Raw genomic sequence first — 209,966 nt, forward strand, 5'->3', positions numbered from 1 at the left:
AGCTCATTTTTGGCTTCCATATATAGGACATTTGTTTATCCAATCTTTCACTTTCAGTCGACATGTATCTTTACCAGTGAAGTGAGTTTCTAACAGACATCATATAGATAGGCCTTGTTTTTTTTTTTTGTTTGTTTGTTTTTTAATCCATTTGGCTAATCTAGATCTTTTGACTGTGGAATGACATCTATTTATGTTTAAGGTAAATATTGATAGATAAGAACTAATTCCTGTCATTTTTTGTTGTTTCCCAGTTGTACTATTCACTCTCTGTTTCCTTTTTCCTCTCACTATTTATGTTTGTATCTTGGCAGCTTTCTGCCATGATAGGGTTGGATTCTCTTCCCTTTCTCTTTTGTGTATCTTCCCTGTTGGTGAATTTATATTGTCATGTATTTTGATGATGGTTACTTCTAATGTAGGATTCCCTTCACAGTTTCTTACAGGGCTTGTCTGGTGATGAATTTAAGTTTTTGCTCCCACTTTGTTCTGGCCTGTAGGGTTTTTGATAAGAACTCTGCTGCTAGGCTAATGGGTTTTCCTTGATGTATTTCTCTCTCTCTCTCTCTCTTTTTTTTTTTTTTTTTTTTTTTTTGACAGGCAGAGTGGACAGTGAGAGAGAGAGACAGAGAGAAAGGTCTTCCTTTTGCCGTTGGTTCACCCTCCAATGGCCGCCACGGCCGGCACACTGCCCTGATCCGATGGCAGGAGCCAGGTACTTATCCTGGTCTCCTATGGGGTGCAGGGCCCAAGGACTTGGGCCATCCTCCACTGCACTCCCTGGCCACAGCAGAGAGCTGGCCTGGAAGAGGGGCAACTGGGACAGAACCCGGCGCCCCAACCGGGACTAGAACCTGGTGTGCCAGTGCTGCAAGGCAGAGGATTAGCCTAGTGAGCCACGGCGCCGGCCTGTATTTCTCTTACTATCTTTAGGATTTTCTCCTTGTGCTTACTTTTGACAATCTGAATATAATATGCTTTGGAGAAAGTCTTTTTTGGTTGAGTCTGGTTGGAATCCTCTGAGTTTTCTGTATTAAATGGCCATATCTCTTTCAAGACTTGATAAGTTTCCAACTATTACTGTATTTGGCATGTTCTCAATGCCTTTTTCTTTCTCTTCTCCTTTAGGTATCCTGATAATATGAATATTTTGTTTACCTATTGGTATCCCATATGTCTTATAGGCTTTCTTCATTCTTTTGAATTCTGTTCTCTTTATTTTTGTCTGATGGGTTATTTGAAAGTCTCGTCCTCAAGATTAGGAATTCTTTCACTCACTTGGTCTATTCTGTTGTCAAAGCTGTCACTTGTATTTTTAATTTCATTGAGTGGAGTTTTCAGATCCAAAACTTCTGATATTTTTAATAATTTCTACCTCTTCATTGAGTTTCTCATTGATATCATGGTTTTCCTCATGTCTTTGATGTGTCTGTATTGCATCTCACCGAGTTTCCTTGGAATATTATTTTGAACTATTTTTGAGGCATTTTATAGATTTCCTTCAAATCAGCATCTATTCTGGGAGAACTGGGATGTTCGTTTAGATGCGTCATGCTTCCTTGCTTCTGCTTGTTTCCTGGGTCCTTCTGTTGATATCTGTACCTCCAGTGCAACAGTTCCTTCTCTTCTATGGAGTACATTTCATTAGAAAAGACTTTTTGTTCAGGTGGAATGTGAGCTGTCAGTTGGGTAGTTGACTTTGGCTCTGGGTAGCCCAGAAGTGTAACTTCTGAGTGATTTTTTTTTTTCATTGTAATCAATGTCAGCAGTGTCTGTGAGTGCCACAGTTGTCTGGTTTGCAGAAATTCATGTAGGTAGTAGCATGACTTTGAAGTGGATGTGGGGTTCCAAGGGTATATGTCTTCAGGCACCAAAGGGATGGGTGTCAGTCACACTATGGTTTGCTGACAGAAGCCATGTTCCTGGTGCTGTTGCACACAGAGGGTCCCTCCAGGCAAGCCTGGGTGACACTGGGACTTGTTGCAGCAATAGCTGTGATGTGGATGAGACCTTCACTATATCTAGTTGGCATGGGTGATGCTGGGGCATGTAGCATCAAGAGCTGCAGTCCCAGCACTGGGAGATGTGATGGTGGCCTTGTTCCAGGCCCATGGAGTGGATACAGATCACACTGGGCATTGTTCACTGGCAGATGTGAGCCTCAGCAGTGGAATGAAGGTAGGGTCTTCCCTGTGTCCCCACATGGGGGGCTGTGGTGACTCTGAGGATACAGTACTAAGAGTCACAGCCCTTAGTTGTAGGATAGGAAAAGTATAGTTTATGCTGGGGATTGTTCACCAGAAATCATGGGCGCCGGAAACCATGGAGTGGAAAAACAGCCTTGCCCAGGTCCCATGGGACAAGTGCAGCTGTCCCGTGGACTTACAGAGCCAACAGTCCCAGTCCCAGAGCTGCAGGATGCAGTGGGGGTCTTACGCAGGTCTCATGTTGCATGTGCAGGTCATGCTGGGGATTGTGCCCGGCAGGCATGGTCCGGAGCACTGGAATACAGCAGGTTCCTCCACAGATCCCACGGGGAGAACTCCAGTGACTGCGTGGGCTGCAGCTCCAACACTCCTAGTCCCGGCGGAGATGCAGGACTCAGAGGAGACTTTGTCCCACAGATTAATCACGTCTTGCTGGGGAGTGTGCACTAGCAGGTGCAAGCCTGGAGCACAGGAATGTAAACAGGGCCTTCCCCAGAACAGTGGGGGAGCGCAGGCGTCCCTGGGACTTGTAGAACCAACAGTCACAGTGGGCGCCCTATCCAGGTGTCACAGGCTGGGTGCCAGTTGTACTGGGGATTGTGGGCTGGAGCTGCTGGGCTGAAGCTGAGGAGTGCTGATAGGGCTCTTCAGGTCTCACCCGTGAGCACACGTTATCCCAAGGACTACAGTACAGGTAGCCACAGTCCCTGAGCTGCTGGACACAGAAGGGATTGCTCTCAGTATGAAAGGGTGCTGCTGGGACTTGTGCCCTGGCCACCAGCTCCCTGTGTTAAGAGATGCAAAAGGGGGACTTCCTCGGGTCTGATTCTCAGAGCTTGTATGTTGGCAGCTGCTGGTGCCACACCCCAAGAGTAGAGGGGAGCTTCCCTTGATCGCGCAGAGTGAGCAAGTGTAGCGCCAAGACTTGTGCCAGTAATCACACCACTGTGGGATGCACAGGGCTCTGCTCTCTGCCCTGGCTACAGCTCTGGGGGCTTCTGGCAGCAAGGGGGCTGCTTGCCCGGCCACTAACACACAATGGAGCTTAGCAGCCACTGTACTGCTAAACAGGTCTGGAGTTCAGGAAGCAGAAGGGGGCAATTTGGGTTCTTTTGTGGGAACCGAGCGCTCGCTGAGACCCCAGTCAATTTTCTAGACTTGTTTTAAAGCCGGTGGGGAGTGGAATTCTCCTGTAGTCAGAGCTGCCTGACCACTGTGCTGGCAGGGGTCCACAGCTTTCCACTCACCTTTCCACTGCAAGGCGGAGTCTGCCCAGCTGTGGGGCTGAGCTAGGAGCTGTGGTTTGCCTCTCTCCTCCCTTCTGTGCTGTATTTCTGAGTCGCTGTGCGGTGTAGAGTGCCCATCATTCTTTACTGAGGCCAGTGCTGTGCCGATCCAAAGCCAGGAGCCAGGTGCTTCCTCCTGGTCTCCCATGCGGGTGCAGGACCCAAGCACTTGGGCCATCCTCCACTACACTCCCGGGCCACAGCAGAGAGCTGGACTGGAAGAGGAGCAACCAGGACAGAACCGGCGCCCCGACCAGGACTAGAACCCGGGGAGCCAGCGCCGCAGGCGGAGGATTAGCCTAGTGAGCCGCGGCGCTGGCCCTATTCCATATCTTAGAACTAATGTTCTGAAGAGCACAGTTGGGAAATGCTGACTCGTTCACTTTCTTCTTCTTCTTTTTTTTAAGACTTTATTTATTTGAGAGGTAGAGTTACAGACAGTGGGAGGGAGGGACAGGAAGAAAGGTCTTCCATCCGCTGGTTCACTCCCAAAATGGCCACAAGGGCTCGACCTTAGCCAATCCAAAGCCAGGAGCCAGTAGCTTCTTCTGGGTCTCCCACGTGGGTGCAGGGGCCCAAGCCACTTGGGCCATCTTCTACTGCTTTCCTAGGCCATAGCAGAGAGCTGGATCAGAAGTGGAGCAGCTGGGACCAGAACCAGCGCCCATATAGGATGCCGGTGCTGCAGGCAGAGATTAACCCACTGCACCACAGCACTGGCCCCTTTCTAGGTAAGGGAAGTTGGGCTAAAAGGAGGTGAGTGATTCATGTTAAGTCCCAGGATTACTAGTGGTACAGCTGGGTTAAAGTCCAGGCTCCCCAGATTCTCAGGGCCCAGCATCATTTGCATATTCCACACCATCCCCAATGAGCCAGGTCCTAAGGCTGCCCAAGACACAGGAAAAACAATTTTACTATAGAGTATTTCTGTAAAATATAAGTACAGATAAGGGGCTTATATATGTGGGCTATAGAATGATATCACAATAAATACCCGTATGTCCATCACAGAGCCTAAGAGGCAGAATATTATCTGGATCTGCACAAGGCCCTGAAGGACCCTGTCAGCTCCTGCCCAACTGCACCACCCCATTTATCACTGCACTTATCATGCACTTACTTCCTTTTATAGTTTAACACATATATGAACACCTTTAAAATACATTATCCTATTTTGCATACTTTAGAACTTTGACATTGTAGCATGCTCTTGCAACTTGCAATGCCTCTGCTCGTTCATCCTGTAAGACTCCTCCATGTTGATAAGGGTAGCTGTGACTCCTTCATTGTCAACGGAGCTCCGCGGAGAGACTGAATCTCAGTTGTGTCGCTCCCCCTCTTCGTGGAGGAACGACACAGGACCCTGCGCTGTTCTTTCGTCTGCTCGGCCCTCCCCGGGTTTGCTGCTGGTTCTTCCCGGGTTGGCTACTATCCCTTCCACCTCCGTGGAAGGGCAGTTCCCCCCGGCCGCATTCCCCACTTCCGCAGGGGAGCGGCACACCGCCGGCCGGCTTTTCTCGGGGGCTGCACGGGTTCCCTTAGATGTTCCCCATAGATGTTCCTGATGCATGCCGTCTCTCTCCTCCTTTATAGTCCTCCTCCGCCAATCCCAACTCGGCTGCCCACACGCCGAGCACGCTGCTCTCCTCCAATCAGGAGCAAGTCCTACAGTTTATTAGTTGAACTGGAGGCAGCTGTGCAGAAGCTGTTTACTTCTCTCCCAGCGCCATATTGTGGGAGAGCAGATGCATAGAATAAGTCCTAATTCGAGTAACCCAGTCCAGTCCGGATTGCTCCCCACAAGTTGATGTACTCATTCTCCTATCAGTTGATACTTGAGTTGTCTCTTTTTGTCGTAGTCTATTTGTGCTGGCTTGGTAACTTATAATTTGTAAGCAACAAAAATGCATTTCCCATCATGAGGGGAGTTGGGAAGTCGAAGAGTAAAGAGGCAGCAGGTGTGGTGTTGGGTGAGGGCTGCTCTGTACCTCCAAGAGGGTGCCCTGACCCTGAATCCATTAGAGGGGACAAAGGCTGTGCTCTCACAAAGGAAGGTTTGAGTCCTGGCGGCTCCACTTCTGACCCAGCTCCCTGCTGACGGCCTGGGAAAGCAGCAGCAGATGGCCCAACTGCTTGGACCTGGATGAAAGTCCTGGCTCCTGGCTTGGGTATGGCCCAGCTCCAGCAATTGTGACCATTTGGGGAGTGAACCAGCAGATGGAAGATCTCTCTCCCTCTGTCTCTGTAACTGCATTTCAAATAAAATAAATAAATCTTAAAAAAAAAAAAAAAAAAGAGGCCAAACTCAAGCCCCTCTCTCTTGGCATTATGGGATTCATGATCTAAACACACCACAATAAGTCCCACCTTCTAACACTGTTGCACTGGGGATTAAGTATCCAACCCATGAATTTTGGGTGATATATTGAGACCCTAGCACCTTCTATGTTCCTTAGAAGCAATACTGTGTGAGCTGTTTCACAAGTACACACACACCTACGCGTACCTGAGAGTGTTGTCATCTCAGAAATTGCTGAGTCATCACAACTCTATCTTCAGTTTACTAAAGAATCTGAAATTGTTTCATTTGCAATTTACAGAGGCCAGTGTTGTGGCACAGCAGGTTAGGTCACCTTCTGTGATGCCAGCATCCCATATCGGATGGGTTTGTGTCCCTGCTGCTCCACTTCCAATCCAGCTCCCTGCTAATGACCTGGGAAAGCAGATGATGGTGTCTCAAGTTCTTGGGCCATTGCACCCACATGGGAGAACCAGAAGTTTCTGGCTCCTGGCTTCAGCCTGGCCCAGCTCCAACCTTTTCTATCACTTGGGGAGTAAACAAGCGGATGGAAAATCTCTCTGTCTCTCCCTCCCTTTCTCTAACTGCCTTTCAAATGAATAAAAAATAAATAAATATTTTTTAAAGACCACAATTTATATTCTCACCAGCAGTGTATGCGAGGGTTTCAGTTGTTCCACATCCTTCACAATATTTTCTAATAAATAAATAGATCTTAAAAAAAAAAAAAACTGGTGTTCCAATATGCCAGCATTGTAGGTGATGGTGTAACCCACAACATTGGCCCCCAGTAATTTTAATTGAATTAAAATGTATAATAAGGTACATGAATATTAAGAGTTTACCTCATTGAATGGTGGATTTTTTTACACACACAGCTGTGAAACCACCTCCTCCCCATCAAGATCTAGAATATTCCTATTTCCCAAAGAAGTTTCCTTTGTAGCACCTTTTAACCACTTCAGAACAATACCACCATCACACAGAAAACACAATACAAATCCTTTAGTATCACGAAATATCTATTCAATGTTCAAATTTTTTCTATTTTTACTTTTATTTTTTCATGTTGGGTTTGTTCGATTCATTGTGGGCTCAAATCAGGAAATCAGGGTCCAGATAAAACCATTCTCTGTCGCCTCCGCATACCATTTCTTTGGCGCGCACAGCAGGTATAGCTTGTTTTACAGTGTTCCACAGTCTGAGTTTGGTGAAACGCAGTCTCCTGGGGCTGTTTGTCACGTCCCCTGTTCCTTCTATGGTCCAGCAGGTGTTTGTTGGATCCAGAGACTTGGTCAGATTTGGGGTCGACTATCCGGCAGGAAGGTTTCGTCGGTGGCAAGTCTTCTTCCATCAGGAGGCACACAATTCTGGTTGTTTCTGTTTGGTGTGACAAGACAGCCATTGTCAATGATTACTGCTGCAAAACTGTGACTCTGCCTTTTCTTTTTCATATATTAGTCAGAAAACTTTGGTAAAGAGAAATCTTCCTTGATCAGTTGTTTGATTAGATTCAGGGTCAAATGTCCAACGAGAACTTTTTCTAAGTTGTTTGGTTATCCCAAGATGCAGTGTGTATAGAACCTTGGCTGACTTCCCATTTGCTATCCATATAAAATGACAAATGATCCATGCCATTAATTCTCTCTTTCCCTGATTTACTAATTAGATTTTCAAATACTCATTTTTTTTTCCTTCTGCCAATTGCCTGTTCTTGTCTTTCATCTATTTCCTGGCTGGATTGTGTGTCTGCTTCATACAAATGTTTGAGAGTTGTTCACATATTCTAGATATTCTTTCCTTGTTGGGTAGAAACATCTTCTCCCAGTAGTGGCAGTCAGCTCTGGCCTCTGAGGATCTCCCTTGCTTTGTTACCAGCTTGGACATACATTTAAAGAAGTGATCGCGAGCACCAGCACTGTGGCATAGCAGCTTAAGCCCCTGCCTGTGGTGCTGGCACCCCATGTGGGCTCTGTTTGAGACCTGGCTGCTCCACTTCCGATCCAGCTCCCTGCAAATGGCCTGGGAAAGCAGTAAAAGATGGCCCAAGTCCTTGGATCCCTACACCCATGTGAGAGACCCAGGATAAGTTCCTGGCTCCTGGCTTCAGATCAGCCCAGCTCTGGCCCTTGCAGCCATTTGGGGAGTGAACCAGCAGATGGAAGACTTGTCTTACTGTCTCTCCCTCTGTCTGTTGACTCTGCCTCTCAAATAAATAAATCTTAAAAAAAAAAAAAAGTGGTCATTTTGCCATGTAAAAGACACAGATAGACACGCCAGTGTCAACATGTGGTATCAATGTACCGGGAAGTTTCCTGGGCAGCTTATTAAGTCAGCCCAGTACATGGGTGCCCCAAGGCCCCACTATCCTGTGGGCAGGTATGCCTGCACAGGGTGTAGCCAGTGTATCAGGACATCAGACCATGATAATGCGTGCTTCCCACTCAACGAGGCTGCCTTGGTCTGATGAAGGAGCCATGGCAAAGCTGTTCTGCTGAGCTCACTCCGCCCTACTGAGGTGGCTCCTTGCTAAGCTACAGCAATGGCAACGGCAGTGAGCCCCCAGAGCCATCTGGATTCCCTCTCCACGTACCTAAGGTGTTTTGTAATGGAGTTTTTTTTTTTCTTCCACAGTATCATGCCTGCCTTTTTACCAGAAATGGAAGTCCTCCAAAGGACTATTTTAAGGACAACACAATGCTCTCAATGACACAGTGCATAGAATAAGATAGGCCAAGGCACATACTGACGCCAAATTAATCATCCTCAACATTTTACCTTGTTCATGTTAGCCACTGGCTGAAAAGCTTTCAATAGAACTTCAATTCCTACATATCAATGTCCTTGGATAAACAGCCAAGGCCTTTTGCAATCTTGTCCCAGTCCAGCCTCTCTAACCTCACTTTCATCCACCCCACTAAATTGGACGCACTAATATCTATTTACAGCACAAGAAATTCAGTGCCTTCCTCTTTCCTCCACTTTCCCAAGCTAAGTTATAAAAGAATTCTTCCTGCTCGATGACATGTTCCGTGACCATGCCTAACCCTTGCAAACTCTTGGATTGTTGAGTAGAAATGGATTTATAATTTTAAAGATTTGTAGGCCGGCGCCGCGGCTCAATAGGCTAATCCTCCACCTTGCGGCACCAGCACACTGGGTTCTAGCGCCTGTCAGGGCACTGGATCCTGTCCCAGTTGCTCCTCTTCCAGTCCAGCTCTCTGCTGTGGCCAGGGAGTGCAGTGGAGGATGGCCCAAGTGCTTGGGCCCTGCACCCGCATGGGAGACCAGGAAGAAGCACCTGGCTCCTGCCTTCAGATCAGCGCAGTGCGGCGGCCATTGGAGGGTGAACCAACGGCAAAGGAAGACCTTTCTCTCTCTCACTGTCCACTCTGCCTGTCAAAAAAAAATTTAAAGATTTGTATTTATTTGAGAGGCAGAGAGAGAGCACCCATTCACTGGTTTGCTCCTCAAATATACACAGTGGCAAGGGCTGGTTGGAGCTGAAGCCAGGGGCCAGGAACTTAATCCAGGTTTCCCACGTGGATGGCAGGAACCCAGCTTCTAGAGCCACAGCCTGCTGCCGCCCGTGGTCTGCAGTAGCAGGAAATGAAATAAACCTGCTGTGTATGGGACTCCAGTATGGGAGTCACTCGGCCAAATTCCCAGCCTGAAATGATGACTTCTGACAGAGTTAGTGCTGCCCACATTTCCAGCCTCTCTTGCAGCTGTGTTGGGACTGTGAGATTAGTTCTGCCAGAGTTCTATGAGGATGCAATTCGTGTCTCTTCGGGACCCAAGACAGTTAAGAGCTGCTGTGTGTTTTCTTCTGCTCTACACTCAAGTACTATGGCTCGTTTGTGTTCGAGGTGCTACAACACTACCGAGAGAACCATCCTGCCCTCACTGCACATTATGTGAGTGGGAAATAAACCACAGAACCTGGACAGTCGGTTTGTTTGTGCAGCATTGACTAGCCTGCAGCTTTTAATGCAGACCTTCACCTGGACAGGATAAAAACATGATTTCAAGGATGGTGCTGTGGTGAAGTAGGTAAAGCCTCCGCCTGCTGTGCTGGCATCCCATAGGGGCAACAGTTCAAGTCCCAGCAGCTCCACTTCTGATCCAGCTCTCTGCTATGGCCTGGGAAAGCAGTAGAGGATGGCTCAAGTCCTTGGGCCCCTGCACCCATGTGGGAGACCCAGAAGAAGCTACTGGCTCCTGGCTTTGGATTGGCTAAGGTCGAGCCATTGTGGCCATTTGGGGGAGTGAATCAGCAGATGGAAGACCTCTCTTTCTCTTTCAGTCTTTCTGTAACTCTGCCTTTCAAACAAATAATATATTTTTTAAAAATCTTCTCTTCAGGACTGACACTGTGGCGCAGCGGGTTAACGCCCTAGCCTGAAGCGCACCAGTTCAAGACCCGGCTGCTCCACTTCTGATCCAGGTCTCTGCTGTGGCCTGGGGAAGCAGTAGAAGATGGCCTAAGTTCTTTGGCCCCTGAACCTGTGTGGGAGACCCAGAAGAAGCTCCTGGCTCCTGGCTTCGGATCGGTGCAGCTCCGGCCGTTGAGGCCAACTGGGGAGTGAACTATCAGATGGAAGACCTCTCTCTCTCTCTGTCTGCCTCTCCTCTCTCCATGTAACTCTTTCAAATAAATAAATCTTAAAAAAAATTCTCTTCTATACACAATGAACTTTAAAAACTCTATTATTTAAAAAAACATGATTTCTTGACTCTGACACTATTTTTCTTACTTTTTAATAAATATTTATTTATTTGAAATACAGTTATAAAGAGAGAGAGACAGAGGTCTTCCATCTGCTGGTTCACTCTTCAACTGGCCACATTGGGCAGGGCTGGGCCAAGCCAAAACCAGGAGTCAGGAGTTTCCTCTGGGTCTCCTATATGGGTGCAGGGGCCAGGCACTCAGGCCATCTTCTGCTGCTTTGCTAGGTGGGAGCTGGATCAGAAGCAGAGCAGCCAGGACTCGAACCGGTGTCCATATGGGATGCCGGCATCACACAGTTGGTGGCTTCACCACAGGTGTGGCTGTGCCACAACACCAACCCCTCTTTTTCTTATCTTTACCCACCAAGTATCAACACCCCATCCTTTGAAAAATATCTCCTGTTCCAGAGGCATGGTCCCTGTGGGAGCGGTCATGTTTGTACAGTCACCAGCCCAGGGCACCCGACCCACACCACAGCACAGAGCTCCTGCCTGCGATTTTTGACTTGGAACCGAGAGTCCGTGGAGGTTTTTCTAGCCACTGCCACTCTAGGGTTCAAACCCGGGAACTTCCAGCAGTCACGTGGGAAAAGCAGGTCTGCGAGAGGATTGGGTCAACCACACAGAGAGCTGTGTAATAAAAAGACCCTACTTCTGGTCTGTATGAAGCCTACATGCTTCTTAATATTTCCTCCTCTCAATGCATCAAACAAGTCTTACATTGTCAGAGGCAATACACCTGAACTTGAGGCATGTTACTCTGCAATATCTGCTATCCAGAGATTGTCACCTGCGCGCTCAGGAAGAATGGAGAAATGTTTGCCCCTAGGGTCACCCCCAAGTGGTAATCCAATGCTCTTGGGAGCTGATCAGTAGGACAGATAGGGTCATGCAATTCTCAGCTCCTGCTCCAATGGGAAAAAAAGTCGTCTTTGAAATATTAAACCAGGGCCGGCACCGCGGCACACTAGGCTAATCCTCCGCCTTGCGGCACTGGCACACAGGGTTCTAGCCCCGGTCGGGGCGCCAGATTCTGTCCCGGTTGCCCCTCTTCCAGGCCAGCTCTCTGCTGTGGCCAGGGAGTGCAGTGGAGGGTGGCCCAGGTGCTTGGGCCCTGCACCCCATGGGAGACCAGGAGAAGCACCTGGCTCCTGCCTTCAGATCAGCACGGTGCGCCAGCCACGGCGGCCATTGGAGGGTGAACCAACGGCAAAGGAAGACCTTTCTCTCTGTCTCTCTCTCTCACTGTCCACTCTGCCTGTCAAAAAAAAAAAAAAAAAATTAAACCAATTAAAACACTGATGCTATTGGTGCCCGGTGCCCGCTCTTATCCCTTCTGCCCACCCCTGAGGTCACTTGTGCTACCACGGTCTCGGACCTGAGAGCCTTCTCTGGCTGCAGAGCTGAGATCGGCATCATGAAAACCCCCAAGAGCAACTGTAACCCACGAAGGATGGGAACTGGGGGATCACCAGCCCAGGGTTCTGGCCCCATGGTAGGACAATCTGAGGTTCACTCTGCAGTCTCCTAGGGACCCCAGTGGGATGAGCACCCTTTCCTCTCTTTGCTGACCTTCCCTGCTGCCTTACCATACTAACCATTGGTTAATAAACTACTCACACCCACATTCTTAGGAACTGGTTTGAGGGAATGCAATTGAACACACGATGATGTTGATAATGTTGGCATAATTTGCTTGCTGTAAAAGTCACCTTTTTTTTTTTGAGAGGAAGAGTTACAGAGAAAGAGACAGAGAGAAGGGTCTTCCATCTGCTGGTTCACTATTTAAATGGCCGCAATGGCTGGAGCTGGGGTGATCCGAAGCCAGGAACCAGTAGTTTCCTCCAGGTCACCCACATGAGTGCAGGGGCCCAAGGACTTGGGCTGTCTTCCACTTCCTTCCCAGGCCATTAGCAGAGAACTGGATTGGAAGAGGAGCAGCCGGGACACAAACCAGCATTGATATGAGATGCTGGTGCCACAGGCAGAAGCTTAGCCCACTATGCCACAGTGCCAGCCCCAAAAGTCACCATTCTTAATGATGTTTGTATTTGCTTATTTGAGAGGCAGAGAGAAAGAGAATGGGCGCACTCCCATCTGCTGGGTCACCCTCCAAATGCCTCCAACAGCTGGGGCAGCCTGGGGCTGAAACCAGGAGTTGGGAATGCAATCCAGGTCTCTCACGCAGCTGGCAGGAACCTGATTTCTTGAGCTATCAGTGCTTACTCCCAGAATCTGCATTAGCAGGAAGCTGGAGTCAGGAGCCAGATCCGGGAGTCAGACCTAGTAATCTGATATGGAATGTGGGCATCTCAACTGTTAGGTTAAATGCCTCCTCCCGAAGTTACCTACATAAAAATACCATTCTTTGAGTTTGAGAACCATAACTGTGTAGAAACCACCACATTTCTATCACTGCACCCCCAACACCCCCTGGCACCCCTCTGTTGAGAGTCCCCGCCTCCACCTCTTTCCTCTGGTAACCCTGGTCAGTGGTCTGTCCTCACTCCAGGGTCCAGTGCAAACAGAGCCACACTCTATGAAGCCTGAGCCCGGCTGCTTGCACTTAGCAAAATGCATTTAACATTCATCCATGCTGTTGACCATCGTCAGAAGTTGATTCCTGGCCGGCGCCGCGGCTCACTAGGCTAATCCTCCGCCTAGCGGCGCCGGCACACCAGGTTCTAGTCCCGGTCGGGGTGCCGGATTCTGTCCCGGTTGCCCCTCTTCCAGGCCAGCCCTCTGCTGTGGCCAGGGAGTGCAGTGGAGGATGGCCCAGGTGCTTGGGCCCTGCACCCCATGGGAGACCAGGAAAAGCACCTGGCTCCTGGCTCCTGCCATCGGATCAGCGCGGTGCGCCGGCCGCAGCGCGCCGGCCGCGGCGGCCATTGGAGGGTGAACCAACGGCAAAGGAAGACCTTTCTCTCTGTCTCTCTCTCTCACTGTCCACTCTGCCTGTCAAAAAAAAAAAAAAAAAAAAAAAGAAGTTGATTCCTTTGTTGCTGCTGAGTAATATTTCATCACATGGCTCTATCACACTGCGTGAATCCACTCACCCACACTGGAAGACACTTGGCTTGTTTCTGATATTTGGAGGAGCCATTATAAACATTCCTGTACAGGTTTTTGTGCAATGTAGGTAAGGTTGCATTTCACTTTGGAAAAAACACCCAGCACTTGCTGCATCACATGTTTACATGAAGCTGTCAAATTATTTTCCTGACAGCAATGCATCAGAGTTCTAGCCATTCCACGTCCTTGTGAGAACTTGCTATTATCCATTTTTAAAATGTCAGCCATTCTCACAGATGTGTAGGGATGTTTCACTGTGGCTTAAATTTACACTTTCCCAGTAACCACCTGTGTTGAATTTTTTTCATCCACTTACTTGATAATCATATATATGCCTTGCTGAAGCTGTCTATCAGATTTTTAACCCATTTTTAACATTCAATTTCTTATTGAGTAATATATATTCTTTTTTTTCTTTTTAGGATTTATTTTATTTATTTGAAAGACAGAGTTACAGAGAGTGAGAAGGATCTTCCATCTGCTGGTTCATTCCCCAAATGGCTGTAGCAGCCAGAGCTGGACCAAGTCGAAGCCAAGAGTTTCTTCCGGTCTCCCGCATAGGTGCTGGGGCCCAAGGACTTAGGCTATCCTTGGTAGCTTTCCCAGGTGCATTAGAAGGAAGCTGGGTTGGAAGTGGAGCAGCTGGGACTCAAGCTGGCATTGCAAGTGGCGGTTTGTTATGCCATGATGCCAACCCCAAGGTTTACACACTTTTTTTTTTTTTTTTGACAGGCACAGTTAGAGAAAGAGAGAGAGACAGAGACAGAGAGAAAGGTCTTCCTTCTGTAGATTCACCCCCCAATTGGCCGCCACGGCCGGTGCTGTGCTGATCCAAAGCCAGGAGCCAGGTGCTTCCTCCCAGTCTCCCATTCGGGTGCAGGGCCCAAGTACTTGGGCCATCCTCCACTGCACTTCCCTGGCCACAGCAGAGAGCTGGCCTGGAAGAGGGGCAACCGGGACAGAATCCGGTGCCCCAACTGGGACTAGAACCCGGTGTGCTGGCGCCGCAGGTAGAGGATTAGCCTAGTGAGCCACAGCGCCGGCCACAAGGTTTACACACTCTTAAGACATTCTTTAATTTAGGAGGAAGATTATTTTTCTGATTAGAAATGTGGCATCTACTCACTTTTAGCAGTCGGGTAGCACATGAATGTTTAAAGAACGTGAAAACAAAACGGGAGGGTTTTACTCTGATGCGTTTGGTCTCCGGATGAAAGCTTCAGGACACGAGACCTGGGGAAGGGGGTCCGGGCCTGGCGTCGGGGCAGAGGATTGAGCAGCCCCTTGCGCTGTTGCCAGCCCATGGCGAAGGAGCGGTTTGAGTCCCAGCTGTTCTGCTGCTCATCCAGGTCCCTGCCAGCGCCCCTGGGAAGGCAAGGGAGGACGGATGGAGCACTTGGGCCCCTGCCACTCGCCTGGGAGACCTGCATGGAGTTCTGGGCTCCAAGACTCTGCCTGGTCAGCCCTGGCCACAGTGGCCATCTGGGGAGTGAACCAGCAGATGGAAGATTCTCTCTCTCTCCCCCTCTCTCTGTTACTCTGCCTTTCAAATAACTGAAGTAAATATTTTTTTAAATAAAGTATATCCAGACATTTAGAAAGAAAGGCAATCCTCTTATTTTTTTGAACCATGAATATTTTTGTCATAATACACATTTCCACGAACTTTTTGAAGATTCCTTGTATACATGGATGTCAAACTTTTTTTTGCACCAAAATGGACTTTGTATTCTATTCTCCATGACCTTTTTTTTAAAGATTTATTTTATTTATTTGAAAGGCAGAGTTACATAGAGAGGTAGAGCCAGAGAGAGAAAGAGGTCTTCCATCCGTTGGTTCACTCCCCAGATGGCCACAATGGCCAGGGCTGAGCTGATCCAAAGCCAGGAGCCAGGAGCTCCCATGTAGGCGCAGGGGCCCAATAAATTGGGCCATCTTCCACTCCTTTCTTAGGCCATAGCAGAGAGCTGGATCAGAAGTGGAGCAGCCAGGACTTGAACCGGAACCCGTATAGGATGCCAGTGCTGCAGGCCAGGGCTTTAACCCATTGCACCACAGTGAGTAGCTGGCCCCTTCTCCATGAACTTTTAAAATACCCTCATATTCAACAACAAACTCTCTTTTTTCACAAAGAAGAACTTCTGACCAAATTCTGCAAATGTCATATATTTTATTTCCTTGGTTGTATATGTGTGTGTTTCCTAGCTCTGTCCACTAAGAGGACCTAGAGCAATGAACACACCCGATGCCCATATATTGGTATCTAAACACCATTTTCCACTAAAAGGGCTCCTTGGAAAAATGACTGGTTCCAGGTCCGGGGCATGGCAGTCACATCTTGTGCCAGAGGGGAGACGTGCTCCTAGACGGACGGACATATCAAAAGGACACGGAGTCAGCTTGAATGGGAGTCCCATGGGCCAAACGTGGGGCAGTTGGTGCAAGTATCACAGCTACTGATAGTGGGTTTGGCACTGGCACAGCAGTTAGGATGCTGCTTGGGACACCTGCTCCCCTATGGGAGTGGTGGGTTCCCTTGCTGGCTCTGCTCTGAGTCCAGCTTGCAGCTAATGGGCAGCTCGGGAGTCAGTGGTGATGGCTCCAGCACCTGGGTCCCCGCCACCAACACGGAGACCTTCACTGAGTTCCTGCTTCTTGGCTCCAAGCCAGACCCAACCCCAGCGCCTGTGGGCATTTGAGGAGTGACCAAGTAGGTGGGATATCGCTCTCCCTTTCTCTCTCTCTTTCTCTCTCTCTCTGCCTTCAAAAAAGCAATACATAAAATTCAAATAATGGTAGGTGAATGGATAAAGTAGAAATCCCATGAACCATGCTGATACAAATAAGTGAATGAACACAAGGGGAGAAGAGAAAAACCCTCCTGAGAGTAGAAAGCAAACCAGTGAGGGTGAAGGGAGTGATGAGATCAGAAACCTGCCGCTTCTCAATTATTATATTAAACATTAATTCAAGGATGAAACTAAACATTCAAGTGTGATGCTAAAACTGGAAGATTTATCTATTTTTTAAGATGTATTTATTGGCCGGCACCGCGGCTCACTAGGCTAATCCTCCACCTTGTGGCGCTGGCACACCGGGTTCTAGTCCCGGTCGGGGCGCCAGATTCTGTCCCGGTTGCCCCTCTTCCAGGCCAGCTCTCTGCTGTGGCCCGGGAGTGCAGTGGAGGATGGCCCAAGTGCCTGGGCCCTGCACCCCATGGGAGACCTGGATAAGTACCTGGCTCCTGGCTTCTGATCAGCGCGGTGCGCCGGCCGCAGCGCGCCAGCCACGGCGGCCATTGGAGGGTGAACCAACAGCAAAGGAAGACCTTTCTCTCTGTTTCTCTCTCTCACTGTCCACTCTGCCTGTCAAAAAAAAAAAAAAAAAAAAAAAAGATGTATTTATTTTTATTTGAAAGGCAGAGATACAGAGAGGCAGAGGCAGAGAGAGAGAAAGAGGTCTTCCATCTATTGGTTCACTCGCCAATTGGCTGCAACAGCCAGAGTTGCGCCCATCCGAAACCAGGAGCCAGGAGCTTCTTCTGGGTCTCCCACATGGGTGCAGGGGCCCAAGGACTTGGGCCATCTTCTACTGCTTTCCCAGGCCACAGCAGAGAGCTGGATCGGAAGTGGAGCAGCCAGGACTTGAACCGGCACCCATATGGGATGCAGGCACTTCAGGCAGTTGGCTTTACCCACTGTGCCACAGCGCCGGCTCCGGAAGGTTTCAAACTGGATGATAAACAGGGTGTTTACCCAGCCTCAAAGTTCCTCCCCACAAAGCAGTCACCACGTACAAAGGAAAGAGAGGAGCTCTGCCACTGGGCACTGATGACTTCCTTTTGGGACAAACTGACATCACGAGCTGCCCACGGGACCTGCGCAGGAGAAGGTCACGTCACTTTCTCTGACATCCCTGCCCAAATGCACAGCCTTCGTCTAAAAAGGAGAGAGACGCGAGAAGGGGCCAACCGAGGGACAGTGTACGAAACAACCAAGGAACTACTCTGGACCCAGGAAGGCTGAAGAGAGACGGGTCAGTCCCATGTAGGACCCTGCGCGGGCCTTTTTGCCTCAGGGACATTATTGGGACAATTGGTCAAATTTGATGGTGTCTCTGGGTGAACAGTAAATAGGGGTTTCCTGCAATTAAATTCTTGCAATTTTTCTAGACATTTGAGATGATTACAAAATAAAAAGTAAAGGTGGCGTAGCAGGTAAAGCAGCCACCCATATGGATGCTGGTTTGTGTCCTGGCTGCTCCACCTGTGATCCAGCTCCCTGCTAATGACCTGGGAAAAGCAGCAGCAGATGGCCCAAGTATTTGGGACCCTGCCACCCATGTGGGAGACCTGGATGAAGCTCCTGGCCCTAGGCTTCGGCCTGGCCCAGTGCTGGCCTTTGCAGCCATCTGAGGAGTGAACTGGTGGATGGAAGGTCTCTCTCTCTCTCCCTCTCTCTATAACTCTGACTTTCAAAATAATCAATTAAAAATAATAATAAAATAAAAGTAAAAAGAGGGACAAGTGTTTGGCCTAGCAGCTAAGACATCAGTTAAAATGCTGGTGTCCCACACTGGAGTACCTGGGTTCAATACCCGGCTCCAGCTCCGGCTCCTGGCTCCAGCTTCCTGCTGATGCACACCCTGGGAGGTAGCAGGTGATAGCTCCAGTGACTGGGCCCCTGCTCTTCATGAGTGAGACTTGGGCTGAGGCCCAGTTCCCAGATTCAGCCTGGCCTCCCCCGGGCCCTCTGGGCATTTGGAGGTTGGGTCAGCGGATGGGAGGTTCCTCTCTCTTTCTTATCTCTCTGTCTTAAAAAAAAAAAAGTAAAAAGAAACAGGTCATAAGCAGAGGAAAGCCAGAAAAGCCCTAATTTATAGTCAGAGGTGGGAATAGGCCAGAACACTCAAAAAAAAAAAAAAAAAAAAAAAAACCTCCAAGAAAAGCCTTCACTTCAAACTAAAGGAGAAAGGGAGAAAGAAGACAAACACAACTGTGAAATGTAAATATTATTTACACAGGCTTTGAGTGAATATATTTCCACAAACAAGTTGTATTAATTAGCAAAATAGTAATTAGCAAAAATAGAAATGTATGAATCAGGAAAGCAGGCAGCCTACAAAGTCGCCGTGATTGCTATCGTGATCTCCCAAACAACTCTACGGTGAGAAGACGGGGGTTCAAGTGAATGGAATCACACACAGCCCAAAATGCAATAAACAATGTAAGATCATGGGCCCAGAGCCAGGGAACATTCTCAGAATTGGTTTCAGGACCTAAATTTAACCGCATGGAACCTTTTTTTTTTTCTTCCTTTTTTGAACGAGTCATCCTGCTCGACCTTTTCAAGGAAAGGCCACGCCTCCCAATGGGAGGGCTGTATCTCATCACAGAGGTAGAAGACAGCGCACCGTGCCCTTGGCTGAGTCAGTCTCCAGAGAAGCAGCCCCTATTTTAGCACCGCGTAGCATACTGCAGAGACATGGCTTATGGCAAATATATTTCACATGCTAGGTCACGTGCAAACGTATCAATCCAGGAGCTCACCAACTGGCAAGCTATAGACTACCTTCTGTGAAAATCAATGTGTGTATCCTCTCAAACGGGTCCCGACAGGAGCTCTTACAAGAGGTAAGCGAGGCTCACTAGCTCAGTTTTGCAAAGGAGGGAACCTTATCTAAGCACGATGAAGTGCCTTTCCCAAAGTCGATCTAAGCCGCATGACTTATGTGCTATCTCTAAATTTGTTGCAGTTTCCGTGACACCGGGCTAACTCCGCAGAATCACAAATCACTACGAACTGTGTGATTGTGTGAAGATGTGATGGTTGGATCTCAAACCATTGTCCATATTTTCTCACGGGCAGGTCAAAAGCCCATGCATTCACTAGTAGCTAGTATAAAGTACTCCTATGTAACTCATTTCTAAAACATTTGCCTTTTGTTGGAAGTATCAACAGGTGCTTCAAAACGTCTGTTCACACACAGGTGCACATGGCTTCCTCCATTCTCCACACCCATGATCCTCCATGTTTATCAACTGGCTGCTCTCCTGTTCAGCCAGACACTGAAGGTGCAGGGAAAATTTGTGAAGTCAGACTAGGTTATAGCCGGAATCTGGGACAGCAAGTCTGATTCTCTCTGATTTCAGCCCGAAATCAAGATCAGCACTCCCCAAACAAGTTCCAGACAGCTTCAGAAAAAAAAATAATAATGCTTTTTCAAAAAGTATTTTCTAGACCACTTCTCCGATGTAGCATCAACCCTGAAAGACAACCCAGTGGCTGTGCATCACAGTTAGAAAAAGAATCTCTCAGCCAAGTCTGCCGGTAATGGCTTCCACATGGTTAACTACAGCCTAAGCAGACGTAATGGGAGGCGCAGGTGAGGCAAGGTCGGCATTTTGTCTTTAAAAGTCAGCGTTCTCCAGCAAAACTCACCTGCTCGCTCTCATGTCTGTTCAGAGGTGGTGAGGTGAAGATGTGGATTGGAAAGCACCACATAGCCAAAAGTGAGTCATTCTGTAATTTTTTTTATTTATTTATTTGACAGGTAGAGTTACAGACAGAGAGAGACAGAGAGAAACGTCTCCCTTCCGTTGGTTCACCCCCAAGTGGCCACCACAGCTGAAGTTGCGCCGATCCGAAGCCAGGAGCCAGGTGCTTCCTCCTGGTCTCCCATGGGGTGCAAGGACCCAAGCACTTGGGCCATTGTCCACTGCCCTCCCGGCCACAGCAGAGAGCTACAGTGGAAGAGGAGCGACCGGGACTAGAACTCGGCGCCCATGAGGGATGCCGGCGCTGCAGGCGGCAGATTAACCAAGTGAGCCACAGCGCCGGCCCCACTCTAAATAGTTATCAGTGACATGCCACACACATGATCAAGTGAATGATCATTTTCTTATGCTAATCATGGGAATGAAGTGTTTAACATACCAGTGGCAGCCGCAGGCATGCCTGAGCCCCACAGATGCTGGGTGTTGGAGATCTTTCTGTTTGGAGGAACCGAGGTACTTTCTGAAGTAGTCTTGTCAGGTGCTAGGGATATCACTGTTCCAGGCAATTAGGTCAGAATCAAATCGGAGCCATCAATGGTTAGAGACGCTGTAGAGAATGAGCTTGTATGGCTGAAGACGGACGGGCAAGTGAGATAGAGAAGTGGCTCCTGGAAATGTAGGGGAGGAACGTGGAAGAAGCAAGGGGACCTGCAGGAACAGAGCTAAACCCAAGTCCGACCACAGCCCTTGCTTGCAGAGAACACCACCTCCAGTTCTCCCAAGGGCTGTTACTCCTCTTACAGACAAAAGCCCCTCCCACCACAGAGGGCAGAAATGCCAGATACTCAACTTTCCCAGTGGTCTGGCTCTGGCAAATCAGAGGAATTCCACTAGAAGCTTCTGGAAAAGACTGTCCTTCCTGTTCAGAGAGACTCTGCTTACATTTTCCAGGCCATTGGACATAATTGTGTTGAGGATGTGATGGTTGGATCTGCTGCAACCATCTTGGGAATAGGAGGTGTGATGTCACAGGGCCATGAGAAGCAGTGTCACAAACACACTGAGAATGGAGGAGGAAAAAGATGAACAGATCCAGGTCCCATACTTCTCCTTAGGTAAAATTTTATAGTTTTTCTTGTTTAAGTCATATTGGTCAATTTTTTAAATAATTATTTGCATCTGAAAACATGCTCATGAATATATTTTATTACCACCTCAGGACAAAGTGCAAGCTACTGCCTAAGGCCTTAGACTCTTACTAGCCTGGCCCCTCACTGCTTCTCTAGGTTCACCTCTCTCCACTCTTCTGCTTGGCTCTCCATGCAGTGTTTCCACTCCATCAGCCCAAAGGCCTCTCATTCCTCAGAACGGCTGCTGCCCAGAATCCCTGTCTCGTCTATGTTAACTGGCCACTACTGTTCATCCTTAGCACTCAGCAAAATGCCCCTTCCTTCTGGGAACTTCTATTGACCTCCTAGTGTGTATATCTAGCGCATTTTTTAATTCCCTAGAATTCTGAACTTTCACAGTTATAACATATACTCCACATTATTATACATCCTTAACAACCTCTTCTGCAAATAGGGTCTGCATCTCTCTTGTTCGTTACTACATTCTAAGAACCTAGGATGGCAGTTAGCAGCCCCATCGGTGAACAGCATGAATGACTTGGAGCATAACGGAAGCAGAAGAATTTCAAAGGTTAATTCTCAGGGCCAGTGTTGTGACGCAGCAGGTGTAAGCCGCCTCCTGTGACACTGGCTCCCACATGAGCCCGGTTTGAGTTCTGGATACTCTACTTGTGATCCAGCTCCCCACTAACGCACCTGGGAAAGCAGTGGAAAATGGTCCAAATACTTGCGCCCCTGCCACCCATGTGGAAAACCCGGTTGGAGTTCCAGGCTCCTGGCTTTGGTCTGGCCCAGCCCCACCCACGGAAGCCACTTTGGGAGTGAACCAGCAGGTGGAAGAGCTCTGTCTGTAACTCTGCCTTTCAAATAAATAATAAATACATTTTTAAAAATTAAATAAATTAAAAATAAGATTACTTCCCAAAAAGCAAACAACATACAGTATTTCAAAAGAGCACAAATATATTCAATTTATGTCATTTAAAATATAAATTAGGGGGCTAGCATTGTGGCATGGTGTACAAAGCCACAGCTTGTGATGCTAGTATATGATGGTTCCCGCCACCCATGTGGGAGGCCTGGATAGAGTTCCAGGTCCCCGCTTTGGGTCTGGACAAGCCCTGGCTGCTGCAGCCATTTGGGGGAGTAAGAGGAAGACCTCTCTCTGTCTTTCAAATCAATTAATTAATTAAAAGAAAATGACAGCTATCCCACTGGAAAAGTACACAGGCATCACAGGTCATTCCCAGTGGTCATGGACTGAAGAAACGATGGTCAGTCCTGCTAACGGTGGAAAAATGCAAATAGAAAGAAGGAAATTGTATCACTTTTTGCCGACCGACTGGCAACAGGAGCAGGATTTCCCCAGTGTTGGGAATGCTGTAATGAAACAGCTGTTCTCACACACTTCAGGGTGTTACAGATTCCATCCACCTCCTACCCACACACACCAGCACTTCATACATGCCTACGAAATCCAACCTAGTCATTTTTTTAGACGCGTTCTAATGAAATGATCAGGCGGTGGACATGGATATTTGTATAAAGATGTTTAGCGTGGCATTATTTCACATTTAAACAACTGTGAACAACCTAATTATCCATGTACAAACACTGTGAACTCCTACAAAGCTTAAAAAAAAAGAGGAGATTGGAAAAATATAGATGTCTTCCTATGGATAAATGTCCATGATATATATATACACATATATTTTTAAGATTATTTATTATTTGAAAGGCAGAGTTACAGAAGAGAGAGGGAGAGGGAAAAAGAGAATATCTTTCATCCCTTGGTTTACTCCCCAAATGGCCACAATGGCTGGGCCAGGCAGAAGCCAGGAGCTTCATCTGGGTCTTCCACGTGGGTGGCAGGGGCCCAGTCACCTGGGCCATCCTCTGCTGCTTTCCCAGGTGCGTTAATAGGGTGCTGAATTGGAAGTAGAGCAGCTGGGACTCAAACCAGCACCTATATGGGACATTGGTATTGTGAAAGGCAGCTTAACATATTATACCACAATGCTGTCCCTAAAGTTTTGTTTTTAAAAATTTATTTTTTTATTTGAAAGTCAGAGAGAAAGAATCTTCTATCCACTGGTTCACTTCCCAGAGCGTAGCAACAGCCAGGGCTGGGCCAGGCTGAAGTCAGGAACAGGTTTCATCTGGGTCTCTCACGTGGGTGCAGGGGCCCAAACACTGGGGCCATCTTCCACTGCTTTTCCCAGGTCATTAGTAGGGAGCTGAAATGGAAGTGGAGCAGCTGGGACCCAAACTGGTGCCCATTTGGGATGCCAGCCTCGCAGGCAGTAGCTTTACCTGCTATGCCACCATGCAGGCCCCTATACTTTATTTTTTTAAAGATCTATTTATTTACTTGAAAGGCAGAGTTACAGACAGACAGGAGAGACAGAGAGATCTTCCATCCACTGGTTCACTCCCCAGATGGCAGCAAGGGCTGGGGCTGGGCCAGGCCAAACCAGAAGCCTGGAACTCTATCCAGGTCTCCCGCGTGGATGGCAAGGACCCGGGTACTGCTTCTTTTCCGGTGCATTAGCAGGGAGCTAGGGATCAAAAGCAGAGCAGCCGGGGCTTGAGCTGGTACTCCGATATGGGATGCCCGTGCTGAGAGCGGTGGCTTAGTGCAGTGCACCACAGCTCTGGTCCCTGGCCAGAGTTTGTGAGATAGGGGGTTTACTGACGACCACATGAGTATCTGTCACATCGTACATGTCCTTCATTGAGCTATTCAGAGTATTCACCTTTCTAAAGTGTTAGCTGACACATAAATATTATACATGTGTGACGGACAACATATTTTGAAACAGGTATACGTTGTGGCATGATTAAACCAACCTAATTAACGTACACAGTACCTCAGATATTTATTGGTGGTGAGAACTCTGCAAATAGACAAAAGCTGGGGCAGGTGCTGTGACACAGCAGTTAAGACGCCACCTTGGGATGCCTGTATCCCATATCAGAGCGCCTGGTTCAAGTCCCAGCTACTCTGCTTCCCATCCAGCTCCCTGCCAATGTTCCTGGGAAAGCAGTAGAAGATGGCCCAAGTACTTGTGTTCCACCGTCATGGAAGGCCTGGATGGAATTTCTGGCCCCTTTCTTCTACCTGGTGTTGCCCTGACTATTGAGAATATTTGGGGAATGAGCCAGGGGGATGGAAGTTCAGTCTGTCTCAAATGAATAATTAAAAAAAAAAAAACCCATATTCGTATTTCTTTCCAAGACAGATGCTGCTCTACCTTGGGCCCATGTGAGCCTTGTGTGGGGCACCTCCCTGTAGATTGTGAGAAGCTGGGCTAGCGGAGAAAACCTTTGAGATCCAGGCGCGCATCCCAAGACACCGTTCTGGTCAACAATGGGGGGCACACAGGATGGTGGCCTCCGAGAGGAGCTCGCCGGGTGACATCCCAGCTGTCTTAGTTTGGGTAAGAGATTCTATAGTGATACTCTAAGGTGCCCACCAGTGTGTATCTCAGAAAGCCATGCGCCATTCAGCTACACCTGACGATATTCCCTTACACGTTTCTGAGCAATCAGCTTACCTACCGAGGCATAACAAGTGACCCCAAAACTCAATGACTTAAAGCAACAAATTGCTATTACTTCAGTCTGCACTGGTTAGGAACCAGTGCTCTGCCTAGCTAGGTATCTCCTCAAGATCTCTCCAAGGCTGAAACCAAGGTGCAGCAGGGCTCTGTTTTGTCTTAGTCATTCTGCCCCGGATCCCTCCAAATGTCAAATGCATTCATTGCATCCCAGCAGCCCCCCAAAGCTTAACTGGTCCCAGTCTCAGTTCTGAAGTCTGAAGTTCAAGGTCTCAGCTAATTGTCATCTAAATGGGATAGAGGTGGGACTCAGGGTTTGATTCATCCTGAGGCAAAATTCCTCTCTGGTTGTGAATCTGCAAACTCGGGTAAGTTATGTGATCCCAAAATACAATGGCAGCGCCTGGCACAGGATAGATATTTCCATTCCATAGATAACAAAATGGAAGTAAGGCAGGAATGCGGATCCCCAGCAAGCCCAAAACCTTAGCAGGGCAAAAACCATGTTTTGTTTCATTTTATTTTTAATGCACATGTTTAAAAAATGTATTGGAAAGGCAGAGTTACAGATAGAACTTCCATCCATTGGTTCACTCCTGAAATGGCCACAGTGACTGGAGCTGGGCTAGGCTAAAACTAGGAGCCTGGGAGTCCATTCAGGTCAGCCACGTGCATGCAGGAGCCCAAGGACTTGGCCCATCTTCTGCTGCTTTCTCAGGGGCATTAGCTGTGAGCTGGATCAGAAGTGGAGCAGCTGGGACTCAAACTGACATTTGTTTGGGATGGCTGGAAGTGTTGCAGGTGGTGGCTTAACCCACTGCACCACAAACGCTGGTGCCCTCCCCCCGCCCTCCCCCGCAGCTCCCATGAAGTGTTACTTAAGGATCATCCTCCTGGGTTTGATGCCCCTCCCTAGTCACCCACCAGAGTGGCCGTCTCAGACCAGACCTGCTGTGTCCAAGTCTGCAGGCAGGCCTGTGGATGGTGATCCTGCCCAAGGTGAGACGCCAGTCCGTCTGTGCGCTCCGGACCTGTGGTGCAGGGAGTGGCCCTGATGATATCTGAATGGCCTTTGGGGCTTGAAGGATGACGCATGCTTGCGGCCTTCTGTCTCCCATTCCATTGCCTCCGTTTCCTTCGGTTCCAGCTGGCAGCATTTCTGCTGGGATAATCCCATAGCTTCTACAGAGAGGGCCGATTAGCTCAGAGGCTCACGTGCACACTAAGCTCCTTATCAAATGGCTGGTCAGCCACACGCTTGGTGTTCTTTTCTGAACACATTTTCTCATTTTTTGTAACATGGACATGCTGAGGATTTTCCAGATCTTGTTAAGAATTTCTTCTTCAATTCATTTATTTTTTAATTTTCTTATTAGTATTTATTTATTTTTTTTATTTGAAAGGCAGGGACAGGGGACGGGGTGGAGAGGTCGTCCATTTGCTCATTTAGTGCCCAAATACCCAGAGCTGGGCCAGGCCAAAGTCGAGAGCCTGGATCTCAGTCTAGGTCTCCTATGTGGGTGGAAAGGACCCAAGCATTTGAGCCATTATCTGCTGCCTCCTCGGGTGTGCATTAGCAAGGACTGGAAGCAGAGCTGGGACGTGGCCCCAGGCACTCCAGGATGGGTTGCAGATGCCCATACAGTTTCAACAACTGTGCCAAACACCAGTCCCTCACTTCTCGCCTCTTATATTTTACTTTATTAGCAGTCAGGTGACACCAAGCCATTCCTTCAACACGTGGCTAGAAATCTTTGGAGCTAAACATCCAGTTTCATTTCTTGCAAGTTCCACCTCCCACACCATGAACACCGTGCAGACGTTTTCTTCGCCACTTTAGAACAAGGCTTGCCTTTCTTCCAGTACCAATTGTCTTCCTCACCTGTGCCTGCAGCCCTAGCAGAAGGCCCTTTACTGTCCGTGTTTCTACCAACATGCACGATTACTTCTGTGTTCTCAAAGATGACGGACACTTCCTTTACTGCCCTATCCTCTTCTTAGAGCCTTAAGACAGAAGCACCTTTGCCAGCCCCTTCCTGTCCTCTCAGCTTTTCCCGGCATGCACCCCAGAACCCTATCAGCCTCGACCCATCACTCAGTTCCAAAGCTGCATCCTCGCTTTTCCTTATTATTACAGCAGCACCCTAGTTCTTGGCTGAAGGAATCAATCATTATCAGTCATCATAAGGATTACCAATCATTACTAGTCATGACAAGTGAGTTCAGAGGCTACGAGCTAGCAGCCAATTTGGTTCCTAGCAGCACCCTTTCCTGAGCTGCATGCCGTTGTCCTGTGGCAGAGGGAGGAAGATTTGGGCGTCTCTCATCTTCTTATACAGGCGTGAACCCCATCATGGGAGAACCCTAATTACCTTCCAAAGGCCTCAGCTCCCAATACCACCACACTGGAGGTCAGGGCCCTGGGAGACACCGAGATGGCATGGGAGACTGGACGTAGTCCCTCTTTCATCTAATCTCAGAGGTGACAGCTGTCACTTTGGCCGTGCCGTATTCCTTAAAAGCAAGTTACTGGGTCCGGTCTACTGTCACACTGGAGATTACACGAGGGCTGGAATAGCAGGAGACAGGGTCATCAGGGGCCATTCAGAGACTGCCGACCCCGGCGCCCTCAGCTGCACCTTTGACCTGAACTCACCTACGGCCATGAGTCCTGCATAGCATTCTGGATTTGACCTTTGCTCTAAGACCATTTCTTGAGCGCGTTGTCCTCTGGAAGCTAAGAACGAGAAACTGTTTCATCTCAAGCCCAGTAAGTCCTAGCTTCTCCAGGTGTCTTCTGCATACTGACGGGGAAAGGAGCAGTTCCTGTTTTAGCTCTCCTCTTGCACTATAAGCATCTAAAGGAGCCTCTCAGCCCTTTGAACAGTCTGTCCAGAGGCACAGGTTTCCTGAGCTACCTCTCCTCCGGTCTACCTACAGGATGCTGTTGCTAATCGTTCTTCCAGTGCTGAAACTGGGTCCTCCTTCCCCATGCTGCAGTAACCATAGTCTCCCTGCCCTGTGATACTCGTGGTGTTCTTCACTAACAGACTGCCCAGGGTTCTTGCACTCCTACCCTGCACCTGACCTCCATGCCACTACTTCAGCAGGACCCCACCTCCAGGCCCCCAGTTACGTTTCGGTCATATGTTGCTGAATAACAAGCTACCCTCAAACTTAGTGGCTTGACACAACACCATCCACGTGTTTGCTAAGCATTTGGCCATTTGGTTGCTGAAGAAGCAAGCTCACCTGTCTTCCACGTGCTCTCAGCAGGGGCAGCTCAATTAGACCTGCGGTGTCTATTCCCAGCTCACTCCCGAGGCCGACAGTCAGTACCAGCTGTCCATCTGGAGCTCAGCTGGGGCTGTAAGCTGGGTTTCTCCCTCTCCCTCCACCTGGGCATCTGCATGAGGCTTCAACAAAGACTGGAGGGAAGTGAGTGGACCTCAGAAGTATTTAGGAGGCAAAATTGGGGATGTTGTACAATGACATGAATATAATTAACACTACTGAATTGCATGCTTAAAAATGATTAAGATGATTTTTAAAAAAATTTTATTTATGTGAGAGGTAGAATTACAGACAGAGAGGGAGAGACAGAGAGAAAGGTCTTCCATCTGCTGTTTCACTCCACAAATGGCTGCAATAGCTGGAGTGGGGCCGATCTGAGGCCAGGAGTTTCTTCTGGGTCTCACACGTGGGTGCAGGAGCCCAAGGATTCGGGCCATCTTCCATTGCTTTCCCAGGCCGCAGCAGAGAGCTGGACAGAAAGTGGAGCAGCTTGGACCAGAACCAGCATCCATATGGGATGTGGGTGCTGCAGGAGGAGAATTAACCTACGCCAGCCCCAAGATGATACATTTTTGTTATGTGCCTTTTGCCACAGTTAGAATAAATGGGGGTTGGGCAGCACTGTGGTGAAGCTGGTCAAGCCATCATCTGCAGCACCGGCATCCCATATAAGTACAGGTTCAAGTTCTGACTGTTCCACTTATGATCCAGCTCCCTGCTAATGTGCTTGGGAAAGCAGTGGAGGATGGCCCAAGTGCTTGGGCCCAGGCACCCACATGGGAGACCTGGAAGAAGCTCCTGTCTCCTGGCTTTGGATCTGCCCATCTACCCAGCTCCAGCTGTTGCAGCCATTTGGGGAGTGAACCAGCAGATGGAAGCGCGCTCTCTCTCTCTCTCCACTCTCTCTGTCACTCTGCTTTTCAAATAAATAAATCTTAAAAATAATAATTTAAAAAAGAATAAGAACTAGAGGTATTTGGCCTGGTAGTTAAGCTGATGGTTAGAACACCTGAGTCTCATATCAGAGTGCCTAGGTTTGATAGTCATCTAGGGTTCCTGAGTCCAGCCCCCTGCCAACACAGACCCCGGGGAGAAAGTGGTAACAGTTCAGGTAATAGGGTCTCCACCACCATGGGGGGAGACCTGGATGGCGCTCCTGGCTCCTGGCTGCTGTGGGCATTTGGGGAGTGAATAAGTAAAACATCCACCCACTTAAACAAGCAAGATCAGGGAAGATGGTGATGGCAGGGTTCGGAAGACCCAGGTGTCAAAGATGGCAAAAGACAATAAAACAGCCTTTGGCCTCAGGAGCTTCTTTGCTCCAGCAGACGCGTTAATAATCACAGCTCCTGCGGTAGCGACTGCAGCTTTCTGCCACAAAGCTAGAGTAGGGACCAAGCCTGCACTATGCAAATGGCCTCAAAATAAACCTTCAATGTCTGCAGTTCCCAGAGACAAACGTTTCAAGACATAATTGTGGGTTTGGATTTCTTAAAGCAAGCCTCAGAATACACGCTGCCAGAGAAACAGTGATGGGCAATAAAATCTACAGGTGCGTACACTGCTTCCCCTCCACTCTGGCGCGCAACCTCGGCCAGACAGCAGTGCGGGAGGGCGCTGGGCAGGCGAGGGAGCAGGTTTTCTTGGTCATCTGCCCACTTGTCCCAGGATATAAAATCCCTTTGTTGTCTTGTAATTCTTGGTATGCCTGGAAACCATCGCTACTGAGATCTCACTCTTGAAGCTTCACTTTCTTTGAAGTAGTAAACAAGTCATAAAAATCATTTATGTCCTGACCGAGGGTCCCTCCCCCCGCCTCCCCTCAGTCACACAAGGTTTTATAAATAGTGAAACCCTGTTTATAGATTTTCCTTGGGTTTTGTTGGTAATATATTACCCGATTGTTCTTCCAAATAAGTCCAAACCGTTCTTCACGGAAAGGACAGAAAACAGAAATCCGCCTTTTCCTGGCATTTTTTCCCATCCACATAGGCTGTTCTGGAAGCACGGTGGATTGCACTCTCACCACGGACTGTAGGACCTGCAGGTGAACTCTGCTTTGCTGAAATGTCAGAACAATGGGGGCTTCTATTATTTGAGTTCTTAAGATCTCATCAGTTGTCCCCCAGCGTGCACAAGGTCTCCACCTCCCCTCTCTTCAATAATGAGGGCAACCTAACAACCCCGCTAGGTCGCTTGAGTTTCTTCTCTGGTCTAAGATGCCACCACTAACCCAGTCTTTCCTAGGGGATCTTGGAAGGGTCCCTCATCACTCAAGCCTACAAATCAATGGCAGATACGATTTAATAGGAGCTCATTCATTCAAAAACAGCAGAGTGCCTACTATGTGATAGGCACTGTCTAGATGCTGGGAAGCCAATACAAGCCAGAGAAGGATCCCCTCCTAGAACTCCTAGAGGCTGGCGCCGCGGCTCACTAGGCTAATCCTCTGCCTTGCGGCGCCAGCACACCGGGTTCTAGTCCCGGTCGGGGTGCCGGATTCTGTCCCGGTTACCCCTCTTCCAGGCCAGCTCTCTGCTGTGGCCAGGGAGTGCAGTGGAGGATGGCCCAAGTGCTTGGGCCCTGCACCCCATGGGAGACCAGGAGAAGCACCTGGCTCCTGCCATCCGCAGCGGCCATTGGAAGGTGAACCAACGGTAAGGGAAGACCTTTCTCTCTCTCTCTCTCATTGTCCACTCTGCCTGTCAAAAAAACAAAACAACTCCTAGAAATGTTTTGTTTCTTATCCCAGAGATTTCTGACCTCAACAATGGACAAAGTCCTGGTTTGGCTTGAAGATAGGAGCAGCAGTCTCTGAGTTTGGGAGGGAGCCACACTTCGCTGGGTTGGGGGGGGGGGTCCCCCAGGATCCTGAAGTCATACAACATAACCCACCTTCTCCGAAGTGAGGCCTGGCTGGAGACATCAAGGACCGGCTTAATCGTCACTTTCCTTGGGGTTTGTCAGGCTCAGCAAAAGGGGGTTTGGTTCTGTCACAGGCAAGAGTGGAGAAGGGCACAGGGCCCAAGACCACCGCTCAACTATTGCTCAGGAAGATATCGCCCCCTCGTGGTTCCTCCTCTAACTGAGGGAGGAGCAGGCCGCGGACAGGGCTGCCAGCCCAGGCCAACACATCAGAAGGCAGACACAGCTTCCGGACTCCCCGTAGCCTCGCCCCTCGGAACATCTTCAGCTGCGGCTTCAACAGCCTCCTCCTAGGTTATTCTCATCGATGTGCAATGCACCTTCATTCCCAGAGAGATCGGTGACACCGTGGCAGCAGTTAGAGAAAAACTTTTTTTTTTCCCGGATAGAAAACTTTTCTTTCAAAATCTGCAGACCTCAAAGAACAAACCCGGTACATACCATGGTATTTCAAAAAAGCTCATGGAAAGATGGAATGAAAATATACATTTACCAGGCTGCAAAAAATTGGGGGGGGGGTTGGAAATTCATGCATAGTTTTTTTTCATAGTAAGCATTTTCCATGAACTTTGTGAAACTCTCTTGTAAATCCAAGAAGATTATTGAATGGCCCTTCCTGATCCCCTTAAAGCAAAAGATGTTTGTGCTCTGCCAGGATGTTGTTGCTTTGGAGTTGTTCCTGGTATCTGGTCTCCACAACTCCATTTTCAGCTCCCTACAGGCAGGGTCTTATCTTCTGCTGTCACCCCCACCCCCACCAGCACTCAAAGCTGTATAAGCTCTGGAGGGGGGAGGGGAGGCAAGATAAAGGGCAGGCCAGTCAATAAATAGAAACTGTGATAGGTGCTGTGCAGGAAGGAATTCCTGGGAGCGGGAGGCGGCGCTGAACGAACTAGTTGCGAGTTGTAAGGTTATACATTTGTAGCAGTCAAGTTTAGACGCATAACTGGACCCATAAGACAAAAGGCTCCAGGCCCAGAAGAAATGGAAATTTTCTTCATAATGATGTTAGCATCCATGTTGTAAGCCTACAGCGGGCAGGAGGGTGTGAGGCGTGCCCCCCACACTCCGGGGTAACTGCACCCATTTCACGGACGAGAAAATAAAGTAGGCAGTCCCCCAGAGGCGCGGCGGGAACACTAGGCGGGCGCCTCGCTTTGCCCGAATGCCTTGACCCTCCAGGGCTGCCTGCCAAGACTCGTTTAGAAAAGTGCCCACTGTGTGCCGGGGGGCTCATTTAAACAGCCGCGGGATTAGCCGGATAAACAGGGCTCGGTCTCCTTTGCCAGGAAGGCGCTCCCCAAAGAGAGGCCAGGTGAACAATCAACTCCAGAGCGGGCCGGCGGGGGGCTCGCGGGGGGCTCACGGGGGCCCGGCTGTCCCCGGCGTTCCTCCGTCCCGGGCCTCCAAGCCCTCGCCCCGAGGGCGCGACCCGCGTCTCAGCCCCTACCGGCGAGGAGCCCGGGGGCGCGCAGCTCCCTCGTGGAAAGCAGGCAAACAAAAGTGGCACATCCCAGCCCCCGGTCCGCGCACGGCCAGGGCCCGGCTCCCCGAAGCCCCCTCTCCGAGCCGGGGCGCGGGGGACGCCGCGTGCGCCCGGGGACCCGGCTCTCCAGCCTCCCTTGCTCAGCCCGCCCGGCCCTCGCTCTGCCGTCGAGCCGGGGCCGGGGTCGGCCGCTTCCGCTCCGCGCCGCCGCCCCTCCCCGGCGCGCGCCATCCGGCCCGGGCCGCGCCGACTCCGCGGCCCCTCCTCCCGCCGGGGGGCTTCGGCGGCCCCCGTCCCGTCCCTGCGGGCTGACGGCGGCAGCCCACGTCCAGGGAGGGCGGAGGGAGGCGGAGAGGGAGGGGAGAGCGGAGAGGGGAGGGAGGGAGGCGAGAGAAAGGAGCTGCAGCGGACTCGGACTTCCCAAAGCCGGCCAGGAGCGCGCAGCCAGCGGCTCTCCGCGTCCCAGCGTCCCAGCCGCGGCCGGCGCCTCCTCCTCCTCCTCCTCCTCTCCGGCCGCCCCATCCCTTCCTTCCAGCCTCGCTCTGCTCCGGCAGCGGCAGCCCCCAGCCCCAGCTCTCCGCGCTCACTCCTGGGACGCGCGCCCTCGCCCCATCCTCTCTTCCTCCCTCCCTCCCTTCCTTCCTTCCCTCGCGCCCGCCCTCCCGCCCCAGGTCTCCCTCCCGGTCGCGATTGTCTCCGCGCCCCGCTCGGCCGGCCCGCGCCCGCGCCCTGCCCGCACTTCCTCCCCGAGTCGCCCGCCGCCGTCGTCTGCGCGCCGCGGGAGCCCAGCCCGAGCCTTCGCAGCCCCGCGGCGCCCGCCCGAGGCAGCCCCGGCGCCCCGGGGAAGGCAGAAGCGGGCGAGCGCGCCCTCGCCCAGCCCCGCGCCCCAGCCCTGCCCGGCGACGAAGGACCGGGAAGATGAACAACGGCGGCAAAGCCGAGAAGGAGAACACCCCGAGCGAGGCCAACCTCCAGGAGGAAGAGGTAGCGGTGGCCCGGGCGGGCGGCGGGGCGCGTCCGGGGGCCGGCGCGCCGTGGCCCCGGCTGGGTGCGTCTCCAGGGCGCGGGTTCTGGGGGTGTCCGCGCACCCTGCGCTGCGTGACTTGCAGAACTTTGCGGAGACACCCTCCAAGTAGAATGCTCGGCTTTGTGTGCCCGGGATTTTAAAAGCGGAATCGAGAGCTGACTCCTGGGTGACCTCAGGTTACTGGGACCCGAGGGTCAGGGCTTCTCTGAGCGCCAGGGGCTGGAAGCCGGCGGGAGGGAGTGCGTGTGTCTGTGTGCGTGCGTGCGGGCGGCTTTGGGAAGGAGTTGGGGAGAAGCTCTGTTAGGGGCTGGCGCTGGCGCCGGTGTGAAAAGTTCTTGGCCAAGTCTCTCCGGAGCCGGGGCGTGTGTGGATTCATCGATAACTCGCCGCCCGCGAGGCGGGAACCCCCGAACCCCGGGCTGTGGTAGACTTCGGGGGCGGGGTGTGGATGTGGGGAGCAGAATGAGAGGGGCCGAAAGCGTCGCTCCCGGAATGCTGGCCAGGACGCTGCGGTAGGACTTTGATTTGGGTTGTGCGTCCGGGATCCTGGAGGGGAGACAGCTTGCAGTTGGGGGGCACTTGCCTTTGGCAAACGCGAAGCCGAGGAAGTGTGGGGAAGGGGTGTGCGGGACGCACGTTCCAGAACTCCGTAGTTAGGGGATGATTGTGGGGTTTCTCAAATGACTGTTCCCGCAGCCCCAGAAACAGTGCCTCCGCTCACTTGCTGAGTTCCCTCGAAGTTGGGGCTCTCAGCCTTCCGCCAAGAGCTCGCGCGCGTGTGTGCGGGAGCCAGAGAGCGTGCGGTGCGCGCGGGCGGCGAGGCGGTGCCGCAGCGCCGGGCCCGAGAGTTGGAAGTGGACCTCGTGCAGGAATCCCTCAGCCCTTTTAAGTCGTCCACGTGTAAAATTGGAGCTATTTAATTAAATAGGAGAGACAGGCGAAGACCATGCAAAACAATGCAAAAGGTAGCGCCGTGGAGCAGCGTTGTCACCTGGGTGAGTTAGTAAGCTGAGAATTGGCTCCTGGAGGAAATCGCCTGTTTTATGACAAAGCTTTATTTTGAAAAGCTGTTTGCCCCTTCTTGTTTGGTGCCTGCAAATGTAGGACTACTCGTGACAGTGCTTTTAAAAAGACACCAAGGCTGGAATTCCAAATTCCACTTTCTGGCTTCTCTACTGTTTAGTTTATTTTCCCTGTCCTTTAAAAACTGAAAAATGATGGCAAATTTGCATTTTCAGGAATTGGCATGTGCAGCTAATTCACTTAACCCGTCAAGAGAATCATTGCTTCAGAAACCTTTCTGTTCCACTTAGAGTGGCAATCTGGCCGCTCCTAAGTGTGAGAGTGTATCTTGTGAAACAATCTTTCTCTGTTAACCAGTTGAGGAAACTTGTAGTTAAGAGAAAGTTCATCAGACTGCAGATTTTTTTCTTTTTCTTTTGGTAGTAGCAAAATGGGCTCAGGTGTCTCGAAAACCATATCCAATTAACTTAAAATCGAATGGACGACAGAAGTCAGATTTTTCTCTTGACCCATGCCAGGTGAACTGCCGCCAGGATTTGCCTGGATGGGCTCGGTTATCGCGAGGTTGTGGGTCCCTGTGATCAGAGGCCATCCAAGTCGCAGGCATTGCTTCTAGTTTCCCCAGCAGCGTTCCTTTCCGGGTGGGAAAGGCGTGGGCTCCTCCAGGTGTAGGTCTTTTTAGCAAAACGCTTGTTACTTAAAAAATAAGACAGGAGGTAGGAAGGTTTCAGAACCCAGGTTGTATAAGAAGCGAGAGTATACACTGCGGATACACCCTGACCAGAGAGGGTTTATGGTTGACATTCTGGTTTTGAAACACTAACCTCCTCTCTCTTTCTCCCCCTCCCCTTTTTTTTCCTAACCCTGAAAGCCACAAGTTAAATAAATATGGCATTTGGTGGGTGCCATTCAGTGAGCTTAGCATTGCACAAAATCCCACTGCACTGGCCGCTTTGCCTGCCCACCCAGAGGAGCAGCGGTTTGTTTTCAGAAAGCTTTGGCAATGGGCCGCAGGAGACAGGGCATACACGTGTAACACGGACACGCACACACCAGGACAGGAGGGCTGTTTCTGGTGACTTGTGAACGGCAGTGGACAGTGAGTTCCAATCACCGTGAGAAAACGGTCGATGTTGTGGTTGTCAGGGTGCTTCGGCTGTTTGCCACCTTGTGCAGTCCAAGTTGTGTCATTTTCTATGGAAATGAGTTCCTTTTATCATCCAGTGTATTTTAACCCCGGTTAAGAGTTTCTGATGCCGACCCTGAAAAAGATGCCTAAATCCCCGTTTAGCTCCAGTTGGATAGAATGAGCAGTCCAGCATTTAGGAGAAATTTCTGCAGTTTTTGGTGGTGGGAGTTTTTGAGAACTTGAGCAGAATACACTTTGGATATCATGTAAAACTTTGAGGAAAAATAATCTTCAGTTCCGGCTAGCCGGCCATGTAAGAGCAAGCCAGGATACCTGGCCTTCCAACGTGTTACACATGTGTGTTCCTGTGCAGTTGTCCCTGTATGGAATCAGTCATCACAATCTAACCGGGACCTGGGATTTCAAAAGCTTATTTTTGTACATTTATTAGATCATTTCTCAAGTCATTTTGGAGTTTGTCTCTAATTCTACAGATTTTATTGGAATTGATAAATCTAGAAGTAACAGACTCATAATTGTTTGTCTTACCTAATCAGCTATCATTCACAAGTTATAATATGTTCAAGACCATCTTGTCCTAAGAAATAATTTGTCACTGACTTTTCAAAGTGGAAATATTCTTTTTTGGATATCAGATAAATATGTAGTTTTATTTTTACTTTTATCTGTCAGTGGGTACTTTTCCTGCTGATTGCAAATCATTTCTAAAAGGCATTGTGTTGAAGCACTGGTGTTAAATAAGTTTCCCTTAAATTGCTTAGACTAAACTGGTCCTTAAAGTAAAACTAAAAAAATTCAGCCCTGTTGGGATTATCGATTGAAAAGATGTTTGGCAGATTTTGGGAGAAATCACAGAAAGTCGCTTCTTCAGGGTAAACGCAAATCTTCACTCTGCATTCCTTTATGAAAGAAAGCACTGAGTACTTTGGCCAAAATACTGGAGTCATAAAATTGTTTCTTAGAGTGGCACAGAGAACGGGAGGTGCCAGGTTGAGGTGGCATCCTGCGGTCTTCGTGGCACGCTGGGATTAATCCCCATGATGAGGGCTTGGGAAGGTCCGGAATCCTTTTCTAGAATTTAACTGAGTTTGGAGTCTCTGTTACTCCCAGTCTCGCCTAATGCAGTAAGCTTGTAGTTCAGTCACAGGACAGGGTTTGGTGACAGGGATTTGGATCCAAACCTTGTGACCTCACAGAAAGATGATCCTGCCAGACCACGGCCAGCACGCATACTTCCGACTGCTTTTCCCAATAGTGATTTTTAAATGCCCCTTGGAAACGGAGGTGCCTATGTGGTCTGCCCTGTTTGCTGAGGCACTTGGGTTTTGGCATGGGTAGGTTAACGGAGAAGAGGTTCTTTATTGGAGACGTTTCAGCAACAAAGTGCTACACCACGGTGGTAGGCAGCCATGCTGACACGACGGAGGCTTGGGCGGACTCTGGGGACACAGGGTGGTCAGACCCTCTGATGGAGCACTTTTCTCTTTAGGAGTTCCCTCAAAGGAAAATAGGGCATGATGAGTGTTTGTTTATAGGTGTGATTACTACAGGGATACTTAGGAGAGTGAAAAGTCACAAAGACTCTGTGACTAACAGGGAAATTGCTAAGTCGGTCAAGGTATCATTTCGGACAGAATATTAGCACTCGTTGAAAAGGGGGTGGATGCATGCTTATGCTATGTATTTGAGGAGTGTGTGTGTGTGTGTGTGTGTGTGTAAAGAGAGAGCAAGAGAGCGACAGACTTATCCTCTCCTAGCTCTGGATGCCAGAAATTGCCGTTAACTGGCAACCGTGCTCCCTCTCAAGGCTGCCGGCTGGGAGCCTGTCTTTGCCTCTTTTCAGCTTCTTCTGGTTGTTCCCGGCGCTCTAAGGCCGTATTTTTATGGAGGGGGATCATTCTCGTGTTACAACATTTAATGAAAAGAACAGATTTTTAAAGTGTCACAGTCTGTAATGCCGGTTTTCTGAAATAAAGATCTGTAGGTGGGTGAAACCAAGTGTCAGTTAAATGGGTCTGGTGGGTGCAGGCGACAGGTGATTGTCGATTTCCAATGCTCTTGTGCTTTTCCATTCTCTACAACGATCCTGTGAATTTCTCTTTGGGGATGTCAGTCAGTTCCCTCTCCTTCTCTGAAGGTGTCTGGAAACCTTATTGAGTTGGTCCCGGTTGGGTTTGCTCCCAAACCCGGCTGCGGGAGTCAGGCCTGTTCTGCCCTCTTTAGCCTTTTTCCTGGTACTTACGCCAGGCTTCCATTGTTCTGATGATCTTCAGCAGGTCTCCTTGCTCTGTGCCTTCCTCCATCCATCCATCCTCACAGGGTGCTGCTGTGTCCTCCACCCCGCCATTCCACATCGCCCAAGTCCGCCTCCCCGCACTGTGAATCATTGGCATAGGCCACTGTCTTGCTGATGCGCTCCTGGTCTAGCCTGGGCTGCCTTCAGGGTGGGAGTCAGCCTCAGTTTCCCAGTTTCTAAGATTGCCCTCCCTTTGGAGGAGAAGTTACTTTCTGCTCTCTTCATTGAACTCCTGGATGATTTGCCTTTTCTATTTCTTTTTGGAAAGATCTGTGCCATTTTATGATGCTTATCTGCAGCACCTAGCCAACAGCATCCTTGCACCAAATAAATACTTTTCAACACACACAAGCACAGAGTTTGTGGGGGGTGTGGAGTGTGCCTACTGGTAACGTTACTGATGATGAGTTTCTGTGGGGAAGCTGCCACCAGGGTCCGGCACTATGGCGCAGCGGGTTAAGCCGTATGAGCTCTGGTTGAAGTCCCGTCTGCTCCACTTCTGATCCAGCTCCCTGCTAATGTGCCTTGCCACCCATGTCAAAGACTGTGGAGTTCCTGGCTTCATCTTGGCCCAGCCCTGGCTGTTGCTGTCATTTGGAGAGTGAACCTTCTCCTGGAAGGTCTCTCTCTCTCTCTCTCTCTCTCTCTGTCACACTGCCTTTCAAACAAACAAAATAAATCTTATAAAGCAGTCACTCATTTAATACCCAGGGTCTTGTGTCCCTGGAGATTAGTCTTGGGTGGACCCTGAGGACGGGATCTCCCAGCCCCTGTCCTTAGCAGCCTCCCCCTGGGAGCACAGGTGAGCGAGCGCACCTGGCACCTGGTCCGTCGGAGGTCGTCCCCTTAGAATTCAGTTTCTGCTATGGGACTCCTCTTGACCTTTTTTGGCTGTGGGCTTCCTGAAGCCTTGCTTAGGTGGAAGAGCGAGGCGGCACTCCCTGTGCTCCCAAACAGGCCTGCTCTGTGTGACAGCCACTTTGGAATGTTTGTGTTCAGTTTCATTTGGCACCTTGGTGTCTGCCTGGGGGTAGGGGAAAGGGAATGCACATGTTCCTCTCGCTGTGGTCAAAGAAAAAAAACTTCAGAAGGAATGAGGAGAATGAACCTTAATAGCTGGAGCAGAAGTGGGCTTGGGGCCATCTGGGACCAGGTATTTAAATTGATGCTGTGCTGATAAGAGCATGGCAGGTCTTGACCCTGCTGGGGAGGAGCTTACTTGATATATGGGGATACCTTGGGTATAACCGCTCACATTCCCCCCATGTAAAGTGGCCCAGGAGACTTTGAAACAGCTTCAGGGCATTGTGTGCACATGAAGTTGGAGTGAAAGTTGTTTTGGTGCAAAAAAAAAAAAAAAAAAAAAAAAATCCATGCCTGCTGTTTGTTTTGTGATAAATATTTGCCATGAATTTCCGAAGACCCCCTCATATATGATTTCAAAGCTCCCCACCGCCTTTGCTTCAAAATAAACTCTTAATTCCACTTTGCCTGAGTCTCTTGCTGTGTTTGAGGTGGGAGTGCAAGAGGTGCTTATTAGTACTACCTGGAACTTGAAGCTGACTGAAGAGTACATTAAAGACACTTTCAAAAATGTATTAGAGGGGCCATCACTGTGGCGTAGCCTACATCCCATATGGGTGCTGGTTTAAGTCCCGGCTGCTCCACTTCCGATTCAGCTCTCTGCTGTGGCCTGGGAAAGCAGTGAAAGACGGTCCCTGCACCCTCGTGGGAGACCCGGAGGAAGCTCCTGGCTTCAGATTGGCGTAGCTCCAGCCATTGCGGCCTTCTGGGGAGTGAACCAGTGGATGGAAGACCTCTCAGTAACTCTGCCTTTCTAATAAATAAATATTTTTTAAAAATGTGTTAGAGGCCGGCGCCGCGGCTCACTAGGCTAATCCTCCGCCTTGCGGCGCCGGCACACCGGGTTCTAGTCCCGGTCGGGGCACCGGATTCTGTCCCGGTTGCCCCTCTTCCAGGCCAGCCCTCTGCTGTGGCCAGGGAGTGCAGTGGAGGATGGCCCAGGTGCTTGGGCCCTGCACCCCATGGGAGACCAGGAAAAGCACCTGGATCCTGGCTCCTGCCATCGGATCAGCGCGGTGTGCCGGCCGCATCGCGCTGGCCGCGGCGGCCATTGGAGGGTGAACCAACGGCAAAAGGAAGACCTTTCTCTCTGTCTCTCTCTCTCACTGTCCACTCTGCCTGTCAAAAAAAAAAAAAAAAAAAAAAAAATGTGTTAGAGATCTCATCTGTTAGTTCACTCCCCAAATGCTTGAAGCCTGGAGCCAGGAACTCACATAGGTGGCAGGAGCCCACTTCTTCCTGGCGGCACCTGCTGCCTGCCAGGGCCTTGCATTAGCAGGAAGCCGGAATCATCTACCCTGGGACTCAGGTGTGTTATCCACCGCGCTAAGCCTGCCCTAGGGGTTTGAGCTTATCAGAATCAAGTTTCCCAATTTGTCCCTGTTGCTGATAATAGAACAAAGGACATACTGAGATCTTTGTACCTTCAGACTTTCCAGAAATCTTTTTTTATCCAGTCACTCAACAAATAACAACCACTGACTTTTAGTATTTACCATGTGACCTGCCATCTTTTTTTCCATCCTCTCAACAAGCTGTTGTAGAAATGCTAATGATGATTGCCGCTCTTTTATGGGGAGGCACCCAGGGTGCTGCCAGGCTCAGGACGTGGGCCTTCGGTGCGCAGATTCTGGGGATGCCAAGACGCATCAGAGGCAGAGCAGGCCCTCCAGTTGCTGAGCCTTTAATGGTGATGGCCCTGTATAAACAAACAGGTGTAATAAAACATGGTGTTAACGTTTGAGGTAGCTGTTTGTGTTGGGAAGCAGCCAGCCCTCCAGCGCGCAGAGGCTGATTGAGCTGCGTCGAAGGAAGCTTCCAAGAAGGGAGGGAGGAGGGTGAGTTTGACAGCTGCGGAAAGGGTTGAGACAGGTGAGACCCAGGGATCTGCTCCGTGGGAACAAACCGAGGCTCCTGAAGACCCGTGTGGGGAAGGGCGAGAGAGATGGCGAGAGAGAGAGAGATGGCGAGAGAGAGAGAGAGAGATGGCGCGCGCGCGCACAAGAGAGATGGCGAGAGAAAGAAAGAGAGAGATGGCGAGAGAGAGAGAGAGAGAGACAGACATCCGTGCTGTGTCTCGGGTTTCTCCTTCGGGTGCCTTGCTAAGCTGTGTGCCTGTATTTGAAGAAATAGAAAATAGAGAGGTTGATAGGGAGAGAAGAGGTGAAGATGTTGTGAAGAGTGGAGGGTATGGAGGAGAGTCCTGGCCTTGAAGTAGGATTTTCAGAACTATTCATGGCTTTGCCGTTAGTGATTGAAATCGTCGGTATTGTGAATGAGTGCCCAGAACATTGAATTCCTAGTTCGTTAGGAAACCTTGCCAAGGGTTAAGAAACCTGGTAAAGAGAGTAAATTTGCTTAAAATTTGAGGTTGTGTTTTTTTAAAAAAATGACTGGGGCTGTGGCCTTGTGGAGTAGCGTCCCAGCCACTCTGCTTCTGATCCACCTTCCTACCAATGTGCCTGGGAAACAGCAGATGATGGCTCTAACCCTTGGGCTCCTGCCACCTGTGTGAGAGACCTGGATGGAGTTTCTGGCTCTTGGCTTCTTCCCCTGACTGTTGAAGCCATTTGGGAAGTGAACTAGCAGATGGAAGGTATCTCTGCCTCCCCTGACCCTCATGCTCTTTCAGATAAATCAATAAAATAAATAAACAAACTTGAAAAAAAATGTGAGTAAAAATGTCTGAGGGGTTGGGGAAGAATTGGACATTTTTAGGAAAAAAATTTCTTAAACACTTTTTAATTTTGGGATGTAAAAATTATATTACATATAATCTGCCTAGTTATAATAGTGTTTGGTATACTTATCTACTGGAATACCTGAGCAGAAATGTAGAAAATCTGTATACACAAGCGTAATAAAAAATAGAAATAAAAGGTAAGTTTATTTGGGTGCAAAAATAATTGAAGTCCATGCATCCATGAGATTTTCAAAAATTTGTGGAAAATGTGCATTTTGCACCCAAATAAACTTGCTTTTGAATTTTGTTTTTAAATGTTAAGTTGTTCTTAATTCTCCGGTTCTCACTTCCACAACTTTTCCTTCCCCTGTGTCCTCTGATTGGAAGAGTGACTACTTCAGATCTGGAGAGACCTCAGTGTTGTCCCAAGACAACACGTCTTAAAGGTTGCTTTGTTCTTTTTTGACTTTATTTGGATGGGGGAGGGGGGGAAAGAGAGCGGGCTGGGCCCTTGGCCAGCAGCCCAAAGTCCTCTGTTCTGTGGATCATATTTTCAGTTTACCCAATTGATGTTCTTCTAAAGGTTTGCAGCCTTTGCTGTGGGCTGTGTTAGCTGAAGGAACTGTAGTGCAGGAACTTCAAAAAACAAAAAACCAAAAACCTTGCGTGTGTGTCTTTCTTTGGGTTTAACCCTGCTGCAACCATTATGATGCATATCATGGAGAATGCTAAAGAAGTAAAGGAAATGGCAGTAATAAATGCCAATCACTCAGGGGTGGTGAATTCAGATTCCAGGCGGTAACACGGTATTGTTACACAAATCTACACAGCAAAGGCTGTGCTTGGGCAGCCCAGTTTAAACCTGCCAGCTTGTAGATTTTGCAAAGGTAGGAGAAATCTGAGAACCTTCATCACCTGAGATCCGTGACACCGACACGTGAGCATTAGACACAGCGGAGGCCAATTTCTACTTAAAAAACTAATCCTCATTGCTCTGAGTTGATTTTTAGGGATGCTCCTGTGCCTCCCAAATCCCAGGCAGATGGGCTGGCTGAAGACTGACATCTGTAGGAGTCTGATTTTGTGAAAATTCCTCTCCCACCCACCTATAGGATGGCCCTGCCCTGGCCTCCTGGGAGAAAGTGCTATTTTGTTTCAGAAGTAGCAGAATTTCCTTTGTGCCCACTGAGGAAGTGCTACAAAAGTGTAATTACTTTACCCAGCATGTGTGATTTAGGGGACTTATAAATGTGTGAGTTTCTGGAGGCATCTGTTTTTAAATACAGTATCCCTCCCAGCCAGGCAGGATGTGTTTGGGGAGGGGAGGGGCGGGAAGATTTGCACTTCCGTCCTGTGCCTGTCCCTGGATGCCGGCTGACTGGGGACGGAATTGTTGGCACTTGCCGCTCCTCCGGGGTTTTCTTATCAGGAGGAGGAACCAGGAGAGCAGTCCACGGCCACTGGGCCCGACCATCCATCCACTGTCGGTTTTTGCCACCTCCCCACACCCCCACCCCTCATCCATGCTTGCTTCTTCCCCAGGCCCTCCAAGCATTTTCCCAGCAATGAGTACAAGAAACTAGAGCTAATGCTGAGAGTATTTGTGTTGAAAATTTCCCTTTCGCTCTTATATTGTGTCGGAGGGAGGGGCGGGCCTTCGGCACAGCCCTGAAGTTACCCGCTAGTGCCTGGGTTTGAGTCCTGGCTCCTCCCCTTCCAGTCCAGCTTCCTGGTGAGGGCATTTGTGAAGTGATCAGTGGATGGACGATCTCTCTGCCTCTCCATCTTTGGAATAAAAATCGAAAAGTAAATAAAAATTAAGTAGAAATTGGAAGGGAGAATTGAAAATCAGGTGCAATCCAAATATGGTCCAACTTGTCAAATCATTTAGGCATTTTTTTGCGTATTTATTGAACGTTTTTGGAGCCTGGGTCTACCACTTTTAACATTGATCTTTAACAAACCAAATGAAGTGTTAGCATCCTGTGTTTAGGGATCAGAAGACCGAGGCTCCAAGAGATTAAGTAATTTGTCTGAGGTTTTCCATCTGGTGGAAAGGAGCTTAAAATTTTCCAGCGGTACACAAGGCTCATGTGACCTGGGTCCTGCTGGTTTCTGACCTCATCTGCCAGGAATCACGGTCTCATTCATTAGGCTTCAGCTGCTTGGACCTGACTTAACAGCTGGCTCCACAACTTGTTTCTGCCCCAGGGCCTTTGTGCCTGCCATTCTGCTTACCTGGAAAACCCTAGGACCCTTGGCATTCACTCAGAAACCAGTTCAGATGTCACCTCTGAGAGAACCTTGACCTCCAGGTTTAAAGTAGTGCCACCTTCCCGACCTTGGCACTTCCCTTTTCTTTTCCAGATAGAACTTCTCACCTCCTGGGGCCTCCTGTGCTTGATGGTGCTGATGTATCTGGCTTGTAACTCCTTACCACCAGGGACCTTGTGTCTTATTTCACACTGTAAGAGCTCCACTACCAGAGCAATGCCAAGAGCTGCCCTGGGGGGTCCTTATTTGTGAGATGGCCAGAATACAAACCAGCTGAAGTCTGGATGGTGCACCACATCATCATAAACCCGATAGCCAGTCTGCAGGTTAAATTTCTGCTTTCCAAAGGATCCCTTCTGAGCACCCCCCCCACCCTGTTATGCCCTTCCGTACCTGGAGGTTTTTCCAGGTGTGGGGTCTCCTGTGTGTGCTGTGTGGGATGCTGCACCCATCCCACACATACAGAGATCTTTCCTCTTTGTCCGGTGCCAATGAAAGCCTAAACGTAGTTATACAGACCCAGGGGAGAAACTGGGCCCTGGCGTGGAGTGGGTGGGCTTGAGTTACAGGGAATAACCCAGGTGGAATCGATCTGGAGAGGGACTCAACACTTCTAGTCTTTTGGTTGAGTCCAGCTTCCAGTTCCACTGCTTTCTTGCATTTGTCTACAAAGTAAAAAGGTCTGAGGCTCACTGTAGCTGCTGGCCTTACGGGGAGCAGCCCCAGTCCGCAAGCACCTGTTAGTGGAACCCTTGAAGGAGCCTCGTGCACTCAGGCAGCTGTCTCCCACCGTGTTTTGTGGCCACTTGGTCCGCCTCCAGTCTCAGGAGCTGTTTTGTTTTTCAGTGCCCAGGAACAGGTGACACTAAAGGGTGAAAGAAACAAGTCGCCCAGACTTGGGGCACAAGACTAACACACTACCTGTTCCTTGGGCAGACTAGAACACTAATGAAAATGCAATCCATTGGATTATCCTTATTTATGACATCAATGTCAATACTTGACCTTGAGTGAGCTTATTGAACTTTACCATCTTCCACTGTCTGGTAGTCTTGAGACCAAAGGTATAAATTATATATATATATATATATATATATACACACACACATATATAAATATAAAGTCAGTTTTGACCAAGTCATCAATACTCTTGATTTATTCTTTGTCTTATCTCATTATCTCCTTGTTTCCTCAGGGGCCTGGGACAAGTCACTTAAAGGTTCTTGTCTGTGACACGTCATTTAAGCTAACCCCATGGGATTGTATAGACAACGCCTGCTGTGTGTTAAAAGAATCATAACTTCCATCCCAATGTTGATGCCAAATGCCTGGGGGTATGGTTTTAAGCTTTTTAACTTTTTCTCGGCTTCATTTGTTAGATTTTTTTATTAACTTAACCAACAAGGAAAAGTTAGTGGCATGGCAGACTTTGAAAGTTCCTTTCGGTATTTGTACAGATATTATTCCTGCTTTTCCTACCTGGAGCGGTTTTGTTTTTTTACTTAGCAAATGAGAGCCTCCTGGAGAAGTGGGTGGGAGTCTCAGGGTGGGCGCGCCTGGCAGGAAATGGCCCTTTCTAAACAAAAGGACTCTTCGAGGCCCATCCGGAGGCTTTGTGTGTTTTGGGGAGGGCTTATGCAGAAAACCGAAGCTAGGAACTGAAGCTCTGCTTTAGCCATTCTCGTGGGGGAGGGGAGAACCAGGCAGATCCCCTCCCGGTCCGCCCACCCCCAGAGCCTCTGGAGGCAGGGACACCAGGGTGAGCTCTGAGATGGCACAGAAGTGCCGGAGTGGGCTTGCGACGGGTTGCAGAGTTACACCTACCGTACCCTCCCGCCTGCACCCAGGCGATCAGCGTTTGCCCAAAAAAGCCCATGCCCTGTAGACGGCAGAAATGCACGTGCCGAACAGGAGGGCGAGAGAAAGGGCTGTGGATGATCTGTGCCTCTGCTCAGGGACATTTGGGTGCTCCGATTTGCCAGGAAGCACCGTGCACTGTCTTTTCCTCAGTCTTAACTGACCCCAGAGTAGGTGGTGGACTGACAAAGGGGGTTGGCAATCGTTACCCGCCTAGACTGCGGACCACACGGAGTCTTGCCCCGTGTTGGAATGTTCCCTCTCTTCACTTCAAAGTGACCATTCGTTAAGTCAGTGTTTGTGCAGCGGGATCCCAAATTTATATGGCTAACGAAGGAGTTATGTCTTATCAAAGTTATTTTGCCTTTGCAAATTCTTGCTGACTTGCAGCCGTGAACTTCTGTTCTTCCAGACATACTTTCTTCAGCCTGCAAGAATATAAATCTTCTCACTAATAATTAGAAACACATATTTTGTTGAAATGCGGTTTCCTTAGTTTTCAGAACACTTGAGGATGACACTTTTTTTTCCCAAAGAAAAAGCATTGTTTAACACACTCCCCATCCCCCACCCCCATTTGTAAGGCTTTTAGAAAGACGGGCTGATATGGCCAGGGCACTGTGTGTGTTGGGGGTGGAGGGGTGGTTTGTTTACCCCACAGAACCAGATACTTAGGAGAATTGCAGAGATAAGATGAAAGCAGCCCCTGGAGTCTCACTAGGAAAGGGGTTTGTTGATAGATTTAATGTGTTGTAGGACTGCGTCTGAACTGCCCCAAAGGGGGTACCATTGTCGATTGGAAAGTCCCCAGGGGGAAAATGATCCTCATTGCAAATTCCAGGGTCTGAAGTGGTGCCTCACAGATTGTTTGCAACTTCTAACTTGAGAAAGGTTCGTGTTAGGAGTTGCTAGTTTACAAATGTGGAAACACAAACCGACTTAGATTGACGTGGATATCCAGTATGCATTCAGCATTATATTGTTCCCTCTGCAAGCATCCGTGGCTACTGTTGATGATAACATCACTTGCAATTTTAAAAGGAAAAGGTGGAAGTCCCTGCACAGTCCACTCTGAGCTGCTCACCGCTGTGTGGTATGAGAGCCAGAATAATGGTGCTGGGATTCTTTGCATGGAGCCCTGTTTGGGTATCTGCCTTCCACGCATGGCCATATGAGACTAAACAGTCTCAACTGGGATCCTGCCTGGGGTTCCTTTGCTGTTTAGATGCATATAGGAGTTCTGTGTCTGATTTTATTGTGTGCAAGAGCTCTTCGCATTCAAAGCGAAGAATTGAATCTGCGACAGTGTCCAGGTCAGGAGTGTCTGCCCATTCAAAGGCAAGCGTCTTCCCCCTTCTGTTTGTTATTGGTCAGAGTGCGCCCAGCCTTCAACTATCTTAAAACAAAAGTCAGTGGGGAAGGGAGCAAAGCCTCAGAAGTGCTTAGGGGCCTTGAAATGACGTGAAGTTGTGATCTGGGCATGTGTGTCCAAGACGTTCCCACCATTAACTGTCCCTTGTCTGTTCCAGAAAGCCCCACCAGCTTTTAGACGACATGAAAATTGCTCATTTCCCTTAGTATAACATCATGGTCTTGACTGCACAGAGAGAACCTGTGGGTGCGTGCTTACCCTGAAGTCATTGAAAACGTGTCATTTTCCCTGATACAGTAATGCAGTCAGCCTGGGCAGAGCTTGGGTGTACTGCTCAGTGCTGGAGACTGTGCATAGAAATCCAGTACTTTGAACTGGGTGCTCTGCAACCAAGTTAAGCTATGGTTACATTCCTAGGAGAGCCTGCCATAAAGCCCTTTCCCCTCTCCCCACCCCTAATGCATTTGTTTGCAATCAGACAGATTAGGATAAAGAGTGAACTTGTTGTCATTGTTGTATTGCAAATCGGCAGTGGCCTACAGTTCAGCTTCTGTGTGAAGCTGAGGTGTTTCTCCTGCATGAAAAACTGTCGGCTATTGCTTTTATTTTGTTCAGGTAACTGGATCACACTGTTAAAGTTTCACTGTTTTTTTTTTTTTTTTTTAAGATTTATTTATTTGAAAGGCAGAGGAGAGACAGTTCTACCATCTGCTGGTTCACTCCCTAGATGGCTGACTTCGGAGCAGGGCCAGGCCGAAGCCAGGAGCTTCTGGATCTCCCACATGGGTGCTGGGCCCAAGGCCTTGGGCAGTCCTCTGCTGCTTTCCCAGGCACATTCTCAGGGAGTGGGATCAGCAGTGGAGCAGCTGGGACTCGAACCGGAGCCCGCATGGGATGCCAACACTGCAGGCAGAGGCTTAACCTTCTGTGCCACAATGCTGGCCCCTGCTTTTGTTTTTCACAATGAAATTCTTTCTTTTCCTTACAGACAAATTGGCCTACATTATACCCTTTTCCCCAACCTCTGATCAGAAGGTACCTGTAATTTAAGAAAAGATGATTAAAAGAAGAAATAATTCTGCAACTCCTCTCCCTACAACTAGGGTTTGATACACTATGTAATCTTTCTTATGTCCTTTTCTCTGTTTCCCACACACATCTATTTAACAAATGAGATCATAATTGTTTTTCCATTTGATTTTTTTTTTCCACCTAACACATTCTGATTGTCTTTGCATTCCAGTGGACACATTTCTGTAGCCTTGTTTTTCGTTCTTCATACTGTGCCTTGGTGTTGGATGAGCCTTCATGTGTTATCCCACTCCCCGCGGTCAGGGCTGGAGTTCGTTTCCAGCTTGGTGATGTGAACAGCCCTGCGCCTCCTCCTGTCCTCCTAGCTGACTCTGCCTGTACACCCTCGGTGACTGCCTTAGCTGAAACTCTCAGAAGTGGAATTTCTGGGTCAGAGAGCACACATTCTTCCAAAGACAGCTGATGTTTATTGCCACATCGACTCTGGAAACACTGTCCTAGGTTAAACCCCCACCAGAAGGATCAGCAGGGCCCATTTTGCTCTGATTCGCTAGCTCTGCAATTTTCAAACGTTGTCAAGGTTTTTCACATTTGTGTTCTCTCAGTGATTCATAATTCATAGTCCCAGGCCGACCTGGATGACACCTGCCTGCTACGTATTGACTTCAAGACATCTCCCAGTTGTTTCTGATGGTTTGGTAGGCACTCAGCCAGGTACTGTAGATATCATCCTGAGTTCCTTGAACACAATGACAAGTGTTGGCTTTTTGTGATCAGGTGTATTGAGGGCTTTAGTGTATTTTCCTGGCTGTGACTGCTGATGGGGAGGCCGGTCCTTTGGGTGTTCTGTGTGCTGTGTAGAGTTTCACAGAGTCCGCTCCAGCATGGGTGAGGTGAGCCAGTCACAGTGCCCGTGAAACTTGTAAGAGGGTGCTTCAAAAAGTTCGTGGAAAGTGGAATTAAAAAATATTTGTTTTAGTGCAAAAAATGTTTTCGAAGTTCATGCACTTTTTTTTTTTCAGAGTACATATTTTCCATGAACTTTCCAAATACCTCTCAGCCGAGTAGATTTCAAAAGTGTTTTTGCACCAACATAAGTTTCTCTTTTCAGTACTTTTCCATGAGCTTTTGCAAGTACCTTCACGATGCAAGTTGCGTCCCGAGTTTCTGGGTGATATAGTGCAGAAACATGAGCTTTGAATCTGTGGGTGCGTGCTTTCCTCTCCTTTGCTGGCCCTGTGTGTGGCCTGCCCTTGAGGTAGGGGCGGAGACGGTCTTACCGGTCAGTTGGACATTTGGGTGGACAGCCAGCCAGTTACATTCTTGGAGGGGACTTTGAAGTTAGGTTCAGATCCTGGTGTGCCTCTCCTGGGGGAGGCGTCCCCTTTCCTCCCTCCAGGTTCCAGGTCGAGGAGGAGGGCCTGGTTCCACAAGTATTCCTCAGCCACCTCCCTGGAGGCTCTGTTTGCACTACGGATGCCCACAGCATACCAAGCACCAGATCCTGCCTAGGGAGTGTGCAGCTCAGGTCTCCCCGTGTGGGCACGGTAATCACCATTAGCCCCAGCCCACAGGCCTCCTTAATTGTTAACAGAACATGTTGTGGAGGAGCCGCCCCCCTCCAAGGCCCGCACACATGTTGCTAAGTATGACTGTAGGAAATGAGCAGATGTAATGGAAACCTCCCGTCTTGACTCAACCTGCTTGTTCCACTTGAGCGGAATCTGCATCTTTCTGAGCTTTTAATCTGACAGCATTTCTGGGTTGGTATGCGATGGCTCGCCAAGGAACTGGAAGCTTCTTTGCACATCAGGGCAATGCTTGCTTCTTCGTGAGTCCTTGGTTCTGGTGGTTGGTGTTGGATAGGCTGAGGGCCTGGGATGGTGTTGGCCTTTCTGGGGATGTAGAGATGGGTACTGAGGGGCAGTTTCCCTGCCTACATAGAAAGAATACCGTGAGAGCCTATAGAAAAATGACAAACTTGTGCAGTATGGATGAAGGCACTGTAAAAGTTCAGAAATCAGTGTAGACCAGGGTATGCCACATGGTGTGGAGTAAAGATGGGCTCTAGAGAACTGGAAATATGTGAGAAGATAGAGGGAAATGGGCACCAGAGTTAGGAAGTTTAACCCTCATAAAGGTTTGAAACCAGGAGTGAATAGTACACACTTAGCACAGGGGAGCTGTATCCAGCTGTTAATTTTGAGTGAGTGATTGAAGGATGTCTATTTGGGGATATTTTTAAAGAATTTCTGTTTGCATCACTGATTTCCCAACCAGGCATGTTTGACAAGTGACCAACATACAGCCTGTAGAAAATTAGACACCCGCCAAGTGCAATGCTAAGTTTGCTGTTTTTCAGCTCATCTTAAGTTCAGGGTTTACAGCTCCATGCAAGCCGTGCAGATTAGCATACTGGAACGATAAAGCATTTTTCTCTTTGATTCTTCCCTCTTCACTTCCTGAAGCCTCTTACTCTGTGACCATACTTGTTACTGTGCTGTTTGCTCTGCGTCGTTAGGACAGCTGGGCTGTTTATTACTCATGGCATCTCTGAGTCTGGAACACCCGAAGGTACTGCAGAAAGGACGGGCGAAATGGGGCGGACCTCTGCACAGCATCGGAGTGCCTGGGGGGCCTGTGCTCCGTCCCGACTCCAGCTTCTTGCTGACAGACCCTGGGAGCCAGCGGTGACCTGGCCCAGCCCTGGCTGTTGCAGGCATGTGAGGAGTGGACTAACGGATGGAGCTCTGTCTGTCTCTGCCCTTCTCTTGGTTGTTCTGTCTTAAAAAATAAAAATTTTGCAAAAACACAGGTAAATAGAGGATTACAAACTGTGACAAATCCCATGGAAGAACCACATAGCCCATGGGAAGCCACAAACACTGGGTAACAGGAGGACCTTTTTTTTTTTTTTTTTTTTTTTTTTTTGACAGGCAGAGTGGACAGTGAGAGAGACAGAGAGAAAGGTCTTCCTTTGCCGTTGGTTCACCCTCCAATGGCCGCCGTGGCCGACACGTTGCGGCCGGCGCACCGTGATGATCCGATGGCAGGAGCCAGGTGCTTTTCCTGGTCTCCCATGGGGTGCAGGGCCCAAGCACCTGGGCCATCCTCCACTGCACTCCCTGGCCACAGCAGAGAGCTGGCCTGGAAGAGGGGCAACCGGGACAGAATCCGGCGCCCCAACTGGGACTAGAACCCAGTGTGCCGGCGCCGCTAGGTGGAGGGTTAGCCTAGTGAGCCGCGGCGCCGGCCTAGGAGGACCTTTTTTATTTTTAAGATTTATTTATTTATTTGAAAGGCAGAGTTACAGAGAGTCAGAGAGAGAAAAAAAAGTCTTCTATCCACTGGTTCACTCCCCAAAAGGCTACAACAGCCAGAGCTGGGCCAGGCTGAAGCCAGGAGCTGCTTCCAGGTCTCCCATGCGGGTACAGTGGGCACTTGAGCCATCTCCTGCTGCTTTCCCAGCTGTGGCCTCTGCCTTACCCTTGTCCCCAGTGTCTGGTCTTTGTCACCTTCTGCATCTCACCTGTCGGAAATCTGACGCAGCTGGAAATCTGACGCAACCACTCAGAACCTCGGCTGGCTCCCCGCCTTGGTTTGCAACACTGCTCCGCCCAAGGTGCTACTCCCCATACACCAGGTAGCTCTGAGGCTCCTTGGTCCTGAATCTGGAGCACCCACCGAGGTCCTTATTCTTGGTGGTGGTTACAATCCAGCTCTGTTGAGGTTATAATCTACATGTCCTAAGATCTACTCTTTTAAAATGCGCAATTAAATACTTTTTAATAGACTTGGAGTTGTATGACCATTGCCACTAGTTGTAGAACATTTTGTCAGCTTCCTCCCGTGTAAAAAGCCCTGAGCCATGGTTTCTTCCTCTCCCCAGCCAGGGCAACTGTTAACCTGCTGCTCTTTGTCGCTGCGCGTTTGCCTGTTACAGGTAACCATAGCCCTGCAATGACGTCGATACTGGCCTTTCGGATCTGCTGCGTTTCACTCAGCTTGCTGTTTAGACCTTGATCTTTTTGATGGCTGAATAATTTTCCCGCCGAATGGCTCTACCATGTTGTAGCTCCAGTCAGCTGCTGGTGAACATTTGGCTGCCTCCCACTTTGGGGGGTACCCTATTCTTGGAAACTCGTTCAGCCTTTCTCCCCTGGCATACTGACTAGAACACCTAGCACTTCCACTTGCATCCTTCCATGTGTCTGCATCAGGGCTGCCAATGGTTTGCGTGAGATCCCCAAAGGTTCCTGTGCTGGAGCTGAGGCCTTGGAGGTCCTGGGAGTGGCTCCCCCAGCAGGGGAGGCCCTTCTGTTGGAAAGCAGGGTCACCCACACGCCTGGCCCGCTGCACTCCATGGTTTCCTTCTCTGCTTCTCAGCCCTGAGACACAGCCCAGAGACGCTCACCAGGACGCAGGTGCACGCCGTTTGGATGCAGCTGACAGAATCATGAGCCAAAGAAGCTATGTAATAAGTTACCCAGCCTCAGCTGTTTGGTTGCAGAACACACAGTGGACTATGACAGTCCATGTGTGTGTTTGGCTCTTGAGCCCCCTCCCCCGCCTTTTTTAAAGACAGTCCATCTAACAAATGCGTACCGATCATGGCACCTGCTTGGTGGTCGAGATACACAGGGCAAAAAGCTAAGAGTGCCACCTGTGTGGGGAGCCATGTTCTAGCAGAGCCTGTGTTCTGGGGGACATTTAATTTTTTTTTTTTTTTTAGTAGCTACTATTCTTATTTCTGACACCTGGCTATAAGATACATTGTGTGCATTCTCAGTAACCACCATTTGAGGACTCATATTGGAAATTTCTTAATTTTACCAGAGGTAATGGAGCTGTCAGGTCTCCCCAAGCCCTGTAGGTTACTGTCGGGTTTCTTCCTGGCGCTGTGTAGCCGCAGTTGTGGAATTTGCTGGCAGAGGTGAAATGCTGTTAAATGTGTCCCGGTGGCAGACAGAGACAGACTTGGGGCAGGCGCATCCCCGGCCTGCCTTTCTCCCTTCTAGGCTGTGAAGTAGGATTGGAATTTTGTGGAGGCCCAGTGGGAGATAAAGGGGACGGGAGGGGGGAGTCTTCCTTGCTTGGTGTCAAAGTTGAGCAGTTCTCCTCCTCCCTCCTGTTCATGAGCGGGAGAGCGTTTGCTCTGCTCCTGATGAGACTGGCCCTGAACCAGGTGCGGGAGGTGGGCTGCCAGCCGCTTGCCCACCGTGCTGTGCTGTGGGTAATCGTGACTAGCGGGGATCCTTCTCGCCCAGGCTCTGGGGAGGGGGCGTGAGTGGCTGGGAGGATGGCTGAGTTGGTATTTGCGGAGTGCTTGGTGGAGTTCTTATCTGCTTTCCCGGCACAGTTGCCTTATAAGGCTGTGCACTGCGCCCAGGGACCTCTTTGGGGGAGCCGGGCCAGCCCTGAGCCCAGATGACTGTGGCAGGCCGTGACCCTGTTCCCGGAATGGGCTCAGATTTCCTATTTTAATACGGGCGATACCACATTTTTGCTAATTAGGAGTGCTGTCTCACAAGTGCGCCCCCCACCCTGAGTTTCACCGCCTCTATTTTTAGCACCCCTACTCCTTGATTCTTGCCTTCTCCAAACCAATTATAGTAAGATCCATTTGAACAGAAATATTTCAGAGTTGAGTTCTTAAATTTTCTTTCCCTGGAAAGATAGCCTACTTTCCGAAGAATTCTTTGAAGTAAACAAGTAAACTTCATTTTTTTTTTTAAATACTGAATTAAAGGGGGGGCAGCGCTGTGGCATAGTGGGTAAAGCCTTTGCCTGCAGTGCTGACATCCTATATTGGCGCTGGTTCGAGTCCCGGTTGCTCCACTTCCAATCCAGCTCTCTGCAATGGCCTGGGAAAGCAGTAGAAGATGGCTCAAGTCCTTGGGCCCCTGCACCCACGTGGGAAACCCAGAAGAATCTCCGGGCTTTGGATCAGCACAGCTTTGGCCATTGCGGGTATTTGGAGAGTGAACCAGTGGATGGAAGACCTCTCTCTCTCTGTCTCTGCCTCTCTGTAACTCTGCCTTTCAAATAAATTAATCTTAAAAAAAAAAGTTATATCTCTTAAAAAAAAAAAAAAAGCCTAGGAAACATTTCAGTAGTGTTCCTTTTAAACAAAACAACAGTTATCCTACTTACTTGGTTATTTAATTTGTTTGAGAAGTAGAGACAGAGGTCTCTCAGCTGCTGGGTCACTCACCAGATGCCAAAATCAGCTAGGGCTGGGCCAGGCAAGAACCTGGGAACTCAATCCGGTCTCCCACACGGGGGTCAGGGGCCCAGCTCTTGAGCTGCCACTACGGCCTCCCAGAGTTAGCAGCAAGCTGGAATGGAGACCAGAACCAGGACTGGAACCCAGGCGCTCTTGACGTGGGCTGCGGCTGTGCCAGATGGTGTCTTAACCGCTAGGCCAAACACCCATCTTCTCGAAATCCAGATTTAAAGATCCCCTGTCCGCACCCTGGTCCTCAGTATAGCGACGTAGATTTGCACCTACACGGGTTGAAGGAGCTGGAGGAGAACCTACGAGGTGCTTGTGTGGGACTCCCGCACCAGAGCAGGGTTGGGTCTGGGCCTCTCCCACCTGCAGCAGCCTGCGTGCTCCCCCTGGCCGTGTTCTCTTGGATCGGGGTTCCCTCTGATTCCTTCAGGTCAGGCATAAACAATAACCTGTGTATTTTGAGTTTGTTACCAAGTGAAGAGAATGAGAAGAATGGTCAGCCTGATCCAAGAAGGATGCTGTTATAGCTGGATGATGTGAAAGAAACACCCAGATTTCTGGGGAGGAGGCTGTCGTACGTCTATCCTTGTTGACTGTAAGAGGACTTTGCTCGTGCCCTCTCACTGTCCTCAGAACAGCAGGCATTGGGTCGCTGGGTACTGTCTGTGCTGGCTCAGGGGCTACCTGCACTCTCATTAATGGTACACTCCTGTTTGCCAGGGCAAGTCGCCCGTGGGTAAACATCAACCCTATGTAGAGGTAATGAACAAATACTCTGGGTGAGCCTTGGACCTCTTCTCTCTGTGCATATTTGTAGGTGGAATATTTTTTTTTTTAATAGGAAATGGTGCAGAGTTGAGGAACTTTAGGAAGTGGGGCAGAGTAAGCAGGCCTGTTGGTGCTTAGCTCATTTGCTTAGAACAGTATGCCAGTGAAGCCAAGGTCACTGGGCCATGTGCCCAGGGGTCGGCCGACTCTGCTCTGCCCTGCTGGGATCCCAGACCTTGGCCTGGAGGCTGGACAGTGTGTGTCACTGGTCACGAGGCCGCAGCACAGCGCCGGATCTGTGCAAAGCCATCGGCAGACCCAGAGAAGGCACGTACCCCCGTGGGGAGTGCACTGATCCTGCTCCTTAACTTAGACATCATGACAGAAGCTTTTGCAGAGTTTTCTGGTAGAAGAGATTTTTTCCTGATAAATAACAAAATGCGTGTCATTGAGAGGATCCTGGGAACCTGCAGGAAAGTATGAGGAAGAAAACAAAAATCACTTGGGAGTTTTCCACCTGCGACATTGCCTCCTTGGCTTTCGCTTCCGACCTGCGTCCACCCCACACGGTCTCCTTTCTGCCCTTTGTCCTTGGTTCCTGAGCCCTCCGTGCTGCCCATTGTCCTGCACTCCCAGGGGTGATGAGCTGTGTCCCAGACCTCTGCCCTGGCCGCTTCAAACGCTCAGGCGCCCACACCCCACGCTCACCAGGGCCCCTGACGGCCTTGCCCGCACTGAACGGATCCATCCCCGGATGGTACGGCTCTGTCTCCCGGGTCTGTTGATGCGTCTCCCCGTGCCCTGCTGCCAGCTCGTTCAGTCCACCAGCAGAGCAGGCCCCGGCCCTGGGTGCTCCATGCTTTTGGTCCTGCTGAGTGCCACTCGCTTCCCTAACAAGGGGGCAGCGTCCCTTTCATTTTAGTGTCTTTATTATTGGCCCTGTCAGACCCCAGGTTTTAGGACCAGGCTTCCAGGAACTCAGGGGTCTCAAGAGGGCAAGACAGACCCGGGCCCAGGCTTGGCTGGAAAGATCCGGCTTTGGGGCAGCCGAGGCTGGGCCAGTGCTGTTCTCGGCTTGGTGTGGCGGCCACTCTGCCTTTTCCTGCTATGCCTTGAGGGATGCGTCCTGGGAGGGCTATGTGAGAAGTGCATTGCGCAGGAGGAAGGCCTCATTTCTTTGTGTCTAAGAAGTGCTGCGGACGACATTTGTCAGTTCGGTCTTGTGTTAACCTGTATTTAAGAAGTCTGTTCCAGGCTCCTGGCTTCAGCCTGGCCCAGCCCTGGCTGCCGTAGCCGTTTGCTGGAATGAACCAGCACATAGGAAAGCAATCTCTCTCTCCACCCCCACCCCAAATCTGCCTTTCAAATCAATAAATGTTTCAAGAATAGATTGTATGAGGCTAAGTTTTCAGGTACCACAATGACTCCCTTTCGTACCCTTCCAAGGGACGCTTCTTTGCAATGTGGGATTTTCAGGATCGGGAAATCCCAACGAGGCAGGATACGGCATGTTTTTTCCGGATAAACCAGCGACATAGGAGCTGGAAGAGTGTCCCCTGCTTCTTGTTGGGTTTGGTTTGCATCCTCTTGCCAGATAAACTAAACAAGATGATAAAGGGTCGAAAGGGGCCCTCCGCTAGTGGAGTTAATGTTTGTGTAAACGTTCATCTATAGGAAGTAGTGTGTTCCCTGCTTTCCAGGCTTGTACATACATAGACTTCGCTGCCCTCCCTCTGCCCTCGCGATGTTTTCTTTGTGGTGGACGAAGGTTATTCTTGAAGAGGACAGATCCATCTTTTTACCTCCGTTAAGAATAACAAAGTCTTTTTGTGTCCTAGATCACTGACAAGCTGGTTAAAATGTTCAGATATTTTATGGTCTTACAGAAACAAGATGGATCAGGACGTCTGGGTATTTAGCGTTTCCCAGAAGGTCGGGAATGGCTGGACAGCGTCTCTGTGTTGTTTCTTAATGTCTGCACAGCCCTGGCTCACTGTGACTCCTGCACCTGATGTGTGGCTGAAACGAAGGTGGAGGCATCTTGCAATGCCTTGATGGACTTGTAGAAAATGGATCAAGCATAAGTCATATCACCCCATTTTTCTGTTTAAAAAATTAAAAAGTCATAAGGCCTTGGAATGTTTACAAGTATAAAATACAGCTGTACACACAGCAAACAATGCAACTTCCCTTTCTATGTCCTATCCCCATCCTGTCCCCTGTCCCCATCCCAGAAGTGTAATCACAGTCACTGGTTTAATATGCCTCTCTGTGCACTTACTGAATACGTAAGATGAAACTTTTTTTCTTTTGTGTTCCTTATTTTTAACTTCACAGTAATTCCTAGGTCTTCCCTGTTCCTGAGTAGGGCTGTGGCTCACTCTGCACAGCAGCCACATAGCGCATTGCATTGAATGGGAATACCAAGATAGATTAACCATTTCCTGCCCACTGGCACGTGGGTTATTTTTAGTACTTTTGCCGTTACTAATGCAATTGCAGGAAATATCTTTGCATGGACATCTTTGGTCAAGTCTCTGCTGGTATTTCTAGTGGTGTGGGATAGTTACATTGTATCCAGCTGAGTTACCACTTATTTGCCCTGTGTACTGTTTTTAGAAATGCACATTTTAATTTGGTTATGTATTCTTTGTGATATATATATGCATACATGTTGGTAAATACAACCTATTTTGTCGCTCCCCCTCTTCGTGGAGGAACGACACTAAACCCTGCCTAGGCTTCATATCCGAGTCACGGCAATTATGTCACTCCCCCTCTTCGTGGAGGAACGACACAGGACCCTGCGCTGTTCTTTTGTCTGCTCGGCCCTTCCTGGGTTTGCTGCTGGTCCTTCCCAGGTTGGCTACCGACCCTTCCACCTCCGTGGAAGGGCGGTTCCCCCTGCCACTTTCCCCACTTCCGCGGGGGAGCGGCATACCGCTGGCCGGCTCTCTCGGGGGCTGCTCAGGTGTTCCTTCAGATAGATGTTCCTGGTGCATGTTGTCTCTCTCCTCCTTTATAGTCCTCTTCCACCAATCCCAACTCTGCTACCCACACGCCGAGTACGCTGCTCTCCTCCAATCAGGAGCAGGATCAGCTCCTGCAGGTCATCACTCAAGTTGGTGAGAGGCAGCTGCGTAGAAGTTGTTATTGCCTTCTCAGCGCCATATTGTGGGAGAGCAGATGTATAGAATAAGTCTTAATTCCAGTAACAGTCTAGTCCGAGTTGCTCCCCACACTATTTATATATACTAACATACATCTGAATAAATAAACCACATATACTTGAGCAATTTAAGGATATTTTTTAAACCATATATGCCACCTAATAATTTATATATAGAGAGAGATTTTCCATCTTCTGATTCACTTCTCATATGGTCACAACTGCCAAGACTGGGTCAGGCTGAAGTCTGGAGCCTGGAGCTTCTGCCGGGTCTCCCACATGGGTGTCAGGGCCCAAGTACTTGGGCCATCTTGTACTGCTTTCCCAGGCCATTAGCAGAGAGCTGGATCAGAAATGGAGCAGCAGGATACAAACCAGCCAGCATATGGGATGCTGGGGTCCCAAGCAGCAGGCCCTATAATATACTTTTTAACTCTAGAACTTGAATCTAATGTAAAGATTGCTGGAAATGGAATTTCTGGATTAAAAAGTCATGTGCATTTAGTTAATGCTGAATTGCCTTCTATAAAGTCTTAGTAACATACAGTCCAATCTGAAGTATCTATACCTTTGGTATTCTAACACTACTTGTTGTCTTTCCTAGTTCATGATCATTGGCTGGAAGAAGACATTTCACTACTTTAGTTTGTATTTTTATTATTAATGAAAGTTAATGTTTTTTGTGTGTTCACTGGCTAGTTTTAGATTTTCAACAACTTGGTGGTTTCTATTCTTTGAATATTTTCTGTTAGGTTGTGTGTTTTTCTGTTCTTTCTCTCTCTCTCTCTCTCTCTATATATATATATATATATTTAAGATTTTACTTATTTATTTGAGAGGTAGAGTTACAGACAGTGAGAGGGAGAGAGAGAGAGAAAGGTCTTCCATCTGCTGGTTCACTCCCCAAATGGCCACAACAACTAGAGCTGTGCCGATCCAAAACCAGGAGCTTCTTCCAGGTCTCCCATGCAGGTGCAGGGGCTCAATGACTTGGGCCATCTTCTACTGCTTTCCCAGGCTATAACAGAGAGCTGGATTGGAAGAGGAGCAGCTGGGACTAGAACCAGTGCCCATATGGGATGCTGGTGCCACAGACAGAGGATTAACTTCCCATGCCACAGCGCCGGCCCCTCTTTTATAGAATTTTAAAACTGACTTTTGAAAGAGTTAGGGAGAGAGGAGACATCTTTGATCCACTGGTTCACTCCCCAGATGGCTGCAACTGCTGGGGCTGGGCCAGGCTAAAGCCAGGAGCCAGGAGCTTCTTCCAGGTCTCCCATGTGGGTACAGGGGCCCAGGAACTTGGGCCATCTTCCACTGTTTTTCCAGGTACAGTAGCAGAGAGCTGGATCAGAAGCGGAGCTACCAGGACTTGAACCAGCACCCTTGTGGGATGCTAGCACTGCAGATGACTGCCTAACCTGCTGTGCCATGTGTTGTGTTTTTATTGACCTGGAGGCGCTATTTATATGTTGTGGACATGATTGTTTTGTTTGCAATGTATTTGGTAAATATTTCCCCTAGTCTTTTACTTACCTTTTTCAGTTGGGGGGAAAAAAGAACCAATAACAAAGTTTAGTAAGATGGTTGGTAAGAACAATACAAAAATTTCTGGGCTTTAAAAAAAAAATCTAGCATAGATTTTTATAATCAATTATAAAATACAATGGAGGGGCCGGCGCTGTGGCTTACTTGGCTAATCCTCCGCCTGCGGCGCCGGCATCCTATATGGACACAGGGTTCTAATCCCGGTTGCTCCTCTTCTGGTCTAGCTCTCTGCTGTGGCCCAGGAGGGCAATGGAGGATGGCCCTGCACCCATGTGGGAGACCTGCAAGAAGCTCCTGGCTCCTGGCTTCGGATCAGCACAGTGTGCTGGCCGCAGCGGCCATTTTGGGGGTGAACCAATGGAAGGAAGACCTTTCTGTCTCTCTCTCTCTCACTGTCTAACTCTGCCTGTCAAAAAAATAAAATAAAAACACAATGGAGGGGCCTGCCCTTTGGTGTAGCTTGGAGGTGCCTCCTGCAGTGCCAGTATCCTGTGTGGGTTCAAGTCCTGGCTGTTCCATTTGTGATCCAGCTCCCTGCTGATGTGCCTGGGAAAGCTTTGGAGGATGGTCCAGGTCCTTGGGCCCCTGCACCTACCTGGGAAAGCTCCTGGTTCCTGGTTTTTGATTGGCCCAGCTCCAATTGTTGCGCCATCTGGGGAGTGAACCAGCAGATAGAAGACCTCTCTCTGCCTCTGCCTCTTTGTAGCTCTTTCAAATCAATAAGTAAATCTTTAAAAACCTCCTTTTAAAAAACACACAATCGAAGCAATTAAAAACAGTGCACTTGCAAGACCACAAGCATATTGTATTCTGAGAGATGTTGAAGACATGAATAAAATAGAGTTATAAACAGCATTCCTGGATGGATCATAATGAATTCGATTTCTTCCACATTAATGTACAAATTGAAATGTTCTAATGCAAGTTCCAAAGTACATTTTATTCTATTTTTGACAGGCAGAGTGGACAGTGAGAGAGAGAGAGAGAAAGGTCTTCCTTTTGCCGTTGGTTCACCCTCCAATGGCCTTCGCGGCTGGCGCGCTGCGGCCAGCGCACTGCGCTGATCCGATGGCAGGAGCCAGGTACTTATCCTGGTCTCCCATGGGGTGCAGGGCCCAAGCACTTGGGCCATCCTCCACTGCCCTCCCTGGCCACAGCAGAGAGCTGGCCTGGAAGAGGGGCAACCGGGACAGAATCTGGAGCCCCAACCGGGACTAGAACCGGGTGTGCCGGCGCCGCAAGGCGGAGGATTAGCCTAGTGAGCTGCGGCACCGGCCCCCAAAGTGCATTTTAAAAAATGATGTCCTCCTGTTTATATGAAAGGCAGAGAGAGATCAAGATCTTCCAACCATCATTTCGCAAAATGACCTCAACAGCTGAGGCTGGGTCAGGGTGAAGCTAGGACCCTGGAACCCAATAGACTTATGTGTGTAAAATCCAAGAAAAGTCAAAGCTTTTCTTAGCAAATATCAAAGCCGAGACCAGTCACCAAATGAAGAAACTGAATCATGGGAAGGTAAAATGACTAGTTCAAGGTCATCCCCTTAGCTAAGGGCATTGTGTGCATGGAGCCCTTGGAGTCTTTCCTGGACTAACCGCAATTGTGATTCTTTGAGCAAGGTTATAGGCGCCTTCTGGGGACTTCCTGTTTTACCAGTTAGGCGGTATCTTTTGGGAAAATCACTTAGCTAAGGAATAGAGGTTAGAAGAAGAAATGGCTAAAGCTGATCTGACAGGTCTTTGCGCCTGTCATGTTCTAGGGTTTCTCCTGCAAACACTTCCTGCATTCTTGCAGCAGGATAAATAGTTCACAGGTGAAGCTGGGGCTGGGCGGTGGAGAGGCGCTGGCACATCGAGCACTGATAGAAAGGGTTTAGAAACTCGGAGTCAGGTGACAGGCTAGTGAGTGAAAAGTGCAAAATATTTATCCAAAGGCATGAAAATGTCCAATTTTCATTTATTTTCCTCCCACGCTTTAACAGGCTGTTTATGTTGAATTATGACAGACGATGAGTGAAAAAGTTCAGGGATTGTGAGAGATTCAGAGTTTATATGTAGTGACTTGTGTGAAAATTAGACACAGTTTGTTTGGTCTTTCTCAAGGTTATTTTTGCATGTGCTGGTTGTGAACTGGTTGTGAACTTGTAGAACCTTCTGTTTAGCAGCGTTGATAGCATCTCTGGTGGAGCTAAGGGGAAGCAAGTTTAATCGCATACTCGCCAGCTTCCTGGCATTGCAAAAAATTACCACCAGGCCAGTTTAACTTTATTTTTGGACAGGCAGATCTGCAACAATGGTTTTTCAAGTAAAATTTCTTAAAGAAAATGTAAGAATTGTTCGATTTCCTCTTTCTGGTGATATTTTCCTGACTTCCACAGTGTGCGTGTGGTTTTTGTGTGTACTTCCCATGAAGAATTCCATGAGGTACACATGACATGTCCCAATACTGTATTTTGTCTAAAGTTTGAAACATGATATCACATAGTTGGTAAAAAGCATTTCCTGGGAACCTACCCTGTGACAGAGATGCCTTATGAGTTAGGTAGAAAGTCACAAAATGAGGAAAAATGGATTACTGTAACAGACATAAGAGGAAAGTAATTACTGGGGCTAGGAAGTTGAGGAAAGGTCCTTAGAAGCAGCAGTGTTTGGGCCGGGACGTGTAGGATTATCTACTGTTATTTTATATACAGATCGGGGCTTTGTGTAGGCATGAGAATGGTCACAGCACTTGCTTTGAAGGCATTTAACACTGTACAAGAGAAATCCAAATGTCCGTTTCTCAATGTGAAACAAGTATCTGAGGGTAGAATTTAGAACACATTCAATTTGGCTCCTTGTCTTCATTTTTTCTTTTATGTAATCTCACACACACCCAAGAAGTCGCAGGGAAAATCCATAAAGAATGTTCTCTTTTAAAAAAATGGAAAATCACAATTTCATAATGAATGCTATTGAGTGGATGTGTTTTACTGAAGCAGAGTTTCATTTCAGATTTTTTTTTTTTATTTTCAAGGCAGAGAGAGACAGATCTTCCATGTACTACTTCGCTCTCCACATGTTGGCAGTAGCTGTAGCTGGGCCAGGCCAAAGCTGGGAGCCAGGAAATAATTCAGGGTAGCAGGGGCCCAAGTAGGTAGACATTACCCCCTGCCTCTGAGGGTGCACATTAGCAGGAAGCTGGAATCAGAAGCGGAGCTGTGACATGAACTCCAGTAGAGGATGCGACCCATGTCCCAAGCCGTGGCTTGCTCCCTAACTTGCCTTTCAAATATTCAAGAGTATTTTACATAGTAAAGCTAATGGAAATGTGGAAATAAAACATAATTTACTTGCTACAAAAAAACTGAAAACTGCATAGATATTTTCTTTTTAAAAAAATATTTTTATTTATTTGAGAAGGTAGAGTCAGAGAGAGGCAGACAGAGAGAAAGGTCTTCTGTCCGCTGGTTCACTTCCCAAATGGCCACAACAGCCGGGGCTGTGCTGATCCAAAGCCTGAAGCCAGGAGCTTCTTCCGGGTCTCCCACATGGGTGCAGGGGCCCAAAGACTTGGGCTATCTTCCACTGCTTTCCCAGGCCATAACAGAGAGCTGGATCAGAAGAGGAGCAGCTGGGGCTTGAAACGGCGCCCATGTAGGATGCCGGAGCTGCAGGTGGAAACTTAGCTTACTACACCACAGCGCCGGCCCAACATAGTTATGTTCATAATGTGCATTTTCCATGGACTTTTGGAAGACTTTATCTTCTTTATGTCTGCTATTTGTGCTTGAGGAACTTGGTGAAGCAGGGAATTCTAACACTACACTGTCTTTTCTTTTTAAGATGTCTATTTGAAAGGCAGAGTTAGTGTGGAGCCGGAGAGAAGTGGGACAGAGATTTTCCATCCACTGATTCATTCCTTAAATGACCACAACAGCCAGGGCTGGACCAGGCTCAAGCCTGGAGTTCCATCTGGGTCTCCCATATGAGTGGCTAATGTCCCAAGACATTAGCAGGGAACTAGATCGGAAGTGGAGCAGCCAGCACGTGAACTGGCACTCCTTTGTGATGCGGGCCTTGCCGGCCGCAGCTTAATGCTTTACTTTCGTTTTATGGAGATCATCTTTTAATTTCAGTACCCAAAGCAGAGTTGAGACCCAGGACCTGCATCCAGGCTTCTGAGCACTTGAAATGCATCCAAGGAGCTTCAAAAACTCAGTGCAAAATACATCTTATGGGAAAAGTGCACAGATTTTCTCTTTTTTTACACCACAATAAACTTGTGTCTAATTTTTTTTTAATGTATTTATCTTTTATTTGGGTGGAGGAGGAGAGAGAGGGAGGGAGAGATTCAGACTGAGTGATTCCATCTGCTGGTTTACTGCCAAATACCTGAGAGGGGCTGACAGAGCTGGGAACCAGGAATTCAACCCAAGTCTCCCACAGGAGTGGTATTTACCTGAGCCACTGCTGCTCCTCTCAGCGTCTGCATTAGCAGGAAGCTGGAGTCAGGAGCCAGAGCCAGGAAGCTAAATGCTCCACTGAGACGTCAGTCACCTGCCCCGACCCAGCTTGTAATTCCATTTTCCACGAACCTTTCTTTGTTTGTTTGTTTTTTAAGAGTTACAGAGAAGGAGAGGCAGAGGGAAGGAAAGACGGGATGGGGTGAGGGACAGAGAGAGAGAGCGAGAGATAATTAATTTCCCTCTGCTGGTTCACTCCCCAAATGGCCGCAGCATCCGGGGCTGGGCCACTGTGGAAGCCAGGAGCTTCATCCAGGTCTCCCACAGCGGTGAAGGGCCCCAAGGACTTGGGCCATCTTCTGTTGCTTTCCTAGGCACATTAGCAGGGAGCTGGATCGGAAGTGGCGCAGCCAGGACTTGCACCAGCGCCCTAACGGGATGCGGTGCTGCAGATGGCGGCTTTACCAGCTATGCCACAGCCCCAGCCCCTCCACAAACTTTGGGAGCCCCTTTTTATCACCAGGTCCATGCCCTGGTTTCCATGCTGTGTCACCAGGAGAGCTGCAATGCTTCGCCTGCAGCCTGTTGACTGTTATGTGATAACCCGGTGGTCCTGGGCTTTGCTCTCCTACTTCCCAGCCTGGCCTGCGGTTCTGTGGACAGGCGTCTCACCAGGGTTCTTTGTCGTCTTCCTCCCACTGGAGATCCAGACTCTGAAACATTTGTAGTATTTGTCCCTTATCTCTTAGTTCATGTGTTCCCTCACCTTGTGGATATTTATAGGTTACCAGTCCTGCCTGCCTTTGAAGACCTGTCTAGCAAGGCTTGGCACCTCTCTCCTCTTTGTGTGTGGGGCCCGTTGCCTAGCTACCTTGTGGGGACAGAGGGCGGGGCCGGGCCAGGCCGGGAATGCGGGTGGGGAGGGGGAGGGGCACCTCCTTTCCATTCCTTCTTCCCTCTGCTCTCCACTTGGGCTTGCATCGCAGTCCCATCAGTGTCCACTGGGGCACTAAGTTGGTGGGGACACCTTGTCTGGGAAGGGTCCACCTTAGCTTCCCAGGGACAGGATCTGTTGAGAAGAGAGAAGGTGTGCCTTGGGAAGCACAGCCTGATGACAGAGTTTGAAGCTGAGTCCGGGTTTCAGTTTGCATGGGCGTTTTCTGTCTTCATAGTGCAGTGAGCAGTGGGGTGAGCCAACTCTAGGCTCCACATCCTGGTCTCCTATCCTGGCTCTGTCATTGATTAGCAGTGCTGTTTTGGGCAAGTTACTGCATTTCTCTGAGGCCAGATTCTTGTGTAAATTGGGAACAATAAGATCTACGTAGGATTAAATACTGATTATATAGACGAAGAGCCACAATAGAATTTAAATAATGTACTCAACAAGTAGAAATCCTGCTACCAGTATTAGGATTATTATTTGGAAGGGGTTGGCGCTGAGACATGGAATGAGGACAGGTTATTGAGAAATTAGTCCATAAGCCCGGCGTTGGTGACATTGGGAATTTAATTATCCATCAGTTCCTTAAGGTGCCTGGTTATTTTGGATTCCTGACAAGTTCTGCTCCACTTGTTGGCTGGGTGACCTTTAACCTCTCTAAATCGCAGTTGCTTCGCCTGTTTGTCAGAAGAAAATGAAGATAATTTCTGCTTGGAATTGTGAGAATTGAAAGAGATGCCTGTAAGCTGTGGTGCTGTGGCTGGCACAGAATCTGATAAAGACAGAAACTCTTCATTTTTCCTTCATGCTAACCTTTTGGGCACAGTAAAATCAATTAGTATTCAGTGGTCATTCTGTTTCCAAACTTGTCAACACATCTAGGCTTTAGTTATCCAATAAAAACACACAAGACATTAACATCAACCTGTAATTAAATGCAGACTCTTTAACCATTATTGCTTTTGCAGGATTTCTGTCTTCCTTTGGAAGTTGTGGGCTAAGTTCCTCAGTATAAATCTAACATCTGTCACATGGGTCCTTGTCCCTCACTTGTCCGGGCACCTGGGATTTATATAAGTATTTTCTAGGCGGAATAATCTGTTTCTTTATCTCCCAGCATCTAGCAGGGTGGTTCACCTGCCACAGGAGCTCAAAACGGTGGATCTTAATTTGATTTTCTGATTAATGTCTTTTGTTTCCAATGACAGACTGTACCATAGTGATGGTTTTTGGTGTTTTACTTCACACTTGAACATTGAGACAGAGCCCATTCTCTCTGTCTCCCTCTCCCTCTTTCCTTCCCTCCCTCTCTCCCATTCCCCCTCTCTCCCTCTCTCTCAAGGCTTATTTATTTATTTGAGAGGCAGAGTTACCCAGGGAGAGAGAGAGAGAGAGATCTTCTATCCACTGTTCACTCCCCAAATGCCTGCAACAGCCAGACCAAAGGCAGGGGCTTCTTCCAGGTCTCCCCTGTGGGTGCAGGGCCCCAAGGACTTGGGCCATCTTCTGTTGCTTTCCTAGGCACATTAGCAGGGAGCTGGATCAGAAGTGGAGCAGCCAGGACACGAACTGGTGCCTGTACGGGATTCTGGCGCTGCAAGCAGCAGTTTAACCCACAATGGCACAATGTCAGCCCTAGATAGAGCCCATTCCCTTAACCAAGGAATTTTGGGAAGAATTGGTGTATTTGTCAAACAGTTATGTTCCAGATGTTTTCTAAACATATTTATGAACAGTGGCTCATCGAATTGTTAGAGTTCCGTGCAGAAGGCCAGTGGTGAGCCCCATTGCATGGGTGAGGAAGAGCAGAGAGGGTGAGCAGCCTGCCTGAGCACACAGTCCCCGTGGGATGAGGGCTGCCCAGCGAACCCAGACAGCTGCCGGCTCCAGGGTGGCTGCTGGTGGTTTCCATCCTCATTCTGCTCCCCCTGGCCTCCTTTGCCAAGTGCCTGAGGCCTCTCTCCCCCTTGGAATCCCCCGGAAGCCACTTTCTCTTGACTCTTGGGCTACTTTCAACAGGGTAGCACTGAGGAAGTCAACAACAGGGTGAAATCTGGTGCTGGAAGACCTAGGAGATGTTGATGCTGGTGGTGTCATGTGTGAGGATGCTGTGGCTGAGGGGAGGGGTGTCCCTGGTCATGTCCCAGCAGGGGGCCACACTGCCGTGGTGTAAATCATTGAGACTCCTTCCCCAGGAAACAGCCATCCTTTTAATCTTGTGCTAGAAAATTAAAGTGAAGGTGACATGTGGTTTATTTTTTAAGTTTTCTTTCAGATATTAGCTTAGAGAAGTACCTGGCCTGTGGCTCCAGCTTCCTGCGTTTCCTTGCTGCTTTCTCGAGGTTTAGAGGGAAGACTTTCCTTAGGAGAATTAGATTACCAGCTGGAGCCATGCATGGCTTATCAGCAAATCATGAACATTTGGGGTCCTGGCCAGGGTGGCAGCTTGCGCAATAGTACTGAGTGAAGGCAGGCAGACATTATTGTCTCAGATCCTAAGGCTGGAACAGTCTCGGGCTACAGTGCTTGTCATCCTTTCCAGTAAGGTCTGAGAGGACTTCTCATTTAGCTTGCAATGGTTGGTTTTCTGGATTTTTTTCCCCTTACTGTGTCTTTGGGTTTCTCCAGGTGTTTTGAGTTGCCTGGAGATCTGGCTCCCAGCCGGCTTAAGAGCAGTGATCGTTAACATTTTCTGGGTCATTGATCACTTTGAGAGTCAAACTTATGGGCACAATCCCCAACACGCACGGGAACGGTTTTGTTCATAACATCTTCAGTGCTCTAACCCAGGCTTCCGAGGGTGCACCTGCTTACCACCTCTGCCCTTCTCTGTGCCAGCCTCTTTCTGGCTTGCCAGGCTCTGAAATTCAGATGCCCCCGGCTTTGGGTGGGGTTCCAACCTGATAAGCCCCTTGCAGAGTGATAGATTCTAGGGAAAGGCACTGATGACATCTAACCTACTGCCCAGTCTGGCTCAGCGGTACTGCGCAGTGCCACCGCCGAGCGATGGCTGACTTGGGAGCTGCCCCACTGCCAAGAGTCCTGGGAGAGAGGATGGGGCGGCTGATTGACAGCTCGACAAAGATCAAAATCCAAGTTTTGAAGAACGAACCCTGGCCACTGAATGTTTTCCACACCATAGTAAAGTTGAACAGTCCTGCTTATATTCTTACCTGCACCCTGCACAGCAGGATAATATTTCATTTGAAAGTGAGTTCCAAAGGGAAAGAAAAACTTCCCCTCCATCAGCTCTGCTCACTTCCCTCCCTGCGCCACACTGGATTCCACGGGCTCACTCACCTTGCTGTACCTGGGCACATCCTGTTCTCTACCTGGAATGCCCTTCCACTCTTCACCCCAGGAATGCCTGCCCGCCTGTCAGCTCCCAGCTCCAGTAGAAGCCCAGCCAAAGTGCCCTGGCAACCTCCCGGCCTCTTGGTTTCCGTAGTGATTTTAAAGGCCTCTGTTAGGCCCACGGAGCTTGTAGTAATTATCTTTTATGTGTTTGGCAGCCCGTGCTGCCTGTAAACCCAGCGCTTCTCTGAGTCATCTTTGATGACCCAGCGTGGAGTCAGGTGGGAGATGGGTTGGCCTTCCGGAGTTGAAACAAGTGAGCTGTGGGATTGCAGTGCCAGGATTCAGATCTTGGCTTTGTGGCTTTGGGAGAATGACTGCTGTTTCATCTCTTTGACTGTTTCCTGTCTGTAGGTTTGGGAGGCGTGGGGTTGGTGCAGGGAGAGCCCCTGGGAGAGGGCTTGGCTCAGGAAGGATTATTGATTGTTAACCATCATGGTATTTAATTAAAGATTGATATTGATTGATTTGAAAGGCATCGTTACAGAGTTTTCTTCCATCTGCTGATGGACTCCCAAATGAAAGCTTGAATGACTGATTGATTGACTAATCTTCAACTGCTAGATCACTCCCCAGATGGTTCCAACAGCCAGGACTGGGCCAGACCAAAGCCAGAAGTCGGGAACTCCATCCAGGTCTCCTGCATGGATGGCAGGCGCCCAGGTCTTGAGGCGTCCTTGCTGCCTCCCAGGTGCATTTGCAGGGAGCTCAAGGGAAGCCGAGCAGCCGAGGCCTCCCACTCTGGTGCAGGATGCCAGTGTTGCAAGAGGTGGCTTAACCTGCCTCACCAGGACACAGTCCCAAGCAGTATTATTATTGAGTGATGAGAAAGTAGAGACACACAGCATAATTAGAGGGCAGCTTGTTTAGACTTAAAAAATTAAGTTCTGCTGTCCTCCCAAGTTTAAATTGCAGCACAGATGAAATAAAGAAAAGCTATAAAGCCCCCAGAGAGGCTTGGCCAGATGTTCTGTATGATCTGCCGTCTATTTCTTTATTCTGAAGTTAACTGTCACCTATGTGAGCCATTTAGAAGTAGGTGCTGAGGGTGGCGCTGTGGTGTAGCAGGTAAGACCGCCACCTGCAGTGCCGGCATCCCATATGGACAACAGTTCAAGTCCCAGCTGCTCTGCTTCTGATCTCTGCTAAGGCCTGAGAAAGCAGTGGAAGATGGCCCAAGTGCTTGTCCTCCTGCACTTGTGTGGGAGACCCGGAAGAAGCTCCTGGCTCCTGCCTTTGGATCGGCTCAGCTCTGGCCACTGCGGCCATTTGGGGAATGAATCAGCAGATGGAAGACCTCTCTTTCTCTGGCTCTACCTCTCTGTAACTCTTTCAAATAAAATCTTTTAAAAAAGTAGGTACTGGGGTTGCCACTGTGGCATAGTGGGTAAAGCTGCTGCCTGCGGTGCTGGCATCCCATATGGGAGCCGGTTTGACCCGGAAGAAGCTCCTGGCTTTGGATCAGTGCTGCTCCTGCCTTTGCGGCCTTCTGGGGGAGTGACCCAGCAGATGGAAAACTTTCTCTCTCTCTCTCTCTCTGCCTCTCCTCTCTCTCTGTAACTGTGACTTTCAAATAAATAAATAAATCTTAAAAAAAAAAAAAAAAAAGTAGATACTATGGGACTGTAAGGCTTTTTAGGATTTTTTTTTTTTGAGTGGGAAATATACTATCTTAATGTTAGGACTGAAATGCGGTATAAACCTTGTGTTTTTCTTTCTTTTTTTAATTTTATTTATTTGAAAGAGTTACAGAGAGAAGTAGAGACAGAGAGAGGGAAGTCTTCAATCCGCTGTTTTATTCCTCAGATGACTGCAACAGGTGGAGCTGAGCTGATCCAAAGCCAGGAGCTTCTTCCGGGTCTCCCACAGGGGTACAGGGGCCTAGGCACTTGGGCCATAGCAGAGAGCTGGATCTGAAATGGAGCAGCCAGGACTTGACCTGGTGCCCATATGGGATGCTGGCATTGCAGGCTGGGGCTTTAACCCACTGCGCCACAGTGCTGGTCCCAACCTTGTGTTTCTCAGAACACTTTCAGAGTAGTCCTAGTAAGCTTTGGGAGGGGGGTGGGGGATGTTAGCACCAGCTGTAATGTCAACAGTCCCCATTCAACCCTGTGGTACTCCATGAGAAAAAGCACTAAGGCACTGCGGTATAGTGGGTGAAGCTGCCTCCTACAGCGCCGGCATCCCATATGGGCACCAGTTTGAGTCCTGGTTGCTCCACTTCCAATCCAGTGCCCTGCTAATGCTCCTGGGAAAGCAGTAGAGGATTGGCTGAAGTCCTTGGGCCCATGACATCTATGTGGGAGACCCATAAGAAACTCCTGGCTTTGGCTCAGCCCCAACTATTGGGGCCATCTGGCAAGAGTGTGTGTGTGTCTGCCTATCTCTGTAACTCTGACTTTCAAATAAATAAATAAATCTTTTAAAAACAATATTGCAGAAGTGCTTCTGTTTCTTAGACAAGTCGAAGGCGGTGAGGAAGAAAGGGTCCTTGAAGGCGCTCTCTCCTTGGTGTGTGTTACTTGTAAGTGGGATGGAAGTATCCTGCTGGGTTATCAATGTAGTAATGCAGTTTTAGAACTGGAATGGGACTTTACCACCCCACTGCCTCTCCCTTCATTAATGAGGAAGCTGAGGCCCAAGTAGGTGGCAGCACTCTGAGTCATGTCAGGGGTGTGCAGGGGGATCTGTGCCATCAGTCACCACGTGGTGGCCAGGTCGCGGGGCTGGGGGCCCTGGAAGGAAGGGCTCCTTTACACTCTGTGTACACTCACAGTGGGTCTCTGTGTTCCAGCACACAACCTCTAGAAAGCTTTCTCGGCTCCCTGGGCGGTCTCTCCTCTGTGCCTTCATAACTGAATTTTGCCTAATTTAAAAGCGGTGAAAGCCAAACCCGCTGAAAAGGTATTTGGTTTTCCCCTTTCACAAAACAAAGTAGAACATTGAAGCTAACGACAGTGTTGGATGTTTAACTACTCCTTCCAGTGATCAATAGGCCTGTCCCCAAGTTTTTGTAGTGAAATATAAGAACAGTGTGTCATCTCGCTCTGTAATCCAAGGGTAAGCAGTTGTCATAGGTCTCAGGGCGTCCTCTGCAGTTGGATGTCGTGTCACCCACCAAGATCCCTTTCATCAGCTTCTTTGCAGCCGTGTCCTTTCAAGTTCCGGCTTCTTGGTGACTACAGTTTTCAAGACCAGCAGCCCACCAAATCAGACTATTGAGATCAGACTATTGCCTGCAGATTTCCAGTGTTTTAAAAATGCTGGCGCCGGTGCTGTGGCATAGCAGGTAAAGCTGCCAGCTGCAGTGCTGGCATCCCATATGGGCACCGTTTGGAGTTCCAGCTGGAGTTCTAGCTGCTCCACTTCTGATCCAGCTCTCTGCTGTGGCCTGGGAAAGCAGTGGAAGATGGTCCAAGTCTTTGGGCCCCTGCACCCGGCATGGGAGACCTGGAGGAAGCTCCTGGCTTTGAATCGGCCACCTGGGGAGTGAACCAGCGGATAGAAGACTTCTTTCTCTATCTCTCCCTCTATCTGTAACTCTATCTCTCAAATAAATAAATAAAAATGCTGCGATTTGACAATGTCCCCTTTCAAAATATAGGTCAGTTTGCAACTTAATTATTATTATTTTTTTTTGACAGGCAGAGTGGACAGTGAGAGACAGACAGAGAGAAAGGTCTTCCTTTTTCCGTTGGTTCACCCCACAATGGCCACTGTGGCCGGCGCGCTGCAGCCTGCGCACCGTGCTGATCCGAAGCCAGGAAAGTGGGGATAACTTTTTAAAGTGAAAGAGGGAAAAATGGTTTAGAAGAAATCAAATAGTAGTAATTTCATAATTAAGTGCCCAGACTTTAACTTGAACTTACGGAAAAATTATTTTTCCAATTATTATAATCATACAGTTAACTTCCAAAGGTCCTTTTGCCAGCTTTAGCCGTTTCAGAAACAGTCATACTGATCACCATACACTTGAACTATCTCTGCAGGAGAAAACTTACCTGTCTTGATTCTGATCTGTGAGCCAAGAACGAAGAAGCAGCTTCATTGTAATAACTTATTTTTTTGATACTTTTTTCCAGATGTTAGTGAGTTTGAAAGTTATGATTTTTAAAAATACTATATATTTTTTAAAGATTTGTTTATTTGAAAGCGAGTGAGAGAGAGAGAGAGAGAGAGGTCTTCCATATGCTAATTCACTCTCCAGATGGCCGCAATGGACAGAGCTGTGCTGATCTGAAGCCAGGGACCAGGAGCTTCTTCTGGGTCTCCCATGCAGGTGCAGGGGCCCAAGGACTTGGGCCATCTTCTACTGCTTTCCCAGGCCATAGCAGAGAGCTGGATTGGAAGTGGAGCAGCCACGACTCGAACCTGTGCTCATTTGGTATACTGGCGCTGCAGTTGGCAGCTTTACCCTCTATGCCACAGCACCGGCCCCCCAAAATACTATGTCTCATAGTTCATTTATTCCACACAGATTTATTATGTGCCTACCATGTGCTGGGCACTGTACAAATTGCTAAAGTTGGCCGGCGCCGCGGCTCACTAGGCTAATCCTCCACCTAGCGGCGCCAGCACACCGGGTTCTAGTCCCGGTCGGGGTGCCGGATTCTGTCCCGGTTGCCCCTCTTCCAGGCCAGCCCTCTGCTGTGGCCAGGGAGTGCAGTGGAGGATGGCCCAGGTGCTTGGGCCCTGCACCCCATGGGAGACCAGGAAAAGCACCTGGCTCCTGGCTCCTGCCATCGGATCAGCGCGGTGCTCCGGCCGCAGCGCGCCGGCCGCGGCGGCCATTGGAGGGTGAACCAACGGCAAAAGGAAGACCTTTCTCTCTGTCTCTCTCTCTCACTGTCCACTCTGCCTGTCAAAAAAAAAAAAAATTGCTAAAGTTTAAAATTAAATAAGGCCCTTTTCTCATTTGGTGAGGATGAGGAAGAGTTAGATGATTACAGTGCAAGAGAATCACTGGGTGTGATTTATTTTTAATCTGTCAGTTAAAGCCAGTTTAAAGTGTATTCTTGATAGTCTCCATCGCTTTGCATTTCCTTGAATTAAATGGGAGAGAAGATTGGGGGGTGATAGGTTCACTGGAAATTGTACATTATTCTACAGTCCATGTTATAGCTTTCTGCAACGCATATGGGTCCTGGGTTTCCTTGTTTGGCATCGGGTTGTCACCTAGCTAGGTGCTATGTTTGGAATGTTTGTCCCCCAGAAGTCATGTGTTGGAATTGTAATCCCCAGAGTCAGACATTAACGGTGCTGTGAAGTGTGGTGGTTTGGGGAGGTGATTGGGTTGGAGGGTTCTGCTCATGGAATGATTCATCCGTGTGTGGATTCATGTTTCATCAAGGGTGTGGCTTTGTTAGAAAAGCAGGCTGCCTTTGGCGTGCTGGTTGTATCCGGCCACGTGATCACCTAGGTCACCCTGGAACTCAGCCATGAGTCCTTACCGAACGGAGCCCCGTGACCTTGGACTGCGGGCCTCCAGAATGATAAGCAGCAGATTTACCCAGTCATGGGTATTCTTGTTGTCTGTTTATTTGTTTTTTAATTTATTTGAAAGGCAGAGAGAGAGAGAGCTTCCATTCACTAGTTCACTCCAAATGCCCACAACAGCTGGAGCATTTAAAGCCAAGAGTTCAGGAACTCCAGCTAGGTCTCCCAGTTGGGTGGCGGTTACCTGTGTGTTTGGACCATCGTCTGCTGCTTCCCTGGCACATTAGCAGGAAGCTGGAAGGGAAGCAGAGGAGGTAAGACTGAAATCGGGCCTCCAGTGTGGGATCCAGGGATCCCAAATGATGGTTTAACCCACTGTGCCACAGCACCTGCTGTGGTCTTGAGTATTCTGCTACAGCTATGCCACAGCACCTGCTTTGGTCTTGAGTATTCTGCTACAGCAGCAGCAAACAGACCAACACATAAGAGGCCAACACAATTTAAAACATTTTAAAAACACTTATTTGAGAGAGAAGAACGAGCTCTCGTCTGCTATGACTTGAAGCTAGGCCAGGCTGAAACTGGGAGCCGAGAATTGAATCTACTTCCCCGTGTGGGTGGCGGGCCGTCACTCCCAGTGTGGCATCAGTGGGGAGCTGGAATCAGGAGCTGCATCTGGGAGAAGCCAGCTAGTCCGATGGTGACTTAGCACCAGGACAAGTACCAGTGAGGATTCTGTGACGTGGAGACCTACTCCCACGCACACACACACATCTCTTCCCTCCTGCAATAATGGTGCTTAGCAATAGACTTATTACTGGTTATACAGTTCTGCTCTGCGAAGGAAGAGTTTTGAATTTTTTTATTTTCCAAAACCCACTTTTGTTTTGAACTGATCTCTTAATGACATAGTTTGAAGTCACCTGACAGCTGTTTACATAAACTGGCTTTCCTGTAGAAAAGTCACTTTTTCACTCTGTTGCTTGGGGAAGTGTTCTGAGTGTTCAATTATATGGAAAGCTGCAGACAGTGCCTCCCCGCATTCTGCTTGCATTCTGTGTTTTTACTCTGGAGCCAGAACGCTGGACCTGGCCCTTAGGTGATCTGGTGCTCACACACATCCCATAGATGGTCATGGGCTCTTTCTGGGTGTCCTGAGGGTGTTGGTGCCAAGGACCACTCAACTCCTTCCCAGAGGGGAATGCTTTCATCCCTTGGGAATGACTATTAAAAAGAAGATTCAAAAATATTTGTTTTATTTATTTAAGAGGCAGAAAAGGAGAAGAAAAAAAATTCCCACTCAACCCTGGTTCACTCCCCGAATGCTGGCAGCTAGGCTGAGAGGCTGGAGCCAGGAGCCAGGGACCGGGAGCTTGCTGGAGCTGTCACCACTGCCTCCTGGGGTCTGCATAGCAGGAGCTGGAGGCAGGAGCAGGCGCTGGATATCAGACCCTGCATTCTGCCTTTAGACTGTTGTCTTACCCAGCATCTTAACCGGCAGCTGCAACGCTGGCCTCTCTTGGGAATTCCCATCTTCACTTGTGTTATCCACCTGTTCTATTTTCCTGTCACAGTCATTGCGTCCAGGAATGTGCTTATGTTAAGAGAAGAAGGCTATATTAAACTCAGATAGGATGCCTTAATGTATGGTGCACAGGTTTAGATAAGGTTAGAGCAAGGAGCCGTTACAATGAAATGAAAGTTTCTGGATTGTTCATAACTCAGCAATAGCTTTAATTTATTGTTATTACTCACTGCTTTGTTTTTGTTTTAGAACAAGGCAGCGAATAAATAAACAAATGGAAAAAAATAATTACACAATTGTTTTCTGTCTGCCTAAATTGCAACAGAGGAGAATAACAACAACAAAAAAATCCTTTAGCGTGGACACTGTTGACCTAAGAAAATCACACAAACTCTGCCAACAACTTTTACTTGGAGAATTAGACTTTTCTTGAGTCCTCTTGTGTGGAATCTTCAATAGAAACCCAGTACACGCTTCTGCTCTCCTAAAATGATGATGCCTTTTGGCTAAGAACAAACCTTTCAGTATGGAAACCAGATAAGCCTTCCTACAGTGATCCAAATAGCCAGCGGCCTCACCCCCTTCCCACCCCCAGACTGGACTAGCAACACAGCAATATAATTTTACCATTTAAAACTTGGCTGACCCAAACATGAACTTTCAAAGAAAACAAGAGTCATTACTAAAAGAGATTCCATTTCTTCCCGGGGCCTAATTTAAGATGACTTTCCAGAACTTTGAGAAAACCTGTTTCTCCAATGGCCCCTTAATTGTGAAACAAAATAAACACCCACAAGGAAGGCAAAATACAGAGTTCTCCAGGTTTGCATTTGAAAATACCTTTGGTGGGGGGGACTAAGTTTTCTCTTTCTAGGCTTCTCAGTCATAGCTTAAAGTAATTTAACAGGTTCTATCCAAAAACTTACTCTGGATCTTAAGGGCAATAATTAATGAATAACTGTATTTGCACAAGACTTCACTTCTTAAAATGTGTCCGGTGTTTCTTGAGTATTGAGAACCAGTGAGTGACGGTGCTGGGGCTCTAACCCTGGTGAAGCTACCTCTGAAACCCATGCCCCTCACCATCAACCATGCCACCTTTTTTTTTTTTTTTTTTTTATGACAGGCAGAGTTAGAGACAGAGAAAAAGGTCTTCATTTTTCCATTGGTTCACGCCCCCATGTGGCTGCTACCGCCAGTGCGCTGTGCTGATCCGAAGCCAGGAGCCAGGTGCTTCTCCTGGTCTCCCATGGGGTGCAGGGCCCAAGTACTTGGGCCATCCTCCACTGCACTCCTGGGCCACAGCAGAGAGCTGGACTGGAAGAGGAGCAACCGGGACAGAATCCGGCACCCCTACTGGGACTAGAACCTGGGGTGCCGGCGCCGCAGGCGGAGGATTAGCCTAGTGAACCGCGGCGCCAGCCACCATGCCACCTTCTTTATGTGATCCTACAAACCGGAGGTTTGAGAGACCCTAAGACATTGTCTAAAGTAGCAGCACAGAGCGAACATGGGCTTTGAAGTCAGACAAGTCTGTGTATTCAATCCACACTCTGTACTTTGTTTTGGGACAGAATGAACCCCATTCATCTTAGCTACAAAACAGTGACATTTGTACCTGCCGGGGCAGAGTCATTGGGATGTTCTAGTGCATGCATTGGATCTGAAAATGGCCTAGTACGTGAATTCATGAGGTGGTAGCTACTCTTCTTGTTAGAATGATAGACATGACCACAAACTCTCCCATGACTCCTCATTCTTGGTTCTCATTATTGTACACATATGTTATCCAGGTGATGACTTCCAAACAGGAGTTATTTCAAGCATAAAATTACTAGTAATCATTAATTTCAAGTGCTTCTAAGCCAAGGCACTGACTACCATGAGGCAGTACTGTGTTTAAAAAAAAAGAAAAAGTGGGGCAGGTGTTACGGGACAGCAGTTGAGTCACCCCTTGACACCTGCAGCCCACAGGGAAATGCCCATTCAAGCCATGGTTCCTTCCCTTCCAACCAGCTTCCTGTAATGCATCCTGGGAGGCGGCAGGTGATGGCTTGAGTGCTTGGGTCTTTGCCACCTGTGTAGGAAATCATGGTGGAGTTCTGGGCTGCTGGTTTCAACCTTCCTTGGCCCCAGCTGTTGCAGTCATTTGGTGGGTAAACCAGCAGCTGGAAGATCTCTGTCTCTTTCTTCTGTGTCTCTCTGCCTTCCAGATAAATAAACTTTTTCTTTTAAATGAGAACAGCAGATGACCTCTGACTTTCGTGCCCATTGCTCCCTTGCAGTATGTTCTGTACATCTAACTCTGCTCACAAAGGGAGGAAGAGAGGAGGGAGGGAGGGAGGAGGGGAAAAGAAGAACTCTTTAAAGTCCTGGGTTAGTGAGCCCGTGTGTTGCTGTAAAATCAGAGAGCTAGGTCACATTGTCTCTGAGTGACTTTTTTTTTTTAAAGATTTATTTATTTATTCAAAAGTCAGAGTTACACAGAGAGAGAGAGGTCTTCTATCTGCTGGTTTACTCCCCAGATGGCCTCAACAGCCAGAGCTGCACCGATCCAAAGCCAGGAGCCAGGAGCTTCCTCCAGGTCTCCTACGCGGGTGCAGGGGCCCAAGGACTTGGGCCATCTTCTACTGCTTTCCCAGGCCATCGGAAGTGGGGCAGCCGGGTCTCAAGCCAGCGCCCATATGCGATGCCGGTGCTTCAGGCTGGGGCATTAACCTGCTGCGCCACAGCACCGGCCCCTCTGAGTAACTCTCAAACTCTGAAATTTTGTGATTGGTATTAAGACAATAAATGAGCTGGGATCTTTTATTTTCTATAATTCCAAGGAAATTAGGTGTTTCAAAGATTGTTACATGAGAGTAGCATAATGGAATTATCATCAGTGATTGTGTGTGTGTGTGTGTCCACTTAGAACAAAAAATAAGCCAGTGTTTGATTTCACCAGATTTGTAAAAACAATAGTAATTGTCCCCTCATAACACACAAGTTAGTTAGTGAAAGTATAGTTTCTTCTATAGACTAGGAGTTTGTGGAATTCCATTTAACCAGTAACTAAGGTCTCTCATCAGTCAGGGAAAGGAAGCTAACAGTGGCCTCGAGGCATTGATATTCCTGCTAGGTTGAAAAAGGTTCTAGGGGCGGGTGTTGGGGGCAGCAAGTTACGCCAGCACTTGCGATGCCAGCATCCCATATCAGAGCGCCCACTGGAGTCCTAGATGCTCTGCTTCCGATTCAGCTTCCTGTTGGCCTGCCTGGGAAGGTAAGCTGATGCTTGGGCCCCAGCCACTCACGTGGAAGACCAGGATGGAGTCGGCTTGAACCAGCCCTGGCCGTTGTAACCCTTTGGGGAATGAATCAGCAGATACAGCATCTCTTTCATGCCCTGCTTTTCAAATGAATACACTTTAGAAAGTAAAAGAAAAATGTCCTAAAGCAGTTTCTGAGGGATCAACTTCCAAACAAGACGCATGCGTGTAATTCATCTGGTCCAAGTGGTTACTACTTGTGGAGGTGCAAAGCTAGAATAAATGATCTCCGGACGTGCCTGTGTAAGCAAACTGTTCTTTGACTTGACCAATCATCTTTTGTAAATCAGATCTTTTGTAATCCAGCGGTATCTGTATTTTACAGCACATGACATAAGTTCAGAGCCCTTGCTATAATTGAGAGTCCTGATTGTGTCAGTAATCAGTAATCCTTGTGGGTATTGGGTGTTGTGTTGGTGATACCTAGAGATACCTGTGGGAGACTCAGGAGGAGAGACAGCAGCCCGTGAGGATGTGTGGACACTGGATGTGTAGGTGGAATGATGAGGTGGGGAAGAGTCTTAAAAGAAGAATCCCATTACAGGGAGAAAAAGGAGACAACATTTGGTTTGTTTTAAATCAGCACTATGTTCAGGTGTAAGAAATTTGGAGAGTATTGGTAAATTCTTCTGACATTTGCTTTCATCCCTATTTGAAATGGACTCCCCTCCCCAACAATTAGCCTCCCTTTCTTTTGAAGAAGATAACTACTTTGTAAACTAGCTCCTGGAGCCTGGCTGTCCAATCAAGCCTTTTCACTTTCCCAAGCTTTAAACATTTCCTGATGCCCAGAGTCTTCCATGAGGGGTCCTAAGGAGAATGCACTATGAAAACTGTACATGAATGAATGTCTCAGGTTTTTTGTTTTGTTCTGTTTGCAACAAAAAGGGTTATCTTCTAATTGTTTAGTTCTGAGGGACAGAGATAGGGATGGATGGACAGAGAGTGCTCCCTTTCACTGGTTCACTCCCCATATGCCCACCAAGGCCTCTATTGGGCAGCCAAAGCTGGGTCCAGGAGCTCAATCCAGGCCTCCCACATGGGTGGCAGTAGCCCAGTCACCTGAGCTATCACCACTGGCTCCCAGGGTCTGCATGAGCAGGAGGTTGGAGTCAGACCCATGCACTCTGATGTGGGAAGTGGTGGTGTCTTAACCACTATGCTAATGCCACCCACTTAGCCGATCTTTTATTTTTCCGTACACTTTAATTTTTTTTATTAATTGACAGATAGAGTTATAGACAGAGACAGAGAGAAAGGTCTTCCTTCCATTGGTTCACCCCCCAAATGGCCGCTACGGCCGGCGCTGTACCGATCTGAGGCCAGGAGCCAGGTGCTTCTTCCCGGTCTCCCATGCGGGTGTAGAGACCCAAGCACTTGGGCCATCCTCTGCTGCCCTCCCGGGCTACAGCACAGAGCTGGACTGGAAGAGGAGCAACCAAGACTAGTACTCAGCGCCCCAACAGGGACTAGAACCTAGGGTGCCAACGCCGCAGGCTGAGGATCAGCCAAGTGAGCCACGGCGCCGGCCTTCCCGTACACTTTAAAAAGTGCCTTCAGAGTCTCTGACATAGCCCATTTTACTGTAACACTTCCAGTCCCAGGACCTTCCTGAGACTTACATGCTTGATAAAATTTTTGCCTTGTTGGAGGACTACATCATTAATCATCATCTTCTAGTGCAGCTCTAAAAACATTTGACAGATGTCACACTTGGCTTTTTTCTCCCTCCAGGCTAACTGTGCCTACTTTCGTCAACCATTTTTGTATATTAGAGTTTCCGGTTTCTTTAACAATCCATTGCTCTTCTCTGGGTCTGCTGGTTGTCCCCACCACGAATTTTCGTGCTCTTGGCACAACTGTTCTATGCAGAACCAGGTGGTGTTAACACATTGCTGTATCTGTCACTTAGGACTACAGTTTTCTCAACACCGTGTTTCACTGTTTCTCCAAGGCTAGCATTATCTGGTGGGTCACAGCTTGATTCTTCCACACAGTTAGAGTTTGTGTTTTTAAAATAATTTATTATGTTGAATTCATAGGATTGGATTTTATACTAACGAAGTCCTTGCTCATGGGCACTTAATAAAAATTTCCTGAGTGTAACTGAATAAGTAAAGGATTTTCAAATATTTATACTTCCTTGTCATGATACGTGTAGCAGTGTGACCTAGAGCTGTTGGAATTATAGGTCAAAACTTTAAAATTGATCTTATCAGAGCCTGCCATTTGGGAAAGCAAGTTCACTTCAGGAGAGTTTTGTGTTGAACCGGCATGCTGTTTTTGTTTTTTAAGAAACTTTTTAAGGAAATGACGTTATGCACGATGTCTAAGAGCACAATTGTAGCTATTTAGTATTTGTTTAGTATTGATTCCCACCTTACTCTTGCTTATAAATAGCCCGGTGGTTTTTAGTAAAGTAACAGCGGATCAACAGGGTTTTCTGAATAATTTAGTTTGTAAAGGTACTGAGGTGTTTGCCTTCACCGTTTCTTGCCAAGTTTAGGCTGGTCATTACAGCCATCTTGAGCAGTGAAGGTGGACAGTGAACAGGACCAGGAAGCTGATGGTGGCCTGTACTGCAGGGAGTACAGGAAACAATAGCAGCCCAAAATGCCATTTACCTGAGATTTTTATTTTTAGATGTTTATTTACTTGAAAGGCAGAGTGTGAGAGAAATGGGTAGACAGAACCTGCTGGCTCACTCCATGTGGATGGCAGAGGCTGGGCTAGGCAGAAGCCAGGAGTCGGGAACGCAGTGTGCTCCTCCTGGGTGACAGGTACAGTTAAGCCCGTCCCTGGTCCTCCCAGGGGACACACTAGCAGGAAACTGGATGGGAAGCAGCACTGGGCCGGAACGGAGGTCTCTGATGTGGGATGCGGTATCCTAAGTGGTGTCTTGACCTATGCTCCCGGAGCACCATGCCCCGCCTCCCCTTGCATGAAAGCCAGAGGACAGGAGGCATTCTTTCTTCCATGTTTCTTGGCTGCTCTTATAGCTGAGTTGTAGAAATCAAATCAGCAGTTTCAAGAGAAGTTAAAGTTACTGTTCATAAGGCAAGATCTTGACCTTTGAGATTCCTTTCTCAGGGTCACATAATGTAGATGCACTGATTCCTGGTTGACAAGGAACTCAGCACGTAAGAGAACCTTGAATAGGCCGCCTCTGCAGTGTATGTGTCAAAAGAGTTACGGTGGGAGAAAATCATTGATATTCTGAAGATGTTTCTCTGGACATTAGAAGGAAGAAAGTTCTCTTAGCAACCGACTTTTATAATTGACAAAAATAATTATGGCAAAAACATACGATTCACCATCTTAACCATTTTTAAGTATAGTTTAGTGTATACATTCACATTGTTACTCATCAGACTTCCTGAACTTTCACATCTTGCAAAACAAACTATACCAATTAAACAAAAAATCCTCACATTCCCAGCCAGACGACCAACATTCTACTCCTGTACTGTTAATTTCTCTACTTTGGATGCCTCATGAGTAGACACAAATGCAATTTCTCTCTTTTAAAACATTTATTTATTTGAGAGGTAGTGTTGTAGACCTAGGAGAGAGAAATGTCTTCCATCTGCTGGTTCACTCCCCATATGGCCGCAAGGCCAGAGCTGGGCCTGTCTGGAGCCAGGAGCCAGGAGCTGCTTCCAGGTCTCTCATTGGGTGCAGGGACCCAAGCACTTGGGCCATCTTCCACTGCTTTCCCAGGCCATAGCAGAAGCAGAGAGCTGGAAGAGGACTAAACCAGCGACCATATGGGATGCCTGCACTGCAAGCAGGGATTAACTGCGCCACATCGCCGGCCACACAATTCGTCTCTTTTGTATTGGGCTTCTTTCAGCTAACCTAATATTCTCAAGGTTCATCCATGATGTCAAAATCTCCTTCCTTTTTTTAAAGGCTGAATACTATTCTATTTTGTTGACTCACTTATTGATGGACATTTGGGTTGCTCCTACCTCCTGACTGTTGTGAATCAAGCTGCTATGAGCATGGATTTACAAATATGTATCTCTTAGAGATCTTGGCTTTCAATTCTTCTGTATATTTATCCAGAAGTGGGATTGCTCCACCACATGGTAAATTTTAATATTTTGCCGAACCATCATACTCTTTTCTGTAGCAGCTACATCATTTATATTCCCACCAATGGTGCCTAAGAGACCCATTTTTTTTACATCCTTGCCAACACTTGATATTTTATTTAAGTTGTGATTGTTGTTTAAAAATACTAAGCATAATGCTCCAATAATTTTTGAGATTCATGTGCTATCTACAAAGCTGGAGATTTTGCCTTTTGTCTTTCATTTGCCTTTTTTTTTTTTTTTTAAGATTTATTCTATTTGAAAGGCAGAGTTACAGAGAGGCAGAGGTAGAGAGAGAGAGAGTTCTTCCATCCATTGGTTCACTCCCCAGATGGCTGCAATGGCCAGAGCTGCGCCGATCCAAAGCCACGTGGGTGCAGGGGCCCAAGGACTTGGGCCATCTTCTACTGCTTTCCCAGACCATACCAGAGAGCTGGATTGGAAGTGGAGCAGCCGGGACTAGAACTGGTGCCCATGTGGGATGCCAGCACTGCGGGCAGTGGCCCCACCCGCTATGTCACAGCACCATCCCCTTTCATTTGCTTTTAAACACTATTTGGGGACTTTTACAATAAGTCTGATGCAGCATATCCTTGTTTCTTCTTGATTTTCAGCACAATCTGTTGTATGGAGACTTTTTAACAGATGTGAAAAGCAGTGAAACATTCTAGTAACTAAAATTGCAGCTCTCAAGTTTGTAACTCAGGGAAAAAAAAAGTCAAGTTCCGTAGAATAAATTGTAGGGAAAGCATGCTTCGCGTCAGAGCTTACAAGTAACAGGTGCGCAGTACACTGAGCTGCTTCCTGCCCATTGGTGCAAACGCTGGTGCCCGGGCAGTCGAGGAAGTGAATGGTGGATCTTTTCCGCCCTCCCCAGTGACCCACTTCTTCCTGCATACTGGGAGCTTTGGGTAACTGAGGCTAGTGGTATGCAAATGTTTCTCTGCATTTAAATTCGACAAAGGAATCTTCCAAAAGAATTTAAAACAACAGTGGGATTCCTAAGTTCGATTTTACTGTGTCAACAGTGGTTTCTTGTCGTGTATTGTTGGCATCCTATCAAAGATAACTTCGCCAGCTGCCTCCTCTAGACCACACAGACTCCTTAGCGAATCCCTTACACCTGGAGACAAGCGCGTGGGGCGCTGCTGACTGAGAGCACGGAGTGGCCGAGCAGCAGTTTGAATACCCTGTGGCCCTTCTGCATGCCAAATGCTATCTCTGGGGATACAGGCAAACTCCAAGGCCAACTAGGAAGCGAGACATTCCGAATTCCTTCCCTCCCGTTTCTCACTCTGTGCCCCTGGCTTGGCGGCGGTACTGGGCTCACGCGTCTCTCCTGGGCCGCCTCTGTGGCGCTTTCTCGTGTTTCTGTAAACCCTTTCCGTGTGCATTCTCTCACCCCCGCAGTCTTCCCGGAGCGCTTCCTGTTTGCTGGCCGCGGGGCTTGCTCTGGGCTTTCCTCCTCTCCCTGGCCTGCTGCGCCGACCCCGCTGGAGGAAGCCCGGTCGGGCCGGGCAGCCGCACTTCCGGCCGCCATTGTCCCCCCCCTCCGCCCACCGCCGGGTCCCAGGCCTCCTGGGGAGGACACCCTGAGACAGAACACCCGTAAGAGCTGGTCAGCTTCCTCCCGTAGCTTGGGGGGGAAAGCCCAGAGGGTGGCATTTCAGGCATCCTTAGCGACTGAACGGGGCTTCCTGAGGAGATTAGAAAGATTGGCCATGAGCTCGCTCTACCGGTGTGAAGACTGTGTCAGGATTACTTTTATGTTCTCACACACAGCTTTCTCTACATCGTGGTATTAATACTGGTCTCTCTGGGGCGCTAGGAGCGAGCAACAGTGCATGTGCGCTGGGATGGAGCGCCTGGAGCTTCCCCGCGACGCCCGTGTTTCCTTGAAGTCTGATACTCCCTGTTCTTTCCCTGAAGACTAAGGTTTTAAAAAGTTTTTTTTTTCGGGGGGCGGGGGGAGGATGGCGCCTCGCGTTCGTAGTTTGGATCATTCTGACTGGAACATTTTTAAAGGCCTCCCTCCCTAATCTGTGTCCTGTTAAACAGAAAGGCTCTACAGTACTTCCATAATGGTTAGGAGCCCAGGGTCTTAACTGCTGAAGTTCAAAATCATGGTCTCAACAGTTATCAGCTGCTTTGATCATAGATTCCTCTACCCTCAGTTTGCTCATTGCAAAATGGGATTGTTGATACAAATCTACACTGTTTTATTTGACGACCTTGGGCGCTGATGTTCTTCGGAATCTTTCAGAATTTAAAAAATGGTACTGTATACATAACCTATAGGTAAGCTGATACAGCGATGGCTAAGTACCTAATAATAGGGGATATTAATATTCCAGCAATGATACATGAGAAGTTACATTATCTGGGATAGATTAAAATTAGCCTCACGTCACTTCAAGGCCAGTCTTGTCACCCAGTGGGGTTGCACACCTCCAGCCCCACCTCAAACACAGTGTCTGACTTGCAGAGTGTTTTTGGGACTGTGGATTAGAGAGGTGGAAATATATATTTATTCATTTGAACTGTGCCTGGTGTATAGTATGGACGGTATAAATGTTAGCTATGTCCAGAATAGAATTCTCCCTGTACTTGTGTGACTTTTAGCTTGTCATTATTTAAAAGGATAATTAAATAAACACAGTTTATATCTAACGATCTGTAATTTTTCCTGTAACTGTGTCATTTGTTTTTTATAGCTATACTTTTTCCAGTTGTAGAACAAGAAAGTTAGGAAGGTGAAACAGAGTAGGTTCTGTGTTCCTCTTAACTCCATCTTGTTGAGCCAATCAGGTGGCTCTCAAAGAACAACTTTTTAAAGAGAATGTCTGCATGCAGATTTAAAGTTATTTCTACACTGTTTTCTTCTGTTGATTTGCCTCTAGTCTTAAGGGCACATTAAGAATGGAAAGTCACCCTGTGTATCTTAATCTTTTGATCTGCTTTGGTGCCAGTGGATCATTTCTGGAACATCTGATTGCGTAGAATATTCGTAAATTTTAAGCAACTTGAGTGCTCCAAAGATTTTATCTTTCCATACCAAAGAAAGGAATAGTCTAAATTTAGAACTGTAGGGGAGATGTTTTCTGTGAACTCAACAGCTTTGGTTGGCCTCATAATCTAGTGATCTGGTACAGTTTAGCCTATGACTCCTTAAAATCTGTTGGAAATGGGTTGTAGCCCGTACTGAAGATAATTAGACGTCTTGGTTTTCATCTTCTTTACCTGATACCTACATTTACCCGGTCCAAGACTGACCAAAAAGATAATGTGGAAATGTCTGAAAGAATAATGTATGCTTTTGAAAAGATAAACTATACAGTGGAGGCAGAAATGCTATGTGCTGTGAAGTTAAAATTTCCCAAAGGGAAATCTTACTGTCCTTGTGTATCCAAGAAATAAGACACGTGGGCAAAAATGACAAAATGTGTATCTGGACAGTTCAGAAGAATAGTTTACTTTTACATTATTTTGTTGGTTTGTGTCTATCCTCTAAAGAACTGTGTCACTTTTACCCAGAAGTCTATAATCCCACTGATTCCTAAAGAAGTGGTTCTCTATAGAATGATAGCCGATCCTGGTGTTTATATATTTCTTCCTCCATCTCGCTGTTCATCATTTATTTTTAGTCTGACTGTAATTACATGAGGATTTTGCTAAGAAGGAGACAATGAAATCTGTTAAGACAAACCAGTATGATAAATTAAAAACATCTTGAAATTTTCAATCAAAACTGCCCAAAAAGATCACTTTGTTGAAATAAGCCTTGTTTCTTTTTATAAATTTATCTCCATTAATGCTTTGTTCTCATGATGTGGGATGTTAGTTTTAAAGTTGATTTTATGGTTTATTATGGTTAATGATTCCTTCTAGTCATTTTCCCTTTATTGTGTTTCATCTTTGAAGTAGATTTGGTCATCTAGTACATCTTATTTTTGGCAGTCTCATGGTATTTTGAATCTTGTTTACGCCTTTAACAAGTCAGAATCAGGTCTAGCAATCACGGTTGAGGCTGTTCTACTTCAGACTTCTACTCGAGAAACCAAGATTTCTTAGGTTCTCATGTTTTCGATTTAAGGCTTAATATGCGTAGGTTAATTTTTCAATCATCAGTTATAATAAGCTTAGCTTTAAAATGAGACAGTGTTGAATCAGAACACTAGACTAACCTTCCTGATTGTGTGCGCACCTGTGCAGTGAGATACTGACTGCCCCGACAGAAAAGCAAAATAATGTGGTGTCTGTTTCAGGTGGATGCTGAAAAGTGGTAGACTGGCATTCATCAGCAACTTTGTGTTTTGATGCTCACTTAGCTGTCATTTTTATGGTCTTAAGATTACTGCTGGGCCATAGCCTTGGCAACTCATGACATGAGCCTAGAGTGATTACTAACGCCATAAACAAGTGTCAACTGTTAAGTCAACAACAGGAGTCACTGTGCACTTACTCCTCATGTAGGATCTCTGTCCTTAATGTGTTGTACAATGTGAATTAATGCTTTAACTAGTACTCAAACAGTACTTTACACTTTGTGTTTCTGTGTGGGTACAAAATGTTGAAATCTTTACTTAATATATGCTAAACTGATCTTCTGTATATAAAGAGAATTGAAAATGAATCTTGATGTGAATGGAATGGGAGAGGAAGCGGGAGATGGGAGGGTTGCAGGTGGGAGGGAAGTTATGGGGGGAAAAAGCCACTGTAATCCATAAGCTGTACTTTGGAAATTTATACTTGTTAAATAAAAGTTTAAAAAAACAACAACAAAGATTACTGCTGGGGCCGGCGCCGTGGAGCACTAGGCTAATCCTCTGCCTGTGGCGCCAGCACCACGGGTTCTGGTCCCGGTTGGGGCACCAGATTCTGTCCCAGTTACTCCTCTTCCAGTACAGCTCTCTGCTGCGGCCCGGGAAGGCAGTGAAGGATGGCCCAAGTGCTTGGGCCCCTGCACCAGCATGGGAGACTGGCTCCTGGCTTCAGATTGGCGCAGCTCCCTTAAAAAATTTAAAAAAAAAAAAAAAAAAGATTACCGCTGCAGTTCTACGGTCATCTTTTAGACGACAGGAAAGGGAAAAGGTATACTCCTTTTCAGGCACAACCTAGAAGTTTCAGGCATCACTTCTGTTCTGTAGCATAGATAAAACTTAATAAGAGTTCAAACTTCCAAACTAGCAAAGAAATTTAAGAAACCATGTGCCCACAGCTCCAGCCATTGCGGCCAATTGGGGAATGAACCAGTGGATGGAAGACTTCCCCTCCCCAGTCTCTCCTTTCTCTGTGCAACTCTTTCAAAAAAATAAATAAATCATTAAAAAAAAAGGTGTGCTCAGCTGAAATGTACTACTATGTCAAATGAGAAGAATAGATAATGGAGGAAAAGGACAGTTGCTACAAAAGTATCACATTAAGTGCAGTGTTTTATAAATCACCAGGGGGTTTTTGTTTTTTAGAACAAATTTTATTTTTTTTAAAGATTTATTTTATTTACTTGAAATACAGAGTTACAGAGAAAGGTAGAGCCAGAGAGAGAGAGGAAATCTTCCATCTGCTGGTTCACTCCCCAGATGACCGCAACGGCCAGAGCTGAGCTGATCCGAAGCCAGGAGCTTCTTCCAGGTCTCCCAAGTGGGTGCAGGGGCCCAAGGACTTGGGCCATCTTCTACTGCTTTCCCAGGCCACAGCAGAGAGCTGCATCGGAAGTGGAGCGGCCGGGACTCAAACTGGCGCCCATATGGGATGCTGGCACTGCAGTCTGGGGCTTTAATCCACTGGGCCACAGCACCAGCCCATTTTTTTGTTTTGTTTGTTTGTTTGTTTCCTTCCAGTCTGTCACCTGTGGAGGATAAGACCTAATTTTTAATTTAGAGAAGACTTTGTATGGAGGTGTTATTTTAAAAAAGTAAAACATGATAAAAAAAAAAGTTCAAATAAAGGATAGAAAATAAAACCTCTCATTCAACCTTCATTAAATTTTAGATTTTTACTGTATGGGTATACAAAAGTGCATGTGTTTTGTTTTTTCCTCCTACAGTGAATTTTAGACTTGCTCTATCAGCAATACGGATTTACTTCATTTTTTAAAAATGCTGTACAGTATTTCTCTGGGGAATTTTTAAACAGTGCTGTTAACACAACTGTCACATACTTCATTTCTGATTACATTTTTTGCAGATGATGGATTATAGATAGCTGCCTGATATAAACAGGAGAGTTCCAAAGCCCCTTAGTACATTTGTCCTCTTGCTGCAGCAGTCTGTGGCCTGGTCTTTCTGTGTTGCTAAATTTTCTCTGTTAAGAATACAGTTGCTGTTAGAAGCGAGAGGGCTCTGACATAAAAAGCATTTGAAGACGGTTTAATACTGCCGTACCCGCCGTCAAATTCAGAATGTAGCATCGAAGAAGTAAATGAGATGTGGTTTGTTTCTAGATTACGATTGCATAACTGTGTAGAGATGGTTCACTTCCCAGATGCCAGCAACAGGCAGAGCGAGAGCCAGGAGCTCCGTCCATTCTTGTTTCCCTTGTAGGTGGAGGGACTCCAGTACTTGGGCCATCACTTGCTGCCTCCCTAGATGTGCATTGGCAGGATTGGAAGCTGAATTGGAAACCGGGCACTTTATGTGGGCATGCCGGGCGGTGGCTTACCCCTCTGCGCCACAGTGCCAGCCCCCTCAAGGCATCTTTGAGATGAAAGCAACAGTGGGTGAAGAAGAGAAGGTGACTGGGAGAAATGTGTAAGGGTTTGGAAAAAGAGATAGCAGTGGGTAGAAATGGGTATAATGGGCCGGCGCCGCGGCTCACTAGGCTAATCCTCCGCCTAGCGGCGCCGGCACACCAGGTTCTAGTCCCGGTTGGGGCGCCGGATTCTGTCCCGGTTGCCCCTCTTCCAGGCCAGCTCTCTGCTGTGGCCCAGGAGTGCAGTGGAGGATGGCCCAGGTGCTTGTGCCCTGCACCCCATGGGAGACCAGGAGAAGCACCTGGCTCCTGCCATCGGATCAGCGCGGTGCGCCGGCCGCAGCGCGCCGGCCGCGGCGGCCATTGGAGGGTGAACCAACGGCAAAGGAAGACCTTTCTCTCTGTCTCTCTCTCTCACTGTCCACTCTGCCTGTCAAAAAAATAAAAAATAAAAAAAAAAGAAATGGGTATAATGGTTGAACACTCTTTAGTCTGGTCTTGTTCACGGCTCAGAGCTTGACTGTGTTACCTAGTTTTGCGACTTTGAGCAAGTTACTTCCTTAACCTCAGTTTTCCTCATCTATAAAATGAGTACAGAAATAGGACCTCAGTTACCTAGTTGGAATTGGGATTAAAAAGGTGATGCGGGTGGTAAAATGCTTGGTAGTGTTTAACCAGTATTTTGTACTCTATACTGCCCACGTCTTGTCTATAAGCAGTTTATCGACGCTATCCCCGTAGGGAGCAGCGTTTTCATTTCTTTTATTTGTCATCCTGGACAACCTGCCAGACCAGCCCCTGAAGCTGAAGTCAGGCTTAGAGGTTTGGGGATCTGGGAATGCTACAAGGGTAGACAGTGGTGAGAACAATGCTGATTCTCAGGCTTTTGAATAGTTTACCATTTTGGCTGTTTTTTAGGCTTTATTTCTTTGAAAGACAGAGTGACAGGTTGGGGTAGTGTGGGGGAAAAGCAGGTGATCTTCCATCCACTGGTTTACTCTCTCAGTTCCGTGTTCTGTCCTCCTAAAGCAACTTAAGTCCCACTTCTCTCCCCAGCTCCTACTTCTCAAGGGTGGCAGGTGGAGCCCAGAGCAAACTCTGCACCTCCACCTCACACAAGGGAAAAGCAGGCCGAGGGGCACGCGTTGGAGGAGCGCTGTTGCCCTGTGAGACTTGAGGCCAGAATCTAACGTTTCTGCTCTCAGGCATTTTCTCTCTCTGGATACTTTTCCGTTGTTTTAGAAAGAACTGCAAGGCCGGATTCTACAGTTTTATGGGTAGAATTTGATTTCAACAGAAAATCGTGAAAAATTACAATTTACTTTTAGTTACACTTCAAGTCAACTGGGATGTCCTGTTTAGAAGCAGGGCTCCAAGCCTTTTTAAAGAACAGTTTATCCTTTCTTTTAAACAAATGGAGGTATTACTGGAGACACAGATGGAAGGCAGGTTGCCACATCAAAATAAATTAACGCATGGTTTCCTTCTCTTAAATAACCTCCTCCTTAAAGTGAGGGGATGGGAGAATGGGTTACAATTATAACATTTTAGATGGTTGCATCTAGACCGTTTGAAATCAAGGAGGACAGTGACTAGCTAGCATTTTAATTTGCCTAAAAGTAGACAGCTTTAAAAGCCCTGTTGAGATTTCGTGCATGCTATTTCCTGAGAATTAATAATTAAGCAGTTCAGCATGAAACGAACTTCTGAACAGATCACCTTGGTTTGAAGTTCTTTGCCAGGTAGACTTGGTTTCACACTGGTTGTCCGTGATTGTCAGCTTTTACTCTTTATACACAAAACTGGACTTGGAGGAGGGTGGAACAGACACCAGACAAGGTCACCTCAGGTAGGGGCTGGAGGGTATGAACAGTACACCATGCCTGCCTGCACCTGTGTTACTGGCTGGGGACTCCCAAGTCATGAGCGAATGGAAACTTCGGTAGTATCCCAATTCCTGCCTTGGAATTCATAGCACATGAAAGAGTGGAAGTTGTTAGGTAAAATGCCGCATATTTCCACAGTTGCATGACTATAAAAAATAACAATTACACAGTGACTCCTGTTGTTGACTTAACAATTTGACACTCTTGTTTATGGCGTCAGTAATCTCCCTAGGCTCTAGTCATGAGTTGCCAAGGCTATGGAAGCCTCTTGAGTTCGCTGACTTCGATCTTATTCCGACAGGGTCATAGTCAAAGTGGAAGTTCTCTCCTCCCTTCAGCGAAAGGTACCTCCTCCTTTGATGCCCGTTCTTTCTACTGGAGTCACTGTGTACTTATTCCTCATGTAGGATCTCTGTCCTTAATGTGTTGTTCAGTGTGAAGTAATGCTATAACTAGTACTGAAACAGTATTTTACACTTTATGTTCTGTGTGGGTGCAAACTGATGAAATCTTTACTTACTATATCTAAATCGATCTTCTGTATATAAAGAGAATTGAAAATGAATCTTGATGTGAATGGAATGGGAGAGGGAGCGGGAGATGGGAGGGTTGCAGGTGGGAGGGAAGTTATGGGGGGGGGCCATTGTGATCCATAAACTGTACTTTGGAAATTTATATTTACTACATGAAAGTTTAAAACAACAACAACAAAGTACATTCATGTAAGACATGCATCAGCTGTAACAAAAAAATTAAAAGATAAATTAAAAAAGCTGGCACAGTCTTTTATAGCAATACAAATGAATATAGCAAAGAGTTTACTTGATGCTTTTGGTTTTATTTGGTTCCCCATCACCTGAAAGCAATAAAAACCAATTTTGTAACTAAAGGAGAGCTTTCATCTAAAAATTAAGCTTCGAAATAAAATTACTTCTTAAGCTTTTTATGAAACTGAGTGATGAAAGTCAGGTGTATATCTGGCAAAAATCCTATGGTGTAGATTAAAATGAGCCGAAAATGTCAATGAATATGCTAACTATCCAGTATCTTAATTTTTTTTTAATTGACTGCGTTGAAAGCCCTGAAGGTAGAACATTTAATCGCTTGAATGCCAAGAGAAAGATTTTCTTTCTGGGGTCTTGCCCAGGCCTGGGTGCCGCCCCTTGGTTTCTTTTTCTTTCTCAGAACCAGCTCTGCTGTGTAGAATAGGCACCTGACCCAGCCAGCACACTGGACGCGTGGGGGAGCCAGGCCCCCCGGGGTCCGCAGCATCACGTGTGCCAGCACAGTGCCCTGAGACTCACAAGATTGCTCTTTTAGACCTCCCCACACTAAAAAGCTCTGCATTGTGTCCTCTTACTGCGTGTTCCTTTTATAGTAAACCTCCCCGTGTAGGAATCGTGGGTGTCAGGAACGACTTCGGCCGGCGCCCCGCTTCTGTCTCGGTGGGGCTGTGCTGATGCGGAGGACTGCCTTCCCTTCTTGTGCACTGGGTGTTGCGGTGTCGGTCCTGTGAAGGTTGTCCTCGGTCCAGCAGAGCCAGGACGCTTCACACAGGAGCCAAGCTGAGATCCTGATAGTCGCCGATGATCATCTTTCCCCCTTTCAGTTTTCTCTTTGGGAACACCTCACGTTATTTGAAGCTCCCTAGAAGTATGAATGGGGCTCTTGGCTTTCGCGGGGAAAACTGCCATTTTACCAAGATTTCCCAGAAGGAAGCGGTCTGTGGGTGATGGGTGTGCTGTGAAGAATGGAGAACCTGGAGGCATTTGCGCAGGAACTGGGGACAAATGGTATTTAAGGAGACAGTGTGGTTGTTGTTGTTTAAATCGGCATGTTAATTATGAGTGTTCGTCCAGGAATCGTCATTAGCCTGCCACCCCCATTATACAACTTGCTTCCATCTTTCTTTCCCAGCATTATTTTGTGACAATATTATGTCAGGCATCTCTCGGGAGGTTGTCACATTTATAGATGGTGACTTTCGGAGAGGAAGCAGTGTCAGAGGTCATCAGCGGTCACGTGTCTGAAAGATCAACACAGCTTGGGCTGCACTACGTTCGCTACAGGCACGCTGCTGAAGTGTATCTTCTGTCACCTGCGCTTAGTTATCGTGAACAAAATGCGGGCTGCCCTGCAGGGTGGCCAGAACCCGGGATTCGCCTGGAGTTGACCCGGAGGGAGTGAGTAGTTGTTAATTGCTGGGCAGGGATGAGGGTACTGGGAGTTACCTGTTAAGAGGAAGCTTCCCCAACCATAATAAACAAAATGCTAGATGTGAGGAGGAGAGGCAGAGTCGCCTGGGGGGTGTTAGCTTCTCCCTGCTGGCATCTTTTTTCTCCAGACACAGCGTGAACAGGGGCACTGCAGCTATATTCTTTTTTATATTTTGATTATTTGACAGAGTCATAGAGAGACAGAGACAAAAGTCTTCCTTCCGTTGGTTCACCCCCCAAATGGCCGCTACGGCCGGCGCTGCTCTGAAGCCAGGAGCCAGGTGCTTCCTCCTGGTCTCCCATGGGGTGCAGGGCCCAAGCACTTGGGCCATCCTCCACTGCACTCCCTGGCCACAGCAGAGAGCTGGCCTGGAAGAGGAGCAACCGGGACCAGAACGTGGTGCCCACCTTGGGATGCTGGCACCGCAGGCGGAGGATTAGCCTAGTGAGCCACAGCACTGGCCCCAGGCAGCTGTATTCTCTCCCCACCTCCACTCCATCCGAGGTTTACCAAATGGTACGAGTGCATAAGATGATCGTTCTCCCTCCTCTGGTGTCTGTCTGTAGTTCTGTCATCGTTGACCTAGAGGTAGTCAGGAATGCCAGGTGGCCCTTCACTTCCTGCCAACCATGAGTAGTTTGTAGTGGTCTCCACTGCAGGGCGTGTGCCGGGACAGCTAGTGCTTGCATGAAATGATTATAGCTGAGAATGTGGGAGGCTGCCTCCCGGTGTTTGTTGATGTCATATAGGATAGACTGACGTGCTTTGTCTAACTTTAAAGCCTTTGCCTTGGAGTCTTCCCTCCTAAAGTGTCAGTATCTCCTAACTTTTAGAGCAAGGTGTGAGTTACTGTGCTGCCAAAGAGGCTTGACAGACATGTCCTCTTTTCTCCTCCGTACGTTCTTAAGAGAAATAACAAGGGGCCGGTGCTGTGGCATAGTGTGTTAAAAGCCCCAGCCTGCAGCGCCAGCATCCCATATGGGCGCTGGTTCGAGTCCCGGCTGTCCCTCTTCCGATCCAGCTCTCTGCTATGGCCTGGGAAAGCAGTGGAAGATGGCCCTAGCCCTTGGGCCCCTGCACCCACGTGGGAGACCTGGAGGAGGCTCCTGGCTCCTGGCTTCGGATCAGCTCATCTCTAGTCATTGCGGTCATTTGGGGAGTGAACCAGTAGAATGGAAGACCTCTCTCTCTTTCTCTCTCTCTCTCTCTCTCTCTCTCTCCTTCTTTCTGTGTAACTCTGACTTTCATATAAATCTCTTTTTCTTTTCTTTTCTTTTTTTTTTTAAGAAATAAAAACTCAATCAGTATTTCTAAGTGTGCATTCTATGGCTGCATCAGTATCATTTAGGACCCTTGTACAAAATGTGGATTCCGGGGACCTAAGTCACTTTATCAGAACATTGGGCATGGAGACCAATACTTTTCCTTTTAAATATCCATCATAGTGCTCCTGTGGCCCTTCTGTGCGTTAAGTTTGGGCACCTGTCCATGTCTCATCTAGCTAATACAGTCTGTGGACCTGGCAGCGAGTCAGAAGTACAGCATTTCAGGCCCCACGCTACGTGTGACTCATCATCTAATTCTAATTAATAAAACTGTCCATGATAAAACGCACAGTCAAGTTTGAGCAAATTGCCTTACGACTCCTCACAAATAGGAGGCCCTCGTTAATTAATCACGGCCGGTCAGTTTGCAGATCTGCTCCCCAGTCATCCTGCTCTTCTCAGAACACAAGGGCTCACACACATAGCTTCTCAGACATTTAGGGAGTGTCTCGGAAGAATTGTTCCCTTATGACATTACTTTCAGTAAAGAATAACAGTGAAAGGTCATGGTATTGACAGTGAGCACAGCTTCAGCGATTTCCCCTGCATAATTACAGAAGTACGTCACTAACTGTAATTGCAAATCTGCTCACATGACTCTCCTCTGTCTGTGTGAGGTTCTCTCTGGGCTCCGGGGTAGAGCAGTGTCCCCACTAGACCCAGTGGTACTTAGGAGTAAGGAAGTTTGAAGAGCTACGAGTTCATCTCAGTGGGAGTAAGTCTTAACTGAATGCTGTTTCTTTAGTTTTATTTTTTAATAATTTTCTTAAAAATTGAGAGGCAAAGAGAGAGACACATAGAGATACAGAGACTTCCCTCATCCTCTGGTTTACTCTCCAGGTCATAGCCAGGGCTGGGCCAGGCTGAAGCAGGGAGTCTGGAACTCAAGGCAGAAACCCAATTACTTGAGCCACCATCACTGCCTCCTGGGGTGTGTGTTGAGGAAGCCAGGGTTCAAGCCCAGGCTCTCCACTGTGGATACAGACATCCTAATCCCTGTCCCATCTTTTAAAACTGTAGACAAGCTTCCTTTGTTATTTGGTGGTGGTTTGTATTGGTGTTTCCCAAATGTGCCTGGTACATGTATGAGCCTCAGCCCCAGGTCACCTGGGGGAGAGCCCTGGCAGCCCAGGTTTTAACACGCACTGCGGACATTCTTGTGATCACCCACAATAAAACGTACTGAATTGTGTGAGCTTCCCCCAGCAGTTGGCCTTCCTGACTATATTTTTCAGAACTCAGAATGTCTTCCCGGGTATTTTCTTGAACGTGCATTGTCCTAGGAGCAATAAAGAGGCAACTCAAGTGTCCTGGTTTAGTATTAAAAACCAGAAATGTGCACAACCAAGTGCGGCAGAATGTAGTTCGCCCAAGACTTAAAAAATATTGGATCAACAAGTTATTTCACACTTGTCTGTTTTGTCCCTTTGAAAATGTCGTGAGGATGACAAGTGTTCTGTCTGTTCTGGATAGAGAGGAAGTGAGTCCTAACCAATATGGAATATGGGAGGGGGCTGGGAGGACGAATAAGAGGCTGTGAAGAGATGTAGATGTGATTCTTCATACCTAACTCTTGAATATGCTTGAACCTCAGGGGTAAATCATTACTGTCATTTGGAAAAATGCTTCACACTTCCTTTTCCTTGTAATTAAACAGTTCAGGTGCCATTCTTTCTGAACTTTGCAGAAGAGTTCTTGGGACAGAAACCACTTGTGTTGACTCCTGATTTGGAGGTAGAGTGATCCTGTGTCTTGCACGAAAGCAGGACGATGAGTTACCAGCTGTTTGAATGTGCTCTCATTTCACAGGTCACCGAGTCTGACCGCGAGTCTACGATTAAATTAGGTGGTGTTACCTAACCTGGGCTCTCAAACTGTTTTCCTTTACAAATCACTCCATGAGTTTAAATTCTTACTTGTTTTGCTGGATAGATAGAAAGGGAGCCTCTTCCTCTTCCATCTAAACTTCTAGCCATTTGTGTGGAATTAACTTAAACACCATCCAGTTAAGCTTTGTCCAGGTCAGTCCTCCATAAACGTCAAAGCTGCAGGGAAACTTCAATCCCTAACTCACACTTACACTGGTAGGCGAATACGATACAGGCTTGTTCTCTAGGAGTTTATAATTTAATTGGAAAAGACTTAACCCAGTGCCTGTGAATCAGAACAGTCACTCCAGCATGTAGTACAGACGTTACAATACAGAAGGAAGGAAGGAATGGGAGCAGTTGGGGGAAGCTGCTTTCTGGCAGTTTAATTTGGGCTTGTGAGGGTGGAAGAGAGCCCGCTTCAGAAGTGAATAATAACCATAAGAGACAAGACTCAGGACGGAGAGAATGCGCGAGGTGTGGCTCTGCAGTCCCCGGGAGGTGAAGTGGAGCTGGGGCAAGGGGAGTCTGTCTTGACATGAAGAGGCTGACATGGGCTAGCTGGGCTGGTTTTGAGGTTAGGAAACCAGTACTTTTGTTTTAATGAATTTTAACAATTTTAGTGAAATTCCAAAGCCAGATGTGTGTCCTTGCCTGTGTGTATATTTTCTGGTATATTTTTTCTTTCCCTTTTTTTTTTTACATTTTTATTTTTTGTCATCTAGGATAACATCACAAATAAAGTCAAAAATGTCTGATAAATGGTATACTCTCCCACACAGAATATTTGGGCGGACACACACACACCCCGTTGTGCAGCCCTTAAAGGGTCATGTGAGGATTCTGGGCCCTTTGTCCATGCACTGCTTAAACTTGGACACTGCTGAGTGGATGAAGTGTGAGGTCAAGGATCCATTTTCATCCTACCTGGGTGCATAGTGCCTTTGACACAATCCAGTGAGCAAAAATGACTTGGATGTGGTGTGTGGTATTAACCACGCCAAAAAGTTTTTTTGTTTGTTTTTTTTAAAATCATGGCTGTATTGTAGTTGGATGCATACATACACTCTGACTTCCGATGATGTTTTATATTCTGTCCTCTTTCGGTTATTTGGGAATTCTTCCACTCAGACCCGCATAAATGACACTTTAGTGAATAGACATGGCCATTTGGAAGCGTGATTGAGCAGCTCTGGACAATAAAGCAGTGCAGTTAGGATGCAGGCCGTCTCTTCATTTGTTCCTATTGGAACACGGTCTCTCTGGCCCTGACAACTGTTTGCCCTCACATTCTCGCCCATGTTCCTGCCGGAGCTGGTGGCACACGGGGTTCCAGAGGGTTCTTCAGCAGGCCAGCTCATGTCCACTCCGGGAGAGCTTTCACGTGCCCTCCGGTTCTGACCGCTTGGAGAACATTTTTCTCAGTGGGAGAAGAAAGTTTTGGAAACTACGTAAGCTGTTTGAAATTCACAAAATGGAAGAAGCTACAGAGCTGGTTTAAAATGGTTTATAAAATGTGCTATTTTGCTTATATTCTTTACGTATATACTATGTTCTAAATACACATTCTCATCCCCTTGTGAAACCCTGGTATGGAATTCCAAGTTCCTACGGAACGTGGTGGCGGTATTATGAATAAACATTTCACACTAGGTATTTAGAGTAATAGTGAAGTCTGCCTTTTTTAGGTGATAGGTAGTTTGTTCAATGATCATGTTCTTTTCTCCTTACTATTGAAACACTGTTTTGTTATGGTTAACTTTTTTTGAAGTATCTTTAGCTGGCTAAGTGAAATCCTAAGTTAGAGTTTGAACAATTTTGTTCTGTGTGTGTGTGTGTGTGTGTTTCCTATCTCTACCAATAGAAACTGCCATCAGCAATTGAGGAATTATATTTATTTTACTTATTTAACAAAATCTTGGATAGTGTTTTCTCTGTGTCAGATACTTCTCTAAAGGCTTTACAGATAACTTGCGCTGCTTCAGTCCTCTTAGCCACCCTACGAGAGGAAGGCTTGATTAGGTTTCCCATTTTGCAGATGGGAAAATGGAGGCTTTAGTTAGTTAATAGTTTGTCCAAGATCTCTCAGTGAATTGGTGTTAGAGGTTGGGTTCAAATTCCAGCAATCTGACTGCAGAGTTCGCGTGTTTAAACTCTATGGTCTGCTAGGCAATTCTTTCACAGGAGATAAAAAAAAGTGAAGTAGATTTAATTACGGCTTTGGGGCCAGAGTATCTGTGGTGAACTGGCTGTGCCTCAGTAACTGCAGCCCATTGACCTTGCAGCTCTGTGCTTAGTTCTTGAGATTTGTGGCTTAGGACGTCAGAAACCAGAAATAAAAACACACAGCATAAATATTGGTTCAGATAAATGGTCAACATAATAGTAGGTGGTTATCGTACTGAACAGGTGCAGCTTCCGTGGCGAGGACTTTCTGTGGTAGACTGAGAAACAGGACTTACAGCCGACTAGGATGGAGTGTGTCCTGAAATCCCAAAAGCTCAGAGGCAATCTGAACTTGGGGATGGAAGTCGGCCTGCTTACTGGACGTCCTCATTGCAAAGCACCGTGCTTTGTCGTGTTGAAAGTCAGCTAGTTTGTGAATTAGAGGAAGTAGCCGACTTAAAATAGGCTTGTGTTGTAAAAATTTGTGTTTCAGCCATGTGGTGTTTTAAATGCAAACAAATAATGAGGGACTGGATTTTCCTGCAGAAACAGGTCTAGAGGAGGGGCAGTTCTGGGCAGTGAGGTTCACGGAAAGCAGAGTCTGTGTGCACCTGTGTCCACTGAGCTGGACCCCGCTCTGAGTCTCTTCCTGCTGTCAGTTCAAAATATCTATAAAGTGTTGCTGTTTTACTTTCCGTATTATGTGAGTTGCATCTGGAATGAGATATAGATATCAATTAAGGTAGAAGACAGCTGAGTTACCCTGTACTAAGTGGTAATTAAACAGAAAAATCATAAATTGAGTGAAATACTTTTCAAAGCAGATTTATTCATTCAGGTGCTTCTTAAAATTTTGAAATGTTTAGAAATTTTTAATGTACACTTTAATTTTAACCTTTTTTGATTTGAGATCGTTATAGTATCACATACAGTTCTAAGAGATTCCATGTGCTGTTTGCTCACTTTTGCCCATTGATAGCATCTTTATTTTTCTCCCTTTTTTATTAAAAAAAAAAAAAGATTTATTCCATCTACTTGAAAGACAGAGTTATAGAGAGAGGTAGAGACGGAGAGAGAGGGTTTCCATCCACTGATTCACTTCCCAAACAGCTGCAGTGGCTAGAACTGAGTGGATCCAGAGCCAGGAGCCTCCTCCAGGTCTCCCAGATGAGTGCAGTAGCCCAAGCACGTGGACTATCTTCTACTGCCTTCCCAGGCACACCAGCAGGGAGCTGGATCAGAAGTGGAGCATCTGGGACTTGAACCAGCACCCACACGGGATGCCAGCCCCTGATAGCATCTTGTAAAATTGTAGCACAGTGTCGCAACTAGAAATTGACTTTGATACCATCTGCGGACTTTATTTCACTTTCCCTAGCTTCACCTGTGTATGTCTCTTGTTCTGTGCAGGTTTAACATGTGTACATTCAGCTGTCACCTCATTCGAGTTAGAAAACAATTCCACACCACCCCAAGGCTCCTTGAGGTTATCCAGGGCTCAGCTTTCTTCCTGCTGCCCTCTTCCTCCTTGGACCTAACCACTCTGCAACCCACGCACGTGCCTTCTTCCATTTCTGTGGTTGTACGGTTTTGGGGATGTTAGATAAATGGAGTTAATGCATTCTGCAAACTTCAGAGATGGACGTCTGCTACTCCTCTAATTCACAAGCTAGCTGACTTTAAACACCTCAGCGCCCTGTCTGACCTGGCTGCAGGTGTCCTACTGTCATGTCTGTGTGCTTGTTTGCTTCTTCCTTCTTTCCTTCTTCTTCTTCTTCTTCTTCTTTTTTTTTTTTTTTTTTTTTTTAAGATCTATTTTATTTATTTGAAAGGCAGAGTTAGGGAGAGGGAGAGAGAGGTCTTCCATCCTCTGGTTCACTCCCCAAATGGCCACTATGGCCAGAGCTGAGCCAATCCAAAGCTGGAGCCTGGAACCTCCTCCGGCTCTCCCACACGGGTGGCAAGGGCCCATGCACTTGGGCCATCTTCCGCTGCTCTCCTAGGCGGATTAGCAGGGAGCTGGATCAGAAGTGGAGCAGCCGGGACGCGGATCGGCGCCCATATGGGATGCCAGTGCTGCAGGCTGGGGCTTTAACCTGCTGCTCCACTGTGGTGGCCCCTGTTTGCATTCTTGTGCATGGGAGATAAAGCCTTTCTGAACATTTATGCATGGTTTTTGTGTAGATGTTTTCATTCCTGTGGGCTGTGCTCCAGGAGTCCATCCTGATTCCAGGTAGTTGGACATGAAACTACCAAACCGCGGTCTAGACTGGTTGTCTGTGCTTTGCACCCCAGCAGTGATACTTGCGCATGTGATTCTCTCTCTGCATCTCTGCTGGGATTGGCACTTTTTTTTTTTTTTTTTTTTTTTTAGTGAGATGGTATGAAAGTTGAAAGAGAAAGGGAAAAAGGTGTTTGGGAAGGTGTATGAGCGGCTGGAGGGCGGGGTGCTGCTCAGAGTGGGGTTCCCCATGGCTGTCTAGAAAGATAAAAAGATGGTAGGGAAGAGATTTTTTTAGTCACACATATATAGTACAAATACTGTTACTTTAAATTACTCATGTTTGTTCCCTTTAATATAAAGACTTTTTTTTTTTTTTTGGCTACTTTAAGCCTGTGGTAAACAATTGAATGATAATATTACATGCAGCTGACTTTTTTTTTTTAATTTTTTTTTTTTTTTTTTTTTTTTGGACAGAGTGGACAGTGAGAGAGACAGAGAGAAAGGTCTTCCTTTGCCATTGGTTCACCCTCCAATGGCCACTGCGGCCGGCACACCGCGCTGATCCGATAGCAGGAGCCAGGTGCTTCTCCTGGTCTCCCATGCGGGTGCAAGGCCCAAGCACTTGGGCCATCCTCCACTGCACTCCCTGGCCACAGCAGAGAGCTGGCCTGGAAGAGGGGCAACCGGGACAGAATCCTGCGCCCCAACCGGGACTATAACCCGGTGTTCCGCCGCCGCAAGGGGGAGGATTAGCCTAGTGAGCCGCGGCACCAGCCCATGCCGCTAACTTTAGGGCTGTTGAATCTTTGAATGTTGCACCCACCTTTATACGGGTAACATTTCCTGAGCCCTGTCTGTAAAGGAAGCACTGAAATCTATGCATTACATGCATTTACCATCTTTAGTTCTTGCAGCAACTATGTAGCAAATGAGCCCCCAATTTAACACTTTAAAACAAAAATGTCTAATTTATCCTTTCCTGGGGTCAGGACTTGAGGAGCAGCTCAGCCAGATGGATGTAGCCTCGGCTCTCAGGATGGTTTTAGCTGGGGCTGTAGTCATTTGTAGACAGGGGACTGGGAAGTCTGCCTCCAAGATGGCTCCCACCTGTGACTTCTGGCCAGGGACCCCAGATTGGTAGGTGGATCTTCGCCAGAGGGCTTGATTGGAATGGAACAGCACAGCGCGGCGGCCGGCTCCCCTCGGGGTGAGTGGTGCAGGTGCCCCGCTCTGTCACTAAGGGGAGGGGACTGAGCTGCACCCGTTGAGCTGGGGAGGAGAGTCAGAGGGCTCATGAGCACAGTTTAGGACGAGGAAACTTAGTGCGAGGGCACGCCGCTTACCTGAGGCGTATAGGTAGTAAGTTCCAAAACCAACACTTGAATCCCAGCAGCCTGGTTCCATGTGAGTTCTTCATTAAAAAGTTAAACCATACACCTTGAGCATTAAACCTCCGAAAAGCATATACAAAGTTATAGTGACTCTTTTTCCTTCCTACTCATCCATTGGTATCTAGATCCTCAAGGATTTCCTGCCTCATTCCTCCAGCTTTGGCGCAGTTTTCAGTGCGCTCCTTCAGTTGGTTGCACAGATATTTAACACCTGTCCATGACCAATGGCAGCAGTGTTGGGAGCAGCATCTTCAATGTCTAAACTTTTTTCTTTTTTAGAATATTTGAAAGGCAGAGTTGCAGAGAGAGGTAGAGACACAGGTCTTCCGTCCACTGGTTCACTCCCCAAGTGGCCCCAATGACCTGGGCTCAGCCAGGCCAAAGCCAGGAACCAGGAGCTTCTTCCAGGTCTCCCGCGTAGGTGCAGGGGCCCAAGGACTCGGCCATCTTCCGCTGCTTTCCCAGGCCACAGCAGAGAGCGGGATTGCAAGTAGAGTAGCCGGGACTCGAACTGGTGCCCATATGGGAGGCTGGGTGCTTTAACCCGCTGTGCCACCGCGCCGGCCCTTAAATTCCTTTTCTCCAGGTACTTTTTTTTCAAGTGCTCATGAAGAACTCCATGTAATGTCTGGGTTGTTTTTTTCTGTGTGGCTGGAGGGAGTTGGTATGACTTTTTATTTGTTAAAAAAGGAATCATCCACACTGTGCAGGAAGGAGAGAGGCAGAGAGGTCTTGGAATTTTGCTAAGATGTTTTTCATATTTTCTTCTGATGGTGTGTTATGTGGGTCTGTGGGAAAGTCTGCATTGTGGTGATCTTTTTAACAGTGAACTTCAGCGTGGTCTATAGGATTAACACCATACGGGCAAGTGCGCCTGAGGGGATTAGAGTGCAGACTTCTGTTGATACTACACTGGAATGAGGAATAGGGTTCCGGACACAGCGGTGGAGCTGAATGGAGCACGCGATGCCGTGGGCCAACCTAGGACTGAAACGGCGCAAGCTTCCCAAGTTGGGTTCCAGAGCTAAGGAAGCCAGGACCAGTCCTGCTCTCGGGAGGCACTTCTCGTTAAATCCCGAGGACCGACAACTGTATTTTGTGTTTGGCAGCACCAAGCAAACTTCTGATAATAAGGTTATGTTCTCACGTGTGCACACGAAAGCATCTAGTTTTCCTATCTAGACTCAGTCAGACCTGGATTTGCCCTCGGTGTCTCACAGCACTGTGGGAATTTATTAATAATGAAGTTAAGTGGTGCACGTGCAGACATAGTTGTTACCCCCACTTGATGTTTTTCTCATCATTTTAGATCTGTAACATGAGAATGGCCAGGATTGGATTTTGGTTTGATAAAGTACTTTCAAAATGAGATTATGGACCCGTCTGATGGGGTCATGTTGGGAAAAGCTCCCCAGAGACTGAGCAGAGAGGCACGGGGGCACTCAGCACCAACCACTGCCCCATTCCCTGTGCATACTGGGAGCCGTTGTCAGCATTGTTGCTTCTCTCCCACACCTGCTTCCTTCTTCCCACCACTGAAAACCTAACTGATCGCCTTGGCAAAGAGTCCTGGTTTCTACAGATCAGGATGTAAACTTGGTGGTTCTACAGCCTGGGTCAGCCAACTAATTGTGTGACTTAGGGCAAACAGCAGTAGATCCCGGAAGACTAAGGAGAGATGTGCCGGAGGTCACTGAGTGGTCTTTTCCTTTAGGAAGCAAAGAGTAAATGCGAATTGAAACTAAAGGAAAACGAGGACCCCATGACAACAGCGCGGTGACCCTTTTATCTTGTCAGTCCTTGGTATCTGCTGCAACCCGGCCCCCTGGACCAAAAACGTGCCTTCTCAGGGAACAAGAACAAGTCACTGTGGTCAAGCGAGAACTTGACCACACCTGCTCCATCTCGCAGTCAATACCAGTGGGAAACTGGAGCTTGACCACAGGCCAGGCAGTTTCTCCTGAGCTACAGCCAGAATGAAATGCTGGCCGGTGCCGTGGCTCACTTGGTTAATCCTCCACCTGCAGCGCCAGCATCCCATATGGGCGCCGGGTTCTAATCCCAGTTGCACCTCTTCCAGTCCAGCTCTCTGCTGTGGCCCAGGAGGGCAGTGGAGGATGGCACGGGTGCTTGGGCCCTGCACCCGCATGGGAGATCAGGAGAAGCACCTGGCTCCTGGCTTCAGATCCGTGTGGCGTGCCAGCCGCAGCGGCCATTCTGGGGGGAGAAACCTACGGAAGGAAGACCTTTCTCTCTCCTCTCTCTCTCCTCTCTTTTCCTCTCTTCTCCTCTCTCTCCTCTCTCCTCTCTCTCTCTCACTGTCTAACTCTGCCTGTCAAAAAAAAAAAAAAAGAATGAAATGCTGGGCAGACTGGGTCACTGGTTGTGGTCATCCATTTCCATGGTGGCAAGACATGAATGAGCCAACAGAACCCTCGCTGGAAATGAGCTGACCAGCAGTCTCCAGCAAGGTTCAGTCTTGCAACTTGATGTCCCAGCTGCTACTTAGAGAATAAGTAAAGAACCGAATGCACTTATTGTTGATTTAAAAAGAGTAAAGTAATGTAAGCAATGGATGACAGGAGCAAGGCCCTGACACCGCCCCTGCCCGGGGGTGTTGAAACAGCCCAGCACTGTGGATTTGTGCCTCACTGATAGGTGAGGGGTTGTTTTTGTTTGTTTTTTGTTTGTTTGTTTGTTTTTAAACTTCTGAGTCTTCTCAGCAGAGCTGCAGAGCAAGCGATCCTCTGTTCTTGTCTTGGACAGGAGGGCGGTCTCTGAGCAAGAGTACCCCTGGGATGGAGCCAGGGAGATGCTGCCCCTCGGCCTTACCTGAGAGTCAGCGGCGCCCTTTCTTGGTCAAATTGTTTTTTAGTGATTTGTAGTGAGAACTGAAATGTGAAACAAATCACACAAACAACATTTCCGCTGGATCAAGCTTGTCCCTAATAGACCGAGACAAGCAGGAAAATGAGAAAATGTCTGAGGATAGAGTTGGACAGGCAGGACTAAAGGTTTATTTTTTCAAAGGAAGGAGATATGTTTGGGATTGTGTCTGTTCTCTGGTTTTAAGACAGTATGTGCTTCCGGATACTCAGATGCCAAAGTGTACAAATATGTGAGATAAAAGTCGCCCGATTCCACCTTGCCCACCATTTCACACAAGGTGGTTTGGTCGTATTCCTTCAGTTACTTGTTTTTCCGTTGAGCGTGTGCACAGTAGAGAATGCGACTGAAAGTATGGGCAGTTCCTGCTGCTGGCCTTTTCACGCAGCCATCACGAACCATGCCCATGTCGGCCGATGTCTCTGGCCCACAATTATAGTTGTGTAAGTGAGTTTGAGAATTTCAAAACACTTTATTAACTACACTAGCTTACCTTTGTTGAAATTGGAGTTACTTATACATAAATTATAGTTAAGTTATCATGAGTTAGAATGTGAATGATTTGGATAGTAACCATATTTTGATCACTCTGATCTTGTTAAAAATAGGTCTACATAGTACTGAATTTTTGGTTTGTTTCTTTTTTGGGATCTCCTTTTTCAGTGTGTTTTCCTTTTTCTTCCTTGATTCTGGTTTTTTTTTTTTTTCTCATTTCTCTTTTTTTTTTTAAAGATTTATTTATTTAAAAGGCAGAGTTATATTATAGAGAGAAAGGGACACACACACAGGGTGAGATTTCCCATCCACTGATTGACTCCTCAGGTGACAGCCATATCAGCCTGGAGCTTCATCCAGGGTCTCCTGTGTGGTGGCAGGGGCCCAAGCACTTGGGCCATCTTCCCCTGCTTTCCCAGGGAGCTGGATCAGAAGAGGAGAGGCCAGCTCACGAACCTGCGCCTATATGGGATGCCAGCTTTGCAGATGGTGGCTTAACCCGCTGCCCCACTACACCTGCCCCTCTTTTTCCTGTTCTGAATTTCTGTCTCTTGTGACAGCGATCTCTTCTACCTTTCTGCCATATTATGAATGCTTGTCAGTCGATGTGGTTGTCGTACTCACACTGTACAATGGTGACTAGGAAGTGTGGTCACTTTGTTTTGTTGCCGTGTCATCCCAGAACTGTTGACAGGCAGACATACCTCTGTGGGTAGGGTACACAATGCAATCTACAGATTTCACTATCAGTCAAGAGATCCTAATAGGGTGCACACTGCGTGCCTAGGCCTGTGCTACACACTACAGAAAAGAGCCTGCTGAACTCTAAAACTCCCTTAGAGAGAGTACCTGTGTGGATTTCCTTGTGTGTTACAAAGAGTGGTTACTCCCAAAGTGATTAAACATAGCAGGCTTTTCAAAGCTGCTTTTGTACATAAAAGGAAGCAGATAGATTGAGAGAAAGCCTGTATTGGGTAGAGAGGTGAACATAGACACACTTTACTGTTGAATATTGAAAATAACTATACAGTTACTTACAGGACATGAAAACGGGAGAAATTACTTTTCCCCATTCTTTTTTTTTTTTTTTTTTTTTTTTTGACAGGCAGAGTGGACAGTGAGAGAGAGAGACAGAGAGAAAGGTCTTCCTTTGCCGTTGGTTCACCCTCCAATGGCTGCTGCGGCTGGCGCACCGTGCTGATCCGATGGCAGGAGCCAGGTACTTATCCTGGTCTCCCATGGGGTGCAGGGCCCAAGCACTTGGGCCATCCTCCACCGCACTCCCGGGCCACAGCAGAGAGCTGGCCTGGAAGAGGGGCAACCAGGACAGAATCTGGCGCCCCGACCGGGACTAGAACCCAGTGTGCTGGCGCTGCAAGGCTCCCCATTTCTTAAGAGGAGCCCCAAGAGACCAGCTCTGAGAAGCTAAATGTGATCCCTGGAACCTTTGTGTAACTAAAACTTTTAAGCAGATGGGGCCCAGTCTTTGCACACTGTGTCTGTGGGCTGGGACTGCTACTTGCGTGTGATCCTTCTTTGCTATATCCTGAAATTAGGCGTTTTTCTTTCTTATTGTCACCTCTAGATTACTCACAAGATAAAGCCCTGTTCTTCATTAGAGATAAGGTTTTCCATTTCAACGCCTGTTTGAGCCTTTCTATCCAAGGAAGCTCAGGACTGACACCGCTTCTTACTGAATTGAAGTTCATTAAATGAGCAGCCGGGCACTGAAATGGGGCTTGTCTTTCCTGGTGGGAGATGACAAGCCTGCTTAAGAACACGTGGCCTTGGGGGCGGCACTGTGGCACAGCGGGTTAAGCTGCCACCTACAATGACAGCATCCCATGTGGGGACCAGTTAGAGTCTCAGCTCCCGGCTAATGCACCTGGGAGACAGCGGAAGATGGCCCAAGTATTTGGGCCCCTGCACCCATGTGGGAGACCAGGATGGAATTCCAGGCTCCTGGCCCAGCCCTTGCTGTTGTGGCCATCTGGGGTGTGAACCAGTGAACAAAATTCTCTCTCTCTCTCTCTCTTTCTCTCTTTCACTCACTCACTCACTTTGCCTTTCAAATAAATAAATAAAAATTTTTAAAAGAGCAGTTTTATCCAAAATGTGACTGTGGCCTCTGCAGTACAGTTAGGTAGTGGCCGAGCCAGGAATGTTGTTGCTCTTCCATCCAACAGAGGACAGATTCTTCCATGGGGTAAAAGTTAAGTTGGAGGCACAGCCATGAGATCCATTGGAGCCCCTCCAGGACTAGCTGTCAGTGGCACCATCTCTTCTACTTCTCTGAGGCATGCTGTGTCCTTGATGGGGAAATGTGTCTCATGTGTTTGATAGAATGCAGCATGATGCTGGGCACATCTCTGTCCCTGCCACTGCCGGTGAGTTAGGGCGACCCTGGGCCCTGGCCTCCTGTTTGCTGTTACTCATACTTGTTGTCTTGGGGAAGGCCATTTTTTATGAGTATTTCAACAGAAAATTAGTGCCTTTTGCACTTTAGTGTCACGTTGAGTTCTGATGGGTTAGTCTGTGAAGGAGCTAAGCTTGGTGTCATCCCAGGTGATCACCTGCATTATCCAGTTTTCTAAAGTGATTCTAAGCTCCCTGCAGGCAGGAATCCTGTCTTTGTGATTTCTCACTGCTTTCCCAGGTCCTAGCAGAGAGCTGGATCGGAAATGGAGCAGTCGGGACTAGAACTGGCACCCATATGGGATGCTGGTGCTGCAGGCAGAGGATTAACATACTGCGCCACAGTGCCAGCCCTAAGAGCAGTGTTTATAGATATCCCCAGGCACCACAGAGAAGCATGAATTAGATATTTCTAAGAGTTACTTTTTCCGTTCATTTTCCACAAGTTTTTTAAACTCGCCAGATTAAGTTTCCTAGTGTGAGGAGGTCTGGAAAGAATTCCAAGCGTATTATACCCTTGGACTTAAGTGACCTCTAGTTGGACACAAATACATAATCTAAATATTCAAGAACGCTTTCCCCCTGTCAGTCTGTGTGTTCGTCAGAGAAGATAGCTCTGAAGTGAGACGAGCCATGTTTCTGGGATGGAGTGAGCGTCAGTAGGTGCTGGGACGTGTCAGTCTTGTCCATGTTTAAATGAAATGCCGAACATCCGGGTTCTGTACCATCTGATTGAAGCTGCTTCCAACTTCTTTGCATGCAGGGGTGATTGGCAAACTTGTGCTGAAGAAAAGCTGGATTCTTTGTTCCTCCTAACAGTTCCTTAGGGAGATGCTAAGATAAGAATCTCACTTCTCATCCCGGACTATTTAAGAAAGAGTTTCCTCCATAAACTCTACAATTTATATGGCCACAAATACTGACTTTTTTCTAGTTTCCTAAGGAAAGTAATAAACGAGGCAATTCTCAACCTAACAAAATAAACGTAGTACGTAATACATGCTTAATATGGAAAGATGCAAAAATTCAGGTCACTTATTGTCCCGTCATTCAGCCATTCAGGACTAAGCCATGTAAATATAAACCCGCGTGTGTGTACCTTATAAAATATTTTTTCTCCTCTACAAATACATATGAATGTTGGTCGCTTTACAGACTTAAGCTGAACTTTATGTCCTTTTCCCCTGCAAGCAATCGTTTTTATTGGCTATATGGCAATCTTTTGTTGATGATCCCTAAATTTCTAGTGGTGGTGGTGTTGGCAAATTGTTTGCCTTTGAAGTTTGTGAGGCCTTTTGCTCTAGAGCAATATTATAAGCAGCAGTTGGTTTCCTAGGGTACATTCTCAAATCCTTGTTGGTATCTGTTAGTGATACTGCTAAGCTGCACTGCTGGACAAATGGTGCCCTAATGTTTAAAACACAGTGCCTGCTGATCGTATTGTTTTTATGGAAGTCTGTCATCCAGGTAGCACCTGGCACAGTGTCAGGGTTATTACAAGAATTCAGCAGAATCTGGGAGTATGGGTGATGGGAGTCACTCCATGCCCAGGTTGTCCTGCCTAGAACAGTCAAGTTGAAAAGGTGGTGTGAACTTTCTGGATTATGGGAGGAGTTACAGGTGAGCACATTGGAAAGCAAGATTCCTCATGGTTTATGTGTGTGTCAGTTAGTCCACTGTAGCGATCTTGCTAAAGGCACTTTCCCAGAGACTTGCTTAGATATGAGAAAGATGAGGGGAGAGGGTAAAAGATACAGAAAACTTGAACAACAGATTTGACATAATTGGCACCTATAGATAGCAGACACAGAGGTCTTCCATCCACTCGTTCACTCCCCAAATGGCCACAATGGCCAGAGCTGGGCTGATCCAAAGCCAGGAGCCAGGAGCTTCTTCCAGGTCTCCCACACGGGCACAGGGGCCCAAGCACTTGGGCCGCTGCTTTCTCAGGCCACCAGCAGGGAGCTGGATCAGAAATGGAGTTACCAGGACTCGAACTGGTGCCCATATGGGATACCAGCACCATAAGCAGAGGCTTAACCTCCTACTACTCCACAGCCCAGGCCCCAGGACAGTTGATTGAAAAGTTAAGCTTACACCTATCATATGTAGCCATTCACTTCCAGGTATTTAGCCAAGAGGAACATTAAGTATAAACCTATAAAAGACTCATACATGAATGTTTATTGCCATGTCTATCAACAGGTGTGGGAAATGTCCTCACCTGTCCACTCGATGGACTTGGAGTCAGGAAGTGCAGTGGAAGTGAGACTTTATTATCCTCTTGCAAGATCAGGCCAGGCGTGTGATGAGCAGGCACACCCGAACAGCTACAGCAAGCAGTTTATATCCCAGCTCCCAGGTCCCGCCCCTGGTTCCGCACTGGCTGAGTACTGTGGGGTATCGATCTTGGTGGACTAGTCAGCTGAATTAGTTACCCTCCTCCTTACTTCTGTCTCTACTCTAATTTCCTCTTGTGAGCTGGCTACTATGTAGCATCCTGTTTGTCTGCATCTGCAAGTCAACTGCCAGTAATTTTCCATTTTCTTACAAATCCCTCCTCCTCTTATTTTTACACTTTTTGGTCCCATTTTCACTCTTCTCTTTGTTCTCAAGTCATTTCTCCTGATTTGGTTCAGGATTTCGGCTACATTTATGAGAGGGGAGGATTGAAGCTACCATACTCTTCCATTTTCCAAAGTACCCTGCTAGCCAACTATAAAGGGGCCATCAATTCTAGAATATTCTGCCAATTCCATTAGCCCTTTTAATGCCTTTGTGATGGTCACATTTGGAATGCAGCCTTCTCCTCCTCATGGCCTTCTTCTGAGGCACGCTGAGTAGATTGGGTATTCAGGCATCCTTTTCCAACACTCCATCCCACTCCCATATCCAGCCAGCTTCCATGGCCCCTGTCAGGGTAGGGGGAGCTCAGAGGGAGGCGCTGTGTTTCTTTTTAGTCACCTTTAAGGGTCCTTCCTCTTTGTCCCAGAGGTCCTTTCCCCTGAGTCCACCCAAAAGGGTGGCATAGCTGTCCCAGTAGTCAGGAGCACTTGGCTTGGGCGATCCCAGTGTGGTTGGAGCTTGTCTTCCTTCCAGGTCTTAATCAGCACCAGCTCGCCAGGTGCGAAGTGGCTAACCAGGAACTTGAGGGGCAAACTGGGAGAGGAGCCCTTGTAATCTTCAAATGACAAGGTAGAGGATCTGGCCAGTCCGTGGTTCCTCGGATCTGGTCTTTGGTTTCCGTGCAGGGAGGTCTATGTAAGTTAGGAGCCCATGTAACAACTCACAGGGGCACAGTCCCCATCTCCCTTCTTGAGCCATCCTAATCCTAAAGCGTGCTATGGGGAGGCATTTGGTCCCGACTAGTTCAGTTTCCAAGGTTAGTTTAGCAGTCTGTCTTTTACTCTGAAATGGCCTTAACCCAAGAGGTCTTCCTCCTGCAGCTGGTTTGTATATGTGAGGATAAGTACAACGGTCTTCCTCTGACATGTTACCCAGCATCCACACACTTGTCAGCAGCGGTATTGATTCCCACACACCCGCAGTCTGTAAGAGTTGCGTCACACCTGACATGGATGTTAATTCCCTCATCATGGGCTTACTTGCTTCTCTGCCATCCGGGAGCGCCCATCTTCCATCTGCAGTTTGAGTGGTCCCTATTCTGCGTAGTTCCCAGCCCTCCTCTTTAGTAAATCAGGGCCTTAGTGTTGCTCAAGGGATGTGTGAGATTAGATTGCCTAACTTAATCCCTTCTAAGGAGACTTGCTTAGCAGCTTCATCTGCAAGTCTTTCCTATAACTTCCATACAATTTCCCCTTTGATGACCAGTTTCATGGACATAGCCAATTCTGTTTAAGAGGCTTTCTAGAAGCTGTTTTACGAATTTTCTGTGTGCCAGTTCCTTTCCTCCGCTGTCACTCAGGACGACCCATCCGCGAACAGTCTCCTCCGGCCATGTGGTGGGGCCTCCCTGAGATCTGGCCTGACCTTGTCTGGTGTTCTGCCCTGTGACTTGTCAACCCCAAAGCTTCCTGAGCTCCATTTTTGTTTTTGGCCTAGGCAGACTCACTGCACCTCGTACTTCTTCCCTTAATAGTTCTCCTGAATTGATTTCTCATCCCACCCACCAATGCTTGGTAATTTCTTTATTATATCAGGCCAGCTCTTAATTACAAAATTAACTTTTATTTATTTTTTAAAGATTTATTTTTTATTTTTTTGAAAGTCAGAGTTACACAGAGGAGAGGCAGAGAGAGAGAGAGAGGTCTTCCATCCGATGGTTCACTCCGCAATTGGCCACAATGGCCGGAGCTGTGCCGATCTGAAGCCAGGAGCCAGGAGCTTCTTCCGGGTCTCCCACACAGGTGCAGGGGCCCAAGGGCTAGGGCCACCTTCTACTTCTTCCCAGGCCATAGCAGAGAGCTGGATGGGAAGTGGAGCAGCTGGGACTAGAACCGGCGCCCATATGGGATGCTAGCACTGCAGGCCAGGGCGTTAACCTGCTGTGCCACAGCGCCAGCCCCACAAAATTAACTTTTAAAAAGTCCTTGTCCCACTGGGTCCTCTGGCTCCAGCCCAGGGTATTTCCTCATTTGATCTCTCAAGTCCCTGGAGAACACACAGGGGGTTTCCTCCCACTTCATCCTGTTGAATTTCAAATGCCTTAGAGACATTTTGTGACCTGGGAGCACTCTTTGATTTTTTTTAATTATTAGCCCTCTGAAATCTTGCATTTGTGCTCCATCTCTGGGATCATGATTATTCCACTCAGGACCAACCTTTGGGAAGTTTTGTTCCGGCCCATCTTAGTTCTTTTCTCCATAATCCCCGGATGTTAAACGTCCCCTGACTGTCCTACTGGCACCTCTTGCTTTTCTTGTCCTCTACCCTGAGGGACATAGGGAGGGGGCAGGCATGATAAAGGGGTCCCCAGGCTTTACGCTGGGACACTCTTCCTCCCTTTTGAGGGAGAACATGGGAGTCAACTGCTTCATCCACCAGGGAGCAGGACCTATTTCTTCTTGTAAAGATGGGGTTTTATCATTCACATAGAAAATTAGAGCTTGCCACATCCAGTCTTCAAACAGCAAAACTTGGGCCAGAGGACCAAGGCTTCAGCAATTGGGTCTTTAGGCCAAATAAAACAGCAGTATTTAGTCATTTTTTGCTTCTCTTTGTGCCTGGTCTGAGGAACGTCCCTTCCCGTCACCCCTGGACCCCAGCATTCTCCCCAGTGGACCGTCTGGGAGAACGTCAGGAGGAGCCTCCACTTGCCTAGTCCTAGAATCCTTCCCGTTTGCAAGTAGTCCTGTGTGTCTGAGTGTGTCAGTTTCCTTGTGTGCTCAGTCTGCTGTAACCAAGAGCTCTTGCACACCACCCCGAGTTTTCCTGTGAGCCCAGCCACCGCAGTGGAGGTTTCTTGTACACCCCAGGACCCGCTTTGTCTGTCTCTGTCATTACCCTCGTGGGAGAACAAAACCACAGATCGGGACTCCACACTCCCTTATATGTAGGATACTTTCTCAGTTACACACACACAACCTAAGAAAATACCCACCCAGAAAGGCAGTACGTTTAAGGTGAAGTTTTCCCACCTTGGTTCCTATCCGAGGTTGCTTGGTTCCTGCAGTGTCTGCGTTTTCTTTCTTGGGTCACCTCTGCTGTCTGCTAAATAAAGTCTTGAGCTTTTCTGTGACTTCTGCAGGGAGATGGGCCACGTGGACAGAGCAGGCCACCTGAAGTCAGGTGGGACGTGTCTCCTCCTCTGCTGGGGTTCTGAGATCTCCGACAAGCCCCCATGTTTTTGGGAAATAGACTTCCCTGTCCACTCAAGAAATGGGCCTGGACTTGCAAGATCAGGTTTCTGATGAGCAGGTACAACTGGAGCAATTTATATCCTAGCACATAGGCCCCCCCAGTTCCTCACTGTCTGAATACTATGGGGTGTGCAATCTTCCCAGACATCGCCGGAGTTACAAAGTTACCTTCCTCCTTCCTTCTCTTGTATTTTAATTTCCCCTTGTGAGCTGGCTACTCTGTAACATCCTGTTTCCCTAGTGAGTTTTGCTACATCTTCAAGTTAGCTGAGGGTGGTTTTCCATGCTGTGTTGAAAATGGACCACCAGATATTTTCTGACAGCAAGTGAATGGGTAAGCTTGTATATACACAGAGTATTACTCAGCAATAAAAAGAGATAGACTGTTGCTCTATTCAGTGACACTGAGGAAGGACTAAAGAGGCACGAGGAAGGTTTGGAGGTGATGACTTGATTGTGATCGGTTCCAGGGGTTATAAATGTGCCAAGACTTAAATTGCACGCATTTAAGATGTACACTTCATCGTCTATCAATTATACCTCAAGGCTATTTAAAATAGGAGGGTACCCCCCAAAATTCATGGAAAATGGAAATAAAGGATGTTTATTTTGATGCAACAAAAGGCTGAGCTTGGGGGAGGATGTTACGGAGCAGCATAGTGAGCCACTGCTTCGCGTGCCATGCTAGTGATGGTGGCCCAAGGGCTCGGACTCCCGCTGCTCCTCCAGGAGACCTGGGTGGAGTTCCAGCCTCCTGGCTTCTGCCTGGCCCAGTGTCGGCTGTTGGCGTGGTTTTGGAAGGAGAGTTCTCTGTGTCTGTCTCTCTCACTGTACCTTTCAAGTAGGTTAAAGTAAACAAACAGCTACATAAACGGACTATGGTAGAAATCAATACTCAGAGTAAGTCTAGTTTTAAAAGAAGATGGAATTCCATGCATGTGCTGGATTTTCAAAAAGTTCATGGAAAATGCATGTTATGAAATAACTGTGCATGAATTTCAAGTCCATTTAAAAATCCAATGGCCCTCCATGTGGAACGTGGACTTCTGAACTGGTAGGCCTAATGCCTGCCCCTGCACAAACATTTTGAGATACTTTCATGTAAATAAATAGTAAACCATTCAGAATTCCAGGGCTGTTGTTAATTAACACCTACATGCAAATGACATGGTGTTTGACCAGAGATTAATAAAAGGGCCTTGCTTGCTGATTTGTGCTTCTTTACAGTTAAAATCAATAGGAAATGTTGAGAATTTAAAAAAAAAAATTCTCCCTATTTCTCACTGAGGAAAAACTATATTTTTACATGGTTTATCATTGAGATGCCTTTTAAAAGAGTTAAGATGATTTCTAATGAGGAACTCAGCCTGAATTGAGAAAAAGAGGAATGGAGAACGCGGTGGTGTTAATTCAGTGGCTAATCCTTGCCCACGGAATCAACATCAGGTCCCTAGTTTTTGCCCTGTAAGCTTCTGGCTGGGCTTTGACTCACCTTGTGCGAAGAATGCACCGTGCTGTGCCTGCCTTCCTGCCTCTGTGCTTCTTCCCTACCCCACCTCATCACCTTTGTTCCCTGTCTGGGTAAAATGCTACTCAGCCTTTAAGTTCCCATGCAGATAGCAAGGTGTTTTCTCTGATTGTCTCGGCCAGAAGTGTGTCACCCGTATTCTGTAGCTGACTCAACACTAAGCACGTAGTCTGTGCCCTGTGCCTTGCACTGTATCAATTTACATGCATTTCTGGAGTGACTTTAGTCAGTGGCACCTAGCAAGCACCTTGTATGTAGTAATCGTATGTGTGTGTGTGTGTGTGTGTGTGTGTGTTGGTTGTGCCACAGAAGAGTGCAGTGGGAGTTATTTTTGTAAGTAGAAAGTTATAGCAAGTAGAATGTTACACATTTTGGCTGTTGCTTAGATATGTTTGACTTTACTTTCACTTTTGTTGGGATTGTGATTCATGCTCAATGAGGAAAGGAGTGATAAGGCAAACAGCAGAGAACAATTGTTCTGATTTTATTTTTGGATACATTACATTATGTGGCTGTATTGTCAGGGCAGCCGAGTGGGAAGACTCACTGTCCTCCTGACATTTTTTCCTAAGCTAATATTTAGATTATGTGGAACCTTCCCTCCCCCTAGGTTTCTAGAACTGGGCAGGGGCCGGGTCGGGGAGGGGAAATGAGTTTGTAAATTGCAGTCAGCCAGGCATAATTCTCTCCAAATAATCTACATAAAAATACTTGAGGATTAGCTCAGTGGCATCTTAACATGACAGTATTGCACGTGTCAAGGAAAGAGCATGACTTTGGCAGGAGTCAGAATATTGGGAGGGAACCGTTTTTAAGGTTGCGGGTGAAAGCCATCCCCTGAATTGCCCTTGGCCTTGCTCACTTGTTAAATTTATTTTTCCAGGTCCGAACCCTATTTGTCAGCGGTCTCCCTCTGGATATCAAACCTCGAGAACTCTATCTGCTTTTCAGACCGTTCAAGGTACCTTTGCTATGTTTAAACAACCGTCAAAGGAAGCAAAAAGACCAAGTGTTAATGCTTCGTTGAGGCTTTGCGGGGGAGGGAAATGGAATGTTGGAGGAAGCACTTTGCAGGATGATGTTTTTAGAAGGCTGGACATATGTAGTCCTCTGTACCCTGCGTTAACCTGACCACTGTTGTTGTTGTCAGGACAAGAGTGTCCTAAGTTTCAAAGTAAGATAAAATCTCAAAGAGGTTGAGAGGAATGTGTTCTACTGTCAGATAAAGTCTTCAATGCAGTTGGCTGTCCTTTTTGACTATGGAAATAAAATCACTGTAGAGATATTAGATGTTACTGGCGTTCAACCGTAACAAGAAATTGGGCAACAGTACAGCAGGGGAGAAGGAGAGAGGGCTTCCATAGGGAAACCTTGAGGCACAGGAGAAGGCTGGAACTGCTCGGGAAGTGGCCTAGGCAGCAGTCTCATGACCTGGGGACCTGTGTCGGGATCTCTGGGTTGCTCAGAGTGGGTATGTCAGCAGTGGTGCGTGACATCGGCCACCTTTATGAGTAGGTGCTGGGCAGCCTTGATTTCTGGCTTGTGAGCCATCTTGATTGAAGCAGGACCCCTGTGAGTGAGGCGGGATGGGTTCAGTCTCAGGAGACACTGGGATGGGACAGGTGCAGGTGCTTGCGTCGGAAAGGAGGCACATGTAGGACGTCTAACTTTCCAAGAAAGAGCTGCAGCTCTGTTCTCATGGCCGTCCCCTCAATGCAACGAAACTGGTGACCTCACAGCAGGAAGCAGAAGGAATAAACACGCAGAGGAAGTGGGAGAGGCAGAGTGTTGTGGAGAAAGTGCCAACTTTGAGAATTTACTGTCTCTTCTGCAGGGTTGCAGTGTTACAAAAGGGACAGCTTTCTGTGTAGGATGAGGACAGCTCATTGTAAAAATAATTGCTAATCTCAACTGACAAAATACTGTTACGCTGTTACGCAGAGAAAGGGTCAGAGATGGAGCTAACAAGCCCCTTACAGATTCTCTAATGTATCATCACAGTCCTTGGAAGTGCGTTAGCGCCCCTCCCTCCCTTTTTTTAAATAAGGAATTGAAAATTTGGAGCAGTTGAATAAATCACACTCATGTGTACACGCATCGTAAGTGATGGGGCTGGGATTCAAACTCAGGCAATCTGACTGCACCTCACAGTCTGAACTATGACGCCAGGCACTGCTAGGCTGTGTGTTCCTTGAGAAAGCCAGCCGGTATTTCACTGGAGTGTTTCACAGGACTGTTTGTCCTGTGCCTTTGAGGCCTTCGGGGATTTAGAACCTCAGGTCTTTGCAAGAGAGAGCACCTTGAGCAAAGGAAGAGGCAAGGCTGTGAATCACGCCTCTAGCCGGGACAGCTCAAGGCCTCTGAGGCAAAATGTTTATAGTAGCTAATTGGTGACATGGTTCTCTGCTCGGGAGATGTGAGGATGAATCAGTGCCAGCATCCTGCCCAGAAACCTCAGTGCTAAAGTCAGGACCCTGGTACATTCCTAGCAACCTTCTTTTAATTAAAGTCCCTGCGGCCTGACCCCAGCCTGCAAATCTCTCCCTGGGCTGATGCGAGCAGTGCTGTTTTCTCCTCCTGGGTCATCCATCAGTGCCAGCCAGCAGGCTTTGCTCAAGTTCCGAAAGAAACACACGTGTGTGTTACCCTTACCCTGAGGATCCAGTAGGGGTGAGGCGAGAAACAAGAGAATGAAGGGGCACTGAGTGTTCCCAGCTTCCTTGAGGAGGGGCTGGAGTTGAAAAACCCAACAGGGAAGTTTCCCAGGTCCCCATCAGAATGCCGCCGTGAAAGTTGGCGGCTTCAGTGTGTGCACAAAAGAACTCCACGCGGTGCTGTGATCACCGCCTGCTTAACCTTTGCTGGCGGCTGGAATGAAACGACTTGGTTTATGCCTGATGTTTCATTGTATAGCCCGAGTCAAGCATGCTCTGACCTTGCTATCTTATTAAATTTATCCTCTTCCCTCTCCCAGTTCTATGAGGTCCCCATTATTATCTAGACCAAGAAAAAACAAAGACCTACTGTAGACAAGCACACCCTTGTTCCTACCATTGCATAATTTCATGAAAGAATGCAAGGAAGAGAAACAGATACATTTCCGGGCTTGCTGTCTTCTAGGCCCTAGTGTGCAAACAGGGACGTGCATGTGCTGAGGGAGTGGGATTGCCTGCCTAGTTAACTTTGGAAGCCTGTGTGAGAATATTTTGGTAGTTTATAGTTATAAAGGTCTTATTTTTAGTTAAGCAAAGTAGTATTACAATTATTCTCCCCCTCGCCCCTGTACTCCTTTTTGGTCTAAACTTGGTTTTTCTTTCTTTTCAGGGCTATGAGGGTTCTCTTATAAAGCTCACATCTAAACAGGTAAGAATTTTGAACTTTCATATAAAGACATTTCAACTTTCTTTAGCAATGTCACTGGGGCTGGGCATTCTTTTATTTTTTAATTCTAATTAATGTTTGATTTTTTTTTTTTTTTTTGGTTGTTGCTTTAAAAATTAAGGATAACACCTATTAGGGATTCACATAGGAAAATGTTTCTTAATTTCATAATCACCAGCTAGGATAACTAAGGCTGTCCCAGAAGAAGGCAGATTGATTTCTAGTTTCAAACAAAATGGTGAATTATTAGCCAAATTCACTTGTATCCCCAGATGTTTTCCTGTTTCAGTGTATGATATTAAATAGGTGAGCTTTATCATCAATGGGAGTAGTAGCTGGTGAAGAATCATGCTGGCTGTCAAACCCCTAATAACCGCAGGTGGAGTCCCAGGTCTAGACCAGAGCAGAGGAGGCACCAAGACAGAGCTGGAAATCAGTGACCACAAAGTGACCACAAGCTTCCTGGAGACGAGCACCATGCTTTTCTGCCTTTTCTTTCTTTTCTCTTCTGTTTATTTTTCTTTCTTTCTTTCCTTTTTTCTCTGTTTTTTTTTTTTTTTCATCGTTGTCTTTGTCTTTGTCATCTTTTTTTTCCTTGGCATACTCTGAGTCACTTTTCATGTCTCTGGTTCATCAAAAATCAGCTGAGTTGCAGGCAGCCTTCTGCCCTGAAAGACAGGGAGTGCAAAGGGGTTCTGACCTCTGCTGGCCGGCAACAGCGCGGTGTCCACGCCGCGTCGTGGGGATTTTAAAGGCGCTCCTTGGGATGTGAGGTGGAAGCGGTCAGGTTGAGGTTTTGGTCGTGCAGGGAGAGGCCAGAGCTTTTATCATTGTGTCATTGTATTCCTTGCACTTACAGTGTACCAAAAGGTGACTGGGTTCTCTTTCCATTTTAAAAGATGAAGAAACTGAGGTACAGTGAAATTGATTTAGGAAAGTAGAACCTCTCCAACCCAAGTTTTCCTCTATTCCCTTGTTCACTGCTGCTCACCTTCCAACCACTTGTAGATTTTTTTTTTTATGATTCTCTAAATCCCTGGCTGTGCCCTTGAAGAACCACCCTCACCATCCCTTTGATTCGTGTTAGAAATTTGGCTAAGCCACTGAGTCATGATTCTTTGGGACTGGCTTTCTTATATCTGCCCATTGCCTGTGGTCATTTCTTTATCTGAGCTCTTGGCCCGCAAACGTAGACGTCCCCTGATTTTTACTCTCTGCGTTTTCCTCTTTGTTTCCACAGCCTGTAGGTTTTGTCAGTTTTGACAGTCGCTCAGAAGCAGAAGCTGCAAAGAATGCGTTGAATGTAAGTATGTACTACTTATGTAATCGGAGGAGTTTCCTCATGAGGGTGATGGGAAGGCCCAGAACCTTCTAGAACCTTCTGGACAGGAGGTTAAATGGAAGGAAGTGACTGCACAGGGAGGAGGGACTCAGCAATTTTGTTAGACCTCTGAAGAGCTTTTTCTAAAACCCTCGCTCAGATACATAAGTTATTAAATAGCACTTTGCTTTCTGCTGACTGCAATTGAAACACTCAGAATATCTGACCGTGCGGGTGTTAATTCCACCCCATCACGACATCCCGTGGTGGTGTGCAAAACCCTGCTGCTCTTGACCAGAGCAGAGGCTCGGCACCAGAGGCCTGGGCCATGATCCGATCCAGATCTTGACTCTTCCTATTTCATGAAATTTCCCTTTTAGTTACGTGGCCTTTACAAAAACAGAAGCAACAGGTGGAAGACTTTTTTGTGATTGATGAGATGTTTGCATGTAAGGTTTCCCCAGCAGACATTCTGCACTGTGCTACAATAATTATAATCTGTAGCTGAGTAGCGATACTTGTGTAGTATTTGCTTTGCAGGCCTATGCCTACCATTTGCTGAGAGGCTCTTGCTGGCCTTATTGTCGTAACCACTGCCCTTTGGTCTGCTGAAAAACAAAGCACAGGGAGCTCAGCCTAGGGAGGTGGGGAAGCAGTCTGTCTCCGTGCGGATGCTGGGGGGTCTCGGTGACGTCAGCTGTGGGCAGCAGTGTGTAAGTGTTCGCTACGGCAGTGCAGAGCAGATGGGATGCTTCCTAGAAGGCTGAACGGAACTCAGTGCCGTGGATGGGTTTCTAAGGAGCTTGTTGCTGGCTTTATTTCGCTGTGGTGCCTGCAGGTTGCCCTGCCCGCCGCTCCGTGAGCAGACCGTAGGAGCATGGCAGCTGGAAGCCTGGTCCTCCAATGACTTTGGGCCCAACAGAGGCCTTTATGTGAGTCTGTTGGTGTGGCCTGCTGTGCCACTGGGACACCCACTTGAAAGGATTTTAGACTGAGAAACAAAAATGTGTGCACTCTCCAAAAAAAAAAAAATCCAGTTGAATTACTATTTCAGTTTTCATGTTAAACATCTAGGAATGTCTTAGGATGGCAGGACAAATGACCGACCGATGCTCAGGCTAACCGCCCACTCTGTTCCTCTCCCACAGAACAAAGTGTTCACTAGTTACTTATTGAGCCCCAGTAGCACATGGAAGCCCGGTGTCTAACTGAATGTTTCGATGAACACTTATCTTAGGATTTTTGTATTACGTGGATAGAACCATAATTGTCTCGGTATAGCTTGAAAATGAAACCACAGTGTCTGTCTGTGCAGGGTTTTAATGTTATGTTAGCTGGATGGGCATCTTTCTCGATGCAGAAATACGCTGGGTCCCTTCTTGTTGCATTAGGTGAAGTTCACTGTGCTCTTTCATTGTTCTCACAAAGGAAGTAGCAGCAGTTGGGGAGCTCATGGTAGAATGGGCTCTCATGGCCTTCTCTTCTGTCTGCTGTGAGTGTGAAGATGTCCCTGACTCACTGCAGCACAGAAGGCTGTTATAATGACCTCTGTGGTCCCACGAGGCAAAATACCCCACTCCTTAGGGTCAGGTGGTTTTGCCTTGTTGTTGTTGTTTGTTTTTTTTTTTTTAATTTCCCTTTTCTTTTTCCGGGTCATTAAAGTAATATTTTCGAAGTACTTAAATGATACTACTCACTCACAAACTCTGTCCTTGCCATGCTACACATAATACAGCAGGTGCAATTTTTCTCGATGCCCACGGAATCTCTCCGTTGCAGACGGAGGTGTTGAAGCCATTTCGCCTCTGGGCAGCTGGCCCTGGGTCCCTGTGTGTTCTGGTTCTGAGGTCTGCTTCTAGGTGGTTCTCTCTGCACCAACAGCAGCATCGTTTCCCTTGATCATCAATCAAGGGGAAAACAGCTCTAACTCTGTTCTGTTCCACACATCCATGAGGGAAAACTCTTATTTTCCCTGTGGGGTCAGTGAACCTGGGCTTAACCTGGGCTTTCTCCCGCTCGGGGCATTTGCTGAGCTTCTGGCCAATGTCTTGCTAGACAGTTTTAACGTTTTTCCACATCTGGTATTAGAGATACTGTGTGCTTCAGGACTCTTCCTAGTGGCACAGTCACAGAAACAGGAGGTGGAGGGTGCCTGCGGGTTCAGTCGCCAAGTGGAGGTCTGGAGTTGGACCTAGGAGTCTGCTATGGAGGAGCCTGCTGCATCGCACTTGTCTGCCCTGGACAGCGTCTTGCTGCTTGCTTTGTCCATGGAACGTTCTTGCATTTTTCCCGGCAACAGTAGCAGCCTGTTGAGTTCACATTGCCCAGCACAAACAGCCACAGTAAAGTCTGGTATTGACCAAGGAGCAAGGTTTGCTCACTCTGCAGAGCACATGGGCCTTTTGAAGGTAATGAACTTGATCATGAAGCTTGCTTTTGTCTTCTCTGACCCAACATACTTGACCTTTTCATGGTCATTTTCTAACTGATGAGTTAAAGACATAGGATGCTCCTGGCCATTGCACCACCCCACCCCCACCCCATGTCAGTTGTTCAGGCTTCTCTTAAAAGCTTTCCCTTGCATTCCTTTCGGGAGACTTCAGTGTTGTAATGTTTTGTTTTATTCCATCGTTGAGCAACTTACGTCTCAATCCAGTAATCCCTCCTTATAGGATAGTTCACGGTGTTATTAAAAACCGCCTCTCCATGTTTGGCGCTGCTGTCCTTGTTAGTATTCCTCTGTCCTGGTTACTGGCTTGTTCAGTTATTAGTCTTAATAATTAAGTCTTTTCCCAAAATGACGGATTTTTAAATCCATTTTATTTTCTTCCATTTTTGGAGCATGCCTCAGGCAGTTTGATAATTTTATGGAAAAATATGGCTCAGATTGAAGTATGTGATAACACTGAACTTTGTTTTCGGGGAGTTACTCCAGCCTTCTAAAGTAAATACAGTGTGTTTTACTTTTTATAGTGAAACTCCCAAATTAGGCTAAGAATAATCTGAACCCAGACTTTGCTTCAGGTTGTCTGTGGTGCCATTCATCCACGTGATTAGAAACCGCCTCCATTCTTCAGCCTGACAGCAAAATCTCTGACCTTTGTCTCACCCTTCACACTTGCCTGTATTTGTGTTGCCAGTCCTGTAATTTCCATGCCGGCGGAAGGAGGAGCTGAGAATTAGAAAGTCACCCTACACGTTTTCCATTTGCTTGATGCTTTTGGAAGGTGAATCAAATGCAGCAATATTTGGAGTTAGCTGGCTTCGTAAATATTCTGCTTTTAAGTTTTAAAAATTTAAAGTTTTACCACATTAAGGAGACAGGAAGCAGAGTGGGTACAGACCCTGAGCAGATGTGGAGAAAAGCCCAGCAGCGGTGAGGACCCCAACACTGCCACGGTTGCCCAGAAGAAAGTGTGTTTCAATGCATGAGGAGGATCTATAGTTTGCACTCAGAACTGCAGTGCCTGGGCGTTGTTTGGAAAGTCCCTTGCAAGGCTGTATGCCATTCGTTTGATAACCCTCCTCCCCGCATTTTAAATAATTGTTGTGGGGCTGGAGTTTATCTCAGACCCTACTGTAAGTTATCTCAGAACTAGAGAAGTGTGATATAACCAAGCTGTTGTGGGTTCCTACAGAGTGAGCAGGCCTGGCTTAGAGTCCGGTGAGTAGTTTGCTCTACCCTGCGCTTACTCTCCTGGATCTGTCATCTTTAATTGCTAGCACACTCCCAAATTCAATGTTGTTGTTGTTTTTTTTTTTTTAATTTTATTGAGAGAGATAATTCACACACCATACAGGTCACTCATTTCAAGTGTGTTCAATTCAGAAGGTTTTGGTTATATATATTGTTGCTTTTTAAAGTTGTGGTAAAATACACGTAAACATTTTGTGATTCTTAGCAGCTTTGCCATGTGCAAGTCACTGGCAGTGACTACAGTCACTATGTTATGCAACTCTCGCCACTATTTCCAAACCTTTTTTTGTTACCCCAAGCAGAAATCCTGTAACCATTAAGCAATACCTCCCCCTGGTAACCTACAGTCTGTTTTTGTCCCTGTGAACTTGCCTATCCTAAATGTTGGTATTTTTGTCATTTTTTCTGACTTCTTTTCCTTAGCATAATGCTTTCGAGGTTCATTCACACTGTGGCATTATCAGAAAAGGTTCTTTCTGTGGCTGGATCATATCTCATTGTATGGACACACACATTTTGTTTAGCTGTTGACAGACATTTGGGTTCTTGCTGCCTTTTGGCTATTGTGAGTAACACGGCAGTAAACGTTGATGTACAGCTACCTATTTCAGTCCTTGTTTTCCCTTTGAGTATAGACTGAGACGAGGAATTTCTGGGTTGTTTGGTAATCATATTTAGCTTTTTAAAAAAATATTCATTTATTTATAAGGCAGAGTTACAGAGAGCGAGAGAGGGAGAAAGAGAGGGGAAGGGAGAGTGGGAGAGACACAGATATCTTTAATTTGCTGGTTCACTCCCCAAATGGCTGCAGTGGCTGGGGCTGGGCCAGGCTGAAGCCAGGAGCCTGGAACTCCATCCAGGTCTCCCATAGAGGTGACAGGGGCCTAAGTACTAGGGCCATCATCTACTGCTTTTGCTGGCACACTTTCAAGGAGCTGCAGGGACTCAAACAAGCACTCTCATGCGATGCCTGCATCACAGGTTGTAGCTTAACCTGCTGCACCACATCGCCGGCCCCTGCATTTTAGCTTTTTACACAGCTATCAAGCAGTTGTCCATTGTGGTTGCACCATTTTACATTCTCACCTAACAATGCTTAATGGCTCAGTCTCTATATCACTGATGATACTTGTAATTTTCTGTTCTTTAAATTATAACCATCCCACTTAGTGTGAAGTGCTTCTTGGGTGCTTGGTAAAGCTTGCTTTATTTAGTTTTTAAGATTTATTTAATTTGAAAGGCCAAGTTAAAGATCTTTCATCAGCTGGTTCACTCCCCACATGGCCTCAAAGGCCTGGGCCAGGTTGTAGCCAGGAGCTCAAAACTCCATCCCTGTCTCCCTCATGAGTGGCAGGGGCCCCAGGACTTGGGCCATCTTCAGCTGCCTGCCTGGGTGCAGTAGCAGGGAGCCGGAATGGAAGCACAGCGCTGGAGCTGTGAACTGGTGCCCTCATTTCGGATCGGGGCAACACAAGTAGCAACTGCAAGCCAGAGTCTGTCCCTGGTGAAAACTATTGCCCGAGTTCAGTGGTAGATCTGAGTTCCTTAAGTATTAAAATGTTTCTTTTAACAGGGATTAGTAACATTTCTTTCCTATGATGCTCTTCAGATTAATGGGACTTTGTTACTTTTAAGCAGTTTGTTTTACCTGTTAATAAATAACAGAAGGAAGAGGGGAAAAAAAACTAACCCTTGGCATGCTAATTTAGTAAGTCATGAAGGAAAGGTATTCTCTAAAGATCTGAAGTTTGGAATGCAGAAATGAAAACACTTTTGTTTTGAAGAAGAGGAAGACAGCCGTCCTTGAGATTTGCAATCGAAGGAGGCTTCATAATCAATGGAAAAATTAAGAGAAGCTGAGAATATGTGTAGTGTTAATTTACTACTTTTAAAAAAATAAGATAGATTTATTTCTTAGGCAGAGTTACAGAGAGGCAGAGAGAGGTCAGTTTTCCGTCCACTGTTTCATTCTCCAGACGGCTGCACTGATCAGAGCCAGGAGCCTCTTCTGGGTCTCCCACACCGGTGCAGGGGCTCAAGGACTTGGGCCATCTTCTACTGCTTTCCTTGGCCAGAGCAGAAAGGTAGATTGGAAGTGGAGCAGCCGGGACTTGAACCGGCGCCCATATGGTATGCCTGCACTGCAGGTGATGGCTTTACCCGCTACACCACAGTGGTGGCCCCAAGTTATTTCTTGATTATTGAATAAATTTATTGATTCAATAGAGCTTTGCAGTAAAGAGGCTTTTGAGGAAAATCTTTAATACTTTTGAAGAAACTTGTGTCGAAATTACTTGAGAGTGTTATGCTGATAAACCAAGTGATAAAATCAAGAAAACTTGATTTCTAAAGTCTCCTTAAATTCCTGCCATTCAGAGGAAAACAGTTCTGTGCATCACAGTGATTCCAGCCTTGGGTATGATTTCAGTTCTGTTAAATGATCAATTTTTTAAATAGTCGTGCATTGGTGGATTATTCTGTGCTGGGTTCCTCATCTGTGAACTAGGGATGTTAATGAGAAATGAGCAAAGCGGGAACTCCTGCTGATAAGAGAGATTATGCGGCCAGTGCCACTGGCTCACTAGGCTAATCCTCTGCCTAGCAGCGCCGGCACACCGGGTTCTAGTCCCGGTCAGGGTGCCGGATTCTGTCCCGGTTGCCCCTCTTCCAGGCCAGCTCTCTGCTGTGGCCTGGGAGTGCAGTGGAGGATGGCCCAAGTGCTTGGGCCCTGCACCCCATGGGAGACCAGGATAAGTACCTGGCTCCTGCCATCGGATCAGCGCAGTGCGCCGGCTGCAGCGCGCCAGCTGTGGCGGCCATTGGAGGGTGAACCAACGGCAAAGGAAGACCTTTCTCTCTGTCTCTCACTGTCCACTCTGCCTGTAAAAAAATAAAAAATAAAATAAAAAGAGAGATTATGCTCTCTTAGCCAAAAGATTGCAGCCATCACGTACCGGTACAAACTCTTAGGACAGAGGTATCCCAGGACAGTCCCGACAGGCATATTTTGGCTTTGCTTAGACAGATGCCTGGATAAGTCTCTGTTTCCTGTAACACACATTTTCCCGACAGCTTGTGCAAGTTAGGAATTTTGATCTCAGTATTTGCACGGCTTGTGCATTAGGTGAATTGTTTGCACCAAACATAATTTTTCACAAATACATGTATCCAGATGGCGTATCCCTACGTGGCACCATGTCGATATGTTTCTTATCAATTTTAAAAATTTTCTCCCTAAGTTTCTCTTAGCCTGTTGCTCAGAGTGGTTGGAGCAGTCCAGTTAGTAAGATCCCAGCTGGGACTTTTGGATGGGAAATCCACAAGACTGCCAGATGAGCTCATGAGCCTGAAGTGGTGTTTATCTGTTATGTCTGTTTATAGCTGCGTGCTCTTGACTTACAGAGGCTTAAGGCAGCCATTTGACGTCACCGGTTTGGGGACAAGGCCTGCGCCAGTCCAGAGCCGCCATGCTGCCAGGCTTGACACACAGCCCAATCCCGTCATCCCCCCTAAAGAAATCTGAAATGGGCTCCTCTCAACAAATAGGCCATCAAAAGTGACTCACGACCCAAATAGCGTGGAAAACAAAGGAATCGTTAGCAAGTGTGCAATGTGTGTTTGTTTAGTTCTTGAATCTGTCCAATATTTTTTTTTCTGTGCTCTGCTTTTTTAATAGCACTACAGTTTTGGATTTTTAAAGCACCTTGTGGGGAGTGGGCGATGGGAGAGAGCAAGTTTGTGGCGCAGTGGCTAAGCCTCCTCTCAGGAAGCCCGCATCTCCTATGGGAGTGCCTGGTTCCAGTCCATCTTCTGCTCATGTAGACTCTGGGAGGCAGCACCTGGCTCCCTGCCAGCCAGATGGGAGACCCAGATGGGGTCCAGGCTGTTGCCTTTGGTCTGTCCCAGCCCTGGCTGTTGTAAGCATTTGGGGAATGAACCGGTAGATGGAAGATGTTTTTCTGGCTTTCAAATAAAGTGAAAATAAATAAATGAAATTAAAGATACTTTCCTAGATGGCTTAGCACCTAATTTACAAGTTGCTTTGAATACCCAGTAATCGAGTGTCTGAAGAGTGGGTTGTGTTTCCTGAGCACTGGACAAACAGCAAACTGGAAAATAAAACACTGGCCCAAGGGATCCTAAGCAAGTTTAAGAAGAAAATGTAGCCAAATAGTGAGAATCGTCCTTTCCCCAGGGAGAAGGGCAGGAAGAACCGTAGTTTCCCACACACACACTGGTATGTATTCCAGTGACAAGGGTGTGGACAGCTCTGGCGTGCACAGTTCTTCTCTAGATAAAACAGTACATCGGATTCTACACGGTCATGTGACACCGCTCTCAGAATTTTCATTATGGTTTTTTTTTTTTTTTGGAAGGGGGAAGGATTTATTTGGTTAAAGTTCTTTGGACTAGATTTTTAAAATAATCTTCTCATTTAATCTCGCCTTTTCTCCATGGTTCTTCGGGTATTTCAGAAAATACCGAGACAAGTAATTTTACCTGTGTTATAAATGTAAGTCAAAAATTTAATTAGTGTTTGTAGAACACGAAATGCGACAAAAGAGTGATATCCTGGGACGTCTTTCTCTAAGATGCCAAGCCAGTATTAGAATGAGAGTCTTCACTCTTTAAGCCATTGACATTGTTTGGCGGCACAGCACGTGTTGCCCCTTAAGTCACGGTCTTTTTTTTTTTTTTTTTTTCCCCTCCACTTGTCAGTCAATGATCCCATCATTGCAATGCCTAAGGGCCACAGAGCTTCCTTTTACACACTGCTGTAGTGTCTCTAAAATCCTACAAAGATTTGTACTTTTGGTCTCTGAAGTTAAATCCTTCATCTTACTCCGTGGTGGAAATGTGTGGTAACATTTTAAAACCTTCAGAGCAGGCAGGTGTTTTGAGCAGCAATTAAGATGCGGTTCAGAGGAGCCAGCGTTGTGGCATCGACAGCATCCCCATATGGGCACCAGTTTGAGACCCGGCTGCTCCGCTTCTGATCCAGCTCCCTGCTCACGGCCTGGGAAAAGCAGCGGAAGATGGCCCAAGTGTTTGGTCTTCTGCACCCACATGGGAGACCCGGATGGAGCTCCTGGCGTCGGCTTGGCCCAGTACTGGCTGTTAAAGCCATCTGGAGAGTGAACCAGTGAATAGAAGATCTCTCTGCAACTTTGACTTTCAAAATAAATAAATAAATCTTAAAAAAAAAATAGTTAAGATGCCTATATCCCATACTGAAGTGCCTGGGTTCGACTCCCAGCTCTCCTTCCAATTAATGTGCACGAGGAAGACAGCAGGTAATGGTCCAAGTTCTTGGGTCCCCCATGGATAACCAAGATTGAATTCTGGGCACTTGACTGTTGCAGGCATTTGGGCAATGAACCAATGTATGGGAGGTGTCTGTGTTCACCACTGAAATCCCTCATTGGAAATAAAAATGAGTTTTTAAAAAAGAACCTTAGGCAGTGGCTGAGGCATAACCCCCCTCAAAGTGGAGTAAGTTGTTTTGACATGGCATTTGTCCATTTTTGCTATTTTTTCTTACAAGTATATAGATTACAAATTAATTACAATTAATATAATTAATTACAGGGATTTACTTCAAAGTTTTAGTGATAGAATCACAAATACTCAGATTTTTTATATGTAAATTAAGGAAGAAATAGAGTAAATATTTTCTAGAGCAAGAGAAAAAAACACTGAATGCCCAATACATTTGGAAATAGAATAATAAAACTGAATTCTAGTGAGCATGATTAAATTAATTGAATCTGAGAATCGGTGATGCCTGTCTCAAAAAGCTAATAAGAAAGACCACAAAGTAAAATTTTAGCAGTGAAATTTCTGTTGTAAAAAATTTAATGTTGTGTTTTATTTATGTGAAAGGCAGAGTTACAGAGGAGAGAGCGGTGTCTTCCATCTGCTGCTTCGCTCTCAAATGGCCTGGGTTGGGTCAGGCTGAAACCAGGCTGAATCTTGCACATTATTGGCAAGGCCCAAGCACTTGGGCCATCTTTGCAGCTTTCCCAGGCACATTAGCAGAGAGCTGGGTCGAAAGCAGAGCAGCTCGGACACGGACTGGGGCCTGGATGGGAAGCCAGCATTGCACAGAGCAGCTGAACCTGCAGCTCTGCAGTGCCGGCCCCAGTAGAGGACATTTTCTAAAAATAGGGTGATGCCCTGTAAGGCTATTGTGCAGCAAGTTGATTTTTAAGGTTAATGTTTTAAACGATCAGGATAATAATCCCCAGAAAAATAGTTGGCATAGAAAATTCCTAATGCAAACAAGTGACCAATGGTCCTGTATTTTCAATCCTTTAATCCACTTTTTTATTTATGTGATATGCAAGACATCAGGTAAAAGTGAATGAATGATTCAATACTCTGAGAAAGAATACATTCTGAAACATAGTATGGAATATGAGAAGTCCAGATGGAAAGGAGTTCACTTGTGCCCTCAAATATTCTTGTTAACAAAGGATCAGTTTTAAAACGGCCAGTGGTAAAGTATTATTTCTACATTCACTTTCAACATTAGGAAGCAGAAATGTAACGATGCCCTCCAGAAACCGACTTTGCAGACCAATGTTTCCAAGTTACAGGTCACAGGTACACCCCTTGCTATGGCAGATGAGAGGAGAGCCGGGATGGCCAGGTCTGAAGTGTGGGAATTGGGCTGACCTGATTGGAAGCCAGGTTCTGCCACTTCCTGATGTAAGGGTCTTCTTGAAGCTTCCGTTTTCCTCCCCTTCATAAGTTGCGGCTGATAACCTACCTTAAAGGGGAAGAAGACAACGCACGTGAGATGCATATTTTTTTTTAAGCCACTAACACTCAATAAGTGGTACAAATGCTGATGACTAAGGGTGATGATGTCATTCACAATTCATTGTTTATTATTACTAAAGTCCCTTTTTAAAACAGAAAAGATTAGGGGCTGACGCCGTGGTGCAGCGGGTTGATCCTCCGCCTGTGGCACTGGCATCCCATATGGGTGCCGGGCTCTAGTCCTGGTTGCTCCTCTTCCAGTCCAGCTCTCTGCTGTGGCCCAGGAAAGCAGTGGAAGATGGCCCAAGTGCTTGGGCCCCTGCACATACATGGGAGACCAGGAAGAAGCACCTGGCTCCTGGCTTCGGATCAATGCATCTCCAGCCATTGCGGCCATCTGGGGAGTGAACCAACAGAGGGAAGACCTCTCTCTCTGTCTCTCCCTCTCAAATAAAGAAAGGGGGGGGGGGGAGAGAAAGGAAGGAAAAAACAGAAAATATTTATTTTTATTATTAAAAGACAGACAGACACTGGTTCATTCCCCAAACAGCTGCAATGGGAGCTTCTTCTGGGTCTCCCACATGGGTGCAGGGGCCCAAGCACTTAGGCCATCACCTGCTTTCCCAGGTGCATTAGCAGGGAGCTGGATCAGAAGTAGAGCAGCCAGGACTTGAGCCAGTGTCCCAGGCAGCGGCTGTTTAATCCGCTACGCCACAGCACCAGGCGCCTGAGGTGCCCTTTCTTACAGACTGGTTTTCAATTAATCTCTCTAAGAATCCCAGCGTCCACTGGGTTCAGAGAGTTCCTGAGCATCCACTTACAATTAATGCCGAGGCAGTGCCTGTGCCCCTCCTTGGAGCGTGCAGTGTTCCACACACTGTTCTCCAGCCGGCCACCGCCTTGGTGATCCTGCGCGTCTCTTTCAGGCAAAGACCTCCCTCTGCCACACACACATCCATTCTCTCTGAACTGTTTTAGTTTTTAGCAAACAGTGAGATTCCTGACTTATTGGAGTTTATCGTCTAGAAAAAGCTCCGCGCCTCTTCCCCCCTGGGAGAGGGAGGTGCGTGGAGGGGTGAAGTGCAGGCTCTCGCAGCTGCCCGGGGGTCGGCTGGGTTCTGCCTTGCTTTGTTTTGGCTCCCTGTGCGGCACCGGAAGTACTTTGCAGTGAACTTCTGAAGATTAGACTTGACTGTTTACATTCTTTTCAACTAACCCATTCCTAACCTCTGGATTCTTGGTTGGAAGGAGCCTGTGAGCCATTTGATGAACTGTGTTAGAGGTTTTTTGAAAAATAGCTTTAAGGAGCAGTTCTACCATCTTCTTATGTCTGTATTGCAACTGAATTCATCAGATTCCCTATAATGAAGTTAGAAATGACTTTGGGCACCAATACAAATCGATTATTTTTTGGTGGAATCCATATTTATCCTCAATAAAGTTGGGGTTAGAATCCATTGGCTTATAAAAATATTTTAATATGTAAAATGGAATATATAGCCTTTTCTTTCTAAGGGATTTTCATTATCCAGTGTTCTTGGCTTAACAGTCAGTAAGTAGAGTGTAGGTGTTTTTTGCTTCCTCTTGGTATTTCGCTTCATTAGCATTACCCAAGGTTCGCTGTGTAGGGGTTGGGGGGTTCACGGCTGAAAAATGGAGAGCAGAAACAGGGCTCTAAAAATATAGTCGGAGGCTTATTGTGGTCTGGGGCTGAACTTTAAATGGAAGTCTTTTCAGCGTGGTTGTGGAAAGTTCAGGCAACTGTCTTGTTTCAATTGTAGAGTTTGTTTATGTCAGCACTGTTTTTCTCTCCTTCCCCTCCCCCACTTTCTGCCACGCCAGCCACTAATAAAAGCTCAAAGTAAACTTAGCAGAGTGATGCTTAAGGCACCTGCAGGAGGGTAAAAATGAGTCCTCAAGTGACCCACGGAGCATTGAGGGTGGAGGTCGGAGAAGAGCCTGTTCCGGGCATTCTCTCAGCCTGTCTGCCTTGAGGTAGCCTGTGTTCCTCAGATGCGTTTCCCCACGGACACAGACTGCCTCGGTGGCTGTGATTCTGAGACTCGTATGTTGCACAGGGTTTTAGTGTGTCTTGGAGTTTATAAAGCACTTCCGTAACGCGTGTCCATGGCCTGATATTTGCACAATGTGTGTAGGTAGATGAAACAGCGGGTCCATCTCCTTTTCAGTATTTAGAAAATTGGTATTTAATTGTATATTGTCTTTTCCTTGGAGAAGTCACCCTCTGTCATCTGATTGGCTCTGAGATGAGTATTTCCAGACGTACCCTTCCCAAGTCAATCCTGGATTTTGACTTTACACAAGTTGTCGTATTCTGCCTTTATGAATGAAAGTGGTTTTAGTTATAATTAGGAAATAAGAGGTAAGCTACATTTTAAATTGTAATTGATGATGATGAATTCATGCATAAATGCCTTTGCTTGTCTGTCAGGCATGTGACGTGATTAAAGGCATAAATTATTTAAACTGGCCTGGTTCAGTTGTCTAGACTGGCTAAGGACAAGGTCTTGATTCTTTTATCATGGGCTTTATTGTTGTTTTCCTGGGTTCCAAGCTCACTGATTTAAACCTGTGATGTGAGCTTTACAGAGATGACCCACGCGATCTGGAAATGACTTACGTGGTCACAGCTTCATTGCTGGTGCCATTCGTTCGAGCGCAGGTAGTGGGAACGAAAGGCATCCATGCAGGCATAGAGGAGCGGATGATGCCCCTGCACCTGTGCATCGCCCCAGCCACGAGCTGCAGGGGGAGGGGGAGACAGCAGACAGTCTGGATTTGTGTGTTAGAGCACTCTGCTCCGAAACCCCTTTGGTCAGTGCTTGAGCAGTTGACCCCCATGAACTTCAAAGTCCTCCCGGTAAGAATGTCAGATCAGGATTCCCGAGGAAGGCGGCACCCTCTGCACTCTGACCTGGGTTTCTGTCCCTGTAACATCTATTTCCAGGCGTCTCTGTAAAATACTGCTTGAACGGGGCACTGACTGTCTTTGGGTCGGCTGTCCACCGCGTCCCATCACGGTCAGCGCCCAGGTCTTTCCATCATCCCTTACACGATAGTGGCAGAAGTTCAAGTCATCCTGCCCTCTCAACCCTTTTGAAAATAAACTCTGTGTGACGTTGATTGTGCTGACATGTTGGAGATGGAGTTTACAGCTTCTCCGATGGCCTGGTTGTACACACGGCGATTTGCCTGGCATGCACGATCAGGTCAGATTGACACCCCCCCCCACTCCCCCCAACACCTCCGAAGCGTATTTGCCTGGTTCTCCTACAACGTCTCTGCAGCTACTGCCCAAGCCCCAGGGGCTGCTTAGAGGGAGGGCTGCTGAGAGGCAGGACACACCTCAGCTGCTGTGGACTGATCCACGTGGAATCACGTGTTCCCTGAAAGTACACAGCACCAGGCTGGAGAATAGTGTGAGTACCGGCTGCCTCTCCCCAGCTCGGGGGCTCTCAGAGCAGACAGGAGTGTCAACCTTCTGTTAGGTGACTGAGAAGTGCCTCTCCCGAAAGGCACAGGGAGAAGAAATCCTCGCAGCTCCCATCTGGAGGAATGATTCGTGGGTGACAGGCGCTGGCCACACGGGTTAATGCGTATGGCGTGCCAGGTGAGCTTCATCAAACCGTTCATTTAGTTCTACAGTCAGCCCCATTAGCTATGGGCCGTTTTTCACTCCCGGTTTATGGCCAAAGGAAACCGAGGCACAGACAACTTGCTCAAGGTCAGCTGGGGAGGTGTTTGAATCCACATTCCTAATCCCCGCAGTGTAAGACTCTTGCGTTGGGGGGCTTCCACTGAATCGGCGGCTCAGTTGCTGCGCCTATTTCATAATCACCACTATTTGAGGGTACTTCAAGAAGTTCGTAGAAAACAGATCATAAGGAAAAGCTGTGCATGGACTTAAAAACTCTTCTGCACCACCTAAGTTTATTTTGTGATTGTAATATTCCAGACTCTTTAGAGTGGCTCCATAATTAACAATAGGTGACACTCCTAGACAACTAGTTTTTTCATTACCCTGCCAGTATACAGAAGAGGGCTCATCAGGCAATACCATCTCCTCCTGGTTCCTTTGGTAGTCTTTGTGGTTTCAGAGTATGTAAATGAGACTTTCCCTGTTTTGTTGTCAGGGCAGACATATCCTTCCCTTACTCAATTTAAAGATTTTATCCTAGGGGCTGGCACTGTGGCACAGCAGGTTAAAGCCCTGGCCTGCAGCACCAGCATCCCATATGGGTGCCGATTCTAGTCCCAGCTGCTCCACTTCTGATCCAGCTCTCTGCTATGGCCTGGGAAAGCAGTAGAAGATGGCCCAAGTCCTTGGGCCCCTGCATCCACGTGGGAGACCCAAAAGAAGCTCCTGGCTCCTGGCTTCAGATTGACGCAGCTCCAGCCATTGCAGCCATCTGGGAAGTGAACCAGCGGATAGAGGACCTCTATCTCTGTTTCTACCTCTTTCTCTGTTACTTTGTCTTTGAAATAAATAGAAAAAAATCTTTATATTAAAAAAAAAAAAAGATTTTACCCTAAAAGTCTGGCTTATGTAGAGGGTGTGAGTTGCAGTGCCATTGTTGTTCACAGATAAAAGTAAAGCCAAGGCATTCGGCCTAGCAGTTAAGACCCCACATCCCATAGCAGAGTGCCTGGGTTAGATTCCCAGCTCCCACTCCCCGCTTCAGGCTTCCTGCCGGTGCTGGCCCTGGGAGGCAGTAAGTGATCCCTCCGGTAGTGGGGTCCCTGCCACTCATGTGGGAGACTGGGATTGAGTTCCTGGAGTCAGTTTTGGCCCACCCCAATCCTAGCCAATACTAACATGTAGGGAATGAATTACCAAATGAGAGTGCTTGCTTCTCTCTCTGTCCCTCCCCCCATTTAAAAAATCAAAGTCAAGGATAATGTTATATTTTAGAAAGTATCTGGCCCCTAGGAAAAGTTTTTTTTAAAGATTATTTATTTATTTGAAAGTTATAGAAAGGCAGAAAGAAAGAGATCTTCCAGCTACTGGTTCACTCCCCAAATGGCCACAGTGGCTGGAGCTGGGCTGATCTGAAGCCAGGAGCTTCTTTCAGGTCCCCCGCACAGGGGCAGGGGCCCAAGGACTTGGGCATCTTCTACTGCTTTCCTAGGCCATAGCAGAGAGCTGGATTGGAAGTGGAGCAGCTGGGTCTTGAACCGGTAGCCATATGGGATGCCGACACTGCAGCTGGTGGCTTTACCCTCCATACCACAGCGCCAGCCCTGCTAGGAAATATTGAAATGCTTCTATTCCAGACCTAGCATGGTTAATGCAGGATGAGATTAGGCTTCTCTATTGTGACCAAGCTAATTGTCATAATTCTCAAGCCTAAACTTGTTACAGGTATTAGCTGTGAAGAAGTTTCATGGGCTTAAAATTCAGGATAAACCCATGGAAACACTCTAGGCGAGACAAGAAAACGTGTTCTAGTGAGAAACCTCCAAATCAAGACATTTTCATTTTATTTGGTGAAACACATCTGGTTTAGAAACAATAATGCAGATTTCTAAAAATTCAGTGGGTTAAGAACAATAAAAGGAGAATATAAAATATTTAGCAATGCAGTGTTTCCTAGAACAAGGAATCGTACCGGGACTCGTAGCCCACCAACAACCAGACCCATATGGTTCCATGGCCACAGAGAGCCCTTGGAAAGGAATCTCTCAAAGTCTAACATCGCTGTCTTACCAACAGAGAGGGACCCATACTCCCACGTGCCTCTGACAGCGAGCGTTAAATCAGGTTATCCTAAGGTAAAACCAGGGCAAGTGCTTGGAGGTAGCTGGAGTAAGAAAAAGAACAAGGCGTAATTGGTCTGATACAGTTTCTCAATGGGCAGTGACCCAGCAGCCCAGGCTGTTGCACTAACAGTCCCGATGTTTCTGTGAGCAATGTCCTTATTTAGGAAAAGTATGAAATACAGTTTACATCTGACGGATTCTTCCGCTCACTTGTTCGCTCTTTGTTGGAAGCCACGTCTACCTAAGCCTTAGCACATTGGAAACTGAACAACAGTCTTGGTTATTATCTGAAAACAATGTAGTCTTTGTAAAATAATGAACTTGACAGAATTGCTGTGTTCTCGCACGAGCACACCCAGTCAGGGGACTCAGGAAGTTGAATTCTGATGTGGATTCTCCTGATAGAATCTTGATGTCCAAATCAGTGTTGGGGCGGTTGTCACATCTTGGATGAAGCAGTTACTTAGATTCTATGGGATCATCCTGCTTATCATGTGACCCTGTTACCATTTCCTCCTAATGCCCATTCAGCCTTCAGTCACGTAACAGCCCCCAAATGTTCCCATATATACCTAGGTTGAGGCGGGGATGGGGCAGTGAGGCACACTACCTACGGTTGTGAGATCTGTGAATTGCTATTATTCAGTTGAAAGAGAGAGGGGGAGAGAGACAGAGCTTCTGTTCACTGGGTCACTCCCCAGATGGCCACCTGGGCCAGGGCTGGGCCAGGCCGAAGCCCGGAGCTTCTGCCAGGTCTCCCACGGGGGTGCAGGGGCCCAAGCACTTGGACCATCCACTGCTGCTTTTCCCAGGCCATTAGCAGGGGAGACGGATAGGAAGTGGAGGAGCTGGGACACAGACTGTCGCCCACTTGGGATGTCAGCATCACAGGCTGTAGCTTTACCCACAGCGCCAGTCCCAGAATTGCTGCTTTGTGTAATAGCCCTCTACTCCTAGCCCATCTGAGAACCTACCCCATTCTGTACCGGCACACCTCGATGTGTTTATAAATTCTAGAAAGTTTCAACTCGCCCATTGTCCGTGTTGGCAGAAATTTTTGAATTGTGGCATTGGTCTCCCGCGCCCTCTCCAGTTCCTCCGGTTGTCACACCACCCTGTCTGTCTGTGGCGTGCAGCCCTGCTGTTCACTTCCCCCACGCTGCTGCCTCTGAGTGAACGCACGGGACTCCCACAGCATCACCCAGGGGAGGCCCTGGTGCTGTCCACCCTGAGTGGTTTGCGGCTGCAGCTGAATGTAACAATTGTTTTCTCGGACTCGGAGCGGAAACCTGAGTGTGCCTTGCATAGAGTCTGTTTCTAATCTGGCTGAACATTCCATGATGCCTGTACTCAAAAACCTATAAACAGAACTTGGTCCCTGCGAGTCCTTGGAATATCCCCACTTTCTGATGGAAATGACCTGTCTGCCGATACTTTTCAGAAAGCAGCTTAGATCTATAACTCGTATTTTTAACTTTTAAATGGAAAGGCCGTTCTTTCAACCTCCTTTCCTTTTATATTGCCAAAAGATTTGTAATGCCTTAGATAGTTCCTTTTCTTGGGACCAAAATGCTCTTTGAAAATAGTAGAAGGCTTTTATTCCGGGTCCTCTTTAGAGAATGTTTTAAAATAGAACAGCACAGAGAAATGTAAATCAAAACCACAAGGAGGTATCACTTCACACCCACTAGGGTAGTTAAAATAAAAAATAAAAAAGACAATAACAAGAGCCTGGCAAGGATTGGGCTACTCACACATTGTATCAGGAATGGAATGGTAGAGCTGTTTCAGAAAATAGCCACAGCTCTTGAAAAAAATTAGCGTAGAGTTAAATATTTAACAGTATAGCAGTTCTGCTCCCAGAAATTGAAATCATACATTTACATAACAGCTTGTACATGATGTTCACACCAGCTTTAAAAAAAAAATCGAAGCAATCCAGTGCCCATCAGCTGATGATTGGGTAAATAAATGTGGTATATCCATACAATAGAATATTGCTAAACAATAAAAAATATTGACGCACTGCTATGAGCTACAACATGGATGAGCTTTGGAAACATACGAGGTAACAGAAGCCAATCACAAAGACTATATATTTTTTATTCCATTTTTATGCAATACCCAGAATATGTAAGGAAATCCGTAGGTATTGAAATTAAATTATTGATTATGGGGGCAAGGGTTGGAGGGGAAGAGGGAAAAATGGGGAGTAACTAGCAGTGAGCATGAAGTTTCTTTTGGAGGAGACTCAAAAGCTATATTGTGATCCTTGCATAACTCTGTGACTATACTGAAAATCATGGAGTAATAATGTGTACAAGGGTGAACATTGGACATGAATTATATTGCAAAGCTGTCATTTAAAATGCTTGTAATACCATACCATAGTTCGGCAACTTTTTAAACAGACCATTGAATTTTTCAGTTAAATTGGTTCAGTGGAAACTTAAGACATGAATAAAATAGACCTCAGTGTTTGGCTGCTTTGCATTTTTGAGATTGAATGGATGAGGTCTTTTCGGCGTGTTCCTACGCTGTTGTGACTGGAGGGCAGTGCACCAAGACTGGCAGTAGAAACCATTCTCTCGGCTCATATATTTATTACCTGGCCCAGTCAGCTGCAGGGCAGGGCCATGGTGTTGGACCACTGTATGTTTCTTGCAGAGAACACTTGCTGAGATGTTCAGATGGGTAAGTTTATATCAGCGGGTTTGTGTATCAGTGTCTTAGAAGACCTCCATGCATTCAGCAGAATATATCATTCTCTACTGTCACTCCTGAACACCGGGCTCCTTGCTCCCTTTGGACAGCTTTCCGAGTGTGCACCACTGCTAAGGGTGATCCGCCGGGTTTGCTTAGCTCTCTTGTTCAACGCTTGGCCATCCCTGATGAATGGGAAGGAAATCGGTTTAGTGCACTGACCTCTAACCCCACCAAGGTCCACGACATCTTACGTCTTGCAGAGTGAGAGTGACCAGCTTCATAAAGAGCAATAACAATGTGAACACTCGGCACACAGCCTCAGTCTGCGATCAGAAAAGCCTTCTGTGGCTGCAGGGTAGATCCCGCGGCCGCGTGGTGGAGGGCCGAGAGCCAGAGACCTTAGCAACAGGTTATGAGGCCGCCCTGCCTGAGAAAACCTGAAGATCCGGATCTGAACTCCAGTTCCCACAGGATCTGGGATTTCCAACCAAAAAGCAAGATAAGGAAGATGGGGATGGGGGAGGGTCGGCGCAAATGAGGCCATCTCTTGACTGGCGGCACACTTGACCTTGACCCGAGCCTTCCTCAGGTTTGTTCTTACTCTGGACGGCAGGCTGGAATCTCCTTGAATTCACCCTGACGTCAGTGGGGGATTCAGAAGGCTGCAGGAGAGCTGAGCAGGGTGTTACTGTGTGTGCGCTGAGGTGATGGTTTTCTCATTCTGTATTAGGAAGAGTGAGCTGGTTAAAGGCCTGTAAGCTAAGGCGAGAGAATTTGTTTCTCCTTTTCCTTGTGGACAGCTGGCCAGGCTGGAGTTTCTGGACCTCCGCATTCTTAGGGCTGAAATGCATTTCCACCTGGGGTTGGGCGTGGGGAAACAGTGAGAAGCTGATTAGAATCAACCTGGGAATTGTTGGCAGCACACTGGCTTGAATCGTAGGACATTGCTGCTGTTTGTCTGTTTTTATTCTAGACTCTCCCCACAAAATAATACAGTAGAGTTTCACCTGGTTCCGTGTGTGTGTGTGTGTGAGATCCCTCTGATGGCTGGATCTGAGTGGGGAGGATGCTGTGGTAGGATTTGACCTTCACTGTCACTTCAAGGAATAAATGACCTGGCTGTCCCTCAGAGGAGAGCCGAGACCTTTGGCTGTACAATGAGTGGCCCCAGGGAAATGTTACTTTCTTTTTTTTATGATTATTTTATCCATTAGAAAGTCACTGGTTCAGCCGGCACCACAGCTCACTAGGCTAATTCTCCACCTTGCGGCACAGGCACACCGGGTTCTAGTCCCGGTTGGGGTACCGGATTCTGTCCCGGTTGCTCCTCTTCCTGTCCAGCTCTCTGCTGTGGCCAGGGAGTGCAGAGGAGGATGGCCCAAGTCCTTGGGCCCTGCACCCGCATGGGAGACCAGGAGAAGCACCTGGCTCCTGGCTTCGGATCAGCGCGATGCACTGGCTGCGGCAGCCATTGGAGGGTGAACCAACAGCAAAGGAAGACCTTTCTCTCTGTCTCTCTCTCACTGTCCACTCTGCCTGTCAAAAATAAAAATAAAAAAAAAGGTCACTGGTTCATTCCCCAAATGCCAGGTGCTTCATCTGGGTGTCCCACATGGGTGCAAGGATCCAAGGACTTGGGCCATCCTCTGCTGCTTTCCCAGGAGCATTAACAGGGAGCTGGATTGGAAGTGGAGCAGCCGGGACTTGAACTGGCACCCATATGGGATGCTGGTGCTGTAGGTGGCAGCTTTACCACTACATCACAGCGGCAGCCCCGAAGTGTTACGTCCCAGCAGGGAAGCAGTTCCGTGCCGTTTCTCCTAGTGGAGTGGTGTCCTTGAATATTGTGAATCTGCCCATGAGGCCCAGGATCCTCCAGGAAAAGTGAGGCGTCAGACACGGCTTGGCTGAGGCCATCCGCTCCCCGAGCTCCAGCCAAGGAGTTAACCTGACTCACAGTGGTGTTTCTTACTGCATTTTCAGCTCTGATTATTTTTACTGTCTTTATTTCCTAAATTTCACTTAAAATGCAACATTAAATTTAAAAATAGCTACAGTCAATGTTATTAAAAGGCTTTGATTACCCAGAAGTTCCTGTGAAGAGGGGCAGTATTTCAGGAAGTCCCTGCAAGCGGCTGGGTTGGGGGTCCAGGAAGTAGTTCAAATCCTCATTCTTCAGCGCTTTGTTCAACACTCGTAAAACACACTAAGACGAGTAAACACAATGATGACTGGGTTGATGGAGCCACTTTAAAAATGGTTCAGCTGTTTTACCTGCGAAATATATAATAGAAAATACTGAGTCAGCAAGATAGTAGGAGACCCAAAAGTGAATATCAGTGGAAACAAATGAATCAAACTGTATTTCAAGTGCATCACACAGCCCCTGAAAGGAATGGGGAGAGGGGACCCCAAGAATTCTTGAATGTATATACTGGCTATTCAGTTTTAGGTTAATAACAAAAACAACTATAAGGAAATACTGAACTTTAATTAATAGGCTTATTTTTTGTAGTGCTGTTGGTTAGCAATTCTGAAACTACTTAATGGCATTCGGTTGTACAGATAACTTACTATGTAGTAGACAATGAGAGCTGTGATTCCTGGTATCCGGGTAGTTACAGATAATGCAAAGGAGAAGCTACAGTTAAACCATTGGTGTAGGAGTGGAATTGGTGCTATCCGTATGAACTTTAATGTATCTAAACACATTAAAATACCTAAGTGATACAGAGAAGTAGGTAGGGATTTGGGCACCCGTGTTTTTGTACACGTATGTGTATGTATACAACCCTAATACAATCTGAGCACTAGAATACACTTAGCCCTCTGTCTCCATGGGAGGTTGCTTCCAGGGCCCCTGGAGATAGCAAAATCCCTTATGGAAAGTGGTAGATACTTGCATTTAACTGAAGCCCATCTTCCTGTGTACTTCATTTCTTTGAGAGAGACAGAAAGCTCCCATAGGCCCACAACTCGGGGACCAAAGCTGGAATCATTAACTCACTGCAGGTCCCTCATGTGGATGGCAGGAACCCAATTACATGAGTCATCCCCACCACCTCCCAGGGTCTGCACTGGCAGGAAGCTGGAGTCAGGAGTAGGAAGGAACTGGGAACTGAACCCAGGCACTCCAATGCGGGATGCAGTCACCTTACCCATAAAGGCCAAGCGCCTTCTTCCCCTGTGTTGTAAATCATCTCTGCTTTCTTACAGTGCCGAGTACAGTGTAAATCATTGTCGTACTGTATGCTGGGGAATAAGGACAAGAAAAAATGTACGTGTTCAGTATAGATGAAGTTATTTATTTTTAATTTTCTAAATGCAGTTGGTTGAATCCATGGATTTGGAGCTCAGGGGTAAGGAAAGCCAACTGTAGTAATAATAGTGATTGATAAATTGTAGTACTGATGTGAGTGAATGAATGAATGAATGAATGAACAGGGTGGAAGTGAAACAGAGTGGAGTAGGAAACTGATGTGTGCCAAAGGGATGCTTAGCTGACCAGTGTACCATCTGGCAGCCATGACAGTAATGATTGCTTCAGGTAAGAGCCATTCGTAGATGTCAAAACTAGTAGATTTGATGAGAACAGATTTCTGTGGTCTTCAAATATCTTTCTGTAATATAGTTACTGGTTTTAAGAGGAAAACATATGTCACTATTAGGGGCCAGAAATCACGGGTGCCTCCCAGTAGGATGTACTGAGTAGGACACATTCCTTCTGTGATATTCCTGCTCAAAATGCATAATCTTAGACCCAAACGGAGGGACATTCTACAAAGTAAATGTCCTGTGCTCTTCTAAAACGCCAAGGTCACGAAAGACGAGGACTGAAGAAATTTTCCACATGAAAGGAGACGAAGCAGATGGGTGTGATTCTGGATTGCGTTCTGGATCAGGAAAATGAAGAGGTGTCCTTGATTTTAGGAAACCAACTGAAGTGGAGGGTACGGGGCATCCTCCTTGTAATTTACTATCACACAGTCAAGGGCAAAAAGCTCCACAGCTGTGTAAAAGGAAGAGCCTGCAGCTTTTCTATTAATATGACATTTCCGAATAAAGCTTAAAAACAGAAAGAAAAGACTGACCGGCCGGCGCTGTGGCTCACTAGGCTAATCCTCCGCCTTGCGGCGCCAGCACACCGGGTTCTAGTCCTGGTCGGGGCGCCGGATTCTGTCCCGGTTGCCCCTCTTCCAAGTCAGCTCTCTGCTGTGGCCAGGGAGTGCAGTGGAGGATGACCCAAGTGCTTGGGCCCTGCACCCACATGGGAGACCAGGAGAAGCACCTGGCTCCTGCCTTCGGATCAGCGCGGTGCACCAGCCACAGCGCGCTGGCCGCGGCAGCCATTGGAGGGTGAACCAACAGCAAAGGAAGACCTTTCTCTCTGTCTCTCTCTCACTGTCCACTCTGCCTGTCAAAAAAAAAAAAAAAAAAGACCGACCTTGCTGGCTGGGTGTTGTTCTGCCCCGGCTCTGCTACCCCTCCGTGGGAAATCACGTATTCTAGATCTCTCCCTCTTTTCGTTTTTAAATCTCTAACGGATCTTATCAATTATGACTTTAAGAAATAAAAAGGGGGACAGTGTGGTGCATAGGGCTAAGCTGCCACTCAGGATACCCACATCCCATATCCAGTGCCTAGGATGGAGTCCACCCACCCTTTCTGATCCACCTTCCTGCTAAGGTACATGGTGGCAGGCAGCAGGTGTTACTGCTCCAGCCCTTCAGTTCTTGCCACCCATGTGGGAGGCCCACATGGAGTTCAGGCTCCTGGCTTTTGGATATTATAAGCATCTGGGGAAGTGAACTGAGATGGAAGATATCTGTCTCTCCTCCCACCCTGTCACTGTGCATTTCAAGTAAATAAACATTTTTTAAATTATGTATGTATATAAAAATTTCAGACAAAATTGTACAGAGATGTGTACCTCCTGCCCTCTGTCCCCCATCATGTTGGTCACCACATGTTACTAGTAACAGACTGATTGTCCCATTTATGGCCTTTTAAAATAAGTGTGCCCAGGTCTGCCCCAGTCTCACCAGTTTTTTTCTGTAAACGGATGATTTTGTTGCCTCTAAATCTCCTTGTCAAGGACTGATAGGCTAGCCATTTGGTTTTTGTTTTGTTTTGACAGGCAGAGTTAGACAATAAGACAGAGACAGGTCTTCCTTCCGTTGGTTCACCCCACAAATGGCCGCTACGGCCCACGCACTGCGCCAATCCAAAACCAGGAGCCAGGTGCTTCCTCCTGGTCTCCCATGCGGGTGCAGGGCCCAAGCACTTGGGCCATCCTCCACTGCCTTCCCGGGCCACAGCAGAGAGCTAGACTGGAAAAGGAGCAACTGGGACAGAACTGGCACCCCAACCAGGACTAGAACCCAGGGTGCTGGCACCGCAGGCAGAGGATTAGCCTAGTGAGCCGCGGCGCCGGCCTGGGCTGGCCATTTGTGAGGACCCTGGGGTAGCCGATAGTTTGCAGAGCTATCGAGGTGACTCAGCCCTGGCCACCTCCATTTTCGTTACCTGCACACTCACGCTTGATATTCCCAGAAGAACAAACACATCTCATCACTGTGGGCAGCATCTGTCCCGGACATAGTAACCATGCTTCCGTGCAGGACACTGAGACCAACCCCCAGGGCCCTTCCCACAGAGGGACCAGCAGGTGGGCCATCGCACTGGAACCCCCCTGCCTGCTTCACGCCTGATCTGGGTCTGCCCCTCCATGGAGCTCATCTTTTCCTGCCACTAGTAGCGCCCTCCACTGGCAGCATCAGCACTCCCTGGGAACGTGTTGGAAATGCAGCTGCTCAGGTTCCAGCCCACACAAATCACAGAGGCGAATGTTTTGGGGGTGGGGGCGTCCCAGTGCTCCTTAGCAAGTCTCCCAGTAGGGCCCACGAGGTCCTTTATTATCTTCCCCCAGCCTGCTGGTGCAGCCATCTGCCTCTGGCCGCCCCCAGCACACATCCTCGCTGCATCCTGTCCCATAGGAATTTGCTGAGCCCTTTCCTGGACTGCCACCTGTTGAACTTCTGCTCTTCCCATGGCTCCCCAGGCCTTTTCTGCCCTGCGCAAAGCTGTCTGGCATCACCTTAGATACACAGGCAGCCATTATGTTGTTGGCCATGTTGTCTTCTCCATGGCTTGGCCTTGGGCGGAGAGCTCACCATCTGCCAAGCCTGGATTGGTTGAGCCAGTTGGCAGTCAGCGTAGCCGGTTGGTCACACCCAGCTGTTTGCTGGTAACGTGTTATCCTGAAGTTCATGTATTACCGATTGTCCATGCGTAGATAAGGAAGAGGAAGGTTGTCACTTGGCAGTAACCTTATCCTACAGCATTCGGTGTGAGCGTACTGTAGCCAGAGAAGACGCTCGCTAGGTTTTAATTAAAAGCACAAGGCATTTCTTTTTCATGACTGCTTCCTGTCTGCTTCTTCCTCTCCCCTTGTCTTCCTCTTCTTCCACGCTCTCGCTCCCCCTGCACCTCTCTGTGTCCTCCTCCTCCTCCTCTTCCTCCTCCTCTGGCATTTAAACAGTTTTTGGCTTCACTGACCTCTACGGATAGAAACTCAGCGGAGCAGGATATTGGTTACCAAATATGGTGTTGCTGGTAAAGATGTTGGAGGAATGTGGCTTGTATTCTAAGCCTCTGCCTCTGCATAAGCTGCCAAGCAAATTAGGTCATTTTAACTTTTGGGTTTTTTTTTTTTTTTTTTTTTTTTAAACGAGGATGCTGGAACTTTGCTCTGGAACATGCTGTTGTTGTTATTTTAGCTCAGACAAGATGAGGGGGGCGGGGAGCGGACCAGAGCTTTCTGATGCAGACTGCCAGCCCAGGTTGTGTCCCGGGCGAGCTCGAGTGCGGAGCCTCGGCTGACTCCGGAGCGGCAGATGTGCAGCCTTGCTGTGGGAGGCGCGGGGGTCCCAGGGGACCACGGCCAGGCCCCAGGATGCCCTGCGCTGCCTGGCTGCTGCGTCACTGTGCGCTTGGGGCTCCGGGGTAGCTTCTGCTCGGGGAGGGTGAAACAGCCGGCAGGCCAGCACTCTGTGTGTCTCAGCACGTGGAGGTGGAGGCCCGCGTCTTTCCCAGGGGCCGCGCTGCACAGGCCCAGCTCTTCAGCGCCATATTTGGAAATCCTCCCCTGGGGATCACAGTCCTAGCTCGGAAGCCCTGTGAGAGGCCTGGCGGTGGGCGCAGGCCAGAGCTGGTGCTGTGTCACAACACAGCCCTGTCTCTTCCCTTCTAGACAGTCCTGGTCTAGAACTTACGGCACCGAGCTCCCCCGCTAGCACCCCAAAAAGGAGCATTCACCGAGAACTCACTGCTGTGTTCTTCGGCCGCGGGGACATCCCGTGTGGCAGCGGGGAGACCTGTGCATGGGGTCTCCCCTCCTCCCGCCCACCACCCTCTGGTGGTTCCCTCTCAGAATGCTTCACTCCAGACCCTGAAGAAATCCCCCCCCCGGAAGGTGGGGCTCAGGTGCTGTGGCTGTGACACCTGAGGACCTCTCTCCTCCTCCCCCACCCCTGGCTGCCACCTCTCACTGCCTATACTACGTCGTTCACAGCCTTATCTTTGGGTCTTTGAAGCTGAGCCTGTGACGTGCAGAGTCGCCCAGTCCTGGGCTACGGAATGAGAAGTTCTTACTCTATCCTTGAGGACATCCGGTGCCCTCAGGTCCATGTGTGTACAGGGCTGGGCCAAGCGGAAGCCAGGAGCCTGGAACTCCATCGGGGTCTCCCACGTGGGTGGCAGGGGCCCAGGGCCATCTTCTGCTTTCCCAGGCACGTTAGCAGGGAGCTGGGTCGGAAGCAGGGTAGCTGCATTCGGATACAGGATGCCAGCAGCTTAACCTGCTGTGCCTGAATCTTGTCTTTTAACAGTGTCAGTGGTTGGTTTTGTTGAATGTGATTGGTTTTTGCTGAACTGCAATAATAGGATCAAGGGTAATTGGCAATTACTGTTCCCTTTGGCCTGTGTAATCTTTCTGCAGCCAGCAAGCCAACTCTAATCAAAGTCAGAGCTTTGCTACAGCAAGGCATTTAGATTTTATATGAGTTTATAAGCTAACTGGAATCAAAGGACATTTGTTACATTGAAATCTGACAGCCATTTCATTCCTGTCTCCTGAGGAACGCAGAGTACTTGTGTTACCGTTATAAAGTTCCGTGATTAGACAGGGGGTGGGAATCTTGTTCTCCACCTATAGGCAATGAAGAGCACTGAGAAATTAACTCTGTTGTCCTTCAGTGTGTGGACGCCGGTGGCCGCCCCAGCCTCCTGGATACCAGGTGTCAGAGCTACACAGTACTTCGTTCTCGTGGGATCAGTCACAGTTTTCATTCTTGCTGGTGGCCAGTTCCTCAAAGTTGTTAATGGTGCTAGGAATTTGCTGACCCAAAATTTGAAAATTGAACCAGAAAGGTGTTTTTTTTTGTTTTGTTTTTTGTTTTTTTTTGTCTCCCAGAAAAAAGGAGTTTGTTGAAAATCCCGGTAACTGAAGTTTGTAATTAAGCTGAATTCCTTGATTTTTCTGGACCCTCCGTGCTGTGCATTTTTGTGTATTTCCCTGAAAGCGGTGAGAGTGAGAGCTCTCCTTGGCCTTTTTTTTTTAGGGACAGGCCAGGGTGTGCTGGTGTGTTTATTTTGTCACCAATCCGGTTTGACGCGAAGGAAATGAAAACATCTCCCATTTGTTCTTTATTTCCAAAGGGCATCCGCTTCGATCCTGAAATACCGCAAACACTACGACTCGAGTTTGCTAAGGCAAACACGAAGATGGCCAAGAACAAACTAGTAGGGACTCCAAACCCCAGCACTCCTCTGCCCAACACTGTACCTCAGTTCATCGCCAGAGAGCCGTGTAAGTGGATCCACTTTTATTTTGGGAAGAGAAGCCAGGGGTTGTGCACGGGCTGCTGTGTGTGAGGTGACTCCTTGGGCGTGGAGTCTCCTGTCCTCTCCGCCTGTCTGAGTTCCAAACCCAGCATTCTTGTCGTGACCGGCTGCCCCGGAGAGGGTGTGGCCTGAGCAGAACCCATACCCTGAAACTCGCGCTTGCTGTGCAGTGGGTTTCCCGAGTGTGATGCTGACCACTGTGAGTCCGCCCCTGTTTGCTTTGCGGTAGGAATCCTCTGTTCCCCCGCTCCTTGGACGTCGGAGCTGGTGCTCAGCATTCACTTTTCTCCTTGTGTTCAAAGGCATCAGTTCTGTGTCTATCAAAAGTGAAAGAGGTGGGGCCGCCATGGTGGCAGAGCAGGTTAAGCCACCGCCAGCAGTGCCAGCATCCCATACAAGCACTGCTCCGCTTCTGATCCAGCTCCCTGCTAACGCGTCTGGGAAAGCAGCAGCAGATAGCCCAAGTGCTAGTGCCCCTGATGTGGCCATTTCGGGAGCGAACCAGCAGATAGAAGATTTCTCTCTTACCAATTTGCCTTTCAAATAAATGGGGGAAAAAAGTGAAAGAGGCGGGTCTTAGGAGATTCTGTTTTTGAGAACAGTTTAGCCATAACTCTCAGGGGAAAAGTAATCACACACAAAGAATCCCTGTAGTTGAACAGTTAGTTCTGGTGGACTAACACTAGCAAAGCCTTAAGGAAATTCAGGGCTTCCTGTTTTAAATGAACCGGGTAAGGACGCTGGCTAATTGCTAAGCCTTAATGAGCTGCTTCAGCCGAATGGCCAGACCACGGCATTGGCCTTTGAATAGCTTATCTTCGTTTTCCTTTTCAGTTTGCGGAGTCCCGCGTGGCCTGCTGGGGCAGGGCACCCCAGGAAGCCCGCGTGACTTGTCGTTAGCGGCCACGTCTCTGTCTCACCTTGCAGATCCTCCTGCTGAGCCATGTGAATACGGTCATCTTCCCGCTCTCCCTGAGGACACATTTCAGCTCTCCGTGTTGAGATTGAAGGGCTCCTGTCAGAGTTAATCAGGTCATGGTGGAAGTTAGTCACTCTGAGCTCACTTGGTCTTTTAAAAGCCTGAGTGTGTCAGTGGAGAGTCATAGATAAGAGCTTCTCCCCCAGCGCGTTTTAACATAAAAGTTAGAAAAATCAGTTTGTTCTTCCACGTTGTAGGGAAACTTGAGACCTCTTGGAGAAGGAAGTCTAAACAAAAGTTGCATTTCGTAGTGCCGCTGCCATACAGGGGATTACCCGGCATTCCTTACATAAGTCTTCAAGGGGTAGCCCAGTGCTTTGTATATTGTCTATATTTAATACTGGTGGATTACACTGAGTAGATAAATTGAGATTTAGATTTGGCTGTTTATAGAACTAAGGAGACATTTGTCTACTTCTTTATTTTCTCTCTTGAGCAAGGCATTAGATGGGTATTTTTTTAAGATATGTACTTTTTTATTTTACTTAAAAGGCAGACATAGCAAGAGAGAGATCTTCCATCTGCTGGTTCACTCCCCAAATGGCCTCAACGGCCAAGGCTGTACCAGGCCAAAGCCAGGAGCCCAAAGCTTCTTCCAGGTCTCCCACGTGGGTGGCAGGGGTCCAACCACTTGGGCCATCTTCCACTGCTTTCCCAGGCACATTAGCAGGGAGCTAGATCAGAAGTGGAGCAGCCAGGACTTGAACAGGTGCCCATATGGGATGCAGGTGGTGCGGACGGTGGCTTAACCTGCTACACAACGATGCTCTGCCTAGAAAAGAGTATTTTTAGAACGCCTTCAGTTAGAGAAGTTAACCTGGAGTAAGTCTTTTCTTTTTTAGTGAATTTGCCTGCATCAGATTTCTGAGACCTTTGAAGAGATTGGTTCAGACAGAAAGGGGAGCAGTAGCGAACCTGAAATGTTATCCTTTCCTTTGCTGCTTTTCTTTTCAAAATGTCAGAAGTCTCTTGGATCTGCTGGCGAAGCCCTGTGCAGTAGGCAGGCAGGGGAGACAGCAGCTGGTTCAAGGCAGCGCGTACAGAAGCTGCCAGGTGAACGCACTGCCCGCCCGCAGGTGCCTGCCGTGGAACCGGAGCGAGGGGCAGAGCCCCAGTGCTGCCCACCCCACCCCCCACCCTCCCCTGCACTCGGAGCAGCCCAGGAACGGTCTGCTCGGTGCCTGGGCAGTGGCAAAAGCTCCCTGGCTCCTCCTAGCACGACAGACTTGAGGGAAAAGGGAGGAAATACAGACAGCTCACAGTATCTTCTCGAGAAAATAAAGCGAGTGTGATTTCTCTCAGTATAGCTCCTTTTCATGACATAGAGGCCCTGATCAGCAACCCCGCTGTGACTCAGAGCAGCCTTATCGGCCGTCTGCATTCCTCCTGGGGATTGCCACACTCCATGTCACACGCACAGACAAGTGGCTTTCCTGGAGGCACAGCAGGGCGAGACCACCGTGATGGGTCCCCGTGGGCCCGTCGGGTTGCCCAGTGCACACGATCGGCACTCGGGGTGCTTAGTTGATCCCCTGTCAGCTGTGGTCTGTGAGGGAATCCCACAGTCCTAGGACTGACAGAGCCCTGAATTCAGGCTTCTCCATTCTGGGCCACAGGAGAAGTTTCTCCGAATGCGGCTGCTTGTTAGTGTTGTCATTCGGTAGTGACTGCAGAGCGCTCTTTGCCATCCTTCAAGGGAGAAAGAACACTCTGTGACTCGGCTGTCCAACAAGCAGTCGCTCGAGCTTACGTGAGCATCCAGGGTGCTAGACCCTGGAGAAGAAGGAGACTCGCCGATGCCATGACAGCGTTTAGTCCAAGGAGCCAGTGATGCTCCCTAGAGAAAACCTTGGCCCCGCATAAAGGACACAGATTCTGCAGTGTAGTCTGTCTCCCAGACTGCACTGGCGTGTTTGCTGAGCGCATCCTCCGCCAAGCTTGAAGGGGGATGGAACCAGGTGCTGGAACTTCCCGGGCTGCATGGCGGCCTTCCGTGGAGAGCCTGGGCTTTAGGCTGGAAGCTGTCAAGGAGGCTTTGGCTCTGCATGCTAGTCACAAACTTCTCAGCCTATCATGAAAATGTTTAACCTTGCTGTGCGCCCGTTCCCGCCCCCTGTAAAATGCAAATAATATTTTCCTCATGGGATTGGAGAACTAAGTGAAGCAGTATCTTAGGCTTGCACTGAAGACGACGCAGGCCTACTGTGTGTCGTGTACCAGTGCATGTGTGCTGTGCAGTGCCGCTTAGTTAGAGCGGGTGTTGGTCTTCTGAGGGGTCGTCATCGTGTCACTGTAGCCATTTGTGTTTGCAAGGATGGCCGAAATGCACCTGCAGTCCCCAGACGGCAGTTCTGCCTTCCTAGCTACGTTGCTGTTCATTTGAGCTTCACCTCATGCTCTTTCGTATGTAATACAGTTTGGAGAAAGCAGTCGGTAAGGGATGCGGGAAAATGTTGGAGGAGCTGACTTCTTGTAACCCAGGGAGCTCGTGTTCTGTAGCCAAAAAACTCTGCTTTAGACATGTCAAGGAGTGTGTCACCACTTCTCTGTTATTTTCCTCCTGGTTACAGGACGATTCTGGGTGCCCAAAACTCTGATAAACAGAATTGAAGAAACTGAGGAAGGCCTGGGTCGGCTGAGTTGACCTGGTCAACAACTTGCCTGCCTTAAAATCCATAGTTGTAATCCCAGCCAGGTATCTCAGGATGTGCCCGTGCTTGGAGACCGGGTTTTTGTAGAGGTGATTAAGCTCAAACGAGGCCGTTAGTGTAGGGGACTAATCCGGTTGACTGCTGTCCATCTAGAACTGGAAGAGACAGCAGGTGTGTGTGCACGCAGACAAGAGGGCACGTTGAGGGACACAGGAGGAGGAGCAGCCACACCTGCCAGCACCGGACCGTGGACTTGCAGCCCCTAGAAATGAGACGGAGCACATTGCTAGTGTGTAAGCGGCCACTCCGCCTGTGGCCCTGGCACGCCAGTGTCAGCAAGTGCGAGAGCCTGCCTCTAAACCCCGACTTGCGGTTACCTAGCTTCATACCTTGGGTCTAGCGACGTGAGCTCTGTGTATCCCCGATTTCTCTGCTATCGGCTCGCACTTCCAAGTGTGCCTATCCAACTGTGACGATCCGATTACTGATGGGCAAGTCAGAGAAGGGCCGCATGGTACCCGGAGATCGTTAGCGGGTGTGCGCCTCTCTGCCTTTTGGTCCTCGGAATTAGGAGACCTGTAGTTTGCCTACATCTGGAAGTATGCTGTGGAATTGTTTTTTAAGATGCCACACACGTATTTTTATGCTTTTTTTATCTGGTCATATTCCCAGGAGGTGTGCTTGAGGGGATTTTAAAAATTTATAGTGGCATCAAGATGATTTTGCTACAATAAAATGCACATATGTAAAGTTTCGAATTTGGTAAGTTTTGTTATAAGGCTAAGTGCCTTTGCTGAGTTTATACTGTTTACCTTTTAAAGTAGTGTGTGTGTTTGTTTGTTTTGTTTTTGTTTGTTTTTTAAGATTTCTTTATTTATGTGAAAGGCAGAGTTACAGAGTGAGAGTGAGAGGTATCTTCCATTCACTGGTTCATTCCCCAAATGGCCACAACGGCTGGAGCTGGGCCAATCCAAAGCCAGGAGCCAGGAGCTTCTTCTGCCTCTCCCATGTGGGTGCAGGGCCCCAAGCACTTGGCCATCTCTGCTGCCTTCTCAGGCACATTAGCAGGAAGCAGGATTGGAAGTGAAGCAGCGGGGACTTGAACCTGTGCCATATGGGATATCAGCACTGTGGGTGGTGGATTAGGATTAGCCTGCTCTGCTACAGTGCCAGCCCCTAAAGTCATGCTCTTAAAGCTGCAGGCAGCCAGCACTTCCAAGAGCCTTCACTGAAACCACGCCTGCTCCCACCCCCCCGCTCCCCCCACCGCCTTTCTCATGTTGCAAAACCCATATTAAAGGGTTCCAGAAGTTTCCAGTGGTGCGTCTTCCTGTGGGGCTGGTCTAAGACTTAGACTCTGCATTCTTCGAAGCTGTGTGGGTGATTTTGACCTGGAGTTTGGTTGGAGAATCACTGATAGACCAGGGAATTGTACAGTGAAAATCTCCTTCCCGCTCACACACTGTGCTCCCTCATCCCTGCCCCCACCCCTTCCCAGCCCGAGGCTCAGCTCTCTTAGCTACCTGGGGAACCCTTGGGTGAGTCATCAGACCGCTTCCTTGTTGGCCTGCCATAGCCCAGGAACTTCCCCGCCTCTCCCATACTGACCCTCACTCTCTGGAACTGAGTTCTGCCCTTTGTTGGCCAAGAGCCCATGGAAGTTGAGGAAGGCCTGTAAAGGGTCTAGCCCATGCCCTCCCAGGCAGATACAAAATCTGAACCATCCAGTCCCCTGCCATGATGAGAGTTAGCCTGAACCTGTCTGGGGTTCCCTGGGGCCCCTGGCACAGAGCCAGGGCAGTGATACACAGCATGGGAAAGACTGGATGTGCACCTGCTGGGGAAGCACGCAGGCCGACCACCACTGCAGGTGTTCTTTAGAGGAACGGGGTCTGGACTCATCAGTACCTATACCTGATCACGCTGGCCAGGAGCATGATGCAAGTGAAAACCAAAATGTTGCAGGAGACCCTAGTGCTAAACATTATACATGCTTCTCGGAGGAGAGAAATTTTCAAGCAGTCCAGGAAAGTGTAAAGAAATTCTTTATGCCATTAGTTTGGTGCACTTCATTCCCTCTGGTTTGCTGCTTCAGAAACTGAGAAGCTCAGCCTAATGGTGAAGATGCCCTCGGCATCCATGGGAGTGCCTGGGCTCCATTCCCGCCTCCAGCTTCCTGCTAGTGCAGACGCCAGGATGGCTAAGGAGGTTGGGTCCCTGCCATCCACATGGAAGACCTGGATTGAGTTCTGGGCTCCTGGCCTTGACCCAGCCCAGCCCCCACATTTGCAGACACTTGGCAGATGGGATCTCTCTCTCTCTCGAATAATTTTTTTTTTCTGAATCTTATAAACTTGAAGTCAACAGTTGTGAGTTTTTCACTAGTATAGTGAAATGCCTGAGGCAGGCTGACTTTATCAAGGTACTTTGGTTCATGATTCTGGAGACTGACAGTTCATGATGAATTGGGTACCGTTGGTTCCGCCTTTGGTGACAGCATTCTTGCTGGCCGAGTCCCCGGGTAGCACAGTTTGAACATGGCTGTGTCGTCTGTTATAAAGCCCCCAGGACTTGGTTTCCAGAGCTCTACCCTAATGACCTAACCCAATCACTTCCCAAAGGCCCCTACCTCTTAATGTCATAATTGGATTAAATTTCCACTGTCCTAGTACCAGTAATGTAGGACTTTCGGGAATATAATTATGAGTTCAGGGGCACAAATTTTTAATCCATGCCACTTTCTTTTTTAAAAAGTTTGAATGTTTCATTGGAATACAGTGTACATATCAAGAAATGCACATAAGTGTACCTATAAATGAGTTTTTTGTCTTCTGAGCACACTCATACCCAGAGCCCTAATTAAGAAAAAATATTACTAGTACCCCAAGAGGCCTCACTATTCCCTCTTCTCCATTTTTTTTTAATGTGGAGAAAGACAAGTGTTTTGTCACTTACGTGGTATGTTTTAGTGAAGTAGTATTTACAACTAAATACCAAGTGATATGACATCCACACACACAATTTTTATAATCTCTCTGTTAAATTCCACAAATAACAGAAGCGTGGTATTTTCCTTTCTTCGGCTGGCTTCTTTCACTTAGTGTAATAATCTCTAGTTGCATCCATTTTGTTGCGAGATTTCATTTCTTCTTTAATGGCTGAGTAATATATATAATGGATTTCCTTTATGCAGTGACCAGTTGATGGGCATCTGGGTTGACTCCATACTTTTGCTATTGTGAATTGGCCTCTATAAACGGAGGCATGCAAGCACTAACTTTGAACCGTGTATGTACCTTAGTTCTATAAGGAGTGGGTTACTTACCTCCTGACTTTATAAATGGATGACATACGAACAGTTCACTTAGGGGTGTTTCGAATCATTCACATGGAAATGAGCATGCGGGAGAAGGCACAGTTCTGGCCCTGTTTGTCATGGATTGGGATCTTAAGACCTCATTGTGTGCACTCCTTTGAGACATCTGTGCTAGGAAGCCAACATAAGCAGTCCACTGACTTGGTGGGTAAGGAGCCGATGTGCCCATAGGCAGTTCTTCCTTGTGGAGTCCCACAGCCTGGTGAGAAAATGGCAAGAGATTGTTTACTTTTAGCTTTTAGAGACAGGAACAGAGTAGCAAAAAGCCTTTCTTGATTTTATGTAAATGAGATGGGATTAAGGGATGTGGTTCTGGGGCAGGCACCATGGCTGACTTGGCTAATCCTCTGCCTGCGGTATCGGCACCCTGGGTTCTAGTCCCGGTTGCTCCTCTTCCAAATCCAGCTCTCTGCTGTGGCCCGGGAGTGCAGTGGAAGATGGCCCAAGTGCTTGGGCCCCTGTACCCGCATGGGAGACCAGGAGGAAGCACTTGGCTCCTGGCTTCGGATCGGCGCAGCGCCAGCCATGGTGGCCATTTGGGGAGTGAACCAACGGAAGGAAGACCTTTCTGTCTGTTCCTCTCACTGTCTGTAACTCTGTCTCTCTCTCACTGTCTAACTCTGCCTGGCAAAAAATAAAAAAAAAAAAATTAAAAAAGAGATGTGGTCTGGTCTGGAGCAGGCATTGTGCAGCGGGTTAGCCCATATTCTGTACTGCTGTGCCTGGGATAAAGTCCCACCTCCATTTACAGTCCATCTTCCTGCTGAGGTGCCTGAATGGCAGCAGATGACAGCCCAAGGACCTGGGTCCCTGCCACCTGCAGGTCAGACCCAGGTGCGGTTCTGGCTCCTGGCTTCGGCCTGGCCCAGCCCTGCCTGTTGAAGGCATTTGAGTGAACCAACAGATGGAAGATCTTCATCTCTCTGTTATTTTGCTTTTCGAATACATTCGAAAGAGAGAGAGAAAAACCTGGTTCTGCAGTTGAAAAAAGGCAAAAATAATGTAGAAATGGGAGGGATTATCTAATAAGATGTTGGGTCTGTAATTTAGAGAAAATGATTCAGTCCAGTTTAAGAGAACAAATCTGACAGGTGCAACTTCCACACGATCACAGTCTCGGCCTCTCTGTATTGGAGAAATAGGCCGCATCTCCTCCTTCCTTGAGCCCTCTCCTTAGACTGTAAAATCGTGTTTTCATTGTGCTTTGTAACCACAGCCGTGCCTCATCCATGTTGCTGTTGCAGAGTAGGACCACAGGGTCCGGAGCTGTGGTGCATCGGGTTAAGCTGCCGTCTGCCACTGCAGCGTTCGGCAGAGGAGCCCTGGGTCCAGTCCCGGCTGCTGCGCCTCCCACCCTGCTCCCTGCTGACGCACCTGAGAAAGCAGTGGAGGGTGGCGAGACCAGTGGGAGACTTGGATAGCATCCAGTCTCCTGGCTTCCGCGGCTATTTTGGGGAGTGAACCAGCACATGCATTCTTGTGTGCGGCAGGGCGGAGCAGGGGGCCTCTCCCCACATGCATCCCCCCCACACTCTGCTTTTTTCTTTCTTTTTTTTTTTTTTTAATGCCTCGGGGTGGAGGGCAGGTGCAGCGTGAGGGTCTCAGGTGCCACTCTGAGAAGTTTCTCCAAGATGAACTGCCAGGGAGAGCAAGGAGCCTGCTGGGCATGGCGGTATCTCCCTGAGCTCCGGGCCGCTGTGCCCGGGGGACAGGAGCAGGGGCAGAACAGTTGAACCTGTGGGTGGGTGTCTAGGAGCAGCTTGAGTAGTGGTCCCTTTAGAAGGGACCTGCCCTCGAGTGTCTTCCCCCTGTGACCCGGAATGGCACTGGGTAGGTGTGCGGGGAGGGGAGGCACCCCCTCCCCTCCCACCCTTGGCCAGGTGGGAAGGAAGGGCGCCAATCCCTCTGTCCCCCTTTTGCTGGCCCCCAGGTGCTGAGGTTGAGGGTTTTGATGGGAGGGGCTGAAATGGCAAGAGGTGTGGAGAGAAGCAGTTGGGAGCCTTTAGGCCAGGGGTTCGGACCCTTTTTGTGTGCCAAGGGCCAGTGATTCTGCTGCCGTCTGCTGGCCGAACCAGGGCCAGTGGGATGTAGTAGAGAAAAGGCCAGGAGATGGGAAATCTTTGAAGGAATTACAGCATGTTCGTTTTCAGCTTCAAGTGCCAGTCTCGCTGATTTGGTGTGACAAAACACGGTGTGTACGTGAACTCCTCCTGGAGCGAGCCGGTGCCTCTTGCTGTGCTCCCTTGGTACCGATAAGCTGTGGTTATCCAGACTCGGATATTTGGCAGACTTTCTCTTCAAAATTTATGAGATCAGACTGTTTTTTGTTTTTCAAGGAAAGCAACATGTGTTTATTGCCAACAATAAAATTTGAATTTCAAAACAAAAAAAGGAAATTTTTGAAAACGTCTGTCTGCCATCATGAGTTAGTGTCTCAACAGATTGTGGTTAATGTCAGTGAATTTGAGTTTTATAAGTTGCATAACGAGGGGCCATCATTGTTGCACAGTGGGTTAGGCCAACACTTGACACCAACACCCCATTAAAGAGAACCAGTTCAAAGAAAAGCAGATACAAGAATCCAGTTGTTCCCTATGGCCACATACTAAAGAGATTTGCAAAGATTTAAACTTTTCTTGTTTTGGAATACCTAGTTTGTATTAATATATAAACGAGGCTTTTTAAATGAATTCATACTTTAGCATTTATTTTCATTCTATTTGAAAGGCAGAGAGATCGATCTTCCATCTGCTGGCTTACCCCACCAAGTGTCCGTAATAGCCCTGGGTGGGCCAGGTCAAAGCCAGGAGCCCAGTAACTCAAACATATCTCCAGTGTGGGTGGCAGAGACCCAAGTACACAAGGCATCACAGAGTCTACATTAGTTGGAGACTGGATCAGAAGCAGAGCAGTGGGGACTTGAACCAGGCACTCTGATAATAGGATGTGGGCATCCCAAATGGCAACTTCACCACTATGCCAAACCCCTGCTCTGAATTAATATCATTTTTATCTTTTAGAATGATAAATAATAAATCCCAAACCTACATGAACAAAGGTTCTTTCGAGTCCTTCAAAAGTTTTACAGTTGCCACGGTGTCCTGAACCAAAGTTGAAAATCCTCTCGAACATTTAAAGTTAGATGTCTGCTATAGACTTGGAGCAGGTGTTACATCTGGCCGTAGTAGCTCAAAGTGTTGAACATCGTGGGGGAATAGACAGATTTGCAGAGTTGTTTGTATGAGTGGGATCACACCTGCCAGGTTGTATCAGTATATATACAGCAGGTCCATACAATGGAGTGTGTGTAGGTCGGGCTCTTGTTCTTGGGGGAAGTGTAGGAGAGTGACGGAGGTAGACAGTGGTGCAGTGTCACCTGTGCAGGCCCAGGGCCCTGTGCACTGTGTGTGCCACTGAGATGCAGAGAAGCAGCAGCATCTGTGCACAGAACAGGTTAATTAGTGGCTGAGGGTGGAGGAGTGTCTGTCTGTGTTGTCATTAAATCCCCCTCAGCAGGTCCAGGAGATCAAGCTGGTCAAACATTAACAGCTCTGTGCAGGAAGTTATACTGAGTTCCTGTTCTAGTTTTCTCACTTGAGCTTAGCAAACATTTGAGGGGCGGTGAGAGATTAAAAAGCTGAATAAGACACAGTTCTGCTCCGGTATTTACCTGGTAGTGAGGGAGAGGGGCCTGTAAGGGGACTGCAGTCTAAGGCTGAGACTCTCAGGAGGTACTGTTAACCCTTTAGTTGAAGAGAGAGATGCCAGTGGGCAGAGAATGTGCACAAGGTTCTACAGGCTGAGGCAGTAGCCACCAACAGTGTAGGAGCACAAGACAGCTATGACCCAGTGAAGCTGAAGAGTGCAGAGAAAGAAATAGAAAGTGATGCCGCCCACCAGGGCTGTTAGGGTGGATCTCAGGAACGTGATGGGAGAGGAAACCATTGCCAGCTTTTCACTCGCTGCTCTTACCACTTGAGAGAAACATTTCTGGAATTAGCGAACTCGAGAAATGGATATATGGGAGGGCATGTTGGTTTCCTGTGCTCTTTGGTGGCAGGGATGTGGGGGTTGTTTCTGGTTTGAGGAGCTTTTTTTGTTTTTGGCTTGAAACAACATGACATTCGTGATGTCAGATTTTGTGCCTGGGATTCCAGGCACAGGTTTGCCGGGTCCTCTCCCTACTCCTGGTCCTTCAATGCTGAAAGAAATGTGTTGGCCAGACTGGGGTTTCCTCTGCTGTACTTTCATGCCCACCTGGCTGAGTGGGATTTCAGGGCTTTAGGTTTACGCAGTTGGCTAGCAGTATGATTGCTTTCAAGCCATCATTTCATTGAGCCATGTGACAGGTGGGTGAAAGCATACAGAGAATAAGGGGATTGCTGATTCTCATCCTCCCTGCCAAACACACACACATATATACACACACATATACATACATACACACACCCATATATGCACATATACATACATGCACCCATATACACACACATACATGTATACACACATGCACGTGTATATATATACACATAGACATATACACACACACATTCTCTTTCCCTGTCTCTCCCTCTCACTCTCCCCCTCCCCGTCTCTGTCTCTCTCCTGGTCAGCAGAGAAAGATGTTTTGATGAGACACCGCCCACCTGTTGTGCCCCACCCGGAGGCCCGAGTTCAGTTGGGAAGGAAAGCCTCTGTTGAAAGTCTTCAGTGACTTGGGGGAAGAAGATGAGGTGTGTTTGCTGGTGCAAGCAGACCCTGGATAACAGAAATCGCATTTGGCATGGGGTGTCCGTGTCCACAGTCCGCTTTGCAAGTTTACAGAAGAAAATGCTTTTTAAAGTCACAATACAGAGGAGATGGGTGTCTCCGTGGTTTGTGTTTGAGTTCTTTTTGGCAGAGAGGGACGTTTCACTTTCTCTCACTCTTTGTATTTTCTTTTTTTAAAGATATATTGGGGCCAGCACTGTGGCACAGTGGGTTAAAGCCCCGGCCTGCAGCACTGGCATCCCATCTGGGAGCCATTTTGAGTCCTGGCTGCTCCTCTTCCAGTCCAACTCTGTTATTTATTTGAGAGGTAGAGTTGCAGACAGAGAGGTCTTCCATCCACTAGTTCATGCCCCAATGGCTGCAACAGCCGAAGACAGGCCCACCTGAAGCCAGGAACCGGGAGCTTCTTCCGGGTCTCCCACATGAGTGCTTGGGCCATCTTCCACTGCTTTCCCAGGCCATAGAGAGAGCTGGATCGGCAGTGGAGCAGCTGGGACTCCAACCGGCACCCACATGGGATGCCGGCACTGCAGGCAGAAACTTAACCCACTACTATATAGCACCAGCTTTTCCTCCCCGCCAACCATTTTCAAATAAACCAAACTATAGAGAGACTGTTACAATCAATCCCAGAAGCCCATCGTTCATATTTAATAGTTACCAAGTTTCCCCACTGTTTAGAATCATGGCTTTGCCCTTGTCCTCTCAGTCTGTGCTGGGTCAGTGTGCTTGCTCTGTGTCTGCAGTGCCTCTCATCTGCACAGCCTCTCTTCCCTAACTATGTCACTGGTCTGCCGAGAAAAGCGGCTGCCTTCTGGGAAAGGGCCCTCCTTCTGAATCTGTCTGTTTCCTTCCTTTTTTGGTATCCTTTGGCTTGTTCCAGTGTCCCCTTTACTTTCTGTAAACTTAATGGCTTCATTGTTCAGAAAGGCCTGGTTAATTCAGGTTTGCAGTTCTTGGGCGAGAATGCATCGCTGCAGGTGCTGTGTACTGCATAATGCGTCCCATTGTGGTTTCATCCATTGATCTTGTCATTATTCCAATAGCACGATGATGATTTTTGTAATTCTGTTTTCCTCAAGTATAGTTCCTCAAAGAAAGCTGACTTCATTATTTTTCCCATTTATTGCAAATTTTCAGCAGGAGAGATTCGTCCCTCATGTGTGGTCACTGTTTGTTGTTTTCATTTGTTTTTTCAGTCCCTTTCGTTATTCTTGAGTGTGGTTGGGAAGCGTCTGTGTTCACAGGTGCTTGCAGAGGACGACAAGTCCTGTTTCTTCTCTGATTGCCCAGGGGCACGGTTGGGGTGGCATCTTACTGATGGGAGGAAATAGCACCATTTCCCAGCGGCCAGAGCTTTGGAGTGCCCACCTCGTGTGGGCTCAGGCCAGCCTCAGTGTGCTTCCCCAAGTGCCCAGGATGCAGAGCATCTGCAGAAAAACCCAGCTCGGCAGCTCTGCTGAGGATAAGATGTTTGGAAACGAAACATACTGTAGGATTTTAGAAGTCAATACTCAGGAACTGTGGTATTTCACTGCGATTACAGATTATGTGCGATTTCTTCTTTTCCTCCTCTTCTCGAGGTTGTGTCAGCAGAAGAGTAATGAAAACTGGTTCTACGTGCCTAGCAGTTTCCCTCCGTGAAATCAAAAGTGGAAAGGCAAGACATGTAATAGCCAGAATGTTCATCAAATTAAAAAAGAAAGGAACTTTATCTCGTAAAGGAGTCTGCCTGTAAAGTAAACGTAACACAGACGGAGCAATCCTATTGACTGGATGCTTTAAAATAAGCTCGGGGGGCAGAAAGTTAAATATTTAGATTAGTGTGAAATGTTAGCTTTGTAGCCGTGTGCCATTGAGAGAATATTCCTGGAACATGTCTTGTCTTCTCTGCTTGTTTTAACACCTGACCTTGGTTCTTGAAAGGGGGATGTGTAGACAGGAAGACGTTCTGGGTGGGTTTGTTTGACGTTTTCTCTTTGTTTGTACAAGCCCTTTAGTTGTTTCTTAATATTACTGAGTATTTGATTGCATCTCAGAACCATGACTGTACAGATCTGTTTGGGTTCACTGACCTTTTCCCCCAAGAGATTAGACACACTTGAGCCTCAGGTTGAACTCTGATTCTCTCATCTTCTGTTTATGAAGAGTAGATTAATTCCATCAAGTCTGATGGCTGGTATGCACATGGAAACTTGGTAGGTGCTCGACATGGGAGTGCTGCTTTCCCTCTCTCCCTCAGAGCTAGTATTATATTTATTTTTTTTTAAGATTTACTTATTTATTTGAAACAGTTACACAACACAGAGAGAGAGAGAGAGGGCTTCCATCCGATGGTTCATTCCCCAATTGGCTACAATGGCCGGAGCTTCTGGGTCTCCCACGTGGGTGCAGGGGCCCAAGCACTTGGGCCATCTTCTACTGCTTTCCCAGGCCACAGCAGAGAGCTGGATCGGAAGCAGAGCAGCCAGGATTCGAATTGGCACCCATATAGGATGCCAGCACTGCAGGCGGCAGCCTTAACCGCTACGCGACAGCACCAGCCCCTAGTGTTATATTTAAAGGTATTTTGTGGGGCTGGTGCTAATGGTGCAGCCAGTTAAGCTGGCATCCCATAATGAGTGCCACTTCAAGTCCTTGCTGCTCTGTCTCTGATCCAGCTCCCTGCTAATGAGCCTGGGGAAGTGGCAGAAGATGGCCCAAGTGCTTGGGGTCTCTGCCGGCCATGTGGGAAACCCAGATGGACTTCCAGGCTCCTGGCTTTGGCCTGGCCCAGCCCCAGCCATTTGGGGAATGATGCACCCACCCCACCCCGCCTCCACCCTGGCTCTGCCTTTCAAATAAATAAATAAAATAACTCTTTTTAAAGAACGGTTTTGGGTTTCTTCTGTAGCTATGATCATATAGTATTCATCCTCTACTGTGTGGCATATTCTACTTAGCATCATGTCCTCCTGGTTCATCCATCCTGATGCCTCTGACGTGAATGTTTTAAGGGATGACTAGCATTCCAGTGTACGCGTGGACCACGTTTTCTGTGTCTGTTCACCCATGGGTGGACATATAGGTTGCCTCCGTTTTGTGACTAATGCTAGGATGATCGTGGGAATGCAGCCATCTAATTGAGTTTCTGATTCCAATGCCTTAGGCCCTTTAGGCAGACTGGTGAGAGAGAGGAGAGATGTAGGAATTCCGGTTAGGAGAAATAATTTCAAGAGATCTGTTGTACAACATGGTGACTGTAGTTAATAGCAGTGTATTATCTACTTAAGTTATTAAGAGTAGATTTCAAGTATTCCTTTTTTTTTTTTTTTTTTTTTTTTTTGACAGGCAGAGTGGACAGTGAGAGAGAGAGAGACAGAGAGAAAGGTCTTCCTTTGCCGTTGGTTCACCCTCCAATGGCCGCCGCGGCCGGCACGCTGCGGCCGGAGCACCGCGCTGATCCAATGGCAGGAGCCAGGTGCTTTTCCTGGTCTCCCATGGGGTGCAGGGCCCAAGCACCTGGGCCATCCTCCACTGCACTCCCTGGCCACAGGAGAGGGCTGGCCTGGAAGAGGGGCAACCGGGACAGAACCCGGCGCCCCGACCGGGACTAGAACCCGGTGTGCCGGCGCCACTAGGCAGAGGATTAGCCTAGTGAGCCGCGGCGCTGGCCTTCAAGTATTCTTGAAACAAAAAACAAGTATGGGAGGTAATGTAGGTGTTAATTAGCTTGTATACATATTTGAAAGCACCATAAATAGGGAAGTAAGCAGTGCCTTTATCCACCTTTGCACATGGTACGTGCTGTGCCCGTGTTCACATAACCTTACGTAAGGTCACAGTGCCCACCTCACTGGCCTCACTGCACGGCACCACAGAGGCAGGGAGTCCTCTCCAGTGGTCCTGAGAAGGGTGGGCACCGTTCAGGAAGACTATGAGAGAGAAGCCACATTCACACAAACTTTCACTACAGCATATCATTGACAGGGAGACAGAGAGAAAGGTCTTCCTTCTGTTGGTTCACTCCCTAAATGGCTGCCACGGCTGGCGCGCTGCGCCGATCCGAAGCCAGGAGCCAGGCGCTTCCTCCTGGTCTCCCATGCAGGTGCAGGGCCCAAGGACCTGGGCCATCCTCCACTGCACTCCTGAACCACAGCAGAGAGCTGGAGGAGCAACCGGGACAGAATCCGGCACCCCAACCGGGACTAGAACCCAGAGTGCCAGCGTCACAGGTAGAGGATTAGCCTAGTGAGCCGCGGTGCCGGCCGTTGTTCTGTTTCACTACTGCTGTTGGTAATCTCTTCCTGTTCCTAATGTATCATTCAGCTTTACCCGAGGTATGCATAGTGGGGGAAATGGCACAGTGTGTGTGTACCCATGCTTTCAGGTACCCACTGGGTTAGAGGGATCCCTCACACCTGAGTGGCGACTGCTGTAGCCCTACTGGTGGATACCTAGGGGAGTAGACAGGCAGCAGAGTTTACACGTGGACTGTTAGCTTGCTTTAAGCGTTGTGGTTTTTAATGGTGATTTCTTAAATTTAGGGGGAGGTATGGAAAATTTCAAATATATTCAAATGCAGAAAGATTTTAAATATTTATTTTAAATACAATGTTTTATTGTTTGATTGAATCGAGGCCCAAATCCATCCTGTCTTTGTGTTTCATTGTTCCTTTAGCTGTCGATATATTCCTTCTCATTCTCTCTCCTTTTTTTCCCTTGCAGTTTGGTGGGGAACTCAGATTATTTGTCATAGTTCTCTGTAGTGTGGATGATGTTGAGTGCATCTTTGGGTTGATTAGCACGTCTGTTTCTGTATTTTCTGTAAATTAGTAATTAGGAAACCTTGATCAGACTCACTTCATTCTTCTGTGGCAAGACTGCTTTGTACTGGTCCTGGGTCCTTCCAGCAGAAACCGTGCAGTCACTCGTTGTCCTTTTACTGCTAGCAGCCTCGCAGGGTCCCGCTGAGATCGGACTTGCTACTGCAGCTGGAGTATCTGAGACTTTAAGGAGATTCACACCTAGAACTCCAGTGTGTGAGTCCTGCCTCCATCTCATACATGGCCCTGGTCTCCTCCTTCATCCTGGAGCAATGATAGGAAGAAATAAAGGCGGCGATGAGAAGGAAATGAACAGTGAGCATAGGAGAAGTTAAAGGTGTAAAAGTGATTTTTCCAGAACAGTGCCCGTATCTGTTACTGACCAATGATCATTACTTAAGTCTACTAATTCATTGTCTAATCCTGTGTATTTTTCAAAATGCACATTTGGCCTCATCAGCGGTTTTATAATCTTAATTGTAAAGTTTGCCAGTTTGAGCACATTTTTGTAATGCCTCCCCCGTGCCCTTTAAAGATCATTATTAACGCTATCTTTGAAAGAGACCAAAGCTGGAATCCCGTGGGAACGTTCCCTGTGTAATCTGTCGTTTCACCCAAACACGCCGTTTTTTCCTAAAACTTTTCTCTTAATTTATCATTGGGTATATTTATGAAGAAAGTCAGTCTAGATGTGTTTGATAAACCTTGTCAGTAAGTTATTCCCTAAGCCATTTTATTAGGTAGTAAACGATTCCCAAACGCACTTAAGTTCTTTTCCTAAAATAGGCATTTAACGTGACTTTTGGCACACAGAGACACAAAGGTTGAGCTAAGTTTTTAAGGTAGTCATTTTGGGTAGAAGTTAAATTTCGCAATTAGCAGTCTCCCACTTCAGGTTTAAATCCGAGAGAACTCTTTAGAAGTCTAAAATATTAGACTGGCCTCTCCCGAGACCCCAGGCTCCATATCAGCAAAGGAGATGGGCAAACAGGAAGCTGTGTGATTCTTTCAGAAGCCATTTTAGATCATGTAATCCCTTCACTTGACCCCCCCCTCCTTCCCCTGCCCCCACAGTGGAAAAATCTGCAAAAGCAATTCTGCAGAAACTTCAGAAAGGCCTGTTTTTCCTCCCCTCGTCATCCCTATTTATGTATTTTAAGTGCTACCTGGTAGGGCAAACGGACGTAGAGGGTGGCCTTTCCGAACTCGCTGGCTTCCTCCCTGACGCGGGCTGAACGTTCAGGAGGCATAAAGCAGAGCGTCAGGTAGCAGAGCGAGACTTGGACTGGAGCAACAATGGGCGCTCTCGGGCAGTGGACTGGAAGCAAAGCCCGTCACTTCTGGTTGCTGGAAGGAGCTGTGTTACTCTCTAAAGTGAGGCAGTCGCGAGACTCGAGGTCAGCAGACCGGAGACTGCCGGAGAGGAGCAGAGGTGGCGGTGAAGCCTGCAATAGGAAAGCGTACGTGATGGGCCCAGGCCTGAGCCCCCAGGGCGCCACTGCTGCTGGTCCCGGCTGCTCCCGCTGGCCTGGGTGCTCTGAGGCTTTTCTCCTGAATCCACACGGTGAAGTGTATCCACTTACTGAGAATGATCGGAGGCGTGTGGCTTGCTCACTGGGTGGCGGATCCCTGCAGTGACACGAGAAGAGCCCTGTTGCCCTGGACAGAGTCTCACCCCCTTAGCTCAGCCTGTGGGCCCTTCGCGTTCTCTGTCTCGACGCTCATCCCAGCTGCTGCGCTCTCCTGAGCCATTCTCCAACACTGCTCAGTACTGGGGAGGCGTGTGAAGACCCCTGTGCCCTGTGCCTGGAGTGCCCATCCCCTGGCCATTAATTCAGTTCCTTTTCAAATTAGCGGCCTGTCCTGCAGAAGTCACCTCAAGTCTCCCATGTAGTTTGTCTCTCCACCCGTGAGTTAGTTCCCCCACGGGTCGGCTACCGCTGTAGATCTGTATTCAGAGAAATTGCCAGCCAGTTTCTCATCCCCAGGCTCACTGAGAAGTAAGGTGTAGACTTTGCATAATGTCAGATGCATAGTAGAAGTGGAACACTTCATAAGTTAATTATCTTAGCGCCACTTTCTCTCCTAGCTAACCAAACTCCATACACCCAGAGACTTAACTCTTAGTGACCTCTTTGCTCCCTGGGCTTCAAGGAGCAAGGCTAATCCCGCGCTCACCTGAGCGCCCTTCATGATCTCGGTTTGTGGGAATGGCTCTGAAGAGTGGGGAGCCTCTGTGACTGAATGGTTCAGCTCAGCCCTGCTGGCCGTGACGGCTGGTTCTCCTAAGCAAACCCGCCCTTCCTGCAGCTAGTCCTGGGTGTAAATGAGTTGCATTCCGGTCCATTAGAACAACTTGGAAAGTTCGGGGGTGTGGAAGTGACTTTGTTCGGGGAAACCATAACTCTTAACACCCGATTAGAGGTGAGCAGGAGGTGTGTGACGGATTCTCGAAGGCGATGGAATCCTTAGTGCAGTTACAGTTGCCTTGGATTCAGAAGGTGTCGGGAACTGAAGGAGATGGGTGAGAAGGGACCTTGAGTGGCCGGAGAGAACCCAGTCATGCAGCTTGGCTTTGGGTGTCTTCTCACCCGCAGAAATGAAGAGGAGGGTTAAAGCTGCGTCATGCCAAGTGCAAGGGTGACGGTGCCGATGGCACGGCGGCGCTGCAGCCTTAAAAGGCCACGCGGGCTCGCTGTCCCGCCGTGCACTCAGGAAACACCCCCCGCCCCCATGCACTCTGCACCTCTGTGTATTTCCAGCACCGCTTGCCCCTGCGGGCCTGGTTTCTCATCTAAAGATATTCTCGTGTGGGAAGCTAGCACACCCTGAGAACATCAACTCTTCCCGGACCAGAGCTAGCAGCACGCTGCCAGCCGTGGGGCAGGCGGCTCCTCCTGGGTCTGCGGCAGTCACTGTGTGGAAAGGCCCCGCGGCCCCGGGTGCAGCCCCCACGGCGGCCTCGCTCTAGACGACGGCTTCGTTCTTCCGTGCTCATCTCCTTCCATCAATCCTCATTAAAGGTCCAGGGACAGCTTTCTAAACAGTTGCTCTTCGCTCCGAGGCATCTGTAATACACGGCTGTGGTGTTAGGCACGAGCTGGCCCGCAGCCACTGGTTACAAGCAGAGCCTACTCTTCAGAGGTCAGCAGCCGGCCCCTCCCGGTACGTGCCGTGGGCATTATGATCCATGTCACAGAACCTCACCACCGCCACACCCCAGGGTCCCGGGCCGGGCCTCAGCTCTGTGGGAGAACAGGAGAAGTTGGCCAGGATCCAGCCTGGGGGAAATGAGGGGAAGATTGGAAGGAGGAGCTGCCGTGAGAAACGGGCGAAGGGGCCGGGTCGGTTGAGCTCTTGAGATCAAGAACCAGCAGTCTGCAGTTCCTTGGCTTGTTTCGTTATCATGGTTACCATGGCGTCCACACAGATGATTCTAGAATGCGTGATCCTTAAGGAGGGGACCCTGTTTCCGTGGGCGGTTGGGTTGCTTTCAGGTGGGAGGTCCCAGGTGCTCACGGAGCCTCCGCAGCAGGGTTTTGCACCCTCTGAAGTCTCTGGTAAGGAGCTGTTGGTTGGGCTGGTCCCGCCCACTGGATAAGGAGGGGGAGGGGGACATGCAGGAGGGGGCTCTCCCACAGTTACATCTGCCGGACGGCCCCTCCCAGGTGTCTCTGGATCCGCCATACTGGAGAGGATGGGTGACACCGGGGGTCAGTAAGTGATTCACGCATCTTCCAGAATGGGCCGTCGTGTAAGGAGGACGAGGATGATGGCCGCCGCAGTTAGTAGAAGCACTCTGCTGCGCTCTCTGTATTTCCTGTGCCCTTCACAACCTACTTCATAGATGCAGTTACCCTCGTGTGAAGGATGAGGAGTGACTCCCAGGGCTGTTCGGCTGTATCCGTGCTCACATTCATTCGGTGAGCTGCCGGCTGGGATTCAGAGCCGTCGTGTTTTGTTTGTTTCAGCAGCTCGTGATGTATAATTCATCGACTGTTGCGTTCACTCACTGAAAGTATGTAATTCAGTGTTTTCGGGTACACTGTTAATCTGTAAAACCAGCTAAAACACATGACGTGAAGTTTGCCATTTTTGAGTGCACAATTCAGGGACATTAATTACATTCAGAGTGTTTTGCAACCATGACAACTATCTATTTCCAAAATATTTTCATCACTTCAAACAGAAACTCAAACCGTTAAGCAATAGTTCTCTGTGCCCTCCTACCCTGGGGCCCCGTAGGATTTCATCTGCTCTCTGTCCTGATGAGTTTATCTTTTCCAGATAGCTCATGGAAGCGCACTCATGCAATACGCGTCCCTTTCTGTCTGCTTTCCTTAACTTGCAGGGTGTTTCCGAGGTTCATCCGTGCTGTGGCAGATGTCAGAACCCCCATCTTTTTGATGGCCGACCAGCAATCCATGGTGTGGATGTGTCGCGTTTCGTTTATCCGTTCATCTGTGGAAGGGTGCTTGACTGTTTCTCCCCAGGGGCTGTCAGGCTGAGCCCACGTGTATGCTGTACTTTGCCTTCATCCTCAAACAGCCCTTGTCATCCATCACGGTTTCATCTTTTTAAAAAGAAACAACAGAAATAATCCATGACCGTGGTAATAAGTCAGAAGCTTGAATGAGCAAAAAACAGTATGTAAAATCCACTCTCCAGAGATGGTGAGAATGGTATTACTGAATGTGTGAGTTGTCTAAGCCCTTTACCTGGCTCACTGAATTCTTAGGGCAACCTATAAGCAAAGGGGCTGCTACTGTTCTTCCTCCTTTTACCGTCCTTCTCCTCTCTTAATAACATTTGATGGAAAGAAATTAGTGACTTAACAGGGGTCCCATCCTGGTGATGGCAGAGCGGGGCTCTGAAACCGAGATCTGCCTACTGCTAAGTATGTGCATGGTGTATAATAATGGGTTCATCCTACACATCGTGGTCTATGATCTGCTCTCTCTCAGTGCTTGTAAATAGAGGTCTCACACCACCATCTGCAGTGGCTACAATTAAAATGCCATTTCATAGTTATTTAACTATAGCCTCTCTATATAGATTTGAACTCTGAGCCTTTGCCCGCCCAGTTTTCCTTTAGAAAACTTATGACTAGGACCAGTGTTGCAGTGCAGCGACGTATGCTACCACTTGCGATGCTGGCGTCCCATTTGAGAATGCCCGTACGAGTCCCTGCTGCCCTGCTCCTGTTCCTACTTCCTGTGAAGGCAGGAGAAGATGGCCCACGTGCTTTCAGAGACTCGGATGGAGTTCCAGGCTCCTGGCTTTCGCCTGGCACAGTCCTGGCTGTTGCGGCCAGCGGATGGATGATCTTGCTGTTATGGCCATCTTCATAGTGCCTAACCAGCTACTAGTTCTCTGTTTCTGGGGGACCTCATCTGTACTGGATTGTCTTAGACATGCCTGTTCTATGGTAAAGTGTTCTGCCTCTTGGCCTTGGAGAGATTCTGGATCGCCTACCAAACCCCACAAGTCATGCCAGTTACCAGCCACATGCCCAGGTTTCCTTGGCTTTGCATCCGAGTTAAATGGAAAAAGATCAAGACTGACAGGCAACCTTTCAGGGTTTGAAAGGAATCTGATGGGTCATTGCCATGGCTCAATAGGCTAATCCTCTGCCTGTGGTGCCGGCACCCCAGGTTCTAGTCCCGGTTGGGGCGCCGTCCTGTCCCGGTTGCCCCTCTTCCAGGCCAGCTCTCTGCTGTGGCCCAGGAGTGCAGTGGAGGATGGCCCAAGTGCTTGGGCCCTGAACCCGCATGGGAGACCAGGAGGAAGCACCTGGCTCCTGGCTTTGGATCAGCGCAGCGTGCCGGCCATAGTAGCCACTCTGGGGATGAACCAATGGAAAAAGGAAGACCTTTCTCTCTCTCTCTCTCTCTCTCTCTCTCTGTCTCTCTCTCTCTCTCTCTGACTGTCTAACTCTGCCTGTCAAAAAAATAAATTAAAAAAATAAAAAAGTAAAGAAAGGAATTTGGTCCTCACACAGCAGTGGTTCTCGGGGGAGAAAATTACCTGTCATTCCCCTAAATGGCCACACGTAGCCTACACCCCTTCAGTTCTCTTTGGTAGCCTGGTGCGTCTGACAGGGTTAGGATGCCCTGCTCTGCTTGGTGGACTCTGCCCGTCGCTCACTCCCCAGGAATGAGTGCAGTCATCAGGAATGAGCGGGTGGGAGGGGGTGATATTTACATTAGCATTTGCCAAGTTTTCGCTGTTTATCTCCCTGGAACATCAACAACACAGCGGAGCTATTAGCCTCCTGTATCAGTAAAGCCTAGGCTTTTGTTAGGGTCAGTTTTAAACTTGTGGTTGTATCTCTCTGATCTTTAGAAGAGATGAAGAGAAGCAGGAAAATAAAGTTCAGCCAGACAGGGGCCCGAGGTGCAGCTGTGGTAGCCGGGAATCCACACTGCAGCCTGTGGAGTGGGCAGCAGAGGTGGTTGGCCAGTTGGGCTTCTTGTTTTTTAGGATTTATTTATTTGAAAGAGAGTGACATCGAGAGAGAGAGAGAGAGACCTTCTATCTGCTGGCTCACTCCCCAGATGGACACAGCAGCCAGGCCAAAGCCAGAAGCCCAGAATTCCATCTGGGTCTCCCACATGGATGGCAGGGGCCCAAGCACTTGCTCTCCCAGCTGCATCAGCAGGGAGTTGGATCCAGCGCTCTGATCCCGGATGTCACATCCCGTGGGCTGGAAACTTCAAGGGTGATGGCGTCCACCCTGCATTTGAATCGCCACTTTGGGATGCTTTGTATTTTTTCCTGCTGGCCCTGAGCTGCCTGTCTCTCTGTTATTCTCACCTGGGGTCCGCCCAGAGATTTCACTGGTCTTGTGGACTCGTGGTCTCCAGATCCAGCCCCCTCATTCCCCCACGATCCAGGCGCAATGCTCCCTCAGTGCCGCCGTGGAACACACACACACACACACACACACACACACACACACACACCGCCTCTGAGAGCCTGGGGACAAAGCAGGGACACTTCCATTGAGACAGCGGTGGCTGTTTCTGGAAGCGGACTTCGGCGTCGCCCTCAGAATTTAATCCGAGTCCAGCAGATGCTAAAACTGAAGGAGAGCAGAAGCATTTGGCGGGCAGTTTCCACGCCCAGCAACATTGTTACCTGTGGTGGCTTTGTCCCTGTGAGTGTTTCTCGGTTCCCGGGAGCTGGCAGTTGGAGACTTTCCGTTGTTTGTGTGAATGACTCCTTGGCCTCTGTGAGAGAGATGGGAAACCGTGATGGCACCGGGAAGTGTGCAACAGCCGTCCCCACGTCCCTGGGCGCTGTGAGGACCGCCTCGGGGTGCAGAGCAGCGCAGGGCTCAAGCCGTGGCATTGCTCTTCCCGGCTAACAGCAATATTCTTTTTGCTTTCCCCACAGCCTGTTTGTCTTTTCCACCAAAGCCAAGCTAGATTAAATTACTTCCGTGAGATAAAAAGATTGCTTGTTAGCTTTTAGCTTAAACATGGAATTTGCATTTTAACTTGAGAAAAACATGGCAATCGAGCAACTTGGAGCTGGTGATGTGTCCATGAGCAAACTCTGGGAGCCAACCCTGTAGACTGGCACTCCTTCACCTCCACCTGTAAGCCTGTAGCCTTGGACACCCCGCCAAGCTTCTGTTTCTTTACCTGTGAAGAGGACGTGTTAGCATGCAGCTTGAAGGATTTAGGGGACGTTACGTGAGACATTCCACTGGGTAGGGATCTGACACATAAATACTAAATAAATGCTTGTTCTTATTTCTAGGCACATACGAACATATTCACGTAGTTTGTCTCTAAGCATACTGGTTTCCAGAGTTCATTTTTTCTTGTTTCTAGGTGTCTTTGAAAATATGGATAAACAACTCTATCTCAGCTTTCTGAAACCCATTAAAGAAATGTTTTAGTTTTTCTAACAGTTTACCCTCGTGAACATCTGTATAGTCTCCCCCACCCCCGTTTTGTGTTATCGTTTCAGAAGCTGGACAGCTTTTTAGGTAGCTCTCCACAGACCTTTTGTGAGCGTTAATGTAGAACAAAGCCCTGGCTGCAAACCCGCTTATCCCAGGAGATGAATATTTAAATAATTCGCTTAGTTCCTAACAGCAGAAGCATCATTAGCTTCTCTTCGCTTGGAGTGGCAGTGGCGGCAGCGGGTGGTTACCTTGTGGCTGCAGTGCGGTGGCCAAGAACCAGTCAAGACGAGTCCCTGCAGCGTGGGGGTGACGGTGGCTGCACATCCCACCCATGATGCTCAGCGTGGCTCCGTGAGCCTCACGTGGCGTTATGCCGGGTCAGGAATGGTTCTGGAAAGCCTGGTCAATGACAGTTACTGGGGCTCCGGCCACAGTTAGTGCGTTCTCTGGCCACGCCCATGCCTTGATGTCTCAGTGCACCGGCCATCCCTGGGGGAGAGGCAAGGTTAAATCACATTTTTAATTCCTGTGAGTCTGAATTATATCACCCGAGATAATAGGAAACCCAATAAAATTTTTGACCTGTTCACCTGTAGAAACAATGGTAGTTTACTTCAGTAGTTCTTTGCCTTCTGTTTAGTCTGCGTTGCTTGCATTCCAGTGATTGGAAAGCATCCTTGGGGTCCAGAACGTTGGCCTAAGCTAGGGCTTGTTCTGTTGTTTCCGTAAAGATGGGTGCATTTCTTGAGCTCCAGGACAAATGCTTTCTGGGACTTTTCGAAGTGGCCGCTTCTATTTCATTTAGGGTTACTTCCTCTGCAGTGGATTATAAACCAGGCTTTGTGTAACATCAGAGACAAGCAGAGAAAGGTGGAGGCAGGGCATTCGGGTGCCCACAGCCCTCTCCTCTCGTAATGTTGTGCAGCCAAGGTAGACACACGGAGCAGAGGTGGACAGCTGACCCTGAGAGCAAAGGGGAGTGGACCAGACGTGGAACTCCATTTGCACACACAACTCAAGCCACAAATTCAGCACACGGCCCATCACCTAGACTAAGCGTGTGTGTCTGGATTTGTGACTACGATTGTGTGTGTATCTGGATTTGTGTTGTTTGTACTCTGAAATATAGATTTTGGGTTTGGATTTATCAGTTCCTTAGGTCAGTAACAATCTTTTTGAAACTGGTAACTGTGAAAAGTTAAAATATCTGCCTTTTCATCAGGCACTGGAACCTTTGGAGATTTAGGCTGACATTTTCTTAAAAGTCAAGGGAATGTGCTGAACTGCAAATCATTGTGTTAGTATATTGTTCTCAAGTTTGTGTGTACTTGTTAGTTGTAAGTTGCAGACACTTGGTAACATCAGTTAAACTGGTTTTATTGTGTATCTTCCGTGTCCTAGCAATAGGAAATTGTAGTTTGGCAAGGGGAAAAGATTTTTAAAAGATTTTATTTATTTATTTGAATGGTAGAGCTACCAGGCATTTGAGAGGGAAAGACAGAGAGAGAGGTGTTCTGTCTGCTGGTTCACTCCCCAAATGGCCACAATGGCCGGAGCTGCGCCGATCTGAATCCAGGAGCCAGGAGCTTCTTCCTGGTCTCCCGCGTGGGTGCAAGGGCCCAAGCACTTGGACCATCTTCCATTGCTTTCTCAGGCCATAGCAGAGAGCTGGATCAGAAGTGGAGCAGCCGGTATTAGAACCGGCACCCATATGGGATGGCAGCACTGCAGGCGGCGGCTTTACCCTCTATGTCACAGTGCCAGCCTCTAAAATATTTTAAAATATTCATTAATTTGAGAGAGTTCCCATCCACTGGCATTGCAGATGCCTGTAACGGCTGGTCTGGGATTGGAACGAGGCTGACCTGGGAGCTGGGGTTGCCATCCAGGTCTCCCACATGAGTGGCAGGAGCTCAGTTACTGGCGCCATCAGTGCTGCCTCCCAAGGTCTGCATTGGCAGGAAGCTGAAATCAGAAGCAGGAAATCAAACCCAAGTCCTCTGATAGGCTAATTATCTACTCCTAGCTTTGTTTTTTAAATGATTTTCAGTACTGTCGTGTTAAAAGTTGATACAGATGTAACTGTTTCTTTGGAGAACAGCATTTCAACCCAGCAAGATGTATTGAGGTCCTTAAAAATGCTATCCTGGTGTGGGCATTTGGCTCAGAGAGCGAAGTTGCTGCTTGAGTCCTGGCATCTGGTATCAAGGACCTGGCTCCAGTCGCAGCTACTATTTCCAGTCCAGCTTCCTGCTCAGGTGCACCCTGGGAGGCAGCAGATGTTGCCTGAGTGACTTAGTTTCCTGCCACCCAGCTAGGAAACCAAGATGGAGTTCCAGGCTACTGGTTCTGGCTCTGCCCAGCCCTGGCTTGTTGCAGGAATTTGGGAGTGAACCAGTGAATGGAAGAATGTTTGTCTAGTTTTCAAAATGCTCATTCCTTAGAATCTATCTGAAACAAAACACACTCAAAGATTTGTTACTGACACAGCACTTGCTAACAGTTATGACAGTCTGGCCGGCGCCATGGCTCAACAGGCTAATCCTCCGCCTTGCGGCGCCGGCACACTGGGTTCTAATCCCAGTTGGGGCGCCGGATTCTGTCCCGGTTGCCCCTCTTCCAGGCCAGCTCTCTGCTATGGCCAGGGAGTACAGTGGAGGATGGCCCAAGTGCTTGGGCCCTGCACCCGCATGGGAGACCGGGAGAAGCTCCTGGCTTTGGATCGGCGTGGTGCACCGGCCGCAGCAGCCATTGCGGGGTGAACCAACGGCAAAGGAAGACCTTTCTCTCTGTCTCTCTCTCTCACTGTCCACTCTGCCTGTTTAAAAAAAAAAAAAAAAAGTTGCTCCCAGAGTATATACTGTGAGAGAACTACTGCAGTGAGGAGAGGGTAGGAAGTAAGGCCAGCAGGCTGTTACCACCCCGTGGGTGAGCGCTTGCATTGGGGCAGAACAGAGAGGGAAGGGAAGAAAGACCGGGGGAAAGAGGCTTGTCTTTACAGTGAGTGGGTGGAGACAGTCCCTATGGAGAGGCAGTGGCGTGCGAATTGGGGACGGCCTTGATTCGGTCACATCCTGGCTCTGCCTCTGCTGTGAGTTACTGGGCTACGTGTACGACCTGTCTGTGCCTTGGTCCCCGGTACTGAGCGGCCCGGATGCTGGTGCATCACACAGAGCGCTCCGCATTTGCTGCTGTCACCATCCCCACCCTGTCATTTTCCCCGTTGTCCCCGTCATCTCGGTGGCTATTTGCTTCGCTAAGGCTAGTAAAGGAGGTGTTTAACCCGAACACACAGAGTAGAGGAAATATTGGAGGTAAGAAGAATTTGTTGATGAGCGACAGTATGTTCCCTTCAGGGTGATTTGAGTTCGATTTAGGACACTTATATCGGAGTGGAGGTCAAAGCTATAGAGTCCTGAAGTAACCAAAGTTAATGAGGCAAAGGGAGCAAGCGGGGTCTATGAAGAGAACAGGTGGAAACGGTGGGGGCCTGCACACAGACTTGGTTTTAGACTCCTAAGCAGCTCCCTATAATCTCTCTCCCCGCTCTGTCAATTTGCCTTTCAAATAAATAAATAATTTTTTTAAGGTTTGTTTATTTGAAACACAGAGTAACAGGGAGAGATAGAGATCTTCCGTCCTGATTCACTCCCCAAATGGCCACAAGAGCCAGGGCTGGGCCAGGCCAAAGCCAGGAACCAGGGACGGCATCCAGGGCTCTTGCACGGGTGGAAGGAGCCCGACTCTTCGGGCCGTCTTCTGCTGCTCTTCCAGTCACGTTAGCGGGGAGCTGGATCAGAAGCAGAACTGCATTGCAAGCCCACTGCATCATAGCACTGGCCCTCTTGGGCTGGATTCTTAACCCTAATTCCAGAACAGCCTCTAACAGTGGGCCTCGTGAAGTTGACTGTTGAAGGGTTTACTTAGCAGGCCTGGATCCTGACATACGCCCCCTGGGAGTGCTAACAGAATGCCTGATTTGTTTATCTTGTTTCAAAATTGATTTTTTTTTCTGTGTAAAAATGGAATTTTTCATTGTGTTTTGACCTTAAATGTCATGGTTGCTATTTTTCCTGAATGAATCCATTTACCAGACAAGCTGTCCTGGAAGACTCCCTAAGTTTATTCTAGAAAGTTCAGTGGACAGAAAGCTAGAGATGAAGACCACCGGTGTTCTAGGGGGTCTGTGAAACCATCACCCCCCACCCGAGGGAGAGCGGGGCTGGGCACTGGTAAGCAGAGTAGGGGCTTTTGGGGTCCAGCAGGCAACTCCTGCCATCGGGCAGGTGCAGTGCAGCGGTACATGGACATGGCAATCTTCAAATCAGGGCATGGGGCCGGGCTCCCCTGGGAGTGGCTTCTAAGAGGCCTCCTGAGGTTCGGTCAGGTGAAAGGAAGCAGCAGCAGCCGCCCCGGGCAGAGAGAGCGGTGTGGTGTGTGACCAGGGGACACCTGGAAGTGGCAGAGACCGAGCCTAGATCATGAGGGGAGGACAAGGGCCGTGACAAGTGCAACTCAACTGTCCGGAGAGCAAGGGAACGTCACAGAAGGCTGTATGGGAAGGTGACGTGACTGAACTGTGTGTTTTAAATGTTCTCTTCGGGGCCACCGGCGCTGTGGCATAGTGGGCTAAGCCTCTGCTCCAGCGCCAGTGTCCCTTATGGGCTCTGGTTCGTGTCCCAGCTGCTCTTCTGATCCAGCTCTCTGCTATGGCCTGGGAAAGCAGCAGAAGATGGCCCAAGTGCTTAGGCCCCTGCACCATGTGGGAGACCCGGAAGAAACTCTTGGCTCCTGGCTTTGGATCAGTCCATCTCTGGCCATTGCTGTCATTTGGGGAGTGAACAAGTAGATGGTTCACTCTGTCTCGCCCTCTGTCTCTCTGTAACTCTGCCCCTCAAATAAATACCCCCCCCAAATCGTTCTCTTGGCTTCAATGTGGCAGCCAGGATTCCTTTTAGTGTGTGTGTCCAAAAAAGAGACACAGAGAAAGAGATCTTCTTCTCTGGTTTACAATGAGAATGGCCTCAATGGCTAGGGCTGGGCTGGAGGAAGTCAGGAGCCAGGAGCTTCGGCCAGCTCTGCCATGTGGGTAGAGGGGCCCAAGCACTTGGGCCATCATCAGCTGCTTTCCCAGGCCATCAGCAGGGAGCTGGATCAGAAGTGGAGTAGCCGGGACTCGAACCTGCGCCCATATAGGATGCCAGCACCGTACGTGGTGTCTTAACCCTCCTTGCCAAGGTGCCAGCCCAAGGAGGACCCTTGAGTAGCCTTTTCAGTGATCGAGTAGTGGGTGGAGGTCATAGTGAATGGTGGGATAGATTGGGCAGGACGCTGGCGGAAGGTTGCACATGAAGGAGAAGGGGTGACTGCCGGCCAGGTGTGTGGGACTGGGGCAGCTGTGCATGGCACCGTCTACTGAAATCCGGACCCTGGCAGGACAGGCGCGGAAGGGGCTGGGTCAGTACAGAACACTTCAGGCGGCACTTTCTAGGAGACAGACGACATTAAGTCAGACACGGTCTCCGTTCTCCTCGGGCTTGCGGCATGCAAGTGCGTTCGGGACTTTGCTCATCCCTGCGTCTCCAAGTTGTCGCTGAGAATGCCGCGTCCCTGTCTCTGTTTCGCTGTGCCCTTAGCCTGGAAGCGGCACCTACAGTGGCAGGGCCCACCAGGCCATCTTTCCCAGCTCAGGAGGGACCCCCCTCCCTCCCCCTAGGATGCCTTGTCAAAGAGGCTGGAGGTGGAAGCTTCTAGGCCTGGTTTTTCGGAGTGCATTCTCATGCGAGGAAAAAGGCCTATTCAGATGTACACTGGGGCTGTGGACAACAGTATCCTCAGAAGGCGCAGAGGGAGCCTGGCTGTGGCCAGGCTAGGGCACTGGGAAAGGATTTCGGGCTCCTCTGCAGGGTGGGATTAACCCTGACAGACAGAGGGGCCTGGGCCCCTTGATCTGCCCTCTTGCCTGCCTCACTCTGGGTGGTCAAGAGCCCGCCTTTGTCCACAAGAATCCTCCCCCTCCCTGGCTCCAGTTCCCCCTAGCAGCTCTTGCCCCTGCCTTGTCAGCCGAGAGCAGGGTGGGCAGTGAGTGACTCCGGGGGTGTGGGGGCCGCGCCGCTCCCCTGTGCTTACAGCCCACTCCTCCAGCCTCGTGTGCATCACCAACCAAAAAAGAGCTCATTGTGCCAAGGCCCACCCTGCTTAAAGCCTCTCTCTCTCTCTCATTCTCTCATTCTCTCATTCCCTCTCTCCCTCTCCTCTTCCCTTCCCCCTCCCCCACCTCTACCACTCGAATACATAAATAACTTTAAAAAAAAAAAGGCTATACCGAGGGATTTCGCAAGTGTGCTCTCACCCCCGTCTCCTCGAGGCCTGTGCTCCACTCCCACTCGGCCTCTGTTCCTTGAGCAACTTTGCGTCTGGCAAGTCTCAAAGGAAGTTTCTTCTGGACTGGCCTTTGTGCACGTGTCTCTGAGCATGGTAAACCCAGTGGGAGCTATTGCTTGGGGATGAAAATGTAGGAAGGACTGGCAGTTATCAGTCGCAGCAATCAGCCTGATTTATCTTATCTGTTATTCATTGCTTTAGGGCCAGATAGCATAAGGGACATACTCAAGTCGTTTTGTAAGCCTTCTGAAGGAAGCCCCTCCGCGGGTCAGGTCCGCAGGTTGCGCACTGGCAGGCTACGGGCCACACACGTGCCCCTGAAGATCTTGGATCAGCTGTGTGTAGCAGGCACCGGGCCGGCGTGGACTAGAGAATTGTCTCAAGCTGGGGCTTGAGACGCTCTTGACTTTTAAAAAAGGGCTCAGAACATCTTAAAATAGTCTGGTAGCTAAAATAACAACAACAGCAGCAGTAATAGCTCGCCATTCCTGAGAATGGCTGTTTGTTTAAAATCCAAGGCACTGGGTCTGGCAGGGGTTAGTTTCCACTAGCTGGGCTCCCACAAGAGTTTCCCTAATGGGAATCAGATGGCCTCGTCATGACCGGAAACACGGGGGTCTGGTAGGCGTGCTCAGCCCCTCAGCGAGGACCGCGGGTGCTGTGGGCTGCACCTGCACAGCCTGGGACCCTGCAGCAGGTGGTGTGGGCCTGGTCGTCAGATGTGCTCGGTCCACTCCTGTGGCCTGCTGGCTCCAGCCCCGGCCCTAGGCAGAGGGGGTGTGTTTGACTGCCTCGTGGCGAGGAGATGTGTGTGAGATCATGTTGTGCCCCGGGAGGGAAGGCGAGGTGAATTCACCTGCTGAATGGACTCGCCCCCGCCAAGCAGCCCCGTGCCCCAGCAGCTGGCTCTCCCCAGCCCCCCCTCCCTTGTTAGGGGGACCCTGCCGAGCCCCCGAGTTTCCGAGGGAGACGGCAGCCCTGAAACGGCTGCCCAGGTGCTGGGGAGGAGCGAAGCGGCGCTGTTTTAGCCGTGGCTCACGAATGACTTTGCCCAGTCTCCTTTCCCTGCCTCCCTCGGCAGTCCCGGGGAGCGTCCTTGGTTTCGGATTTTGACAGGTGATAAAAGCACATCTCCAGATTGCTGCTCCGCGGGCTCCAAATCCCTCGCTATCGACCGCCGGTCTTTTTGCCGCGGTGGAGGGGCTCCCTCGCGGGTTTGCCATTACTCTTAATGGATTGCCCCCCGATACGGGGTGAGGCGCCGGCCCTTGCCCCGAGCTCTGGCAAACTGCAGCTTGACCTGACTGCAGCTGGAGCTGCAGGAAAACATTTAGCCCCGGCAGTTGGCAACATACATCACTCTTTTCCCTGGAAAATGCAGTCGGTGGAAACGGCAGCTGCAAACCCTGTTCGGCTTCGTTACAGACACTCACGGCTGTTCACGTCCACGCTCTGGATTCTTACCGGAGATGCCTTGTGGCTACAGCGTTGGGCCAGGTGCTCTGTAGCGGGCTCTCCCCATGCCGACTCGACTCTCTTCTCCCTGGAGAGAGCCGCATTTGAGTTTGCGTGGGACCATTCCTACAGTATGTGGGCTCCCCAGCAGCAGCTGGCAAGACGTCAGAGTGTCCGAGTGGGCCCAGGCCAGTTCCGGGCCTGATTCTCAGAGGGTCCAGCGGGCTGGCGGTGCTGGCTGCCCCCCGCCATGTGCCTAGTTCTGTGTCTGCCACTCCCTGCCTTGGAGTCCAGGGAACCGAAGCCACTGGTTGTTCAGGCCTGAGAGTGATCCGGCTTCCGGCGCTGCCCGGGACTCGGGGTTGCGGGTGTGGGGTTTTCTGGTTTGAAAGCACTAACTCTTCCCTTATTCTTTTCTTGCAGATGAGCTCACAGTGCCTGCACTTTACCCCAGTAGCCCTGAAGTGTGGGCCCCGTACCCTCTGTACCCAGCGGAGTTAGCGCCTGCTCTACCTCCTCCTGCTTTCACCTATCCCGCTTCACTGCATGCCCAGGTAATCGATACCCATCGGCCACGACTTCACTCCGCCCGTCACCAGTCCTTTCCAACCTGGTCCCTCCCGGAGCACACCGTACCACTAACACCTATCCGGCTAACAGATCCACCTTCAAGAGATTAACGACCCCCCCTACTCCCCTAAATCCGGCTGGCACTGCCCAGGACTGATGAGGACGGTCTGAGAGCAATGATCACCCACTGCCTGATGTTTGTCCCCAAACAACACCTCTCTGCCCCCTTCGTGACCTCACCCTCATGGCACACACGAGAGCGCGGGGCAGCGTCACCTCCCCAGCTGCCAGCTAGCCAGGGGGCGTCACCGGACCATAGATGCGTGTGCCTTGCCGGGTGGCAGGAGGGCTGTGTGTGTGTGTGTGTGCGCGTGCGTGCGTGTGTGTGTGTCTCAAGGTTTCCGCTTCCTGCTCCATGAGAGCGTGTGCCCCGGGGGAAGACTGCGCTGTCTTCTGTGCGTCCCAGGAAAGGTTCCCATTTTGCAGGAAACCCCACAGGAGAGGCCCCGTGTGTTGTCTAGAACGTAAGGACAGGTTAGGGCGGAGTCCTCCTGTCCGGCTCTTCTCTCAGCTAAGAATAGCCCGAGTCTGAGAAACAAACTCCCGTGTCTCTGCTCAAAGATGACCGTCCACACACTGGCGCTCCCTCTCCCCAGGGGGACAAGGTTTTCTTTTAGTGGCAGTAATAGTGATCCAGGTTAAGGTTCCACCTTTGGGAATAAAAACCACTCAGTGTCTGGCCTGCAGAGAGTGACGCTTGATAGCAAATAAGCAGACGGGATGTAAATGTCCTTTGTCCTACTGCGTGTGCCAATCAGCCTGGACAGGTGGGGGAGGGCGTTGTTTGTTTTTCTTAGGGCTTGTTTATAAGACTGCATGAGGTAAGCAGCTTCCCAGAACCCTCTTCCTCCCGACTTAATACTCTCTTGATGACGGCAGCGAGGGTCCCTGCCAGGCGGCCTCGCGCCGTGCGTCAGCTGAGTTGTGGGTGCTCTGGGCAGGTGCAGGCTGCTCTCCCAGTGCCTCAAGCACCTTACAGGTCAGCTCCAAAGACGAGCCCTCGGCGCTTGGGCCCCCCAGCAGCCAGCCTTCGGAGGAGGAGGTAGAGCGTGGCATGAGTAGTGGGGATTAAAAAAAAAAAAACAAAAAACAAAAAAAAAGACAGTGGTAGTGAGAGTGCCTGGTGCAGAGGAGAGCAAAGATCCGCTGTAGCTTTCGCTCTCCGTCCCATGTCAGTGCTTGATGCAATCCTCAGAGACTGGCAAGTTATGTGGGGCGGGGGGCACAGCACGGAAATCCAGGGTTCTCTCTTGCACCAGGTGCCCGCTGTGTTGGCAGTGAGCTGCGTCCTTCTTTGTGGGTGACCTGAAGCAGCCACGGGAGCCCCTCTTGTGTGTCTCCCAGTGCCCCAGCTGTGAGCGGTGTGTCTCCTCTCCTCTTGCCAGGCTGCCCAGAGCCTGCTCAGTTGGCCATTAAGGCCCATGTCAGTGAGCACCGTGAAGCAGCGCGCGCTGCCTTGGTCTCGTGGACATCCATGGTCACCTAGAGCAGAGCCTTCCTCCGTGACCCTGGGGAATTGAGAGTGGACAGCGCCCAAGAGCCGTGGGGGGGGTGGGGGGGGGGCTTTGGGCCAGACAGCTGCATTCCTGTAACACGTGCAGTCCGAGGGGCTGTGGGGGTGCCCGGGGCCATTTCGAGGAGGGGTGAGGAGAGGCAGGGCCACGCTTAGTCCGCGGCAGCGCCCTTCCCTGTGAGTTCCTCCTGGAGACGTGCCCAGCCCGGCGTCCACTTGGCTCTGCCACGTCAGCCCTAGCTTTGGTGGAACCCTCGTCCAGGAGCAGTGAGCCGCACGTGTCGAAGCCCACTCCTTGCTCAGAGCCGTCCTTGGCGCACTCCTGGACCCTGCACGTTCATAAACGTACCTGTCCGTCTCGGGAATCTTAGCGGGAACTGGCAGAGGCCGTACAGAGCAGCTGGCCTTGACCCACTTTGCAGATGAGGAGACAGACCTGCGAAGACGGAAAGCGTTTTCCCAGAGTCGCACGTGGCTCCCCCGAGGCTGTGGCCAGCTCAGTGGACTCGCGGGCCTGGCTCTGGCCATCGGAGGTGCTGGCTCGCCAGAGACGTCTCTTTAATGGCGTTTTGGAAAGGCCTCACTCCGGTGCTCCTTGGACCTTGTCTTTAAGTAGATGAGAAGCCAGTAAGAAGAGACTTGGAGGCCATGACAAGGGGCGCAGCACCTAACCGGCACCAGGAGGGCCTTGGGAGAATACAGTCAAGTAGGGCAGAGTGGGGAAGCCCCCAGAAATGAGCCTCTCCCCTTAGTGGAGCGTTGCGTTTTTGTTTTGGAAATCTTATGTCTTGGGAGACGCTTTTAAATGCTTTTGCTTTCCTTGGCCATGTTGTGCGCTGTTTTGAGACCTGGATTTTTTTTTTCTTCTAGTGTTTCTCTCCTGAGGCAAAGCCCAACACTCCTGTGTTTTGTCCACTTCTCCAGCAAATTAGATTTGTCTCTGGGAATGTGTTTGTAACATGCCAGCCTACCGCAGACCAGCAGAGGGAGCTCCCGTGTTGAATCTGTTTGTTAGCTGTCCCCCTCCCCGTCCCCCGCCCCCACCCCTTGCAAAAACTATTTCTTGGCAACCTTTGAGAGATTTCAATAAAAATTTTAATCAGAGCAAAAATGATCTGAAGTGGACTGCAGCGTTTTGTTTTCATGGTGACGCATGAAGGTGTTCGTTTGCGACGGAGATGTTGGGAGAGCTGGGTCCAGGTCACTAAGTATGTGTGACGTCGGACGAGGACTCGGAAGGAGGCCCCGGGGAGACCCGGCGGCAGGGCTGCTTGTGTCGACCTGGGTGCCTGAGCCTCCAGGACCCAGGTGTTAGAAGATCCGGCCTCCGGCCTGCGTGGGTCACCGGCGTCTACCAGGAGCCCCCCAGCTGCAGCAGTGACGTGGAAGCGCGTGTGGAAGACATGGATGCGTTTTCCCCTTCTGGCCGCCGGGACCCAGGGGGCAGCAGTTGTCACTGCAGAGGAGTCGGGCCATACTCCTAGTTGTGCCCCAGCTTCACCCAGGGGCCAGAAACCCCTCCCGTCTCCCAGCCGTCGATGAAGAGGCTTCGTGGCCGTCCAGTCTCTCTTGTGGCAAGCGCAGCATGAGGCCACGCAGACTGTAAGCCCCAGGACCGCCTTACACTTGAGAGGAGAGAGCCACCCTGTGCGACGGACGTCAGACTTCCCAGAAGATCATGCATAGCTTTAGAAGCCATCAGAGCCACCGGGTCTGGAGTTGACTACACAGAACAAGCGAGCCGCCATGGAGCAGAGGGGACGGCGCCACCCGTGGCCTCCTGTGGGCACAGGCAGAGACGCTCTGAGGGGGCCACACAGCTGTTCCTGCCCGCACCCCTTCTCATAGCCCTGAGTGTGGACTCTTCTGCTCTCGGTCCTGTCGCCGACGGGCCAGAGGACCGCGTCAGGAAGGGCACCTTTCCAGAAAGAGCACTCCGTGTGTGCCCGGCTGCGGTCAGGGGCTTGCCGTGCAGGTAAGTAGGACAGAGAGAGGAAATCCTGCTCCCCCGTCTCCCCCAGTGGCCTCCGTGGCCCTGGCTGCTGGCAGTTCCCTTCCGAGTTCCTCAGAGATGGGATTGCGACGCGTCGCCTGGACCCAGCCGCGGGCTCTGCGGTCTTGACCCAGACTTCCTGGGAGGCGCCCCTCGGGACCTCCCCTGCGGCACACCGTGGACAAATTCTGAAGTTCAGCTGCAACACAAACCCAGCAGTGGACCGCAGGGAAGGAGATGGCGATGGGGGACCGGCCCAGGGCTGCCTCTGCCGCACACGGCTCCCCCTGATGACTGGATTTTTCCACATGTGAAGATTTATTTATTTATTTATTTGAAAGTCAGAGTTATACAGAGAGAAGAGAGAGAGGTCCTCCACCCAATGGTTCACTCCCCGATTGGCCGCAACAGCCGGAGCTGTGCCGATCCGAAGCCAGGAGCCAGGAGCTTCCTCCGGATCTCCCACACGGGTTCAGGGACCCAAGGACTTGGGCCGTCTTCTACTGCCTTCCCAGGCCATAGCAGAGAGCTGGATCGGAAGAGGAGCAGCCGGGACTAGAACTGGTGCCCATATGGGATGTTGGCGCCTCAGGCCAGGGCGTTAACCTGCTGAGCCACAGTGCCAGCCCTCTTCCACATGTTTTTAAAAACCAAATTTTATTAACACTTCAGAGATCTCTCAGTATGCACTGTAGAGGATACAAAGATTAAAAAAATAATTAGAAGGCCAGTGTTTCTGGCTTGGTGTGGGGTGTGTCCCGAGTCCCCCGTGGTAAGCAGCTGTGGTCCTCCTGCCCAGGGCACAGTGGGATTTACTGCAGAGCTGGCCCTGGAATGGGGACCATGAGCAAGCTCTGTGGCCCCAGCAGTGAAGGCAGAGTCGGGAGATTCTGGTGGTTTGCATCACGCCTTGGCCTTGGCCTTGGCCTTCCTGGGCCTGGGTCTCCCAAAGCTGTACCATCTTCTCCCGGATCTGGGCTGTGACACTGCATAAGCCCTGCCGTGTGAGAAGGCTTTGGGGGCTGCTGGGCCCGGGGCTTGGAGTTGTTCTCAGACGTTCCGTCTGTCCCCACAGAGCACCAGGCTTGCCTGCCCAGCCTTTCTAGAAGATGAGGCCGGAGTGACAGCGAGTCCCTCCCGAGAGTCAGGGTGACGCCCCTCCCAGGCTTCCTCCTCGGGCGCCTGCACCCTGAGATGCTGCCTGGGGCTGCCTGGGGCCACGCGGGCTTCAGGAAAACGGGGTGAAGATTCCTCCTGGAAGACACTTAGCAGGCACCTGCCACTCAGGAAGGGCACTCGGCCTGCGGAGGAGTGTGTGAACTTCCAGGAAGGAGCTACAGGCCCAGGACCAAGCTGAGCCGTGGCCAGGAGACGGGGGGTGTCCGGCACATTCTGAGCACGCCGTGGGGGCTGCAGTCCTCAGGCCTGCTGTTGGAGCCCCAGAGCGTCCCATACGGGGCAGGCAGGGGGCTGCAAGGAACGAGTGAACAAGCCAGGGGCAAGCAAGGAAGAAGGGGCGTGGCCTCTGCAGCTTGTGCCCATGCGCCGAGAACTGGTTCCCCACAGGGAGCCTGCCAGAAGCAAGCCTCTCGCTGACCAGAAAGGCATCAAGAGTGGGAAACCACTGAGATCGCAGGGAGACGGCCTGGGCCCCAGGCGCTGCTTCACACGGACCTGCCCGACCCTGAACTTGGTGGCTGCTGCCTTATCTTATTCTATCAGAAGCTGGAGCAGAGGAACACCCTCAGGTCACCCAGCCCACGGCCCTGCTGCTCAGATTCCACCCAGCCTCCCTCCGAGGCAGAGGTTACAGCTGTGTCCCCCCCGCCCCCAGTCCTGACTGACACCCAGGGGTCCCGCCTGGGCCTGGCAGACTGCCTCCCTGATCGCCTCTCCAGCCCTGCCGCAGGGACAGTGGGAGACCGCGTGCGCCCCATGAGGAGCAGCCCCAAATCATCCGCCCATGGCTGCTAGGGACCACGGCTCCCTGCCCGGGCCCCAAACCCTCCCTTACTGGGCAGCGGGAGGCAGCAGATGGTGTTGAGAAAGCAGAATCCGTGGGGGGTGTGGCCCTGGCCAGGCGCAGACTTCCTGCAGGTCATTGTGGTGGGGGGGGCGGAGATCAGGCAAGCACTCAGCCCAGGGGTCTCCTCCCAAACAGGGCACAGCGCCCGTGCCTTCACTGCCTCCCAGATGGCCAGTGTGTTCCTCTCTGTATGAGGCTGACCCCCCGGGTCCAGTGTGCATTTCCCCTGATCTCGTGAGCAGTAAGCGCCAGCCAGCAGCCCTGAACGTGGGGCGCACCTGCAGGTGGGATCCGTAACCCACGGGCGGTCTGCAGAGGGGCTGCCGCCTCGCTGGGACTTGGTGAACTGGATTTCAGTGGCAGCTTGCACCTGCCCTGCTCAACGTGAGGTTTTTGACAAGCCCTTCTTGAACCTCCTTGAGTCTTTATCCTTATCATTGAGGGGCAAGAGGGAAGCCCTATTTTAGGGGGATATTTTGAGGCACAGAGCAACACTTGGCGCACCGTGGTGATGGCCTGGCTGGCTGTACTCCCCCGGCTTCCCCAGCCCCTGAGACCCAAGTGAGGGAGTTTGAGGGCCCAGCCGGGGCAGGAATGGCCCGAGGCCGTGCCGTGGCCCCTGCAGCTGGCCAGCTGGCCATCCGCCCTCTGAGCCCAGGCACAGATGTCACCCAGAAAACTTGAGTGCTGTGAACACGGCACCAAGTTGGCAAAGCAACTTTGGGAGTAGAAGCACGACGTCTTCCAAGGAGAAAGTGAACTTTTCTCCTTGAAGAAAACCGGTTGTGACAGGGGGAAAAAGTGAAATCTGCTCCGAATGAGGTCATGTTTTATTCAGGATTCGGCTGCCAGTGGGGCCCAGTGACAGGACGGGGAAGTGGGGCGCCCCCAGCCTCCAGCCTCACGCGCTGCGCCACGAAGCCCCACTCGCTTCACTGGGCCCGGCTCCTGGGGACCGCTAATGGCCCTTGATAGCAAATGTGGTTAAAAATTAACAGACCGACGGAATTAAATATGGATGGCGAGCAGCCACGGCCCACTTCATCTGACACAGGGCGTTATACGCCCGGCCACCCCCGGCCCCAGTGCGTCCTGAGCAGCCTCCCAGCTGTCGTAGCGTATTTCTCATGCCCGCTTGGAAGCCAGGGCCTGCATGGGGGCTCAGGACAGGCAGGCAAGGAGGCCAGTGGCCTGGGAGAGACAGGTGACCCCGAAGGCTGGTGCCCAACCCAGGCCAGCCCGCCCTGGTCTTCTGAGGCGTCGGGGGTCCTGGGACCATGCCCTTGTGACTTTGTCCCTGCCTGGGTCCCAGCCCTTGGCCAAGGTGGGACAACCCTCCACCCCCCCTTCCACCACCCTTCTGGCCACAGGGGTGGCTGAGGTGGCACGATTAACCTCTGGCCCCTGTCACCTTAATCCTGACATTTTGCCAAGACAAGAGTGATTTACGTAGGTTGTGCTGGGCCAGGGAGATGGGATGCCAGACTTTTCTGCCCTGTGGCTGCCGAGGTAGAGCTCGCGCCACCAGCTCGGCAGGTGGAGAGGAAGGGCGCCGGTCGCCGGCTGGTGTTCTCCCTGTTTGGGTGACTGCTTGACCAGCGACAGGGAGAGTCGTCACTCCGGGCAGCCCGTCCCCGGTGCTGTGAAGGGGCCTCTGTCTGTGTTGCGGATCAGCACTGCAGGCTCTTGGGTGACTTTGGAGTGTCTTGGAGCAGAGGATGCTCCCGGCTCTGCACTGCCGCAGGGCCACGCACCTGTACTTGGTGCTGATCCCCATCGGGAGGTCCCTAGGTGCGCGTGAGTGGAGGCAGGGCTGACTGTGGCTAACTCACTGTGTGCATGGCTCCCTGGGGAAGACCCCCACGGGGGCACTCGGCTCCATCCTGGCTGCTGTGATGGGAACCTGCTTAAGACTCCATGCCTTAAAAATGGGTTGGTCTATCGCTTGCACAAAACACCTGCTCGGCTTACTGTCTCGTTCCAAGAGGGAGAGCTTCGCTCTCAGCGTGGTGCTGGGGAAATCTGACTTTGGATGCAGACCCGCATGAGGAGAAGTCAGAGGTCAGCATGCTCCCGGGGAAGTCGGATGCCACTTGGCATAGCTCAGCCTCTTGCCTCTGGGCCTTCCCCAGAAACCTTTCTGGACCCCCACTGGCATCCATAGCTGGTCCACACTAGAAGATTCTGTGGCAAGATACACTTGGGAAACCCAGGGCTGCTTCAGGCCGGGCAAGTTTCTTTACCGTGGAATGCACGGAGCCTTTGCGTGCTGGCGTGCGGCGCGTCTGCAGAGGCCACAGGTGCCTTCCCACTTGACTTCCGCCTCCATGACCCCGGCTTCTGGCCCCGCCTTTGGAAGCCGTCAAGAGTAGCATCTGTCACCGAGTGTGTGCATCACAGCCCCCCGGAGGACACGTCACAATGCAGACTGCTGCAGTTCTCGCAAGTTCCTTGGTGACGGATGGTCCAGGTCCCACACTTGGAGAACCAGCTCTCCTGTCCCTTTATTCCACTGGGGGGGGGGGGGGGATGACCAAACCGAAGGGTCATCCCCGACAGTAGAGACCCTTCACTGAGCCAGGTGCCTGGTGAGCCCTGGCCATGGCCGTATTCCTGAGGGTGAGGGATGAGTGGGCTGTGTCGTGGCGTGGCCGGGGAGACGAGGCAGGGTCTGCTGTCCCTGGCAGCACTGTTGGGAGAGGAAGCTCTGTCTGTGTTGTCATCCTCGGGGCCTCGTCGCCCTCGGCTCCAGCTGGACGGGCATGGGCGTCGTGTGCGGCTTGCCTCTCACATACTTTAGGTTTGCTTTAGGTTTGCTCCGAGTGCTTTCTGGTCTTTCCTGGTGCTCTCCTCCTGTCCAGTCTGTTCCCACGCCAAGATGGTGGAGGTGTCCAGTGTTGCCTTCCAGGGGTACTGTGTATCTGAAAAGAACATTCTGGAAGAAGCACAGCGGTGGACTGGCCCTGGGTCGGGCATTGGAGCAGTAGTGGCTCTGCCATTACTGTGAGCTCCAGGGGAGGGGAGGCCAGGGGTTTCCACGGCGCTGCCTCCCGTGTCCCTCTCCGGGTGCAGCACTCGCCGTGGTCTCCCGCTGCTTGGCAGGGTCTGTTTTGGGTGAATACATGAGTCGTCTTCATAAAGTTCATGGAAAAATGAGAAAGGAATATTAGGGGAGAAACGTCACTGAATTCGGGTTTTGGGGTTCTTTTTTACACCAAGATTATCTTACCTTTAATTCTGTGTTCTGTGGATGTTTTGAAGAACCCTCATACGACGTCAGGTTCTTGTGAGAACTTGAGAAGCCCCTGGGCATCCTATTTGAGGTTGGCACATGCGTGCGTGTGCGTGTGTGTGTGAGAGAGAGAGAGCACAGGGCGTTTTTCTACAGACAGGATGAAGAAATGCAAAGGACCGTTATCTTAATGGAAGGCCAGCCCTTATTACGTCGTTCAGATGAGTAGACTTAAACCCTGCTGAACGCCATGGCTCCAGGGAGTCTGGAGAGACCCCTGGGTTTCTCTGGTTCAAGCAGCCCGAGTCAGCCAAGGGCACACCCTCCCCTCACCTCAGCACAGAGGCCCTGGGCCCAGGGCTGCAAGGGGAGGCTGCCCTGGTGTCCGTGGACACCTGGTTGGCAGGCACGGTAGCATGGGGCAGACGAGTGATGTGTTTGAGGGCTGTCAGTGCCCCCGGCTGCCACCCCCACCCCACCTGGCTCTGGGTGCCTGCCTGCAGGAGGCAGGTATGGCCAAATAGGAACCAGGCCCCTGAGCCATGGAGAGGCAGGTGGCCCCAGGGTCACCGTCCCCGGGGGCAGACCGTGCCGCCTACCCCTCGGCTCTCCTCCCCAGCCAGCCTCCCTCCTGTGTCTCCTCTCCACACCACCGCCCCGGGCAGCACCTGCCGCCACCCCCGCAATCCACTCTGCCCCTGGTGCACACAGACCCATGCCCCTCCGCTGTGTGTTTAGGTTCTCAGCCCCCCACCGGCCCCGGGGGCTCTGTGCCCCTGGCCTGGCCTTTACCACCTGTCTCAGGAAGGCAGCTCCAACCCTGCCCTGTGCTTAGTGAGCAAGTGGATCAGATGCACAAAGCCGTAGCCATGGGTAGGTACGCGTTTTTTCTTCATGCCTCTCTCTCTGTCTAATGCCCCCTTCCGCCCGCTCCCTCTCCTCTTCCAGACTCTCCCTCCCCTCCCCCTTCCTTTCCCACCCCTCTGCATCCCACACTTTCCTCCCCACCCCCCACGCCCCTCAGTTCCCAGAGGAGCGTGCTGTTGAGCCCCCCCTGCGTGGGAAGTGCTACCATGCCTTTGCCCGTTCTGCGGACACGAGCTTGGCTCTCGCCATCCTGGGGCTCCCTCAAGCCATCCCATCTGGTTCCTTGTAACAGCTGACGTGGTCCCCTGGGGAGACCTAATATACCGTTGGCCTCAGGTAGACTCCTGGGATAGGCAGAAGTTCAAAATGGGGCCTTGGTCCCTTTAAGCCGCCATTTCCAAAACAAAGCTGACACATCTGCCCCAGGTTGGGCCAGGCAGGTGGAGCAGCACTCCGTCCTGCTTTCGTGAGGCCCAACAACTCCGGTGTGTGTGGACCAGGGGCCATTGGCCAGGCAGACCACGTGGCCTCTCTCTGGGGCCCAGCGTCTCGGCATCCCGGCTTTGTGGGTCAAGTTAGCGGATCTCATGGAGCCTGGTCAACCTAGGCCTGGCCCAGCGGGCTGTGTGGCCACGGTCACTCGGAATACCCAGACTTCGGCCGATTTCCCCGCCTGGAGGATAGGAGCTCTCCGTGCATCCCTGCAGAGCCGCCGGGACATCTCCCTCTGTCCGAGGGCCCTGGGGCCAGGCTGCCACTGCCCACGGATGGCAGGTGCACGAGTGCTTAATAAACCCCCATCTGTTTGGGTTGTGTTTGGAGCAGTCCTCCCACTTTGCAAACCTTGGGGGAGAGATGGGGCTACAGGTCCTTCCCCTCAACACAGCCGAGGGTGTGGGGTGCCAGACACCCCAACAATGCCTGGAAGCTGGGCCCTTGTTCTAAAGAGAACAGCAGCGTCTCAGAAGCTCTGGCCAGGCCACTGGTGTGCGAGGGGTCGTGAATGCCCCTTCCTTCCAAAGCAGACGCACATGTCCACATCCTTCTCGGCCACTTCCTCCCCCTTGGGCCGCCCTAAGGTGAGTCTGCAGGGCAGGAGGGAGTTCCCTGGGCCACGGCCCGGCCTCATGGCACCTGTGAAACTTGCAAAGGAGGGCATGCGAGAGCCCCAGCACCCGGCTCTGGGAGAGAGGTCCACACAGGCCAGTGTCGGTGGTTCTGTCTGGAACTGGGAGGGGTGAGAGCGGCAGAGGGGCCCCGGCTCACGGCTTCTCCCCACCTGTCTCTGCAGATGCGCTGGCTCCCTCCCTCCGAGGCTACTTCTCAGGGCTGGAAGTCCCGTCAGTTCTGCTGAATACTGTGTGAGTACCTGGTTCCGCCAAGGAAGGGGCAGAGCACCTGCTCACGCTTGTCTTGGCTGCGCGAGCTGGGGGGTGGGGGGGACCGCCCCAGGGCAGTGCTGTCTTCTGAGGGAGTCTGGCTGTGGGACCCAGGGCGGCGTGAGCCACGGGGCTGTCTGAGTCTCCCTATAAGGGACCGGCTGCTGGCATTCCTCTTTGAAAAGGAAGTGGTCCATGCGTAAGTCATCCACTAAGGCGCATCATTTGCATGGAAGTTTGTTACGGGCATCTTAGAGAGGTGTGTCGGAATTAGCGTCCCTTGCACACACACTGTGATCAAAACCTGTCGTCTCCCCAGAGTGCCCGATTCTGTACCAAGGGCAGTGGACCACTTCAGTGTGCTTCCCTTACAGGGATCCAGTATCCTAAACTGGGATTTTGAGCCATTTTAGGCCCAATTTTATTTCAGTGAATCAATGCATTTTTTTTTTCCCTATACAAACGGGAAGTGCCTGCAATGCCTTTAGTAATTCAGTTTCTTGACCGAATTCCTGTTGAATACAAAGCACCATCACTCTGAACTCTAATTTGGTGGTGGTGGTGGGGTCCCAGCCAAAGTTAGGTTTTTTTGTTTGTTTGCTTAGATTTCTATTTATCTATTTGAGAGGTAGAGTTACAGAGAGAGACAGAGAGAAAGGTCTTCCTTCTGTTGGTTCACTCCCCAAATGGCCACAACAGCCAGAGCTGCATCGATCTGAAGCCAGGAGCCGGGAGCTTCTTCCTGGTTTCCCATGGGGTGCAGGGCCCAAGCACTTGGGCCATCCTCCACTGCACTCCCGGACCACAGCAGAGAGCTGGACTGGAAGAGGGGCAGCCGGTACTGGAACCAGCGTCCATATGGGATGCCGGTGCTGCAGGCGGAAGATTAACCTAGTGCGCCATAGCGCAGGCCCCCAAAATTAGGTTTTTAAAATGTTACAGTGCCACAGCCAGCATCTCCTGGTTCACATCATTCCTTCACAAAGCGCGAAGCAGAGTGAGAAGAGCAAAGCCGTCACAGCATTCCCGTGCAAGCGCTCAGGGGCCGGCACGCTGGCCAGCATGCACGCCCGGTGCTGGCCGTGGAGCCATGAGCCTCGTCCTGGACCGTGGGCTTTGTGCAGCCCAGGATTCCTCTCCCAAAGGCATGCTGCCTGTTGACCTGAAGTTTCCTTGGCACCAGGGCCCCTGCAGCCGAGCCCTGGTCAGGGCAGGCGCCTTAGTCCTGAAAGGAAGGGTCTCCTGGAACAGCGGGGAGCAGGGGCCGGCAGGAGGGCCTGGCAGAGCCGGCCGCTGGGGATTCTTCCTCAGATGGTGCTGATCAGAAGGTGTGTGTGGGGGCGGAGGGGAGCATTTCTGTACTTGGATGCATTAGAGTGGTGTCTGCTCCTCCCCTAACTCAGCATACTGAGTGTGGCTTTGGAGCACCAACCCTTAGGATAACTGTAGGCAGAGTGCCCAAGGTCAGGTTTATTTACCAAGATTCTCAACCCCTTTATTGCACTGCGCACGTCACGAAGTTTGAAGAGCAGGAGAGCTCTGGTGTGCAATGTTTCTCAGAGGTATCTGGGACCAGGACATCTTTTTTTTTTTTTAATTTTTTTTTTTTATCTTTTTGTTGTTGTTGTTGTTGACAGGCAGAGTGGACAGTGAGAGAGACAGACAGAGAGAAAGGTCTTCCTTTGCCGTTGGTTCACCCTCCAATGGCGCTGCGGCTGGCGCGCTGCAGCCGGCGCACCGCGCTGATCCGAAGGCAGGAGCCAGGTGCTTTTCCTGGTCTCCCATGGGGTGCAGGGCCCAAGCACTTGGGCCATCCTCCACTGCACTCCCTGGCCACAGCAGAGGGCTGGCCTGGAAGAGGGGCAACCGGGACAGAATCCGGCGCCCCGACCGGGACTAGAACCCGGTGTGCCGGCGCCGCCAGGCGGAGGATTAGCCTAGTGAGCCGCGGCGCTGGCTTTTTTTTTTTTTTTTTTTTTTTAAACAGAATCTTAAAAGACTGTTGTCTTCCGTAAAGCACGCTTTGGGAAACCATGCCCTAATCTTTAGCCAGAATTGTAAACCAGTGACCGCCACGCCATACAGAGTGGGTTCTTTCCTTGGGCTGCTTGGATTTGTTCCTTATTCTGAAGTTAGGCTGGGTGTGTGTCTCTAAGTGAAATGCTCGCGTCACTCGGGGCAGTTGTGTTTTAAGGCAGCCATCCACAGGAGACGCCTGGAACGTCTATTGTGCAAGATGTGAATGCTTGCTTTTTAGGACAGACCTTGCTACATCCCTCAAGTGCCACTTCGGGGTCTGTTAGGTCCCTGCTGCATGTCCATGTGCCCCTGGTTAGCATCAGGTTTGCTCTTCGTGAGCCAGTTAGTCCCTGGGAGCCTCTCCCTGTCGCCATGGTGACCTGGACCCAGCACTGCCCTCCAGCCACAGACAGCCCTGTTGGTGTGGACCCCACTCTGAGCACCTGGCCCCCAGCCCCACCCCTCGGGGCCATCGTGCACATCTCTGAGCCCGCAGAGTCTGCGAGGCTGGAGGTAGCTAGAAGAGACCGGGGAGCGCTGAAGCGCATGCGCGGCGGACTGCAGGTGCAGGCCTGGCAGGCACAGCCGCTGTGGAAGTCGGGAGCGGGTCTCAGAGCCCAGAGCTCACAGGCTGGCCCAGGGGGCAGAGGCCAGGGGGAGAGGAGGGCTCGGGAGGCTCAGGTGAGGCGGGAGCCAGCACAGGGCTCTAGTGAAGCTGGGAAGGGGCCAGAGAACCTAACCTGCACCTTGGCGAGGAGCAGTGGCACTGACCAGAGCAGGGGCTGTTTTCAGGCCCAAGGGAAGGCATCCATTATTTTTTTTTTAATTTATTTGAAAGAGTTACAGAGAGTGCAAGGCAGAGTGTGTGTGGGGGGGTGGTCTTCGATCCGCTGGTTCACTCCCCAAATGGCCTCAATGGCCGGAGCTGGACCAATCCAGTCCAGAGCCAGGAGCCAGGAGCTTCTTCCGGGTCTCCCACTTGGGTGCAGGGGCCCAAGGACTTGGGCCATCTTCTACTGCTTTCCCGGGCCACAGCAGAGAGCTGGGTCAGAAGTGGAGCGGCTGGGTCTCAAACTGGCACCCATATGGGATGCCGGCACTGCAGGCGGAGGCTTAACCTATTATGCCATAGCTCTGGGCCCGGGTGTCCATCTTGAGGCAGTTGCATGGGCTCCGGTAAGAGACCCCAGGCTTCTCTGTCGGCCCCCTGACTTTGTCCCAGGGTTCATCCTCCAGGAACCAGCAGGGTGGCAGCAGCCAGAGACTAGGGCCAGCAGTTGCTGCTCATGAAAACCGTCTGCCTCAGAGTACGTGATGCGCGCTGGGGCGAGCCATTTGTTCTGGGCCACCCGGGGCCAGGGCCAGACTCCTCCGCTGGCGTCCAGCGGGCGTGGAGCGGAGATGGCCTCACGTGCTGTTCACCCGGAGCTAGACCAGCTCAGGGTGGATCTGTCATTCCCACTCCTCTGGTCTCTTGGACCAAGTCCTGTCCAAGACAGCTAATAATCCAGGCTACGTAATCTTGGAGCAATGTAACTTAGAATTGGAAAACGGTGGTGCTGATGAGCTCATACAAACATCTGAGGCCACAGCGGGTCTGCGTGAAGGCAGCGCCCCTCCCCCACAGCACGTGAGGCCCTCCTCCTCCCGCCCTGGCAGGATGGTACCAGTCCCGGCACGGACGTGGAGAGTGGCAGCAAGGTCTGTGCAGGGGGCCGTCTGGCTGATGGAGGCCAGGAGCTGCACACTCGCTGACGGCACAGTGGCTCCCACGTGGGTGCAGGGGCCCAAGGACTTGGGCCGTCTGCAATGCATTTCCCAGACCCTTAGCAGGGAGCTGGATCGGAAGTGGAGCAGCCAGGACTCGAACTGGCGCCCATATGGGATGTGAGCACTGGAGGCGGCAGCTTTACCCGCTACGCCATAGTGCCGGCCCCTCAACTTTATAGAGGGGAGAGTTTGGGAGTTGGGTGGGTGTAGGAGGGGTGTTCTTTAAGTACTTGTGACATTTCTCTGGCCATGGAAACTGAGCACGTGTCCTCACAGCCTCAGACTTAGGGCTGGGCGAGAGGTGACATTGCTGGAATCCGAAGCCATGGATTCCGTCTGTTTTGCTTGGGGAGGAACACCTGGTATGTCTTTGGCTGTGGGTGCGAGTACCCCTGCAGCAGGGTCATGCTCAGGCGGTCCTGATGCTAGGCAGAGCCAGAGCTTCAGGCAGTCCCAGGCAGCTGCTGTGGCTCCTGCCATCTCCCCTGCCTTCTCCAAGAGGCCCACGGTCATGTTCTCCCCCAGAACCTAGGGTAGTGCTTATGAGAGACTGCTGCTCCCCTTTCTTCCGTAAACCGAGGTCTCCCTCTCACACGTGGGATAGTAACACAGTGGAGTTCGGTGAACAGCCGCTGGGTAACGGAGTAATAAACATTAACAAGTCAGGGAGCCATAAATGTTATGGGACCCAATAAAGCAAAGTGTGAGGATGAGGGCTGCAGGCCATGTGCAGAGCGGCGGGGCTCAGCCGGGAGACAAAGTGGAAGCTGTCCCAGCCTGGGGTTTCTTTGAGAGCAGACCCCACCGCAGTGAAGTTTGGAGGGAGAATTTAACTTCTCTTATCTCCGTCTCGGCTTCCTCTCTGCTGGGAGGCCTGTGGGCAGCCTGCTGTGGGGGTGGTCCTCTCGAAGCTGCCACCTGCCCCCCTGGGGACCGCCCTGCCAGGCACTGCTGTGAGCCCTGGGCCTGAGTAAGCTACACACAGGACGTGTCCACTGACAACACCAGCACCCAATGAGGCTTGCTTGACACCCCAACGCAGTAAGAGTTGGAGCCCCTGCTCCTGCCCCAACATGGCTGAGGGCCGTGCCAGGTCAGGAGCACCTGTCTAAGCCTCCGGTGGCAGCCCCTCACCTTCCCAGCCGCATGGGAGCATTCTGCATGAGGATTAAGATGAACACCATGGCAGGTGCATTTTCCCCGGGGAGTTAACCCCGGGGGCCGGTGCCAGGCCTCTCGCTGCCCGCCAGGTGAAGCCACTGTGCCGTCAGCGAGTGTGCATCAGGCTGGGAGCGGGGCCGAGCTCACGGGTTCCAACTGTAAAGACGCAGATCTGTGCTCCTGTCCCAAAGTAACTCCGCCCGCAAGGGGAACCTCGTCTCCTCGTCTGTTAATGGTTTCCTGGGGAAAGCCCTGTTTTCTCCTTAATCCTGGGGAGAGAGGCAGGCTCACCTGCCGAGGGGCGGCCCAGAGGCTGCGCCGCTGTGCTGGGTACCCGAAGGCCAGCGGCACCGGCGAGGGGCCCGGGAATCCCTGGGAAGGCACGGTGCCTGCAGGGGCAACATTAAAAATGGATGCCTTGCCAATCCCTGCGCCCTGGTCTTTCCAAGCCCTGAGAGCCTGGGGCTTGCAGATGGCTTGCCTGTGGGGTTTTGTGTTGGAGGAGCTCACAGCAAACCTGAGTCGTTGGTGTGAGTGGCAGCACCCGGATGCCGTTGCGCGGGCTGAGGCCGCTCCTGGGCCAGTTCTGATTCTGGATCTTGTGTGGCAGGGGCCCTGGGTGCCATGCCTTCCTCCTTAGGGCTTTTGGAGGGTCACAGGGTCTTTTTAAAAAATTTTAAGTAATTCTGTTAAGTTCTGTTTTTGTGTTCTAAGTTTATTTTGACATAAGTGAAAGGCAGAGAGCTTCTGTCCACTGGTTCATTCCCAAATGCCCACAACAGCCAGAGCTGGGCCAGGCTGAAGCCAGGAGCCAAGAGCTCCCTCAGGGTCTCCCATGTGGGTGGCAGGGGCCCAACTTCTTGAGCCATCACCTGCTGCCTCCCAGGGTGCATTAGCAATAAACTGGATCAGAAGTGGAGCTGGGGCTCAATCCCAAGCAGTGTCTTTATTAATTTCTCTTTATGTATTTGAAAGGCAGAGCAACAGGGAGCAAAAGACACTTCTACCTACTGGTTTATTCCCCAAATGTCCGCTGCAGCCAGGGCTGGGCCAGGCTGAAGCCAGTAGCCCAGAGTACCATCTGGGTCTCCCATGTGGCTGGCAGGGACCCAAGCACTTGAGCCATCGTCCTCTGCTTCCCAGGGTGCATTAGTGGGGAGCTGGACCAGAAGCAGAGGCGGGACTTGATCCCAGGCACCCCACTAAGATATGCAAGCGTCCCAACCCATAGCCTGCCCTACTGCCCCATGACGGGCGTCTTAACTGCTGCCCAACGCCCACCCTGTGCCGTCACTCTCAGGTGACAGTGCATCGTTGGCTCCCTGCCCTCGGAGCGGGCTGGTCCTCAAAGCCAGGGAGCCCAGCCATGCTGGAGGTTGCCGCACCGCTAATGGGTGATCTCTCTCTCCACCCCAGGTCCCAGGTGTGTGATGGCGGCTGCAATCTGTCTTGTGGGTTTTAATGCAATCTTCCATGGTGGTCACTGTGCTCCAGCTGTTCTGCAAAACTGGAGCGTGCCGGTGAGTTCCCAAGTTGCTGTGCAACCAAGCCTTCCAGAGCGGCCACAGGTCCCGGGAACCCGGGCCTCGGCGGGGAGCCTGCCATTGGGGAGCAGCCGCTGGCCAGGTGATGGCATGGCGGCTCCTGGTGCCCACCAGCCAGGGCTGTGGAGGGGAGGCTGTCCCATGACGGCAGCGGGGGATACATAGAGAGGAGGCGCGTCAGAAGCGGGACAGGGCCGAGTTGTGTGGGCTCCGTGAGCCCCGTGGTCCCTGGGTTTTTGTGGCTGGCAGGGGTTGGGTGACGGGTCTGTCCCGCTGACATCAGCTGGCATTTCCGGGGGTGACTTGCCTGTGGCCTTCCCCGTGTCTCTGGGAGGCCTGGCTGTGAGCAGCAGGAATGCCAGGGCCAGGCAGACAGCGCTTTGTGTCTCAGCCCAAATAAGGTGGCAAATCTCATCCCTGTGAGGGGCCGACGGAGATGAGTCAGACAGCAGGGCGCAACTCCTGCCCAGGACAAAGGGGCAGGCAGTTCTGGCCAGCAGGTCATTACCGCATTCTTGGGGCTGGAACAATGGCACGGTCAGAACAGGACTTCTCTGTGCTTGCCCGCAGCAGCACACACCTCTGTGGCCGTCTTAGACCAGCACGCACCTGGGCAGCTCTCCAGGCGGTTCACAGCCCCCCCGCCCCACCCCCGCCCCCGGCTCGAAGCAAGGGTACATGACGCAGGGGCTGCTCCGTCTCCCACCAGTGGCAGCTGCCTCATTTAATAGTGTGCCTTTCATCACAATAGTCTTATATTTTTAAGATTTATTCATTTGAAAGGCAGAGTTACAAAGAGGCAAAGACAGAGAGAGGTCTTCCATCCGATGGGTTCACTCCCTAAATGGCCACAACGGCCAGAGCAGACCAATCTGAAGCCAGGAGCTTCCTCCGGATCTCCTACATTGGTACAGGGGCCCAGGGACTTGGGCCATCTCCTGCTGCTTTCCCAGGTACATCAGCAGGTAGCTAGATCAGAAGTAGAACAGCTGGGACCAGTGCTCTCATGGGATGCTGGCGTCACAGGCGATGGCTTTACGTGCTATGTCGCAGTGCTGGCCCCACTGTAACACTTTAAAAGACAGGATTTGGGTTTTTCTCCACTCTGGGGAAACTTAAAAGCCACACATGCAGTTTTCTGGAAGCAGCAGGCCAGACATCCTGAATTTGGACATGCAGGAAGCAGCTGAAGTGTCAGTCATGCACGGCCCAGGCGCACGAGCCCAGTCCAAGCTGGCAGGAGAGTTGGAGGGACAGAAGGGGACAGCTAAGAGGCAGGCTGCCCAGGCCCCAGCTTCCCCGAGCAGTGGGGCAGCAGGAGCAGCAAGGTGAGCACTGACTGCGGGGATTCAAAGTGCACCTCCCCAGGATCGAGCAGGAGGCGGCTTTTGTATTCCCAAGGCTGAGGTCGGGCTGCGCGGCTTAGTGCGACCCCTGGAGGGGAGAGCTGGGGCAGGGGGGCACCAGCACGGGAATTTGGACAACGCTGAGTCACTAAGAACATTTGTGATGCCCACGTGTGTCTGCAGGTGGACGGAGGGGGCTGACTGTCCCCTTTCTTTTGGTGAAAAGCAGTCTGTCAGGGATAACTGTGAGGAAAACTTGGGCAATGAGGTTAAGTGATGTGCTGGGGCAGAGAGGAGGTGAATTCTCTCAGGAGAAAGGGCTCACGGACACCTGGGCAGGGAGAAGCCCTGCCCCCACGATGCCCTGTGCTGAAACGAAACCCTGCAGACTTCCATGGTGCTCCGTAAGGCCTCAGGGGACATCTTCCTGTATCTTGAGTGGGGCCAGCTGTGCCCCCAAAACAAGGAGGTCTGGGCCCCATCTTTCGGTGTGTTGCTTGCGTGCTGCAGCTTCTTCATGCGGGAAAGCCAGCCTCGCCCTGGCCCGCCGTGCATGGCGCTCCGTGTTCCCGGATGTTTAAAGTGTCCTTGTGAGTGCATTCCAAGGGTTGAACTCCATTCCCAGCTAAACCTCTTCCTTGTTTACAGGGACTGAAATAGCCACATTCTGACCTTTTGTTCAGACTGGGAGCAGCCATGGCGCTGGGGATACATTCTTTTCCCATGTGAGAACTGAGTTTACAAGGCAGCTACGGAGAGCTCTGGAGACTGTAGGCTCCCGCCTCCCCCCCTTCCAGGTTTTGGTTTTTGCTTGAAAAAAGATAAGCCCAATTAATGAGACCCGTCCTACCCCGAGGCCCACCAGAGAAGGGGCCAGTTTGGGGCTGGAGCATGACCCAGGCAGCCTCCTGGCTCCCTGACCATGGGCACTGACCAGGGCCCAGCCTCAGTGCCTGGCCGCCATCCCTTCCGCTCATTTGCCCTGGAGCCCGAACGTCTGAATGGCAGAACTGAGTTTTTCTCCATGTGAGCCAGCCCTCTAGGACAGGGACAGTGAGAGCCGCGGGAGCACCTGCAGTGTGCCCGCACTTCTGAGAGGCTCGAAGGCTGTGTCTGGGATCTGGGGACCAACATCCAACTGGAGAGCTGGGAGCAAGGGAGGTACAGGTGCTGTTGCCTTACTGCCCAAAGCAACGTGGGTCAGGAGGTCATCTGAGATGGTGCTAGTGGCGTTGAGATCCGGGTATCCAAGAGTAGGAGCAGGGGCAGCTCCATGGCTGCTGTTGACCTGATGGGGCCTGCAGGGATGCATCCGTCCCACGCCAGCGAGCAGGAGCGCGCTCACAGGCCTCCAGCCCACTTCGAGGGGCCCAGTCCCTGGAGTCTAGCCACAGTGCAGGCTCTGCCGTGTGCTCAAGTTCAGCACACTGGGCACCCAGGGTGGCAGAACACTTGCCCGCCCACCCCCACCCTACTGCCAGGGCACGGTCATTTCCTCTTCTCACCAGAAGGTGGCTCCTCTCCTTCCAGGACAGCAGACCAGGCATTAGTTGAGGGCAAAGTCCGGCTGGGAGAGGGCCGTGGGTTCAGGAGGGACCTCTGGCGGCCATGCCCCCTGCCACACTGCACAGACCTAGGCAGAAATGGGGGGAGTAGGGGAGCACCAATGCAGGGCGCCCAGACCCCGTCTACATTGCCTCTGCCTCAGCATGTGTTGGGCACCTTGGGGAGGCAGCAGTTCCAACTGCAGGCTTTCTAGTCTGGCCTCCCCCTCTGGTGGGCATCATCCAACTGAGAGGCCAGGACACATTTACTGTTTGCTACAACCTGAGTTGTCAGAGAAGTATCAGCCTCCCATCCCTGGCCCGCTACTGAGCTGCGCCATCCCTGCTTTGGCAAGCTCTGCCCAGCGTCTCCCTGGGGAGGTCTGCGAGCTGCAAGTATGGTCATTCATTACAGTGGGCCCTGGGACTTGTGGGCCGTGACTATTTCCACACACTTGTACCACCATCCAAGAACTGGGATGTGACAGCTAGGCCTCCCGGTGAGACCCACGTGCAGCCAGCCCTGTGCAGCCCTGGTGTGTATGGCAGTGTTTTTAAGAGCGGCCGGTTAGCTGTGTTTGAGGATTCACCCAAGTATGTTCCTAATTTTGAGATTTACTGCTAAGCACACATTTTTCCAGATTAGTGTAACTCAGAACAGTTGGAGGAGTTGTTACAATCTCTACAGCCTCTTCCCAAATGCAAAATTCTACAAGCTTATTTCCTTGTATGTACACCTCTTGTACAGCTACGCGTATACGCAAGACTGACATGCCGGCAGGAGGTCAAGAAAGTACGGGATTGGGCACAGTGACAGTAGAGGGCTCAAGGTGTATTCAGTAACTTTCAAGCACTGAACAGAACTGAGATGTGTTTAAAGAAAAGCCCAGCCCGGTTCCCTTGGGGGAACCTAAAGGACTATAGTGATACCTCAAAGACCATTTGTTCTGCCACAAAGAAAATGGAAATTAACCCTATGTTGGCCATGTATCCAAGCTAAGACTCCTGACACTCTTGTGCCCTTGTGTAAATCACACAAGAACACTTCAAAAGTTGGTGGAAAAAACTCAAAGCTAAATTTATTTTGGTGCAAAAAAAAAAAAAAGTTTGAAACCCATGTGGTTCTTTCCCAATCTGCTTTCTCCATCAGCCTGCTGAAGACCCCTCATACATATGCATTTCCTAATCTCTGGAACCAAAGCAAACTTACACGTCCATTTTCCAGGCCCCGTCTGCAGTCCCCGGGGCTGCTCGGCCGGGGCCCCCTGTGACGTGCAGCTCTGAACTCCTAACCCATTTTCTTTCTGTTGCAGGCTTGCGAAAACCTCGCCCAGTTTTGACCCCTTCAAGACTTTGCCACAGCCTCTATCACACATCTGTTTTTCTCGAAGAAAAAAATATATAATAAAAATGTTTTACTCTTTTACACTGTATAATTGTTAAGGAATAGTGTTATTTGTGAATGCATGGTCTGACATTTCTGTACAGTCTGGAGATATTTTCAAATGAAACATAAAAGAAGTCAACAATAATACAAAGAAAAGTGAGTATTTTTATACCCAACATTTTATGTATGACCAGATGGGTGAGCTTACACTGGTTGGATCACAGGTTCTGTGCTTGACTTTTGAATGCTTGTAATTAAAATTTTCTATTTTTTTCCCTTTAAGATAAGCTGCATGTTTGAGGCATGTTTTTAAATATTACCAAAATGTCCAGAATCGTGCTGTGAATGTGTAGGACCCTCTTTGGAGTCCAGGGCAGCTTAGTGACGCGGTGTTAGATGTTAGGAACTGTTCCTGCAGCAGGAGGTCTCAGCCCAGTCCCCTGGAATGTCCTGGCAAGACAATCAGAAGCTGCCAGGAGCTTCTACCATAATGGCATGCTCGCAGCCGGGCGCTGGTGAAAACTGCTGACCAGAGTGTGCGCTCCAGATGCCACCACCCATACTGTGTGCCCAGTGTCAGTTGCTTCTCTTCGTAACAGCACGCTCTGTGTGTCTGTGTGTGTGTGTGAGACCCACCTGATGTATAATATAAACTCACTTTCAGAAGTCATCCCTGCCTCCCCCCACTCCATGGAAGTGCAAGTCTGTCTCCCTGCCAAGGGGCACCTTGGTTCAGGAGGACAGCACAGATGTACATCCGTCTGGCTGGGGTCCTAAGCCTTGGCAGCACTGTGCCCAACGGACCGACTCCTGTGCCAGCACAAAGCGGCTGGTGGCTGCTGGCGTGAGCGCTGCTCCGCTTGCTCCAAAGACCTCTTCAAAGCCACAAAGCCTCTCGTGCTGTAGGTCGGCCAGCGGCCAGCTCCTCCTGTACGAGAGCCGTGCGTAGAATCAGAGTGCTCTAAGACTTCTGACTGCTGATATAGCTAAACGTGATCACAATCCTTCTTACTGATCTGCTCACATTGTGTTGAAAACTTCAATTCTTTAATGCTTATAGAGCTGGTTTGGGGTTTATTATTTTTTGTTAGAGGTAAAGATGTCAAGAAGCTTTTAAAGGCCATCGCAAAAAAAAAAAAAAAAAAAAAGAAAAAGAAAGAAAGAAACAAGGCCAGAAGTGAAGAGCCATTTCCTCCCATAAATACGAGGGAAAGGGCGGGGAGCAGTTTCGGGGCCCTGCTGGGATCTTGGTGAGTCCTGTACTGTTCCTAAGAAAACAGCCACTTCACGGTCGATTGTGCTTTTATAAACTTTAAAAGGTACTTTTTTATTGTCATTTTTAAAAAATAAAGTGCTTATTCCAGCTGTCGTACCATTGTGTGGCAAATTCTTTTCTGCAAGAGCGACCACACGAGTCCCACACTGCACACCCCCTGGTGTGCTGATTTGCTTCCATTCTCAGGCTTCGGCAAGCTAAGCGGTAGAAGCTACTGGGCTCGTGCGCAGGGATCAGAGTGCGAAACGCAGAGCCTGGGCAGCACCTCTCTCCGTGCACTGTGGCACGGACACCAGAGCAGCTCGGGGCAGTCACACAGCTCCGAGACGCCTTGTACTGCAGCTCGCTGCCACACCCGCCGCAGCCTACGAAACTGTCGCTCAAAATTGGTTGATTTCTATTTGCTGAAGGAAGATACACGTCTTCTGTGAAAAACAAGGAAGGCAGCAGTGTGTGTGTGCACTCCCCTCAGCAGGGAGGAGAGCAGACTGCTAGCTGCCAAGCAATGGCAGCGGCCACAAGGAACTCAGTCTTGCTGGTGCTGAGAGGATTACTGGTTCCGTGGCAGGGATTGCTATTTTCAAAGGAGAATGTCCAGCTCCAGCAGGTCATGGTCACTGTCTTCTGATCTCCTGGGACTCGTGGGTGCCTGGCGAGAACATGCAGCTTTCCACAGCTAGCTGGCTGTGGGCCTTGAGATCCACGTTCAGCACGGCTCTGGGGCAGACTTGATCATGTGGCTTTGCCTCCAGCCCATGTGTGAGCTTCCAACTCAGAGGTGACAGAAACTGGCCCAGACTCCTGGGAGATGGTGGCCTTCGGCCGTTGGCATCCCCACCCGTCCCTGGCTGAACAGTCACATTCATTTTATTTATTTTGGTTATAAGTTGTACTTGGCCAAATTTATGAGGTGCAATTGATTTGGAAAGTTTCCATTCCCCTTTGCTGCATATTTCAGAGCAATTTCCTATTAGCTATTATGATGTTTTGGCTTTGAGTTCTGGGGTTCAAATATCCAAGGACAAATCCTCCAGTTCTATAAACGTGAACTGTTCAGTTGACCCCAGCTTTGTGCCTTTCTCCTGCAGTCTGTGCCAGTCACCATCGCACTGACGGTCATTAGTGATGTGCAAGATCAGTCTAGTATGTACATTCCACTGAATGTACAGGTGGCTGTGAACTTCATTTCACTCTGAAAAGTCCTTCTGGCACAGCGTCAAGCAGGAATGAATGCAGCGTTTCTTTCGGGATCAGGAATCTGAGAGACAAAAAGGTCCGTCTGTCGCCTCCCAGGCAGCAAGTCCTAGTTTGTGGGCTCCAGAAAGATGATCATCAAGCCATCCATCCTTTGGTTTCATGACCAAATGAACCTCTTGCGAACACAGTACTAATGTAATTATGAAACTGCCTTCCACCTCTGTGACAAAATCACAAATGATAGAAATTTGGAAAGAGCCTTACAAGTCCCAGAGTCAGCCACGTCTCCTGGGTCAGCCACTTGGCACTGCCTTTGGGACGTCTACATCCCACTTTGGGAGTGCTTGCATTTGAATCTTGGCTCTGCTCTCCATCCAGCTTCCTGCGAATGCACAGCCCACAGGGCAGTGGATGATGGCCCAAGCACCTGGGTCCCTGACACCCACATGGGAGACCTGGGTTGACTTCCAGGCTCCTGGTTTTAGCCTGACCCAACCCCAAGGTGTTGCAGGCATCTGGGTGAGTGAACACAGGAATGGTAGTCCTCTGTCTCTGCCTTCCAAGTAAATTGAAAATAAGTGAATACAAAAAAAAATACAAAGTGATACCTCCATTTAGGCTTCAGAGACACTGGACCCAGTGCTTGCGTGGTATCAGTCCTGCTTTCATAGACTAAATTCCAATTACTGCTGCCCCACCCCTGAGGTCCCTCCAAGCCCCAACACATTATGGCATCCCCAGGTCCTGAGTCATCTTAAGATGACAGGGGCACAGCTGAATTCTCCATTCAATACAAGAGTTCTTGGTGTCTGTGTGACGCAGAGACATGGGAATCAACCAATAATTTGAGTGTTTTGGACGAGGCAAGCTCAGTGCCAAGGCTGCAGACACTCGTCCCCCTGCATTCCTTGCGGCACGCAGCCATCACTGTTAGGGGAGAAGAGCACCTGCACCCAGTCCTAAGCATCACCGGATGGCTGCTCTGCTGTCACAGTGTTCTGTCATGCCGTCTCAGACCTTCTCGGAAGGCTGAACAGGCACTGTGACTAGTTGAGTTCTTACCACAGACAGTTCCTCAGAACAGCGTCACTGAAACTAACTGCACTCCTGAAAAACTACTTAGTCAGCAACTGCATCAAGGCCTCCAAACACCAGTTTGCCAGCTGCCCCTGCTGCGGACGCCCTGGTGGTACTGACCCCGTCCCGTCCAGCTGCCGGTCCCGAGAGGCCAGCACAGCAGCAGCCCGCCTGCTCTCATTTACTCTGGTGGCAGCTGTCCCGGGCACCCACAAATGCTCCTACTGCTGCCTCAGAGTTCAAACTGCACCGATCCCTGCCTCACTGGGGGTGGAGGTGGTGTGGCTGAGGGTCTTCTTCCTACAAACCCTAATTTGCCGGACAGAAACAAAACCAGGAAGACTTCCATTCTGTCTGCATGCATCTCACGTCCAGAGGGTCTGGGAGGAGAGAGAAATCAGGTGCTCTGGTTCCACCTAACCACAAGAAACCTTCAATGGAAGTCTTACAATGGTCTCACTAGCACCAAATCAGAACTCGATTATGCCAGGTGCTTCAATTCAACCCAAACTTGTCTTTTGAGCAAAAAGACCACAACACAGTGAGAAACAGTGCTTAAAACAAAACAAAACACGGGAAGGCTGTATTACATGTCGCTGGAAGCTGGGGCCCTGCGAGGTTCTGCCTGCTGCAAGTCGCTGGGTTTTCCCCAGGGTCTTGAGCCACATGGTTCTGGCTGTGGCAGGGAGCTGGCCCACCTCCAAACCAGTGGGGCTGCACTAGGTCAGTGGCCTTATCAATCTGCGCAAGAGTGACAGGCCACATTTATCTCCAGTAGAAACCCTTTTCTGAAGGAAGATGTGTTGTAGTTTCTAAACTACAGGCAGAGGAAGCCAACAGCACAAGGCTAGAGTCCATTCTGACTGTTTCCTAAGCACGTTGCCCCAGACAGGAAAACCCACTGCCCTGCCCTAACTCCCACAGAACTCCTCCATCTCAAGACAAGACCCAGGTACACATGGAAACAAACTGCCCCCATGGTGTCTCCCAGGCACACTGCTAGTGGCTGTTGGCTAACGGTCCATAAAACCCTCAGAAACCCACAGCCTCCCTGCAAAGGAATCACTTCAACGTAAAACAGCAGCTGGAGGGGAAAGGCGACAGTCCCATCTTCTATGCCTGAAGAGATCAGTGGTAGCTAATAAGAACGGGGAGCTGATAGGTCCAGCTCCCGGTCCCTCATCTGTGTTTTTGCTGCGTACAAACGGCTCACAGAAGAAACCCAGCGCTGACTTCCCAGTCTTCCTGTGACACCGGGGCGGCCAGTAACGGGGGTTCCTGCACCGCCTTTTCGCTAATGCTCTGCTCAACAGGTATCAAGTGCTTCTCTGTCCCCAGGGCCCTGCCATCATCTGGACACTCTTACAGGCTGTGACAGGAGCAGCCAAATGTTCACTTTTTACACTTTGGGCTCAAACACATTTCTCTTAGCTATCCCCTAAAAGCCTCCCCTGATTGTGATGAATTATAGATCAAATGCACTACAGCTGTCATAGCCTTTTACCTCACCCAGCCATACCCGTTCCCACTTGCCTCCAAATGGAGCAGACCCAGCAGGAACAGGCAGAGGCGAGAACCTGACTTTAGCCTGGACTTTCTGGTAGATGTTTTTAGACACCCAGAGCTGCTAACAGACTCTACCATCGTGGAACACAACTAGGCTCCGATGGTGGTATTCTACAGACTGCATCCTCCTCGCGAGTCACCAGATGACACCATCCCAACACTGCAGCAGGGGGCATATGGAGGAGCTGCCTTATGTGCAGTAGGCAAAGGGGCTGAGCCTGAACAAAAGAAAATGCAAATAAGTGAGAGAAAGCTAAAGTGTCACAAATGAGCAAGGGGACAGCGCTGTGGTGCAGCTGGTTAAGCCCCAGCCCACAGTGCTGGCATCCCATATTGGCCCAAGTCCCAGCTACTCCACTTCCGATCCAGCCCCTGCTAATGTGCCTGGGAAAGCATCGGCCTGGCCCAGCCCTCACCATTGCAGCCATTTGGGAAGTGAACCAGCATATGGAAGAGCTCTGTCTCTCCTTCTCTAACGCTACCTTTCAAATAAATAAAATAAATCCTTAAAAAAAAAAAAAAAGCAAGAGACATTTCCTTCATCAGTCCAGTCTGAATTCCTGGTAGGCTCAGGCTTAGTGAGAAGTCACTAAGGATATCACAAGTGGCAGGAAAGCATCTCATCTTAGAACCTGAGATGAAGGTCTTGATGTCTATCTCTGCAAAGTAAGAGAAGGATTTGAGATACCCAGAATGCATTTCTAGATCTACCCATAAAACAGGATATAGTGTGTAGACCACAGAAGTAGACATCTTGGGGCACGCATTCAGCCGATCGGTTAAGATGCCCACATCCCATACTAGAGCACCCGGGCTTACTACTTCACTTCAGCCCCTGACTCTAGCTTCCTGCTAATGCTAACCATGGGGTGCAGTGCTGATGGAATGCCGTAAGTGGTTAAGCCTGCCACCCACAGAGGTGACCTGGATTGAGTTCCTGGCTTTTGCCCAGCTCAGCTTCTCAGTGGATGGAAGCATGTGTTCACACACTCAGTCTCCCCCAAATAATAAAAAATTTTAAAAACTTTTTTTTAAAGTAGGCATCTGATGATATACCAGCTTTTTTCTTTTTTTGAGGAAAACTCACTTTTATGCCATAATATATTATAATATATTAGAGCTCCTTACTAACAAAAAACTTCTGGAATACAGCAAGAGATGTTGAATTTCCTTTGTTCTAAATTAACATAAGCACCTCAGTTTTACAACATCTCCTGCCATGGTTTGGGACTGGGCAATAGGAAGCAGGTAAATCAGATAGATGACACTGTAAACAGGTAAGAACTAAGACAGCAAAACAAGGTTCCTTGTCTGCACAAAGCACCTACCATCACACCACCTTTTTTAACAGAGAAAAAAAGGAAGCCCATCTGCTATTTTATTCCCTAAATCCCTACAATGGCCAGGCAGGGCCAGGTCAAAGCCAGGAGCTGAGAACTCACTCTAAGTCCCATGTGAGCTGGCACAAACCCAACATCCTTAGGCCACTACATCACTGACTCTCAGGGTCTGCACTGACAGGAAG

At 49.3% G+C, this 209,966-nt stretch overlaps 2 protein-coding genes and 3 long non-coding RNA genes across 12 annotated transcripts; 2 read left to right on the forward strand and 3 right to left on the reverse strand.

The window, feature by feature from the left end:
* Window positions 1-24,443: 24,443 nt before the first annotated feature.
* On the reverse strand, window positions 24,444-33,008 carry LOC138848503 (collagen alpha-2(I) chain-like). 2 transcript variants are annotated; one of them, XM_070068517.1, is made up of 2 exons: window positions 30,971-33,008; window positions 24,444-30,137 (listed from the first exon to the last, which is right to left on the reverse strand). In XM_070068517.1, the coding sequence occupies exon 1, from the start codon at window positions 33,006-33,008 to the stop codon at window positions 32,238-32,240; it is 771 nt and encodes a 256-aa protein (XP_069924618.1). In that variant the 3' UTR covers window positions 24,444-30,137; window positions 30,971-32,237. The 2 variants fall into 2 exon arrangements, with proteins under 2 accessions (XP_069924618.1, XP_069924619.1); XM_070068518.1 differs by having other exon boundaries at window positions 24,444-27,350; window positions 27,438-33,008.
* A 114-nt stretch (window positions 33,009-33,122) lies between these two features.
* On the forward strand, window positions 33,123-204,697 carry RBPMS (RNA binding protein, mRNA processing factor). 7 transcript variants are annotated; one of them, XR_007918159.2, is made up of 9 exons: window positions 33,123-33,470; window positions 116,905-116,982; window positions 119,346-119,384; window positions 120,643-120,705; window positions 148,391-148,541; window positions 181,338-181,468; window positions 191,047-191,181; window positions 192,467-192,536; window positions 203,252-204,697. XR_007918159.2 is itself a non-coding variant. In XM_017339108.3 (8 exons), the coding sequence occupies exons 1-7, from the start codon at window positions 33,405-33,407 to the stop codon at window positions 192,527-192,529; spliced, it is 591 nt and encodes a 196-aa protein (XP_017194597.1). In that variant the 5' UTR covers window positions 33,123-33,404; the 3' UTR covers window positions 192,530-192,536; window positions 203,252-204,697. The 7 variants fall into 7 exon arrangements, 3 of the variants coding, with proteins under 3 accessions (XP_017194597.1, XP_051698588.2, XP_051698587.1); XR_007918161.2 differs by lacking the exon at window positions 191,047-191,181 and adding an exon at window positions 198,921-199,024 and having other exon boundaries at window positions 203,252-203,371; XR_007918158.2 differs by lacking the exon at window positions 203,252-204,697 and adding an exon at window positions 198,921-199,020.
* Window positions 122,337-132,283, reverse strand: LOC138848505 (uncharacterized). Its single transcript, XR_011386344.1, has 2 exons — window positions 132,007-132,283; window positions 122,337-131,192 (listed from the first exon to the last, which is right to left on the reverse strand). It is a non-coding gene; the product is annotated as an uncharacterized lncRNA (long non-coding RNA).
* On the reverse strand, window positions 164,918-168,512 carry LOC103346343 (uncharacterized). Its single transcript, XR_515776.4, has 2 exons — window positions 166,324-168,512; window positions 164,918-165,421 (listed from the first exon to the last, which is right to left on the reverse strand). It is a non-coding gene; the product is annotated as an uncharacterized lncRNA (long non-coding RNA).
* Window positions 168,508-176,381, forward strand: LOC138848504 (uncharacterized). Its single transcript, XR_011386343.1, has 2 exons — window positions 168,508-168,717; window positions 169,509-176,381. It is a non-coding gene; the product is annotated as an uncharacterized lncRNA (long non-coding RNA).
* Window positions 204,698-209,966: the final 5,269 nt, after the last annotated feature.

This window comes from Oryctolagus cuniculus, chromosome 2 (assembly GCF_964237555.1).
Source record: "Oryctolagus cuniculus chromosome 2, mOryCun1.1, whole genome shotgun sequence".
In the NCBI taxonomy this organism is placed as follows: domain Eukaryota; kingdom Metazoa; phylum Chordata; class Mammalia; order Lagomorpha; family Leporidae; genus Oryctolagus; species Oryctolagus cuniculus.

What these genes read in the sequence shown, in the direction of transcription:
- LOC138848503 (XM_070068517.1), bottom strand. Translation starts at nt 33,008, where the DNA reads ATGGGGCGGCCGGAGAGGAGGAGGAGGAGGAGGAGGCGCCGGCCGCGG.
- RBPMS (XM_051842627.2), top strand. Translation starts at nt 33,405, where the DNA reads ATGAACAACGGCGGCAAAGCCGAGAAGGAGAACACCCCGAGCGAGGCC. An exon ending in GTTCATCGCCAGAGAGCCGT is followed by an intron (nt 148,542 to 181,337) that starts GTAAGTGGATCC and finishes CTTTTCTTGCAG; the next exon opens with ATGAGCTCACAGTGCCTGCA. An exon ending in CCGCTTCACTGCATGCCCAG is followed by an intron (nt 181,469 to 183,927) that starts GTAATCGATACC and finishes TTTTTCTTCTAG; the next exon opens with TGTTTCTCTCCTGAGGCAAA.